At 41.6% G+C, this 288,358-nt stretch overlaps 8 protein-coding genes and 2 pseudogenes across 14 annotated transcripts; 6 read left to right on the top strand and 4 right to left on the bottom strand.

The window, feature by feature from the left end:
- The first annotated feature begins 6,014 nt into the window (after nt 1-6,014).
- On the top strand, nt 6,015-6,329 carry LOC131899978 (enhancer of rudimentary homolog). Its single transcript, XM_059251448.1, has one exon. The coding sequence runs from the start codon at nt 6,015-6,017 to the stop codon at nt 6,327-6,329; it is 315 nt and encodes a 104-aa protein (XP_059107431.1).
- A 43,363-nt stretch (nt 6,330-49,692) lies between these two features.
- Araf (A-Raf proto-oncogene, serine/threonine kinase) lies at nt 49,693-61,198 on the top strand. Of its 3 annotated transcripts, none has more exons than XM_059250230.1 (16): nt 49,694-49,912; nt 51,250-51,402; nt 51,572-51,675; nt 52,417-52,519; nt 52,610-52,764; nt 52,882-52,980; nt 54,269-54,410; nt 54,512-54,539; nt 54,634-54,773; nt 54,870-55,072; nt 58,219-58,395; nt 58,486-58,532; nt 59,021-59,139; nt 59,371-59,502; nt 60,354-60,488; nt 60,661-61,198. In XM_059250230.1, exons 2-16 carry the CDS (start codon nt 51,307-51,309, stop codon nt 60,793-60,795), a joined length of 1,815 nt encoding a protein of 604 aa, XP_059106213.1. In that variant the 5' UTR covers nt 49,694-49,912; nt 51,250-51,306; the 3' UTR covers nt 60,796-61,198. The 3 variants fall into 3 exon arrangements, with proteins under 3 accessions (XP_059106215.1, XP_059106213.1, XP_059106214.1); XM_059250231.1 differs by lacking the exon at nt 49,694-49,912 and adding an exon at nt 50,214-51,094; XM_059250232.1 differs by lacking the exon at nt 59,371-59,502 and having other exon boundaries at nt 49,693-49,912.
- Nucleotides 61,199-61,204: 6 nt separating this feature from the next.
- Nucleotides 61,205-110,110, bottom strand: Syn1 (synapsin I). Of its 2 annotated transcripts, none has more exons than XM_059250227.1 (13): nt 109,734-110,110; nt 98,707-98,764; nt 98,521-98,612; nt 97,432-97,588; nt 96,796-96,885; nt 66,915-66,977; nt 65,980-66,122; nt 65,821-65,895; nt 65,624-65,726; nt 64,354-64,500; nt 63,950-64,037; nt 63,259-63,850; nt 61,205-62,301 (listed from the first exon to the last, which is right to left on the bottom strand). In XM_059250227.1, exons 1-13 carry the CDS (start codon nt 110,108-110,110, stop codon nt 62,166-62,168), a joined length of 2,121 nt encoding a protein of 706 aa, XP_059106210.1. In that variant the 3' UTR covers nt 61,205-62,165. The 2 variants fall into 2 exon arrangements, with proteins under 2 accessions (XP_059106210.1, XP_059106211.1); XM_059250228.1 differs by having other exon boundaries at nt 62,236-62,263.
- Timp1 (TIMP metallopeptidase inhibitor 1) lies at nt 71,167-76,142 on the top strand. Of its 2 annotated transcripts, none has more exons than XM_059250234.1 (6): nt 71,167-71,332; nt 72,244-72,375; nt 74,398-74,477; nt 74,675-74,801; nt 75,013-75,137; nt 75,861-76,142. In XM_059250234.1, exons 2-6 carry the CDS (start codon nt 72,255-72,257, stop codon nt 76,020-76,022), a joined length of 615 nt encoding a protein of 204 aa, XP_059106217.1. In that variant the 5' UTR covers nt 71,167-71,332; nt 72,244-72,254; the 3' UTR covers nt 76,023-76,142. The 2 variants fall into 2 exon arrangements, with proteins under 2 accessions (XP_059106217.1, XP_059106216.1); XM_059250233.1 differs by having other exon boundaries at nt 71,170-71,332; nt 72,247-72,375; nt 75,861-76,141.
- Nucleotides 99,810-101,079, top strand: LOC131898839 (large ribosomal subunit protein eL38-like; annotated as a pseudogene).
- Nucleotides 110,111-116,501: 6,391 nt separating the features above from the next.
- On the bottom strand, nt 116,502-126,709 carry Cfp (complement factor properdin). 2 transcript variants are annotated; one of them, XM_059251009.1, is made up of 9 exons: nt 122,068-126,709; nt 121,830-121,980; nt 120,246-120,421; nt 119,667-119,837; nt 119,347-119,538; nt 118,955-119,128; nt 118,538-118,729; nt 118,284-118,395; nt 116,502-116,775 (listed from the first exon to the last, which is right to left on the bottom strand). In XM_059251009.1, exons 1-9 carry the CDS (start codon nt 122,129-122,131, stop codon nt 116,610-116,612), a joined length of 1,398 nt encoding a protein of 465 aa, XP_059106992.1. In that variant the 5' UTR covers nt 122,132-126,709; the 3' UTR covers nt 116,502-116,609. The 2 variants fall into 2 exon arrangements, with proteins under 2 accessions (XP_059106992.1, XP_059106991.1); XM_059251008.1 differs by having other exon boundaries at nt 121,830-126,709.
- Nucleotides 126,710-129,286: 2,577 nt separating this feature from the next.
- On the bottom strand, nt 129,287-146,511 carry Elk1 (ETS transcription factor ELK1). The gene is made up of 6 exons (XM_059250973.1): nt 146,374-146,511; nt 137,666-137,909; nt 132,575-133,021; nt 131,592-132,023; nt 130,776-130,877; nt 129,287-130,689 (listed from the first exon to the last, which is right to left on the bottom strand). The coding sequence occupies exons 2-6, from the start codon at nt 137,873-137,875 to the stop codon at nt 130,591-130,593; spliced, it is 1,290 nt and encodes a 429-aa protein (XP_059106956.1). The 5' UTR covers nt 137,876-137,909; nt 146,374-146,511; the 3' UTR covers nt 129,287-130,590.
- Nucleotides 146,512-147,610: 1,099 nt separating this feature from the next.
- Nucleotides 147,611-158,604, bottom strand: Uxt (ubiquitously expressed prefoldin like chaperone). Of its 2 annotated transcripts, none has more exons than XM_059249978.1 (7): nt 158,542-158,604; nt 158,258-158,364; nt 156,420-156,501; nt 156,212-156,279; nt 155,643-155,750; nt 148,115-148,178; nt 147,611-147,925 (listed from the first exon to the last, which is right to left on the bottom strand). In XM_059249978.1, the coding sequence occupies exons 2-7, from the start codon at nt 158,353-158,355 to the stop codon at nt 147,872-147,874; spliced, it is 474 nt and encodes a 157-aa protein (XP_059105961.1). In that variant the 5' UTR covers nt 158,356-158,364; nt 158,542-158,604; the 3' UTR covers nt 147,611-147,871. The 2 variants fall into 2 exon arrangements, with proteins under 2 accessions (XP_059105961.1, XP_059105960.1); XM_059249977.1 differs by having other exon boundaries at nt 158,300-158,364; nt 158,542-158,562.
- On the top strand, nt 158,548-258,239 carry Znf81 (zinc finger protein 81). Its single transcript, XM_059249976.1, is given in 7 exon segments — nt 158,548-158,848; nt 199,400-199,505; nt 200,033-200,251; nt 216,907-217,033; nt 221,426-221,521; nt 247,859-248,167; nt 248,170-258,239. Coding segments are annotated over 5 exon segments (1,938 nt in total). The 5' UTR covers nt 158,548-158,848; nt 199,400-199,505; nt 200,033-200,197; the 3' UTR covers nt 249,522-258,239.
- Nucleotides 158,766-192,377, top strand: LOC131899635 (F-actin-capping protein subunit alpha-1-like; annotated as a pseudogene).
- Nucleotides 258,240-288,358: the final 30,119 nt, after the last annotated feature.

Here is a 288,358-nt window from a genome sequence, read left to right as displayed (position 1 = left end):
TGAGTGGGCATGCTGCAAGGGTGAAGGGTAGATATGGAGGGACTGGGAAATGAGTGGAATTGGGGTGCATGATGTGAAATTCCCAAAGAATCAATAAAGAAATGATATAAATATAATAAAATAAAAAGTACAAATGTCAACACATGATCAAAAGCTCACCATGTAAAACAGCATACTGATGCTGATTTGAATCCTAAAGCCTGGGGTTACAGTCTATACGGAATGGGTTCTAGGAGCCCCTATGGATTCCCAAATCCTGAGATGCTCAAATCCCTTATAAGAAATGTTGTAATACTTACTGTGGCCTACGTATATCCTCTCATATACTTTAAATAATTTTTGGATTGTATGTGATACCTGACACAATGCAAGTACTGTCCAGTAATAGGAAATGATAAGGGGGCAAAGCTTGTACATATTCAGTGCAGATATTACAATTTTTTTTTTGCTGGGCCAGGTGGAGCATTGCAAAACTCAGATGGCAGAGGCAGGTAGATTGTTGTGAGTTCAAGGCCAGTCTGGTCTACATAGCAAGCTCCATAACAGCAGGAGGTACACAGTGAGACCATATCTCATAAAAAACAAAAACAAAAAATTTTCACTCCATAGTTGGTTGAATCATGGATAGGGAACCCATGGATGTGAAGGACCATATTAAAAATGATAAAGAAACAGTGAGGAGGGTAAAACAATGACCAGATGCTAGATTTCTTCACTTTAATATATGGGTCTCAAATTGCCATCTCTAATTTGACAATTAGGGAAATGTCATATGTTCTTGGTTCTAAAGTACATATTTCCCATTCTAATGGATTCCGAATGAGATTTTAACGAACAACATGGGTATTCTGGATATTAGGGCAATGGGGCTGGGTGTCAAGGTGGCCTAGGACACACAGCAAAAATAACAGCCACAGATAGTTTCAGGAAGTAGAGGAAATGACAAATGCCATTTCTGGGTTCCCTTGATGCCTCCTTCTAGACATGTGTAGTGGTGGAAGGCATAAGTCTTACTTGTGCCCTGTAGCTTGGCACAAGAACAGGAAGTAATGTAGACTGGTCCACCCACACCCTCCCATGCCTGAGTCACTTCCAGATCCTGACTCATCCCCCTACTGAGTCAAGCCATAGTGACAAGTTGGAAGAGAAAAGACATGCCAGGTACAAAGAACAATAGAGGTCAGTACTTTTCTGAGAAGAGGGACAGGAATGAATCAGGGTGGCTCCACTTCCCATCTCCACTCCTCCAGCATCTTGATGACAGATCCTCTCTGGTCCCAGGCCAACCAGGCAGGCAGGAGTGGAGAGAAGGACAAATTCATTCAGCAGCTTCAACAGACTTAGGCCTCAGCCCAGCTGAAACCAGAGCTGTGCATCAAGTTCCTTGCACAGAGAGAGACCACTCTTTCTGTAACTCATTCAGGCAAAAGGACCAAGACAGAGTGCTCCTCCACATTTGGATGAAAGATGCCAAAGTTTCCTCCACATGGTGATGTCTGCTGAGGTTTTTCCTTCTGCACCTTTGTGGGGAGTATCTGGAAGCAGATTCCTCCCTTGGTTCTACCCTCACCCATATAGAATCAAGGGAAAAATTATTTTTAGGGAGTAGCTTGGGAGATGCCTAAAAGTTATTGGTGCTTATTTGTAGGCAGAGTTTTCTTTCTCGCCAGCTAGTTCCCAAATAACCACATGGAAACTTAATATTAATTATAAATGATCAGCCAACAGCTCAGGCTTATTACTAACTAGCTCTTACAACTTAAATTAACCATTTATATTCATCTACATTCTGTCACATGGAATTACCTCTCTTTCATCTTGCACCTCCTGTTTCCTCCCTGTGTCTTGCTGGTGATTCCTCTGACTCCACTCTTCTTCCCAGCATTCTCTCTGACCAGAAAATCCTGCCTAGTCATTGGCCAATCAGCTTTTTATTAACAATGAGAGCAATACATATTTAGAGTGTACAAAGATTGTTCCACAGCAGTTATTTGGTTGGGGAGGGAGTGTTACACATGCACATGTGTGTGATATGGTCTCACAGTGTAGCCCAGATTGGCCCTACTAACTCATCTTCCTGAGTAGCTGGGACTACAGGAAGTGCCCCCATTCTTGCCTCGGTGCACTGATGTATTGAAGACCAAATTGTACCTGGCACATATCACCTGTATCTCTTTAAGAAAGTTCCATTTATTGCACTGAAGTCTCACTGCACAGGTGCTCCGAAGCTCCCCATTAGGAACCATGGACTTCCCCGAACACCATCAGCCAGGGGAGGACTACTGGGGAGTGGAAAGCTGCCTCATCTGTCTGATACATTCCAGTGCTTCGTGTGTGCGGAAAATTGTAGTTATTAGGAAGTTGTAAATTGGAGCCTAAATGTCTGTGCTTCTAGTGCCAGGTATGAAAAGACTTGGTCGGTTTATTAGATAATTGAGAAATTCTTAACTATTTTCAGCAGAGAAATGTTAATAGGAGAGCAAGAGGCCTAGGACTTTCAGGTTTGGTGTGGGGGCTGAGAGATGGACGTTCCTGGTAAAAAGAAGGAATGCTTGGGTAGAAGCAAAAAGGAAACAGATGTGTCTCCCTGACAGCTGAGGTTTAATGAGGAAACCTCATGCCTTCCTCAAGCCCTGCCCCTACCACAACCCAACATGTAGCTTGCATAGTTTTATTTGTAAACAGAGGGAGGTTCATATTTCATTTGAGTGTGAGTTTATCCACACTCTACCAATTTCAAAGATAGGGAAAAGTACTTTAACACCTATAAAAATGATTAATATCTGGGGAAAGTTTTTTATTGTCTTCCCTTTTTATTATTGTTTGATTTTATTATTGTTTGATTCTCTATAGCCCAGGTCAGCCTAGAACTCATTACATAGCCCAGGCTGGTCAGGAATTTGTGATCCTCCTGCCTCAGTCTCCCTAGTTACAGGATTATAGAAATGAGCTACCATGTTGATTGCCATCACTTTTCTTTGTGTAGATGACATTTTTACAAGGAGATTTGTGTGTACCCTGCATTCCTCACCCCATTTGGGGGGTGAGGTTCCAAACAGGGTTTCTCTGTGATGTCCTGCCTATTCTGGAACTCACTCGGTAGACCAGGCTGGCCTTGAACTCAATAGATCCACCTGCCTCTGCCTCCCGAGTGCTAGGATTAAAGGTGTGCACCACCATCACCCAGCATTTTTCCCCTGCATTTTTTCTTTTAATAGTATTTTAAAATAATCATCCTGTGATGTTATAAATTGTTGGTAATATTTTTAATGGTTTCATAACATTTTAGAGAGACTATCTGTGGGTTTCCTTAATTTCTTAGTCCAAAATTTTCCACACGATGCTTGAAATTCAAGTTTCTTCTTTTACAAATACAAGTATGTTTAAATATCTTTTAATTATCTATCACCAATTAATATCTGTCATCTATCTATCTATATTTATCAAGAGAAGACGAGGATAGAAAAGAAAACGGAGAAGATGTTAAGAGATGCGAAAAGGAACAGAAGGTTATTCCTCGTAGCAAACACAGATCCTGGTCGTGGTGCTTAGGCAGGCGGAACTGTTGCCACAACTGCAGGATAAGCTGGGGAGGAAGCCCCTCCCTGGGACTGCGGACTGCTTGGCGACGCCCTCGCCTCTGCGGAGTTTGGCCTTGGCCTCGAGCGGTCTCTGGCGCCCCCTGCCGTTCACTTCGCGACCTTCCGTTTCAGGTTCCCCTCTCTTGGCCCCCTCCTCCATTTTGCATCTCCCGGGCTTTCCCCTGGCCATTCCCTCCCCTGCCCCTTCGAGCCCTCCCGCGTGTTAATTTCAGAGTCCTCTCCCGCGGTCACTCTTGCGGAACTAGCTGGTTTCACTAGGCCCAGAAGGAATGGACAGACCAAGAGAAGCCCGGAATGGCTGGCCAGCAGGGCCCCTCTTGGTACTGCGGCAGTGGGAGTTAATCTGGAGCTGTCGCCCGGAAACCTCCGAACTGAAACCCCTGGACTAAAGCAGCTCTGCATTCTGGTTCTAAGAGGAGGTACCAAGAAGAGCAGAACATTTTGGGGTTTGATGATTGTGACATTTGCAGGGTCATGGACTCCATTTCCCTATATGCAGGCAGAGGAACTGGGGCATGAGGGAAGTCCGGAACTCTCAGGTCTTTGGGCACTGCGACTTGCCACTCCTTGGTTCAGGTCCCCATAAGTGCCTAAATGGCATCTCAAGATAGCAAGACAACTATTCGGGAGCCAGCAGAGGGGGTTGTTGGTACTAGGAAGCAGTCTCCTCCCCAAGTCCTTTTCACCAGTTAATATCCCTCCCTGTTCATTTTGCACCCCCTTACCCCATTTTCTCAAAAATAACCCGGTCTAGTCCCAGGGTCTACTCCACACGTACACACACGCTCAGACACTGCCACCAGTGCTGCACAAATCCGGTAGGAAATCACCCCAAGTGGGAACCAATTAGCATTCCATCTCATCTAGAATCATTCTTTCCCATGCTTCCGTTTGCTTGGACCAGACTATCTCTGCTGCCACCATAGGAATAGTTTTCAGGCAGGAGACATGACCCTCAGTAGACAAATGTGAAGACTGATGCCAGAAAGCACCAAGCTGCTGCTCTAGAGACCCAGAGACCTAGGAAGTAGGGCCAGTTCACCCGTGGAGCTGCCTGGAGAGAAGGGAACCTGCTAATATTGGTGCTGTAGATTTCAGCCAAAACACTGTTTCACTGGAACGTTTTAGATCTCCGAACTTAAATGCCTGGCTGGAGCACACAAAAGCTTTGGATCTACACGTATTTTCCCATTTATTCTTCTACCAACTGAGCTTACTAGGTCATTTTCACTTATCTGTCTGTACATTCACATGTGTAGAGAGAGCTCTTTGACCACTGAGATGCAAAGGGGTATATGAAGAGCTCAGCGGAGGAAGGCAGGACTACATCACATTTAGGTGCAGTTAGGAACCACAGAAGACCTGTTTTAAGTCTGGGGGTAGGAAAGGGGGTGCTACCTTTCTTGTACTTCATAAAGGGCCATGGCCAACGCTTTATAGCCAAAGAGTAGTTAACACAAGGAAAGCACAAAAAAGGTTTCATCACAGTTTTACTTAATACAGTGTTACTGGGGAAATTGCGGTTCCCATTTGGATTCTTAGTCTCCTTAATAAAAGAATTTTAAAACAGACTGAGAAGGAAGCTCAAGGACCATTTTATTAGAGTTTAAAAGAAATGCAACAAGGCAGGGGATCTGTAATTTTGCCAGCTGCCAAGCGAAAGGAGAGTCAGGGTTTGAGAAAGCTGACATGTAAAAAGCACGGTAGATAAAGGAATTTCAGAGAGCAAGTGAGAAAACCCAGTGTCAGGAAAAGATGCTTAGGCTTTTGGCCATTATCCAAAAAAGAGATAGATAGGAGGGAAAGTTATTCTTTTTAAGCTAAGCAGGCTTAGCGGTGCACAGCAGAAGCTCTGTGAGCAACTACATTGGAGGGGGGCTTCTGGGAAGTATATGTACTTCACTTCATTAAGGGAATAACTGTTCTTTCCATCTCCTTAGCATGCCCTTTTGTGAATCAGCTTTCTCGAGGCATGGTCTTCTAGCCAGGTGATTGACAAACTTAGTTGGATTAACTCTAATGGAGGAGACAATAGCATGCAATATTCTAATCTTTGGAGCAAATCAAAATGTCCTGTCTCTGGGTCCCAGGGTCAGAGTTAAAACTCAGATTCCATTCCTTTGGCCAGGAGAAAATAACTTCCCCTGAATGAGCCTCATTCAGCAAAACCCTGACACTTCCATCTTTTCATATGGTATTTTAAATCCTAAAGGGAAATTATGAAGCTTCCCTTTCTAGTGTTACCAGGGAAACAGGAAGTGTGACCAAAGCAGATCATGAGGGAGGGATCCATCCTCAGAAGCATTCAAAATCGAATTCTTATAACATCCTCCCACATCAAGAATTGAGGCCCCAAAGCTCATGTGCAGTGGTAGCGGTGTTAGCAGTGGCTACAACAAAGCATTTGGCGCAATGTCTTACACCATTTTGCTGGTACAGCCTACCAAGAGGTCAGAAGGCAGGACTTATGCTGACTGTGAGTCTGTGAATGAGTGCATGGAAGGTGTTTGTAAAATGTATGAAGAACATCTGAAGAGAATGAATCCCAACAGCCCCTCCATCACATACGGTATCAGTCAGTTGTTTGACTTTATCGATGATCTGGGAGATCCCAGCTGTCTTGTTTACCGAGCTGATACACAGACATACCAGCTTTATAACAAAGACTGGATCAAAGCGAAGATCTATGTGCTCCTTCGTCGACAGGCCCAACAGGCTGGGAAGTAGTTGAGTTGGAAGCATTAGGGGCTGGGAGTGGGAACAGGTGCATACAGCATGCTGTAGTGAACATTTTGTATGATAGTAATCCTGTTTCTGTTTTGTTACACTAGAGCCAAGATGGAATGTATGACATGATCGTGAATGATCTTTTCATTCTGAAACCATTGCCCCTTTGCTCCTTTCCTTTCCTTTTTTTTTTTTAACTTAAACATTTTTATGATAATTCAGAGAGAAAGTGTTCTTTGCCAGTTAAGGTTGGTTCCAGTCCTGGAAACTGTTTGTATCTGCTTTACAGCAGTGAGTGCGCTAACCCTTTGTGGGGGGTAGGGATGGTGACGAGCTTAATTATGTCCTCTGGGAAAGTCTTAGTAAAAAATAAAAAAAGTTCTACAAAAAAAAGAATTGAGGCCCCTTGACATCAAGAATGACACAGTAAGCATCCAGACTAGGAAGTTCATGACTGTCTAGTTCAGAGGAAACAAATGATCACTGATGTCTGTCACCCTGGGGAGGCAACAGTACCAAAGACAGAAATTTAGGAAAAGATAGCCAAAATGTTCAAAACCACATCAGATGTCATCTTTGTATTTGGATTCAGAAATACTTTTGGTGGTGGCAAGATGACTGGCTTTTGCATGATCTGTTTTCCTTTGTTTATGCAAAAAAAAGGAGCTTAAACACAGACTTGCATGACATGCCCTTTATGAGAGAAAAAAGACCTCAGGAAAAGAGTGAAAGGAACGTGAGAACAGAATGAGGAAGGCCTGCAAATGGGGACTACAAAGGCAAAAAGGCAAAAAGCCAAAGGAATATTCTGTGGTGACTTCATCAGCTGTGATGGTGCAAATTTCTAAGCAGACAAATAAATGAAAAATTTCCAAGTGAAATTTTTTTTTTTTTAAGTTCAGGCCCTAACTTTGCAGGAGATGGGCTGCAACTAGGACATAGGAAGGTTTGGGCCTTGGAGGTGGAATCGAAAACAGCCATACAGATAGAGTAAGAGTGCAGCCAAACCACGGGAATGTAGATCGACTATAAACAAGAGGAGATAACATAAAGAGAGCAGTTGCATATACAAGGTCCCAAGATTAATAGTGTCACTCCTAACATTATAACATATGCAATCCATCTCTGAAAACCCAGAGAGATCAAATTCCAAAGCTGTTCACCAAAAAGGATGGGTGTCTGGACTGGAGATTGGGTCACATCATCAAGTATAGCTTCTAGGCAGCTATGCAGAAGAAGACACATGAGGAGAAACCAGGCCAGAAGCCAGAGCCCCCAAACACATTTGGAATGTCTGGCCTCTGCCCAGGACAGAAGCAAGGCCATAGCTTCTGGCCAAGGACAAAGACAAGAATGTTTGCCAGGGCCCTGGCCTAAAACTGCCTGACCAGTTTTTATTTCCTGTCCTCATCAATGGCAACCTTCACATTCAGAACTCATAGTCCTCAGCATGAACTGTCTGATTTTAAAGGTTAGATCTGTATTTTATTCATCTGTATTTCAGGCAAACCAGTACTGATTCATCATGGCACAGTCAAGTATAAATCATCTTAAAAATCTTCTTTTAAAACAAATCTTAAAGAACAAAGCAGGGTTGGCAAGAAGCTCAATAGGTAATGGGGTTTGCTGCCAAGCCTAGCAACCTGAGTTCAGTCCCCAGGACTCATAGGATGGAAGAAGTGAACTGGCTCTCCAAAATTATCTTCTGATCCCCCACATGCCTACCCCAACACATGTAATAGATAATTGAATGTAATTTTTAAAAACTTTGTATTGATTCTTTGTGGATTTCACATCATGCACCCTGATCCCATTCATCTCCCTGTCCCCTCGCTTCAGCCCTATGCCTTTGCAACCTGCCCCCCAAAAACAAAATTTAAAAGTAAAACCAAAAAACCAAAAAGCAAAACAAACAAATAAATAAAATTTCAGCATGGAAGCTGTAGTGTGGTCCAGTGAGTCACACAGTTTACCCTTTAATCCATATATCTTTACTGGCCAGTGTTCATTGGTCTGGTTCGAGGCCTCTGGCTTCTGCTACACCATCAATGCTGGGCCCTCACTGGGACTCCTCTTGGATATCCTGTTGTTGCCTTGTGTCATGAAGATCCTGTAGTTTTGGATCTACAGTTCTGGTTCCTTCACATGCTCTAGAAGTTCACAGATGAGGTGGGTGTTGGGGTGGGCTACCTTGTCCTGGTTCTGGACGTGGGTGGTCAGCCTGTCAGCTTTCCCTCATCATCACCACTCAGGGGAGCTCTCCAGGACTGTCCTGGCTAGCTCACCCAATACAGCAGGCAGCAAGGAGCAAGAGCAAGGACACTTCTCCTGCTCTCACACCCTTGGTCCAGCTCACCTGCACTCACACCACCAGGACCAGCTCTACCATTTTGCCCAGGCGAGGTGCAGGGCCCACTCTCTGGATTGCTGCATTTGGTGAGGGGCAGGACCAGCTCTTCCATTCTCATGTCCCTGAGGTAAGCTCTCCCACCTGTTGCAGGTGGCAAGGAGTTGGAGGGAAGGCATATTTCCCTTACCCTTGCCATCCCGTGGCATAGGAGGTAGGGGGCTGGGGCAGCTCTCCTGCTCTCATGCCTACATGCCTGGCTCACCTGTGCCCCCACCAACAAGGTCAGCTGCCCTGTGCTGCCCTGGCGAGATGCCATGCCCACTCTTCCCTGTGCTGCAGCTGATGAGGTGCAGGACCAGTTCTCCCACTCTTGTGGCCCTGGGGCCAGCTCTCTCACCTGCCACAGGTGGCAAGGGATGAGGAGAGGGAGGGCATTTTTTTCCTCACCCATACCACATGGCAGACAACGGGGGCAGGGTCAGTCCTCCTGCTCTCATGTCTTCCAGGCCTGCTCACCTGTACCCCTGTCAACAGGGGCAGTCTATTGTGCTGCCCAGGAGAGGTGCAGCAGGGCCTGCTATCCCGAGTGCTGCTGCTATAGGGGGCAGTGCCAATTCTCCCACTCTCCTGACCTCAGGGCCAGCTCTCCTACCTGCCACAGGCAGCAAATGGTGGGGGAGGGGGGAGATCGTCTCTCCCTCACCCATTCCCCCATATGGCAGATGAAGGGTAGGGCCAGATCTCCCATGCACATTTGCTGCACTAGATCACCTGTGTCTCTACTAACGGGGTCAGCTCTACTATACTGTCCAGGTTAGGTACAGGGCCCACTCTTCCTAGTGCTGCAGCTGGTGAGGGGCAGGATCAGCTCTCCCACTCTCATGACCCCTGGACCAGGTTTCCCAGCCTGCAGTAGGTGGTGAGGGGAGAGGAGCAAGGGGGTGGGGGGTATCTCTACCTCACCCACCCACCACATGACAGACTGTGGGGCTAGCTCTCCCATTCTCACGTATTCAGAGCCAGCTCACCCCCAACTCCTGCCATCAGGGACAGCTCTACTGTGCTGCTCAGGCAAGGTGAAGGGCCTGCTCTCCAGAGTGGTGCAGTTGATGAGGGGCAGGGCCAGTTCTCCCTAGTGCTGCAGACAGTGAGGGCTAGGACTCTGTGCAGCCCTATCCTCACTGCTTTCAGTGGTAACAGTAGCCACGGACATCAATACAGACTGTGGCTGCAGCAGGGCCACAGACCCAGACATGACCTCAGCAGCATTCCAGGCCTGGATGACACCATGTCCCTGGGTGTCAGCACAGGCTACTCAGATCAGCATGGCCCTGGCAAAGGCTCAACCCTCGGACACTAACCTGGCCCTAGGTGGCAGCCCAGCCTTAGTGTCCACATACGGCATTACTGGGCCATGGACATCAATATAGATCCTAGCTGTGCTTGGACCATGGACCTAGACAAGGTCCTTGGTAGCAGCCCATGCTCAGATGTTGCCAGGTCCTGGTTGTAGTGCAGGTCACTTAGCTCGCCATGGACTCAATGGCAGTGTGGCCCTTGAACTCCACATGGCCCTGGGTGTGGGCCCAGATCCCTGGCATCTGCACTGCCTTCAATGGTGACAGGAGCCTTGGCCATCAGCGCAGGTCCTGTCTGCAGCAGGACCACAGACCCAGACGTGGCCCCAGCTGTAGCTCAGGTCTGTACAATGCCCTGGCCCCAGGTGGCAGCACATGTTACTCAGGTCTTTATGGGTCTGGCAGCAGCACAGCCCTCAGGTACCAAGAAGGCCATAGGTGGAGGCCCAGAAACTGGGCATCAGTGTGGCCTTTGGTGGCAACCCAGGCCACAGACATGATCAGCACAAACTCAGGCTGTCGTAGGACCACAGACCCAGACATGTTCCTTGGCAACAGCCTGAGCCAGGATGTCATCATGGCCCTTGTTGGCATTGTAGATTGCCCAGCTCAGCATGACCCAAGAGGTGGCATGGCTCCCAAATGCCAATGTTCCCTTAGGTGGCAGCCCAGAAATCCACTTAGCCTTTGATGGAAACAGGAGCCACAGACATTGACACAGACCCAGACATGACCTACAGGCACAGTTTGGGACCAGATGACACCATGGCCCTGGGTGGCAGCATGGGCCACCCAGGTTTGTATGGCCCTGGTGGCAGCTTGGCCCTCTAAGACCAATATGGTCTCAGGTGTTGGCCTGGACCACTGGTCTCTGCATGGCCCTCAGTGGTAACAGAAGCCATGATGTCAACTCAGAGCCCAACCACAGAAGAGCTACGGACCCAGACGTGGCCCCTGGCAGCAGTCTGGGCTGGACATCACCATGGTCTGGGGTGGCAGCACAGTAATCCTGGATCGGCATGGCCCCCATGGGGGCACATACATCCCTTAGACATCAACTTGGTCATAGGTAGTGGCCCAGACTCTGGGTGTCCACAGGGCCCTGGGTGGTAACAGGAGCCACTGACATCAACACAGACCTTGGTTGATAAACAGAGCATCTACCTCAACTCGTTCCTCACCTCCCTCAACTCTTCAAATCTGCCTCTCTCTCCAGCACATGAATCATTCTCTGTCTCTGTCTCTGTCTCTGTCTCTGTCTCTGTCTCTCTCCCATTTTGCCACCCTGCACTCACTCACCATAATGGTGCCTGACTGCCTGGCAGGATGGGCTCATGGGTGAAATTCTTCCAGCCACCCCAGGTCTAGAGATATGGGGCAGAGCTGTACTTGTCCTCCAGAGTCCACCAGGCCCAGCTTGAATGTAATTTTTTTTTGATTTTTTGAGGCAGGGCTTCTCTGTGTAATCATCCTAGATGTCCTGAAACTCGCTTTGTAGATCAGGATGGCCTTGAACTCACAAAGATCTGCCTGCCTCTGCCTCTCAAGTGCTGGGATTAAAGGTGTGTGCCACCACCACCCAGCTTGAATGCAATTTTTAAAAGTATTTAAAATAACAAAATAGTGGTTGTAGAGAAGCCCAGAGCCCTCAGTGATAGAGGAAATCAATCAAATATGCCAGAACTTAACCCTTCACAAGACAATTTGTCTTTTAGTAGTAAAGCTTGCCATTGGCCAAGAACAGAAATGATTAACTCTTTATTACACATTTTGAGATTATTATTTCCTGCACTTGAGGTTAGCACCTATACCTAAAGACACCCAAACTTGTAAGAAATCTACCATTTTGTAGGTGTCAGAGACATTCTGTGTGTAGCAGGAGAGGTTACTGAAAGCTACTTGGCCATACTCTAATTATATGCCAACCACCAAATTGACAAAGCAGGCAAAATGAGATGCAGGATGGTAAGGAGGAGACATAAGGCTTTCAAACCAAACCAAAGTCCTAAAAGAAATGAAGAGAGGAAGGAAGGAAAGAAAGAAGGAAGGAAGGAAGGAAGGAAGGAAGGGAGGGAGGAAGGGAGGGAAGAAGGGAGGGAGGAAGGGAGGAAAGAAAGAAAGAATTGGGCTACAGCCTTCACTGAAATTGAACAACATACTCATCACACCATCAGGCTGTGTATGTGCTAAGGAATCGAGAAATGAATTCACACTACTAGAATATGGATGAGTTTACCACACGTTTCCACCATGGCCTCCAAGCCAGTGATGACATTTGTCCTGGGACACAGATGAGGCTGGAGATTATGCTCTGCAGTGATGGTGGAATGGGATGTTCTGGGCCTGGTTGTCCCAGGCCTGGGTGTACAGGGTCTGAGTACTCCAGGAACGGCTATTTCAGATCTGGCTGATGCAAGTTAAGCTCTTTCAGGACTGGGTGCTCCACATGGGAAGGCTTCCAGATGTGTTCGCCAACTCCTCTGGAGATAGTAATGCAGGCCTGGGGATTCTGGAGCTGTTGAGCCCTCAAGTCACCTGGCCACTCACTTTCTTGCCATATTTTCCATTTCCTTCTATAGTCTTGGGACCAGGTCTTAACCTGTGTGTAGCAGAGGCTCAGAATCTTGGCAAGCTCTTGCATCTGCTGGAGCCTGAAATTCTTGTGTCTCCGAACTCCACCACTGAGTGCATAAGACTGTGTCTGAGAGAGCACATTCTGTGTCTTCCACTTCTTAGCCTGGACCTTAGAAACCTGACATCTTCACTGTGCTCCCTAGAACCAGGGTATTTGATTTGGAACTGGTGAGAAAATCCAGGCTCTCTGGAACAAACACTTCCATGGAGAAAGGAGAAAGGAGAAGAGGATGTTCCTGTCTTGGCCTCTTGGCAGATGGCATTTGTAAGGATGAGTAATTTTTTTTTCAGGACCATCACTTACAGACATTGGTGAGCCATCCCTAATATTAGCTAATTCTAAATCAAGGGGACAAGCTGGAGTCACACACAAGTTTTTCTGAAGGAAGAGGAGTAGAAAAGGGCAAAGACTAAAAATTAAAAAAAAATTAAGGCTGATGCCTTAAATTTTAAATGTGGAGGTGGAAGATCTTAGAGAAAAATAAATGTTTCCACAGGTAGAAATATGAAGAAGCCTGAGGGGTTTTTTCCTCCTTGGTTACTCAATGATCATCACCATCATGAATGACACAGTTAACAACTATCTGGACCAATAAGTTCATGACCAGTCATCTACTTCAGAGGAAAAAAATGCTCACTGATGTCCTTCACCCTGGGAAGGCAACAGTACAAAAGACAGAAATTTGGGAAAACAAGGCAAAATGTGCAAGATCACACCAGATTGTTGTGGGATATTTGTACACTGTGTGAAGATGTGTTACTGTGATTGGTTTAATAATAAAGAGCTGAATGGCCAATAGCTGGGCAGGAGAGAGAGAAGTGATTTCCAGGGAGAGAGAGGAAGAGGAGGAGGAATCTAGGCATGTGGATTACACCAGGGAGATGCCCAGGGGACTTAGAAGAAGTCAGACATATGAAACCAAGCAGAGGTAACTGAGCCATGTGGCAGAATGTAGATTAATAGAGACAGGTTAATTTAAGTTTTAAGATCTAGTGGGACAAGCCTAAGCTAACAGCCAAGTTTTCACAATTAATAATGTATCTCTGTGTCATTATTTGTGAGTGGGCAGTCTTGACAAGAAAATATTGCTACACCAAATGTCATCTTTGTAGTTGGGAGTCAGGACCCATTTTGTTAGTGGCAAGACAACTGGCTTCAGGATCATTTATGATTCTTTGGGTTATTCACAGACAATTGAGCCCAAATATGAACTTGTGAGAGACATGGACTTCATGAGAATAAAAAGACCTCAAGAAAGTAGAGAAAGGAAGCACAAGAATGGAGGTCAGGGGACTAACAAAGGCCAACCATAGTGCTGGCAAAACGTGAGCTGGGGACTGGATAACAGTAAAAGAAGTAACGATTCTGCAATGACCTCATCTGATGCAATGATGCCAATTCCTAAGGAAAGGACTAATAAACTGTAAAAAAACTTTCATTAAAAAGAACCCAGGATGAAGTACAATTACCTCCTTAGGAGGAAGCAACTGGCTCATTTAAGCCAACTAGACTTATTATCTCCTCTTGTCACCTGCCATGTTTGTGTGCTCCAGTTTCTCTGCACCCTGTATTCAGTATCATCACTGTTCTTCATTTTGAACCTTCTAGCAGGAGTATTAGCTTATTGTGACTGTAGTTTGTATTTCCTTAATATCAAATGACATCAACCATCTGTTTCATGTGCTTCTTTGCCATTTGCAGGTCCTGTTTGGCAAATGTTTTTTGTATCTTCTATGCTTCCTTTTCTCCACTATTTTCTGCAATTGTCTCTTTACTGTTAATTTTGTTTGTTTGTTTTACTTTTATCAAACATGGTGTTGCTATGTAGCCCAGGCTCGACTGGAACTTACAGTTCCCCTGTCTTAATTACAAATGTTCACCACAACACTCAGCTACTGCCATGTTCTGAGAACTCTTACTAATTTTAGACAACTTTTGCTAATGTGTGGTTACAAATCTCCTACCCATAGCCCTTCCTTTCATTCTGTTAGCAGAGTCTTTTATAAAGTAAGGTTTTCTAATTATCAAATTTATAAGCTGTGTTTTGGGCATCTAGTCTAAATTTTCTATCTAGCTGTATTCACAAGTCTTCCATAATTGTGACAAAATAACTTTTGACTCCTGTTTCCAGAGTTTCCATCCACGGTCACTGGTTCTTGTTGCTTTGGTCCTATGACAATGTAGTACATCATGGCAGGAGGGTTTGGTGGAGGAAAACTATTCACCAAATGGTTGCTGGGAAACAGAGAGAGGAAGGAGATAGTGAGGAAGGGACTGTAATATCTCCTTCAAGGACATACTCCTCAATGGCTTAGCTTCTTCCCAGTAGACATCACCTTTTAAGTGTTGCACCATTTCTCAATAGCAACACAGGCTGGCATCAAAGATTTTAACACACTGGCTTTTGGAAGATACTTATCTTACCATAGCAATGTTCCTAATTTCCAAGGTCGCTTCCTAGGTTCTTCTCTTTTCTCAAAGTTTACTGTTTTCTGCTTTACAATAAAGTCCATGGTACCTTTGAGTCAGTTTTCATATAAAGTGCTCATAGGGTCCGGGTTTGCTATTTTGTTTTGTTTTCTTTGCTAATGGAATGTCCTATGGTGTCACCATAATTCTGGGAAAAGTCTATCCTTCCATTGAACGGCTTTTGCATTTTTGACAAAAGTCTATTAGTCACGTTTGTATGGGGCAATTTTTGAGTTCTCTAGTCTTTTCCATTCATCTGTGTCTCTCTTTTCTCTGGTACCACACTGTTTTGATTATTGTAGTATTAAGCCTTGTGTACAGAAATTCTTTCTTTTTATTTATTATGTATTTATTTATTGTGCATTGTTGTTTTGCCTGTGTAAGGGTGTTGGGTTCTCTGGAACTGTAGTTACAGACAGTCGTGAGCTGCCATGTAGGTGCTGGGAATTGAACCCAGGTCCTCTGGAAGAACAGTCAGTGCTCTTAACCGCTAGGCCATCTCTCCAGCCCCCAGAAATTCTTTCTGTCTTTAGAGATTGTTTTAGCAATTCTAGAAATTGTAACTTTCTGTATAATTTATAATTTGGGGTAGGGGAGGGTTTGCTTTTCTGGACTATATACTCACTACGTAGTCCAAGCTGACCTTGAGCTCACAGTAAGCCTCCTGATTCAGCTTTATAGCTTCTGGGATTACAGACATTCAACATCATGTCAAGCTCTGTATATATTTTAGAATGAAATTATATATACAAAAATTGTCACTGACATTTTGTTAAGAATACCAGTAGGTAGGATAAGGGGACTGGAGATATTGGCTCAGCAGTTAATAGCACTTGCTACACTTGCAGAGGACCTGGGTCCATTTCCCAGCACCCACATGATAGCTTACAACTGTCAGAACAGGATCAAAAGAATGACCCATAGTGAACAGTGCCTTGGGGAACTGTGAGAGAGGCTTCAGGAAAAAAGGCAGAGGGCCTTTTACCTCAGGTGCATTTTGCTTCCTGGCTGTTCTTGGATGTGATTTCTTGCTTTCTGTAACAAACATTTGCATTCAATTTATAGGACAAGTTCATTTTTGTTGGATGTGAGAACATAGCTATAGAACTCAATCTGGTGAAGGATATGCAGAGTGCTGTCCTCTGTGTACCTGAATCTGGACATGGCCTTCTGCCTTGCTTTCCTGCTTTCCCAGATATAATCTATAGTAGGTGCCAGGCAATTGTGGTTAAATTGGTCTGTCCTGAGAAAGTTCTGGGAAAGGACTCTGTTAATATTTAGTATGTGCTTAGTGGCTTTTTCTTTTGGGCCACCAACCAGCTCCCAAATTGTGACACAGAGACTTAATATTAGTTTTGAATGCTCAGCCTAGCTTAGCTCTTTTCTGACTAGGTCTTTTGACTTAAATTAACCTGTTTCTCTTTATCTACCTTTTGCCTCAGGGCTTATTACCTTTCTTCTATATATCTTACTTTCACTGCTTCTCTATGTCTAGTTGGCTGGCGTCTGCCTAGCTTCTTGCCCTGGGCATATCCCTTGTTCTCTCCTCCTTCTTCTCTCATTATTCCCCTTTTCTTTCCTTTTTGAGCCTAGATTTCTCCTCCTATTTATTCTCTCCCCCTAACAGCCCTGCCGATCCTTTCTCTGCCTAACTATTTGCTGTTCAGCTCTTTATTAGACCACTCAGGTGCCTTAGGCAGGTAAGGTGAAACAGATGCAACATATCATTACACAATTAAACACACATCCTTACATCATTAAACAAATGCAGCATAAACAAAAATAACACACTTTCACAGTTAAAGTAATATTCTGCAGCATAAACAAATGTAGCACATCTTTGCCTAGTTAAAATAGTATTCCACAATAATGGTGTGATTATGTTATAGTCTCAAAAAATTAAAATAATGTTTTATTTTCCAAAAAGAAAGAATACCAAGGCCAGGCATTGTGGTGCACACCTTTAATCTCAGTACTCAGGGGGCAAAGGCAAGTGGATCTCTGTGAATTCAAGGCCAGCATAATCTACAAACTGAGTTTCAGGCCAGTGATAGCTACACAGTGAGACATTGTCTCAAAAAAAAAAAAGAAAGGAAGGAAGGAAGGAAGGAAGGAAGGAAGGAAGGAAGGAAGGAAGGAAAAAAGAAAGAAAGAAAGAAAAGAAAGAAAGGAAGGAAGAGAAAACCAAAGGAATCAGCACTAGTGAAGGAAAGGCAGGAAGATCGTGAAGGCCAGCCTGGGTTACATTATGTGACCCTGTCCCTCAACTCCATTATGTCATTGTATTCAATAGCTTAGTAATACTCTGTGGTGTAAATGTACCACATTTTGTTTATTCTTCTCTTGAGGGACATTTAGGTTGTTTCAAGTTTCTGATTATTATTAATAGAGCAGCAATGAACATGTTTGAGCTGGTGTCCTTGTGGTAGGATGGAGCATCCTTTGGGTATATGCTCAATAGTGTTATAGTAAGATCTTGAGGTAGATGGATTCCCAACGTTCTGAGGAAACACTATATTGATTTCCATAGGGGCTGTACAAGTTTGCACTGACCCCAGCAATGGATGAATGTTCCCCTTGCTCCACATCCTTCAGAAAATGAGCAGTCACTTGTTTTATTGATATTAGCCATTCTGACAGGTGTAAGATGCAGTGTCAAAGTAGTTTTGACTTGCATTTCCCTGATGGCTAAGGATGTTGAACATTTCTTTAAGTGTTTTACACAGAGATCCACCTGCCTGCCTCTGCCTCCTGACTGCTGCTGGATTTAAAGGTGTGCACCACCTTTCTATTATTTTTTTAAAGATTTTTCTTCCTTCCTTCCTTCCTTCCTTCCTTCCTTCCTTCCTTCCTTCCTTCCTTCCTTCCTTCTCTCTCTCTCTCTCTCTCTCTCTCTCTCTCTCTCTCTCTCTCTCTCTCTTCCTTCCTTCCTTCCTTTCTGTGTGAGTGTTTATATGAACCGTGTTTGGGACTGATAGTTGCAGAGCTCAGTGGTGTCACATTCCCTGGACCTGGAATTAGAGGTAGTTGTGAGATGCCTGATGTGGGTGCTGAGAACTGAAGCCAGGACCTCTGGAAGAACAGTAAGTTCTCTTAGCCATGATCCATCTCTGTATCCCTTCTATTATTTCTTTCCTTCTTTCTTTTTTACTTTTTTTGAGGCAGAGTCTATACGGCTGGTCTGTAATTTGCTGTGTAGACCAGGTTGGCTCAAACTCATAGACAGTCTTCCTCCTCTACCTCTTTTTTGCTGGTATTAAAGGCATGTGCCACCACTCCTGGCTTACTATTTTTTTAAGTCATGGTTTTTTTTTTATGTTGCTTGGACTAGTCTCAAACTTCTAGTCCAAGTAACTGCAGCTACACACTCATCCCTATGTACTCTACTATATTGCTTCTTTTAATTAAAAAAGTATTTTATGTGTATGGTTATTTTGTCTACATGTATGTCCATGCACTAGATGTGTGAAGTGCCTGCAAAGGCCAGAAGAGGGCATCAGATCCTCTGGAAGTAGAGCTATAGGTGGTAGTGACCCACCATGTGGGTGCTGGGAATCGAACCTGGGTCCTCCAGAAGAGCAGCCATTCCTCTTAACTGCTGAGCTTTCTCTCTAGGCTCTGTATTGCTATTTTAAATGGCATGGTTGTTACCAACCCTTCTTTTGAGACAAAGTCTCATGGAGCACAAGTTGGCCTCAAACTTGTTATGTATAGCTAAGGATAACCTTGAATTCCTCATTCTCTTGCTTCCACTTCCCAAGTGATGGAGTTACAGATATGAGCTATCATTCCCAGCTTGTGTTACCAATATAAGATAAAGGCAATGTCATCTTTTTCTGTTTTACCAATTTGGAACTTTGGATGCCCAAGTAGCATGCATTAAGATGTCATGTTGTTGTGCTTTTTCTCTATTCAAATAATGTCCTGAGACAGGCCTATTCTGGGTAATGATTAGATTAATTACTTGTTCTATAGTCTTTTGGGGATTACCTCCCCACTTACAGAACAGAATCATTCTAAGAGTTTTGAACATTTTCTTCCATTAAAAGTTGTTACTAAGGGGCGGTGGTGGCGCACGCCTTTAATCCCAGCACTCGGGAGGCAGAGCCAGGTGGATCTTTGTGAGTTCGAGGCCAGCCTGGGCTACTGAGTGAGTTCCAGGAAAGGCGCAAAGCTACATAGAGAGACCCTGTCTCGAAAAACTAAAAAAAAAAAAAGTTGTTACTAAGGATTGAAGACACATAGCTTAGTGATAGAGGGATTTGTCTAGAATTTCTGAGAGCCAAGGTTTCATTCCTCAGTATTCATACATGAAAATACCTTTCTACTGTTTCATCCCTGTGTTCTTTCCCTGAGAAATGCAAATAACTTCCAAATGTTTCTAGGCTGCTAGAGTAGTTGAAGCTAGAGCAGTTGCTTGAGGAAAAATAAAACAGGAAAATGTGGTATGTATCTTATTAGTACTCAGACCAAAATAAAATTCCACCAGGATAAAAGCTTTAAATGCAAAACAAAATCGAAAATCTGAAGAAAAATGCAACTTAGATGTATGAAATTAAATTAAAAACAAGGGCAGAGCTGTGTATTGCTATGAGATAACCCCTCTGTATGCTGTGAATGTGTTTTATTACCACTGGTTAATAAAGAAGTTGCTTTGGCCTATTGCAAGGCATGATAGCGCCAGGCGGGAAATCCAAGCAGAAATACAGGGAGAAGGGTGGAATCAGGGGCAGATGCCAGCCAACTGCCAGAGGAACAAGATGTATTAGAACACAGATAAATCCACAAGACACGTGGCAAAACATAGATTAATAGAAATGTGTTAATTTAAGTTGTAAGAACTAGTTAGTAATAAGCGTAAGCAATAGGTCAAACAGTTTGTAGTGAATGTTAAGCCTCTGAGTGATTATTTTAAAAGTGGCTGTGGGATCAGGTGGAACAAAAAAGCCTTTGGTTACAATGTATGGTGGTATAAATCTGTTCAATTTATGTATGAAGTGTTTTTCAATGTAGTTCACCAAGCATTTATACATCTGTATCTTTTCAATGTTTTTCTAAGCACTTTTATATCTCTGTACTTTTAAAGTATATTTTTAAAAAACGAGAATATGAATCTTAGAGGAATAAAAGCAGGGGGATCCTGAGTTTGAGGTTAGCCTAGGCTACATAGTGAGACACCCCCCATCTCAAAAAAAATAAAAGAAAGGAAAGAAATTTTCATAATTGACAAATTAGCAGTCATGAAAGAAACAATTGAGTCCCTTAAAATTTAATTATTTGCTGTCTTAGGGTTTCTATTGCTGCAAAAAAGTACCATGACCAAAAAGTAAGTTGGGGAGGAAAGTGTTTACTTGGCTTACACTTCTACATTGCTGTTCATCACTGAAGGAAGTCAGGACAGGAACTCAAACAGGGCAGGATTCTAGAGGCAGGAGCTGATGCAGAGGCCATGAAGGAGTGCTGCTTACTGGCTTGCTTCCCATGGTTTGCTCAGCTTGCTTTCTTATAGAACCCAGGACCACTAGTCCAAAGATGGCACCACCCACCATGGGCTGAGCCCTCCCCCACTTATCACTAAATGAGAAAATGCTCATGGAGGCATTTCCTCAAGTGAGGCTCCTTCCTCTCTGATGACTCTAGCTTGTGTCAAGTTGACACACAAAACCAGCCAGTACATTTGCTGTGCTTCTGAAGTTTTTGTTGTTTTTCTATTAAGATGGTTCTTTTTGTTTTTCAGTGCTTCAGGCCAACCTCAGAGTCATACATATGAAGCAATTGTTTTGACAATGGGCTGTAGGTTCAGGCTTTAAGGTAATTTTTTAAATGAAAATGAGATCAGTGAGTACTTACTGTTCTCCACGTTATTTTTGTTCACTTGGAAATAACACGACAGCATCTTTCCAAGTTAGTGCATTCCTTTTAATAAATGTGTTTAATGAGTGTGTGGAAGTCAATGCAGTGATGTCCTTAATTACTACTCTTTTTGACTAATAATATATGTGAGGAGTGAAGAATCAGCCTTACACTGACACTGATAATGTCTAAATATCTGTATCAAAGGGTTTCAGACTCATAATCCAATTATTTTTATAGCATCCTCTGCTCAAAATATGGCTGAAGACAAGGGGTTCTGAGAAGATAACTGTCAGAACATGTTGTACACTACCAAGGTAGATTTGAAGTCTGATATTTAAAAAACAAAAGAAAGCAAAATTACAAGTGTTTGGAGTAGGAGACAGCTCAGTGGGTAAAGGTATCTGATGCCAAGCCTGATCATCTGGTGGAAGGGAACAGCTGACTCCTTAGGCTTGCCCTCTGACCTCCACATATGTCCCATGGTATGCACATGCACATATACATATGCACAATAAATAAATGAATACATTTATTAAAAATCAAAATACAAATGTTCATTAATATTCTGAAGATAATAAAGTTAAGTGTGTTAAAAAATCACTGTTTTGGGTTGGGGATTTAGCTCAGTGGTAGAGTGCTTGCCTAGCAAGCGCAAAGCCCTGGGTTCAGTCCTCAGCTCCAAATTAAAAAAAAAAATCACCGTTTTACTTTTTGGAATGATTTTTTTTTTTTTTTTTTTTTTTTTTTTTTTTTTTTTTTTTTTTTGGTTTTTCGAGACAAGGTTTCTCTGTGTAGCTTTGCGCCTCTCCTGGAACTCACTTGGTAGCCCAGGCTGGCCTCGAACTCACAGAGATCCGCCTGGCTCTGCCTCCTGAGTGCTGGGATTAAAGGCGTGCGCCACCACCGCCCGGCTGGAATGATGGTTTTTTTAAATCACCATTTTAGTCATTCATTTTAAAAGACAAATTTTCATTAATACACCCCATGTGTTACTAACACAAAAGAGAGGGAGTGACCTTTCTAATATGATTACTCAAATAAATCTAAGCTGTTTTCAATTGGCCTACAAATTCAGATGAATACTTGGTTCTTTTTCTTTGGCTCTTAGGATATTGCCCTTCACTATGGCTTATTTCTTTCCAGAAAATTCCCTAGATGGGATTTTGTGCATAGCCCAGCAGAGGGCCCCATTTCCATTTTCTGAGTGACATCTAGCATAGACAAAAGCCACTGCAGACAACAATCAGCAAATCAGCAGGGAGGACTGCTGTCCTCCCACATTCCACCCACAGGGCTGGGGCTAATGGTTTCCAGTTCCAGCTGCTGAGCTTGGGACAGATGGTGTCTGCACTTCCTTTTAGTCATGGAGGCGGAGATGATGTGGTTTCTAAGAATAACTAGCAGCTCGGGAAGAGAAGTCCTATTATGTCAAAAGCATGCAAGTAATTTTTTGTTGTAACTTTTATTCCTCTAAGATTCCTATTCTCATTTTAAAATATACTTAAAAGAGAGATATATTGAAATGCTTAGAAAAACATTAAAAAGATACGATGTATAAATGCTTGGTGAACGTACATTGAGAAACACTTCATAAGTAAATTGAACAGATTACAACTGAGTTTATTACAGTTTGTTTTTATTTTTTGTTTTGTTTTGTTTTGTTTTGTTTTGAGATAAGGTCTCATTATGTATATCCCAGGCTGGCTTAGAACTCATGACCCTCCTGCCTCAGCTTCCCAAGTGCTGGGATAACAAGCATGTACCACCAACCCAGCTTAAGCCTTTCCTCTCCTTAAGTTGATAGGCTCAGAAATGTGTGTGCATGTTTTACAGTAATACAAAGCTGACTAACACATAGATGGAGCAGAAGAGACCCAGCCAGGTCTGTCCAGATCCTTCTTGGTCTCTCTCTATATATGTAGTATTCCTTCCTTCCTTCTAGGTGTAGGATATCACTGGAATGAGGGCCAGCTCCCACATAGAAAGACACAAGAAGGTTAGAGTATTATTTCCAGGTTTTATGCCTTGCATTGAAGGAAAAGAATTGCTAGTTTTTACGACTTGCCCTAGGAAAGCAGAGCAAGAGAAGGGGCAGGGAAGAAGGCCAGAAAGGTCTTACTTCAACTGAAAGTATAGAATACATCAACTCACCATATTTTGTGGCAGTGTGTTCGGAGCCTGAATCACTAAGGAATTTCTTCTTCAACAACACCCAGCAGCACAAACATTAAATAATGAAGAGGTGACTCTAGTAGTGGCAAGAATTTGTAATCTCTAAACTGATAGGTGGAGTCAGGAAGATTGTGAGTTCAAAGCTAGTCAGGGCTGCACAGAGAGAGGGATTTTGTGTTAGCTTGGGTCAAAAAATGGGGTGATTTATTTTACTATATTAAGAGATATTCTTTGTTGAATTATACTGTAATTAGAATTAAGAGACAAACCACAAAATTAAAGAATATAAAAATGAAATAAAAATCCTCTTATTCACAATGTAAAATTGCAAACCAGTATAAAAACAAGAGACTCAACAGGAAAGGGGTAGCATAGGCAACCCATAACTGAAGACATTTCAAAAATGACATATTGTTGTCATTTGGATGAAGTTTGTGTGTATCTCTCTAGGCTTCAAGTATTAAATTTTAATTTTCATCATGAGAGTAGAAATTTAATCTAACTGCATTATATTGTGGAAAATGGATTCTTATTCTCATACAATATATCCTGTTTGATAATATAAGACAAAAACCATCACATCAAGGCTGGACCAGGCAACCCAACAAAAGGAAAAGTGTCCAAAGTACAGGCACAAGAATAAGAGATCCACTCATTCACACATTCGGGAGTCCCATAAAAACACTCCACTGAAAGCTATAATATATATGTGAAAGACCTGGTGCAGACCTGTGTAGGCCCTGTGCTTGCTGCTTCAGTCTCTTTGAGTTCATATGAGCCTTGCTCAGTTGATTTCAAGGGCCTTGTTCTGATATCCTCCACCCCTCTGGTTCTTACATTTCTGCCCCCTCTTCAGAGGAGTTCCCTGAGCTCGGAGGGGAGGGATTTGATGGAGACATCCCCTTTACAGCTGTGTGTTCCAGGGACTCTCTCTGCATAATGTCTGGCTGTGGGTCTCTGAATCTGTTCCTATCTGCTCCACGAGGAAGCTTCTCTGATGATGACTGAATAATGCACTGATCTGTGAGTACAGCATAATATCATTAGAAATCATTTTATTGATACAATTTTTTGAGCAATATTAGTTGATTTTACTATAGGTCTCTGGGCTATCTAGTCTCTAGTTCTTGGTCACCCAAGCTGTGTTGTATATGGGTTCCATCTTGTAGAGTGGGCCTTAAGTCTAATGAGATATTGGTTGGCTACTCCCACAAGTTCTGTGTCATCATTGCCCTAGCATATCATGCAGGCAGGACAGATCGTAGGTCAGAGGTTTTAGTGGCTGGATTGGTGTTTACATTTCTCTTTTGGTAACCTGCAGAGTACCTTCCTGCACCAAAGAGACTAAAATGTAGGGGTGAAGGCTTCATGTAGGCACCTGCTCAACTTCTATATGTTCAATGAGTTTGCAGAGAACAACTGTCTTGGCAACAGCCTGGGTTGTTTGGGGATTTCCCTTGACCAACAACTCAATTGAATGCAACATAGACCCAGTACTGGAAGCCTCCTTTGGTGACGAGATGGCCAGCTAGGACTCTGTCTCCCCATTATTAGACTTCATTAGAATTACATTCATATATGTTAGGAAGTTTCCGCTGCACTGTTTCTATAACATCCCCCAAATGTTCCTCAATTCCAGCTGTCTCTCCCCAAAATCTCATACTCAAACTCATCTTCCCTCCCCCTCCCAACCTGATCTTCCCATTCCCATCTCCCTTCTGTCCCCAGTTCACCCATAAAATCTGTTCTATTTCTCCCTCCCAGGGAGATCAGATCCATCTGTTACCCCTTGTCTCTTCCCCTATACCTAACGTCTCTGGATCTATAGATTGTAGGTTGGTTATTATTTATTTAATGGCTAATATCCAGACATAAGTGATTACATACCATTTTATTTTTCTGGGTCTGGGTTACCTCATTCAGGATGATTTTTTTCTAGTTCCATTTGCCTGCAAATTTTAAGATGTCATTTTTTTTAACAGCTGAGTAATACTCCATTGTGTAAATGTACTACGTTTTCTTTATCCATTCTTCTTTTGAGGGACATCTAGGTTGTTTCCAGTTTCTGGCTATTATGAATAGAGCAGCAATGAATATGGTTGAGCTAGTGTTTCTGTGTTAGGATGAAGCATCGTTTGGATATATGCCCAAGAGTGCTACAGCTAGATCTTGAGGTAGATTGATTTCACAACTTTTTGAAGAACCACCATATTGATTTCCATGGTGGCTGTACAAGTTTGCACTCCCACCAGCAAGTGATGAGTGTTCCCCTTACTCCACATCCTCAAGAACATGAGCTGTCACTTGTTTTATTGATTTTAACAATTCTGACATATGTAAAATGGAATGTCAAAGTAGTTTTGATTTGTATTTCCCTGATGGCTAAGGATGTTGAACATTTCTTTGAGTGTTTTTCAGCCATTTGAGTTTCCTCTATTGATAATTCTCTATTTAGATCTGTACCCCATTTCTTAGTTGGATTATTAGGTTTTTGATATCTAGTATCTCGAGTTCTTTATATATTTTGGATATTAGTCCTCTATTGGATGGTAAGTTGGTAAAATTCTTTTCCCATTCTGTAGTCTGCTGCTTTGTCTGAATGATGCTGTCCTTTAACTTACAGAAGCTTTTCAGTTTCATGAGGTCCCATTTATTAATGGTTAATATTAGAACCTGTGCTATCGATGTTCTGTTCAGGAAGACTTCTTTTATGCCAGTGAGTTCAAAGCTATTTCCCACTTTCTCTTCTATCCGGTTCAGTGTATCATGTTTTGTGTTGAGGTTTTCAATCCATTTGGACTTGAATTTTGTGCAGGGTGATAAGTATGGATTTATTTGCATTATTCTACATGAAGATATCCAATTTGACCAGCACCATTTTTGAAGATGCTGTTTTTTTTCCCAGTGTGTATTTCTGGCTTTTTTATTTAAAAAAATCAGGTGTCCATAGGTGTGTGGTTTTATGTCTGAGTCTTCAATTCCAATGATCAACATGTCTATTTTTATGCCAAAAACCATGCACTTTTTATTACTATAGCTCTGTAATACAAATTGAAATTGGGAATGGTGATACCTCCAGCAGTTATTTTATTATTCAGAATTGTTTTAGATATGCTGGGTTTTTTGTTTTTCCATATGAAGTTGATAATTGTCCTTTCAAGATCTGTGAAAAATTCTGTTGGAATTTTGATGGGGATTGCATTGAATCTGTAGATTTCCTTTAGTATGATGGTCATTTTTACTATATTAATCTTACTGATCCATGGGCACGGGAGATCTTTCCATCTTCTGATATCTTCAGTTTCTTTATTCAAAGACTTTATTCAAACTTTTTATCATACAAGTCTTTTACTTGCTTAATTAGTTACTGTAGCCAGAGGGTTTCTCTGGTCCTGCCCAGGCCCTGTGGTCAGGACAAATCTCTCCCACCCGTGTACTGCAGTTGCTTGGTCCCAAATAAACACACAGAGGCTTATATTATTTTCAAACTATATGGCCTAATGGCTCAGGTTCTTGCTAGCTAGCTCTTATATCTTAAATTAACCCATTTCTATTAATCTATAAGTTGCCACGTGGCTTACTGGTATTTTCACATCTTGCTTCTCCTACAGGCGGCTTGCAGCATCTCCTTCCTCTCCTTTCTCCTCCCACTGTCTCTCTTGGATTTTCCCTCCTGGCTCCATCCTGCCCTGCCATAGGCCAATGTAGCTTTATTTATCAACCAATAAGAGCAACACATATTCACAGCATACAGAAAGACATACCTCAGCACTTCCCCTTTTCTGTATAATCAAAAAGGAAGGTTTTAACTTTAACCTAATAAAATTACATATAACAAAACAGTTATCAAGCAAGAATCACAGTTACAATATCTATGTATATTTGGCAAATTCAAAGAAAACATTCTATTTATCCTATATTTGTGAGTCTAAGGTTTCATATCTAACATCTTTTATCATAACCAAGGAAAATTATAACTACCTAGTCTTCAACTACATCAAAGACCTCAGAAGTATATAATACTACCTAAGTAAACAGGAAATGCATTTTAAGCAACTTTCAAAATTCTGGAAATGACAGAGACAGCTGGCTGCCTGGACAGTCACACAAAGTTCCTCTGCAATGTTTGGGCATCCATCTCTAGCCTATAGGCCCAGAGTTTATCAGTTGCTTCTTCCTGTGTCCTGTAGAATGTCTGGCAGTCTCCTCTGTGAAGCAGGAACCTGAAGGACCATTTTGCCTTGTTTTTGCAAATTCAATGGTCATTTTCCTATGGGTCTTGTACGTCCAGTTTTTACAACATATTATCAGCAGTCTAGTCCATATGGCTATTTTTGTCAAGAAGAAGATAAACTCCACATGGAGTGTCTTCAATGCCCATCTTCCTCTTTGAAGTAAATTGGTGCTGCCAGGAGCAGATGTGTCTCATTGTCCATAAAGTCTAAGTTTTTAAAACATTTTAAATGCCGTATTCTGTAGGTCTTTGAAGTGTTTGAAGATTACCTACCTAACTGAAATATATTTATGTATATCTAGAAAACTTAGCTAACACTACTATAAGTTTGACTATCATAAAAGACTAATTATTAATCTGTATTTCTTAATTATACATTATAATTTAAATGAGTTACATAAACATAATACCTTAAACGAGAGTAGAAATATATATACAGTATAACAAAATTAACTTTAAATTTGTAATACACTAAAATCTATAGCAATGTAAGACATTTTAAACAAGTTGTTACTCTTTATCCTATCATATCTATAATATCACCTTTTCTTTTTTAGAATGAGATTGCATTTATAATCAACCCCTTTTAAATAAAAATAAACATTTATAAACAATATTTTGGGAATTTGGGCATAGCTTCTCATACTACTTCCTGCTAGATGGGGGTGCTGGCAATCTTATGGGGATCCTGAGAAGATTAAGGTTTATGTCAAGTCCTGACTGGAATAGTCTATGAGGCTGCATTGTCTGAGCCAGTTGCCTTGAAGCCATCTGGATGTTGGATCATCTGGGCCATAATGTCATCAGAGACCTTTCAGGGGGTCTTGGCTGATCAAACCATATCAGCCTGGAAGCAATCCACAGGTTCTCATCTTCTGTGGAAACAAAAGCAGAAACTCTTTTCCAAAGCAACATATCCTTAGACACAAATTTTGAAGTCAAGATACCATATATATATATATATATATATATATATATATATATATATATATATATATATATAGTGTGTGTGTGTGTGTGTGTGTGTGTGTGTGTATGTTTAACTGAGCAGCCTTTACAATCAAATGTCTTTCTGCAGTTAAAAATCCCAAAGACAATATAATCAAGACTCTCTGTCTGTGTGATTTCCATCTTTATTTGGCTTATTATATTACTTTTACTGTATCTTTAAAGACTTTATTTTTTAAAACTATCTATTTCTTTATATAACTGCATATACTCCTTTTCCTCTTTCTTCTAAGCCTATGTACATTTTTACATATAATATAAACCATTTAGAGGTTTACTCCATCTGAATCAGTTTATTGTGTATCTATAATCCTTCTCTGACAAGGAGAGATTTTGAAATTGCTAAACTGTGTGGCTAGGATCAACCCAGTAGCCTTGGCTGCTAACTCTGCCCACCTCAGCTTCCCAACATGGTGGAAGTATGCCTACCACTAACTCCAGGAAGTATTGTGTCTATGTCTCCAAGAAGCAGCATGTTGTCTGGAAACTTTTTTTTTCCAGTACTAGCAAAAGTTAAATCCACCATGCAGCACTGTGTGACTTGAAGACACCACTGTGTACTGCTACAGGAATCCGCCATGCTGTAGTTCAAGCCTACAGGCTGCAAACCCACCACAGTGTAGCTCATGGCTTGCCTGAGAGACACATTTAGGAAACTGTTTTTAGCTCTGTTTCAGAATCTTTTTTTAAAAAATATTTATTTATTTATTTATTATGTATACAATGTTCTGTCTGCATGTATCCCTGCAGGCCAGAAGAGGGAGCCAGATCTCATTACAGATGGTTGTGAGCCACCATGTGGGTGCTGGGAATTGAACTCAGGACCTCTGGAAGAGCAGCCAGTGCTCTTAACCTCTGAGCTATCTCTCCAGCCCCCAGAATCTTTTTTAAAAAAAGCTTTTTGAGGTTTTTGGTGGTAATTTGAGCCAACACATTGGGTGCCAAATGTAGCTGGAAGGTTTCTCTAGTCCTGCCTGGGCCCTGTGGTTGGGATGAATCTCTCCCACCTGCATCCTGCAGTCGCTTGGTCCCAAATAAACATACAGAGGCTTATATTATTTTCAAACTATATGGCCTAATGGCTCAGGTTCTTGCTAGCTAGCTCTTATATCTTAAATTAACCCATTTCTATTAATCTATAAGTTGCCACATGGCCGTGGCTTACTGGTATTTTCACATCTTGCTTCTGCTGCTGGCTGCTCACAGCATCTCCTTCCTCTTTCTCCTCCTACTATCTCTCTTGGATTTCCCTCCTGGCTCCATCCTGCCCTGCCATAGGCCAATGTAGTTTTATTTATCAACCAATCAGAACAACACATATTCACAACATACAGAAAGATATCTCACAGCAAGTTACCACAAGATATTTCATATTATTTGAGGCTATTGTGAAAGGTGTTGTTTCCCTGATTTCTTTCTCAGTCTATTTGTCATCTGCATATATAGGAGGGCTACTGTTTTTTTGTAAGTTAATTTTGTACTCAAGTACTTTGCTGAAAAATTTTATCAGTTATAGGAGCTCCCCGATGGCATTTTTAGGGTCATTTATGTATACTATCATATCATCTGCAAGTAAAGATAATTTGACTACTTCCTTTCCAATCTGTACCTCACCTTGATTGCCATCAGTTGTCTTATTGCTCTAGCTAAGACTTCAAGTGCTATCTTGAATAGTTATGGAGAGTGGACACCCTTGTGTTGTTCCTGATGTTAGTGGAATTGCTTTTTGAGTTTCTCTTCTCATTTAAGTTGATGTTGGCTATAGGCTTGCTGTAAACTGCCTTTATTATGTTGAGATATGTCCCCTGTATCCCTAATCTCTCCACAATTTTTATTACAAAGGGAAGGATGGATTTTGTCAAAGGCTTTTTCTTCATCTAGTGAGATGAACATGTGGTTTTTGTTTTTCAGTTTGTTTATATGGATTGTTTATCGATATGTTGATATGTAAATCGATAAACAATCCACCATATAAACAATCCCTGCATCTCTGGAATGAAGCCTACTTGATTGTGGTGGATGATCTTTTTTTATGTCTTCTTGGATTCTGTTTGCAAGTATTTTATTGAGAATTTTTGCATTTATTTTTATAAGAGAAATTGGTCTGTAATTCTCTTTCTTTGTTGGGTCTTTATGTAGTTTGGGTGACTGTGGCTCATAAAATGAATTGGACAATGTTCCTTTATGTTTCTATTATGTGGAATAATTTAAGGAGTATTGGCATTAACTCTTTTTTGAAAGTCTGGTAGAATTTTGGGCTAAAACCATCTGGTCCTGGGCGGTTGCTGGTTGAGAGACTTTGAATGATTGCTTCTATTTCACTAGGGGTAACAGGTCTGTTTAAATTGCTTATCTAGATTTAACTTTGGTAAGTGATACCTATTAAGAAAATTATCCATTTCTTTTAGATTTTCCAATTGGGCAGAGTACAAGTTCTTTTTTTTTTAAGATTCATTTATTTTTATGTGCATTGGTGTTTTGCCTGCATGTATATCTGTGTGAGGGTGTCAAGTCCCCTGGAACTGGAGTTACAGACAGTTGTGAGCTTCCACGTGGGTGCTGGGAATTGAACCTGGGTCCTCTGGAAGAGCAGCCAGTGCTCTCAACCCCTGAGCTATCTCTCTAGCCCCAGGAGTATAGGACCTTGTGGTCCTCTGAATTTCCTTGGTGTCTGTGGTTATGCCCCTCTTTTTGTTTCTGATTTTTGTCAATTTGTATATTCCCTCCCTCTATTTTATTAGTTTACATAAGGCTTTGCCAATATTACTGATTTTCTCAAAGAACCAACTCTTTACTTCATTGATTTTTTGTATTGTTCTCTTTGTTTCTATTTTATTGATTTCAGCCCTGAGTATGATTATTTCTTGCTGGGTCTCCTTCACTTGGGTATGATTACTTTTTCATTGCTCTTGTTCTAGAGTTTCAGGTGTACTGTTAAGTCGCTAATATGAGATTTCTTCAGCTATTTCATGGAGGCACTTGGTACTATGAACTTTCCTCTTAGCACTGCTTTCATAGTGTCCCAAAGTTTGTGTACGTTGTACATTCATTTTCATTGAATTCTAGGAAGTCTTTAATTTCTTCATTTCTGCCTTGACCCACTTTTCATTCAGGAGAGTTGTTCAATTTATATGAGTTTGTAAGCTTTCTGTTGTTGCTGATATCCAGTTTTAATGCAAGGTGTTATTTAAATTTTCTTGTATCTGTTGAGCTTGCTTTGTGTCCGAGTATGTGGTCAGTTTTAGAGAAAGTTCCATGAGGTGCAGAGAAGAAGGTATATTCTTTTCTGTTTGTGTGAAATGTTCTGCAAATATCTGTTAGGTCCATTTGGTTTATAATTTCTTTTTTTAAATGTGCATTAGTGTTTTGCCATGGGAAATTTCAGGTCCCCTGAAACTTGAGTTATAGACAGTTGTGAGCTGCCATGTGGGTGCTGGGAATTGAACTCAGGACCTCTGAAAGAGCAGTCAGTGCTCTTAACCACTGAGGCATTTCTCCAGCCTGGTTTATAATTTCTTTTAGCTCCTTGTTTAGGTTTTGTATAGACAACATGTGTATTGGTGAGAGTGGGACATTTGAAGTCTCTCATTATCAGTTTGTGAGAGGGTCAATATATGATTTAATCTGTAGTAGTGTTTCTTTTACAAATGTAAGTGCCCTTGTATTTGAGCATAGATGTTAAGAATTTAAATGGCATCTTGGTGGATTTTTCCTTTAATGAGTGTGTAGTGTCCTTCTCTATCTCTTTTGATTAGTTTTGGTTTGAAGTTTATTTTGTTAGATATCAAAATTGCTACATCAGCTTACTTCTTATGTCCATTTGCTTGGTATATCTTTTTCCAACCCTTTACCCTGAGGTAATGTTGAGGTAATGTCTATCCTTGATGTTGATGTATTTTTCTTGGATGCAGCAGAGGATGAACCTTGTTTTCACATCCATTCTGTTAGTCTGTGTCTTTTTATTGGGAAATTGGGGCCATTGATATTGAGAGATATCAAATGAGCAATGACTATTGATCTCTGTTATTTTGTTGTTGGTGGTGCTGGTGGTGGTAGTGGTGGTAGTGGTGGTGGTGGTGGTGGTGGTGGTGGTGGTGTGTGTGTGTGTGTGTGTAAGAGAGAGAGAGAGAGAGAGAGAGAGAGAGAGAGAGAGAGAGAGAGGGAAAGAAGACAGAGAAGAGAGGAGAGATTCTCTTCTTTTGATTTTGGTCTGAGATTATTTTATTCCCCATGTTTTCATGTGTGTAGCTAACCTCCTTAGGTTGGAGTTTTCCTTTTAGCACCTTCTGTACAGCTTGATTTGTAGATGGATATTGTTTAAATTTCGCTTTTTCATGGAATGTCTTATTTTTTCCATGTACTGTGATTGAAAGTTTTGCTGGCTATAGTAGACTGGGCTGGCATCTGTGGTCTCTTAGAGTCTGCAGCACATCTGTCCAGGCCCTTCTGGCTTTTAGAGTCTGCACTGAGAAGTCAGATGCAATTCTAATAAGTTTGCCTTTATATGTTACCTAGTCTTTTTTTCTTTGAAGCTTTTAATTCTTTCTTTGTTCTTGTTCTGTATGTTTAGTGCTTTGTTTATTATATGCTGAGGGAATTTTTCTCCTCTGGTCTAATCTATTTGGTGTTCTGTATGCTTCCTATACCTTTATAGGCATCTCCTTCTTTAGGTTAGGAAACTTTTCTTCTATGATTTTTTTAAAAATATTTTCTGGGCATTTGAACTGAGATTCTTTCTATTTTTCTATTCCTATTCATAGTCCAAGATTTCCTGGATGTTTTGTGTCAGGATGTTTTTAGATTTAACATTTTCTTTGACTGATGTATCCATTTCTTCTTTGTATCTTCAACACCTGTGATTCTCTCTTCCATCTTGTGTATTCTGTTGGTAAAGCTTGCCTCTGTACTTCCTGTTCAAATTCCTAAATTTTTCATTCCCAGAATTCTCTGTTTGGGTTTTCTTTGTTGATTCTATTTCTTTCTTTCTTTTTCTTTTTCTTTTTTCTTTCTTTTTTTTTTTTTTTTTTTTTTTTTTTTTTTTTTTTTTTGGTTTTTCGAGACAGGGTTTCTCTGTGTAGCTTTGTGCCTTTCCTGGGATTCACTTGGTAGCCCAGGCTGGCCTCGAACTCACAGAGATCCGCCTGGCTCTGCCTCCCGAGTGCTGGGATTTAAGGAATGCGCCACCACCGCCCGGCTGTTGATTCTATTTCTACTTTCAGGTCTTGAACAGTTTTATTCATTTCCTTTCACTGCTTGTATTTTCCTGGACTTCTTTAAAGGATTTATTCATTTCCTTGTTAAGAACCTCTATCATCTTTATATATCTGGTTTTAAGGTCTTTTTCTTGTACTTCAGCTATGTTGGAATATTCAGGACCTGCTGTGGTAGGATAGCTGGGATTTGGTGCAGACATATTACCCTGGTTGTTATTGATTTTGTTTTTATGCTAATATCTAGGCATCTGGTATTAGGATGATTATAGGTCTTGGTGCTGATTCCTTGATTTTGTCTTTGTTAGATGGGTGTTTTGTTCTTTGGTTTTTGTTTTCTCTCTGGATTTTCAGAGAGTGTGATGGCCATGTGTTGTCTGGTAGGAAATCCTCTTTGGACTTGAGAGTTGTGGCCACTGGAGGTTCCAGATAAAATGTGCTTCTGGATATTGCGAGCTGACATTTAGGAATGGGGATAGGCTAGGGGTTTGAAGGGGTTCACAAAAGGGAGGAGAACAGAGTGTTCCACCTTGATCTACTTATTTTGTCTCATTGGAATGAAGGGAGACAGTGAAGAGAGATTAGCCCAGAAGACCTGCTATAACAATGAAGATGAGGTTGGAGGGTTGGATCTAGAGGAACAGAAGAAGAGAAGATCTGCAGACAGCCTACCTGCTTCCACGGAAGGAGTGGTCTTTGAGCTAGTGAGTGAGTGCCTGCTGGAGTTGGGGCCTGGGATAAAGCAACAGTTGAGGAGGGGAGAGTTAGGAGGGGAAGGTCTGTGGGATCTACAGGTGATGAGACAGGGGGCAGGGAAGGCTGCCACAGTTGGTTCTGCTTCAGAGCTTTTGATGGGACTGTGGGATTGGATCTGTGGGAACAGAGGTAGAAGATCTGCAAGCAGCCTACCTGCTTTTCTAACAGGTGTGGCCTATGGGTTAGCAGGGGAGCCTGCTGGGTCTGGGGTCTGGGACAAAGCAATGAGTGGGGGGGCATCCACAGGAGATGGGAACAGGGGGCAGGGAAGGCTTCCACAGGTGTTCTGCTGCAAGCTGGGGATGAGACTGAGGGATTGGATCTGGGGGAGCAGAGGGAGAAGAGAACATGTGCAGGCAGGCTACCTGGTCCCCTGGCAGGCATGGCCTGTGGGTTAGTTAGCAGGGGATGCCAGCTGGAGTTGTGGGCTGGGACAAAGCAACAAGTGGTAGAAGGGAGGCCAGAAGGGTAACATCCACGGAATCCACAGGAGATGGGAACAGGGGAACAGGGAAGGTTGCAGCTGATGGTCTATTGCAGAGCTAGAGATGAGATTGGGGAATGGACTTGGAGGGGAAGAAGGAGTGGTGAAGGTCTTCAGTTGGCTTACCTGTTTCCCTGGCCTGCTCAGCTGATGTGTTTCCAGGGAATGCCTGCAGGTGTTGGAGGCTGGGATACCGGGATGAGCTGGGGGAAGGAAGGTCAGGGGAGAAGATCCTTGTGATTCATCGGGGATAAGGTCAGAGAGGAAATGGAGATCACAGAAGGTTCTCTGCTACAGCGTTGGGGATGAGACTGGGAGATTGGATCTAGAGGAACAGATGAAGAGGGAAAGATCTGAGCAGTAAAGGCTTTAGAAGTTGATTAGGATTAGATGTTAGCATGGAGCCACTCTAAGTGACTCCTGGAGGGCTTATAAAACATAGGAAGATAGGCCAATGAGATTGCTCAGCATGTCTAACAACTTGAGTTTGATCCCTGAAACCCACATTGGGAGGAGAGTACCAACTCCTGAAAGGTGTCCTTTGATCTCCACATGTGTGCCTATACTCAAGTGCATACACCACACACACACATACACACACACTTAATTTTTCTTAAAAAAAATAGGGATGGGTTTGAAAGATGGTTCAATGGTTAAGAGCTCTTAATCTCCGAAGGAACTGGGTTTGATTACCAGCATCCACATGGCAGCTCACAAACATCTGTAATTCCAGTTCCAGGGAATCTGAGGCAGTCTTTTCTGATCTTCACGGGGACCAGGCCCCCACATGGTACACTTACATACATGCAGGCAAAAACAGTCATACACATAAAACAAACAAACAAACAAACAAACCTTTAAAAAAAAGAATAGGGGCCGGGTGGCTCAGGCCTTTAATCCCAGCACTCGGGAAGCAGAGCCAGGTGCATCTCTGTGAGTTCGAGGCCAGCATGGTCTACAGAGCGAGATCCAGGACAGGCACCAAAATTACACAGAGAAACCCTGTCTCAAAAAACCAAAAAAAAAAAGGGGGGGGGAATGAATCAGAATCAGAAGATATGCTTGCACATGTATACACATACACTTGTGTATACACACACACACATGCACTCCTTTACTACTCACTTACTTACCATTAAGTATGCTATCATTATACTGGACCCTTGACCTGGGACCAGAACCTCTGTCTATCTGTCTATCTATCTATCTATCTATCTATCTATCTATCTATCTATCTACCTACCTACCTATCTATCTATCTATCTATCCATCCATCCATCCATCCATCCATCCATCCATCCACCCACCCACCCATCCATCCATCCATCCATCTATCTATCTATCTACCCACCCACCCACCTACCTACCTACCTATTTATATAAACTATCTTCCTTCCTTCTTTCTTTCCTGCTTTATTTCTTTTCTATCTTCTTTCATTTCTCTTTTTCATCCTCCCCCTCTCTCTCTCATCCTTTCTTTCTGTTTTAGATTTTGAGATACAGTGGCCAAGGGTGGCCTTAGTCTAGCTATGTAATCCAAGGGGGCCTCAAACTTGTGATCTTCCTTTCTCTGCTTTCCAAGTGCTGGGATGGCCACATCTCTCTTTGTTTTTTAAAATAAAGATACACAGTCTGTGATGTTCTGCATTTAGCAGTAGAAAGATTAATATATGTATAAATGAATATATAAAAGTATCTTTCCAAATATGATAAGGAAATTTCAAACTAAAACCACAACAAAATATTACCTACCACACACTGAACAGACTGTCCAACATTTAAGTCTGATGTAACTGGAAACAGGCACATCATCACTTGAAATAGCTTGGCATTGCACAATAACTTTAAAAACAGGCAGTATCCATGAGACAAGATGCAAATATGTGTGCACCTAAGCTCAAGGGCAATCCATAAGGACTAATGAAAGACTTCTCCAAATATTTCAGTTGGTACCCATATTTGAACTCTAGTAATGTGATCAATGGGAGCCACTTTCTAACACTCATGAGCGAATAACAAATACCAACTTTGTAAATGAGAAAATACTGAAAATAATCATACAAATTAGTAAAGCCTCTAAGTGTTTGCTGATCAAAGAAAATGATAGATGAATAATCTAATAGCCTTTCAGAGTGAGGCTGTCTAAATGTGGTGGTTCAAAAGAAGATGGCCCCCATACGCCCACAGAGAGTGGTACTATTAGGAGGTGTGGCCTTCTTGGAGTAGGTGTGGTTTTGCTGGAGGAAATGTGTCACTAGGGGTGGGCTTTGAGGTTTCAGATGCTCAAGCCAGGCCTAGTGTCACTCTCTTCCTGCAGATCCAGATATAGAACTCTCAGCTACTTCTCCAACACCATGTCTGCCTGTGTGCCACATTGCTTCTAGCCATGATGATAATGGAGTAAACTGAACTTTAAGCTAGCCCCAGTTAATTGTCTTCCTTTATAAGAGTGGTCATGGTGTCTATTCATAGCAATAACACCCTAAGACACTAATCAAATGCTATGTCCCTGCTCATAGGATGGGATCCTAATTAGGATGAGTCATTGTCCTCATGTGTCAATTCAACTAAGATCAACAACACTCCAATCTGCTGCCAAGGGTCCCAAATTTAAGCTAGGAGTTGTTGCCCCAGGTATTGTGAGTGATGTGAACAGACAGTCCTCAGATGTCCATCCCTTTAGAGGTGGCTCAGTTGCAGCGAGCCTTCCTGCTTAAGGGTATAACTTTCCTAGGGCATCCAACATTCACTAGTGGATCGGTGAGAGTCTCATCTTTCTCCAAGCTCAGGAAATGCATGATAGGTCTAGCTAGCTCCAGAGCTTTCCTCTGGGTTCAGGCAAAACTGACTTAGGGCCCACATAACAAGTCAACTGGATTTTCTGCTCTACCCTGCCCTCACCTCTTCATATGCATTGCTAGCAAGCCAACAACCTAATAAAGTCTGCAGGCTAAATGACACTGAAGAGCCTGCTGCTTCCAGAAATCAACCTGCAACGCCAGCTTTTAATCTTGCTGCCTAGGCTATTAGGCTTTAATGCAATAAAAAGCCAGGCATTGCTATGCTTCTAATTCTAGTACTCAGGAGCCTAAGTCAGGAAGATTGTGAGTTCAAGACCATCCTTCTGTATTTGCCTTCACATGGTCTTTTCTCTGTGTGCACTCTATGTTGCCCATTCTTTTCCTTCTTTCCCTCCTTCTCTCCTTCCCTCCCTTCCTTCTTTGAGATGGGGTCTCATTATGTAATTCTGGATGGCCTGAAATTTTCTATGTAGATCAGGTTGGCCTGGAATACACAGAGATCTACCTGCCTCTGCTATCCTTTCTTCTTCTTAAAAGGACATTAGCAAGCCAGGTGTGGTGGTACATTCCTTTTTTTTTTTTTTTTTTTTTTTTTTTGGTTTTTCGAGACAGGGTTTCTCTGTGTAGCTTTGCGCCTTTCCTGGAACTCACTTGGTAGCCCAGGCTGGCCTCGAACTCACAGAGATCCGCTTGGCTCTGCCTCCTGAGTGCTGGGATTAAAGGCGTGCGCCACCACCGCCCGGCCTCGCCACCACCGCCTGGCCTCGCCACCACCGCCCGGCCTCGCCACCACCGCCCGGCCTCGCCACCACCGCCCGGCCTTAGGTGTGGTGGTACATTCCTTTAATCCCAGCACTCAGGAGGTAGAGGCAGGCAGATCTCTGTGAGTTTGAGGCCAGCCTGATCTACAGAATAAATTCCAGGACCGCTAGTACTAGAGAAATCTTGTCTAAAAAAAAAAAAAAGAAAAGAACTAGATAAATAAAAAAAATTAAAATTAGAAAGGATACTACCCATATTGGATGAAAGACCCACTCTTATTTATTTATATTTTTTTTAGGATGAGATGTTGAACTTTATTTACTTTTTATTGCAGTCACATTTTCTTTCTTTTTTTTAAAATTTATTTTACATACCAACCACAGTTCCCCCTCCCTTCCCTCCTCCTGTTCCCCCCACCTCCCCAAACCCACCCCCATCCACTCATCAGAAAGGGTAAGACCTCCCATGGGGAATCAACAAGGCCTGGCACATTCAGTTGAGGCAGGAACAAGCCTCCCCACCCCCGCACCCCTTGCATCAATGGTCAGCAAGGTATCCCACCATATGGAATGGGCTTCAAAAAGCCAGCTCATGCACCAGGGATAGATCCTGGTCCCACTGCCAGGGGTCCCACAAACAGACTAGGCTACAAAATTGTCACCCACATGCAGAGGTCCTAGTTTGGTCCCATGCAGGCTCCTCAGCTGTCGGTCTAGTGTCCGTGTGCTCCCACAAGTTTGGGTCATCTGTCTCTGTGGATTTCCTCATCATGATCTTGATCCCCCTTGCTCCTATAATCCCTCTTCCCTCTCTTTGACAGGACTCACCATAGCTTAGCCTGGTGCTTGGATGTGGGTCTCTGCATCTGCTTCCATCAGTTAATGGATGAAGGTTCTATGATGATAGTTAAGGTAGTCACCAATCTAATTACAGGGGAAGGCCAGTTCAGGCACCCTCTCCACTATTTCTAGGGGTCTTAGCTGGTGTCATCCTTGTGGATTCCTGGGAGTTTCCCTTGCATCAGGTTTTGCCCTAGTCCTGTAATGGCTCCCTCTATTGAGATAGCTCTTTCATTGCTCTCCCACTCCATCTCTCCCCCAACTCGACCATCCCATTCCCTCATGTTCTCATGTCCCATCCCCTCCCCTTTACCACCACCCCAACTCCCTGTTTACCAAGAAGATCTCATCTCTTGCCCCTTCCCAAGATGATCCATGCATCCCTCTTAGGGACCCACTCTTATGATTTCACTTAACTTTTGAAGGTCCTATCTCTAGGACTGGGGATAAATCTCAGTTGATAGAAGGCTTCCCTAGCATGTATGAAACCCTGGTTCAATCCTCAGCATTTTATAAACTGAGTGTGATTTCCTGAACCTGTAATCTCAGCACACTCAGGAGCTGGAGGCAAGAGGATCAAAAGTTTAAGGTTATTCTTAGCTACATAGCAATTTTTAGGCTAGTCTGGGCTATATGAGACACTCTTTAAAAAGAAATTAGGAGTTGAAGACATGTCTCTGGGTTTAAAAGCACTTTCTTTACTGCTCTTGCAGAGGACTGGAGTTTGGTTTCCAGCACCCATATTAGGTGACATGCAACTACCTGTAAATACAATTCTAATGAATATTATGCCCTTTTCTGGTCTCTGTGGGCACAGAATACACATGTAGTACACATGCAGACAAACAGGCACATACACGCACATAAAATTTTAAAAAGTCTTTAAATTTTTCCTGCAGTGGTGGCACATGTTTTTAGTCCAAGCACTCAGGAGGCAGAGGTAGGTGAATCCCTGAGTTCGAGGCCAGCCAGTTCTACAGACAGTTCCAGGACAGTCAAGGCTACACAGAGAAACCCTGTCTCAAAACAAAATAAAACAAAATGAAAAAACAAATTAATTAATTAATTAATTAATTAGTTTTAAATATTTCATTCCATCCAAAATCATGCATTGGGGATTAGAGCTTCAGTGTATGATTTTAAAGAAGCACAAGTCCATCCATTACCAACATTGCTAACAAATACTGGCTAAGTTAAATAACTGAAAATCACCAGGATTGCTAATGACTGGGCTGTCTGAAATGCAATTAACCTTCATTTCGGATTCTTGACAGATATTTATTTATTTGTTTGTTTTAAGACAGGGTGTAGATGTAACCATCTTGTTAAATAAGAAACACAGAGCCAATGCAGAGATGAAAGCCCAAGAGGTCAGAGCAGTAGCTAAGCGCTAAAAACCTTACCCTTCACTGCTGCTGCTGTCCTCCTCAGCAAGTGTGCTACTTCCTGTGTATCTGTCTTTATATAGACTTTCTGTTCTGCCTTCTCACTGGTTGTAAACCCAACCACATGACCTCCTCGTCACTGTCTGTCTGTACAGACCTCCAGGTCTTCTATGGTTGGTATTGAGATTAAAGGCGTGTGTCTCCATGCTGGCTGTATCCTTGAACACACAGAGATCTGCCTAGCTCTGCCTCCCAAGTGCTGGGATTAAAGGCGTGCACCACCACCGTCCAGCTTCTGCTATGGCTTGCTATTAGCTCTGACCCCCAGGCAACTTTATTTATTAACATACAAATAAAATCACATTTCAGTACAAATAAAATATCACCATAACAGGGTCTCTCTGTGTATTTGGGATTCTTGACAGATATTTGTTTGTTTGTTTGTTTGTTTGTTGATTTTGAGACATGGTCTCTCTGTGTAACCACCCTGGCTGTGGACCTCGCTCTATAGACTAGGCTGGCCTCGAACTCACAGAGATCCACCTGCCTCTGCCTCCCAAGCTCTGAGATTAAAGACATGCACCATCACACTCAGCTCTTAGCAGATATTTAATCCCTTGTAATACCATCAGTGTCCTTGAACAGCAAATTCTGAAAGGGACATAGATTTTTGCTTTCTTTAGGGATAGTATATCTTCTCTTTGATACCTTAATAAGATCAGTGAGAAGGCTGGGGGCATAGCTCAGCCACAGAGTGCTTGCCTAGCATGTGTACAATCCCTGGCACCAAAAACTAAAAGAAAAGAAAAGAACCTAGGCTAATGCCCATCTTTGCAATGAATGATGGGAGGCAGGGTCACCTGCAGGTGAGATAACTGTCCCAAGTTCTCTAGTAGGAACCATATTAGTGGTGATGATAATGACAACAGGAATAGCTAACAATTACTGCATCAGGCCCAGTGTAAAACTTGCTATAGATTTGTTTCTATGGTGGAAAAAAGAGTCTTCCACTTCCTGTTCTTTACAAAAAGTTGTGACTGACATCCCTGCAAAAGACAGATTAATAAGGGAAAAGCAGAACTCTCTCTTCCTGGGTACAGAGATTCCTCTAGAATAAAGGTCCTGTGAACTACTATCTGAAAGGAAGGTCAGAGATCTGGACATGGTAGAACACACCTGTAGTCTCAACATTTGTGAGGTGGAGGCCATAGGATCATGAGTTCAAAGTCATCTTCCACTATATATGGAACTGAAGGCCAGCCTGGGCTGAATGAGACTCTGTCTTAGAAAGGAAAACACAAAACAAAATGAAGGAAAGAGAAAGAAAAGGAATATCATAAATTTTCTTTATGTCCAAATCTTACACAGATATCTGGGAGAAAATACAATGACATCTTTCCCACTCATCTGATTCTGAGTTTGGAAATGTAATGTATTTTTGCTCTACTTTTATTTAATGCTATTAAAATATGAAGGAATGTGCTAGGTGGTGATGGCTCACACCTTTAATACCAGCACTGGGGAGACAGAGGCAGGCAGATCTCTGAGTTTGAGGCCAGCCTGATCTACAGAGTGAGTTCCAGGACAGCTGGGGCTGCACAGAGAAACTCTGTCTCAAAACACCAAAAAAGGAGTGTATATAATATACAACTTAAAAATTAAAGCAAAAGAACCCTGTTTGTTGGCTTAATGGTATGTTTTTCAACAATTTAGAAGATGAGGATAGAAAATTGAAATTACTACTTTAAAAGGCTTTAATAAGGAAAAATTAAAGTTTAAAAATGCTGATTAAATTCAGTCACTTGTAAATGATTGGCAATTTTGTATTTGTTTGTTTGGGGAGTAACAAGACATATGAACTTGCCAGTGAGAAGGAAGCAGGCAAAAAGAAAAAAAACTTCCTCCCATGTCCTTTTTTTTTTTTTTTTTTTTTTTTTTTTTTTTTTTGGTTTTTCGAGACAGGGTTTCTCTGTGTAGCTTTGCGCCTTTCCTGGAACTCACTTGGTAGCCCAGGCTGGCCTCGAACTCACAGAGATCCGCCTGGCTCTGCCTCCCGAGTGCTGGGATTAAAGGCGTGCGCCACCACCGCCCGGCCCCATGTCCTTTTTTAATGAAAAGCCACCGGAAGTTGTGAATCAGATTTAGGGTTCGTTTTCTCATCTCAAATAATCCAATCAAGAATATACTTTGGGGTTGGTGAGGTGGCTCAGAGGTTAAGAGCACTGACTGTACTTCCAGAGGTCCCAAGTTCAATTCCCAGCTACCACATGTTGGCTCATAACCATCTATAATGAGATCTGGTGCACTCTTCTGGCCTGCAGGCATATATGCAGGAGGAACACTGTGGGCATAATAAATAAATAAACCTACAAAAAAAAGAGAATATCCTTCACAGGCATGCCCAGCTGCTTGAGTTTTAGTTGGTGCCAGGTGGAGTCAAGTTGACAGCCAAGATTAGCCCTCACAACCAGTTAGTTAAAATTTGATGATTAATTGATTGATTGAGATCAGATTGAGACTGTTGTCCAGGCTGGCCTTTAGCTCATCCTCCTGATTCAGTTTTATGAGTTCTTCCATCATGCCTGGGTTTCAGATTTTAATTTTTCCTTTAATATAGTTGGTCTCCAATTTAGATGGTTCAATTAAGGATTTTTCCCCACCTTTAGGACAGTAGGGGATATAAACTATGAATAAGTCAGGCAGTGGTGGTGCACACCTTCAGTCTCAGCACTCGGGAGGCAGAGGAAAGTGGATCTCTGACTTCGAGGCCAGCCTGGTCTACAGAGCCAGTTCTAGCACAGCCAGGGCCACACAGAGAAACCGTGTACCAAACAAACAAACAAACAAAAACAAAACAAAACAAAAAACTACAAACAAGGGCTGGAGAAATGGTTCAGTGGCTAAGCAAATGTACTACTCTTGCAGGGTCAGGTGGCTCATAATAACTTCCTATAATCTGAGCTCCAGAAGGACCTAACTAATGCCTTTGGCCTCTAAGGGCACCTGCACTCATGTGCACACTTGTGCACATTCTCTCTCGTGAACACACACACACACACACACACACACACACACACACAATAAAAAAATAGTAATTAAAAATAATAAAAATAAGTTGTAAAAGACTATAAATACCCAATAGAAACTTGTAACCTTCCTGAGGGCAGCAATAAACAGTTGAATCATGTTTGTGCAGGTTGCCACTGTGTGTCAGACCCCCTCATTGTGAGGGCAAACAATGGAGACCTTGCAATGATATACAGTACTGTAGAAATTACATGAGATATTCTATATTTTATTAAAAATGTATGAAATTAATTTTTCAACTTATATTTTCAATTTACAATGGGTTTATCTGGACATAATCCCCTCTAAGTGAGGGCTGCAACTGTATGCAATGCTTCTAAGGTGTTTCTGTTTTTTATTTTTGACAGGGTCTCTCTGTGTAACCCTGGCTGTCCTGGAGTTTACTATGTAGACTAGGCTGGCCTCAAACTCACAGAGATCCTTCTGCCTCTGCCTCCTGAGTGCTGGGATCAAAGGCGTGTGCCACTACCCTTCTTCTAAGAGTTTTAATGTGATGATGACAACAATGAAGATGATGAAGAAACTCAAATTATTTTAAAGTCTCCCATATCTTACCTGATACTGTGGAGTTCTTGGTTGAAGTCTTGCTAGTTGGGATGAATTTGGAGTGAGTCTAGGAGAGAAAGGATTGACCTTGAGGTAGGTTCCACTCTTCAACCCCACCTCTTCCTTCCCCAACTCCCAGGCCCTAAAGCTGGAATTGCTTGAAGGGATGTTATATTTTTACTCCTGAGGTTAAAGGGTGGAAAAATTGTTTTTTGTTTTTGATATTTTGAGACAGGTTCTAATGTAGCTCAACCTAGCCTCAAAGTCAATATGTAGCCAAGGTTGGCCTTGTACTTCTGATTCGCTTGCTTTAACCTCTCAGGTACTGGAATCACAAGTGTGTATCACCATGCTCCCTGATTGTTGTTTTAAAAGTAGGTCTCCCATCATGATCTCGGTTTGCTTTAAACACTCAACCCTCCTGCCTCATCCTCCCTTGTCCTTTTGTAAATGTTGGGGGAACAGGGCCAGAAGTTTACCTTCAAATACTGCCTAGAAACCAAAGTTTTGAGTTAAGTATGGTGCCACACACCTATAATCCCCGAATTTAGGGGAATGATGCAGGAGGATTATGACTTCAAGGTCAGACTAAGCTAACATAGGGAGTTCCAGGCCAATCTAAACTACAAAGTGAAACCCTGTCTCCAAAAAAAGAAGGAGGGAGGGAGAGAGGGAGGGAGGGAAGGAAGGAGGGAGGGAGGGAGGGAGGAAGGAAGGAAGGAAGGAAGGAAGGAAGGAAGGAAGAAAGGAAAAAAGGTAGGTTCTGGGGCTGGAGAGATGCTCACAGGTTAAAAGTAAGTACGGTTCTTATATAGAACCAAAGTTCCATTCCCAGCACTCCAGTGAATCCAAGCCCTTCAGCCCTCTGTGGGCATTCACATGCACGTACACATGATCAGAAATAAAAATAAAATCTTTAAAAATGTTTTAAAACAAGTTAAACCATATCTAAATAAATTCAAATTTAAAAACATATCCCCTCCTCCCTCTCCCAAAGCATTTAGAGCCTATCACTGAGTTCCAGCAGCAGTTGCTCATGACATCACAGTGCAGTGGGCCTGCACTGGGAGATAAATTCAATTTCAGAAAAGAAAACTCTAAAGAAACAATTCATTCCATAATAATTCTAAGAAATTAACATGTTTAGGATTATGTCTGGAGCCATTTTTTTTGCCATGCATATTTGGCAGTACTGGGGATTGAGCCTCAAGCCTTGCAATATGACAAATAATACACTACTACCTTAGCTCTATATCCATTTTAATTGGTATATATTTTACATACATCAAAATGTATATCTAAGCCTGGCGGTGGTGGCATACGCCTTTAATCCCAGCACTCGGGAGGCAGAGCCAGGCGGATCTCTGTGAGTTTGAGGCCAGCCTGGGCTACCAAGTGAGTCCCAGGAAAGGCGCAAAGCTACACAGAGAAACCCTGTCTCAAAAAACCAAAAAAAAAAAAATGTATATCTATTTTCAGTATAGGGTTTAATAAGTTTTGAAAAAATCCATACAGAACATCCCAATTGTCTCCAAAAATTCCTTTATGCCTGTCTTAGTCTAAAAAGAGGTTAATTTGAGCTTATGGTTCTGAAGGCTAGGAAGTCTAAGAGAATTGTACCTGAATCTGCTTGGCTTCTGATAAGGGCTTCATAGTGGAAGTTAGAAGAAAAGAGAGTGTATAGAAAAGAGAACAGTGGAGGCTGGAGAGACAGCTCACCAGTTCAGAGTTCTTGCTGCCCTTACAGTTTGGCTCCCAGCACCTATATCAGGTGGATCACCTGGAATTCCAGTTCCAGGGGATCCAATGCCATCTTCTAACCTCTGCAGGCACCTGCACACATGTGACAGAGAGAGAGAGAGAGAGAGAGAGAGAGAGAGAGAGAGAGAGAGAGAGAGAGAGAGAGAGAGAGAGGAGGGGTAAAAGAAATAAAATCTTTTTAGGGGCTGGAAAGATGGCTCAGTGGTTAAGGGCACTGACTGCTCTCCCAAAGGATCTGGGTTCAAATCCCAGCACCCACATGGCAGCTAACAACTGTCTGTAACTCAAAGATCTGACCTGCAGGTAAAAGCTCTCTTCTGGCCTCCCTAGGCGCTTGTACTTGCGTGCACATACATACAGCAACACACACATACAATTAAAAGAAAATACTACTACTTTTAAAAAAAGAAATAAAATCTTTTTAAAAAGAAGGGAGGACAAAGAGGGTCAGTCACTTTATAGAATTAATTCTGGGGCCTGGGGAAATGACTCAGTAAAATACTTGCTATATAGTCATGAGGACCTGAGGGTAAAAGCTAGGTGTAGTAGTGCATGTCTGTGATCCCAGTGCTGAGAAGATAGAAATAGGCAGAACCCTGAAGCTCACTGGTCAGGCAGTCTAGCGAAAAAGGTGAGCTCCAGGTTCAATGAGAGACCCTGTCTAAAAAATAAAGTGAAGATGGGTTGAGAAAGACACCCCAGGCCAATCTCTGGCTTCTACACATACATGCACATGAACTTGCATGCACATGTGCACATATCCACACAAACATGTATATAAACATCCAATATTATCCTTTATATGTGTAAACTTTTCATGAGTGCTCAGCTGTACATATGTGTGCATGTATATGAAAACAAGATGTTAACATCTGGTATCCTTCTTCAGGTGCCATCCACTGTTTATTATTATTTTGTGTATGCCTGATGGGGAGTGGTGCATAAGTGCTGTGGTATATATGTAGAAGTCAGAAGACACCTTTGTGGAGTCAGTTTTTCCTTCCACCTTTTTGTAGGTTCCAGATATCAAACTCAGGTGTTTTTTTTTGTTGTTGTTGTTTTTTGGGTTTTTTGTTTTTGTTTTTGTTTTTCGAGACAGGGTTTCTCTGTGTAGCTTTGTGCCTTTCCTGGAGCTTGCTCTGTAGACCAGGCTGGCCTTGAACTCACAAAGATCCACCTGCCTCTGCCTCTCAAGTGCTGGGATTAAAGGCATGCACCACCACCACCACCACCACCACCACCACCCAGCACAATCACCGTTTTTGTTTGTTTGTTTGTTTGGTTGGTTTGGTTTGGTTTGGTTTTGGTTTTTCGAGACAGGGTTTCTCTGAGTAACAGTCTTGGCTGCCCCAGAACTCATTTTGTAGACCAAGTTGGTCTCAAATTCACAGAGATCTGCCTGCCTCTACCTCCTGAGTGCTGGAATTAAAAAGGCTTGCACCAACACACCCATGCCAACACAAGCACCTTTAACCACTGAACCATCTTTGCTAGACTTTACCTTGTTTGTTGAGACAGAGCCTTTTCATTGGCCTGGAGCTCACTGGTTCTGCTAGACCTGCTGGCAGTTAGTCCCAGGGATTTTGCTGTCTCTTCTTCTCACTAGGATTACAAACACAGATCACCATGATCAATTTATTTTTATTTGGGAAGTACCTTAGTAGTTCATTCATGCTTGTGAAGCACTCACTTTGCCAACTTGAGCCATCTCCCTAGCATCCAATAACTCATTTTCAAGAGCAAGAACTAATCTACTGCTGCAAGAACTAATCCAGTCTTGCAAGAAAGACATCAATCCCCCTGAAAGGTCTCACCTATCAGTATCCCTGCATTGGCAACCAAATTCCACCCTGAATTTTGACAAGGACAGACCACACCCACACCATAGTAACAGCCTCTCTATTCTTCCCCAAGATGACTTGATTTCTTTCACTGTAGACTAGTTTTGCCTGGCTTAGAATTCCATGGAATACTATAGTATTTCTCTTTTGTGTCTAGCTTCTTTCTCTTAACCTTAGGTCCAAGAGATTCATCTATGCTGTTCTATAGTTCTTTGTGATTGCTGAGTGTCATTGTATTATGTGATCATTGTCATAGTTCTTGGTCAGTTTTTTTTGTTGGATACCTAGGCTGTTTCTAGTTTTTTTTGTTTTATTTTTTATTTTTGCTAATATGAATAAAGCTAATCTGAACATTTACACACAAATTTTAGTGTGGATATGTAGCATGCTGTGGTTGGGTCACCACAGCCAATTTGGGGCTACTCTTAACTCTGGTTCAGTGACGTCATATTGGTAGTTTGAAATAGTCACTGTAGGAATCTTTATACCACAACTGGCAAATGCTACAAATTACAGCTGTTTTCTTCCTGCAAAGCTGGTTGTTAACATTTACCAGCGTATCATTCGGGTATATGTTTTCATTTCTCTAGAGTAAATACTTAGAAATGATGTTGCTGGGCTACATAACTGATTTTTAATTTTCAAATTATTTCTTGTCATGTTTTTGCAGGGAAGTAAAAGAAAGAAGTATTATCCTTTTATAGAAGCAAGAGACTCAACCCATTACATACAAGTTCTCAAAATAACCACTTACTTGTTTTGAAGTAAGAAAACGTGACAGCACCATTTGGGACACAGGGTTCCTTCTAAATTCATCTAGTAGTCACGGTGGCCATCTGTTACTTTATCCAAAGGAAAACTCATATCTTATGACAAGCAAGAAATAACTTTGAGCTGGACACACAGAGGAAGTTCCCACCAGTCAGGGAGATGGGATGTTGTTACATTTGAAAGAGGTAGTTTCAAGGCCCTTAAGGAAAATTTTCTGTGGTTGTAAAACTGGCAAGAGACCAACCTAGTCTGTTTTTTTTTAAAAGGGTGCTGGGGATTTTACTCAGGGCTTTAACTCAAGGCTTTGTGGTTCATTCTACTGTTGAGCTACATCACTAGAATCATACTAGGCTTTTAAAAATGATTTACATATATCTCAAATGGACAGAGAAAATGTAAGTTTTCTAAAGGAAATGTTCCAAGAAAAAGAATGTGTGTGTGTGTGTGTGTGTGTGTGTGTGTGTGTGTCCGTCCTTTTTCTGATTGTGATGCCAGGGAAAGGTCAATTTAAAAACTATATTTATCCTAAAATATGTCCACAAATGGCTGCCACAGTGTTGCATTCCAGACCCACACTCCCTTCTTCATCTAGCCACCTGCGGCCTGTCTTTCAAATTCCTCCTCAACCCCTTTCCTAGAGGAAGTCTCCCTCCCTACAGCCAGACCTCCAGCACAGTTCTACTACTTATCAAAATTTATGACTACAGTCTCCTAGGGCTGGTAAATACTGAACATCATTTAGTTTGAGTCCACTTTTTTTTAAGGATAGTCAAACTAAAGACATACGAAAATCCTTAAAAATGTGCTTACAGCACTGGCTCCAAAATGCATTTAAGGGTTTCTCTCGCTCGTATTACTAAACCCATAAGATCAGCCCAAATGACCAGAAAATACAAAACTAAAATCGAGTCGTTCTCCCGACACTCACACCAAAAAAGGACAAGCTTCTTTATTCTGCAGCACTCTTAGGGTTAAAGTCTTTAACACGCAGTTGTCGTCCTGACTGCGCCTGCGCGCCAATCAGGCCAGGAGAATTTGCCCTAGAGACTACCATTTGGGGCCACCCCTCCTAATCCGGAACACGACCCACATTCCGCTGGTCCTGTCTTGACGGGCGTGATCTTACTCCAATAAGAATGAAGGGCTGAGTCCTGGGGAGCCAATAGAAAAAAGCCGAGGGACGGTGGCGGCGGCCTGTGAGAGGAAACAAGAAGACAGGCCCAAGATGGAGGCGGTGGTGGTGGTAGCGGTGTGACAGGTGAGGGCAGGCCCGGTAGGGTTTGGGTTTCGGAGCTGCCGCCGGACCCGGGCAGAAAGTCCGGACCGAAAGCTAAGCTCCAAGATGCTTCCGTCTGAATCTCAACACCCCCCGCCCGGAACCAAAGGAGTGGTTTGACCCGGGGCAAGACCATCATCTACGGAGGGAGTGGATTGAGTCCGCGGACAGGCTGCTGTGGTTTCACCCGCTGCCAATGGCAGTGCGCCTGCGCAGAACCTGAAGCACTTCGGGAGGGCAAGACAGGGCCAAATGGGGTCTGGGGTCTGGAGCTTAGGTGCGAGATTCCAAGATGAACTCAAACCCCTCCAACTGTCTGATGACATTTCCTTACCAAGTCCAGGAGATGCAGCTCTCTCCCATGATTCCTTATTGTCCTTAATATTCTACCCCTCTTAGGGAAATGTCTACAGGATAGCCCCATTATCCCTAGTTCACCTCAACCTCCTTCCATGATTTCTCAGAGCGTTTACAACAAGTAATCTTTTTGTGACCCTTCAGTAGTTATCAGGGAGAGTTTTTGGAGACCTTTTTCCCCAACCTTACCTCCATTTTCCTCATCTGGATACCATTGTGTTCTTTTCCCTTTCCTTTTAACAGTGTTTTCTGGTGAGCCATCATTGCCATTTGCATTTGGCTTAATGTGTAATTCGGTCTATTATCCATCTGTCTTTAATAGTCCCTAGTGACTTCTATTATATCTCTCTTCAGCATAGTGTTTGGTGACCCTTTGTGAATTTATCACAGTCTGGTGATCTCTATTAGTTATCTGACAGTGCCTTTAATTCTACCATCAGCCTTACAGCTCAGTACTCTGAGATACTCACAGTGCCTTTTAGGATCATGGTACAGTCTCCATTTCCTCCAAACTAAAGACAAGATTTGATGATCATCCATTTTTCCATTCCCTGTCTGTAACTCTTTTCACTATACTATCTGATCACTCCGTTCTTCATTGAAAGTCAGGGCAGCCTGTTCATTCCCATTACGTGTCTGAACCTTCGTTCTCCAGTGCAGTACATACTGACTTCCCCATTAGTCACCAGAAGAATTTTGTGTACTGTACCCTCTAGGACAGTTGTGCACTGCCTCCTCACTGCAGTGAGTCTGAGATCTTGGCACTCAGCTGTGAGATAAGCAATAGCAGATTCTGAGCAGAGAAGGGTAAGCATTAGGTGTTAGCATTATTGGGCTGTTTCATGAAAATTGGGCTGCAGGGAGCAATGGGAGCTTGGAGATGGAATTTTATTTGTCCTTTGTCACTCTGCTTTCAAGCTATCATTACTAGACCTCTGAATTTTTACTTTGCCCTCTCCTAGGAGTCCTATGGCACCTGCCTAGTCCTACCTCAGCCGATCTTGACAAAAGCAGGTTCCATGGAACCACCACGAGGCCCTCCTGCTAGTGGGGCTGAGCCATCTCGGGCAGTTGGCACTGTCAAAGTGTACCTGCCTAACAAGCAACGCACAGTGGTGAGTCACCGAGACAAAACTGGCATGGGTTCCAGATGGTCCCAATTGTAAGTCTGGGATCAGAAGGGTGACAAGGGGTAGGGAATAGCCACTGCAGAGGAATAGAATAATTGGCTAGGGCACTTACTGGGTACTGAAGACCCTAACCTGTATACACATACACACGTAGGTGACTGTCCGGGATGGCATGAGTGTCTATGACTCTTTGGACAAGGCCCTCAAGGTACGGGGTCTCAATCAGGATTGCTGCGTGGTCTACAGACTCATCAAAGGGTAAGTATGGAAACCCTATGCCATCCATTGGGTCCCTACACACCTCCCTTCTTCAGTGTCATCTTAATCCTTCTCTGTATTGGAGTCTTCCACCAGTTGAGGTAACATCTTTTGTTTCACTTCATTCATTCGTTGACCTGGAAGGTCTGCAACTCATTATCTACTCAGCCCCCAAGTCCTCACTCTGTCTCCTTACAGAGTTCATCTGTTTTGTTTTTTCACAATTTCTTGAACTCATCAGCCCTTTCTTTTCTCATTTTCCCCATGTACTGTGGAGTTGGTCTTCATGGGCCTTCTTTTTATTCCTGTGTTCTTTGGTTCCTTAACTTTCTGGATGTAGTTCATTCCTTGAGCCTTTTTTCTCATCTATAAAGTGGGAGTGAGAATAGTGACATTTCTTCTTTTGAAATTTTACCTTGTTTATGTGTGTGAGTGTTTTGACTGCATGTGTGTATGTACACTGTGTGTGTTTTTGATGTCTATGAAGACTAGGAGGTTCTAGATCCCCCAGAACTGGAGATTGTGAGCTGCCATGTGAGTGGGGAACTGAACCCAGGTCCTCTGCAAGAGCAGCAAGTACTTTTAACTTCTGAGCCATCTCTCCAGCCCAGTAGTGAATAGCTTAGTAAGAATTAAACATGCCAGAGAGTAGTTTATGGATGGGGCTGAGAGGAACTTTTGGAACTTTCCTGTCTCCACCTAGTCTACCATCGTATTCATTCTCTCCCGTACTCCTTGCAGAAGAAAGACAGTCACTGCCTGGGACACAGCCATTGCACCCTTGGATGGTGAAGAGCTCATTGTGGAGGTACTAGAAGATGTGCCACTGACCATGCACAATTTTGTAAGTGCAACAGGGGTGATGGGGGAGGCTACGGTGTTGACAGGGAGGGCCCTCAGTCAGGCCTGAACTTTCCCTGCTTTGTGGCTGCAGGTACGGAAGACATTCTTCAGCTTGGCCTTCTGTGACTTCTGCCTTAAGTTTCTGTTCCATGGTTTCCGCTGCCAAACCTGTGGCTACAAGTTCCACCAGCATTGTTCCTCCAAGGTCCCCACAGTCTGCGTTGACATGAGTACCAACCGCCGACAGTGAGCCTAGCCTGGGGTGGCTTGAGGGATGGGGAGGACAGAAGCCCAGGTACAAGGGCTTACAGACAGCTGACCCATACTCACAGCCTTCTTGTTTTACACCTTTATGTCCTTAAGGTTCTACCACAGCATCCAGGATTTGTCTGGAGGCTCCAGGCAGCAGGAGGTTCCCTCAAATCTCTCTGTGAATGAGCTGCTAACCCCCCAGGGTCCCAGGTAGGGATGTCTTACGTGTAGTGAGAAGATGATCAGAGGACCCTGATAGATCATACTTTTATACATTTGTTTACTTCATAAATGCTTATTGAGCACCTACAAGTCATGGAACTGTGGGATTGTTGGTAAGGCACCCAGTCATACTGGGTTTCAGTTTTTTCATCTGGGAAGAGGGGATGATACTTCACCACAGTGGGTTCTGAAGAGGATTGAGAGTTGAGATATGTGCGATGCTTAGAGCAGGGTCTGGTACAGAGTAAATAATAACAATTCTTATTAATTACAAATATATATATATATATGAACAAACTAGTTTATTTCTTCCAGTATAACCACACTCAAGTCTGTTGTCTTTGAAATACATATTATTGTATCAGAAAGTACTTTTTTTAATTTCTCTTATGTTTGATATAATGATACCATACAGTTTTATATAATATATAAAAAGTAAGGTTAATATATTATTATTATTTGTAGTCATAAGTGTATGTGTGTTGATTACCTGTGAATTTAATCTCAGGATGGTGAAAGGAACAGAAAAATGTTTTTGTGTAAGGTATGGTAATTCATGGGATGTAGAGACAAGAGGATCAAGGCCATCCTCCGCTAATTAACAAGTTCAAGGCCAGCCTGAGCTACATGAGACTGTCTCAAAACAGCAAAAAAAATTTTTGTAACATGATAATATGTAGAATCTTTATATTATATGTATAATATGCATTACATAATATGATAATATGTATATTTAAAACATTGCCATTTTAATATAGGTAATGTATATTATTATAAAATAAATAACGTATTTGAAAGATACATGTCATTATGATGATATGTAATAAAAAAAATCGTATCTTACCCTTTCTCCAACTATCTTTGTTCATTGTCCCTCCTTTAGACCTTTTCTCCAATGTCACCCTTTCTGAGAACCCACTCCTGACTCCCCCAGGGACACTTTCTACCTCTTTATTTTGTTTTTCCTTTTTGTGTCTATCACTAACAGGCATATTATATTATATATTTGATTTTTCTCTTTTACCTCTGCTAGAATAACCCTACAAGGGCAAGGGCTTCTTATTTATGGTATCCACAGTTTGATCTTCTCAGTTTAGAGTGGAATCTGGCACACAGGAGGCACTCAGTAAATGTTTCTTGAACAGATGATTGCTGGTATGACCAATAGACATGTATGTACTATGTATGAGCTAAATGCGCATTCAGGGTGGTGGGGTTGGGCTTTCTTTGCTTTCTGCTTCCTTTTGCATCGATTTCACAGCTTTTTCTCTATCAGCCCCTGCACCCAGCCCCGTGACCTGGAGCACTTCTCCTTCCCTGCCCCTGCCAACCCCCCACTGCAGCGCATCCGCTCCACATCTACTCCTAACGTCCACATGGTCAGCACCACAGCTCCCATGGACTCCAGCCTCATGCAGGTGGGTGCCAAGGAGGCAATGGTGGGGAGCAACGGAGCATTGCTCTGAGCCATTACTGTTGCCACATCCTCACTTTGACTACTGCTCCCACTTCCTTCCAGTTCACTGCTCAGAGCTTCAGCACCGATGGTGAGAGAACTCCCTACCCCCTTGCCTGCACCCTGAGCTCTTTCTGCCCCACCGCCCCGCTTGCCTTCACTCATAATATTCTATACAACCACAGCTGCTGGTAGAAGTGGTGATGGAGCCCCCAGGGGTAGCCCTAGCCCAGCTAGTGTGTCCTCAGGGAGGAAGTCCCCACATTCCAAGTCACCTTCAGAGCAGCGAGAGCGGAAGTCCTTGGCAGATGAAAAGAAAAAAGTGGTATGCCATAGGAAATCCTTGGGGGCCACCACAGGCTAAGTGCCATGACTGAGGGTTATGGGTAGGCCCCTCTGATGCTACCCATCTGGCCCACAGAAGAACCTGGGGTACCGGGACTCAGGCTATTACTGGGAGGTGCCACCTAGTGAGGTACAGCTGTTGAAGAGGATCGGGACAGGCTCTTTTGGCACTGTGTTTCGGGGGCGTTGGCATGGCGACGTAGCTGTGAAAGTGCTCAAGGTAGCCCAACCTACTGCTGAACAGGCCCAGGCCTTCAAGAATGAGATGCAAGTGCTCAGGTGAGGTTGGTATGTGTGTACGTGGGATGGGATGGTGGCAGGCAGTGTTTAGTGTTTCTTTGGGGAAAAGCCATGTTGGGGTACTTTTTGGGTGTCTGCTACATTTGTGTCATGTTGGAAGCATAATTAGACTTGGTTTCTCTCTAAGAGATGTCCCTTTCCCCTCTGGTGATGATGATGTTTCTTTGGATTAACATTGTTATTTGCTGGCTATGAACTTGGTCTGGCCATAGGCCATTCCCATGGTCATTAATACACGAAGAAGATTTTATGTAATCCTAGCTCCAGGAGTGCTCATGTCCTTCCTTTCTTTTTGCTGAATCATTCCTATAGTTACTTTATTGTGTTGTGGGCTTGTAAATTATAATAATGCTTTGATAGAAAGGACAATATTGCTAATTATAATCATATTCATAATCCAACTGTTTAGTTATTATAAATGCTGTAATTAAGATATAACCAACACTGTATTAATTTATTCACACTGAGAAACCCAGGGTGGCACCCTTAGCCACTATAGTTATTATGTAGCATAGTACTATGTGCCTCAATTTTATATAAGCAAGACTGTATAGTTTGTGTGTGTGTGTGTGTGTGTGTGTGTGTGTGACCCAGAGCTTCACCAATACTAAAAATATGTTCTACCGCTTAGCTGTACTTCTTGACATCATAAATATGTGATTTCTGACAATCCTGAGGATGCCTATATGGGCTTTCCCCCTCTATCAAATGGACATAAATGGATGCCACAATAAGAAAACTTTTATTCTCATCTCATCTCTGTAAATTTTGATGATTTGAATATGCAATAATTTGCACTCTATGTTTTATCCGCTGGCTTATCATTATTAAGAACCTTTGGGCTGGTGAGGTGACTCAGGATCAAGCTTGACAACCAGAGTTCAGTCCCTGGGACCTATAAGGTGGAAGGAGAGAACTGACTCTTAGAAGTTGTCCTCTACATGCACACTGTGACAAACATGCTCTATGTACACAGATACAGACACAAAAAAAGAAATATCTGTATTGGGCTAGGGAGATGGCTCAGACAGTAAAGTGCTTTCCATGTAAGCACTTGAGTTTGGATTCCAAGTACCCACTTAAAAAATAAAAAGCTGGGTACAGTGGTGTACACCTATAATCCTAGTACTGGGAAGGCAGATACTAGAGGGGATCACTAGGGCTTGCCAGCCAGCTAGTCTAGCCAATTTCTGAGGTCTAGGTTTAGTGAGAGATCCTGTCTCAAAAAATGAGGTGGAGAGCAATCAAGGGAGATACCCCAAATCAACCTCTGTCCTCTACACCCATGCACATGCACAGGTGAATACACAATCATGTATGTATGCCACATACAAAACAATGTGGAGAGCGATTGAGGAATATACCTGACATTGACCTCTGGCCTCTATGTGTGTGAGCAGATGCACATGTACATGAACACTTTACACACACACACACACACACACACACACACACACACACACACACAAATCCCCATGTTGAGCTGGGCATGATAGCACATGCCTGTAATCTCAACACTTGGGAGGCTGAAGCAGGAGTATCAACAATTTGAGACCTGAACTGGGGTGGTAACTCAGTACAGTACTTACCATGTAAGCATGAAGACCTGAGTTTGATCTCTAGCACACACGTAAAAAGTTGGGTATGGCAGCACAGGCTTATAGTCTCAGCAATAGAGAAGCAGAGATAGGGGGATCCCAGGGTCTCATCAGCCAGCCAGTCTAGACTAATTGGCAAGCCAGTCCAGTGAAAAATCTCTGCCTCATAAAACAAGGTGATAAAATAAGTAAACCAAGTGAACAGATCCTGAAAATGACACCCTAGGTTGACCTCTGGCCTCAACATGCATGTGCATACATGTGCACTAACATATCCATATGTACCTGCATATACACAAATACACAGAATGTTCAAACAGTCTGGGGGTATGTGGCAAGGCCTTGTCTCAAAAAAAGTTTTTGTTTTTGTTTTGTTTTTACATATGTTTAGTTGTATATTTTTGTGTGGTAGTACATGACTATGCTCCTAGCACTTACTAGGTTGAGGCATGAGAATCAGGAATTTGAAGCCAACCTGAGATACATGAAACCATGTTTCAAAAACCAAAAACAATCCTTGTGTGCAGAACTCAGTGGTAGAGCCTGTGCTTAGCATATGAAGGGCTCTGGGTTCTATCTCAGGTATCAAAACAAGAAGGGATGTCCTGGTGCTCTGTTGTTTTCTGTGATCTAAGTATCATCCCTGTTGTCTGCATTTGTGTATTCTAACTATGGTTAATACTTATATAAAAGAATATGGTTTTCTCATAAACTGTGGCAAAAGGATTTGTGCATGACAGCTTATGTGAGGTAGACCCAGGTACCCAGAAACAGACTGGAGTTTTTAGAGTGTTTACTGTTTGTTCAGCTCAGTTTTAAGGGTCATTTTCTCACCCTTTGTGACATCCTTATAAAGCAGCTACTGTAATGATAACAGTTGTATAGTTTGGGAACACAAGGACTAAAGAGGTTAGAGGTCCTCTCCAAGGTTGTACGATGAATGTTGGAACTGAACTTGGGTTATAACATGGTTCCAGACTACAGATTCTTTACCTCGAAGCCTCTCACAGTGATTAATAGACTATCATCCTCCCGTGTCACACATGCCTCCATGTCTTGACCCTGTGTTTATCAGTATCGATAAAGAAGGTTGGCTTCCCATTTTGTCATCTGTAAAATAGCCACTGCTGGGTGTAGTGGCTCATGCCTATGATCCCAGTGCTTGTAAGGTTGGGGTAGGAGGATCGCTGAGAGTTTGAGGCATGCCCAGGCTACTTAGTGAGCTCCAGGCTAGCTTGGTATTCAGCATGAGACCTTGTTTTAAAACCAGAAGAAAATAATAAAATAAAATAGAGTTTTGTTGAGGAAGGTCAGGACATCCACCTTCTCCCAGCCCCCCATAGAGAATCAGCCCACCAAGTCTCACAGATTGGAATCTGACAACATTCTGGCCTTGAGAACCCTTAAAGACAGGGTGAAATGAATGACAGAGAAGATAGCTGACATTGCTTTTCTTGTTGCTGAGTAAATACATGACACTTGTTCTATTTCCTGACCCCTCCCCCAACCTATCCTCCCTGCCTACAGGAAGACACGACATGTCAACATTTTGCTGTTCATGGGTTTTATGACCCGGCCAGGGTTTGCTATCATCACACAATGGTGTGAGGGTTCCAGCCTATACCACCACCTACATGTGGCTGACACGCGCTTTGACATGGTCCAGCTCATTGATGTGGCCCGGCAGACTGCCCAGGGCATGGAGTGAGCCTCACATCTTAAGAGAGGGGGGGAGGAGGGAGGGAGAGATGAAATAGTCACCAACCAATTCACTACCCACTTCCATCTCCACAGCTACCTCCATGCCAAGAACATCATCCACCGAGATCTCAAGTCCAACAGTATCTACCTGTCCTGGCTGGGATTGGGGAGGGTATTAATCAGGTCAATAGCTTAGAGGGATGGTTATTAGAGTAAGTTTCTGGAGATTAAAAGGGAAGGTCTTGTATCCCAAGGTTTCTTGCCAGGTAGCAGAGCTTATGGCTGGTGAAGGGCCTTTAAATGAAGGACCTTTGTTTAGGAGATGCTTGGTTCATATACTGTTGGGTACTCTGGTCAGGATATGAGATGTAGCAGTTGTAGAGGACATTTATAGGGAGCTCATGTCAGTGTCCCAGGCATGACAACTTTAGGTGTTGTCCAAGGGAATTCTTGGTCTTGAGTCACAATGGGACCAAGTGGGGTCCCATTAATTGTGGATAGTTAGTATGAAATGGGATGGCTTCTTGTTAGAGACATGACTCACCAGTCCAGAGATTCTGAGAACCTCCTAGTCAGGGTGAGAGGCATAGCTATTGGGATTCCCTGTAATGGCCCTTGACCTTGCTGGATATCTTCCTACATGAGGGACTCACAGTCAAGATTGGTGACTTCGGCCTGGCCACGGTGAAGACACGGTGGAGTGGGGCCCAGCCCTTAGAGCAGCCCTCAGGGTCTGTGTTATGGATGGTAAGTTGGGCCAGGCTAGCTGGGAAGCAATGAGAGATGTGGGCTTCTCCTAGATTGGGACATGTGGGGCAAAGTGGGGATGCTTGTGCCAGGTGTGGGTATCTGGACTGCCCATGTTTCACCTCATGTGGGTAGCTCTGAGTTGTCCTCAGTGTGACTAGTAGGATCTAGTACTGTGGGCCAGCTATTTTTTGACTCTCATGGTTCCCCTCCCCATCTGGCCTACTGAAGGCAGCTGAGGTGATCCGTATGCAGGACCCGAACCCCTACAGTTTCCAGTCGGATGTGTATGCCTATGGGGTTGTGCTGTATGAGCTTATGACCGGCTCATTGCCCTATAGCCACATCGGCAGCCGTGACCAGGTGAGCCCAACTTAGCCACAGTTCTTAGGGCTTCACCCTCCAGGTCCCCTTCTTTGTACAGACTGGTAATGTTCATAACTTCCCCCCAAGCCTATGATTATCTGTCTGTCTATTAGTCTGTCTCCTAGATGTCTCATATTAACTCCCATTACATCCACAGACTCCTGAGCCATAACCCTTAAAGTCCAGATTCCTTTGACTCCCCATATTCAGAATGCCCCTAGACTCCCAAACATCCAGAAGCCCTCTGAACCCTTCAGTATTTACAGTCTCCTGCTATGGATGCCCAAAATACCCCAAGTGCCCAATACTCAATCCTTTAGTGCTTCTCAAATACCCATAGTCACCCAGGGTTTGGGGTCCTAGCATCCATAACACTCTAGGTCTTGGATTCTCACAGTTCTCCAAATTCAAGGTCTAGAACTTTCCATGTTCTTAGATACCAGGATTCTCTAGGCTCCAGATACCAAGTATTTGAGCCTTGAGTACTTCACAGTCTATATAGACTTAGTCATTTATACCTCAGATCCTTACAGAAATGGAAGTTTCCCCAAGAAGTAGTGCTCTGCATTTCCCTGAGTTTCACTATTTTACAGGCTCTTAAGCCCCTATAAACTCTGGACTCCTGTTGTTCTGGGCCATACACACTTACACTCTTTGACACCCTGAATTTAAATCACTCTGTTCCAGCTGCAGAAAAACCCTCCCAAGTCCTCAGGGACCCAGAATCCTCTGGGCCCTCCAAAAATTAACCTCCCATATCTCTTGAGATTCATAGTTCCCTGGGCCTCCCAGTCCAAACCCCAAATCAACCCATTCCCCCCCAAATCAACCCATTCCCCCCACATCAGATCATCTTTATGGTGGGCCGTGGCTATCTGTCTCCGGACCTCAGCAAAATCTTCAGTAATTGCCCCAAGGCCATGAGGCGCCTGCTGTCTGACTGCCTCAAGTTCCAGCGGGAGGAGCGGCCCCTATTTCCCCAGGTGGGCTGGGTAGGAGGGCTGGATGCCTTGGGGAGATGCACTGTGAGATAGAGGAGGATACAGAGATAGAGGCAGATGTGAATGTGAACCATGTTGAAGGCTGGGGGTTGTAGGGGGGTTGGGGGTGTCTCTGGTACTCTGGACACCCCTCCTCATCTTCACCTGCTCCCAGATCCTGGCCACGATCGAGCTACTGCAGCGGTCACTCCCCAAGATTGAGCGGAGTGCCTCCGAACCCTCCTTGCACCGCACCCAGGCTGATGAGTTGCCTGCCTGCCTTCTCAGCGCAGCCCGCCTTGTGCCTTAGGCGCCACTCCCAGCCACCAGGGAGTCAATTTCAGCCTGCTATGCCAAGGCACCCCTTCTTATCAGCCAGTCATTGTTCTGCCTCTGCCTTGATACTGCCTCAGGATTCCCTATCCCACACCCTGGGAAATTTGGGGAACCCCAAAGACTGGGATCCCTGGCTTCCTCTGTAATTTGTTTTCCTCTTGGCTTTGGGGACATTTCTAATTTGGAGAACTGTTTCATCTCCAACGGCTGGGATTCATGGCAAGGATTCTGCTCAGAACCTCTTTCTAAAGTTTTTGCCTGATGTGTCTTCACTGGATTTTGGGGTTCCCAGCACCCCATATGGATTTGGAAGTTTCCCTTTGTCTCCCCCACTATTCAAGGATTCTCTTTACCAAGAAGCACAGAATTCTGCTGGGCCTTTGTTTGTTTATTTTGCTTCCCGACTCTTCTCTTGGGGTTCAGAGCCGCTGAGGGGTGGGGCAAGTCCAGGCAAGGAGTGGAGGTTGGAGGAAAGTGCGGACCACACAAACAGCGCCACTGTACGCATTACCACAGGCGGCACGAACGAGGACCACATACGCCAAGCATGGCACAAGAGGAGGCCAAGTCAGTCACAGACACAGACATTGGCAAAGGTGGGGGAGTGGGAGACCACTGACTGGCCTTCCTTGTGCAAAGGGTTCTGAGAGGATGGGTGGAGTTTGCATATTTAAAGACAGCATCAGAGGCAGGAAATTGGGGAGGGGGGTTTCTGGAGGAGGGAACTGAGGGGTCCTAGAAGTGGAAGGAACTTTCAGTGTGTTGTATGGAGTTGAGGGGAACTGGTGAAGGGAAGTCCTTGAGGGGCTGACTGGGTGATGGATGGTAGGTGGCATTTGAACATGTGGATCTCCAGAGAGTTGATCTATGGAAGGAGGTTAAGGGTATGGGCTTCTTGAGGAATTGGAAACTTTTGATTATGAGCATGGCATGCCGGAGAGATTCAGGACCAAGAGTAGACTAGGGTTTTCCAGGAATTTAGGGGCTTCAGGAGAGGATTCGATGGATTAGGCCAGAAATGGTGTTCTGGTATTGAGGGACTTCAAGGGAGGAAATCACCTTTAGGGGTACCAGAAATATAGGTCTTAAGGAATTTGGAGATTTTAAAACAGATCTGGAAGTGACCAGGAACAGGATTCTAAATGGACTTGGGGATTCCCAAATGTGAGAACTTCATTTAGGACCAGGTTTCTCAAGGGACACCGGCATCTTGAGGAATGAGAAGTGGGATGTTGGAGAACCAGAAGAGGGGTTCTTGAGGGATTTGGAGATTCCAAAAGTGAGAAATGGACTCAGGACCCAGAGAGGGTTGTCTAGGGATTTAGGGGTTCTCAGAGTGGGGTGTCAGTCGGAGAAGAGGCTGGCGAAAGACTTCCTCAGGCTGCGGATGGTCTCAGCTTTCACCTCATCCTGGCTAAGGCTGGGCCTGGGCGGGGCTGGCTCTGGAAGGTTGAAGGCATTGGTCAGAGACTGGGATTTGCTAGAGAGAGACAAGGTGGAGGCATGGGAGGAAGGGGGAAAGAGGAAGGAGAGGAAGGGAGAGAAACACAATGTTACCCCAGGCCCAGCCCCAGCCCTGCCCCTCTGATCCTGGGGCTGTGCCTGTGACCTTCCCACCCCCAAGCATGGACCTGGATCCTGATGGATTCTCAAGGATGGGAGAACTTTAGGAGCAGGTGCAGCTGGGGCCAGGGAGCTGGGATGGACTTGGGAACAAGGTAAAGTGGTGTGGGTTTAATGGGAAGAGTCCAATTCTAGGCTAGTTTGATATGAAGGACGAGCGGGAAGTTGCTAGTCAAAAGGTAAGGAGTCTAGGAGGGGCCTGGGCCAAGGACAGGCGGGTAGGGGGCAAGCCAATCTGAGGTAGAGCAAATGCATGGGGCAGGGAAAACTTTTGAGCCAAGGGCTAGGGGGGTAGAATGGACCAAAAGAAGCAGAAAAGGTGGTAAGGCTGATGTGGGAGAATTTGAAGTCAGAAGGATTTGGGAATGGACCAGAAAGGAGCTTCTATTAGGAAAAAATGTTTGAGGAAATGCTGGAAAGAGTGAAATGATGGAAGGCTACAAGGCCTGAGGGAATTCAGGGATGGTTGGGAGGAGGGTGATACTGGGAGATCAGCTGGGCCAGGAGGTACTGGAAGTGGGTCAGTCAGGCTACTGGGATGGGCCAAAGGCCTGGAATGGGGACTTTCCCAGAGCCTGTGGGGAGGAACCTGAACTGGAAGTGATGTTGGGATTCTTCCCTCAACTGCTGGGATTGAGACAAATATGTGTGCGCGCGCGTGCGCGCGCGCGAGGATGGGGGTGGGGTGGGGGGTGGCCCAGTCTGGCAAGAGTTCTCAGGCAAATGAGACCTGGTTTTCCTTGGGATCTGGGGATGACTTACTGGGGCCAGTGCCCTCTGTGAGCAGCCAAGGCTGCTATAGAGGTCCCCTTACTTGAGCTGGGGGTGCGGGGGTCCCCCGGCAGCGGCGGTGATGGGTGGTGGCACATCCTGGCTGGGTTTCTGGGCCAGTTGTGGTTTGGTGGGACGTCCAGCAGGACCTGGGCCGCTGGGCCGGGGCTGCTGCGTGGTGGGTGGCCCGGTGCGAGGTCCGGGACCTGCCTGGCTGGCCTGACGAGTGGGACCAGTGGGGCCTGGGGGTTTCTGCGGAGGGCCCTGGCGCTGCTGCCCTCCGGGTGGGGCTCCTGAGCCCTTTGTTGGCACTGGACCAGAGATAGATGCCTGACGGGTAGCCTGTGGGGCCCCCGCCTGACGCTGTGGAGATGGGGAGGCTGGTGGGCGGGTGGCTGGAGGTGCTCCAGGGCCTCCTGCCACTGGCCGGGACTGGCGGCCTTGACCCTGGGTCATCGGTGTGGCCTGAGACGCGGATTGCTGAGGTGCAGCTGTGGGACTTGGTAGGCGCTGGGGCAGAGGGCTGCCAGCTGGGGGTCCAAGGCCAGAAAGATGCTGCTGGCCCTGTGGGGGTGGGCGCTGCTGCAGTGGAGGTCCCTGACGCTGGGGTCCTGGGCCTGGCTGTGGAGGGCCTCCTAGGAACAGAAAAAGAGAACAGCAAAGTGAGAGTGAGTGAGCTAGAGAGGTGAGAATGCTTGGGATGGTAGGAACCCAGGAGGCTTTCCCTCACTTACCCTGGGGTGGGGGTCGTTGCTGAGCAGGAGGTCCTGCAGGCTGCTGGGAGGTCTGGCGGCCCAAGGGCAGGGCTCCTGGGGATGGAGTCTGTGGCCGAGGAGTGGAACAGGAGAGATTAAAAATAGTTACCAGCCAGTGGGAGCAATAGCCAATCAAAATGACATGGATTCCCTGTGTGCTGGGTGTTGCTCCATTTGTGGCCAGCTGAGGGGATGCGGTGGGGCTGTGAGGCCCCTCACCCCATACGTGGTCAGGAGACTCTTAAGGACAGCAAGGTAGTAGCAATTTATCGAGGCCACATGTGCATAAAAGTGACACTACTCCTCTACTGATACCTCCTTAATGGTACCAGCTTGATCAAGGGCTGGCCTCCTTCCCACTAGCTCAGTGCCAAGGGCCTGACCTGGCTGTGGGAGCCCCTGCCGGGGGAGGCATCCCGCTGCCGCTGCCGAGGCAGAGCCTGAGCCATCTTGTTGACCACGAGTTCCACTATGAGCTGCTTGTCTTCATCCTGGTGATCACCAATGAGTGGCATGGAGGAGCCCACCACCTGTGGGAGGAAAAGGGATCCGGTGCAGGGAGAGTCAGGAAGTGCATGTGAGGCCACAGTGTCACCACACTCTCACTTGGCAAAAAGCATGGTGACTGCAAAGAGAGCTCTGTCTGGTTTCTAAGGGGCACTGATTGTTCACTGTAAGGAAAGCCTGTCTGTTCCAGGGCTCTGGACAGCTTTGGGGGTGGGATGTTAGAGTTGGCTCTGCAAATCAGGGTCCATGGGGCAAATCTGGCCTGGTACATGTTTTTGTATCGCTCATGAGCTAAGGTAGGTTCCATATCTTTTTCTTCTTTTTTTAAAGAAGGCAGAATCACAACTACACAGGCAAACCTAAAACCCACAAGTCTAGCTCCAAAATCACAGACAGGATCCTGCCTCACCTTCCCAAGTTGCTAGGATTACAGGCATGTACCACAAGCCAGATCCTTTTATATTTTTTCTTTTTGAGACTCTTACTGTGTAGTCCAGGCTACCCTCAAACTCTTCATTTCCTGCCTCAGCCTTCCAAGTGCTGGGATTATAGTTTCTCACTGTACCCAGCCTCATGTTTTTCAATGGATCGGGACATTTTTTTCACATGTGCAAAAGATAGGAAATTTAAATTCAATGTATTTAAAAGTTTTGGACATAAATACATAAGTTGTATCCATAAGCACAACTGCACTAATTTTCCGTCTTGCTTGTGGCTGCTTTTGCAGAACTGAGTCAGAGTAATGAACTGCATAGCCCACAAGGCATAAAATATGTACTGCTGATCCTTTACAGAAGGTGTTTGCTGGTTCCAGCTTTATAGTTTACTGGACACTTTTTCTTTAACAAAGTGCTTCCCTGTGGTTCCTAGGATACTTTAAAAGTTAACTAAGTACTTTGCCATTTGTCAGGATATCTCTATTCACAGAGCACTTTCTATCTTAACAAGTGTTACCATTCACCAAGGATGTCCAAGTTTTTAACATTGCCATTTGCTAGGGATGTCCCACCCAGCTTACACAGTATGTTACAGTTTACATCACCATTCACTGAGGACTTTGAGTTGCAAAATGTTTTATGGTTTAGATTGTTGTTTCCATGCACCCACTCTTCCCTCTGTGCCCCACAAATCCCTGGGTGTTCCCACCTCAATAATGTGGTCCCTTCCATCCTTGCCATGCAGCGCTTCCACTGCGCAGATGTCAAGTCCCCCAAAAATCTCTGAGCATGTGTCTACCCACAACTTGTACCTGCCAAGACAAGGAGCAGGGCAGCTTGTCATTGCCAGGTTCAGATGATTCTATTACACCCTCCCTCCTCCCACTCCTCAATTACATCTCTCACCTGTCAGACATGGCAATCTGCTCAAGCATGGCTGAGCCTGTGTTGGTCTTCCAGTTCCCTGACACTGATGTCCTCCTAGTGGTGAAAGGGGAAGAAGCTTAGTGGGGCCTGAGATGCATGGGGCAGGGCCCCTCTGAAGGCCCCTGTCCCTTCACTCACATGTAGGCTTTGTAGTTCTGCCCAATCTTCTGGACACGCACATCATATTTGGCATCAATGAAGGGCTCAGCAGTGGCATAAGTCTTAGTCAGTGCCACAACACTTGCAATGTCCTGGAAGTCATGTTGGTTGTCTACCTTGACCTGTGGGCATAGGTATGAGGTTAAGGCAGTATGAGGAGTGGATGTATCTGAAAGGATGTGTAGACAAATATAAAGTGGATATGCCAAGGTACTCAAGCATGCATAATTATGGGTATCCTGTTTCATACATGTGCACACAAACATAAAATTGCTTGTGTACAACTCTGAATATGCTTTAAAAAACCCACTTCTTTTTGCAGTGCTGGGGACCAAACACAGGGCCTTACACATGCTAAGCAAGCACTCTACCACTGTGCTACATCCTCAATCCAAATTATCCACTTTAAACAGGGGAGTTGAATGAAGTGTGGAATTATATCTCACTAAAGCTGTAAAAAGAACTGTACATACATAGACACAAAAACTCAGTTGTACACATAATATACAAACACAGAAGCTGAGAGACACTCACACTTACAAATTACAAATCTGCTTGCTACACACACACAGACAAAATCAGCTGGATGGAAAGCATACTGGACCCCAAGAGCCTGGAACATAAAAGATGATGTGTGTTCATCACAGAGCCATGCTTATATATATACAGCCATACTCTTGGTATACTAGCACAGTAATGGGACATACAAAATTGGCTGATTGCATGAGAGAAATATGGGATGAAAAAAATCAGATGAATATAAAAATACAAAATCCAATTAGATGAAGACATCCCAGAAAGCATCACCAAACAGAATTATTGTTGTGCATTGGGTACACAGATGCATATTTAACTACACACAATGCCAGAGCATGCACTATACTAGCATGCATGTGTGCCCTGCTGGGACTCACCTTGCCCATCCCAGAGTGTGCATGGCCCATCTTCACAACCACAGGGTATGTTGTGCTGCTGAGCTGGTGAAGATGAAGGCAGAAGAGGCATGGTCAGAGCAGTAGTACTGACTTCCAAGAGCTGGTGACCCATAGAGTGTGAGCCACACTGGTTGCCATTTTTCTCCCAGAAAAAGGTTGGTCAAAGACACGCTGAACTGCAGTAAATAGTTTCACAGCAACTCTGAGCCCAGAATTGAATGCAGAGCCCTGCCTGCCAGTCACTTATTCCACTTTCTAAGCCCTAGGCTTTCCATATCTGCTTTCCCAGGCAGAGGCCTTAGATGAGGGTGAGGGAATTTCCCAGAAAAGAGAAAGTTTGTTTTTATAATGAATAGATATTGAAGTGATTATTTGTATGAAAGTGTGGTAGGTAGCATACAGCAATGTCTTCAGCCAAGCCTTGCATGTTAGCTTCATCTTTATGTACACACACACACACACACACACACACACACACACACACACACACACACACCTTCAGAACTCAGATTACCCAGCCAAAGCCAGAGGTGTCCACATCTATTGAGAAAGACAACCACAGGCTTAAATCACATCTAGTTCTGGGACTTTGCAGAGATCCAGTCAGTCAGCTCATGTGGTTATTCTGCCTGCCAGGTGCTCTTAGTATGGGGCAGCCACCAGCCTCAGCAGCATGTACTCCACACTCTTAAGACCCACAATCAGCACCTTGAAGCATACACATGAGCTCCCTCCCCTTGCTCATACCTACATAACAGAAGGACACATTAACAGAAAGAGCCACTCATTCAGTATAGAAGTATGCATAACTCTAGAGGCACACAATCAATGGACATTTGCAGTGCTCCCCTGCATGTCCACAATAAACAGAAGGATCAATACAACATACAGAAGGTGTATGCACTTCTAGGCATTCCAATAACCAAATTCCTGTAACTCAGACCTCATCACATTCCTGGATCCATGAAAAGTATATCTAGAGGCACAACTTATTTTTCCATATCTACAACACAAACATTCAGAAAATCAGACACACAGAAACCATTCCTGGGTGTGGACACAAATTTAGGCAAGTATATGTTAGGCAAAGATATGTTAAGTCTCCCTGTACCCTGGGCTAGGTAGAAGGGACCAGGTTGGAGGGCCCTAGCCCCATCACATCCCATGTGTAAATACAGAGCCCCTGCCTCCTACTGAGAGGGTAGGGATCACATTCTTAGAGGGGCTACTTGGGCAGTGGCAGTTCCCAAAAGGCACAGGAAGCCCCATAGTCTAAGAGTGACTGATTGACCTTTAGGTCTCTCCCTCCCTCTACAACCTCCTCCTTCCTCATTTCCCAAATGAGTGTCATCATCAGTGGCATGGTTTTGTAAAGGGGGATGGTGGTAAGGGTGTCATCCAGGCAGCAGGCCAAGGAAACAATGCCAAGATATGTGTTGTATGTGACGAGGGAGAGACCTTCCACTCAGGCATTTACTCATTACACAGAGAAGCATGAGGCAGGCACAGTTATATCTGCAACCTTCAACTCTCAGAAGCAACACACTCAGATATATGCCTGGCTCTCAGGAAGGGACATGGAGCACACTAAGGGACACATGCCACTTATAGAGGCATAGACACACCAGAGAGCTGTGCACACACAAGCATACCTACTTCCACCTGCTAAGCTTTCTGGATCCTTTTTATAAACCAGCTTTGCTTCCTCTGTTCCTGAGCTTGAACACAATGCTGTGTGTGCATGTAAGTGTGTGTCCATCATATGTGCATACAGGGGGCTTGGGATTTCCTGGAGAGCTGTAGCCTGCTATCTTGGCCTTTCTTCTTCCTAAGGCCATGTGAGATCCCAGGTAGATACTGTCTCTCTGGGCCTCAGTTTCCTGATATGTATGAAGGGTATAATCAAGACCAAGCACTTAATACTTTCTGGGGATCATCAGGTATTTGCACATGCCAATGGATCCCTATGGTAACCTCACACCTATCCAGTTTCCCAGATAGTTACAGATCAAACACCCCTCTGTGATGTCCACCCAACTCCATTTCAAACCTGCACAACAATCTGAATCCTCGCATGTAAACAGTTGGCAAAACTGTGCTGACTGAGGTTTCATAGTTAAAAAGCTGGCGTCAGAAGCAGGGTCATAGAGGAGGAGAAAATGGACTTCCCCTGTCTTTACTTCTCCTCAGTCCTGTCACCTAGTTACTCAGCCCCCTGTCTCATCTACTCTCACTCCTCACTTTCACAATCAGATGGTTGAAAATTGTGGTTTCTGGGGGCTGGAGAGATGGCTCAGAGGTTAAGATTACTGCTTGCTCTTCCAAAGGTCCTGAGTTCAATTCCCAGCAACCACATGGTGGCTTACAACCATCTGTAATGAGATCTGGTGTCCTCTTCTGGCATGCGGGCATATGTGCAGACAGAACACTGTATACATAATAAATAAATCTTTAAAAAAAAAACAAAAAGAAAAAGAAAATTGTGGTTTCCTTCACTTTCCCCCTTTCTTTGTGTTCCTACCTCCCCACCACAGTAATTTCTTCATTATCATTCCTGAACAGACCGTTTGACCCCTTTCTGTCTCTGTTTTCTCATTAAATAGTGAAAATATGAATTATAACTCACAGACATGTTGGGAAGAATAAGTCAATAATTTCAGAGGAAAAAAAAATCTTAGTGTACACATACAGTAAACCTGAATCTTCAAAGTGTTGGTTACTATTATTGTTGTTGTTATTGATTTAACAACTCTTCATTAATTAACATTAAGGAACAAGGAGGACAATAGCAAATGAACAAAAATCCTGGGCTGGCAATATGGTCCAGCAGATAAAGGTGTTTGCTGCCTCCACGCATGACAATCTGAGTTTGAGCCCCAGAACCACAGGGAAGTAGAGGACTTCTTCTGGCTCCTGCAAGTTGTCCTCTGAACAATACAAGCATGCCATGGCAAGAGTACAGCTACACATACACACACACACACACACACTGAATAAATGTAAAAAAAAAACTTTTAAAAGTACTCTGTTGAGTGCTTGCAGCAGGTTTTTGTATGATGTGGTTGTTGAGCTAGTCTAAGTAAGTAAAATTTAATTAGCTAAAGTAAATTTACACGAAGATCTTAGCAATAGTATACAGTAAGTGCTCAATAAGTAGCTGCTGTCATCACTATCGTCATTTTTGTGTGTGTGTGACAAGGTCTCACTATGTATGTTCTAGGCTGTCCCTGGAATTCACTATGTAGACCAGGCTACCCTCAAACTCTCAGGATCTGCCTGCTTGCTGGGATTACAGCCATTGTCATTATTATTGATGTGTCCTTCTTATATTAATTGAGGGTGTTAACTATTCCACAGAACCCTTCCACAAGACCCCAGGGAATATCCTTGCATCATCAGGAAGCTGGTGGGCAGCAGTTGCCTCATCCCAACCCCACCAGGGATGTGGGTTGGTTGGTGGGGAAGGAGCTGGGCAGGATGGGGTGGGGATGGGTTTTCTACTGACTCACTAGCTTCTTTCACCATCATCCACACCCTCACTCACCCTCCCATGCTCACCACACCATTCCCTGCTTGCCAAGATTGTGCCCCGCCTGAGTTAAGATCTCAGGGTCAAGAAGCCCAGATTTAAATCCCAGTTTTGTCCTGTGACCCAGCAAAGTTCTTCACTTCAGCTATTTGCCTGTTTGATTTTGTTTCTGTTTAAGACAGGGTCTCTTGTAGCACAGACTATCTTCAAACATCCTAAGTTCTAGGCTCACTGGTGTGTGCAACCACAACAAGCTTTTTTGGGAAAGGTTACCACCTAAGCTCTGTCTGCACGCTGCCTCAGTTCCTCTCCCAGTTCTGACACACTTAACTGCCATCTTGAATAAGTCACAGACACTCTCAGTGTATCAATTTCCCCACTATGTATTTGTGCCTCTTCTCTCATTTCATGTTCCTCAACTGTTTTTCTAGTTTGTCTCCCCTCTGTCATCCCTTACCTTGTAAAAAGCTCTTCTTGTTACATAGATACAGTAAGGCGTGGGAATGAAGTCATTAACTTCAGCCATAGGAAGTTTGGGGGATGTGGGGAAGTGGAGAGGCACAGGGCTCTAGGGGCTTGGGCTGCCTTTCCTCTGCCCTTCAAGGCCGCCAGGGAGGAATTCGAGTGACGTGGAGCTGGGGGAAGGGGTGCAGTGGGCTGGCTGGCAGTGGAAGGAGTATCTTTAGGCCAGTCCTCCGGCCCGCCCCTAGGCTTCGATTCCTGAGGTGGGTGGATGAGTAATGCGTCCAGGAAGCCTGGAGGCTGTGATTTCCGCGCCAACTCCGCCCCTTGCATGGACATTTATTCTTCACCGCTCAGTCCCTGCCGCCATCGCCGCAGAGATCGGGCTTCTAGGGAGACACTAGAGGTGAGTGGGAGCCGGGTGTCCCGGCAGGACTGGGGCTTGCCTGGAGCCTTTATTGGTGCAGCCACCAGGCCCATCCAGTTCCCTGCCAACTTGACTTGCAGGTATCAGGATCCCTATTTGGCCAAGGGGGGATATAAGGGGAGGATGTCTGGAATGAGTGTCCCAAGCTGCACTCTCCAGACTCCCTCATGCCCCTGGTATTCATCCCCAAGTGCTCCAAACTCACAAGCCTTTAATACCTTAAAGACTTCCCAACTTGCCAACTCCCCTGAATTTGTTCGCTGTCCCCCAAATCCCTACAGCTCCCTTAACTCCCCCTGCCCTCAAACTCTGCCATGTCTAGCTCCTGGAACTTCAAAAGTTCTTCTGCCTTCAAATTCCTCAGCACTCCCATTACCTTAAGCTTCCAAATTCCCCCAGACCCTTAACCCTCAAATTTCCTCCAGCTTTCTAAAACCCCAAACCTCCTGTAAAATCCTCAATATCCCTAAATTCCCCTGCCCATTATATCTTAATAGTCCTCAACTCCCAACCTCCCCTTATACTTCTCCAGTTTCCTAAATTCCAAATTCCTCACTCCACAAATGTCAGACTTCTCCAACTCTGTTAAATTCTCAAACTTCTCAGCTCTTGATTCATCAACTGCCACAACTCTTCTAATTATCTATCTAATTATCTTCTAATATCTAATATCTATCTAATTATCTTCTAATTCACTGTCTCCTAAATCTCTGGAACTCAATAAAACTCGAAACTTTCCCAACTGTTTAAGCCCTTAAACTTCTCTGGGTTTCTCAACCCCCTTAAGATTTCCAGGCTTCTCTACCCTAAAGAGTTCCCTAATCTCCCTAGGGCCAATGGGTAAACAGATCAGTTGGGCTGGGGATCATCTAACACTTTGTCTCTCCCAGCAGATACCACTATGGCCCCCTTTGCATCTCTGGTCTCTGGCATCCTTTTGTTGCTATCATTGATAGCCTCCAGTAAGGCCTGTAGTTGTGCCCCACACCACCCACAGACAGCCTTCTGCAACTCGGACCTGGGTGAGTCTGGTCCCCTTTCTGTCCCTCTTAGTCCAATAGGGTTCATGATGGATGGCAGTTATCTCTAGAATAGTTGTATTTACCCTATCGTAGATCTGCTTTGGCCATATTGACATCCTTAGGCCTAAGCCCACCTTTGTGTTGGCTCCTTCCTCCCAGGTAGGTGCTTCTCTGTAGTTATCCACATGGGTGGCTACCTCAAAAGTCATCTTACCCGGGCAGTGGTGGCGTACACCTCTGACCTAGCACTTGGGAGGCAGAGGCAGGTGAATCTCTGTGAGTTCAAGGCCAGCCTTGTATACAGAGCTAGTTCCAGGACAGCCAAGGCTACACAAAGAAACTCTGTCTCAAAACACCAAAAACAAAAGTCATCTTACTGAGATGCCTGTCTACTTTGTTTAAATTTTAATCCCTGGCACATAGTACTTCTGATCCCTTGTTAAATAATACTGTTAATGGCACTTCTTAGGGCACAGAAAGGCAGACTTTATTCAGGACCATGCAATCAGATTTTGCAGTCAGAGAGAGAGAGACTGGGCTTTTTAACTCTCAGCATAGCATGGGCATATGGAACTCTATGGCCAAGGAACAGTTTAGGGGTTGGTGAATGGGAAATCACTGAGAAATATAGGCAAGAAGTAAGAGGATTTGGGCTAAGCCCATTTTAAAAAAATATTTATTTTTATTTATGTATATGTGTGTATGTGCACGCACACCATGTGTGGTGTGTGGGTGCCTGTGAAGTCCATAAGGCATCAGATCCCCTGGAGCTGAACTTACAAGTGGTTGTAAGCCACCCTATGTGGATGCTGGGAACCAAACTCGGGTCCTTTAGAAGAGCAGCAAGTGCTCTTAACCATTAAGATATCTCTCCAGTCCACAAGCTCACTTTTTTTTAGACCACGTCTCACTATATAACCCAGTCTGGCCTTGAACCCTTGATCCTCCTCACTCATCCTTCCAAGTGCTGAGATTACAGGCCTGTTTCACCACACCCAGTTCAGCACTCTTGCTGAAAACTGGCTAGTGTAATCACATGGTGGCCAGTGGAAGATGAGGAGGAGCCCCATCACATATTGAGGAGAATCAGATGAGGGTGGGTGTTTTCACTAAACTGATTTAGTAGACTTTGCTACACTGGATTTTTCTTTTTCTTTTCTTTTCTTTTCTTTTCTTTTCTTTTCTTTCTTTCTTTCTTTCTTTTCCTTCTTTCTTTCTTTCTTTTTTTTTTTTTTTGAGAACAGGGCTTCTCTGTGTAACATCCTTGGCTGGCCTCGAACTCACAAAGATCTGCCTGCCTCTGCCTCCTGAGTGCTGGGATTAAAGGTGTATCACCACTGCCTGGTATCTACAACTGGATTTTTAAAAGAAACTCCACTTATAAGCTTGGAAGAAGGTTAATGAGCCTGAGTAAATTGTGGTCAAGCAAAGACTATTTGTCAAACCCCTCCCTACTCTAATTCTCCATTATACTTAATAGTCTCTAACAATCCATATACTTTTTTCTTGGTACTGGGGATTGAACCTAGGACCTCTCATATGCTAGGCAAGCACTACATAACTGAGGTACAAACCCAACCCTTTTTGTGAATTCTTATTTTAAAACAGGGTCTCAATAAATTGTCTAGACTGGTCTTGAACTCACACTGTAGTGATCCTCCTTCATCAGCTTGACAGAGCTGGGGTTACAGGTCTGTGCCACCATGCCTGGCTACTTAATTTTAGTCATCTCCTCCTGGCTTGAATATGAGCTCCACAAGGAAAAAGATTCCTGTGTGTCCCTAACACCCTGAACAGTGGCTGGCATACATCAGGCACTAATATTTGTTGAGTAAGCCAACAAATGGATATGAAAGGGGCTTAAAACAGTGCCTGGAAGAATAAACAATGTATAGATGAATCAACAGATGTGGAAGCCACTAAGTGTGCTATTTCTATTAGAATTATGCTGTATATATGCTTTGTTGTTATGGGTTTGTGCTGCCCACCTGACTCCTTATTTTCCCCTTCCTTTCTTCCTAGTCATAAGGGCTAAATTCATGGGGTCCCCAGAAATCAACACGACCACCTTATACCAGCGTTATGAGATCAAGATGACTAAGGTATTTCCCCTCCCCCGCTCCCTCCCTCCATAGCCATACCTAACTTCTTCCTCCCCGTCAAAAAAACAAGCATCTAGCCTTTTGTTGGTGTGGTCATTTTCTGTAATCTTGTGATTTAGATATATGACATCAGGTTGAGAGAGTGGAGTGGGAGGATTATATCAGTAAAAGACACACTTTTTGTCACTCATGGGCAGATGCTCAAAGGATTCGATGCTGTGGGGAATGTTGCAGATTTCCGGTTCGCCTACACCCCAGCCCTGGAGAGCCTCTGTGGATATGTCCACAAATCCCAGAACCGCAGCGAGGAGTTTCTCATCGCGGGTGAGGCCCCGCCCCTTCACCTTGGGCCACACCTCTTCATCCCCAGATGCTTCCTGGCAACTGGGAGGAGCTAGGTTCTAAAGGGAAAGGGCCTGGTTGAAATGGGGTGGGTTTGGGGGGGGGGGTGGTTTGTAACCTAATGCTAATCAGGTGACCCCTCCGGCACCACCCAGCCAATCAAAAGCCTGTTGGTTTCTCCGTACCGGTATAGGACGCCTAAGGAATGGGAATTTGCACATCAGTGCCTGCAGCTTCTTGGTTCCCTGGCACAGCCTGAAACCTGCTCAGCAAAAGGCCTTCTCGAAGACCTATAGTGCTGGCTGTGGGGTTTGCACAGTAAGTTCCTGGATCCAGTTCTCCTCCCGGAGATAATTCTTGGAATGGTTTCTTTTTCCCTCTGGCTATTCTTTGTGATTATAGCCGCTTCCCAAACCCAAGCACTGTCTTTGATTCCTCTTGCCATTGTCTCAAAACTGGAACCGCTCTTTTGATAATTCTGGTTGTTCTGTTATCTTAGGACTGCATGTTCCCTGAACCTTCTCTGTCTCTCTAACTTTTCCTTTGTGACTATTCTGGAATACCACTGTCTGTTTCTGACCTCCTGGGATTGGGTTTGGCTTCCCAGGCATGTTCTGCAAGAATTCAAAGTGCTATTCTCCAAATCCAAAGGGACATGTCGACCTGGCTATTTCAAAACTGTTCCCTGATGGCACCAAATATTCTCTGTCCCCAGTCACTGAGAGCCCTGCTGCCTATTCTTATGCTTAATCTCCCTGTGTGCAAACTGTTCCCCACTACTGTCAATTCTCTGCCCTGTGGGACAGTTCCTCAGAAGGCCTGCCTGAGTGACTTCTAGTGATAGTTCCCTACCCACTATTCCAGAACACTGGCCTTCTGTTCCCCAAATGGGAGAAGCTGTTCTTGGGTCTAAACACAGGTGGGGCAATGCCAAGCCTTCCCAGCAGCTCTGTGTTACCAGAGGGAGAGTGGAACACTACATAGGGGAGGGAACAGGGGAAGAAGAAGCCTTCAGAGATGGACCTTTCTCCCTTCTTCCAGGTGTTTCCCTGTTCAACCATCCCTTGCAAACTGGAGAGTGACACTCAGTGCTTGTGGACAGATCAGATCCTCAGGGGCTCTGAGAAGGACTACCAGAGCCGTAACTTTGCCTGCCTGCCACGGAATCCAGGGTTATGTACCTGGCAATCCCTGGGGGCCTAGATGACTCAAAGTCTATCCCCAGTGGAAGCTGAAGCCTGCACACTGTTCACCTTTCCTCCATCTTTCTTTCTCTTAAATGGTGAAATAAAGAACTATCACACAGCAGCACTGTTTCTGTGTAGTGTCTGGGAACAAACTCAAGACACTGATAACCTGGTAGAAAAGAAAACCAATGAAAAAGAAAAGATTTGAAATGTTGAGTTTGGAGGCTGGAAATGTAGCTTAGTGGTAGAGCAGCTGCTTAGCATGTACAAAGTTCCAGGTTCAATTCAATCTCTAGCAAAAAAGGAAAGGCCAGCCTGGTCTACAGATAGAATTTCAGGACAACTAGAACTACAATGAGAAACCCTGTCTCAAAAAAAAAAAAAAAAAAGAAAGAAAGAAAAAGAAAAAAAGGTGTTGTATTTTTTTGTTTTTTGTTTGTTTGTTTGTTTGTTTGTTTGTTTTGAGACAGTATAGCTTTGGAGCCTTTCCTGGAATTCACTCTGTAGCCCAGGCTGGCCTCGAACTCACAAAGATCCACCTGCGATTAAAGGTATGCGCCACCACCGCCTGAGGTGTTGGGTTTTTATACTTTCCTAAAAAAAATGATATACTGGTAATAATCTTAACATTGGCATTAGCACTGGGAACCTGCAAAATCAGTAATGATCATTTACTTTGCATTATCAGCTCCAATGTATTGAATATTTTCTCTACTCAATACTTCGAGACATCTTAGTACAGTGATTATTATTATTTTTGTTTCCTTTTTATCTTTCTGTATGTGTCAGTGTGTACCAGTAAAGGCTTGTATATTCCTTGACAGCCTTGAGTGTCTGACCTTAGCCTTACTTTATCTGAGACACTGCATACAGCAGGCTAACTTTCCTGGGATTCTCCTTTCTCTGCCTCCCAGTTTACATACAGATGCAAGTTACCACAGCCCAGCTTTATGTGGGTTTTGGGGATTCAATCTCAGGTCCTCATACTTGCATGACAAGTGCTTTATCCACTAAGACATCTCTCTAGCTCCTATTTACCCCTCTTTTTGAGACAGGCTGGCCTCATACTTGCAGTAATCCTCTTACCACATCATGCCTACTATAGAAATTTCTAACTCCTACTTGCCCAAGCTTCTCTAGTTAATAAATTATGCACAGTTGAAAATTCCCCTATTCACAAATGTCACCCTATCGACAAATTCATTGAAAACCACCGTATCAAATGGTAAACGTCTCTCCTTGCCTCAGGCATTATCCTGATGTAGTCTAATGAAGATGTCCCATCCAAGCTGTTATAATTCTTAAATCTGAGTTAAGTGAAAGGAAGGGGACCTAGAGACATTGCCACCTAGCCAGGGACTCTGGGAAATGGGATATACCTGGCCTTATACCCAGAAGTGCAATGAAGAAAAGGAATGATGCTGAAATCTCTAGCTCTGATCTACTCTCTTCTTGTTTCTTTTACTCCGACCAACTCTGCAGGAAACACTGTACACAGGTGTGGAATTAGGGTTTAATGTATTTATTTTCTTTTTTCCTGTGTGGTACTAGGCAAGCAGCAAACACTCTAAAATTAGGCTCTATCCCCTAGGCCCACGTAGGGTTTAAAACTAGGAACACCCAGGTCTCTGGACTGACTCTCGAATTTCTTGATCATCTTTCTCTGTAAAATTTGAATGGGAAACATGACAAACATCTCTCTAGGACTTCCAGTTCCCACAGATGGGTCCAGGTCTGTCCAATCCCTTCCAGCTCCAAGGCCCATACTACAAAGATTCTGACTCTGGAACCAGAATTTCAGATTGAGACACTCAAGAGAACACTGAAGTACTGGGTTGACATGAATTTGCTTGAGCAAAAAACAAAAACAAAAACAAAAACCAAGCATACAAACAAACAACTCCAATGTACCTTCTTTGGTGAACAAAAAGACCCTCAAATTCCCTCCCATCAGACTATAAACAAGAACAGCTATGCATATGCATATGATGCCCTGCCTACAATCCTAGCACTTGGAAGGCTTAGTCAGGAAGATCGTAAGTTTAAAACCAGCCTGGGCTACATAGGGTGATCTTTTCACACACACACACACACACACACACACACACACACACACACACACACAGCAAAACACTAAACAAAGAAAAAGAATTAATACATGGGTCCTGGCTTACAGTTTTTACATCGCTGGGAGGTTCCACCAGGTCTAAGTGTGTGTGTGTGTGTGTGTGTGTGTGTGTGTGTGTGTGTGTGTGTGTATGTATGTATATATCAGGATGGTCAGAATTAAAAAAATTATTTTTATTTTGTGTGTATTGGTGTTTTGCCTGCATATATGTCTGTGTGAGGGTGTCAGATCTTGGAGTTACAGACAGTTGTTAGCTGCCATGTGGGTGCTGGGAATTGAATCTGGGTCCTCTGGAAGACTAGTCAGTGCTCTTAACCGCTGAGCCATCTCTCCAGCCCCCAGAATTTTTTAAAAGGCAATATCTCCTATATTGCTCAGACTAGCCTGGAACTCGTTATGTAGCCTAAGCTGGCTTTGAACTCATGATCTTCATGCCTCAGCCTCCTTAACTCTGGGGATACAAGCAGGTATCACTATACCCATCCTAGAATAGGCAGATTTTGAGCACATGGTACTTATTCACTTGAGTAGGGAATGCCTGCTGTAGCAACAATGTCTGCACAAAGACTGTGCTGTGGGTATAACTGCAAGGGAGATGTTGAGGCCCTGTTTTGGCCTTGGTAACTTTGTTGACATTGCTTCAGATGCCAGAAAGATTTTGGCAGCTTCTGTCCAGTCATCAAACTCTAGTACCAGTTCCCTGAACATCAGTGAGATTCCCTGACTTCAGGATCTGTTCTCTAGAGTTCTCAACATTTTGGCCCTTGGAAGAAAGCAGAAGGTGGCAGGGGAAGGATGAAACTTAGTATCAAGAGCCATTCTTCCATCAACCCGTCCACCATGCAGATAGGACCTGTACCCAGTGTGTAGGAGAAAATGCAGGAAGCCTACCTGGCACACTGCACTTCTAAGTAAGAAGCATAGCACATCAGAACAGAATATTCCCAGAAGTCAGAACAATGAATTCTGAAGAAGCATGAGAAGCCAGTAGCTGGCCTGTGGACATGTCTGCACTCTTCATGTCTCCTTTTATGTGCTTCTTCTACACAGAGACCTGGTGGTATGAGTGCTCACTATTCAATCCAAGGTAATGTGCTAACCAATCACAGTCAATAGGCTTCCGCTAAACATGTGGCTGCTCATCTACAATAAAGCAGATGCTGTTCCCTGAAACTGTCTCCCAAGTGGTTCATCTCTGCACCCTTTACTGACCCCTGGGTATTGCAGTCTTGTTGGGGGATGCCTTGGTAACAATTGCAACAGCACCAGTACAGCATGGGCAGGGCTGGCAAGTACCTCAGGGTATATAGAGTTCAGAACATCATACAAGGCCATTTTTCCCAAGACCTGGCACAAGCTCTTGGCGGTATTTGTAGTTCCAGGAGTCCCCATTCCCCACCACTTTTTTCTAGAAAAAACATTGGACACCCTCAAAAGTCAGCACATGCATTTGTGACCCTCTTTGAGAAAGATTCTATCATAGCTGAGATTAAGTGCATGGAATGGTTACAGCCCTGTGAATTACATAGCATGAGATCCAGCCCAGTTCATGACCTGGGGATTGGTTTGTCCCTCTCCTGAGCCTCAGTCCTTCTTAAAAAATGGACGTATCAGGCCTTACCCAGACCCTTTAGAGTAGTAAGGCTTGGAAGATGATTATGAAGTATATTTGCCCTGTGGGGAGAGATTGAGTGAAGTCTGCTGTGGAATAATCCTTTTGTACACTGTAAATATGTATTGCTCTCATTGTTAATAAAAAGCTGATTGGCCGATATCTGGGCAGGAAGAGACTGGACAAGACAGCCTGAGACAGACAGAATGCTGGGTAGAGGAAGGGCAGAGTCAGAAGAGTTGCCATCCAGACACAGAGGGAGCAGGATAAGGATAAAGGTATCGCCATGTGGCAGAGCGTAAATAAGGAATATGGGTTAATTTAAAATGTAAGACTTAGCTGAGCATTTATAAGTAATCTTAAGTCTCCATGTTGGTTATTTGGGGTTAGGACAGGAAAACTCCACTTAAAGAAGTCCTGAGTGAATGTGTGCTGTTGACATGGTCATTACTTGTCAAGGACTCCAGTGTCAGCCTCATAGGAGAGGCAAAGCCTTCCCTGAGTAATGCTCAGAAGGATGGTAAAGCCTTTCTCAGGAGTCCAAATGCAAATGCTGACAGTATGTGCAGAAAATGTCCACTGTAGTTCCCTCCACCCATGTTTAGGACCTGAAGACTGCTCCTATCAAGATTAGCTAAACTTGCCCCTTGATCCAACTGTATACCTTAAACCCTATCTCCTTGTTCAACTGTATGCAATACCCCACCTCCCTATTCAACTATATATAACAAACATGCTGAGCCAGGGAATGGGGAAAGAGGGCTGTGGTTTCTCCATCAGACAGCCTGGACCATCCAACCACAGTTTTTCTGTGTATGTGTGTCTCTGTTTCTGTGTATCTGTCTTTTCTTTATTTCCTCATAGTCCCAGTCAGGTCAAGTCCCTGAGGCCTGCAAGAGTGTAGCCATTGCCCTTTGGAGGCACTTTTTTCCTCTTTCAGTTTTTAATTTTATGTGTTTGAGTAGTTTTGCCTGCATGTATGTCTGTGCCCAAGGAGTCTAAAAGAGGGCATCAGTTCACCTGGGACTGGAGTTTTGGCTGTTTGTGAACCACCTTGTGGATGCTGGGAATTGAATTCAGGTCCTCTGTCAGAATAGCCATTGCTAACAGGCACATAGGCCTGAGTTAGAGCCCCAGCCTGAGCCCTGCAGAAAAAGATATCATGGAACTTTTATAGTAATAACTAAATGTGCAATATTAATAACTGTGGCCTAATTTCTATGCAGGCATGAACCCTGAAGTCGAGTCATCTACATTCCAATTTTGCTCCTTCCATGTGTTCTTGGGAAAATCAAATTGCTAGCCTGTGCTTCAGTTCCTGCATCTACAAAATAGGCATAAAAACATGCCTAATTCATAAGGATAATGGATGTATGAAATGAAATAACATGCTCAGTGCTTAAAACAGTGCTAGGAATATAGTGCTTACAAGTAGTAGTCACAGTAAATAGGATTTAATGTACAACTTTAGTAGTGATAATTATCAGTAGTGATTATTATAATACATTTTGTTTGATATAAGAAATAATAAACAAAATTAGAAATGATGTATTAGTAGCAATAATTTAGTGCATTCTGGAGACAAAACTAAATTTAATTCATAATTCTGACAATCTCCCTCCAGATTGTAACAGATTTTTTTTTGTAACAGATATTTAATAGGCTCATTTGTAATATTCTTATTATTGTGATGCTTATATGGTAGTTTCTAGTGTGCAAATCTCTCCTCTGATAAGTATCAATATTCTCAAAGACTTCTGGGAAAAATCAACCTCCCAAATGAGGTACTGTTACTCACTGTGCAATCCTCATCATGGACAAATACCTACTTGTATAAAACTCTACTCTTGCCAAGGCTACAGAAGCTAAATTTCCAAGCCCTTGTAAATTTTTCCTTTGATTAGTCCTTTCTCCTCATGGAAACAATCCTCTCTGCCACAAATACCTCACTAAGAAATAATCTTTTATTCCTATTTCATGGACATCTCCTCATTGGTCAAAATATGGACAAATATCTCTATTTACAAATACCCAGCAGCAATCTACTGTCTGCTGATGAACCCCAGTCACAAATATCTTTCTTCATAATTACCCACCTGTTGGCACCTCCCTTGTTGACAAATATCTCTATTCATGACTATCTGTCTAAGAGACAATCTTTGTTGGCAAATTTTCCCTTTCACCAATTGTGACCTACTATCATATCTCCCCATTTCAGTTAGGAATGATGAACCTCCCCATTGATATCTTTCCCTAGTCCTCTCAATAAGCTTCCAATCTGGTCATTCACAAATACCACCACTGATACTTATCTCATTAGTAATCCTGATAAAAATCCTTCCATTCATAAAAACCCATCTATACATACATACTTCCTATTGATTGCCCCCCCACATTTATGATCTTAGGTATGTTTAGATGGAAAACACCCCTGCTAGAGTATCTCCCAACGTATACACCATATGGTGAACTATCTCTCCCCCACTACCCAGTGACAGATGAGGAAGTGAATTTGTGTGTGTATGCTTTACTGGGGATTTAACCTAGAGCCTGAGACATGCTTGGCAAATGCTCTACATTGAGTTACATCACAAGCCCAGGGAAGCTGATTTATGTAATGTGGTGATATATTGTGTATCAAATAAAGCTTGCCTGAAGATTAGAGGACAGAAAAAACCACTAGATTAAACACAGAGGCCAAGCAGTGGTGGCACACACCTTTAATCCTAGCACTCGGGAGGTAGAGATCCCTCTGGATCTCTGTGAGTTCAAAGCCACACTGGACTTCATGAGATTGATTCAGTCTAGGAGAGAAACAGTGCTAGATAGTGGTGGCATACGCCTTTAATCCCAGTACTTGGAAGTCACATGCCTTTAATCCCAGCACTAAGAAGGAAGTGATATGGCTGAGCAGAGAAAGGTATGTAAGGCATGAGGAGACAGGAACTAAAGCAGTTTGGCTGAAACTCTTTTAGCTGAAGCCTTTTCAGCTAGAGGCCTTTTGGCTAGAGAGCTTTTTCAGCTGAGGACTCAGAGGCTTTCAAACAGAGGATTCATGGAGTTGGCTAGGTGAGACGTGGCAGTGGCTTGTTCCATTGTCTCTCTGTTCTCTCAGCATTTACTACAATGTCAGGCTCTGGGTTTTTTTTATTAAAAGACCTTTAGAAATTTGAGCAACAATGTAAGTCACAGTTTTTCCACTTTTTATAATAGTGAAGCTCCACAAAAGAAAAGGATTACAGCACAAATTCTCTCTGGATAGGAGAATGAAAAGAGAGTGTCTATGTAGCCAAAACTGACCTCCTATTCTTTTTCTTTTTCTTTTATTTTTTCATTTATACATTTTCATTTAAACATTCTACTAGTTTCCCCTCCCTCCTCTCCTCTCATTCCTCCCACCCTGCCCTCTCCCCGCCCCCATCCACAGCATTTACCCCTTTCCCCATCCACTTCTCCATCTCCATTCAGAAAGGGTCATGGCCTCCAATTCTTAATCCTTCTTTTGTCTCCAGGGTGCTGGGCTTATAGGTATGTACAGTCACATCCAATTCAAGTCTGAGACAGTTGTTTGTTTTGTTTTGTCTTATTGAGGTAAGGTTTCTGGCAGCCCAGGCTTGCTGGAACTCCTGATCCTCTTGCCTCCACCTCCCAAGTGCTGTCATTAAAGGCACACACCTTTAATCCTAGCACTCGGGAGGTAGAGATCCCTCTGGATCTCTGTGAGTTCAAAGATGATTGGGGGCTCAGGGGGTTAGGGAGATTGCTCAGTGGTTGAGAGCATTTGCTGTACAGTCCTGAAGACTGGAATTCAGATCGCAGCACCCAAGTAACAAGCCAGGCATGATCCTGCACACACTTGGAAGCCCAGCACCAATGGAGCAGAGACTAGAGGATTGTTGGGACTTGCTGACTGTCAACCTAGCTGAAAATAAGGATTTCCAGGTTTTCTTCCAGGAATAAGGTGGAGAATAGAGGAGGGTAGCCAATGCCCTTCTCTGGCCTCCATGTGTACCCTCTAAAGTGTTCATATATCACACATACAAACAAACACACAGGAACACATACTTGCAATAAAAATAAGAACTTTTTAAGAAAAAAAAAGACTTGTATTCAGTTGAGGTGACACATGCCTGTGAGGCAGGGGGCTGGAAAAAATGGTTCAGTGGTTAAGGGCATATACTGTTCTTCCAGAGAACCTGAGTTTGATTACCAGCCTCTAATTAAGTTCCAGGAAGATCTGATTCCTCTGGCCTCTGCAGGCACCTGCACTAATGTACATATATCCACTCACAGACATGAACACACACACAATTAAAAACAACAAAAATGAAATTAAAAAAAGAGACTGAAGCAGGAACATTTGGAGTGTTTCAAGTGAGCCTGGACTATGTAGTAAGACACTGTCTCAACAAATAATAGGGATGTAGCCCAATGGTAGATAGCTTGCCTAGCATGAACAAGCCCCTGAATTTGATACCCAGCACCACAAATAAAAATAAAGAAAAGGAGAAAGGAAGGAAGGAAGGAAGGAAGGAAGGAAGGAAGGAAAAATGGAAAGAAAAAGGAAAAAAAGCAGTAGAGAAAAAAGGAAGATTGGCTGACAGTCATTAAGGTGTGGTTAAAGTTCCATCCAGATCTTCTCTACAAACCAGCTCCTGGTTCCAGTGGAAGCAGCAATGCCTAGGCTTGCACCTCCCAGATGTGGACAATTTATCTTCCATTGAGCTTGTATATCCTGCTGAGTTCTTTGTGGAGCTCTCCAGCAACTTCTGATGGAGGTGGAACCCCTTATCAAGTGTCTACTGGCCCACTACCTCAATATAGGAGCCCCTCTCTGACATCAGATGCTCTCAAACCTGCTTCCCAAACACTCAGCCCCAGGACCCTGCCATGAATCCTGCCTTCCTTAGGAATTAATTCTCATTGCTGGTCAGTTGATCTGTCCTCACTCTGGAGACTCTCTCTGTACCAGATCAGATCAAAAAGTCTCTATTTCAACTCCCATCACCAACACAGGTTACTGTGCTTCTAATTTTAGCAAATTGTCTCTAACCCATAGTGGCTAGAATTTTGGAGACTTGGGTATCATGTTCATTCTAGCCAAGGCATACCAGGCCATACTTCACTGACCCTTGGGGCATGACTTTTCCCTACAGGTCCCTGTGGCTGAGAAGCAGCATTCCATAAGGTTGAGTTGAGTCCATGGGAAGGGTTCAGGAGTAGCATAAAAGGGTTCTTGAATACTGACAAGAAAGGATAACATTGGTCCCTGAGTGGGCATGCTTGCAGCCATTCATTTCCCCTGGGTGCTCCAGCTTGTCCATTGTTCTTTCTGCTCCCTGCCCTCCTTTGCTCTTCCTTGTTTCCTCCTCCTTGTCTCTGCTCCCTACCCCTGTTCCCTAGTCTCAGTCATCTCCTTGTTCACAGTCCCAACTCTCATTCCCCTGCTGTGACCCTCTATCTCCCACACTCTGCTACTCTTACTCCGTATGTTCTTTTCCTGGTCTCTGCTCCCTATCCCTGTTCCCTACCCCTGGCCATCTGCTCCTTGTTCATAGTTCTTACTCTCAGCCTCACTTCCTGTCATGGTACTATTCACCACACCTTGCTGCTGCTCCCTATCTGGGATTCCCTTTTCTCATTGCTGTGTGTTTTTGCTGTTCCTTGGCTCCTTGGTTTGGCCTGAGTCCCTACTCCCTTAAACCACCACCTTTGCAATCTGCTTTTCCAAAAGGCAGCCTTGCAATGTCTATGGAGTATTATGTGCTTCTCTGAATACTAGAAAGAAAATGAAGACAAGATTTTGGCTGCCTTCCTTGGAGTGTCTCTGAATCTTGTGTAATGGTTTCTTGCACTAGACCTTGAGATAAAACAGGATCAAAATACACTGTCAAGACTGACAGCAGGTCATGTGGGTAAGGGTACTAAAAGGCCTAAAAACTAGTATTTCTTAATGTGTTTTTATATTTATTAGTTAATAGTTCAAGATTTCTTTTTTTTTTAAAGATTTATTTATTATGTATACGAAAGAGGGTGCCAAATCTCATACAGATGGTTGTGAGCCACCATGTGGGTGCTGGGAATTGAACTCAGGACCTCTGGAAGAGCAGTCGGTGCTCTTAACCTCTGAGCTATCTCTCCAGCCCCTAGTTCAAGATTTCTGCATTGATATTCATGGGTAAAATTGTGTATGTTTTAATTTTTGTGCTATCAGTGTTATAAATGCTTTAGGAAAATGTGCAAGTTTCTTTTTACTTTTTATTATTTGGAATAATTTATAAATTACATGTAAAAAAGATAAAATAAAATCAGCACGAATAGCAAAAAAATTAATCATTTTTATAAGATTTTTGAGAGACTCTCTATGTGGCTCAGGCTGATCTTGAACTTGTTATATAACCAATACGTGTTTGCATTCCTGATCCTCCTGCCTCCACAAGTGTTAGCATTACAGGTGTTTACCATCACATCTGACTAAAATTACCTTTTTTTGCACTCTATTAAGTAACCAAAAATTTATAATAATCCAAAAAAGCTGCCATTTCACAAAGTATAGTAAATTAAATGAAAATTGTAAGATAACAATTGTTTTGGACTGAGATCCTGCAGTAGGTTCCAACAGGTAAGAGGGAAAAATCAAAATGGAATCACTCATCCTAAAGTTTCTCATGACAAAACCAAAATGAAGGTACTATCTAATCTTCCAATAAATCAGGAGAAAGTTCCAAGCAGGCCAGTTTCAGTTGGCATGCTAAGAAATTTGCCTGTTTTTATCTTTACAAAAAAGTTAACATGGAGCTGGAGATGTAGCTCAGGTTGTAGATAAATGAAAAAAAAAAAAAGGAATACAAAGGAATAAAAAGGACATGACTGCTCCTGGGTGTGGTGGAGGAGAAAGTTTATTATAGATATGTGGGAGAGCATAGGTAGAGACAGAGACATCTGGGAGAGTCCAGAGTGGACATGACCAGGCTGAGCTGGGCCATGTGGGGAGAGGGAGAGGAGAAGAGAGACAGGAGAGAGGAACCAGGTGCAGCTACTAGAAGGCCAAATGTACAAAATGAGAGGGTAACCAAAATGTTTGGATTGTATAGGGAGAAGCCTCTGGGGTAAGGGTAGCCGAGCCCCTGGGCTGGAGAGTTTAGGGGAGAGGGTGAGGAATGCCAGCCACATTTTGTAACAGGTAAGGGACTGAGGAATGCTGGGAGAACCTGGCTGCCATGTCTGCTTTGATATGTTAAATAGGCACCTCAGCCATTTGCCCCAGGTTTAAAACTTAACAGTAGAATGTTTGCATAAGATCTGGCCTTGTATCTGATCCCTAGTACTATATAAAATTGGGCATGGTAACACATGCCCGTAATCTCATCACTCAAAAGGTGGGCAACAGGAAGATGAGAGAGTCAGTTTGAGGCCAGCCTGTGCTACATAGCATGACCCTACCTCAAAAACTAGTTAACATGAAGTAACCTTATCTTAACCAGTTATTTTTCTATGGTTCTATCTCCCTACTCCCAGCTTGCAAAGAGTAAATTTGAAATGACTAATCTGCTTTTTGTCTTTTGTTTCTGCTTTCTTTGGTCTTTAATATCTATAAAATTAACCTCCTTTGTTCAGCTCATTAGAATATTTATTATACTATATGGAATAAGGTATTGTTATGAATTTGCACGAGTGAGGAACCACCAGCTGGCCAGGCCAGGGTATCCCATGAGTGAGGGAAAACATGCTGGGCAGACTCAGCAGGGGGTGGGGGGTGGGGGGGTGGACAGTGTTGTATGGAAAGTCATTCACACCCAGGTGCTACATCCGCGCAGAGAGTTTATTATAATAGAGAGATGAAGAGAAAGATAGTGTGAAGGTCTAGACTTGACTTTACAGGCTCCATCTTAGGGAAAGGGCCACCATCTCAGACCACCTGCTGTACTCAGTTCCAGGAAGGACCTCAGGAATGTGCCATGACAACTTGAACAGATACAGGGCAGTATGCTCCTGCAGACATTCTGTCTGCAGTTTACGGCCCTTGAAGATATCTAGATAATCCTGCTGAGCAGCCCAGATAATCCTGCTCAGCAGGTTGTGGTTCCCCGCCAAAAGTCTAACCCAATGGTTTCAAATGTGGTTTCCCACCCAAAGTCTAGACCAATAGTTTCAAAAAAATCACCTTGTCCCATATCCCTTCTACCCAATCCCAAGCATGTAATTCCCGGCTTGTGGTTTTTCCCTATAAAAACTCTACACCTGGGCTGTGACTGCCGCCACATTTCCTCCATCTGCCGTGTGATGGTCCAGGTTGACCCTGAATAAAAGGACCCTTATGTGCTTGCATTGGAAACCAGCTCCTTGGTGGTCTCTGGGGGTTTTGAGAAATGGGTATAACAATAGGAAAGAGAGAGAGAAGGAAGAAAGAGAAGGAAGAGAAAGCGGAGGTGTGCACACCTCCCGGGAATGGAGAGAGCAGAACAGAGAGGGGGAGGAAGGGGGAGGAGTTTTCCTTAAAATGAGGGTTTTTTTTGTTGTTGTTGTTGGTTTTTTTTTTGTTTTTTTTTTTTCAGAGCTGAGGACCGAACTCAGAGCCTTGTGCTTGCTAGGCAAGTGCTTTACCACTGAGCTAAATCCCCAACCCCAAAATGAGGGTTTTATGTCAGGATGCAGCGTGGCAACAAGGAGAGGGATTTCAAGGGGAGGGTCAGAATATTAACAGAAATTCAATTGGTTTTAGAATTGAAAATAAAGCCAATTATACTCATTAAATTGGGGAGGCCTGCTGTTTTCTGATGGGAAACAGAGGAGGGGTGGATCTGGGGGGAGGAAAGTGGGGGAGGAACTGGGAGGAGTGAAGGAAGGGGAGACTGCAGTTGGGATGTATTGTATAAGAGAATACAAAAAGAATCATTAAATTGTTGTAATTTTGCCTTTTCACATTCGAGCAACCACTAGATGAGATAGAACAGGGCTAGAATTCTCCAAAACCCCATTCCAAGAGAACTGGCTGACCTTGAAGCTCTACACAAGCAGCAGAAGTGAAGGTGTAAATAGCCTGCCAGAGCATTAAAGGCATGCCTCAACATGCACACCAAGCTCATCAACAAGGTGTTGATGTTTAAACACTATCTAGCCAGCTGTGGTGCCATGTACCTGTAATCCCAGCACTTGTGAGGCTGAGGCAGGAGAACTGTATGAGTTCCAGGTCAATTTGAGGTTATACAGTGAGTGAGACTCTGTCTTAGAAAAAAAAGAAAATAAAATCTGCTCAACTAAGAGCTGATCACTAATGGAGTAGAGGCTTCTGTGGCTGCACATGATAAATAATAGAACTTTTAAAGAATTAGTTCAGGAAAGTCACTAAAAACACAACAGAAATAAACTCAGGGTGGAGGGAACAAAATATGATTCCTGAGTTGCTACCTATGATTAAGATGGACAGTTTCAACAAAAATTTATGAGCTATGTGAAGAAATAAGAAAATATGGCATAAGCACAGGGACAATGACAGTCATTTAACATTTCTACTTAAGCTGAGATGCTGGACTTACTAGACAAAGTCAATAGAGCAGTGATTTTAAATATATACATGTATGTATTGAAAGGGAAAAATCAGTAGCCATCTTGAGAGATGCTCCCCCCCCCTCCTCTAAAGGTATTTGCTGACCAGCAGTTTTAGAACTGACCAGAAGTTGAACTCATGGGAAGATAAGGCTGAAACAATAAATCTATATATCCTGGACTTGGTAAAACAGGATATGGGGAGTAATGGACTCAACTGACCAGAAATTGAACTTGTGGGAGAATAGGACTAGAACAATAAATCTGAATGTATATATATCCTGGGTTCAACAAAAGCAGGACATAGGGAGTAAAAAAATTTATGTCTCTGTAGATACCCTGAATCCTGTTAGCCATCAGTAACCTCATGCTTATAGTTCAGCCAGTAACTTCAAAGAACTACCTCACCCCTAGCCCCCTCATCCAATCCCAAGCAGCATGTAAACCTTTCCTATATAAACCCCTTAAAGTGAGTGCTGGGGGCCATTCTCCTCCAGCCACTGTGTCGGATGTTGGATGCAGGGACCAAGTCCGGGACTTGCCTGTTTTGTTATTAAAATACCTCTGTGTGCTTGCATCGGATATTGGCTCTGTGGTGGTCTTGCTTGGGGGTCTTGCGACCTGGGCACAACAGTATGTATTTTTTTCCATTAAACAAACAAACAAACAAAAAAAAACCAGTTCTTGGTTGGGCAGTGGTGGCACATACCTTTAAGCCCAGCACTCAGGAGGCAGAGGCAGGTGGATCTCTGTGAGTTCAAGGCCAGCCTGGCCTACAGAGCAAGTTCCAGGACAGCCAGGGCTACACAGAGAAACCCTGTCTCGAAAAACCAACAAAACAAAACAAAACAAAACAAAACAAAACAAAAACTTAGAATGAAATGACACTCTAGTAACTTGAATCTTCATAAAGAAATAAAGAACAACTGTTATGGTAACCACACTGGTGTTTTACATATGCATATATGCATATAAATGTATGTATGTATGTATGTATGCATGTATGTATGTATTTTTTGAGATAGTCTCTTGTAACCCTTTGAACTCTATGTAGCTGAGGCTGGCCTTGAACTCCTGACCCTACTACCTCTATCTCCAAATGTTGGGATTCCAGGCATGTTCCACCCAGCCTGCTCTACAGGTAAATACAAATAATGGCATTAATGCTTTGGCTTGATATACTTTTTTCTTCCCTGAATTAAAAGGCAACTATATAAGATATAATTACATTACAGTCTTTGGCACACAATTGGTAAAGATTGTTATTTTTATGCTAATAATAGCACAAAGGAACATGAGAATAAAGCTATAAAAATATACAGAGGAAAAAATGTGCTACTGAAACTAAATTCCAATTAGAGTTAAATAAATTATAATCCTTGGGGAAAACACAAAATTTTTATTTATTTATTTATTTATTTATTTATTTATTTATTTATTTATTTATTTATTTATTTATTTATCTAAGGATTGAACCCAGGGTCTTGTGCATGCTACACATAAAAGCAATATTTTTTTAAAACAGGAAAGAACCAGGATAATTAAAGTGCTTTTCAAGACAATATTGAACATAAAAATTATTAACAGATAACTATATGTTTGAAAAAGCAAATGCTGAAAAAAATTCAAAATTGCAAACATAAGAATAAAAGAAGAGCTGGGCCGCTGGGTGGTGGTGGCGCACGCCTTTAATCCCAGCACTTGGGAGGCAGAGGCAGGCGGATCTTTGTGAGTTTGAGGCCAGTCTGGTCTACAGAGCGAGATCCAGGAAAGGCGCAAAGCTACACAGAGAAACCTTGTCTCGAAAAACCAAAAAAAAAAAAAAAAAAAAAGAGAAGAGCTGGGCTGTGGTGGCACACACCTTTAATCCCAGCACTCAGGAGGCAGAAGCAAGCTGATCTCTGTGAGTTCGAGGCCAGCCTGGTCTGCAAAGTGAGTTCCAGGACAGCCAAGACTACACAGAGAAACCCTGTCTCAAAAATGAAACCAAAAAGAAAAAAAGAAGGCGACAGGAGAATATCTCAGTGGTAAACATTGACATAGCATGCATAAGACCATGGGTCCAAATCCTAGTACCACCACAAGCACCCTTATTTATATTGGTGTGGTGGAATATGCCTTTAATCTTAGGAGGTCAAGGCAGAAGGATTATATTTAAGACCTGTCTGATTTACATTGTGAGGTCAAGGCCATCCTGGACTGTAAAGTGAGACACTGTCTTAAAGAAAAAAATAGATAAAAGAAGGAAAAAATTGCAAACATAAATTCTAACTTACTAGTAATTACATTAAATGAAAATAAATTAAATACTTCATTTAAAGGCAGAATGGGGATGGAGAGATGGCTCAGCAGATAAGAGCACTTGCTGCTCTCTTGCAGAGGACTTAGTTCAATTTCCAGCACCCACATGGGAGCCATCACACATGCAGGCAAATACTCATATGTATAAAATTAAAAAATAAAAATCTTTCTAAAAAAGGCATCATGGATGAAAAACATGGAAAAAATTATATGCTATCTACAAGAGACACCTTTTTTCATCTATTTATTTATTTTTAATTTTTTGTGTATGGACAGCATTCTTGTTTTTGCTGCATTTATTTATTTATTTATTTATTTATTTATTTATTTATTTATGAATGATAGAGTCTCTCTATGTAGTCCTGACTATACTGGAGCTATGTTATCCAGGCTAGCTTCAAATTCGCAAAGCTCCTCCTGCCCCTGCTTCCTGAGTGCTGGGACTAAACATATGCACCACCTTGTCCAGCTGGATAGCACTCTTATAAAATAAAACAAAAAAATCTTTTATTACATTTATTTATTGTGTGCGTGTATCCACATATGCACCCATGTTACAATCCACCATGTGGAGATCATGGTACAACTTGTGGGAGTTGATTCTCTCCTTCTGCTGTGTGGGTCCTGGCTGACATTTTTTATGTATAAATACAAAAATAGGAAGAACGTGGGTTGATGGGAAAAATTGCCATGTAAATAATAACAAAAAGAGAACTGAAATGGCTATACAAATATCAGATAAAACAGACTTTGAAAGAAATTTTCATTAGAGGTAAGTGTATTTTATAATAAGATCAATTCATCAAGAAGATGTAACAAATAACACATACGCTAATAACAGCCTTATTTGTTTCTTTGATGACTAACATTATGATTAGGGTGGATGAAATCTCAATGTATTTTTAATTTGCATTTTTCTGGTGGCTAGTAATGTTGATTATTTTTTCATGTTTATTGCTGTTTTTTACTTTATCTTTTGAGAACTGTCTACTTATTTCATTAACCTATCTACTGATTGAGTTATTTGAGTTTTTGCTATTTAGATTACTGAGTTCCTTATATATTATACATATCAATCCTTTGTCAGCTAGTAAGGATTTTCTCCTATTCTGAAGGCTGTCTTGATTAACTGTTTCCTCATGAAGTTCTATTTGTCAATTGTTGGCCTTAACTTCTTGAATGACTAGAGTCTTATTTAGAAAGTGCTCGTCTATGCCAATGACATGAAGCATTTTCTTTCTACTTTTTCTATCAGTTTTAGAGTTTTGGATCTTATGTTAAGGTCTCAGAAAACTGAAATAGACCTGTCTATAAGCAGACCTAGCTACATCATGCCTATATATTTACCCAAAAGCATTTTTCATCAATTTTCATCACAGCATTTTTTCACAATAGCTAAATTATGGAACCAATACAGGTATCCCTCAACAGAGGCATATAAAGAAAATGTGGTTATACATAAAATGAAACTTTTTCAGCCACAAAGGAAGATGAAGTTATGTCATCTGCAGGAAAATGGATGTAACTGGAGATAATCATACTAAGTGAATTAAGTCAGTTTCTGAAAGACAACTACCATATGCTTTCTCTGTTGGTCCTAGATTTTTTATAGATGCATAAAATTGCATCTATACAAATGACATGAAAATAGAATCAAAATTGTCTGAGGGAACTAATGGAAGGGGGAGAAAAGTGAAAGGGGAGGGTAGCCAGCTATGGGGTGGGTGTTGCTCAAAGTACAATATATACTTACATGAAAATGGCCTTATATAACCCAGTATAATAAAATCAAATACAGAAAAAAATGTCTTGTACTAGATGCCTTTCTGATGAATTCCACCAAATATATATTTATAGAAGAAACACCAATTTCTCCCCAAAACAGAAGAGAATAGAATACTGTCAGACTCTTTCTATGAGAACAATAGTATCCAGATACCCAAACTACATTAGAAAAGAAAATAATAGGTTAGTATTCCTTGCAAACACAGACATAATAATCTTTAACAATATACTATCTGAATTACACAATGGATTTACATTATGACTAAGTGAGCTTTAGCCCAGTAATGCAATTTTTAATGCCCAGACACACCATAAACATATTTATGAAGCTATCAACTTACATGAAAATCAATTAATGTAATATAGTATATTCATGGAATAAAGGGCAAAAGCCACATGATCATGTCAATAAATCATCAAAAGCATTTGATGAAGTCCAATACCCTTTCATGATAAGAACAATTACCTAGCAATAGAAAAAAACATAATGAGCAGGTAAGATATGCCAGGTGCTGGTGTTTAACCATTTTACATTTACTAAGCAATTTAATTCTCACACCAACTCTATGATGTAAGAAATATTATCACCTGCATTTTACTGATGGATAAACTGGAGTGCATGGAACTTAAATAAAATCTCTTGTGTTAGTAGATAAGTTGTAGCGCTAGGATTTCCATACAGAAATTTCAGCTATGGAGTCCATGCTCATAATGGTCTTTTACTGAACCGGTTCTCAAAGAATGTGGAATAAATAATAATGGTGATAAACAAATTGTATTTCCTTAAAACTAATGGTTTGGCCGGGCATGGTGGAGCACGCCTTTAGACCCAGCACTCAGGAGGCAAAGGCAGGTGGATCTCTGTGAGTGTGAGGTCATCCTGGTCTATAAAGAGAGTTCTAGGACAGCCAGGGCTGTTACACAGAGAAACCCTGTCTTGAAAAACCAAAAAACAACAACAAAAACCACCACCACCACCACAACAACAACAACAAAACAAACACCTAATTCATACACTGTTAATTTATATGAGCAACCATACTACTTGCAATATTAGTAATAAATTCAATAATGCTAGATTATCACTAATATTTAATTATAATTTAAGCCATAAAATTGTTAATGTTTATTTATGTAAATAAATACAACTTGTAGCATTGGGAAATATTAGCAATTAATTCTAAACACTGATGGATTACTAACAACAATTCAATTCCTATTTGTAACTAAAATTTGACCCATAACACAGTACTTACAATTTATAACAACCATAATGTAAATATCAATAACTATAATAGCCACTGAAATATTAACAATTTAATTTCTTCTCAGTATAAATACTAATCACATATATTGATAACCTTAGTTTGTTATAATTGCAGCAAATTATAGTATTAGTTGTTATATCAAATATTAGCAATGATAATTTCTATTTGAATATATTTCAAAATAGAAATAATTTGCAAGCATATTTGCAGACACTAATAATGCAAGCATAACTTATGATACAGTTACATATACTCATTGATGATGATTATTTGATTTCTATGTAGCCAGGCTGGCCTCAAACTCATAATCCTCCTGCCTCTGCCTCCTAAGTGCTGGGACTACAGACCCATACCATCGCATCTGGCTGATTATTTGATTTCTAATAAAAATTCTAATTTAATTTATATTACAATGTATATCAATTACAATAACTTTTACTATTAATGATCGTTTGTATTAATAGTGATTATATTTTATGATAAAAAATAATTATTCAATTTCTATTTGCAAATAATTTATAATACTGTTATTGAAATTTTTATTGGCAATTCTAGTTTGAAATATGGGTAAAATTTCTATCAGGAGGAATATTTTATAATGTTAATAACAATTACTTGATTTCTACATAGAATGCAATCTGATTCATTATGTTAATTCTCCTAATTCACACTAGAAATACATATTTAGTACTAGTAAGAATTAACAACATAAAAATAGGATTTAATAAATATTGGGATCAATAATTATTATTTGTAACTTTAGGAAATTTGTGGTCTTGGTTGAGCATCCTTCATTAAAAATCTAAAATCTGAAATGTTCCTAATTCTGAAGTCTTTTGAGTGCCACCATATGTTCTACAAGTGTCATGTTCTACATGTGACCTCATGTGACAAGTAGCAGTCAAAACACAAGCTTACTAAAAATACTGTATAAGAGTAACTGAGTTATGTGAATAAGGTGTATGTGAAACATTTTAATTTCATGTTTAGACTTGGGTCTCTAAAACCCAAAGTTAAAGTTAACCTGTAAGCCCGACCTGCCTAAAGAATAGGTAACTTCCCGGGATGATAGGAGCTGTAGTTCATGGAATATAACAGCCAAACCACATGGGAAAATACAGTGGCAATATAGATTTGTCCTTAAAAAGCCCCTACAACATGTGTCTACTCAGCTGGGAATTCCAGAGGATGGTCCTGACCAAAGTCCATCCTTGGTAGTATTTAATTCAATCTTGCTTCAAATTTGGCTCAAAATTGTGGAATTGGTTTTTCTCTTGTGAATCTCTGGATTAACAGGTCCCAGGCTGGAAAGATAGCTCAAGGATTAAGAACTCTTACAGAGCCTGGCGCACGCCTTTAATCCCAGCACTCGAGAGGCAGAGCCAGGTGGATCTCTATGAGTTCGAGGCCAGCCTGGTCTACAGAGTGAGATTCAGGACAGACACCAAAACTACACAGATAAATCCTGTCTTGAAAAACTGAAAAAGAAAAAAAAAATAGAACTCTTACAGAGGACTGAGGTTCAGTTTCTACCACCCATATGGCAGCTCATAACTGTTTGTAACTCCAATTTCAGGGGATTTGACATCCTTCTCTGGCCTCCGTAGGCACTGCATGAATGTGGTGCACAGACACACATACAGGCAAAGCACACACATATATAAAATAAAAATAAACTTTGGACTTGAGTCCAATACTCAAAATACCTTATACAAACACAAATATTTCAAAATCCAAAAAATATGAAATCTGAAGCATTTATGATTTCTAAGCATTTTGGACAAAGGCTACTCAACTTGTATATAGACTTAATCACAAAGCAACTTTATTCTTCTACACCAGTGGTTCTCAACCTTCCTAATGCTGTGACCCTTTAATGCAGTTCCTCATGTTGTGGTGACCCCCTGAACCACAAAATTATTTTGTTGCTATTTCATAACTTTAATTTTGCTACTGTTATGAATTGTAACGTAAATATCTGATATGAAGGATATCTGATAGGTAACTCCCAAAGGGGTCATGACCCACAGGTTGAGAACCACTGCTCTAAAGTTTCCACCTGTAACACTCAGATATCATACTACCAATACAGCCATTGGTAATATTGCAGTAGTTCTGACTTTTTCCCACTCTATTCTCCCAGGCTTACCATCTCTTTGTGATTGGGGTAGAAAGTCTGATCAATCAGAGGAAATTCCTCTGTTCCAAGCTTCTTGTGTAGTCGAACCATCTGGGCAAACTATGAGAACCAGGAGACATGGATCAGTAGGTTTCTTACCTCCGGGGAGTCCTAAGCTGGGACCCCAAGTGCTAGTTTGGATCTGGAATGTCCTCAAGGCTCATGTGTTAAAAATTTGTTCCCCAGAGTGGTACTGTTGTGGGGGTGTGGAAACTTTAAGAGGTGTGACCTAAGATGTTTTAGGTTGTTGTTGTTGGGTACTCTTAAAGGGAATTATAACTCCCTGGTTTCTTCCTTTCTCTCTCTTTGTGTTTTATTTACAGGCCACAAGAGAGATAGTTTTGTTCCACTGTGCACTTCCACCATGATGCCCTGTCTTTCTGCAAGCCCAAAGCAACAGGGCCACCATATCATGGCTTGAAATGTTGAAAACTGAGCTAAAATAAACCATTTCTTTTTGTGAGTTGATTATCTCAGGTATTTGTTACAGTGATGTAAAGCTATTAAGCTTTTAAATATGTTCACTTCCCCAAAGAGAGTGGCTCCAGATTCCCACATGTACATATGAGCAATTTCATCTCTAGTAGCACTCTTTTTGTAACTTACCACCCAGGGTTTGTCACAGAAGTTGTAGACAGAATGCAAAGAGTTAACACTGGGGATTCCAGCATACTGCAGCCCAATGACCAAACTGCGGTAGTCTCCATTACGTGCCATGCTGAAGGCATGCTGGCGGATCAGCACAAAGTCTGGCTTCAGAGACCTGGGTTAGGGACAGGGATAGGAATGTTGAGTGTGTATGTATTGGGCTCCCCCACCAGCCAGGAAGTTCCCTACTACTCTATTGAATTTTTAAGTATTCATAGCTTCTGGAAATTGCAAAGTGTTTTCTTCCCTCTGCACATATGCACAAGCTGATCCTTTTGCCTGGAGTATTGTTCCCACCCTTTCCCCATCTGGTGATTGATTCCTTTTCAGACTTTCCTATCTGCTGAAGGTCAGGTTGCATGCAACTCTACCCATTGAGCTCTGGCATCTCCCTGGTCATAGTCTCTCAGACTCTCAGTTGTCTTCTGAGTATGCTCCTCAGAATAGACTGCAGCCTCAGGGGATATGTGAGCTCTTCCCTCTGTCCGCAATATTCTACCCAGCAAACCTACAGGGATCTCTCCTTCACCTTCTTCAGGACGTTCTCAACCGTTTCTTATGCTGTCTGGCCACCCTATTCAAACTGCAAACCCCATTATGTTCCAAAAAGCGCTACATCTGCTTTACTGTTCTGGGCTTTGCTTTGTAATTTTGCATTTTTTTATTATTTGTTTATAGAACAAATTAAGGGCAAAAGGGTTTTATATTTTTTTGAGGGGGGGGTTGTTTTGTTCACCATTAGGTCACTCAGCATGTAGAAGAGCTCTTGGCATACAGTAGGTGCTAAATAAATATCTGTTGGTGTCAAGTGCCGAGGACAGCACCTAGCACGAAGCAGATGTTTAACAAATGTTTGTTGAATGAATAATTGAAAAGTTTCCTTGTGGCCTGCTAGGATCCTTGGCTATTTAGACTCCCCAACCACCACACGGTGCACCCAAGATTTTGCTCACTGAAGATGCATAGGGAGTTAGTGACTCTTCCTCAGTTATAAGGGAGTCCTTTATACTTTTTACCAAAACACCAGTGTGCCTTTTTCATATTCACCTTACAACTTTGACCCCATTCCGAAGAACTTCCATGTCCACAGAGAACCCACCATTGGCATGAGCCACAAGATTGAGATCAGAGAATTCAGCCTGGAAAAGACAAAAAATAAAAAATCAATGATTTGCCCACATCATGTAAGTGAATCCCAGACAATGGAATTTCAAGCCCATCTGCTCAACTTACTTGCTCTACTTTAATGTCAATTTCTCCATGGATCTTCTTCCCTTTGAAGTATTTTGCCCTGGAGAGAAATACAGAAGGGCACATCTATTAATGTTCGGATCTCAGACATGAAGACCACATCTAGGCTGGTCCCTTCAACTCTTTTCCCCTTCAGTGCTGGTACAGAAAACACATAATACTTTAAAATTATAATAGATTGCAAAAATTGACAATACTTTGTGAACAATAAAGTCTCTGTGGAAGTATATAAAAGATGTTTTATATATAAAAGATGAGATGTTTTCTTAAACTATAGAGGGCAGGCATGTCCCGAAATATGATGTCTCATGACATTACTATTCTAAATGTTCCAGTAAAAAGCTTTGGAAAATGAATGGTGCTAGGTCACTTTGAATGCATGGAGGTCTGTAAATGGCCAAAAACCTAAGAGAATATAAATTCATGATGTGCCTGTGGCGTGTTATGTTTCAGTGCCTGTGTGGTTCTTGGTACTTATGCCATCAGGGGCCCAAAGTATCTCTCTGTTCTCTCCTTTACCATGAAGCAGCACCTTGATCATGGGTGTCATCTGCTGTGGGGAACCCAACAGCTATGGGTGGACAGTTGCATCTGAACAGTAGCAGCCAACTGAGGAATGCAGGCTTCGGCTGGTTGTAAAGAAGCTGTAGCCAGCAATGATGGGGAAGGGAGGAATGCAGCTGAGGATGAGAGGAAGCCTCAAGAAGATGAGTAGGAGCAGCAGCAGTAGGCACATCACAAATTGCTGTGTCATTGTCTCTAGCCCCACCCCAGCTAAGCTCAGCTTCCAGCAGCCTCCTCTTTCAGGCTCAGGATTTCTACCAGACAGGCTTCTTTTTTCTTTTTTCTTTTTTCTTTTTGGTTTTGGTTTTTTGAGGTAGGGTTTCTCTGTGTAGCCCTGACTGTCCTGGAACTCACACTGTAAACCAGGCTGGCCTCAAACTCCCAGAGATCCAATTGCCTCTACTGGTATTAAAGGCATGCTCCACCACTGCCAGATAGGCTTCTTCACAGAAGCTCCAGTCAGGATTTTCGTGGAAGGGGGATGAAAGGAAGAGATACTCCTAGGGACACTGGTCACTAGCATGTACACAGTCAGCAACTCTGACACATTTACACTGCACAAGTGGGTTCTGTTGGCTTCACTGGTGTGAAGGACTCAAGAACAGCTTTTTCTTTTTCCTTTTTCTCTGTATATTGTCTCTTTCTTTTGAGCTCTCTGTCCCCCTCCATCTGTGTCTCTGTCTCTCTCTGTGTCTGTCTCAGTTTGTTTGTTTGTTTGTTTTTTGACAATAAGTGTAGGGGCTACTGTAGTTTCTGCTCAAGTTCCTGTTTGGAGCCAAAAAGTCTTGGTTCCTTTGACAGATCATGGCTTTGTCTCCAATGAGAATTGTCTTCTGCTACAGGCAATTGCCTTGGCCAAGGTGACACCCAATATCCTCCCTCCCTCCCTCCTTCCCTCCCTCCCTCCCTCCCTTCCTTCTTTCTTTTTTTTTTTTTTTTTGAGACAAGATCTCTCTCTCACTGTGTAGCCCTGGATGGCCTGAAACTTGCTTTGTAGACTAAGCTGACCTTGAACTCATAGAGATCTGCCTCCCAAGTGCTTGGATTAAAGGTGCGAGCCACTAGGCCCAGCAACACTTAATTTCTTGAGCTTAGACCCTGACCTATTTCTGGTCTCAAAGTGGGTATGAAAGTGTGCTGGATATTTTACGTCAACTTGACACTAACTAAAGTCATCAGAGAGGAGGGAGCTTCAAATGAGAAAATATCTCCATAAGATTGGGCTGTAGGCAAACCTGTAGGGCATTTTCTCAATTAGTGATTGTTATAGGATGGCCCAGCCCAATGTTGATGGTGCTACTCCTGGGCTAGTTGTCCTGGGTTCTATAAGAAAGCAGGCTAGTTTTCGTGTACTCTTTGGTTCTGCCATGTTTTTTTGAGCATGGTCAACAATGCCGAGTGCCTGTCCCCATACCTTGGAAAATTGAGGAAATCAAAAACTTTCTGCTCACAGCCCAGCAGAAGCATGAAAAATCCATCAAGATCAAGAAGAACAAGGAGACCTAGCAGTGGTGCACGCCTTTAATCCCAGCACTTGGGAGGTAGAGGCAGGAGGATCTCTGAGTTTGAGGCCAACCTCGTCTACAAAGTGAGTTCCAGGACATCCAGGGCTGTTACACAGAGATACCCTGTCTCAAAAAACAAATAAACAAGCAAAAAAGAAGGATGATGATGATGACAATATGAAGTTCAAGGTTTGCTGTAGCAGATACCTTTACACCCTGGTCATCACAGACAAGGAGAAGGCAGAGAAGCTTGAACCCTGGTGTAGCAGTGAAGGAGCTGAAATGAACTAGACCTCTGCATTTGACTACTAAAAAAATCTCTGAAAAGTTAAAAAAATAGGAAGAAGGAAGAAGGCCAAACAATCTACAGGGAGCTAGCCAGCTACCCAGCACTCCTTCATGGCCTGCCCTCTTTGAATTCCTGCCCTGACTTCTTTCAATGATGAACTACGATATGGAAGTGTAAGCCAAGTAAACCCTTCCTTTCCAACGTGCTTTTAGTCATGGTATTTCATCATAGCAATGATAACCCTAACTATGACAGAAGGCTAGACTCTTTGCCTCATTCTAGGCTGACTCTGAAGGGATGTCTCTACACCCCCTAGGAACAGCTGAGGCCTCTGACCTGATGATGGCCTAGCTTTTTCTCTGCTCAACCATATATACTCTTTACAGTGTTGGTGCAAAAGACATACCCAGTAGGCCTTCTGCATGAAAATCTCTGCCTCTTGAGTCTGTTCCAGGAAGTCAACCTATAACACTGGGCTATAGGTAGGAGTCAAAGTACAGAAGAAGACTCTTAACATGATTCTGTAGCTGGGTCATTCAGCACCGTGTTGGAAGTGAGCACCCTGAGTGCCAGGAGATGTAGTACAGATAGCCCATAATACACTGAAGCCATATAAATTCCTCTGTAGCAGGCCCAGTTTGTATTGCAAGGAGGATGCCATATTATGTGGCAGGCCCAATGACATTGGAGGTGTCACAATGGCAAAAGATGAAATACGGTACTTTTTTTCTTGAGTGATGAAGAGTGACACAATGGGCCCCTGGTGTTTGGGAGCAGCAATGACTTTTCCTGATGGTGGATTGCAATAGGATGCCGGACAGTGGTGGCGCATGCCTTTAATCCCAGCACTTGGGAGGCAGAGGCAGGCGGATCTCTGTGAGTTCGAAGCCAGCCTGGTCTACAAATTGAGTTCCAGGACAGGCTCTAAAGCCACACAGAGAAACCCTATCTTGAAAAAAAACCAAACAACAACAACAACAACAAAAAATTAGGAATCTTGTGGAGGAAAGTGAAGCAGCTGGTGAAATATCCTTGACACTTGCCAGATGTGAGGGAAATGGCAACCAGATTGGAGTAACTGTTTGTTTAATGGCACTGGTTAACTGCAGATAGATCTGATATATTGACAGTGAATAACTACCAATTCAAGGCAAACTATGAAAGGCAAAGGATGCCCCTGGCTCTTTTTAAAGAAACCTTAACCTGCAGCCAGAGAGCAAACAGAAGGGAAGACCAGGCTCAGGATTTAAGTATAGTGGACAGGACAGGAGTAGGTGTGGGAAAAGGATACATGGATAGATGCAGTTAAACATCCTGAACTTATAAGACCTGCCTGAACCCACTATACCAGCAGAAGCAGTCTACTCACTCTTACTACATAGAAACCTTCCCTCTGATGGGAACAATGCAAAAGGCCTTGAATGAAGCATGTACCTTTGTCAATGCCTACTCTGCTCAGGATCCACTCCAAATTACTACCCTGGAAAACTGACCAATAACTAGATCCTGCTCAATGAGTCCCCTGGACCCAGAGACACCCTAATGTTCATTTCCATGACTGACCCCAGTGGGATAACAGTTATTGCAAAGGAGAAGTCCAAAGAGAAGCTTCTGATATGGCACCTTCATGCCCCTACCAAAGCAGTAAATCAGGGCTGGGTGTATAGCTCAGTGGCAGAACACTTGCCTAATATGCATGGGGTTCTGGATTTCAACCCCAGCACTGGAAAAGAAACCAGAACAAAGCAATAGTAAATCAAAAGCAATTTGTATACATTCTGGAGGAGATGTTAGAAAATGGGGCCAGTCAGAAAGATCTGGAAAGGCTGCAAGGGCACTTGTCTCATCATATCTCCAATGCATTAACCAGTTGTGTCTCTGAGGAGACTGGACAGATCCAGAGAATTCTTGTTGACTGCTGCAAATGTCACTAATTAGTACCTCTGTTTGCAGCTACCATACTGGACATGTTATCATTATTATAGAATAATAATGTATCAGGTATGACAGGCAGCCACCAATTTGGCAAATGTACTTCTTCAATTCTGATTAGAAAAGAGGACCAGAAACAGTTCACGTGGTTTTGACAATATTTGTCGATGGTTTTTCCATAGGGCTATTTTCTTTCTCTCAACCTACACTATAATATAGTCCAAAGGAATCTGGACCATCTGGACATCCCACAGAATATCACACTGGACCATTATATCAGTTACATCATACTGATTATGCAAGATGAATAAGAAATGGTTAGCATATTGCTTTGATAAGACACATGTGATCTAAGGTGGGGATGGTAGCACAGCACTCAGAGGCCTAAAGCAGGAGGATCATGAATTTGAGGCTAGCCTAGGCTACCTAGTGAGTTCCAGGTTGTTCTAGATTACATAGTAAGATCATGTCTCTCATGAGCTTGAGAGGGTAGGAGAGAAACCATCCAAGGACCCAGGGACCTATCATATTAGTAATATTTTTAGGGACCCAGTGACCAAAAACATGCCAAGACAACACTTCCACTGAATAGAGCAAAGCTTTGCATTTCATGCCCTCTACTGTTAAAACAGAAAGCAGGCTTCTTTCAAGTTCTGGAAACATCATATTTTACATCTGGATCCATGTTTCAGGTGACATGTGAAGTTGTCAGGTCTGAGTAGCATAAGAGGGCTCTGTGGCAGATTCAGAATATGATACAAACAATCCTGCAACTTAACCCATTTGACCTGGCAAGTCCTCTGATACCAGGGGTGTCAGTAGTGGAGATGGATGCAGTGTGGAGCCTATGAGAAGCCTAAGTATGAGACTCTTGGGGTTCTGGAGCTAGGCCATGCCATCTGCAGTAGGGGCTTAGATACCTTTGTGGTTGTTGTATTTGAGATAGGGTTTTACTATGTAGCCCCATCTGTTTTGAGACTTGCTATGTAGCCCAGGCTAGCATCAAACTACAGATCCTTATACCTTAGCTCCCTGATGTCAGATTGCAGGAAAGTGCCACACACCATGCCTGGCTAAATTATATGCTGGCTGAAAAACAGATTCCATTGCAGAATTTCTCTCTGATAAAGATAGAATGCTTGGGGGCTGGAGAGATGGCTCAGAGGTTAAGAGCACTGGCTGCTCTTCCAGAGGTCCTGAGTTCCATTCCCAGCAACCACATGGTGGCTCACAACCATCTATAATGAGATCTGGTGTTCTCTTCTGGCATGCAGGCATATGTGCAAGCAGAATACTGTATACATAATAAATAAATAAATCTTAAAAAAAAGATAGAATGCTTGAACATAGGACACCAAGTGATTATGCACCCAAAATAGCTCATTATGAGTGGAGTGAGGCCACACCCACCAAATAATAAAGTCAGATATTTATGGACAATGTTGAGTAGCTTGTCTGGTTGTTCAGGGGCTAGGAAGGAAAATGACTGGAAGATCTTGACAAGGAGATCTGAGGTACAGCACTGTGCATGAACATATGGAGTGGGCAAAAAGGGAGGAGTGAAGATCTTTGTACTGTGTGCTAACACCCACTAGGCTTCATCCACCATGGTAGTGGTACTAGGCAACCAAGTAGATAGGATGAGTCAGCCAGATGATGTCAGCCAGCCTTTAATGAACCATCCCAGTGCTAGCAGATGGGCACACAAATGAAATGGCAATAGCAGCAGAGATAAAAGCTATGTGTGGAGTTTCCAGTTTCCAGCAAGAGAGATCAACATTGAATCTTTGATATGACACCATACTTCAAGACTAACCAGCCACTTGGGACAAGCTGACTGCATTGGGCTTCTTCTATGTTGGAAAGAATGGTGATCCATTTTGACTAGTAATTTTCACATGTGGTTTGCCTTTTCATTTTCTGACTAAGATTAGCAAGCATCGCTGTCCAAAGGTTTAAACAATACTTGATTCTCAGAAGCATGGGATCCCATATAACACTGTAGCAAACCAAAGTACACATGTCATAACAAAGTAAAGGAAGGCAAAGAGGTGCAAAAGTGGCCTATGACTATGGAATCAACCAGTGAGGTTCCATAACACACCACCCAGAGGCTGCTGGCCTGAGAGAATGAAGCCATAGGTATGACCTCATTTTGGAGATGACACCATGCAAGAATGGGCATTACCTTCCTAAAGGCAGTGCAAACCCTCAGTCCATGACCATTCTATATGCTGTTCTTCTAATAGGTAGAGCACATGAATCTGGTAAGTCAGAGGTCACAATGGGAATAGCCCAGCTTACCATCAATCCCAGTGATCCACTTTTAGAATCTGTGCTTCCTGTTCCTTCAGGTTTCTGCAAGGTTAGAGGTCCTGGTTCTCCAAGAGGGGGATACTACTATCAGGGGATATAGCAAGAATCCCATTAATCTCTAAGCTATGATCACCACCTGGGCACTTCAGGTTTCTTTTGATAAGTAAAGAGAAGCCACTAGCAGAAGAATGTAACATTGATTGCTAGGAAGGAGGAAGTAGGGCTGTTGGTACACACTGGGGGCAGTAAGGAGCAGATCTGGCACCCAGGCCATCCACTTTGGCAACTGTTGGAACTCCTTGTTCAGCTTTCATGGTAAGTAGACAAGGAAGCAGTCAGAGTCTGAGTCAGGTGTGGGAACACAGGCTCAGGGATCCTTCAAAGATGAAGGAATGGATCACCCACCAAGTAAGCCACTGAGACCAACAGAGGTGCTAGCTGAAGGTGAAGGGTCTCCAGGGAAGTCTATCTAAGAAAAGAAGCCACAATAAGAAACACAGTTTACATAACCCACTATATACATATTTACATAATAACTCATGCTATATATATATATATATATATATATATACATATTATATAAGACCCATATGTTTTATGGCAAACAGGATTCAGATATGCCTTATATAATATAGAGCACATAAAATATATATCATACATGTCTCTGAATGTTTAGTAGAATATGCATAAGTATACATATATAATTGGAATTAAAGTTTCAACTGGTCATAGTCCTATAGTAATCCATCGCTTGGGAGATATAGACAGGAGGATCATGAATTTGAAGTCAGCCTGGGTTACATAGAAAGGCTCTCTCTCTCAAAAAAAGTTTTGGTAAATAATTACTATATGCAATGCAGTTTTGTATTTCCTGTTCTATTTTATTTCATTTTGTGAAGAAAATCCTATACTTGTAGATGCATTATACAGTATAAAGTCATTATGTAGCACATGCAATATGTAGTCTATGTCATATACAATATATAGTATACATAATATATTGTATATATTATTGGAATAACAGACTTATTAGATAATTGCTTACTATGTAAAACATATTCTGTTCTCTATTTTCATTTATCTTGCTTTGTGTAGAAGGTGGAATGCTGGTCATGGGCAATAGGTGACCCACAGATTGAAAAACACTGGACCAAATTATCTCTAAAAAGGAGAGATGGGGCAGAGTATAGTGGCACATGCCTATAAATCCTAGCTCTTATGAGGTGGATGCAGCAGAATCACAAGTTCAAGGCTACATAGGGAGACCATGCCTCAAAACATTAAAAAATTTAAATCCTCTCAACTTAGAGGATGCAACTTCAAAGCATGGAGGCTCAGAAAGAAAGAAAGAAGGGTGGTGAAGACTGGAGAGATGGCACCAGGTTATACATAGGTATGCATTTATCACAAAATTGTAAAACTCCTTTTATTCCAATCTGAAATCCTCAAAGCTTTCATGGTTCTGCAAGTCTGAAATTTCTCTGTTCCCACATTGAGCCTGGTATACTTAGGCTCTCTCCTTCTATCAATGTCACTACATACCTAGCAGACACTAAATTAATATTTGCCAAATTGACTAGCGGAGAAAGATTGAAGGAGCTGTTGGAATAAATGGGGGCTTCTGCGATGCTGAAGGAGAGGAAGACTAGTCTTTTGCTGAGTTCAGTAAGTACTCAATAAAAGTTTGCTGGAGATTAGAAGAAAAATAGAAAGCATTAGATTACAATTACAGAAAAGGGGAATGGACACCAGCATTCAGTTGAGAAACTGGGGGGAAAAGCAATTAAATAATCTGTCTGTAGGGTTGAAGCAGAGAAGAAACATCTACCAATATGTAGTACAGGCCGCATTAATGTTTGCTGAGTTCAATAAAGCAAATGGAGCCAAAATGACAGTGCCCCGGGGGACAGCTTATAGTGAAGGAATCATGAACTGTGCTCAATACACATTTTAAGGGTTGCTGGAGGAAAAGTGGGACAGCTTGCTGTACTGATGAGAATGTGGTTACCTGAACAGAATACAGCAAGAGATTAATAAGTGCTTTCTGGATTGATGGGTGAGGGGAAGGACTGCTGAGGAGATGCCTACATAGTGTGTGTGTGTGTGTGTGTGTGTGTGTGTGTGTGTGTGTGTGTGTGTGTGTAGGGGCAGGATCTAGTCAGAATAATGGGGGAAATTGGATTTTAAGGTGGGGAAATGTGTTCTTCAAAGTACACAACATGTGCACATTAAATGCTGATGGGGATAAGTAGGAAAAGTTATAGGAAATTCAGCTAGTGGTTGGGATTAGAAGAAAGGGGAGCTGAGGGAGGGTTCTTCTAGTATGGAGAAGTGCTTACCAACTACATCCACATTCTGTTACATAGAAAATATACAATAACTATCTGTAGAATGGATTAAAGGGCTTAAATAGAAAGGATGGCATGTTAAGGGCTTATGAGGGAGGGATGATTAAACTCGTCAACAGATGGTACTCAATACATTTTGACTCAAACAGATCTCTGGAGAGTGAGCTGTTAAGGCAGTGGCAGCAACTTCCAGAGACCTGGAAAGAGGAGACTGGGGATGACTCATGTAGTTGGTTCTCAGAAAGTGTTGACTGGCTTAAAAAGACTAACAGTCTTTTGGTGTATGGGCTTAAAGGTTGGGAAGAGAGAATCCTAGGGGGTACTAAAGTGAATGGGAAAGGGACAATTCTTATATACCAGGTTCTGGGTTAATTGGAGGAAAGCTTGGAGGACAGGCTTTGTGGTTGGGGGCAGGTTCTCCTAGGGATAAGGAAGGGAAATGTACTCTCTATACACAAATGGTACTGCATAGGTGCTGACTGCATCCACTACTGGTAAAGGTAGCTGAGGAGCAGGCACAAACACACAGGAGATCTCAATAAATGTTTCTGGGAGCCACTGAAGGAAAGGGTCTTTGGAGGAAGGTCATCAGACTGGAGCTCAGAGAGGACAAGAAATCAGTGTTCACTGACTATTCACAAATGACCTTTGGTGAGGAAGGCTAGGGATGAATGCAGAATTGTTTGATAAATATGCACTGGATCCTTGGAGGAAAAGCCTATGGAAAAAGGAAAGGGGTGCAGAAATTTGATCTAGGCAAGCACAGTTCTCCTTTCATGCAAGGAAGATTTTTGTGGAGAAGGTGAAGAGCAGGTGCTCCATAAATGCTCTAAGGAGGGATGGAAAGAAAAAGCCTTTGGCAAAAGTGACCCAAATGGTGCCCACAGCAACTATTAGATATTTGAGTACTAGATTAACTCTTATCATAGACCTTTGTGGAAAGACCTTTGGCTGGGTCATGCAAAAGGTGCTCAGTACATGCTGATGGAAGCCCCTGAAGGAAAAGGCATTGGATAAAGGTTTGGGAGTGGGATATACAGCTGACATTCAACAGATGCTTGCTGGATATACTAAAGGAAAGAACCTTTAGACAAGGATCACATTTTGGGGAACTGATCAATACTGAATGGATCCACCAAAGGTCTTTGAAAAAGTGTCTGGAGAACAGAAGATACAGGAAGCACTTGATAAAAGTCTTCTAGGTTCATTATAGGAAAAGGTCATTGAGGAGAGACTGCCAGTGAATCACACACAGAAAGCTTGAAAATGCTCACAGAATTCACACTTGGAAAATGATTCGTTTGAGGTGGGTTTAGGGATGGTACACGACAAACATTTAACGCCTCTTAGATCCTTCGGAGAACGCACCCTTCAGAGCTTAGACCTTTCAGAGAACGACCCTTCAGAGCACGCACCTGGACTTGGAATACATAGAAGGCATTCAGTCAAGGTTCATAGGATCCTTTAGAGGCAAAGCATGTGATGAGAAACTGGGGTGAAATACACAACAGGCGCTACTCAATTACTGTTTACAGACAGGTATGAAAGGTCTTTGAAGAGGTCTTCTGGGTTGGGACACAGCATCAACTGGATACATGTTCACAAGATCCACTAGAGAGGCCTTAGGGCAAAGGGTGAGGATAACAGGGCGTGAATCATACTCTCAAAACATGCTCATGGAAGTCATTAAAGGCAAAGACCCCAAGGGAAGAGTTCCTCAGTGAGGTATACTGCAAGTACTGAATAAATGTTTACAAGACTCAGTAGGGAAGAGGCCTTCCCTTCAAGAGTTGGGCAGGGCACATTTGGCCTTTGAAAGCTTTCTGCATATATTGAAGCCAAAAGCTTTTGGGAATGAGGATTGGGGAAGAGGTATAGGCAACAGATAATTGCTCCTTGTACCCATTTTAGTTTGGAGGAGGTAAAAGCAGAGCTTAAAGGAAGGGTTGAGCTTAATCATTAAAAGGAAGTAATTGGGTGACGCTCTATAATTGCTCATTCACTGTAGAAACATCTGGGGACCCAGGCCCTCGAGGAGGTGCAACAGCAGCTTACCAGTCGGTGTGCGGCTCGTCGATGACCAGCAGCACCCTGGCGGCGGCGCCCCCGCGGCCTGCGCCCCCAGAGCCGCCGCCCACCTGCTCGCTGAAGGTGGCGGCTGCAGCGGCTGTGGTCTGCTTGACCGCGTTGGACAGTGATGAGAAGAAGCCACCGCCCCCCGAGGACCCGGGACTAGGGGCTGCCGGAGAGGCCACTGGCGCGGCTGTGGAGGCCCTCTCGGCAGTGGCGGTCACGGAGCCGGGCGTGGCCCCAGGGCTGGCAGCCGAGGGCGGCGGCGGCGGCGGCTGCGGACGCTGCAGGTCTGTCATGTACCCATTTGGCAGATTGGCCATGAAGTTGCTGTCCGACAGGCGTCGCCGCAGGTAGTTCATGGTGGCGGTTTGGGGCAGGGGGTCCAAGGGGCAGTGGGTCCGTGGGTCGCGGGGGCGGAGCGCGTGGGGCCCAGGAGCACGGCGGCGCTCTCGGGCACGACGTGACTCCTCTGCTGCCCGCCGCAGACTGAGGCAGCACCGAGGCTCCGCCGCAGCAGCGCGTATGGTCGCGCCCGCAACCCCCTATTTCGCGCCTCTCGTGGTGCGGTCCGACTGGACCCACGGTGGCGCGGACGCGACCAAGGCAGCGGGGAAGGGGAGTTTGGGGAGGGCTGGCGAGTGACGTCAGCCCGCCCTCGGTGTTGGGGGAGGTGGTGGAGCGCGCCGGCGGCGGGGGCGAAGGCTCTGTCCGCGGTGCTGAATCCTACAGTGCGCACGCGCCACGCCGCATCCTCTTCCCCTCCCCCCTCGCATAGGGGATGCGCAATTTGGGGAGTGGGGGTGGGGTTCTTGTCCGGAGGGTTGGACCCTTAGTAAGGAAGCTCCCTCCCCACGACCCCATCCCATTTAGCTGCCTCTTTCTGATCCTTAGGCTCACTTGCTCTCATACAGTTACTCTCCCCCAGATACTTGGTTTCCAGTGTTGATTTTCACTGAAGGCATTTTGTGGGTGCGAGTGGGGGTAGAGGCACACTCAGAGGGGACAATAAAAGTAGAAATTCTCTTTACTTCAGCATTCCTGGCGAGACCTGTCTCCTGCATCCACAGTGTCTCGCAAAGAAAAGAGCATGGGGGTGGTGTAAACATCACCAGACAGGCAGAGGTAGACACTTGGGTAGTGTACATATCCTTGCCCTTGGTGGTGAGAACCTGAAGAAACACAGGGAAAATAACACACATAAAAAAAGTAAGGAAAGACACAGGGTATATGTACATCATAGATCACACAGTCATCCAGGTATATATACAGACACACAAGCCCAAGGTAACACACATGAGCATATTGAGTACACATTATACACACAGGCAACAGATTGACACACAAACACCCAGAGAGTTTCAACAAGTATACACATCTAGAGAAACCACATGCTCCCAGATGAGCATGGAAACCCTGGGTATGCAATGCAGAAACATTCCCTGCAGCGCTAGCTAGCCCTGATGTGTATCCAGCCTCCTCCTCAGATGCAGATGCACGTTTAGTCTACACATCCTCATTCTGCTCTGGACCTAGCCCAAACCCAGTGTCATCAGTGTCAATGGCTGTCTTCCTCTACATATAAGAACTTTGCAGAGAGAAAGCCAAAGAATATTTTCATATGAAAGAGTAAGGTAATTGTGGTGGTCTGAATAAGAATAATAAGCCCCCCATAGGCTCATATATAGGCTCATCCCAAGTTTGAGGCCAGCCTAGGAGGCTTGCTAAGGAAAAACTTCAACCCGGGCCCAGCCACAAACGGTAGTGGGCCCATGGAGGCAGTGACTGCTGCTCCCAGTTGCTGGCTGCTTTTCATCATGTTGGTGACTGCGGTGATGTTGCTACCTGGGACAAAGGGTTTACTACTGCTTGTTCAGAGAAGAATTGCCCAGACCATCGTTGCCCAGACCATCGTGTTACAAGAAAACATTGGTAAAGGTCAGTTTGGAAAAGTTTGGCAAGACAAATCGTGGGGAGAAACTGCTGTGAAGATTTTCTCTTCCAGGGAAGAACGTTCATGGTTCCCAGAGACAGACATTTATCAGACTGTGATTGCTCCAAACCACGGAGGAGGCACACACACAAAAAATATCTGCAGGGAACCATGACCACGCCTAACAGTGACTTTGAAATCTTCAAAAGGAAGATGGGACTCCACAAAGATGATTCCACATGGACTATGGTAAAGCCATTAAGCTGATTAACACCATGGAAAGATTGACTTTGGACTACAAACTACTTAGGACAATTTTGAGATGGCTAGCTGAGATGATCCAGCCTGACAGACTACTTGAACAAGGACTTGAAACAAGCCCTGCACTTTCTCATTATGCAGAGACTGGACAAATGATACAGGACTTGACAATTAACCCAAAAATTTTCTTTTCAGGATTCCTTAAAGATGTCTTTGCCCCTGGAAAGCGGGAAGTAATTTTAAGAAAAAGACGCCCACATTCCCAAGAAGTGGGGTAGGTAGTTTTTGGTTGTTTAATGAGTTATGGATATTGTCATTGTTTATGATGGTTGGTTACAAGTTGTTAATTGTTAATGGTCAGGAAAAAAGCTGAACAAGGAGATTATATTCAGAGGTTTTGTTTTAAAAAAAAGAAGAAAAAGAAAAAAGAGAATATAGATATGAATCTACTGTGAGAAAAAAGATAAAGAAATACTAAGATAAATGGGTAGATAATTAAATCTACACTAAAACGAAAAAGGGGAAGATATAAAAATGACAAAAGGTAGATTACTGAATCTATTATGAAAAGAAAAATACTTTTAAAAAGGAACTACTTGTATTAAATAGGATAAGTAATGAAAAATTTTTTGTCTGAGTTTATCAAATGTTACTGGACTGGACATTGTTAATATATTAATGAAGTTTTTTGTCTGAATCTGTCAAATGTTAATGGACTAGACATCATTAATGTAATCTTGACTGTATATTGTATATACTTATTGGATATAATTTTTCTTGTATTAGTTATAAGCTTTTTAAATTTTAGACAAAAAAGGGGAAATGTGGTAGTATTGTGTTCCCCAAAATATTGTGCACCTAATAAACTTATCTGGGGTCAGAGACAGAACAGCCACTAGATACAAAGGCTAGAAAATGGTGGCACTCATACCTTTAATCCTAGCATTCCAGAGGTAGAAATCCCTCTGGATCTCTGTGAGTTCAAGGCCACATTGGAAACAGCCAGGCATGGTGACACATGCCTTTAATTCCAGGAAGTGAGCCTTTAATCCCAGGGAGTGATGGCAAAAACAAAAAGATATATAAGGCGTGAAGACCAGGAACTAGAAGCTTTTGGCTGGTTAAGCATTCAGGCTTTCAAGAAGCACTTCAGCTGAGATTCATTATGAATGAGGACTCAGAGGCATCCAGTCTGAGGAAACAAGATCAGCTGAGAAGTTGGCCAGGTGAGGTTAGCTGTGGCTTGTTTTGTCTCTCTGATCTTCCAGTGTTCACCCCAATACTTGGCTCCGGGTTTGTTTTTATTAATAAGAACTTTTAAGATTCATACTACATCATGAATGTTTAGTCATCAGGGAGTGGTGCTATTTGAAAGGATTAAAAGGATTAGGAGGTGTGGCTTTGTTGGAGGAAGTGTGTCACTGGGGGTGGGCTTTGAGGGTTCAAAAGCCCATGCCAATCCAGTCCCTCCCTCCCTCCCTCCCTCTCTCTCTCTCTCTCTCTCTCTCTCTCTCTCTCTCTCTCCCTCCCTCCCTCCCTCCCTCCCTCCCTCCCTCCTGTAGATCAGCATGTAGCTTTCAGCTACTTTTCTGGCATCAAGCCTGTGTGCCTGCCACCATGCTCCCCACCATGATGATAATGGACTCACCTCTGAAACTGTAAACAAATGTTTTTTTTCTTATGAGAATTTCCTTGGTCATGGTACCTCTTCATAGCAATAGAACATTAACTAAGACAGTAATCCATACAGTGGTAGGACATAGAAACCATTGTGTCAACTTGTAAGATCCTGGCTACAGCAAAATTATAAATCCATAGTTGTTTATATGTACACTGGCTTATCCCACTCTCAAACAATCCTATGGAAAGATAATATAATTTCCACTTTGCAAATGAGGGGAATCCACAAACTTCAAATCATCCCCAAAGAGTCACATTCACTGTGATCAATATATGTGGCAGGAAGATATAACAGTCAGTGCCAGTGTTTTCATAACCAAGTAGAGTGGGACTGTAGTAAGGGATAGGGCCAGAATGATTGGATATGTCATTGACCCTAGTGAATAATGATAGTGGACCAGATAACCTGGCAGGAGATATGCAAGTAGATTTGTGGTTTCTTACCTGAAAGACTTCTTAAACCAGGTCTTTGCTATGTAGCACAGGCTGGCCTCAGCCTCTCCAGTAAGGAGATTCCTGGTGTGCACTACCATGCCTGGCCATTTGCTCATTCCTTATTCATTAAATCAATGGTTTGTTAAACATGGCAGTAATAGTGTGGTATCTGGAGTCATATAGCTGCGTTCAATACCAGCCTCCACCATATGGTTGGAAAAGTGACTTAATCTTCATGAGAGTTGGTTTCTTTATCTGTAAAAGGGGTAACCAGAGGAGAGGCATAATCTCTGTGCCTTTGAAAGTGCTGTAGTCCCATCAGGAATGCCTTTCCATTTAGTACTCAAAACTGCCTGTGACCAACTCTTCTTCAGAAACCATGTTTCCACCTAACCTTTCCCCAACCCTTTCCAGCTAGGTTCCTACAGTTCCCAAGTTCAACATTCCCAAGCCATCATTTTACTCCCTCTTCCATCCTAGTCAGCTTTAGTCTGTACTCCAGACCTTTGCTTGGCTAATCCTTTCTCATCCTCTTGCAGGATGCTCTGTGGTAATTCAAATGAGGAACTCCCTGCATATTAGCTATTTCTAATGTTTTAAAATATGTAATTCTATTGCTAATTAAAAAAAGAGCATGGTTTGTGGTGGCCTCTTTGGTGACTCAGGAGCAGTTGTAGGTCTTCAGGACTGTTTTGGTTCCTCTGGGCCTGAAATCAGGGCTCCACACAGCCACCTCAACTGTGGTTCTTCCTGGGAAACAGACTCTTAGTACTTGTAGCTTCCTAGTGCCATCCTTTTCCCTAGGTGGCTGTTTTCAGAAATTAACTTTTGTAGATTGTCTTTCAGAGGAATTTGCCTCCCACTCTTCCTGCTGTGTCTTAACTCTTCAAGGCAGAGGCAAATCTCCATACCATCTTCTCCAACAGGAATAGGCATACAGAAGAGTCTAAGAATAATTTGTGTGTTGGTGAGCAGCAACTTAAGCATGCCAGTATTGTGTCCATAACACATACCTACCCATGCCACCCTAGTGTAAGTACACACACACACACACACACACACACACACACACACCCCTCTCATGGTTTTGGTGCAGTTATAACCTCTTAAACCACACACCCAATACAGTCCTAATTCTCGAAAAGCTCTAGAAGTCTACATTACAGAGCTATGTACCTCACAGGGCATACATACACAGCCAAGGTTCCACTTTCTTGCAAGCATATATCTCTTACACTCTGTAGTAGCAACTATAAAACCTCACTTTGACTCAGCCTTCCCATGACCAAGTTCTCATGGACTTGTCTTCACTTCTACCCACCAACTGGATCATGTTACACATTCTGACAAAACTCTGGGTCTCACACAAAAAGGTCCCCTTCACCTACCGCACAAAGCTGCAAACTCTGCTCCTAATACTTAACACATTATTGCATGTGTGGTCCTTCAAAAACATCCAGTTTATAATTTTCTGTGCTAGTGTCTCTGTTGTAAAGTGGGGGATAATATTGACCCTCTTGGGTTCACTGTGGATTAAATGAATCCACACTATGGAAAGCCTTAAGACACTACTTGGCTCCCAGTAATTTGCTTTCTAGGTGTTAGCTATTACCCCTATTATGATTCCTTCATAATTCTATCATGAAGGGGCTTAGCATTCAGTGAATGGTAAACGAATGAGCAAATTCTAAGAACACTGGTGTCTGGGTTTGTTTCTTTTACTGTGGAGACACGGGCAGCTGATTCCTTTTTTGTGTCCCCAATGCCCAGCACTATTGTTAGTATACAGTAGGCGTTAAGCATTGAATACATGTTTGAACAAAAGGAATGCCTATTCTGAGTCTGCTCACTGACTCTCAGATGTCCTTACCTTCTACCAGTCCTCCTCCAGCCCAGATGCTCAGACTTCTCTAGCATACAGTATACACTAAAGTGTTAAATGAACAAATACAAAAAGATGCATCTGGATTTGTCTTGGGGGTTCCTCCAGGCTGATGTTAACTCTAGCTTCTCTTTGCCCCTGCCCCAGCTCAAAGTGCATCATAGCCACCTCCTTAATGCCCCTTCCCCCAGCTATTTGTTATTGATAATTGTGGTGTTGGAGCTAGGCTGTTTTCAGTGGGTGGGTGCAGGTGTTTTCTCAGCTGGGTGCCAACTCTGGTCACATCCCACCCAGTTCACCACTTTGGCAGATCTGTCAGCTGAGGGGCTCTGATGAGTGGGTGGGAACCTAGGGAACTTCATAAAGTAAGAGACAGCAACTAAATAGCACATGGGCCAATCAAAAAGTTCCTGCCAAGGTGAGCAGCCAATGACAAAACCCACCCTGTCAACAGTCTCCTAGCCCATCCCCTTATAGTCATGGCAAAGACAGGCTGGGTCTGGACACTTGCTTTCCAAGCTGCAAACACAATTGAACAAAATATTTCACAACAGGCCACTACTACTTTGCTCTAGAAAATTCATTGCCTCAATCAAGGAAAGGGGGCAGGTTTCCCCCCTTCTTTAAGGAATCTTAGAAGAGTTTAGAAAGGCTGGTTTATTGAGGGATTTTAGGGTTTTTCTTCCTCTGGGTCTTTGCAGGCAGGCACATGTAGACATGGCCGTTTCTCTTCCACCATCAGCTTCTGCCCCTGTAGCTCCTCACACAGTGGCCGTGGGGTTCCCCAGAAGGTAACATTCTTCTCACCCTGACCTTCGACCATGGAAACTGTAGGCCTGGGGTGTTGGGGAAGCAATGGAGGAGAGAAGCTCAGGGAAGGCAAGAATGCATTGAAAAAACTTTTTTTTTTTAGTCTGATCTCACACTCAATGATCCCCCTGCCTCAGCCTCCCAGATGTGCGAATTATAAGCAAGTCTCATAACAAAACCTTTTTTGGTGGTATTAGAGATTGAACTTAGGGCCTTGTACTTGCTAGGCAAATGTGCCCCCATACCCCATAGCATAGCATTCTTTTTTTAGTTCCTACTGACCTATCCCCTCTCTATTTATTTAAAGAGTCTCACTATGTTACCCAGGCTAGCCTTGAACTCATGCTAGGAAGGTCTTCAACATGTGGTCCTTTTGGCTCCAGCCTTTCAAGTGGTTAGGATTACAGGTTTGCACCACCACACCTGGATTAACAACTCACTGTGTACCTAACACTATGTCTAACTGTGATATTGGGCTATTTCTGATAAAGAAATAGAAAAGATAACTTCCTGTGCCTGTTTCCCTCATCTAAAAAATGGCAGTAATAGGAATACTCTTACTTTCACACCCTTCTCTCTCCTCATACTCAACTTAAATCCTTATCCCAAACCATTGTTTCTTCTCCTCCTCCCTCCCTTTTCTTTTCTCTACCTTTCCCCACTTTATCCAAATGGAACCTTATATATTCAGGAAGATTTTTGCCAGGATTCTTTCTTCTAGTAGGCAAGCCCTCTATTAATTTTCACCCAGATTCTCTCAATTGGTTCTTCTCTACATAGCCTCTAACTCTTCTTGAGGAACCAATGTGACACCCACAGCTGGGAGTATCACAGTGACAGGCTTCTCACTAGCTGCGAAAAAGGCCACTGAATCTTGACCTCTGTGGTGTAAGGAAGGGATGGGTAGTTTTTCTCTTTCTATTTCCGGGGCCACTGTGGTGTCCAATAAACACCTAGGGTGGCTAATCAGCTCTGTCCAGGACTCTGCTCACTATTTGGTTGTCAGGAATGCTTCTCCCAATCCTCATCTGCCCAAAAAGGTCTGATTAGCTTTCTAGGCCCAGGGAGTAGTGATAGTCTCATTGCCACTTACCTGTCATTTTTATATGGATTCTATCATAGCTCATCTTACCTAGGTCCCTTCTGTCCATAGATATGGGTTCTTTTATCTGCAACTGTTGCTAAAGAGGCCTTGGAGTACCTCAGGGCAGTGAAATGTGGAGCAGATGAATGGAGGTATGGGTGACTTAGTAAGTCAAAGTACATTAACTAGGAGTTCAGTGGGGAAGGCCACATGAAAGACCATGTGCGTGGAAGCACTGCTGAGTGATTGCATTAGTAACCAAGGAACACAGCGGCCATGAAGTCTTCTCTAATTGCCTCTCCTATTCTTTCTCTCCTCTTCTCTAAGCTGGGAGATGGCACTGGCAAGGTGGGCACCTTTGATGCAGTGGTGAAGCTCAGTGTAACCAATTCTCTTCTCATTCTTCAGCATCATGACCCCCTCCTAGGAATACAATGTCCCCCAACTCACGGGAAATTGGGAAGCAAAGGTGTGCAGAGGCGCTGGCGGACACGGGTGGGGTTGGGTCCACATGGTGGTGTGCAGAGACCCCAGGTACTCCACTGTGACCATGAACCTTTCACTGCAGTGTGGAGAGTGGGGACAGAATGTCATAATCAAAACTGGAGGTCTTAATGGGAGAAAGAGACTTCAGGGACATAGGATCCCTAGCATTGCTACTGCATGGCTGCCCACCCTTACAGTACTGTCTGTGGGTTACTCACAGACACAGTTATGGATGTCATAGCAGTGTCGAATATCCTGGTATTTCCCAGAACATCGCTGTCCATTAAACTTGCGGCCTCCACAGTTCCTTGTGCGTGACTGCTGGCCCGGGATTTCCTCACAGCTGATGGACTTCATGTTCACACGGCTGCAGTGACTCCACTTCCCCCAGGCCTCCCACTCCCCATTTACTGTAGAGACAAGGGGTAAATGGGTTTGGAGCCAGCAGAGAGCCTCAGGGGAAGGAATGAAGGCTATGGGAGGGAGTGAGAGTGAACAGATGTGGGAGGTGAATCAAGGCATGAGGGCAGGAAGAGGAGGATCAGAGGTAGGAACAAGGCTTTGGCAGCAGGAAGTGGGCAGCAGTGATGGGCAGGGGGCTTAGAAATGGGAATGGTGCCTCCTGAGTTGCTAACCAGGGCAAGGCATGGCTGTGTTACAGACGTGGGTCCGAGTGGCATCACCAGCACAGAAGAGGCCCCCATGACGGGGTACAGGGCGATCACATGTCCGTCGTTCTAGGGTCTGGCCCAGGCCACAGGTTACTGAGCAGGGGCTCACAGGGCCCCATGGCCCCCAGCCACCAGCCACTGTTAGAATGGGAAAGAAAGCGAAATGACAGGCCACCTTAATCATGCATACACCCCAACTTCCCTCTCTGACACCTCTAAACACAAGGCAAATTGTCTTCAAATGATGGGCTTGTGGTCACATGGTATAAGAATGCTATTCCTTCAAATGCCACAATACCTTTGCCAGAAATCCAATGCTCCACTAGTTCTGTGCCACTGACCTCATCACTACATACCTGGACAGGGTGGCAGGCCAGTGCAGCCCCGATGCTCATAGGCTGGTCCTGAGCAGGACTTCCCAGGGGGCTGGTGGGAAGGCGCTGGTGCAGAACATGTGCGGCTTCGTGTCTCCTTAGGTTCTTGAGTTCCGCCAAGGCAGGTTCCTGAGCAGGGGCTCCAGGGGCCCCAGGCTGCCCAGGCCCCATGTGCTGTGGTAGGAATGGAGGGATGAACTATGGTCGAGTGTTCAAGTCTTTTCTCCCTGGCAGTTTTCTGCTCTAACCCAATAGATCCAATCTGGGTACCCCTTCAATGTCCTGTGGCTGCCCTTACTCACTGGGGCAGACCTTCTGAGTGTCACAGGCCTGTGATTGCTGGGCCTCTCCTGGGCAGTGGCCCCCACACTTAGGAGCAGGGTGGTCACATACTCGTTGACGGGTCTGGGTTCCTTTGGAGCAGGTGACAGAGCAAGGCCCCCACGGTGCCCACTCAGACCAACCACCCATTTCTGTGGGAGAAAAAGAGATGGGAGGTGGGGGTGGCACTTAGGATTCCTTCCTTTTATGTGTGTCCCACATAAGCTAACTCTGTCCTCCTATCTCTTGTTCCTATTCCTGGCCTACCAGCATTACTCATCTAGACTATGGCAGTTGCCTTCATACTCGTCCCTCTGCTTCAAATATGGCCTGTCTTCTTCCCAAATCAAGTCAAAGTTAATTTCTCCCCTTCCCACAATACAAATTACTCAGACTAAAGTCAATGTCATCACTTGCAAGCATTTTCCTCCAGCAATCCCAGCCTCCTCAGTTTCCCTTAAAGCCACACACGGATCTGTCCTCAGGGCCTCTGAACTGATTCTTCTGGTCCTGAGACCGGGTAATAAGGAGTGCATGCCCACATTGCTGATATTCCTTACCTGGACAGCATGGCTGATCTTCACAGGCCTGTAGCTGCCACTCAAGGGTTCTAGGAGCCACCTTCTCAGAGCACTGCCCCCCCCTGCCCACACAGCGCCTGTGTCGCAGTTGGGACCCCTCAGAGCATGTAACCGAGCAGGGGGCCCATGAGGACCATGGTGACCATCGTGGGGACCTACAGAGAGGAGCCCATGTTGCATCCTAGTATGAACTGACAAGATGGCATGTGGGACGCTAAAGAGTACAGGTTGGCACAGGAGGGGTTCTGGGTAAATATACAGGATGAATCAGTGAGCACCTACTTACCACTTAAGGATGGTGGGGGATTGAATAGGAAGAGGTGAGTATACATACAGTAAGTGTATGATAAATTTCATTTCCCTTTATGGCAAGGGCCCTGGAAATCCCCCAGGGACTAAGCCATACACAATAAGCAAATGTAAGGACTTTTTAAAAGCCCAGAACTTCTGCCAAGAACCCAATAGGTCACCACCCTGTACAGTTGCAGGCAGACAGGAAGTGCTTAGAAAAACAGGAGCTCAGATATCCCTTCAGAAACATCCTAGAGCTATGCTTAGCCTCCTGCACAGGACTGGGTATGCGTGCTAGTGCTAAAGAGACATGAACGGTTAGCATGACTGGGGGCCCAGAGCTGCTTTTCCAAGATCTCCAAACCCATCATTTTTACAGTGTTACCCAGAGTACATAATAAGCAGTCATAAAATATATCTACAATACATTAAGATTCAACATATGTAAACTGGACGTCATGATTAGGAGACTTGAGGTTCTTTCAGAGATCAAACTGCCACAGAGGAATTGCACAATGAATGTGTCATTACAAATAAAGATTTGGGTATAGCCCTTAGAATTTCCCCAAGGTCCTCCATTCCTATGATGGATCTACATACAATAAGCACTCAAGTATGATCTGTTATAAGTTAGGAGAATGAAGCTACCACCAAAAATATCTAAGTTGCACCCCACTTGCAATATTTACAGGAAGTCCTGACAGTGGTACTTTTCAACGAGGGCTGATTTTGTCTCCATCAGGGGACATTTAGCAGTTTCTAGAGTCAGTTATGGTTGTCTTTTTAAAACAATTCTCTCATACAATACATTCTGACTACAGTTTCCTCTCTTTCCACTCCACACCCCAGCCCATGAGACCCACTCCTTCTGTTTCCCTTCAGAAAGGAGCAGGCCTCCCAGGGATATCAACCAAACACAGCATAACAAGATACAACAAGACTAGGTACAAACCTATCAGGGCTTGGAGAGGCAACCCAGTAGGAGGAAAAGGGTCCCAAAAGCAGGTGAAAGAGTCAGATACACCCCGACTCCCAATGTTAACCAGTGGAGGGAGTTGTTAAAACCACTTAGGGGAAGGTCAGATATGTTATAAAATACCCAACAATGCTCAGAACTCATACTCCCAACAAAGAGCTCCAAACGGCAATAGTGCCAAGGTTTTGAAACTCTGAGCTATGGTCATGAGGAAGACTTGGGTGGGGGCACTCTTAAAAGCTCCAGGGAGAGAGTATAGTTCTGGATTATAGAGCTCAGCCCAGGTTCCCCCGAACCTGCATGCCTGACAGAGACCACCAGCGTGCTCTTGGAAGGCATAGGCAGCATTGAGACAGCAGTCTTCCACACTGATATCTCCCCCAAGCAGGCCTTTGCATTTTCCAGAGGACTCCTCATACTGGGTAAAGCAGAGCACAGGGTCTGAACCTGTAAGATCAGGGGAGAAGAATGGACAATCAGGGTGTGGTTGGCCTAGGCATCCCTGGGAAGACATCTGGGCCCTCACCCACTTACCTGTGGCTGGCAGGGTAAGCAGTAGCAGCAGGAACGACTGAGGGGCTTGCATTCCAGCAAGCATTTTGTACTCTCTTACAGAGAGGAGGCCTGGCTTAATCTGGGCTGATCTGCTCAGGAAAGAGGAACCCAGAGCAGAAGGAACTGGGAGGGTGTGACCTCTTTAGCTCTGACCTCTCCCTTGAGCCCTCTGCCTCCTCCTCTTCTCTTTCCTTTTCATTTCCCGTGTCACCCTTGTTCCTGCTTCTGACACCCAATCTTTGCCACCTAATACCCCACTCCACTCAGACACCTCTTAGTTTTCAATTAATTCGTATGAGACAAATTCTCACTCAAGGGCATTGGAGCCTGAAAATCTGGAGAACCACCTGGGTGTATGACCTTGGATAAGTCACTTTAAATTTTCAGCCTGAGTTTTCCTTATTTTTTTTAAGAAAAAGTTTTATAATGTAGCCAAGCCTGAAATTTGCTTTGTAGACTGGGCTTGCCTTGAACAGGCATATCACACCATGGCTGGCTCATTTTCTTACCTGTAAAATGCATAATCTTGACTATAGTGACAGGATCAACTTCAATGGGGGTACTGAAGAAGGGTGAAATGAGGGTAGCCCTCCTCAGGTAGTCTGTCTAGGAGAAGGCATCAGGGCAAGTGCTTCATCTTCCTTCTTGAAAACCCACCTCTTTCCTAAAAGTGAGGTTCCTGTGGTCAGCATGTATGTGTGGGAGGTCAACACAAGGGAAGTGAGAAAGGGAAGTGGCATTGTGTGGGAAGTGATTCAGAAGTGGGTGGGGATGGAGGGTGTTTCAGGCATACCCACTGCCCAAAGGGGCCATCTGAAGAAACCCTTAGGGTCCACAGGGGTAGAGAAGAGAGAATCAGTTGGGCCATGTTCTATGAGTACCTAGGGCAGATAATATTTGCTTCTAGGCCTGTTTCCCTTTTCTGTAAAATGTGCACACAAACAGGGCCCTGGGATGTACAGGCTTGTAATCTTAGCTACTTTGGAGGTTCAAACAAGCAGAATGAAAGTTCAAGGCTTGCCTAGGCTACAGTGTGAGTTCAAGGCTACCTTGGCTAATTTAGTAAGATTCTGTCTCAAAAATAAAATTTAAAGAAGAGCAGGGAGGAGGTGAGATTGCTCAGTGTGTGAAGGTGCTTGCTGCAAAACCTGATGACCTGAGTTTAATTCCTAGAGCTCACATGATAGGAGATAACTGACTCCCTTAAGTTGTCCTCTGACCTCCACATGTGCATGGTGGCATGTGTAGTAAATGTTTAAAGGCTGGGGTGGCCAGAGGTGTAACTCAGTTGGTAAAGTGCTAGCCTAGCATCGATGAAGCCCTCAGTTTGTTACTTAGCATCATATAAATTGAGCATAACAATGGATACCTGTAGTCTTAGCAATTGGGAGGTAGAGGCAAGATGATCAGAAGAAGTTCAAGGCTATCCTTGGCTACAGAGAAAGTTTTAAAAATAGACAAGCAAGCTGGACAGTGGTGGAGCATACCTTTAATCCCAGCACTCAGGAGGCAGAGGCAGGCAGATCTCTGTGAGTTCGAGGCCAGTCTAGTCTACAAAGCAAGTTCCAGGACAGCCAGGACAGTTACACAGAGAAACCCTGTCTCGAAAAATCAAAGCCAAAACAAACAAGCAAGCAAAGGGATGGCTGAGAGTTTAGCTCAGAGGTATGCCATTTGCCCAGCATGTGAGTCGTTTTGGGTTTGATCCCCAGTACTGAAAAAATAAAGCACCTGACACAGATTTGTCACAGACTGAGAATGAAAATACTTAGAACAGTGCCTGGCTGTGTTTATTAAATTGTTAACATTTATTAAGTGTTAGAGTGGTTCTCAGCATTAAATAGCATAGAGAACAGGACAGATAAAAATCACTGCCTCTGAAGAACTCATACTCTACAAGGGGAGAGTAGCAATAAACATCTTTTCCTGTGACCCTTGTTGGATGGCATCACTCTCTAGCCTTAGGACAGAATCACCAACAGGGCTTCTCAATCCAACTGCAGATTGCTGGGTACCACCTATTTCTCTCTCAGCAGGTGTGGCATGGGGCTCCACTAACGCATTTCTAAAAATCTCCCAAGAGACACTGATGGCTGGTTTGAAGAACTTGGAGAAACGCTATTTTGGTCCTTGATCCCTCTTTAGTTTTCTTGGTGGGTCATATCTAGAGAAAAAAATTTTACAAGTGCCTTGTTTCACTGTTAATGACTGATACATCTTCAGCCCATTTTCCCCAAGGAAAATCTGAGCTCCATAGACCTTTTTATTTTCTAATTTTTTAAAACAAGCCTTAATGAGTGAAATTCTAGAACTTGCTTTTAAAAACAGCACTCTTGTGCCCTGGGGCTTAGTAGTAGACTGCCTACTTAGCATGAGACAGACCTTGGGTTTGATCTTTAGCATCACAAAAATAAAGAAGTAAATAAAAACGATCCTTATAATCCACAAAAAGGAGCTTGAGAAAGGTGACACTCTAGTTCTCCTGCAGTCACAGATAAGTACCACTCTACAAATTGAATCAAGACAAAGTAAGTTCATCAGGGGTTGAAATAGAAGTCCCTCAAGGATCTGCTCTTGATTTGGGGGTTGTACTGGCTGATTTTGTGTGCCAATTTGACACAAGCTAGAGTCATCAGAGAGGAACTCAGTTGAGGAAATGCCTTCATGAGATCCAGTTGTAAGGCATTTTCTTAATTAGTGATCAATGGGGGAGGGTCCAGCCCATGGTGGGTGGTGCCATCCCTGGGCTGGTGGTCCTTAGTTCTATAAGAAAGCAGGTCGAACAAGCCATGGGAAGCAAGTCAGTAAACAGCACCCCTCCATGGCCTCTGCATCAGCTCCTGCCTCGAGGTTCCTGCCCTGTTTGAGTTCCTGTCCTGACTTCCTTCGATGATGAACAGCAATATGGAAGTGTAAGCCAAATAAACCTTTCCTCCTCAGCTTGCTTTTTGGTCATAGCATTTCATCACAGCAATAGAAACCCTAACTAAGACAGGGGTGACAAAATTTCTGTTAATATTTATATCCATCATATAAGTACCCTATATCTTTGTCTGTAACTGTGTGCCCTTGAACAAAGGGATCTTGTTAAGATTCCAAGACTTCAGCTGTCAGTGCTGTTATCTTGTAAAAACAAACCTGCAATTCTGCCTGGCTCCATTATTCAATCACCCTTTACCCTGGTAATAATGTTATAATCGATATTTCCTTTGTTCCTACATGGCATACTCATAGGATTCCCTGTGGATGAAGGTTGTCAGCACTTTTTTTCTCCCACACACTAAGGTATTCAAACGATTTAACAGATTCCTTATTTAAACAAAGAATGAGAATCTGGTTTTATTTATTACTGCCTGATATAATTTACTTATCTGTCTTGTCAGTTTCCCTGAGTTATCAGTCCCATAAAGGAAGTTTTTTTTGGGGGGGAGGGGAGGCAGATGAGACAGTGTCTAGCCTTGAACTCATGGTAACCATTGGGATTAAAGGCTTCAGTCACACACATCTCGATGCTACTGTTGTTTTGAAATAAGGTACTTCTATGTAGCCCAAGTGGACTTTGAACTCATGGCAACCCTGCTGCCTCAGAATCCTGAGTGTTGAGAAGGGCAGAAACTTTTGTCTAATTTCTTAGCTGCTAGGTCTTCAGGACACCAGACAGACATGAGCTAACAGTAGATGAACAACAAAGATCTACTCAGACAATCAATAAATAAAATAAAAGATGAATTTCTAGTAAGTGCTAACAGGACATTAAAGAAAACTAGACATCACCTTCCAGCATCTATTTCAAATGCTAGGACCAGAGAAGACTATCTAGAGATGATGCCTGAGGAAGGAGTGCTGGGCAAAGCCCAGGTGAATCTCAGCATTTCAACTTTTGAAGCACTGGAGGCTAAGCCAGGAGACTGAGCAGGAGGGGCCTGTGGAAGAAGAGGACAAACAGAGGAGGCCCTGGCACATCCATTCTGTGATCTCTCAGATATGGCCTCATTTGGTCTCAATCACTTTCTCTTATTTTGTCTTATTTTTTTTTCACCTATATACAGACTTCTGGATTTCTAGTCTCTAGTATAGCTTCTTAGGAACAGGCTCACATTCTTGTTCTTAAAATACATTTATTTATTTGGTTTTTGTGTGAGTAGGTTAGAAGACAACTTGTAAGAGTTGGTTCTTTCCTCCTACCATTGAGTCCCAGAGACTCAGGTTGTCAGGTCTGATGGTAAGTGCATTTACCCACAGAGCCATCTTGCTGCTCTCTTTTTATTTTACTAGGTCAGAGAACAACTTTTGAGAGTCAGTTCTCTCCTTCCAACAGGTATGTTCTGGGGATGGAAAACAGGTTACTATGCTTGTGCCTAGTTCACTTAACTGCTGAGCCATCTCATCTGACCTACATGTGATTTTGTGTTCATTTTTTAAGATAATAGGGTTATGTAGCCCACACCACCCTTGAATTAAATAGCCAATGATGATCTTGAACACCTGATACTCCTGCCTCCACTTCCTGTGTGCTAGGATTACAGGCATGCACATTTGTCTTACATGCATATTTATATGATTGATTACATAACCTCTCAGACACTGTCATTCACTCAGGGTGTCATTGTCTCTGCCATTGATCCCCAGCCTCATTAGTCTCCAGTAGGACACACACACACACACACACACACACACACACACACACACACACACCACACACACAGAGCATCATGTGTTACAGTCTGTCTCATTTGGTTAATATCACCAGTACTTTCTCTTACTAGGTCAGTTTTACCACATGTATAAGCACAGTCTACCATCACAGGAACTATTTCTTTCCTTTGACCTAACATTTTCTTTCTTTTTTCTTTTTTTTTGTTTTTTTTTTTTCAAGACAGGGTTTCTTTGTATAGTTTTGGTGCCTGTCCTGGATCTCGCTCTGTAGACCAGGCTGGCCTTGAACTCACAGAGATCCGCCTGGCTCTGCCATTTAACCCCATGAGTGCTGGGGTTAAAGGTGTGCAACACCACCGCCCGGCTTTAACATTTTCTTACATGCACAATTACTTTTGTACAGTCACCACTAAATAAGTTTCATGACGTTTCTTGCACATATAAAATCACCATTTCTCCTCTCCCTTCTCTCTTAAAACCACTTAGGTCACATCTCCAAGAATTCCCTATTTATAGCCTATTATAGAGTTACAGCCTCCTCTGAAGAACTGTTACATGAACACACAAAGGCATAGTACCTCAGACACCTCATCTTCCTCATGCAGTAATGAATTTCTTCTCAATCACCATGCCGACTCTTTTATTCACAGAGCTGTGTTTTGTTTTGAGACAGGGTTTCACTCTGTAGCCTAGGCTGGCTTCAAACTCACTATGTAGCCTTGAACTCATGGTGATCCTCCTACCTCAGTCTCTGAGTGCCAGAACTGGAGGTGTGAACCACCATGTCCAGCAAAGAGTTTCACATACAGCTTCTTAGACACTTGGTCCACTCACCATTCAGTCTCACCATCATTTCCCCTCAGTCCCTTCTGATATACAAGGTCACTAATTCACAATTGCTACAAGGCTTTCATTAACTCTCTGTGATCAGTTTCCCATGCCCTGGTCAAATACACCATCATTTTCCTCATACAGTCAGCTATCATGGATACATTTGTATATTTAATAGCCTCCAAGTTTCTCACATACCCTGATTGTGGTCACACAGTAGTTCACTGTCTCAGTCTCATTTTGTTTTCCATACATAAGGTTTGATTCAGTTTTATGAAATGTTTCAGACTTACATACTTTTCAGACACCATTTGGTTGTCAAGTTTCTCTCTCATAACTGCTGACTATGAGTCCTTGCTACTGCTGGCCCCATGTGAACAGTCCTTTCCTCCTCCTCACAGACAGGTTTGTGTTTCAGCTCCTCAGCCTCACCAGAACCTGTGGGGAAGCTGCAAATGTTAATTGCAAACCAGTCCACCACTCACTAGACTCAGGGTCACAGCCCCCCCCCCCACTCTCTCTCTCTCTCTCTCTCACACACACACACACACACACACACACACACACACACACACAAGCTTTTCAGACTTAGCAGCCACAGCCAATCCAGTTCTCAATCTTTCTCATGGTTTCTATAAAACACTGCATACAAATAGTCTCACACCTTGTACCTTGTGTCTTATCAGTCACTTCTTGGGCCTCATGGTCATTTTCTTTCACACAATCAGCTTCTTACACACATACTTCCATGACTTAATTTCACACACAAACTATTTCTCAAATGCTGAGGATTGCCTGATACTAAACAGTGAGATTTCTCATCTACAAATGGTGGTCCTTGACAATCTCCACTGGTTTTCGGCCCACACTTTCACCTACGGTTTTGGTCACTCAGTCTGCCCATGCTATCAGCCTGTCAAACAGTGTCTAATTTGCAGTCTCCACTCTCTACCTATAAACAGTATGTTATATAGATCATTGCAGGTTTTTGTTTTGAGACAGGATCTTGCTATGTAGCCTAGACTGTTCTCAAATTCACAAGCCTTTTGCCCCAGCTTCTGCTGGGACATAGGTATGTGATACCACACCTGGCTCTTATATAATATCCAATTATTCATTCAGTCTTAGTTGAGTTTCTGAAATACAGCCACAATTTCTCACATAGACACACTGTCAAATGCAGTTGGGACTGGAGGAATGGCCTAGTCAATAAAACACTTGCTTTGCAAGCATGAGAACATGCATTTGGTCCCCAGAATGCAGGTAAAAATTCCAGGCATAGAGAAGCACATGCTTGTAGTTCCAGAATTCAGAGGTGGAGACAGGTGGATTCTTGTGGCTTGATGGCCTGCCAGTGTATACTAACTGGTAAAGTCTAGGCCAATATGATACCCTGTCTCAAAGGAGGGGGACAGTGTTCCAGAAGACAACAAACAAGGTTGTTGTCCAGCCGCCACATACAATACCATGCACACATATGCACAAAAATGTTTGTGGTCACACTTTTGATCTGTTACACACAAACCTACAACCTTTCAGTCTCTCTCACCACACTGGTTATCAATCAGCAGTCTGTATCAAGTCTTTCTGACATACGCCATCATTCTGCTTATTTCCCAGTTAATTTCCACCTCCCCCTTACTGTTCTTCACAAACATTCATGACTGTCATAGCTCATTCTGCTGACACCAGGAGAAAAAATACCAACAGCTTTCAGTAACACCTTTAAAAATATATATATTTACAGGAACAATTCCCCAATCTCTGGGACTCTTAGAAAAAAAAGGTCCATTTTGGGGAAGTAAAACAAACAGTGGAGACGAGTGTAGCACCGTCCCCCAAATCACCAACCCCCAGGTCTTCAGGCCTGGTCTGGGTCAGTGCTGACAGGAGGTGAGCCTGGGAGTTTTTTGAATCCAACCTCTCCAGCCTAGAATTGATACAAGACAGGCTTCATGTCCCCCATTCCTCCCTCCCAACTCCAGGGACACTTAAAAGGGTCCTTTGTACCCGCCCGCAGGAAATTGGGGGGCTGGGAGGGAGGGAGCTGAAAATACACGTTTGGTATCAAAAATAAACACTTGGGGTTGGCAGGAAGACTGCCTTCAAATCCCTTACTTCCCACCCACCCGCCTACCCACCCATCAGATACAGGAAGAGATGCTTCCCTCTCCCTTATTGAAAAGCCCCATTTAAAAATAGATTATACTATCAAAATGGAAGAGGATGGGAGACAGAGAGCCCTGGAGAACTGGCTGGAGGGGCCCCCCAGACGGGGACCACCACCCCAAAAAACCCTCCATTGGGAGGTAATAGGCAGGCCCCCAGGGATTTGGAGACAAAGGAATGGCTTCTCAGGGGGAAGAACAATAAAAGGAATATTCCTCCCTGGCCAAAAGGTTACTTGAGAAAAGAACAAGCTGACTGAGAGGGTTGGGGAGGTAGCAATTCCTATTTTAACAATGTGATTCTTCCCTAGCTACAACTCCCAAACCATTAAATCACACAAGTGCTCCCTGGACTCAGATATATGGCCAGGAATAATAAAACAAAACAAACTAGCTCTTCAACCCATGTTCCAACATAAAAACAGGGAACCCTTGACTCCCCAAGGGCAGGCTGAGAAATAAATAAAGAAAGGTCCTTATCAAGCCATACCCTGATTGTCTTGTTTTAGGAAAAAAATGGGGAGGAAATGGGGTAGATGTCTTACCCACTCTCCTAAAAGGGTTAGGCCAGAATCTTCCCAGCGGCCTTCAAAAAATAAATAAATAAACCGCCCCTACCATTGAAGTAGGAGACGTGTAAAGGCGGCCACTGGGAGGCTGGCAAAAAAAGAAAGAAGTTGTCTGTTTTGGGTGGAAGTTAGTGAAAGATCCTCTTTCCCAGGAATATCCACCCCATCACAACCAAAGCATGAGTCTTTCAGTTGAATTATGTTTCTCCTTGAGATGGCTAGCTGGAGAGTTCAGGAGCATGAATGGAGAGACTCCAGAAAGGGGGTGTTGGTGTAAGTCATGGCTTCTGGGGCCCTGGGGAGAGCACCACGGGGGTTGAGAGGCCATCCACACTGATGGAAGGGATGTGCACCTGTGCGCTGCCACTGGACGGAAACTGGGGGAAGAAACAAGGAGAGGTCATGGATGAGAACCATGTTAGTGACTCTCACCCTTTCCAACATAGGGAGGAGATAATCCTACCTGGAAGGAGAGCTTGGCTGGACTACGGGGTGCAATTGGACTCAGAGTGCTCCAGAAATGAATGCTGGGGGGCAGCGAGCTGGGTGTCAGCAGCACCGGGGTCTATGGAGATGGAGTGGCAGGAACTCAATGACAAGTAAGGGAAGATGGAAGGAACCTACTTTCAGCCCCTCTACACATAACCCCTCAGACTTCCATGATCACTCCTCAAAAGTTCACAGACCTAGAGTAAAAGTACTAAGACTTATATATGACATCTCTCAACCTTTACAAAGACCACTCCCGCTAACCTCTAGGAGCCCACCTCCTGTTATTGACACTTCAATGGGCAAGACTATCCACCAGATTCTATCTGTGCACTGCTCTCAAACCTCGTAAGTGACCATTAGAAGAGCTCAACTTACCACTTTTACATTCCATTCATATAACTCACTAGGGAAACCCAATACGCAAACTCTAGGCCAAATAACCAGGCAGTTCCTCAGCTGTACCCTCTAGAAGCAAATCCAATGGAAAGCCCTAGGGAGTCAGGCTGCCACAAAGTCCTCAGACCTGCCCTTCTTCTTTTTTGAGACAGAGTTTCTCTGTGAAGCTCTGGCTGTCCTGGAACCCGCTCTGTGGACCAGGTTGACCTTGAACTCACATTGAGATCCACCTGCCTCTGCCTCCCTGTGCTGAGATTAAAGGCATGAGCCAACACAGTCTGGCTGACCTGCCCTGTTTAATTAGCTCCTCAGAGCAGCTAATTACATTTGTCACCTGTGCCAATGTCACCCAGCCAGGCTGCCAGCCCTTGTTCCTTTGCAAGGCACTCACCAAGGTATGTGTGGGTAGCAGGGATGGCGTCAGTGCTGGCCCTGGTGCCTGCAGACCAGAGCCTGTTCCTGATCCTGGAGTTCGTTCGGGTCCTGGGCCACCCAGCAGGCTTGGGCTAAGTGGAAGTTCCAGGTCCCGGGGCTTCCGGCCTTTCTGGGGTTGGGCAATCTCATTGGCAGAGGCAGAGAGGCCACACACCTGTGCTGTATTCTCCATTAGGACGGCTGGGAGCCGAGCCAGCAGGCCTTCGGAAGTCGATACTTCTGGTTCAGCTTTGACAGTTTCTGAACCAAAGCCCGCAGCTCCTACAGCTTCCAATTCTTCCCTAGGCTCCTCCACTTTCACTTCTGGGGGCAGTGGACGGCCAAAACCTGGCTCCAGACTCAACTCTTCTGATTTCTGGTTTGGGGCCTCAGGTGGGGTCAGGATAACCTGGGAGAGGAGTGGGCACAAAGGGAATGCATAGGCGTGTAGAATGTTTTCCTGTGGGTCATCCAAGGATATCTCTAGGAAGACATTTGATATTGGGGGCAAGGCTGTATCTACATACAGCATGTCCTCTAACTGGCCATGGGACTTAATGGAAGTGGAGATCCTCTGGGGCAGTGGCCTGGGGTGAGACAACTTGACAAGGATGAGACTCTAGACTAGAAGTACCACTGTCATTCATTCTCATACCCACATTAATCAGAAACTCTGGAAATGGGTCCAGACAATCTGTGTCTTAAGGCCATCCTGGTGATTCTGATGAATGCTAAAGCATGGCAACCAGTTGCATTAGATGTGACCATGTAAGGGACTAATTGTGCAAGAAATGCAGAACTGTCCTCCCCTTTTCTCTGGGGGAACTTGTGTCCCTACTTCTACCATTACATCCTTTAGTAGGACACCTATATTTATTCTACCAGTTTTGTGCTTCATTTCAGAATTATGCATCCTTCCTCTCCAAGGCCTTTACTAAATTTCCAAATTCTAGTACTCACCTGCAGGGGCAGACCAGCTTCTTCGGCTTCTAAACAGGCTTCTAAGGGGTTTGGACTGGTGCTCCTGCTCCCTGAGGGGGGTGCTGGTACTCCTGCAGGGGTAGTGTTGGGGAGCACTGAGGCAGGCCGAGGATGAAGGGGTGGCTGTGGCTGTGGCTGCAGGGACTGGATTGTGAAGGTAGAATAGAGGCCCGAGCGCATGTATTCATTCCGGCTGCTGCGTGCTAAACCACCTTGGCCTGCCATTCCTGCACCCTTGGGTGTTAGTGGCTTTCCAGTGGCAGTGTCCCCTGGGGCTGCATGGATAGCAGCAGGGGCCATTGCTACAGTCGAGGCTACAGACACCTCAGGCTGAGGTGGGCAGTCTTCAGTGGAGCACCCTGCAACCTCTGGGTAGGACACAAACTTGTAGACAAACTTCTGGCCGCTCACCTTTCGGATGATGTTCTGAGAAGTGAAGAACAGGGTGGATGGAGGGTCTTGAGGGCTGTTTCTCTTCTCCTGATGTCTTTCTTCCTACTTGCTCCCATTTCACTCATCTCTTTTAGGCTTGTGGATCCTTCCTCTCTGTCTATGCTTTCCTTTTTCCCCTCTCTGTGTCTCTCCCCAGTTTCAACTCCTTCTCTGGGCCCCCTCAACAATTCTTTAGTGTCTCTTCCCATCCATCTCCCTTCAAGTCTTCTGTCACTCATCTTCATTCACCTAACTCCCCTTTCCCCACTGGCTACATTTCACAAGGGACCAATTTAGGGGAGCAGGTGAGAACTATGGACCTGGGTTTAACAGAGTCAGGAATGTTAACAGGACTGTTTTGGAAATTAACTACTTCAATAGGAAAATGAAATAACTGATATACATGTTGGAAGAGTCTAAATTATTATAGATGAATAGGGAGATAAAATGACTGATATAGAGGGTTTTCATAACAATTTATTGATTGACTATATGTGGGAGGGGAATTAGTATGACTGACTCATGTGGTGGCATGAGTATGCCATAGTACATGTAAAGGTTGAGGACAACTTGCAGAAGATGGTCTCTCCTTCCAGTATGGAGGTCCTAGGAAACGAACTCAGGTTCTCACGCTTGGCAACAAGAGCTAAGCCACCTCACTGGCCAGATATAGTGGATTTTTTAAAGCTAGTGATGCTATGGAGTAGGGAAAGTCTGCTGGCTATTTGTTTTTGTTAACTCTAGCTTAGAGTCATCTGGGAAGAGGGAACCTCAACTGAGAAAAAATGCCTCTATCAGATTGTCTTTAGGCATGTCTATAGGCATTTTCTTGCTGTGGGTGGTGCCATCTCTGCGCAGGTGGTCCTGGGATGTATAAAAGAGGTAGCTGAACAAGCTATGAAAGGCAAACCAGTAAGTAGTGTTCCTCCATGGACTTGGCTTCAGTTCCTGCCTCCAGTTTTCTATCTTGACTTCCTCCATGAAGGAGTGTAACCTGTAAGATGAAGTAAACCCTTTCCCCCCCAAGTAGTTCTTTGTCATGGTGTTTATCACAGCAATAGAAGGCACACCAAGATGCCTGTTGTGGTGGTGCATGCCTTTAGTCTCAGCACTTGGGAGGTAGAGGCAGGAGGATCTCTGTGAATTTGAGGCCAGCCTCGTCTACAGAGTGAGTTCCAGGACAGCCGGGGCCACATAGAGAAACCCTGTTTCAAAAAACCAAACAACACCCCCCTACACAAACAAACAAACAAACAAAGCACACAAGACAGAAATACCAGAGAGGGCTATTGCTGTGATAGACCTGACCATGTTATTTGGAAAGGAGTGCAGTAGCACCTGGAACTTTGGGCTGGAAGAGCTTACTGTTCAGAGCTTCAAATGAGCTGTGAGGGAACTTGGAAGATAATGCTGAGAGCAGTGCAGATGATGGGTTGTGAACTTTCAGAGGGAAGTTTGAGAGTCCCTTAAAGTCTCTAGAGGGTCCACTTACATGATATTCTGTTAAGAATCGGTGGTTTCTGGTAAGCTGGAAGTGAAGAATTAGTTGTGATTAACAAGAGACCGGCACAACTGCAGTGAAACCTTTGCTTTACTGGGACAATTGATGCTGATTAACAGAGGCTGGAAAAATCAGCTGTGAATAAGAAGAGATCAGGAACACTGAGGTGAAATACTTCAAGAAGTGTTTCCTTAGGGTCAGTGCACAGAAGCTGTGGTCCATAGGGGGCCAAGGATACATATTATGCTGGTAGCTGAACTTGGCAATGTGTAAGTCTTCCACATGGTATCTGGTTTAGTGGCATGAAAGCTGCATTACTGAAGGGGTTATGGAGAGCAGCTGAGGCTTGGTACTGTGAGAGGCCAGGAGAGGTCATTGGTGAAGGTGCAGTTTCAGTTGCAATAGATGTTCCAGGATTGAAAAGATCGTGGAGAGAAGCTGGGGCTTGGCACCATATGATAGTGTTGGAGTCCCCACAGAGAGGCTAAGAGGCCCGTGGTGAAGGTGCATCCACAGTTGCAGTGGAGACTCCAGCCTACTAGAGAAGCAAAGACTGTGGAACTACCAGTAAGGATGGTGACAAGTGTGATGTGGAACTAGCCTCTGCCTAGGAGACAAGCTGTATATGCTACAGATGGTGCAGCTGGAGAAGTAGAGCTTCCCAAAAGAGCCTAAAAGATTATGAGTGAGTCCCAGATGCCAGATGTTCAGCGACAGGATTTAATTTAGACTGCTGGAATTTGGTCTTGTTTTGATTTGATTGTAACCAGTTCTTCTCTTTTGGAGTAAAAGTAAGAAAGTATTTAACTTGCTTTTTATTTTATAGGATCTCACAGTTGAGAAACATTGGATATTTTAAAATGATACTGAACCTTTAAAGTGTTTAAAAGACTCTGGGACTTTTAAAGTTATATTATGCTTTATATTGTGATATTGATATTAACATGACATCTTGAGGATAAATAAGAAGTTAAAGATTATACTTTAATAGTGATGCATTAGTGTGTCAAGTTGACAAAAAGGGTCAAATGTCCTGGTCAGTTTTTTTGTCAACTTGATACAAACTAGAGTTATCTAGGAAGGACCCTCAATTGAGAAAGTACCTCCATCAGATTGCCCATAGGCAAGTCTGTGGGGGCATTTTCCTGATTAATGATTTGATGTAGTAGGGCCCAGCATACTCAGGGTGTTACTACCCCTGGGTAGGTGGTCATAGGTTGTATAAAAAAAGCATGCTGAGTGATCCATCGAGGAGCAAGCCAGTAAGCAGCCTTCCTCTATGGCCTCTGCTTTAGTTCCTGCCTCCAGGTTCTTGCCTTGAGTTCTTCCCCTGGCTTCCTTCAATAATGGACTGTGACATGGAACTGTAAGGGAAACAAACCCTTTCCTCTCCAAGTTGCTTTTGGTCATTGTGTTTATCCTAACAAGAAAATAAACTAGGATAGAAATATCACTAAAGAGGACAGGAAATGTCTCATTTTTAGTACCATTCTGGATATTTAAGCTAAAGCACTAAGAAAATGAGGTAACTGGCAGTAATTACAGAAGAGCATGAAAAGCTGGCATAAGCATGAGGAGTAGGGTAGCAAGGTTTGCTTGGCTGGGTCAGAAAGCATGCTTTGTGGTATCTTAGGACACTGTACAGGATAGTTTTGTGTGTCAACTTGACACAAACTAGAGTCATCAAAAAGGAAGGAGTCTCAGTTGAGGGAATGCTTCCATGAGATGCAGTTGTAAGGCATTTTCTCATTTAGTGAGCAATGGGGTAGAGTCCAGCCGTGGGCTGCTGATCCTGGGTTCTATAAGGTAGGTTTATCAAGTCAGGGGAAGCAAGCCAGTAAACAACTCGCCTCCATGGCCTCTGCATCAGCTCCTGCCTCCAGGCCCTATTTGAGTTCCTGTCCTGACTTCCTTCAGGGATAAACAGCAATGCTGAACTGTAAGCCTAATAATAATAAACCCTTTCCTCCCCAACTTGCTCTTTGGTCATGAGGTTTTGTCACAGCAATAGAAACCCTAACTAAGACAGACACATATGGTTTGCAGGGTTCCAGGGATGTCCTGGTGGTCTGAGAAGACCAGAATGAGGAAGAGTAATTAATATTGCTTTAGAGGTTTGAACTGAAAGAGTACTGTATGAAATTGGAATATATGCCATAAACTATCAAAGACACAAATCACAGGTGAGAATTATCTTGTTGGGGGAGAAAATGAGGAATCTGAGGACACTAGGTATTTTGGTGGAAGTCTTAATGCTGGTCAAGTATTTCACAGGGTATCCTTGTGTTTTTCAGAAAAGGAATGAAAAGGGAAAATTATTAACATTGTTTTGAAGATTTACACTGAGGAAATATGAAATAATTAGTATAAATATTGGGGGAGGGAAATATAATGCAGATCTGGGAGTCTGAGTGTAAGATGAGAAAATCTAAAAATTGAGTTGCAATAGTGATATAGACAATGAGGTGCTTGCTGCTCTAGGAATCTAAGAGTAGAGGGCATGGAACTGGCACTACATATGTTGTTCTGGAGCATTTAGTTAAAGGCAAAGGCTTGTAATCCTAGCACTCAGAAGACTAAGACAAGAGGAATGCAAGTTTGAGGCCATCCTCAGCAACACCAAGAGACCTGCTTCAAAAATAAAAACAAAACAAAGGAACAGGAGAAAACAAAACAATTGATAAAGATATTAGGGGTTCTAGAAAATGAAGTATGGAACCTTAGTATTATGTCAGGATGATTTTGAGTCTAGAAATAAGAATATGGATTGTTTTGTAGTAGAGAAGATTATATATAAAGTAACCAGGGGAACACATTAGTCCGAGGGTTCCAGAAAACACATTATCTCAAAGCTGGCAGGGAACTAAAGGCTGGGTCAAATATTGGTAAATTTTAATATGGTTTTCAAAGTTATAGCTATAGTAATTGAGACAACAAAATGAAATTTCTAGGCCAGAAGTGTAATTTCAGGAATTGGGGGGTAGGAGACAGGACGGTGAATTTGAGGACAGCTTAGGTTACATAGTAAGTTTCAGACAAATCCAGACTACATTGTGAGACCCTGCCTCAAAAGGAAAAAACAGGAGTTTTCTGGTAGTAATTTCAAGGGTTTCCAGTCCTTGTCTCTGAGGCCATACCTTGTCATAGTAGTACCGCAAGGCCCGGCTGAGCTTGTCATAATTCATGTTGGTCTTGTTCTTGCGCAGCCCCCATAGACGGGCCACCTCCTCTGCATCCACCAACTTGAACTCACCACCATCCCGTGAGGTCCAAGAGATGATGTGGCCATTACCTTGTTCTCTCAAAAGCTGCAGCAGAAACTGCCACAGCGTCACAGATGGGTCCATCACTAGTGAAGCGCTCACGCCATTCCAGGGGTACCTGGAGGACAGCAAAAGTGATTTTTTTGTTACCTTGCCTACACCTCTGTTCCCAAATCCCACTACTATCCCCTAAACAGTCCCCTAAACTCCCTCATGTAGCTTTGGATGTCCCTTGTACTTGACACATGGGACAAAAGTGGAATTAAAAGATATTTATGTATGTCTGTGTGTATGTGAACATGTGTATGCCAAGGGGGACAAGAAGAGGGCAATAGATCCCCTGTAACTAGAGTTACAGGTACTTATGAGCTGTCCAACACGGGTTTTGGGAACTGAACTCAGGTTCTCTGTGAGAGCAGCAAGCACTCTTTACCATTGAGCCATCAGTCCAACCCTGACAAATGTGTATCATTAAGGGCTAAAGGGAAGACAGAATACAACCTGAGCCCCAAAGAGTTCCATATCCTAGTTGGAGTCTATGTTATGCTACATAGCAAAAAGGAATTCTGAGATGAAATTAAGTTTACAGACCTTAAAATACAGCAATCACTCGGATTTTATTTGGGTTCAACTGAACTGTATGAGCTTATTTATTTATTATGTATACAGCATGTTTGCCTGCAGACCAGAAGAGGGCACCAGATCTCATTACAGATGGTTGTGAGCCACCATGTGGTTGCTGGGAATTGAACTCAGGACCTCTGGAAGGGCAGCCAGTGCTCTCAACCTCTGAGCCATCTCTCCAGCCCCTGTATGAGCTCTTTTAAAAGCAGACAAATAAGGCTGAAACAGAGATTACAGGCAGAATGGCAGGAGAGGCAGTAGATTCCAAACATCAGAGGGATTTTCCCTGTTATTCCTGACTCTGGAGAAGGCTCCAAGACAAGGAAGTTGGGCAGCTTCACAAACCTGGAATGACCCTCAGCCTACAGCCAGTAAGGAAACCTCAGTATTACAACTCAAAGGGCAACCTGAAAGAACAGGAAACAATTCTCCTCTAAAAAAGGACTAAAGTCCTCCCAAGACATTAATGTTAGCCTGGTGAGAACATGGTTGGATTTCTGAGCTACAGAACTATCAGATGATAAATGTGTAATTTTTTTTAAAGACAGGGTCTTACTATGTAGCCTAGGCTGGTCTTGAATTCTCTTGTCTCAGCTTCATGAGTACTGGGATTACAGGTGTGCACCTATACAAATGTGTAGTTTTAAGGAGATCAAGCTAATTTATACAGCAGTACTAGAAAACTAGTGAAATGTCTTTGACTGGACTCTTATAATCAGTATCTTCTACCCCATTAACTTTTCCAGGATGTGCCTTTTGCTAGCCCCTTGTAAACACTGTTTACTGCATATGGAGCTCACTCAAAGGTCCTTTGTTTTATGAAGCCTTCCAAATCTGAATACCTACACTTTTCTGTCCCTCAATCCCCCATTTTTCTAACCTGTGATTGTCCCTGTATGGTTTAGGCTTTTAAGAAATGTTTTCTTGATGAGCACAAATTAATTATACATTATAATGTGTTTCATTGTAACATTTCCATTATAACAATTTTGATGACATTCACCTCAATCACCCTATCCTGCTCCCCTCCCTTTCCACTGATCACCTTCCTCTTCCCAACTACGTCTCTTTTTATTTTATGACTTTTTTTTTTGTGATCCTATGAGTTTCAGTAGAGTTGCTCACAGGGACATGGGTGAGGGTTTGTTTCAGGAGCACAGACACCTTATCAGTGGCTATACTACTGAAGAAAATGTCTCTTGCTCTTCCAGTAAATATTAAAGGCCTAAAGATCCTCAGGAAATGGTGGGGCCATATGAGTCCTTCTAGTTTTTTTCCCCCTTTTTGTTTGGCATTGTTGCTGTTGTTTTGTGACAGGATCTTATGTAGTTCAAGCTGTCTTTAAATTCTTGATGCTATTGCCTCCATCTCCTGAGTGCTGAGATTATACATATCCCACATATCCTAGCATACAAGGCAGCTGCTTCTTTCTTCAGTGCTGGAGATCAACTTTGGGGCCTTATGCATGTTAAGCACATGTTTTTAATCACACAGCTTCACCACAAACCTATGCCTTTCTTTAAACAAACATGTAAACTATTATGTTAGGCACTGCTCTAAGCAGAAAGGCTGGCCTACTGGACAATCAACCTCAGTCTAATGCTAGACTTCTATGGTTTGAATCCTGGGTCTGCAAGTTATTAGCTGTGTGATCCTGGCCATATTCATTAACTTCTTTGTACCTCAAATTTTCTCATTTGTGAAATAGGGATAGTGATACATCCATCTATAAAATAGTGAGTATGTAGCATTATTATTGTGTGAATTAAATATAACATGCTTTGGGTAAAAGCTTTAAGTGTTTTCTAATTTGTTCATAAATCCTTTTTCTGCTATCTCTGAATCCAAAAAGCTCTAAGAACAAAAAGCTTTTTTGTAATTCTTTTGGCAACAAAACATGATTTGAAAGAAAGCAAGCTCATTCTGGTTTTTATTGATCCTTGCTTAGTGTGAATGTTCATACATTCTGCTGCAGAGATCTGAAAGCAGCTGGTGACAGAGCTGGCTGAGCGCATTATGTAACATATCATATGTGCACCCTGCTACCTTTCTGAACTGAAAAATTCACAATTCTTAAATACATCTGGTCTCTGGGGGTTTGGATAAAGGCATGGGCTGTTATTTTTATAGGCATTGACTCACTTATCTCTCATCCCAATTCTGGAAAGTAGGGACTTTTTTCCTTTTGGAAAGGAGGTATTATTATAATATCACTAATTTATACACAAGGCAGATAATTTATACACTGAGGCAAAAGATGTCCAAGTGACTTCACTATGCTACACTGCTGTGACAGTTCCAGGGATCTAAGTGGTTCTGTTGTTCATTTTTAGAGACAGAGTCTTATATAGCCTAGGCTAGCCTAAAACTTGCCACACAGAGGATGATCTTGAACTCCTGATTTTCTTGTCTCTACCTCCCTAGTACTGAAATTACAGGCATGGGTCACCATGACCAGCTTCAGGGGCCGAGGCTAGCCTAAAACTTGCCACACAGAGGATGATCTTGAACTCCTGATTGTCTTGTCTCTACCTCCCTAGTACTGAAATTACAGGCATGGGTCACCATGACCAGCTTCAGGGGTCTGAGAATTTAACCACCTGCAGGAGTCTGTATCAGGTCCTTTGAGTATATATTACAGCATCCAGTTTAGTGTTTTTATGGGATTCCTTAGTGTTTAAATGAATGGGTCCCTGTTTCTTGGGTCTTCTCTTGGGCTACTTTCTTTCTGATTGTTTTGTCCAGTTGCAATGTGCTAGTTTTTGTTTTATTTTATTATAATTTATTATTATCTCTTAGAAGCCTGCTTCTTTTCTTTTCTTCCCTTCCTTTCTTTCCTTCCTTCCTTCCTTCCTTCCTTCCTTCCTTCCTTCTTTCTTTCTTTCTTTCTTTCTTTCTTTCTTTTTTAGAGACAGGGTTTCTCTGTGTAACATCCATGGCTGTCCTGGAATTTGCTTCGTAGACCAGGCGGGCCTCCAACTCATAGACACCCGCCTGCCTCTGCCTCTGGAGTGCTGGAATTAAAGGTGTGCACTACCATACCTGCTCTGCCTGTTTGTTTTCTTATGACAGACAGAAAGGGAGTGGATCTGGATGGGAGAGGAGGTAGGAATGAACTGGGGTAAGAGGGAGGGGAAACCATAAGCAAAATATTATGTGAGGAAAAAAAATCTATTTTAAATAAAAGGAAGTACAAAACAAAACAAAATATCACCTCAACTAATTACTTCCTTTAGGCATGCCTTTCAGAGGAAGGATGTTCCCTGTCATCCCATCACTGCCCTTTCCAATAAGCAAAATGGAACTAACTTTCAACCTTCTAGTCCCTGTAAAGATGGGACTCCATCAACCAGCTGTCCACCTGGCTGGGATTGTTAGATTAAGAATAAACCTTCTAAGGTTTTGAAGAATTTATGATTTATATTTATAGCCTTATTCTTTAATCTGCATGAAATTACAGTATGATCCTCGTATATCTGAGCTAGTTCAAGGTTCATTTAGGACAGTGTTACACAGCTGTCCAAATTACAGTGCCAAGAAACAGTGGATCAGAGTCCCCTCCTCAGAGCTCTAACAGACTAAATATACCCAAGACTGACTTCTTTCAGAGGCCCTAAGACCAGTGTGACTCCTAGTGGCGAAGACAGGCAATTTCACCACCTCTTCTGAGCTGTGCCAAAATCTAGCAGCTAAGTGAAATCTGCCCAATTAGTGTCCAGCCTATCAGACAGGGGGCTGAATTTGATTACTTACTGCTTCTCTCACAAGAATCCTAGTCACCTGCCCTTTCCAGAAGGCTTTCCTTTCACTCCTCACCTCATTCACTGGGTGCCTCAAAACAGCTTGGGACACAACAGACAGGAGCCCCTGAATGCTAGTGTAATTCACACATTTGTGGGGCAGTAAGAAATGTTTCAAAAAAGAAAAAAAACCACAACACACAACACAACATAACACAACCACTCTCCAAAAGGTGGACTGTATTATTGCCTACATTTTACAGACAAGTCAGTGAAGTATGGAGAAAGTAGTTAAGTAACTTGCCTAAGATCTCACCATTGGACGAGATGCTGTTTGATGGATGAATTCTGACTCAGCATTCCTAGCTACTCAAGACCAGTTCTCTATGAAGAAAACATAGATGGGCAAGATCCCAGAGTGACAAGAATGTGAATAGGACGGCTTCCCTGACGAAGTGACATTTGATGGAGGGGAGGTAGTAAGTCATACTGATGTCCATGGGAAGGATAATTTGGTAAAGGGAACAGCATATACAAAAGCTCTGAAGTGGTTATCCGAGGTATCATGGTTCCTAGGATAATGCCCACTTTCTGAGGCACACAATGTTCTCTGCCAGGAGTGTCATTTCCTCCTAGGACTAATTCTATCATATCATTAAGTTCTAGCCCCTAGCAGGTAGAATTAGTTTTTTCTCTGCACAATCCAATGCATGGAGTAACCTGTTTGTCTTTGCAAATTTGTTCTGTCCTGGTCTTCACAGTCTCACACTCTGCCCTGTTATGTCTGTGTGGCTTTGAGCAAGTTGCTCAACCTCTTTATGCCTGGTTAAATATCTGTAAAATAGGGTATTTTACTCTCAAACCAAAAAAGAATTAAAAAAGTATGCCTTCCCTCAAAAGCTTTTTATAAGGATTCAACATGCCAATATATGTAAAAGACTTAGAAAAGTGTCTCTAGCACATGGTAAACACTCAATAAATGTTAGCCCTTAGGCTGTGTGTCATCCTTCTTCCTCCCCCTCAACCTCTGTAGGACTCTACCATCCGGCTCTCATCATGTCTATGACCTTGTCTTCTACCCCTTCCCCTCAACTCTTTTCCAGCCACACTGGCTTTTGAACATGGTAGGCACAATCTGACTTCATGGTCTTTGTACTGAGTGTTCTTTCTGGTACACTCTTCCCTAACGCATTATGAGTTCTTCCTCTGTTTCCTTCAGGCCTTAATTCATGAGTCACATTTCCAAGTGTAACCTGCCTTGTCCCTAAGATTTCAAATACCTTGATACTCTAGTCCTATTTGCCCGACTTCATGTTTGTTCCTTAGCATTTGTATAATACACTAATTTTACCTATTTATATAGTCTGTCTCCCTTACTTTTAGTAATACCTGCTTCCTATGTGCAGGGATTTTTGCCTGTTTTGCTTCTCCATATATCACTAGCATCTAGAATGAATGCCTGGTACTCACTAGGTGCTTAGAAAATATCTGTTAACATTTAAACAGTCCCAACTAATATCTTAATTTGCTTTTCTTCTTCTTCTTCTTCTTCTTCTTCTTCTTCTTCTTCTTCTTCTTCTTCTTCTTCTTGTTCTTCTTCTTCTTCCTCCTCTTCCTCCTCCTCCTCTTCTCCTCCTCCTCCTCCTCCTCCTCCCCCTCCCCCTCCTTCTTTTTTTGTCTGCCCCACCCCATACTGATGTCTGGGATAAATTTTCATTTTCAGTTTTGTGACAGGATCTCATTCCGTAATCCAGGTTGGTCTGAAACTCACTATGTAGCCCAGGCTAGCTTTTACTTCCTGAAAACTCTCTCTTGGTCTTCCATGCTGGAAATATATAGTTGTAAGCCACCATGCACAGCCTAGATAACATCTCCCCCTCATTTATTTGTGCAATCAATTTTTCCAAGTATCTACGGTACAGAAGGCACATTTTTTAGATGAAGACAGAACACTGAATAAGCAGATAAAACATATAAGTCCCCATAGGACCTCCATTCTGAAGAGAGACAGACAATATATGAACTATATAGCATTTTTAACAGTGACAGAGTAGACAGGAACAAAGCAAGCAAGCAAGAGACCTGAACCCTGTTGGGTGTGCAAAAATCAGATGGTCAAGGGGAGGGGTGGGTGTTGACTACTTTGTTTTCACACAAGAAGTATCCTTTGAAACATTTTTATACATGTGTCTTTATATAGTACAATCCAAGCACCAGTGTGACAAATACATGTTTTACTGAAAGAATACCACCCAGATGCAAAGAAATGAAAGCATTCTCTGAAACATCTTTTCTATTTGTGCCTTTTCATATCACCAACATCACATTTCTGTTAATGAATCCTTCTACACTCACCTTATTCACAAATCAAACGGCATTCTTAGAAACAACTTTAGTGTGTTCCCTGCACAGTGTGGTGAAAAAATTATTTTGGGTATGGCAACTGAACAAGGCCTAGGAAGTTACCATGCAGAAATGTGGACATAACGTTAAGGGAGAAAGAAGAGCTAATGCAAAGGCCCTGAGGCTGGCCTGTACCTGCTGTTTTCGAGAAGCAGTGAAGAGGAGGCCAGCATGGCTGTACCATGGGTCTAAAATGGGGAGGTGAAGGAGGTAAGGTCAGAGAGGTGACTTGTTTAACTCACATTTTTTCTTTGCACTGGAAAAGATTATAGTTCCCGACTCCCCCTTTTCAGACCAGTACAGGGAGAAAGTAGTTAAGCTATTCATGTAAAGTCACAGCACTGCTGGGACTGGGAATTAATGGGTCTTGAAACCAGTGTGGAATGGGGATAGCTCTATTGGAAGAAGGAACACCAGAAACAAAAGCCAGGTACTTGGAACTAATTTGGAATATGCCCTCATGTGGGATGCAATGAGGTGAGAGAGGGGCACTTCAAAAATGTCCCTTGCAAGTAGTTATTGGACCATTTCTGAGTAAGGGTTTTAATCTCCATATGCCCTGGTTTTCTTAGTCGCCTGTCTCACAGGGCTGTGATGAGGACTAAGCAAGCTGGAGACTATAGAACACTCTGCCTGGTACATAGCAAGTGTAAAGTGTAAAGGTTAGCTCTGACTGTCATTAACATCAGTACCACTACTGTACTTGAAAACTATAGCAAGGCAAAATGTCTAAGTGGTTAAGAGTGTCTATAAGTGTCTATGTAAAGTATACAGTAAAAGTCCCTGGGTTTCACAAGTACACAGGATCGCCTAAGAGACGGGGGCAGGGAAGATTGATCCAACACACGGAGAGGAGGAGGGAAAGAAAGTACAAGGCCTATTTTCCTTGGGGAAGGATTGCAAGCACTGGACTCAGAAGGATATGAGAGAATGCAAACACTGAGGTGGCAGGAGGCTACTGAATAGACCCATTACAAAAGGAGGGAGATAAGGTTTAAGCTGACTCCTATACAATAGCAGCGAAGAAGAGCCATCACATAAGGATTAAAATGAGGGACAGAACAAGGCCATAGACTGGGCTGCCGAAAATGAAAAAAACAAAACAAAACAAAACAAACAAACAACAAAACCACACCAAACTGACCCATTGTTAAAAGGAAGCAGGTCAAAGGCTGGAATCTACAAATAAGGGAGAAAAGTGATAACTAGAGGGATGTGAATGCAAGCATGCAGACTAACCCACATTAAGATGGGGGCAGTGGAAGGAGGTGGGTAAAGTCATGGGTTTATGAACTGGGGACTCAAGGGGATGGAAACATAAACTCAGGTGGACTCACTGTTAAACAAACATGGGGTCTGGGGGTGGGGTACAGCGCCACGGATTGATTCACTACGAAACATGAGGGAGGGGTTCAATAAACAAGGCCACAGAGGATCCCCTTAAAGTTGAGGCTAGAAGAAATGCAAACACTTTAGAAGCATATACTACCAAAGGAAGACTGGATAATGCAACAGACTGGTTCTCAGTAAAGTGGGGGTTGGGGAGGGCAAGACCACGGACGAGTCCATTAAGTTGGGGTGAGGAAAAACATAAGCTCGCAGACCGATCCATTATATAGAGACAGCAGGAGGTTAGGCCAAGCTCAGATCCACTATAAGGGGCAAAAGGAGCTGGTAAATACACACATAGGGGAAATCAGTTGGTAGCAGTAGAGCCGAATACCGGCAGGCTGGGCCAAGCCACATCCCCTGAGCGGGGGCGAGGATACATGGGGTCATAGACTGGGCCCTTCACCTTGTGGGCTTGGGGCTCACCTGTGTGTGGCGCGGTGGTAGCAGCGGCAGCTCCGGGGGGCGGGGGCTCCATATGAGGCCCCACCGCCCCCCAGGCCTGAGTTCCAAGGCGGCGGCGGCGGTGGCGGCAGTGGCGGCGGCAGCAGCACCCAGAAGCCGCCCCTGCGTTTCCCCACCGCTCACGTGGGCCCTCAGGGGAGGAGCTGAGCGTCCCGCTGCTCGCTGATTGGCTAAAAAGCCAAGAGTGTAGGCACAGCTTTGCCTGGTGGTTGAATTCTAACTGAGCTGTGACATGATTGGCTTGAAGGATATTGATGGACTGCAGATGGCCAACTAGAGAGGCGTTGGGCGGCACTGGTGCTTCACCCTGATTGGATCAAGGAGGACTGGTAGCCAAGTGGGCAAGTGCCAAGGTTGGGGTGCGCGCGCGCGCGCGCGCGCGCGCGGGGGGGGGGGGGTGTTGAGGGGGAGGGCGCCTGGTTCACATCGATTGGCCTAAGTGAGATTGATGGCAGACAGACAGCCCCAGAGGATGGAGGGGCCGTGGATGAGCTCTGTTTTCAGCTGATTGGTGGAGAGACTGAGACAGCTGCCAAAACACCAAAGTAGGTGGTGCTGCACACCATGCGGTTCAGCGGAAACAGGACTTATTTAGAATGGGGAATAGCAGCAGGGTAGGGCTTGACTCTATGTAGGAGGGTAGGGTAACGCTATGGTAATTAGCTAGGCAAGACAAATTTAGAATCCAGCAGAGGTAGGAGGACTGAATGGCTGCCAGATATACAGTGTAGTCGAGGTTGGAAATTAACTGTTTACAAGGGCAGGGTCAAGCTGCAGCCAGAGTGTGGAACTTGGTTCTTAGTTATCTAAGACTGGACTCTAGGTTATAGGGCCTGTAGCAGGAAGGGCAGGATCTGTGCCTTTTGGTAGAAACTAGATCTATTTAGAACCATTTAGGGAACAAATAAAGGTTGTGAAAGAGAGATAATAAACCTTAATATCTGAAGTAAAAGGCTAATGGCCACAGAAACAAATCACTTTGAATTAGCACTTTTAAAATTTGTTTCAAAGGTCTCATGTAGCCCAGGATGACCTTGAACTTCTGATCTTCCTGCCTACTCCTGATCCCACTCAGGTAGACCTCCTATGAATTTAGGGCTTCATGTGTGATAGGCAAGCACTCTACCAACTGAACTTCATCCCCTGCCCATGAATCAGTTCATTCTTTATGGTAATACAAAGGGCACTGATACAAATATCTAAGAAAAGGAATTAAAGTGTGAGGAGGTGGGTCAAAGTTCACAAGGTGACAAAAAAGGGCAAAGCATAAAGTCAGGTGGAAAATACAAATTGGAGGCAAAACCTCTAGAGTGTTCCAGAGGTTCTACAGAGTGGATGGGTCTTCCAGTAACTTTGGTCTCCAGGGTAGTTTTAGTCAATCAGTGAGAGTTAGGGGGAAAAAGAAGGGCTATGTGATTCCAAGACATTCGGCTCTTTAATATTAGATGGGAAGAAGCAGTCAATGGGGAGATGGCTCTGGGAAATTCTGCAGGCCTTGTAGTTCTCTAAGTCCCTGTAAAAGAGGACAAAATAGACTGAACAGAGGCTGGGTCCAAGTCCTGTCCCAGGTTTGCTTTGTTTTTCACTCCCTTGTCTTCAGTTTAGAAGGAAAGATGACCCCTCCCTTCTTTGGTTTTCTCCTTCCCTTCAGGTTGTCACCCTAAAAATACCTGAAGGATAGAGTGGAGTGAGCTGTTCTCACCTCTAGCATCATGTGGATATGGGCCTTGATATTCATGGAGTCCTTGGTGAGGCTGTCGCTGAGCCTAGAAAAAAGGAACAAGAAAGGGCAAAGTGGGCCCTACTTAGGCTTATGAGGATGACTCTTCCTTATCATTTCAAGAAATGCTTGCATCCTGGATGACTTCCATCTGGTCTGCTCCTATGCAGAGATGTCTGGTTACTACTCAGAATTTCCCCATTTAAAAATTGAGGGGAATAGGGCCAGTGAGATGGCTCAGCAGGTAAAAGTGATTACTGCTACGCTTAATAACTTGAGTTCAATCCCCAGGACCCACATAGTGGAGGAGAGAATGACTTCCAAAAGGTGACCTCTTACCTTCACCTGTACTCACAAAAAATGTAATAATTTTTTTTTAAGATTAAGGAGAAGAGTGAAGGGGAGAATATGTGGTCTCTGAATATGATCAAAATACACCTGAAACAAACTGTCTTTATGAAACCCATCACAATGACTATATGATAATAAAAAGTAAAGATTACTGAATGCTTCCTGTATGGTAGGCAGCTTTAAATATTGGTGAAATAGCAGCAGAAACAGCAGTAAATGAAACAAAATTCTTGGTCTCCTGGAGCTCCTTAAAAATACTTAGTTTTTAATTATCTGTCTATTGTGTGTGGGGAAAATGTACCCCTGAGTGTAAGTGCCCACAGAGGTCAGAAGAAGACATCAGATCCCCTGGAGCTGTAGTTACAGGTGGTTGTGAGTTACCTGATATGGGTGCTAGGCACTGAACTTAGTACTCTGGAGATCAGTATGTGCTCTTAACCACCAAGCCATCTCTCTAGCTCTTCAAATACTAAGAGACAAATTAAACACAAGCAACTATGATGTATTAGATCTAAGTATAAGAAAGTAAATAATGATGAAGAAGAGGTGGGAAGTGGAGGCTTCAATTTTAAAAAGTGCTCAGGTTTGGCTTCACTGAGAACTTTCCTTTTGAGACTATATAGCCCAGACTGGCTTCCAATTCAAGATCCTCCTGCTGATCTGCTGAGATTACAGATGTGTACTACCACACTCTACCACTGACCTAAAATGAAGAAATCCATATAGTGTGGGTGATATGGAAGATAAGTGTTCCAACCAAAGGAGTAGCCAATGCAAAGGTGCTAGCAGTGTGCTTGGTATGGTTCAGGCACAGCCAAGAAGCCACTGTGGCTGGGAAATATGTGAAGGAGGATCCTAAGAGGTGAAGTTGAGAGGTAAGGAAGGAGGTAGAGGGTGTAAAGTCTACAGGAGCATGGTAAAGACCTTAGCTTTTGTATTAAATAAGGTGGGAACAAGGGGACGGTTGAGAGTGGAGGACAGATGGAAAATGATTGGAGAAATAGACTCAATAGGGTTTAAAAGAATCCACCTGGCTGTAGGGCAGAGCACTGACAGGACAAGAAACCCAAATGTGAAGTCAGTAAGTCCAGTGAGGAGGATAATGCAATAGTTGAGGTGAAGAATGGAGGCTCAGCCTACAGGGAGCAGTATAGTTGAAGTAATGAGAAACAACTTAGTTTGGGATGTATTCTGAAGGCAGGGCCAAAGGGTTGCAGTCAGGTGTGAGAGAAAGGACTCTAGGAAAAGGCCAAGGTATAAAAATACCTGAGCAAATGGAGATACCTAAAACTACCCTAGGCTTGGACTGTTGAGTTACATAAATCAGTCAACTCCTTCTGTCTATGTCTGCTTGAATTAGGTCTCATCTAAAAGAATTCTCATGTATATAATGGGTCAAAAGTGAATGCAGTGGGCCACGGAAGAATTTTCTGAAGAATAAAGAAGCGGCACTGAAGATGGAGTGAGAGTTAAGCAGTAGGAAGGTCTTTTTCACAGAAGGACAAGAGGCACAAAAGAGCTTTGTGAAAAGCGGTCAGTGTTAGTAATTAAGTGAATAGTTAAGGGAGATGGTATAAGATAGTGTGGAAGCAGCAGAAGGGGCTAGATAGTATAGGACCTTGATAGCATGATAGGAAATCCAGCTTATTTGTGCTGATCTGGGTAAATGAAACTAAATACTTTACAAAAAATAAGGCAATGGGATAGAAAGTTAAGCTGGAAAAAAAAAAAAAAACAACAACAGTATGAACTCATCTATATACTACTATCTCCCAAATTTATATTGCTAACTATCTTCAAAATCCTACTTCAGTGTCTAAGTCCTGACACCGTTGTCTGAACCCCAGCTCTTCCCTCCTGGTCTGCTCTTCTATCTCAGATAGAAATCATGCCATCTTCCTGGCTGCTTAGCAAAAACCCAGATTCTCATCTTTTTGCAGGACTAGCATTGAATTCTGGGCCTCACACATCCCAGTTATGTACTCTACTACTGACAGACATGTACCCCAGCTTCAAGGCTCCTCTTTGTTTTCCATATCTAGTCAGCCATTCGACACCACAACTGCTCCATCCCAAGCAACACTTTCCATCTCCATTATGTACTGTCTGTACCACTGTCAACATCTATTATACTACATCATGGCCTTATTTACTTATTGTCTCTTTTGATCAAAATGACAGCTGTGAGGGCAGACTGTGGTCTGTTTTGTTGCTTGCTGTATAACAAGGACCAGAAGAGTATATGGCACAGAGTGGGGACCCAATGGATGTTGAATGAATTAAGACTGCACCATTCAAAGGAACTCAAAATCCTTAAAAAATACTTAAGTCTATAATTAGGACATGGTATGAAGCTTGGCATTACTGGAGAGCAAGAATACCTTTTCTCAGCTATGTTCATAGCCGCTCTGTTCACTCACAATAGCTAGGAAATGGAAACAACCTAAATGTCTTCCACTAGATGAATGAATAATGAAGATGCCGTACATACACACAATAGAATTCTGTTCAGCTACAAAGAAAAATGAAATCAAGAAATTTACAGGTAAATAGATGGAACTAGAGCATTATACTGAGTGAGGTAACCCAGACCCAGAAAGACAAGCACCCCAAGTTTTCTCTTATTTGTAGATGCAGCTCCGAATCTTTAGATGTGAATATATATAAGCTGAAGTAACCACAGAAACTAGGAAAGTAAAAAGAGACCAGGGGGGAGGAGAAGGAACTGTAGAGAATGGGATAATAGGTCACAGGTGCTATGATGGAGAAATGGGAAAAGTTGAGGCAGCTTTATCTGGGGAGGGGAGAGGGAGAGAAGTACTGAGGAAGAGGGACAGAGGAGGAATAAAAAACATGAGGATGACTGAAAAGGCCATAGGGAAACACTATTTTATGTTTATATGTATGTATGTATTTTAAAGTATATATATATATACATTACATATGTATATATGTATAAACTATCTATCAAAAACCCCACTGACAGACTTAGCCCAGGTGGCCTCCAATTTGAAATCTTCCTGCCTGGACTGCTATAGAGTTGTTGGTCAGGGGAATTAAAGAGACTTCTAAAACAATACTGGTAATTGCTGTTGCTCTTGGTTGCCTCCCAGAACTTGAAGGTTAAGACTCAACTCCTGAAAATACGATATACTTCAGACACAGGAATTAAGAGGAATCAAACTGAAACTAATCTGGAAGTCTCCATGACTGGCTCTCAAAGGTGCTATGTAAGCTGCTAAGGGAGAGGATCATTCCTAGTTCTACCCAGCTGTAAAACCTATGAACCACAACAATGATTTGACTGGCAAGATATTCCCAATGGTGTAAGAGTAGCATTTTTTTTTTTAATTTTTGAGTTAACCATCAGCTGTTTCACTGGAATTAAAGCCTGCTCAACAGGAAGGAATTTAGGCCTGGTGCTGTAAACCTAGCTAACTATCCATGACTGGAGTAGTCATAGGCCCAATAACCTAAACTAATATAATGTCTATTTTCTAAAAACATATCCTTTTACCCCCAGATAAGTGAATAGCTGTCACCCCTCATTAAAAAAGCTTCTTTTTGCAACAGATGGAGACTATCACAGAGATCCACCATTGGCCAAAATGCAGAGAATAAGAGTCTGTGAGGTGCCCAAACCCAACTGATACATCTGTGTTGTAACCCCTACACCTAAGGCTTGTGGAAAATCATAGAGAAGGGGTGGAGACATTTTAAGAGTCAGAAGCCCAGAATGTCTGCTGTTCGATATTCCCTAGACATGTTTGGAAAACTATACCCATGAACTCCCAACAATATGAATAAGGCCAGCATAATGTCAACACCAGTTGACATGTCAAAGTGGAAAGGGGAAATTACACACTGGCATACCTCTAGATGAAGAACTAAAAGTGGTTAAAGCCTGCTGAAAGAGGGAGAATTAGTCTCCTTTAGGAATAAACTCCCAAATAGGTTGCTCAGTCCCAAGTAGTCAGCCCTGGACACATGTACATACAAACAAAGCTAAATGGACTCAGTAGATTATATATACATGTGTGATACACACACACACACACACACACACACACACACACACACACACACACCAATAATAATAACCAAAGATACATTAAAAACAATTAAGTACTGGCAGGCAGTTTTGGATACATAAAGCAACCAGAAAATATGTTAGTTTTAAGTGTATTCCAAGTAATCAAGTCCCCCCCCTCCCCCCAGAGCTGAGGACCGAACCCACTAGCGCTCTACCACTGAGCTAAATCCCCAACTCCAAGTAATCAAGTTTTAAAAAGAAAGTTCAACTATATAGACTCAAATCCTAATCTAGAATGATGAAACTTTGAGATAGCTCTATTAGTTATAACAGAGTAATATGTCAAGCACATATTTCATCATACTGCTAGAAAGCACATCAAAAGATTAGAAAGACCAGGCAAGGAGTCTTTCTGATAGGCACTGATAACTCTGAATACCTCATTTTGAGGAAAATCATCAATTCTCAAGAAGAAAAAAAATTAAAGGCCCGAAACCCTGGTGACATAGGAGGAAAAATTGCTATAAAAACTGGACTTGTTCTAAATGGCCACCAGTTCAGAATTACACTGCCCTTGATCAAACTATTTGGCAATTTGTTTGATCACCAAAATTTAGAAATCTCAGCAGGTCTCAGGTCTACTAAAACTAAAAACTCCAGAAAGCTTAATAGAATAACTACTGAAATCATAAAGGAGGCAACTCCAGACAAAATGAATGCAGGAATAAACATGACCAAGGAGAAATTTTACAATGGAGGTGTTCATGCTTGTGAGTGCATATTTATCTAAGTGGACTGTTCACTGACCCCCTCATACTCAATCTAAGCTATGCCACATGTGACAGTTTCTTTAGTATGTCAGGCACACTGTCACCTTTGCCAAGAATATTTTCCCCCAGATAGCCCATGGCTCGTTCACCCAATATGATTCAAATGTCACTCCTCTGGGAGTGGGAGTTGAGGGTAGGCCTTCTAGAAGGCCTTCACTTTCTTTTTTTTAAATTTTTTTTTAAAATTTTTTTGGCCTTCACTTTCTATCTACTTATTTTATGTATATGGATGTTTTGCCTGCATGCATGTCTGTACACCACTTGTGTGCTTGGTGCTCAGAGGCCAGAAGAGGGCATCAGATCCACTGGCACTAGAGTTACAGAAGGTTATGAACCATTATGTGGGTTCTCGAAATAGAACCTGGGTCCTCTGCAAGAGCAGCAAGTGTTCTTTACCACTGAACCATCTCTCCTATATTTCAAACTCCTCACCCAAACTCATTCTTCCCTATACAAAACCAGAGCTCATCTGGAACCCATACTTTCCCCACCACTACCCACATAGATAAGCTTTGATCAGCCCTTCAATTTGCTTCTAGCATAATTTATTCAACAGAAATTTTGTGCTTTACACTATTTTAGTCACCTATAGTATAAACTGTCCCCTTTATAATGCCAGGTTATAAACCTGGGCCGGGGACATAGTTCAGTAACAGAGCTCTTGCTTAGCATATAAGAGACCTTGGCCTCAAGTCCCAGCCCTGTAAAATATGTAAATGATGCTTATTACCTATTTACAAAAGACAATAAACACAAGAAAGAAAGAAACTCACAGTAAATATTAAGATGCTGGAAAAATAGAAAAACTAGAAGATGACTGGTGAGAAGGCTCAGTGGGTAAAGGTGCTTGCCAAACAAGCCTGGGAATCTGAGTTCCATTCAGGGACTCCACAAAGCTGTTCTCTGACCTCCATATAACACATATATAGCACATATAACTAAAGACATGTTCATATGAGCACACACGTGCACACATACACTAATACTATTTTTTTTTTTTTTTTTTTTTGGTTTTTCGAGACAGGGTTTCTCTGTGTAGCTTTGGAGCCTGTCCTGGAACTCACTTTGTAGACCAGGCTGGCCTCGAACTCACAGAGATCCGCCTGGCTTTGCCTCCCGAGTGCTGGGATTAAAGGCGTGCGCCACCACCGCCCGGCTTACTAATACTAATTTTTTAAAGTGTGGGGGGCAATTCAAGAATGCTAGGGGTTGCAATTTTGAAGTTAGGTCACAGAAGAACTTGGTGCAGGAGTATTATTTATGAAGGAAAACTGAGTAAGGAGAAAAGAAACTACATGGGGGAGTGGTTGCAGACAAACGTCAGCAGCTACTGAATGCTCCCAAAGGTGGGAAATGCTTAAAGCATGTGTTAAGGCTGGGGACGTGGCTCAGTGGACAAGAACATTTGCTGCACAAGCATAAAGACCTGAGTTTGGATCCCAGTACCAATGTAAAAAGTCACACACCTCTAACCACAGTACTGGAGCTTGCTGAAGCCAAAGAACCAGCAAGCTCTAGGTTTGGTGGAGATCCTGTCACAAGAGAATAAGGCAGACAATATCAAGAGTGTATTATCTCTGCATGTGTGGATACAGGAATGTGAAGTTTAGAGTGGCGAGAGCCCAGTGAATAAGCAGAAATATTAGCAGATTAGAAATATAGTTAAATGAGAAGTAGCTTCTTTGTTACTGAATCATGGGTTGAAACCTCATGGATGTGGTCACAGATGTATGTACGTACAATAGCATAGTCCTAGAATGTAAGACTCTTCTGTTTTGTTTACTGCTGTATTCCCAACACCAACCACACAACCTGGTATACACAAGATGCTCAATAAATTTGTGTGAAGGAATGATACAAAAACCATTTATTGAGTGTTTAGTATGTGCTACACCCTGGTTGAACTTTGCATCTTCACTTTTCTTAGCCCTAGCCCTAAAGAGGAAGGTAGTATGGTTTTCCAAGTACCATTCCAGGTAGTCATGGGGAAAAAGGATAGAGTGTTAAAATTTGTGATGTCTATTTATTCATTTTTAAAAAAATAGACAGGGCTTTGTTTTATCACTCTGACTGGCCTCAAACTCAGGATCCTCCTGTTTCATCCTCCAGAGTCCTAGGATTATAGGTGGATACCACCATATCTGGCTTTTATGTATTTTGTTTGTCTGTCTGTGTATGGTGTGTGATTGGGATAGAACCCAGAGCTTTACACATTCTAGGCAAATGCTATACCACTGCCCTGCATCCAGAGCCAATACAGGTGATTTTAGACACTATGCTCATGGAATGAACTCACTCTGTGAGGAGAGAACTCTTTCGGTCAATGAACTTGAGAGCTTCAGCCAGTGTCAACTCCAGGAAAAAACCATATCCCAGGGCCACATAGATGCGTGAAGTATCTGGGCTGAGGAAAGAAGTCAGAGGAAGTGGAGGAAATCTTTATTACCATTTGGCATATTGTACAGTTTAAGGTGTTTCCTATTCCCTCCAATTCCCCAAAGTGAAGGCTCCGTAAGGGCAGGTATTTCATGTTCATTCACTGTCACACCCACAGCATGTAGCTTATATCCTAATGCAATATAAAAGCTACTAAAGTAGATATAGAAATATAGAAAATATTATGGCCGGGCAGTGGTGGCACACGCCTTTAATCCCAGCACTCAGGAGGCAGAGGCAGGCGGATCTCCGTGAGTTCGAGGCCAGCCTGGTCTCCAAAGTGAGTTCCAGGAAAGGCGCAAAGCTACACAGAGACACCCTGTCTCGAAAAACCAAAAAAAAAAAAAAAATTAGGAAACACTTGTTGAATGAAAGAAGGGAGAAACTCGGGGCGGGGGGGGGGGGGAGGAGGGAGAGGAATACACTCACACCACTGTGTCAACGAAGAAGTTACAGCCCAAATCCACCTGCATATATAAGTCCGAGTGATTAGTTTCCTGTAGGTCCAGGAGAAAAGAAGTAGGTGTCAGTGGCCAATTTTTAAGGCAGGTAAAAGGTTTTGTTCTGGGGTTTCTCTTCCCACCTTCCTTCTTTGTACACACACACACAAACTGATACTCAATTTAAAAGCCTTTACCTGGAGTCGCTCAATGACATTTCTCAGTTGAAGGTATACAGACAGCTGCTCATATACCTTGTCTCGATGATCCAGCACCTTTCTGATATGTAGAAATACAATAGTGAACATTAGGCAGCCCTATTTCTCTTGAGATACCTCACATCATGGCCTAACAGGCATTTTAAACCAGGTGTGGCAGTTCACGAAAACAATCCCAGTAACTGAAAGACTGAGGCAGGAGGATTATGAGTTCAAGGCCAGTCTGGTCTACATAGTGAGACCCTTCATTAAACACACACACACACACACACACACACACACACACACACACACACACAAAAGGTGGAGTATAGACAGAGAAAGACACACCAAGTATTTCAATAAATACAAGTCAGACTGTATTTCATCCCAAGCTCTATCTCTTACTAGCAATGTGTCTTTGGCAAGTAGGAAACCTGTTTGGGATTTAGTTTCCCCACATATAAAATAGAGATGACAGTATTACCTCATAGGACTCATTAGAATCAAGTGCTTACTACCAAGTGTTTTAAATTCCAGCCAAATGATAAGCACTATCTATTACTATTACAAATATTGCATTTTACTCAGTACTTTACGCCAATTAAAATGTCCCATCTTCATCCTAACTATATCCCCCATCTCCTTTAGGATGCTCACACAACTCTAGTTCTGAATACCTAACTTTCAGTTCAGATAAATAATGACAGCAATAGTAATCATCTAGTTATTGAGTCTTTAGTGTGTTTCAGGCACTGGAGCTAAATTCCTTTTTCAAAACAGCTTATCCAGGTTATTTGTTTTATTTTCTGAGACAAGAGCTGAGTTTCCCAGGCTAGCATTGAATATGTAAGCACACCAGACAATCCTTTCTTCTCAGCCTTAATATAATAATAGCTGGGTTTATGTGAATTTTAAAAAAAGTATTCTTACTTAATATATTTATTTTGTGTATATGTCTGGGTGCCATGGTCCACACGTGTAATTCAGACGACAGCCTTTGGGAGGTTTTTCCCTTCCACTATGTGGATCCCAGAGAGCTAGCTCAGGACACGGGTTTGGGGGCAAGGCAAGCCATCTTGCTGGCTCTTTTTTTTTCTTTCTTTTTTTTTGAGACATACTCTCAGAGCCTAGGCTGTACTCAACTTTGAAATGTAGCTAAGGATGATCTTGAGCTCTGGATCCTCCTGCTTCACCCATCCTCGTACAGGGATTACAGGCCTGTGTCACCATACTGGGATTTAATTTTTTTTTTTAATAGAATCGTGTTCTATTGCGAAGGCTGGCTTGAACATCCTCTTCACTAGATAGGACTACTGGCATGCACCAGAGAGCCTGAGCCTGGTTTCATTCTAATTATTTTCTTTTGAGACAATCAGTCTATAGCCCAGGCTAGTCTCCAGCTTTCGAAGACCCTCCTGCTTCTGCCTCCCTCGTGCTGGAATTACAGTCCTGTGTTATCACGCTTGGCTTTGGGTTACATTCTTTACCTGGGCTGACACATTTAAAACTCAAACCCACCACATTAAGAAGGCCCCATAAACTTTCCCATTTCACAGATGAGGAAATTTCATAAAGCATAGAGAGGAAAGGTGAGGCACAACTTGTTCATAAGTAATGGTTAAATGGCCCAGTCAGAAACACCGTGGGTTCTTAATGACTATTTTAATCCGACAAACAACGTCAGAGGCTCTGCTACAAGGGCCAAGTTCCAACCAAATCATAGCCCGGACATCAAACTCTCTTCCCAGCCAATCCGAAAGTTTGGCCGGGATTCTGTCCCACCCACCACATGGAATTTCTCAAACGTCACGCCTAGAATCTGCGTGGTCACTCACTGCAAGTCTCGCTGCAGTACGTCACTGATAAAGGCCTCGTACCGCAGCACTTTCTCTCCTACAGTATCCAAAGCCCGCCGTTTGGGGGGTGTCGCCATGATGGGCTCCTGGGGAGTGAGGAGGGGGGGAAACCACGTTGAGCGCTCCTATTTAACTTCACAAAGTTCTCTCCAACCTCTCAACGTTGGGGATGACTTCTTTCGGCTCGTGCTACGGTGTTCCTCCTTCTGCCCAACCCGACTCTAAGACTCATTCACTCACCGGTACCCAATCGCGGTGCTTACCTTAGGGCCGCCGGCAATAACAGTATGAACCACGGCTTCCGGGTGGCGCGTGTGGATGACGTATTTCCAGCATGGGAGCCAACCAAATTGGTGGGAAGGGGCGGTCCAGCATGAGAGAGAGAGAAGACCCACTTACAGGGAAGTGCTGCAGGCAGGCCTTAATGAACCCCTGGAGATAGCTGAATCTTACCTAGAGAGCGGGCCACCTGTCTGCTAGAAGGCCAATGGTCGTGAGCCGGCAGGTTGCTGGTTCAGGTGAAGTTAATGATATTTGGCGGGTTCTGAGGGAAGCTGGACTCACTGTAAGGTAGGAACAGGGAGTTAATCGTTTGCAATTTATTTATTTGCGCTCTCTCTCTCTCTCTCTCTCTCTCTCTCTCGTGTGTGTGTGTGTGTGTGTGTGTGTGTGTGTGTGTGTGTGTGTGTGTGCGCGCGCCAGCGGTTCTAGAGTTACATGCAGTTGTGAGCTAGTTGTGGGTGCTAGTAACGGAATTTACGTCCTCTGCAAGAGCCTTTTGTGCTCTTAATTGCTGAACCATTTCTGTAGCCCCATCTCCACTCCTAAGAAATTTTCTTATTTTATCTGTTTTGTCTGCATGTTGGTGCACTATGTGCATGCAGGGCCTGTGGAGGCTAAAAGAGGATGTTGGATTCCCGGAGGTGGAGCTACTCACCATTTGTGAGCTCTGGGCCTCTACAAGAATAGCCAGTGCTCTTAACCACTGATCTATTTATGTAGAGCCCCGGTTTTTTTCTTTTAAAATCATTTCTATTCTTTGAGAATTTCATACATGTATGCAGTGTATTTTCATCATATCCATTCCCTACTCCCTCCCTTCAACTCCTCCCAGACCCCTCCTACCACGTTCTCCTCCCACCTTCATGCCCTCTTTAACAAAAGCAAACCGAACCCCAAACAAAAAAACGGAGTTCACTTAAGCATTTAATAATTTAAAAAGCACAAGAGTGCCTGTAGATGAGCAAGGATTATGGTTCTAATCAATAAAGAGGGCGGTATATCCTGTGGCATCCTGTCAGTTTGAATATTGATTATATACAAATATATATATATATATATATATATATATATATATATATATTTATATATATAAACATGGTTTGGGTTTCACCTCCTGTAAAAGAAATGAGCAAGAACATATAAAAATGTTTAAACAGAGACGAATTTTAAGAAATTAATCTTGAATGACTCTTGCTTGGTGGCTTGCATTCCATGACCCAGACTCAGGTAGAGACTGGCAAGATGCTGTGCTTAATCACCCCACCTCATAGTTATATGGTCCATCATTGGAGTCCTCTACTGAAGATGGGTTAACTTGTAGTTAAGACTAAATAGTTCCTTCTATTTTTATTTAAATGTGTAGATTTTCTATTAATTTATTTTCAGATAAAATTTTTCTTTGTTGCTGGGCGGTGGTGGCGCACACCTTTAATCCCAGCACTCGGGAGGCAGAGCCAGGAGGATCTTTGTGAGTTCGAGGCCAGCCTGGTCTACAGAGCTAGATCCAAGACAGGCACCAAAACTACACAGAGAAATCCTGTCTTGAAACAAAACAAAACAAAACAAATTTCTTTGTTTTCCTTTTTTTTTTTTTTTGTCCCAGCAACCACATGTTGGATCTCTTTGTTTTCCTTTTAAACAGTAGCATTTAGCTTAGCAAGTGAAGGGCTGAGCCTGGAGGATAACCTAGACACTAGAATCCCCTAAATGCTGTTCCCCTTTGAAGGTCCTAGAGCACTTACCCCTATCAAGAAAGCTTTTCCAGATTATTCTTGCATTCAGTATGTAAAACAAAGTTTTATTGGGTTTTTCTTCAAATGCTCAAAACCTAAGCAAATCAAGTATCTCTTTGTCCATAAAACACGATGGTTGTAAAGGAAATATTGAAATTAAAAAAAAAAACCGCATGGCTAGGCGGTGGTGGTACATGCCTTTAATCCCAGCACTCAGGAGGCAGAGGCAGGTGTATCTCTTGAGTTCGAAGCTAGCCTGGTCTACAGAGTGAGTTCCAGGACAGCCAGGGCTACACAGAAAAACCTTGTCTTGAAAAAAAAATCCCATGTTACAGGTGTTTAAAATTAAATTAGATATTAGGGATTAGATTAATCTTAAAATAGATATTAGGGAGTTAGAAAATATTTAGTTAATCTTTATTTGGTAAGGAAAACAGTTCGGATGGACTAGAGTTGGGCCTATGTAAGTCTATTAACTATATTTCATGCAAATTTTTCTTTTTTAACTTGAAAGATGCTTTGGACTAGCAAAATGGCTGAGTGGGTAAAAGGTGCTTGCTAACAAGTCTGAAAGCCTGAGTTCAGTCCATAGGATGGATTGTAGATTACTGCTGTTGACTGACATAGAGAAAGAACACTTCTTTTTATAGTGGGAGGTGGTTACTATAGAAGATTCATAACTGGTTGAACTGCAAGGAATATTTTTGTTGCTGTATTCTACATTTTTTGCTGTGGTATAGCTAAGCTGCCCAAGGTGGAAGGAAGTAATCATACACCTATATCATTCTACATCTTGGGGAACACTGCAGAAGAAGGCATGGAAAGAATGTGAGTTGGAGAAAGGTAGAGCTGTGTTGGGCATAGCCATTACTGTCTTGAATCAGAGTAGATGTGATCACTTGATTGAGACTTTTATGAGACCTGGCCTATTAACATTCCCACATGGAAGGAGAAGGGAGGCTTCTGAGTCTCAGTGAGCTTTCAAGATCCTCATGAAGCCTTCATGAGATTGTCACAGAATCTGGCTTATTAATATTCTTTGTTGAGAGAGTAGAGAGGTTCATGAGGTCATGGGATCAAGATCCTCACAAAGACCCTTCTCTCTCAAGATTATATATAAGTGGTAAGCAAATGGGCTGGAGTGGAAATCTTTGGAAGCATAGCTGCCTGTACATTTCTTGGGCAACTGAAGTAGCATAGCTTCTCATGAACCATCCATGCTGCGAGTGGGACTATCCGGTGGTACAGCTTTTTGTGAGTTCCTCATGCTGCAGATGGGAATAGTCAATGGGATAGCTGCCCATGAGTTCTTCTGAATTTCTCAGTTGTGTAGCTGCCTTTGAGTCATTCATGTTCCAATAATTCATCCCAATATTTATTCATCAAACTTGACTTGGACAGGATCCTGTTGGCTTGCTGATACCTTCTCATTAGCAGTGAACAGACATTTCTTTACATCTCCTGGTAAAAATTATGAGATATTTTGTTCTTTTTTTGGTAGCTGGTGTGAGTGATATTGATTTCATGATGTATGTCTCAGTAAACTCATTATTGGTGTATAGAAAATCAATTTTTGAATGTTGATTTTGTTTTCTGCTACTTTGCTGATTTTTTAAAATCAGTTCTAGTAGTCATTTGGTGGAGTCAGTAGAGTCTTCATCTGTTTCTGCTTATAAATCCTTTTTTTTCAACCTCAATAATAGATGTTTCCTCTTTGTGGGTCTTTTGTGTGGAGATTTTTATCTAATCAAGAACCCATCTGTGTTTGCTATTTTTTGTTGTTATAGTTACACCTATTGAAACTTTCCTATATGTATCTTGTCTTTGTCTTCTCACTTGGCTTTGGATTCTCCCTTTGTTCCTATTCTCAAACAAAGTCTCTCTTCTTGTCCTCCCAGTCATGTGTCAGTTTCTTTTGCTTGTTAGTGAGGTACTCAAGCTTGGTGTGAGAGACATCTTTGCTATTCTGATTAAGCTCCATCTTTGATAGGCACTGTGGATTTGTGTTTAGGATAGATAAAAAGTAGAGCTTGATTGTCCCCACTTTTCCTTTCACCTACCTGAAGTAAAACCCTACCAGTGTTTACAGGGTGTAGGCTTTGGTTCATTTTCCCCTGGAGACTAAACCTTTTCTGTGAGAAGTGAATCTGGATGGATTTCACAGTAGTTTCCTTAGCCAGCACCCTGAAAAAGGAAGAGTTGCTTTTGACCCTTCTACTGTAAGAGTTTGCAAACCCATTGAAATGTCCTATGCCTGCAGTTCCCAAGAACTTCACACTGTCACACTAACCTACATTTGACACTTAGAAGTTCACTAAAAGTTCTAGCTTAACTCTCTAGTAGCTTATATGTCATTCAGTTGATATCTACCCCCAAGTAATCAGATACTTAGGTCCTGCTTTCTCCCTGAACTCACCTGTTTTTCTTCATATTTTATAATAGTGTTTGCTGGGTGACCTCAGTTTTCTTTTCTTTCTTTTCTTCTTTTTAGCTTCTTTTTTTGAGACAGGGTTTCTCTGTGTAACAGCCCTGGTTTTCCTAGGAATCTCTTTGTAGACCAGACTGGCCTCAAACTCACAGAGGATTACAGGTAATCTCAGTTTTCTAATGGGCACAAGAAAAGTTGCTAATTTCCAACTTGTCTTTTCTTGTTGAAAGGACAGGAAAAATACCTTTTCCATGCCTGTTTGACCCCAGTTTGAAGCTGGAAGTCTTCTAAAATATTCAGAAATTATTGCCTCACAACACTTCATTTCACATCACATACCTCAGGTCATTTCAGTGGTCTTTGAGCACCAAACCTTTCAAAATTTAGAGATCCTCCTTGGTAGTATCACTTACTTCTGTGCTAAAAAGTAGTATTTGGGTCCCATCCCCTACAATCCCCTTCCATGGCTATGGTTTTGCACAAGCATGGGAGTATCATAGATGCCATAGCAAAACTTGCATAGCTGAGTTGTGTGTTGTAATGTTTTCAGACAGGGAATATCATAGAACTTTTGGGGAGCTTACTTGTAGGGACCATCATCTTGGAAAGGTACCCTTCACATATAAATAAGGATATCACCTTGCTTATTTCACTAAAGGGGTTAGGGGGTAAAGATGTGCCAATCTGGACTAGAGTCTTTGGATCTGAGCTGTAGGATCTTCATTACTTATAGAAGCTGAAGTGGCCCCCTATGTATGACATGAGAGCAAGAAAGAACTTATCTCCTAAGAGTCGTAAGTATAGGAAAGGGATGGAAATTCAGGATGGGCCCATCCTCTTCTGAATGATAGCACTGGAAGAAATGGGTTAAGTCAGGTAGGTACAATGATTCTCTAGAAAATACCATTGAGGAGGAAGAGAGAGATATCAAGGTACTTCCCTTCTGGTAAGGAATCCTAGAGGTTGTGAGGGAGTTCAGGGTGGGAAAGTCACCTTGTGGGCAGTACCACTGGGGAAGAGACAGGAGACATTGTAGTGGTAAAGTTTTGCCCGTGAGTGCTACCACAGGGAGAAGTCAAGGAGAGGGGAACAAACTACCTGTAGGACTCTTAGGGCTATATCTGCTATTCATCAAACATTTACCCATTCCATGCATAGTTCTAAGTATTTTACATATATCAACTCATTTTTTCCCTCTGAGATGTCTGACTTTGTGGCACAGCTATAAGTGTTTTCCCCCAATCCAGACTAGAAAGGAATATACCCAGGGCTTTTACTACTTGTATATTGGTTCGTTTTCACATTTCAATCTTGGTCCATTTAGAGTTTGTATATATGATATAAGGTATGGATCCAATTTAACATTTATTTACAGCTTTTTTTTTTGAGGCAGGGTCTTGGCATATACCTAGGATGAATTGAATTGTCTGTGTAGTCCATGCTGGCCTAGAACTTAAAATCTTCTTGTCCCAGCCTTTCAGCTTCTGGCATTGCAGATGTAAGGCACCAAGTCCAGCTTAATCTGTTTGTGAATGTCTGTGTTTAATGGATAGAATAATGTCTACCAAAAATATATAGCCACAGAATCTGTGATTATGACCTTAGTTTGAAAAAAAAACTTGTGTATTTAATTAAGAATCTTGAGGTGGGGCCATCCTAGATTAAACAAATGGGCCCTAATCCAATGAAAAATATCCTTGTATGACAAAGAAGTGAAAGACATAGGAGGTGGTATGAAAACTGGCAGACATTAGAGTCAATGTTATGGTTTATGTATGAAATGTCCTCTGTAAAGGCTCATGTGCTGTATACTTGATCTGTAGCAGGTGATGCTATTGAGAAGTAATTAGATCATGATAATTTCTTTAATGGATTAATTCATTGATGAGTTTATAGTGGCTCATAGGAAATGCAGTCTAGTTGGATGAAGTAAATCACAGAGGGCATGCTTTTAAAGGGTAGATGTTGTCCCTATACCCTTCTTTTCTCTTTCTGCCGCCTGTTTTGGTTTTTCCAAACAGGGTTTCTGTGTGTAGTCCTGGATGTCCCAGAACTCGCTTTGTAGACCATGCTGGCCTTGAACTCACAGAGATCTGCCTTCCTTTGCCTCCTGAGTCTCTCTCTACCTTTTGACTGCCATGAGATAAGTGGCTTTTCTCCATGATATCCTTCTGCCATGACTTTCTGCCTTGCTAACAGGTCTAAAAGGAAAAGAACAAGCTGATCATGGAATGCAATGTCTGAAACTGTGTGAGCCTAAAAAAAAACTTCCCTCATTTTTTTTCAGGTCTAGTCACAGTAATGAAAATGATACTAAAACATGGTGATATGTTTATAAATTAAAGGATCAAGGTAGTAGCTTAGTGGTAGAATGCTTACTTAGCATGCATGAGGCCCTGGGCTTGATTTTTGGAACTACAAAAATACAAACCAAGGCATATCAACAATTTCTGATGCCCCTAAAAGCTAGAAGAGAGCCATCAAATAGATTTAGAATAGAAACAGAATAGAATAGATTTTCTTCAAAAAGATTCTGCACTAATCTCATGATTTTGGACTTCTAGCCTCCAGAACTGTGACAGAATAAATTCTGTTGATTTAAACCAGCCACTTTGTGATAACTTGTTACTTCTGTCTTAGGAAATGAATATACTATTTATTTAAAAATTCACCTTTCCCCCTCATGATTTGAGATAATATTTTAGTTATATACATAGTTCTTTATAGGCATTTTACACTGTTCCACTGGCTTGTATATTCAAGTGTCATGATTACATGGTCTTATTTATTTGGTTGGTTTGGTCAGGTGTTGCTGGAGAATTTCTCTCCAGCTCCCACCACCAAGTCCCGCCAGTCTCAGAGCCCACTTATAAAATAAACACACAGACTCTTACATTATTTAAACTGCTTGGCCATTAGCTCAGGCCTGTTATTGTCTAGCTCTTACTCTTATATTTAGCCCATTTCTATTAATCTTTACTTTGCCACATGGCTCATGGCTTACTGGTACCTTACATCTTCCTTGTCCTGATGGCGGTTGGCAGTGTCTCTCTCTCAGCCTTCCACCTCCCAGAATTCTTTTCCTTGTCCTGCCTATACTTCCTGCCTAGCCAATGGCCAATCAGTGATTTATTTACTGACCAATCAGCAACACACTTGACATACAGACCATCCCACAGCACTTCCCCTTTTCTTTTCTTAAAAAGGAAGGTTTTAACTTTAACATAGTAAAATTACATATAACAAAACAATTATCAAGCAAGAATTACAGGTACAATATTAAAGAAGAGATCCTATCTATCTTATATTTGTGAGTTTAAGGTTTTATATCTAACTTATCTTTTATTATAACTAAGGAAAATTGTAAGTATCTAGTCTTTAACCACATCAAAGACCTCAGAAGGATATAACACTGCCTGAGAAATGGGAGAAGGATGCAAGCAACTTTTGGGAGTCTTGTAGGGTAGACAGAGACAGCTGAGCCTAGACAGTCATCCAAAGTTCTCTTGTAAAATTGGGGCATCTGTCTTCAGCCCACAGGCCTAGAGTCTTTTATTCATTTTTCTCTGTGTCCTGTAGAATGTCTGGCAGTTTTCTCTGCAAAGCAGGAACCTGAAGGACCATTTTGTCAAGCAAAGTTCAGTGGTCATCTTTGTATGGGTCCTGCATGTCCAGTTGATCAGGCAGTCCAGGCAAGAACAGTTTCTTGCCCAAATGGCTATTTTTGTCAAGGTGAAGATAAACTCCGTATGCAGTGTCTTCGATGCCCATCCTCCTCTCTGAAGTAAATCGGTGCTGTCAGGAGCAGACATGTCTCACTGTCCAGAAAGTCTAAATTTTTAAAACATTTTAAATGTCATATTCTGTAGGTCTTTGAAGTGTTTGAAGACTACCTATCTATCTGAAATATAACTATGTATACCTAAAAGACTTAATTAACATGGCTACAAATATGATTATCATAGATGACTAATTATTAATCTATTTTTTAATTATCCATTATAATTTTAAATGAGTTATATAAACATAATACCTCAAACAAGAATAGAAATATATATACAGTATAACAAAATTAAGTTTAAACTTGTATCAATAAACTAAAATCTATAGCAATGTAAAACATTTTAAACAAGTTGTTACTCTTTAAAAGTAGGTTCATTAATCTACCCTTTCATCCTATCATATCTAAACTATCCCCTTTTTTGTTTTAGAAAGAGATTGTATTTATAATCAACCTGATTTAAATAAAAATATTGTTTTTTCTCTGTCCCACACCAGAGGGCTCTTCTGATTTGGGACATAAGAATCTCTTAACCATTTTTTTTTTTTTTGAGCAATATGTCTGGGTTTAGAGGGGGAGTGAGCCAATTCCATCTCTAAAGCCAGCTTGGTATATTTGGGAATTTGGGCGTAGCTTCTCTTACTACTTCCTGCTGGAGGGGGGCGCTGTATCTTCTGGAGACAGAAAGAAAATTTTAGGATCATGGAGTAGTCCGTGAGGCTGTATCGTCTGAGCCAGTTGACTTGAAACCATTCTGGATGTTGAGTCATCTGGGCCATGGTGTCATTGGAGACCTTTCAGGGGGTCTTGGCTGGTCAAACCTGATGTATCTTAATCTGGAACAAATCCATAGTCTCTGGCTTTCTGTGGAAACAAAAGCAGAGACTCTTTTTCAAAGCAACATATCCTTATATCCAAATTTTGAAGTCAAGGTACCTTTAAAATATACATTTTGGCATAACTCAACAGCTTTTATAATCAAATGTTTTTCTGCAGTTACGAATATCAAAGAGAACATAATCCAGATTTTCTGTGTGGTAGCCATCTTTACGTGGCTTATTTTTTTATATTAGCTTGAGCCTATTGCTTTAAACTGCAGCCTTCTAAGCCTGAAATGGTGCAGTGCCTGCTGGCTCCGCCCACTTCAGCTTCCCAACATGGCGGTGGTCCGCTTTCCGCCAGCTCTGGGAGCCGTAACTCTCAGAAATAGTGGGTCTACACTTTTACCAAAGTAGCGTGTAGCCCAGAAACCTCTTTTTTGTTTTGTACTAGCAAAGGCTAAATCCACCACACAGCTTAACGTGCCACTTGTAGAGGCCTCATTCCCACCATACTATAGGTCGAGCATGCACGCCAGGAACCTGCCATAGTAGCTCAAACACGCAGGCTGCCGCTAGCTTGAAAGAGACAACTAGGAGCTGTTTTTAGCTCCGTTTTAGAATCTTTTTACTTAGGTTTTAGGTGGAAACTCTTGCCCCACGTTGGGCGCCATTTGTTGCTGGAGAATTTCTCTCCAGCTCCCACCACCAAGTCCCGCCAGTCTCAGAGCCCACTTATAAAATAAACACACAGACTCTTACATTATTTAAACTGCTTGGCCATTAGCTCAGGCCTGTTATTGTCTAGCTCTTACTCTTATATTTAGCCCATTTCTATTAATCTTTACTTTGCCACATGGCTCATGGCTTACTGGTACCTTACATCTTCCTTGTCCTGATGGCGGTTGGCAGTGTCTCTCTCTCAGCCTTCCACCTCCCAGAATTCTTTTCCTTGTCCCGCCTATACTTCCTGCCTAGCCAATGGCCAATCAGTGATTTATTTACTGACCAATCAGCAACACACTTGACATACAGACCATCCCACAGCAGTCAGGTATGGTTTTTGAGATATGGTATTGCTATTTAGTTTAGGCTGGTTTTGAACTTATTCTGTAGTTTAGGTTTTGAGATAGCAACCCTCCTTTCTTCTGGTGGGATTTCAAGCATGTATCACCATACCGAGTTCCCACACTTTTAATTATAGAAACTTTATAGAATGTTCATATATCTCATGAAGTTAATCTCTGTCATTGGTCTCCATTTTTTAGGGGTTTATAGTTATCCTTTCATGTTTAACTTTTCTTATGCATTTTAGGTAAATTTCTTTCCAAATTGATTCACTTAATTATTATGCTATACTATTTGAAATATTTATTAGAAAAACACCAGAAAGAGGTGAATAATCATCCATTGGACTGAGATATTGGTCCCAGTTTTTTACCTTTTCCAGTAGCCACCCTTTTGCCCTTGATGTTTTGCTTGCTTGGGTGATTTGCTTTGTTTAGTGTTACATGAGAAGAGAAAATATGGCATTTCTGAGGCTACGCCTTTGTGGTTGTTTGAATAGGTATGGCCCCCTAGACTCATGTATTTGAATGCTTGGTCCATAGGGAGTGGCACTAGTAGGTGGCGTGGCCTTGTTGGAGTAGGTGTGGCCTTGTTGAAGGAAATGTGTCATTGTGGGGGTGGGCTTTGAGGTTAAGCTATGCCCAGGGTCGGACACGGTTTCCTTCTGCTGCCTGTGGATTAAGATGTAGAATTCTCAGCTCCTTCTCTAGCACCATATCTGCCTGCATACCATCATGCTTCTTCCCATGATGATAATGGACTAGACCTCTGAAACTGTAAGCCACCCCAATTAAATATTTTCCTTTGTCAGAGTTGCTGTGGTCATGGTGTCTCTTTATAGCAGTAAAAATGCTAAGACATCCTTCGATTTGTTGTCTGGCTTGCTCATCCTCTTTGTATCATTAGAAGAAGACATGTGTCACAGATGTGTACTACCATGACTGGTTTGAAGTATTTTCTCGTGAATTAAAGTGTATGTCTGAGGGGGACCCTGCAGGTGTCAATATAGGTAGTGGTCCACAAAGAGATGAGAATGAAAACTCGATTCAGATTGAACTCATCTATCTGGATCAGACTTTGGGAAGTCTCATGCCAGGGGATTCATTGTCAACATATTTAAAACATACAACTTGGGAAAGGGTGTCCAGGCAACAATCATTGCAGTCTAGGTGCACAGGAAAGCTTCAGGTGTGACTACATAGAAACTCCTTTGCAAAGTACATGTTACCTTAAGGGTGGATTCTATAGCTAAAAGGCCTAGAATCTAATGTGGTCTCCCACCAAGATAGCATAGAGGTTAGCAGGCCACAAAATACATGTGACATCATCCCCACTAAGGGTAGGTTATATTAACTAGGAGCTAGGGAGAAAAGTCTGGGATAAACATTTTGGGGGATTTGGGTGAGGCCTGTCACCACAGACAGCGAAAAGGTCACCAGATCATTAACAATATCCACTTCCAGTGTTCTGGGCGGGAAAACACGTGTTTTATCTCCATTGAGAAGAGAACCCCATGTATTTAACATTCCTGGTTTGTCTAGTGATTTGTGGGAGCAAGGACCTTTGTTCCCCCAACATCTCATCCCTTCTAATTTTTTTAAAATAGTAGCTGTAATAGAGGCCATGGCAGAATGCATTGCCTCCATGGCTAGTCTAATTAGTATAGGCAAGCATCAGAGAATTATAAGAAGAGCTAACAGAGGACTAAGGAAAGGGGAAAGCCATGCTCAATTCACCCATCTCTTAATTAATTTCTGCTAATATTTTTGCTATGAGCAAAATGGATGTAATACGGCCTATTCCACATAAACCTTTATAAACCTTAGCATGGCAAAACAATATCATATGTCTCTTATTACAGGTGTGTCTTTTATTTCCCCTGACAAAAGGCATTTGGATTATGCATTGACAAGAATTAACATGCAATACAGTCATTAAATATTGTTATATTTAATAATAGCATCATTTTGGGTTAGTCCTTGTTATTTCCCCAAAGTCTCAGCTTGATGAGTTAGAGTCTTGATGTCTCCCCAAGTTATCAGCTTACTTACCTTCTTGGGACATCTCCTTTTGATGGATTTGTTGTCTGCCTTCAGATGTTTTATTCATCTGGTGGTCTTTGGATGTCTTGGTCAGATGCATCAGATCAGGAGCCATCTGGGCTTTCCTTCCTTCATTGTTCTGAAAAGACACAAACATAACCTCGCCTGATGTTAACATTGGCTCTTTTCTCATTGATTAGTTTTTAGATCAGTTCATTTAACGTATACTTTAGGTTGTGTCTCCTTCAGAGCAAAATACTTTTGGGCAGCAGAAAAAGCATGATCCTTTAGTATGTGAGGATTTAGGTGGGTATATGTAATATCCCTTTTTTATTTATTAGAATTTGCCAGTTAAGTATTTGATGGTATTATTCCACAATAGCTTGAACCTGTGGATAAGAAGGGATTTCAGTAACATGACCAATATTAAATTTTTTTCAAATAATTTGCTAGCATAAGCAGGACCATTATTATTGTTTAGTTGTAATGGTTTCTAGAAAGGTCATGCATAAAGGGCTATTTGGCAAAGTTAAGTTCCATATAGGATACAGTGGTATTTGTCTGGAGCTTCCAGGGCTCCATGCCATGCCTGGGGCTGTGCTCTTTAGCTGATTAGTTAAGGAGAGGCATTGTGCATATCATGTCTGTAGTGTACTTTGAGCACAGATCTTTACCTGACAGCAGAAAATGTCCAAGACACAGACCATATTTTCAGATGTCAAACTGATGTCCATTTACTACTAATTATGCATTAGGAATTTGGAATACTGTATAAAATTTATCAGACCAAGGGAAAGCATAAAACTAAAAAAGAAATAAAATTCATTTAGTAACAATGGTCATTAACTTTTCAAGATTTAAACTTAAGACTTTCTTAATTTAAGATTTGGAAATCTTTAAAATTTAGGACAATTTTAATTATGAGCTTAAGAAGACTTGTTTTTTATTAGGTAACAGGATACTCAGAAGTACCTGAGAAATAATCATTGAAAATCCTGAAGTAGAAAACAACTGGGTTTTCCCATGTAAGCATGAAAATTTATACCTAGCAGATATTGTATATGAAATAAAATTGTGAACAATATCAAAGCATAACAGTTTCATGGAGGAACAACTTGCTGGAAGGCTCTAGTTTTTACTATATTTTGTAGGCAGTTTGAGGTAACAAATTCTCAAGCTGTACCAAGAAGAGTTTTAGGTAAAAAACTTCAAAATAATCTAGTTCTTACTGATTGCATTTTACTTATTTATTTATTTTATTTATTGCATATATATGTCTATATATGTATATATGTGTGTATGTTGTTATGCCCAGATCACAGGGACCCCCATAAGTACTTTAAGTTAGCTTTTGTTAACCTGAGTATAACCTTTAGTAAAAGATAGTTGCCAGCCACTCCTGTGAGGTCACCAGCCAAGATGGAGGAAAGCCAAGTGGTTGCTGTTTAAAACATGTTTTTCTAAATAATATGTACTTGCACACATATGCTCAGTTGAATCCAAGTTACACACACATACATACAGCTAAAACTAGCTTACATTTACACAGGGTTAAATCCAAGTCACATATGCATTAACATACACCCCCCATATATATAATTTTTTTTAACATAAACAGTTTGCCATGAAGAATCATCAGCTATTTTCAAAATGAAAACCAACCAGTCTTAATTTTTCAATTCAGTATTTGCAGGTATAAGAAACCACAACATAGTTCACATCCCCTCTGATTGTCTACAACCTTTAGTATAAGAAACCACAACATAGTTCACATCCCCTCTGACCTTTGAAAACCTTAATTCCTCAGACATTTACTTTAGACAAATTTCCCTCTTCCTTTTTTTTTTTATTATTTTAGTCTCCTGCTGTCTCTTATTTTTTAAACACAGAAACTCTTACCAAAGTCTTTCTTGTGATTTCCCTCAGTAGTCTAGAATATATTGTAAAGCTACAATATTTTAAACAAGAACAGAAATACATGCATATACCACAACAAGAATATCTAAATTTTCATCAACGCTGTACTGACATGTAGCATCTATTAGATCTGAATGATTAAGGCAGCCCTGGCTACAGCATTATAACATAGCTGCCTAGCTTAGCAACCATAGGCAGTGATATTCCACTCTGCCATTCCACTCTGCCCTTGGAGCTAAACCTTGGTCAGGGCAGATCTTGGGAGCCCCACCCATCAGCATGGGAGATGGAGTATAGCATGGGGATAACTCCAGATTCTCAAGTGCATGAGAAGGTAGACTGGAAGGTACTCCATGCCCCTGCCGGGCCCTTCTGGGAGAGGGCCCCTGTAGGCCACTCCTCGGCTTTGACCCCAGAGGGGCAGTTCTCCACCAGCCCACAATGTGCCTGGGTCAGTTGTTCTCTGAGCTACAGGAGCCCTTGCCGGCTCCTGCCACCCCTCAAAGTCTCCACCCCTGCAGCCCATGTCCTGCTCTAGTGCCCAGCCATGCCTAGTCTCCCTGGCAGCTTATGGGCCTCCCTGGCCACCACCTGTACAGTGCCGCAAAGTCTTTACCTCACAGCTCCCAGTGCGGGGGCCACCTCGAACCTTCCTTGTCCGATGCTGATGGCCTGCCCTAGCTCCCAGGCCGCTCTGCAGTGCCCTGGGTTCCTGCAGTAGCCCCTGGGCCGCCCGGCTGTGCCCGCCCCCGATTTGCTGCACCACAACAGTGCGCTCCCCCACCTCAGCAGAGCAAGGAAGCAATGGAAGAGGGGTTCTCTTAGTCTGTCCTAGTTCAACCAAAGAGGCCCTCTGTCCCTTAGGCTGGCCATCCAGCCCCAAAGGCTGTCCACAGGAGTCACAATGCATATACAAGCCTGGGCATAAAACACGCATGCCTGTGGCCACATTTCTCACATATTCACACATTCATATAGGTAGGACATTCCAACATAAAGGCAAACAATTTTCCCAGGGACGTGGTGTCAACTGACCACAAACAGATGTGGGGCTCTCTGCCCCAGTACAGATCTGAGGCCCCCTGTTCTCAATCAGATGTGGGGTTCTCTGACCTCACTCTCAGGGTCTGGAACGTCTCCCAGCTCTTTGTGATCATGGTGCTCTGTCATGTCCACCCTTAACTGATTCTGATCACAATCACTGACTTAGGCTAGCCACAGAAATGAAACTGAACACAGACAGATGCTTAGGCTGGCAAGCTCTACGGATGGTTGTCTGGGTGGGCTTGGGGGATCCTGGATGAGCCCCCAAATGTTATGCCCAGATCACAGGGACCCCCAAAAGACCACCACGGAGACTGAATCCCATATGTAAAAGCAAAGAGCCTTTCTTTTCTTTTTTTTTTCAGATTTATTTATTATGTGTACAGTGTTCTGTGTGCATATATGTTTGCATGCCAGAAGAGGACACCAGATCTCATTACAGATGGCTGTGAGCCACCATGTGGGCGCTGGGAATTGAACTCAGAACCTCTGGAAGAGCAGCCAGTGCTCTTAACTGCTGAGCCATCTCTCCAGCCAAGAGCCTTTATTTTCAAGCTCAGAGCTTGGACTCTGTCCGAGGCAGCGGTGAGAGCAGAGAGCCCAGAACCCAGGTAGGGTGGGGTTTTTATCATAGCAGAGGTTGGGGTGAGGGAATTTCCAGGGTTCAGGACCCTGATTGGCTGACATTTGTCTAGGGGTTTAAGAAATGTTTGGAATGTTAGATGTTTCCTCTTAGATGCAGGCCCTCCCTGGGTGGGGTTAGGTTATGGCTTTTCCTGGGTCCAGGTGTTGCCTGCCAGAAGCTGTGTCTGGGCCTCTAAGCTTGTCATGGCAGCTGTGTGGTCAAGCTGTTTTGCCCCCCCTCCACATATGTATATATACATATACATATATGTATGTATACATCTATATCTATCTATCTATCTATCTATCTATCTATCTATCTATCTATCTATCTATCCATTCTGTTCTGTTACTCTAGAGAACCCTGACTAATACAATATACGACACCAGTGATATTCAATGAAAAGAATTGTTAAATACAGGATAATTCATTGTGTAAATGGAGGTGACATTTCATTATTGAGGGGAGTAGTTAGGAATGGAGAAATGACATGAAAATGTACAGAAGGAATTTGTATGTTCAATAAATAGGAAAAGATGCTCAACTTCACTAATGGTAGAAGTCAAATAGAACAACTAGACATAATTCTTCAGTCATTAGAAAGATAAAAGGTGAAAAAGAAAATTAACCAGTGTTGGGGAGGAGTTGAGAAAATGAGATAATAATACATTCCTGTTGGAATATTTTATATATATGTATGGGTTTTAATATATATAAAATATATAAGATATATATATATAAGAGATAGATAACATTTTGATAGTCACTAAGCAATGCCTATTTTAAAAAGATAACATCTAATAAAAGGTTCAAACACAGCAGACACTCAGACAAGTGAAGTAAAATATACAAATCACTGCAACGCCATGTTCAAGAGAACATGTATGGGAGTTCAAAAAGGGTAAGGCAAATTTGCACACTTTTAATTTTCAAATGAGTGAGTTTATTAAGCATGTGACAAGCACAAGTAAAAGAATAACTAGCACATAGCAGATAGATAGCAAAAGGTCATCAAATAGGGCACTTAAACAATATCCAGCAAAATTTACTGGGGAAGCCCTGTTGAAATGGTCATGCTGGAATTTTCAATTGAGAAATTTCCAGGCAGAGCAGAGTATTCTCTCCATGGATGAGTTTCCTGCTTCTTGCTCCCGCTGCAAGCATTTTAATTGTATGGAATAAACAGTAACCCAGTAACCTCTGTTGGAAACGAAAACTTTCTATTTTCAAGGGTGCAATGTTTTTAATTTTCTGTTTGCCTTTCTCTTTTCTCTGTGTCACAGAGGCAGGGGGTCAGCTTGACACAGGCAAAGGTCTCAGAGGACACTGGAGATAAATATGCTTGTGTCTGAAATAAGGAGGCCATTGTGTGTCCATTAGTTCACAGCAAGCACAAACAGCACATGGCAATTTACCAATATAATTTATATCACAGCATGCCATCATGCTACACAACTTTTTTTTTGTTTTGTTTTTTGTTTTTCGAGACAGGGTTTCTCTGTGTAGCTTTGTGCCTTTCCTGGATCTTGCTCTGTAGACCAGGCTGGCCTCGAACTCACAAAGATCCGGCTGGCTGTGCCTCCCAAGTGCTGGGATTAAAGGCATGTGCCACCACTGCCCGGCCACACAACTTTTAACAAACATTGCCTAACATACCTCAGCTCAGATTCAGGACTTTTATATTACTTTTTAAAAACATGCATATGAAGTTTTCTTTTCTTAGAAAACATAATGGTTTAATTATGGAAAATAAGACATAGTATTTTCCTGTCATCATTCCTCTGATGTAAGTATCAAGTGAATATATCTTTGGATTGTATTTTGTTAGAATGCTTCAGTTTAAAAGTTGCTATTTGAGTTGCTGACTTGAGTTTCATGAAAAAATCATTAAATGAAATTTATCTTGGAATTGGGACAGCATTTCCAATGACTTTTGAAGTGGCCCTAGCATACTTCTGCCATTTGTATTACATATTTATGCAAAGCAGTATTCCTAGAATTGATAGAATTGATGATTATAAAATCAAAATATTGATCTGTGGGAGCCCGTTCTCGGGTTCCTCGTGGCTTTACCCAGCAGGTCCACATAGAGGATGATTAGACCACGGGCCTAGGTACAGGTGTCTGAGATGGTCTGCACTTGGCTGTGCTGGGGGAGGAGGTCTTTTGCTCCACCCCTTGGCGTCTCTATAAAAACCCTGGGGCAGAGGCAGTCGGGGCCCGTTGGAATAGGTTCCAGGCCCTCTCGAGGCGATCCTTTATTTTCTATCTGTTTATCTCCACGATACTCTCCGCAATAAATTCTTCTATCTAATATTTCCTGCTGCTCGCACTCAAGAAAACTCTGGGGAACTGTGGGGGTGGTGGGTAAACGCCCCACAGAATGGCACCATGAACAGGGACTAAAGAAAAAAGAAAAAAAAAAGGGACTAAAGAAAAAAGGGGGGGACTAAAGGGAGACTAAAGACAAATGAACAGGGACTAAAAACAAAGTAATAGGGACTAAAGATAAAGGAAAATAATAGTTTTATTACAGAGTTTTTGGCGAAAGTGCTGAGTTCAGCCCTGCCAGTGGATGAGGCATGCCGGTGTTATGGAAAATATATATTTTTTTATATATATTGAGAGGCAGGGGTTTTATCCTCGAGAGAAAAGGAAAGCGGACTGGAAGGATGTCCGATGCTGCAGCGAAATTCTCTTGTCAAAATTTTCTATCTTCTATCCCTTTCTCAATTTCTATCTGTGAAAAATAAGTATAGGGCATAGGGTAGTAATATAGTGTAGGAAAAACTTAGAAGTGTAAGATTGTGTAGGAAAAAATAAGTAAGGCAACTAGACAGAAACTCTACAATTTTCTAACTTTGGGGGCTCTGAATGCAAACTGGGAAAACTTTCTTTGGGCTTTACAGGTAGTAAAAAAGCTCTTCTTTGAGCTTATGGGGAAGAAAGTTTCCTATGGAAGCTTTTGTCCTGGGGACAGCTGAAATGCTAAGTCCAAGTGGCAGGAGAAAGTGTTTTCTCCCCGAGGCAAATATGGGGGTGTAAAAAGCCAAAAAGTTTAAAGTTGGGAAGTTTTGGGAAAAGTTGGTCTTTCTCCTTGGGGGGGGGCAAATCTTTCTCTTAAACTATAAAGCTTTTCTTGGAAAATTTGGGGGAAAAAAATCTCTAAAGCCTTCATCTTTCTCAAAAGCTCTTAAACTTAAAAACTAAAGCCTTTAACTTTCTCAAAAGGGCAAAAATTAGAATCACCTGGAGATATTAGTATGGGGACCACCTGTGATTAGCTCTAAGGGAAAACAACAAACCTCTTAAGACAGCAAAACCTCTACGTTCTCTTTCAAGCTTTAAAAATCCTCCCTGCAATGCAGGAGTCAGGGACAAGTTCCTAAAAACCTCTTCTAAGCTCTGTTTCTTCAAGCAAGTAAAAGACAGTGGGTCAGAGTACCCTGAGGGAAACGCTTGGGAGAGTGTGGGTAAAGAGCTACAGAGAGCCCAAAAGGGCGGGAAACTTTACTGGGAAAAGCAAAAAAGCCAAGCTTTTCAGTTACAGCCAAGCTGAGGCATCAAGGGTTTTGTTTCTGAGTGAGCTTTTCAGAATGAAAAGGTGCTCCTAATCGTCCTTATGCAAAGATCCCCTGAAGCAATGCAAACTGTTAGCATTGTATCCTCACTTCTGACCAAAAACCCAGAGGCGACTGGCCAGCGTCTCTGAGTTGGGGTGCATTTCGGGGATACTAGGGTTCCTGCAGTTGTAAACTTCCTGGAGCAAAGAGCTGAGGCAGGAAGGTGCAGGACCCAGGGGAAGATTGCTAATGAACAACCAAAGCTAAAGCCGGTGGGAACGGCACAGTTGTCCACTTTCCTACAAGTCCCAGGTTGATAGGTCCACAGCTGCAAAAAGAAATGAGAAAAAGCTATCCTATCAGAGAAAGGACTTTTCTGGGAAAACAGTAAAGCTGAACTGTGTCTGAAGCAGTTGTGCTGCTGAGTCAGAACGCTGTCTGGGGAAAGAGCCCAGCCAGGGCAGAACAGAACTATCCAGGAGTAAAGCTTTCTTTTCTGTCAGAGAAAGCACCTCTTTGAGAAAAGCTTTGTTTCAACTGACTCCTTGAGATGAGGGAGTGTAGCCCTAAGGGGTGATTGCCTCTGGCATAAGCTCTGTCCTTGAGCACCCAGACAAGCAAATGCAACTCACTGGGGGACTGGGCCAGGTGAAGGCCTGATGAGGCAAAACACCTGTCCTAGTGGGAGTTTAGAAATGGCAAAAACATCCCTTGTTAGATTTTCAGTCTGTACGCAAACCACACAGACCCCGAAAACAAATGGACAAAAAGCCCCTACCTTCAGGAGCAGGGAAAGCCGCCACTGTAGTGTGGGAAACTTTCTGGGGTAGCGGGATAAACTGAGACCAAACTGGGAACTGTCTGGGAAAAAGACTCCGAAGAAACAGAAGGGACATATTCCTCTCCAGAAAATATACCTGAAGCTCTGCATCTGGGGGGGGGGGGGGGAGGAACAAGCAAAATGAGAATAAAATCAGTGGGAGAAAATCTCTCTGAAGGAGCTATGGAAAAGCTGTTGTACGTGATCTTGTTTTTCACTGACTAGCTAAGACAAACACAAGCCCCAAGGAAAGTTGCTATCAGAAATGCAAGCCTCAATGCGTGCTAACGAGGCAGGTGCGGTTCTGATTTGGGGGCCAGTGTCAAATGAAGGAGAGACACCTGTTAAAGCCAGCTGAGGAGAGACCAGAAACCTCCAAACATGCCATAGCTGAAAATGTAAAATGCTTGTTCAAATCTCCCATTGCAAAAGCAAAAAACTTTGTTCAAACCTCCCGGGCAAGAATTTGTAAGCAAGTCTGGTAAAAGAGAACCAGCTGACTCTCAGACCCGAAAAGAACTATGGGAAATGACTGATGGAAAATGATATAAAGGACTGATATAAGGGAAATGCATTCTGGGAAAGGTAGTTTTTCTGCTAAAGATGGCGACATTGCCCTGAAACACTTTTGTCAGCTCGAAAATACGTTCATGGTAAACTTAAAATACAGCTTTTAAAAGAATAAGGAGGAAAATCGTCTAAGAGTTTAAGTATCAGTTCCATTGGAAAAATTGAAAGGATACAGAACTAGGTGCTTCGCGGTTTGGGGCTCCGTTGGTAGAATGCCTTATTTACCCTAATAGCTGTGCAAATTTTTTTACGGTAGTTGGATGACAAAAAGCTACCTATAAGAGCAAACAAGCCACTTTAAAATCCTTAAGAAAGCAAGAGAAAGCAGTTTATACACTGAACGTTGTCTTAGATATGAAGAAACTTATGTGAAATTAAAAATTATTTACCTCTTGAACAAACAGCCTGCAATGAGTGACTCCTTTGCAAATCTAATTAAGGGGATAAGAAACAGGCATTCAAAAAAGAAATGACTGCTTTATAGATGGGAAACAAACTTCAGAAAAATCTGTCTTAAAAAAATAGTTGCTTCACCTGAAAATTCCTTGTAAGAAATCAATGCTAAATATTACAGCTGCTAATAATATCAGGAGTTAAAGCTAATGTGCTGAGTCAGAAAGAACGTTTATGTTGATTCCTTTGAATAGTAACAGTTTTGGGGAAAACACTGGAACTAACAACAATCCAGTCAAAATGTTTCAACAAATCCAAGACGCTATTCCACAAAAGAAAGCTGCCATGCTTTGTGGGCCATATTAGAGCTCACTCCAATCTTCCTGGTCCTTTAGCTGAGGGTAATGCAAAATGGAAAGATCCCTGCTCGAGATTATGGAAGGGTCCCGATCCTGTGTTAATATGGGGTCGAGGACATGTTTGTGTTTTTTCACAAGAGGAGAGGGAAGCTTGGTAGTTACCGGAGCATTTCCTAAGGAGCGTGGAACTAAGGAAGGTCAGCTCCAATGACGTTCCTACAATGGAACCAGAATGAAAGTGGCTCGATTAGTGTTTCTGAGGTTTTGTCACTGGTTAATGCAAACAGTGAGGAAACAGTTCGGAGCTGTGCCGCTTTTGGCTTTACTAGCTCCTTTAGAAAAATACTTTATATCACCTAATAGCTGTGCAGTATTTGGTGAAGAGCTTACAGCAGCTAAATACGGTAATTTCACCGTCAGCGTGAAGGGAAGTTTTTTGGTAGAGCAAACCAAAAGTACTGCTGTAATAGAAACGTTTGTCTGAATTGAAGTACTTAGGGGAACTATTATGAATTTGGGTGAAGGGACAGCCTCTAGTTAAAAACCGTCTACCACTGACAGTGCATCTCTGCCGGTCTGGAACGGCTGAGAGAACTGGCAACTTTGGAGTGTGGCGTCATCCTGGGAAGGTTACAGTCCCCTAGCAAGTAACACAATTCTATAATGACAACATTCACTAAATCTCAGTATTGTATAGCAAAGCTGACTATAAACTCTAAACTTTAGAAATGATGTATTTCCTGTCTAGTTAAGAGAATCTAATAGTGATGATAATTAAGAGTATGAAGTAGAAAAAGATGAAAATAAGATATGTGAGTTTGTAGAAATTATTCTGTCTTGTTAGATCTGTGTTAAAGAAATCTTTGGGTGTTTGCTAAGTTAAATATATGCTAATGGTAGCCCTATATAAGTTTGTAAAATAGATCTATAGAGTTCATTTTAAGAACATAAGCTTGCAAGAAATATCTAAGGTAGTCTTAAGACATGTAGTAATAAGCTTGTAAGAAGTGAAGATACTAGTTGTAAATGTAAGTTTAAATAAGAAATATGATAAGCATATAAGAAGTAATAAGAAATATATTTGCTAAAGTAGTTCTATAGTTTCCTTAAAGAGTATAAATAAGTAGATGTTAATGTTATATGTGAATTTGTAAAAAAGTGTAAATGTTAAACATGAATCTATTCCTAATGTATATGGTGAAAGAACCCGAGACACAGAAGGTTAGTGTCCTAGTAGACTGCAAAGTAGGCAGTCTGAATGGTTTCAAAAGCTCCAGAAGCCGCTAAGAAGCTAAGAATGGCGGACGCGAGAACCAGCACAAGGCATCTGCAGCTGAGATCCGTGGAAAATCGACGCAACACAGAAAAACCTGAGCTAACATCAAAAACGGTGCGGTTTAGAATACTACTTACTGTACCTAAAAAAGAGTAAGTTCAGAGACGCTTGTTTGAACTAAAATTGTTAACTGCAAAAAGTTTTGGTTGAAAAACGTCTCTTCATATTTGGAAGTGAAAGCCTGCCTGATACTAGAATTTATTTCTTGTTTGAACTTTTTGAACTTAAAATGAGATAAAACTACAAAAAGATTTTGGTTATGGATTTCTTCATATTTGGAAGGCTCGTACCAGAATTTATCATGTGAATTTTGGGACTTAAGAAATGAAATGAAAAAAAAAAAAAAAAAAGAAATGAAATGAACAGTAGAGATTTCATTGCATGGGACAATTTTGAGTTTATTCATAGTAATGACCTAGAACTGTTTTCTGGAATTGGGTTAAAAATGGAACTGTTTAAATGAAGAAATTTATTATTTCTACCTAGAATCAAGATGCAGTTTTGTGTATGCATATATGCTTTATTAACTTGTGATTCATGAATTGTTTTGTGGAACTGTTTATGTAAAAATGGAATTACTTACAGAACTGGTTATGTGTTACAAATGGAACTGTTTAAATTGAAAAGTTTGAGTTTTCTAACTAGGCTTGAGATTTTGCTTAAATTATAAAGAAAAGGGGGATAGTTAATATTCCTTAGTCTAATTTCAAAAGTTGTTTGAGGGATTAATGTCATGTTTTTGTTAGTAAGAAATGCAAATGGGGTATATTAAGAGACTACTTTTAAAGTGTAACGAGTTTTATTAAGAAACTGCTTTTGGATGTTTTGCTAAAAGTTTTCAAAGTGTTCATGGTTAGATTGAAAATATTGCTTTTCAATATGGGTTTGTAGGAATTGTGTAAGTTTGGGTTCCTCTAACTAGGTTTGAGATTTTGTTTAAAAAATTATAAAGAAAAGGAGGAGTTATGAGATTGAATTATGTTTGCAGAAACCTATTGATATTAATGCACCCTGGTTTTGTGGAGTTAAGGAAATATTTAAGTTTGATGTGAATACATCGAAGTTTTTCCTATGTTCTGTTAGCAAGAAAATTCAAATGATTGAGTTAAAGTTGTAAGACGGAGAAAATTGTTAACTATATTTAGCACCATATATGCTAATTCAAATGGTTCTGTTAAGAGTTTGCTTTGAGTTATAAGACTGAGAGAATTGTGGCTATGTATAGCAATGTTTATGTTAACCTGTTAATGGTAATGATGAAGCTAAGGGATTCTTTAAGTTTGTAGTCACCTTAAGAGTTTTTGGCTTAGAAAGGGCTTGAGGCAGCTAAGATTGCTGTAGTCACCTTGGACCTAATTCAAAAGAGAAATGCCATCTTTATCATCCTCTACTCCCATATTGGTAGGTATAACAGCTATGGAGATTGCTGTAAGCCATTAATAGTTATTTTTTTATATATTAAGAAAGGGGGACCTGTGGGAGCCCATTCTCGGGTTCCTCGTGGCTTTACCCAGCAGGTCCACATAGAGGATGATTAGACCACGGGCCTGAGTGCAGGTGTCTGAGATGCTCTGCACTTGGCTGTGCTGGGGGAGGAGGTCTTTTGCTCCACCCCTTGGCGTCTCTATAAAAACCCTGGGGCAGAGGCAGTCGGGGCCCGTTGGAATAGGTTCCAGGCCCTCTCGAGGCTATCCTTTATTTTCTATCTGTTTATCTCCACGATACTCTCCGCAATAAATCCTTCTATCTAATATTTTCTGCTGCTCGCACTCAAGAAAACTCTGGGGAACTGTGGGGGTGGTGGGTAAACGACACACATTGATCAAATCTAAAAAATCTAAACTAAAGATGCTGTGTCCTGCGGTATCAGATATCCAGCCAAGATTTAATTTTTCATGTACAAATAAATAAGCATATTCATTTTACTACTATATAATTTTTCATCTTTAATAATGGTAAAAATTATTTGTATGCTGTCTTAGTTTGCTTTCTACTGTTGTGATAAATACAATGATCAAAAGCAAATTGGGGAGGAAAGGGTTTATTGCAGCTTATACTTCCATATCATAGTCTGTTATTGAGGGAAATCAGGGTAGGAAATCAAGGCAGGAACCTGGAGGTAGGCACTGATGCAGAGACCATGAAGGACTGCTGTTTACTGACTTGCTCCCCCTGGCTTGCTCAGTCTGTTTTCTTATACAGCCCAGGACCATGTGCCCAGAGGTAGCCCTGCCCTCCAAGTGTTGTGACTTCCCACATCAATCACTAAGAAAATACCCATAGGACAATCTGATGGGGACATGTTCTCAATTGAGGTCCCTGTCCCCAGATGACTGTAGCTTGTGTCAAGTTGACAGAAAACTAACCAGCATATAAAAGAGTCACTAAAAATAAATATTTTTTAATGATTTATTATCAGTAAATATTTTATTTCTATGCCCTTTTCATATAACTGTATACCCAGGGTTGTATAAAAATTTCTCAGTCCAAGATAGCCAACTTTGAGGATTTAGTGTTAAGTGAGGAAAAGTAGTTTACTGACCTCTGCTCTGTGCTCCTGGAATTCTTTTGAAGATACTCAGCAATACATATTTAATTATATGTTTAGGGGTGACAAGTTCCTTGAAGAAAATAAAGCAGGTATATACAGCTGCTAAATTCATCACCAAAGCACTCCAGGAGAGTTTAATGACATACTCAGTGATATCTGGTTACTATTTAATAATGACAGTTCCTCCAAGGAAGGAGCAGTATCCATGTTTTCCCAGTATAACATGGATCAATTTTCATCTGTGAAGTTAGAAGGATATGAAGATGAGGTCTTTTAAAATATTTTTTTTCCTTGGGGCTGGAGAGATGGCTCAGGTGTTAAGAGCACTGGCTGCTCTTCCAGAGGTTCTGAGTTCAATTCCCAGCAACCACATGGGAACTATCTGTAATGATAGTTACAACTATCTGTAATGAGATCTGGTGCCCTTGTCTGGCCTGCAGGGGATACATGTAGGCAGAACACTGTATACATAATAAATAAATCTTAAAAAATTTTTTTTCCTTTTAAAATTGTATATCTATGGATGTTTTACCTGTGTGTATGTTTGTGCACCAGAGCACATTGGATCCCCTGGAACTGGAGTTACAGATGGCTGTGAGCAGCTGTGTAGGGTGCTAGGAATTGAACCTAAGTCTTCTGCCAAAGCAGCCAGTGCTCTTACTTGCTGAGCCATTTCTTCAGCCTCAAGACTAGGTCTTAATTACAGAGCACAGTGATTCAGGTAATAGTAGAGTTTTAGATTCAAGAAATAGTTTCTTTTAAGTTTCATAACTTATGGAAAGAAGCGGGTGACCTCCCAGGGAATGTAGACAGGTTTTGTAGAGGGTAAGAGGTCCTTGTGCAAACAGATAAGCACTAGGGAAACTGGGAAAAGTTAAACACACAGGCTTGTCTCATCAAAGGAAAGAGATGTTTACCTGTCTTCCACTATATCCAACATTGGGAAAGGATATAGTTTATGACCTGGTAATCTTTTGCTATCTGTAGGTCCAGGCTTCACCCAAATCCTCCAGAATATTATGTTTGTTTATTCCAGACTTGCCCCCCTAAATCTTGAGAATTGCTTCTCAGTCCATTGCTGTGGGATGGTCTTTATGTCAAATGTGTTGCTCTGATTGGTCAATAAATAAAACACTGATTAGCCAGTAGCCAGGCAGGAAGTATAGGCGGGACTAACAGGGAGGAGAATTGAGAGAACAGGAAGGCGGAGGGAGACACTGCCAGGCGCCGCCATGACAAGCAGCATGTGAAGATGCCGGTAAGCTACGAGCCACGTGGCAAGGTATTGATTTATAGAAATGGATTAATTTAAGATGTAAGAACTAGATAGCTAGAAGCCTAAGCCATTAGGCCAAACAGTTTAAATAATATAAGCGTCTCTGTGTTTATTTTTTTATTTTTATTTTTTTTTAATTTTTATTTTGCAATATAATTCAGTTCTACATATCAGCCACAGATTCCCTTGTTCTCCCCCCTCCCGCCCCCCTCACCTTCCCCCCAGCCCGCCCCCCATTCCCATCTCCTCCAGGGCAAAGCCTTCCCCACAGACTGATATCAACCTGGTAGACTCAGTCCAGGTAGGTCCAGTCCCCTCCTCCCAGGCCGAGCCAAGGGACCCTGCATAGGCCCCAGGTTTCAAACAGCCCACTCATGCAATGAGCACAGGACCCGGTGCCACTGCCTGGATGCCTCCCAAACAGATCAGGCCAATCAACTGTCTCACCCACTCAGAGGGCCTGATCCAGCTGGTGACCCCTCAGCCATTGGTTCATATTTCATGTGTTTCCATTCATTTGGCTATTTGTCTCTGTGCTTTATCCAACCTTGGTCTCAACAATTCTTGCTCATATAAACCCTCCTCATTCTCGCTAATTGGACTCCCAGAGATCCACCCGGGGCCTAGTCATGGATCTCTGCATCCAGATCCCTCAGTAGTTGGATGAGGTTTCTAGCATGACAATTAGGGTGTTTGGCCATCCCATCACCAGAGTAGGTCAGTTCGGACTGTCTCTCGACCATTGCCAGCAGTCTGTTGTGGGGATATCTTTGTGGATTTCTGTGAGCCTCTCTAGCACTTTGCTTCTTCCTATTCTCATGTGGTCTTCATTTACCATGGTCTCCTATTCCTTGTTCTCCCTCTCTGTTATTGATCCAGCTGGGATCTCACGCTCCCCCAAGCTCTCTTTCCCTCGCCCCTCGCCCTTCACTACCCCCACTCATGTCCAGGCTGTTCATGTAGATCTCATTCCATTTCTCTGTCATTGGGCGATCCCCGTGTCTTTCTTTGGGTCCTGTTTTCCAGGTAGCCTCCTTGGTGATGTGAATAGCAGTCCAGTCATCCTTGTTCCACATTTATTATCCTCCTATGAGTGAGTACATACCATGTTTGTCTTTCTGAGTCTGGGTTACCTCACTCAGGATGATTTTTTCTAGATCCATCCATTTGCCTGCAAACCTCATGATGTCATTGTTTTTCTCTGCTGAGTAGTATTCCATTGTGTATATGTACCACATTTTGTTTATCCATTCTTCAGTTGAAGGGCATCTAGGTTGTTTCCATGTTCTGGCTATTACAAACAATGCTGATATGAACATAGCTGAACAAGTGCTCTTGTGGTATGGTTGAGCATTCCTTGGGTATATGCCCAAGAGTGGTATAGCTGGATCTTGGGGGAGATGGATTCCCAATTTTCTAAGAAATCGCCATATTGATTTCCAAAGTGGTTGTACAAGCTTGCATTCCCACCAGCAGTGGAGGAGAGTTCCCCTAGCTCCACATCCTCTCCAGCATAAGGTGTCTTCAGTGTTTTTGATCTTAGCCATTCTGACAGGCGTAAGGTGGTATCTCAGAGTTGTTTTGATTTGCATTTCCCTGATGATTAGGGATGTTGAGCAATTCCTTAAATGTCTTTCAGCCATTTGAGTTTCCTCTGTTGAGAATTCTCTGTTTAGTTCTATAGCCCATTTCTTAATTGGACTGTTGGGCATTTTGATGTCTAATTTCTTGAGTTCCTTATATATTCTGGATATCAGTCCTCTGTCAGATGTGGGGTTGGTGAAGACCTTTTCCCATTCTGTAGGCTGTCGATTTGCCTTGTTGACCATATCCTTTGCCCTACAAAAGCTTCTCAGTTTCAAGAGGTCCCATTGATTGATTGTTTCTCTCAGTGTCTGTGCTACTGGTGTTCTATTTAGGAAGTGGTCTCCTATGCCAATGCGTTCAAGACTACTTCCTACTTTCTCTTCTAGCAGGTTCAGAGTAGCTGGATTTATGTTGAGGTCCTTGATCCACTTGGACTTAAGTTTTGTGCACGGTGATAGATATGGATCTATTTGCAGCCTTCTACATGTTGACATCCAGTTTTGCCAGCACCATTTGTTGAGGATGCTTTCTTTTTTCCATTGTGCACTTTTGGCTTCTTTGTCAAAAATTATTTGTTCATAGGTGTGCGGGTTAATGTCAGGGTCTTCAATTTGATTCCATTGGTCCACATGTCAGTTTTTATGCCAGTACCAAGCTGTTTGTATTACTGTAGCTCTATAGTACAGCTTGAAGTCAGGGATCGTGATGCCTCCAGAGGTTGTGTTATTGGACAGGATTCTTTTGGCTATCCTGGGTTTTTTGTTTTTCCATATGAAGTTGAGTATTATTCTTTCCAGGTCTGTGAAGAATTGTGTTGGTATTTTGATGGGGATTGCATTGAATCTGTAGATTGCTTTTGGTAAGATTGCCATTTTTACTATGTTAGTTCTGCCTATCCATGAGCATGGGAGATCTTTCCATTTTCTGACATCTTCTTCAATTTCTTTTTTCAGGGACTTAAAGTTCTTGTCATATAGGTCCTTCACTTGCTTGATTAGTGTTACCCCAAGGTATTTTATGTCATTTGTGGCTATAGTAAAGGGTGATGTATCTCTGATTTCCTTCTCTGCTTCTTTGTCCATTGTCTTTGAGTTTCTCTCCATTTAATTTGATGTTGGCTGTTGGCTTGCTGTAAATTGCTTTTATTATGTTTAGGTATGTTCCCTGTATTCCTGATCGCTCCAAGACCTTTATCATGAAGGGGTGTTGGATTTTGTCAAATACCTTTTCAGCATCTAGTGAGATGATCATGTGAGTTTTTTCTTTGAGTTTGTTTATATGGTGTATCACATTGACAGACTTTTGTATGTTGAACCATCCTTGCATCCCTGGAATGAATCCTACTTGATCATGGTGGATAATTGTTTTGATGTGTTCTTGGAGTCTGTTTGCCAGTATTTTATTGAGTATTTTTGCATCAATGTTCATGAGGGAGATCGGTCTGTAGTTCTCTTTCTTTGTTGTATCCTTGTTTGGTTTAGGAATCAGGGTAATTGTAGCCTCATAGAAGGAGTTTGGTAATGTTCCTTCTGTTTCTATTGTGTGGAACAATTTAGAGAGTATTGGTATTAACTCTTCTTTGAAGATCTGGTAGAATTCTGCACTGAAACCATCTGGTCCTGGGCTTTTTTTGGTTGGGAGACTTTTAATGACTGTTTCTATTTTGTTAGGGGTTATTGGACTATTTAAATAGTTTATCTGGTCTTGATTTAATTTAGGTATGTGCTACCTATCCAGAAAATTATCCATTTCTTTTAGGTTTTCCAGTTTTGTGGAATAGAGGTTTTTGAAGTATGACCTGATGATTCTCTGGATTTCCTCAATGTCTGTTGTTATGTCCCCCTTTTCATTTCTGATTTTGTTGATTTGGATGCGCTCTCTCTGTCTTTTGGTTAGTTTGGATAAGGGCTTGTCTATCTTGTTGATTTTCTCAAAGAACCAACTGTTTGTTTCATTAATTTTTTGTATTGTTCTCTTTGTTTCTATTTTATTGATTTCAGCTCTCACTTTGATAATTTCCTGGCATCTATTTTTCCTGGGAGACTTTGCTTCTTCTTCTTCTAGAACTTTCAGGTGTGCTGTTAAGTCACTAGTGTGAGATTTCTCCAGCTTATTTATGTGGGCATTTAGTGCTATGAATTTCCCTCTTAGTACTGCTTTGATAGTGTCCGATAGGTTTGGATATGTGGTGTTTTCATTTTCGTTGATCTCTAGGAAGTCTTTAATTTCTTTCTTTATTTCTTCCTTAACCCAGTTGGGTATTATTCAGTTTCCATGAGATTGTAGGTTTTCTGTAGTTTTTGTTGTTGTTGAAATCCAACTTTAGACCATGGTGGTCTGATAGAACACAGGAGGTTATTCCAATTGTTTTGTATCTGTTTAGATTTGTTTTGTGGCCAAGTATGTGGTCGATTTTAGAGAAGGTTCCATGGGGTGCTGAGAAGAAAGGTATATTCTTTTTTGTTAGGATGGAATGTTCTGTAGATGTCGATTAAGTCCATTGGAGTCATGACATCAATTAAATCCTTTATTTCTCTGTTAAGTTTCAATTTGGGAGATCTGTCCAGTGGTGAAAGTGGGGTGTTGAGGTCTCCCACTATTAATGTGTGGGGTTTTATATGTGATTTAAGCTTTAGTAATGTTTCTTTTACATATGTAGGTGCCCTTGTGTTTGGGGCATAAATGTTCAGAATTGAGACTTCATCTTGGTGGATCTTTCCTGTGATGAGTATGTAATGCCCTTCTTGATCTCTTTTGATTGATTTTAGTTTGAAGTCTATTTTGCTGGATATCAGGATGGCTACACCCGCTTGTTTCTTAAGACCATTTGATTGGAAAGTCTTTTCCCAGCCTTTTATTTTTAGGTAGTGTCTATCTTTGAATTTGAGATGTGTTTCTTGTATGCAGCAGAAAGATTGGTCCTGCTTTCGTATCCATTCTGTAAGCCTATGTCTTTTTATAGGTGAATTAAGTCCATTGATATTGAGGGATATTAATATCCAGTGATTGTTCATTCCTGTTATTTTTTGGTGGTGATGTGTGTGTACTTTTCTTCGTTGGGGTTTACTGCTGTGGCTTTATCTATTGCCTGTGTTTTCGAGGGTGTATCTGACTTCCTTAGGTTGGAATTTTCCTTCTAGTGCTTTCTGTAGGGCTGGGTTTGTGGATAAATATTGTTTAAATCTGGCTTTGTCATGGAATGTCTTGTTTACTCCATCTATGATGATTGAAAGTTTTGCTGGGTATATTAGTCTAGGCTGGCATCCATGGTCTCTTAGTGTCTGCATTACATCTGTCCAGGTCCTTCTGGCTTTCAAAGTGTCCATTGAGAAATCGGGTGTTATTCTGATGGGTTTGCCTTTATATGTCACTTGGCCTTTTTCCTTTGCTGCTCTTAATATTCTTTCTTTATTCTGTACGTTTAATTGTTTAATTATTATGTGGCGAGGGGACTATTTTTGGGGGTCTAGTCTGTTTGGTGTTCTATAGGCTTCTTGTATCTTCATAGGCATTTCCTTCTTTAAGTTGGGAAAGTTTTCTTCTATGATCTTGTTGAATATATTTTCTGTGCCCTTGAGTTGGTATTCTTCTCCTTCTTGTACCCTTATTATTTGTAGGTTTGGTCTTTTCGTGGTGTCCCAAATTTCTTGGACATTTTGGTTCATGACTTTGTTGGCTTTAGTGTTTTCTTTGACTGATGAATCTATTTCTTCTACTGTATCTTCAACGCTAGAGATCCTCTCTTCCATCTCTTGCATTCTGTTGATTTTACTTGCATCTGAAGTTCCCAATCGTTTTCTCAGATTTTCTATTTCCAGCATTCCCTCTGTTTGTGTCTTCTTCATTTTTTCTATTTCCCTTTTCAGGTCTTGGACTGTTTCCTTCATTTGTTTCATTGATTTTTCTTGATTTTCTTTCAGTACTTCATTGTTCTCTTCCAGGACTTTATTGATTTCTTCTAATTTGTTTGCCCTTTCCTCTAGTTGTTTACAGCGTTCTTCACATTTTTTTGTCTTTTCCTCTACACAAGCCTCTAGCTTCTTCATGATGTCATTCATAAGGCTATTTTCTTCTGCTTCTTCCAATTTCTGATGTTCAGGTCTAGGTGTTGGAGGAGGGCTAGGGCCTGGTGATGCTGTATTGCTATTCATTTTGTTGTATGTGTTTCTGCCTTGACGTCTGCCCATCTCCTTGTGGTTCGTTCTTGGTCTTATCAGCACACTTGGTTCAGACAGAGCTGACAGATTCAGGAAGTCTCTTTCTCATGTCCAGATGGGAGCTCTCTTGTCCAAATTGGAAGTCCGGGGCAGGATGGGAGCTCTTGTCCAGAAGGGAAGTCTGGGGCAGGATGGGAGCTCTCCTCTCTCTCTCTCTCTCTCTCTCTCTCTCTCTCTCTCTCTCCTCCAGAAGGGAAGTCCAGGGCAAGACGGGAGCTGGGGGCCGGCCTCTAAGTCTCAGGAAGAGGCTTGGGGCTCAGGCGGATGGGCGTGGGGGCAGGGCGTGGAGACTGCAGGGTCTGCCAGGGGTCTTGGAGAAGAGGATCCTTCCCGGTGGGGCTAGAAGGGAACCTGCCCGGTGGCCAGAACCTGGGGCCAAGTTGGCCTGTCCTCCCTGGAGTGGCTGGTGCCCAGGGATGGGGTCCGGGGCAAGCTAGGGCACTCACCTGTGCTTCAGAAGGGAAGTCCGGGGCAAGATGGGAGCTGGGGGCCGGCCTCTAAGTCTCAGGAAAAGGCTTGGGGCTCAGGCGGATGGGCGTGGGGGCAGGGCGTGGAGACTGCAGGTCTTGGAGAAGGGGATCCTTCCCGGTGGGGCTAGAAGGGAACCTGCCCGGTGGCCAGAACCTGGGGCCAAGTTGGGCAGGTCTTCCCCGGAGTGGCTGTTGCCCAGGGATGGGGTCGGGGGCCCTGTGTGTTTATTTTATAAGGGGGTTGTTGGACTGCCGGGGCTTGGCAGGACCTGGACAGAAAACTCTCCAGCTACAGTCCATAAAACTCATCCTTAAGAGCGATGTCACTTGTACTTTACAACAACCTAAGTGATTTATATTATCTTAAGGGCTAGCCCAGTCCTGACTCCCACAGGCATTATGTTTACCTCAGTCAAGCATTGTTTCTAAGTCAACTGTACCCATCTTTTTGGAAGAAACCATATGTACTTTGTAGACAGTTTCAATGTAAACATGTCTTAAGCTTTGTAGTACACACAGGGCTGAGTTAATTGTCATCAGGAAACTTTTTCCCCCCAAATTGTACTGTGCTTAAATATGGCTAAAATAAACTGTCTGGGGTCAGACTTCAGAAGTTTGAACCAGCACTGGCTAACTAAAGTTGAGCTGAACTGAGTTTTATTCTTGCCTCTCCTCAGATTGTTTCACTGCTGGCTGTGATGCTTGCAGGGACCTCCCACAAGGTTTGAAGTCTTGGAGACAATCTTGTGTTGGTACTTTAACAGACCACATGGAAGATGATTATATTCCAATGGCTTCTGTACTGTTTATACGAAAACTGTAGATGCACAACAGACTATTATTGCATATATTTAAAACCACCAGTTTCAGCCTAAAATCTTCTAGATTGGCCATTATCAGAGAAGTTTACCATCTCACCACCTACAGCCCAGGTGGTTGAAGTGGTCAAGATTCAGGTTATTATGAAGATGATGATGTTCAGTTGGTTAATCATAAAAATATGCAAGAATCAATAACTGTTTCCAATGAAGTCCAAACTGCCAAGGAGTTTCTTAAATCATGGAGTGCAGAAAATGAATCAGACAGCTGTTAGTGAAAACTATCAAATAATGTTTGATCTTTTCAAGGCTTTGCACTGGCAGTTTCTAGTTACCTGTACCAAAATCAACTGGAACATGATACTCAGCTCAAGATTGGCAAAGAAATACAAAATGCTTAAAGGCTGACTATGGGCATCTTAAATGCAAAGGAAAAAGGTTTCAACATGGTGTGGTCATATGATAAATAAATGATTTATAAACCTAAGTAAAAGGGATATTTTACTAGTTAACAAAGTTAACAGATTTTTTTGGCTTATAACATTGAACCTATAACATTATCTTGTAATTTTCTGTTATTTCTATATCTATTTGTAAATCTTAAAAAACTTCTGCTACATTTAATGTTGGAGAGATCCACCCTGAAGTCATTTTACTGTTTAGAAAATGTTCCTAGCAGTAAAGTCTTATTCTAATTTTTAAAAGATTTATTTTTATTCTACATGTGTGTGTTTTGACTGCATTCATGTATGTGCACTACATGTGTGCCTGGTGTCCAATGAGGCCAGAACAGGATGCCAGATCACCTGGAACTTGAATTACAGGTAGTTGTGAGCCTCCATGTAGGTGCTGGAAACTGAACCCAAGTCCTGTACAAGAGCAGTCAGTGCTCTTAGGTGCTGAGCCATCTCTCCAGCCCTAACCTGTTTTAATTAATTCAGTACTTTTTTTTCACCATTACCTATGTTTCAAAGCACTTCTACTCCTTCAGTAGTTTTTGCTGACTCACCAATTGCTAACTAGGTTGTGACATTCTAGCTAAGTGAAGTCACATTTCTCTTCCCTTTCACTGTTTTGATCATTTATAGCATCTTATAGCTAGTTTCCAAAAATTTGGTTTGGGGCTTTTTGGGTTTGTTTTGGGAGACAAAGTTTCCTGGAAATTCCATGATAGCCAGCTTCCTGGGGAGTTTGTTTTTAAATCCAAAGTCTTGAACCACATTTCCTCCCTGCACATAAATATTTCCATTTTTGTTCTCTCTTTCTTCTTCCTGTCTAGTACCATTGTAGTTATAGACATCTTCATTTCAGAAGAGTTTCCCCCAAATATATGTCTGTTTAATATCCAAGAAGTGCTGACAAATTATGGATATTGTATAATATAAAATAATAAAATATAAATAAAAAATATTGAAAATGCAGAGGTTAAAGAAATAATAGGAATCTGTGTTTTAATACTTTTTAGCCAGATTGCTTTCCATGCAGATGAGTCAAACAAAATCACAAAACTGAAAATGAACCAAAGTAAAAGGATAACTTCCAAACAACATCTTTCTCTTATAATCCGTTGTTTAAGAGATACTAGAGTTTTCTTCTACATAGTATGTAAAACACTTTCCAAATTACTCTTCCTTTATCAGCCCTGCCAGGCAAGAACTCATATGTAACTGCTATAGCAACCCTTTTAAGTATATTGGCAGGTATGTGTACGTTCTGAGGATAACACAGACATTATATTACAACTAGTCATGGTAGATTTGTTTCATGTACATTATTTACTTGTCAACCCTGTAATACATATGTAATTGAAAGCAGAGAAAAGAGGAAGGAACAAAAGATGTGTTTGAAAATAAAGTGACAGGCAAGTGATTCTATAAAAATTCATTGCAGGGAACCAAACTACAGGCCCAGAGAGCAGAATAAGCACCAAAGGAACCTATACCCAGGCATAGGAAAGTGAAATAAACAAGATTAATGACAGAAAAAATGGAGAGAGTCTAGAGGGAGGAAAATAAACCCTCAGAATTCTTTTTGAAAATAATTCAAACAAAAGTATGGGATAAAATATTTAAAGAGACAAAAAAAGAGAAATGTGGTGGTTTCAATAGGTATGGCCCCTATAGACTCATGTGCTTGAATGCTTAGCCCATAGGGAATGGCACTATTAGGAGGTGTAGCCTTCTTGGGGTAGGCGTGGTGGTGTTGGAGGAAGCGTGTCACTGTGGGGGTGGGCTTTGAGGTCTCATATGCTCAAGCTATGCTCAGTGTTGGACCCAGTCTCCTTCTGTTGCCTGAGGATCAAGATGTAGAACTCTCAGCTCCTTCTCCAGCACCATGTCTGCCTGCATGCCGCCATGACTAAACCTCTGAAACTGTAAGCCAGCCCCAATTAAATGTTTCCTTTGTAAGAGTTACTATGGTCATGGTGTCTCTTCACAGCAATAGAAATCCTAACTAAGACAAGAAGTATAAATAGACTGAGATAAAAAATGCACTGATGGGTTCTGGGGATGGAGCTCAGTGGCAAAGCACTTGTCTAGCATGCACATGGCCCTGGGTTCCATCTGTTAGCACCACAAAAGTCAAACAAAAAAACCACCAAAGGAATTTATTGCAACAAATGGTAAGAAGTTCCTCAGATATAAGGAACCTAATATATTTTTGAAACTGAGATCTACATAAAAAATGGAAGAATGTAAAAATAAAATGTTTTAGTATTTCTTGCATTATGTATTCAAATTAATTTTATGTCAGTGTTTCATACAGAGGTGCCTCTAGATGCTTTGGGGAGGGAAATGAAAATTTCAAGAAAATTAACAAACCAAACAAAATAGATAAAAGGAAAAGTGAAAGGGAATTAAGTGGCTTTGGTTGGACATGTAGCTCAGTGGTAAAGTGCTTGCACACATGTGCAATGCCTGGAGTTCCATACTCATTTCCACAGTGAGGAAAAAGAGAAATTGATTACCATGTGCATTTTCCCCTCCTCTGCATGGTGTATCAAATAGAGGAGAAATAAAGTCACTGAGAATTAGAAATGGCTGCAGTGTCAGCTAAACAATGAGCAAACAGTAAATGCATAAGTTGCTAATCAGTAGGAAGGCCAAGAAGAAGATGGGCATATGAGGAAAAGCTTGAGAGGTAAGAAACACCTCTGAAGAAGGACATTTGACCAGCAGCCTGAGTGACAATACAAATTGTACCTTAGAACCACAGTATCTTTGGCAGGTGTAGCAATGTCAAGGCTGCAGAACTCCTGTGTTCTGCTCATCTCACCACTAAGTGGTATGTCTGGACTGGGGCCGAAGATTTCTAGCCACATTTGAAAGACATTGTTTTCTTCCATAAAGACTTCCTCATGTTTTCATTTAGATAGTTAGCCAACATTTTAATTTTCCAAATTAATTCAACATTTAGTTTTAATAATACAGTTCATACTTAAAAGGCAAAGGCTTGCCTTTACAACAAATAGTCCCACAGTGAGTTTTCCTGTTTGCTCTCAATGGACATAATCACTGTCTTGAATCTCAAGATCACCATTTCTTTTAAAATATAACTTTATTGCAAGTAGATGCATTTCTAAATAGTATGTTCTTTAAGTGGCTTTCACTTTTTTCCATTTTAAATTATGTATGTGTATGTGTGCATGCACATACATGTGCACATGCAGATGCTGGGGTGCACATGTAACAGTCAGAGGACTATTTGTGGGAATTGGTTCTCTTTTTTCCCAAGTTCATGGGACCTGGTGATTGAACTCAGGTTATCAGATTTGGTGACAGGTACCTTTACCCACTGAGCTATCTTGCTAGCCCCCAGTGGCTTTTAATTTTATGAAAGTCATGGTAATATCTTTTTCTGAAAGTCCCTCTTGTCTCCAGAACTTGAACTTTTGCCAGATCTTGCAACCAAGTTGCAAAGAGACCACTTAAAACTATGTACTCAATCTGTTTTGGTGTGGGATGGTCTTTCTGTACACTGAATATGTGTTGCTATGATTGGTTAATAAGGAAGCTGCTATGGCCTATCGCAAGGCAGAATAGAGCCAGGCAGGGAATCCAAGCAAAGAGACAAAGAGAATAAGGCAGAGTCAGAGGAGGCATTGAGCACTGTTTGGGGGAGCAAGATGTAATGGAACACAGGTAATGCCACAAAGCCACTTGGCAAAGCATAGATTAATAGAAATGGGTTAATTTAAGATGAAAGAGCTAGCTAGCAAGAATCCTGAGCAATAGACCAAACAGTTTGTAAATAATATTAAGCCTCTGGGTGATTATTTTAAAAGTAGCTGTGGGACTGTGGGTGGGAGAGATTCATCTGGACCATGGGGCTGGGTGGGACACAGAAACTTCCGGCTATGCTATTTCCCTACTGTGTATATTCAATCTGCTTAAGTTTATCTTGCCTTTAAGAAAACGTTGTAACCAGTCTCACTTTGCCTTGAACTTCCTTTCCGTCTTGGTTAGTTTTTGTCAACCTGACAGTAGCTAGGGTCTTCTCCAAAGAGGAAACGTCAACTGAGGAAATGCCCCCATCAGATTGGTATGTAGTGAAACCTATGGAACATTTTCTTGATTGATGTGGGTGTGCCAAACACACTGTGGGCAGTGCCATTCCTGGGCAGGTGGTCCTGAGGTTTATAAGAAAGCAAACTGAGCAAACCTGGAGAAGCAAGCTAGTAAGCAGCACTCCTCTATGGCCTCTAGTTCAGATACCTGCCTCCAGGTTCCTGCCTTGAGTCCCTGCCCTGACTTCTCTCCAAGATGGACTATTAAGATCTAAACTAAAATAAACCCTTTCCTCCCCAAGTTGCCTTTGCTTATGGTGTTTATCATAGCGACAGAAACCTAACTAGGGCACTATGTAATCAGAGTTTTACAACATAAGCTAAATGTATGGCTTTAATCTTAAACTATGTATTCTTCCATATCCCTGATCCAGAATTTTTTTTTTTTTTTTGTGTGTGTGTGTGTAATCACTTGGTGAAAGTAGCCAGAAGATTGAAAGCAACTTTAAACTAATATCTATCATAAATGTTGGAAGCAACATATAGAAAGTTTGATAATACCTGTTTGTGGTTCTGAGTGCTATTCTTGGTCAATTGGCATCAGGAAAGTAACTTCCTGACTTGTAAAACTCAAAGATCTTTGTAAATTCCCTTCACATACCATATTTTCTGGGCCATTCAATAAATATAGAGCAAAGCCTTTTGTTAGGTATAGACAATAGGGACAGATACACATCACACACATACATGCACACACACTCATACACGACAGGCAGACAACAGACAGAACACAGAACTCAAAGTACAGACAGATGGAAGACACATAGATCTAAACTACCTTAACTTCAAGACTCTCTATTATTTAATGTAGTATTAATGCAAAATGTGTTATGCTTTATATAATCACTGAGAAGTATTGTTTAATATTATTCTAGTTTGTTCATTTTGATTCATGTTAAACTTACATTGTTTTTAGATTTTTGTTTTTCAAAAAAGAATAGTATTGTACTTCAGTGCATAATTTCTGTACAACTGAGTATTAAAACAAGTACATAAAAACATAGTATTTCATCTGCAATACATGATGACCTGCTTACAGACTTATTCATAGATGAGCTTCTGAATAAGCAATAAGGAGACTTCCTATAGGCTGGAGAGGTCTCCCAGTGGTTAGGAACACTGGGCCCAGGTTTGATTCCTAGCATACACAAGGTGGTTCAATGAGACTACATGGAAAATGAAAAGAAACAAAAATTAAAAAAATGAATAATGTTACAATCTGACAATATTAACATAACTAGAGAGTACTTTACTTGTACTATTACATTTTCAATAACTAAAAATAAATGGAGCCCCCATGGTACTGGACTAGGCCCTCTGGATAGGCGAAATAGTTGTTGAGCTTGGCAGTGGGATTGGTTTCAAGTTTGGCATTATAATCAGAGAAAATATATGAAATGATCTTGTTTTATAATGTTTTATGATCCCTGGTATTTCCTATCTTGCAAAGTGTTCAGTGGGCTCTTGAAAAAAACATGCATTTCAATGCTGCATTCCTACACCCCTGGTACTAAGGAGGGTGAGGTAGGGTTATGAATTCAAGGCTAGTTTCCACTAATAGAGTTTGAGGCAAGCATGGGCTAATTAATGAAATTCTCCTGTCTCAGAAAAACAAACATTAGTGCCTTGCTAGAAATAGCTGAGCATATAAAAAAAATCCATTTTCTGTCAGCAGAGTAAGCATTTTGCAAATTCTATCTTAAATACATATTTTAAACTTGTCAAAATCTCTCACATTTTCTGTTCCATTAGGCCACCTTTGCTTAATCTTTTACAAAAGAAAGGGCATTTCTTGAAGCCTTTTTGTTGTGGTTGTTATGTTTCTGTTGAGGATTCTGTATAAATTTCTCCAGCATCTTTAGGTGATATTTGGAAGTGAAAAAGAAAATTCAGAGAACTCACCAATGCATTGTTTCTCATGTTGCATATAAATTATCCACTATTTTTTTCTACTTTTTAGAAATACCTATTTGTTATTGCCGTGTTATGTCATCATCGCTCCCTACTGCATCTTGGTCTCTTTCAAATTCACCCATTTCTGTTGTCTATTTTCTTTTTTTTTTTGAGATTTATTTTTATTTTATGTGTATGGGTATTTTGCCTGCATATATCTCTGTACACCACATGCATAGGCAGTGCCTGAAAAGGATAGAAGATGACTTAGATTCCCTGGAACTGGAGTTAGAAACAGTTGTTAGCCACCATGTGGGTGCTGAGAACCAAACCTGGGTTTCCTGGAAGAGCAGTCAGTGCTTTTAACTGCTGAGCCATCTCTCTCTCCATCTCCTTGTCTTTTCTTCTTCTTCTTCTTCTTCTTCTTCTTCTTCTTCTTCTTCTTCTTCTTCTTCTTCTTCTTCTTCTTCTCCTCCTCCTCCTCCTCCTCCTCCTCCTCCTCCTCCTCCTTCTCTCTCTCTCTCTCTCTCTCTCTCTCTCTCTCTCTCTCTCTCTCTCTCTCTCTCTGGGTTTTGATTTTTCAAACTCTCTGGGTTTTGTCTGTATATGTAGCCCTGGCTGTCCTGGAACTCACAATGTAGATCAGGCTAGCCTCGAACTCACAGAGATCTGCATGCCTCTGCCTCCTGAGTGCTGAGCTTAGAGGCTTGTGCCACTACACCCAGCTGTGAATGTGAACTTTGAAGTAAGGTAGACTGGGTGTAACTTGTAATCACTAACCTTCTGTTTCTGCACATAGAAAGTACAGAAACAAGAATTATTAATATGTAGATGAAAGGTTTTGTGCAAATTATAAGACATCTACCTGCCTTTGCATATTAATGGGTCCTTATACAGGGTAATTAGTCTTTATCTGGAAAGCTTGGGATCAGAAATGTTTTGTGTTTTGTGTTTCTTTTTCAGATTTTGGACCATTTCCATTTAACATGAAGAGATATAATGAGGCTGAGATCCAAATCCATAATTGAACTTTTTATGTTTCATCTCCACCTTACAGCTTAACTTGAAGGTAATTTATGTAATATTTTTTGCAACCTTGTTTTGACTGTGATCCTTCACAGTTAAATGTGGAATTTTACATCTCCATATCATGTCAATGTTTAAAACGTTTTGGGTTTTATTAAATTTGAGACTTTGAGATTCAGAATGCTCAACCTGTATAAGAGTACCTGCTGATATGTGCTCTATTTTCATTGTGCCAGTCTTATGCTAAGTGCCTCATAAACATCATTTCATTTTAATTTTCACAGCTACTTGAGATAGTTTTTATTCATTTAAAAGTAAAACTCAAGAAACATTTTTATAATATCATGCCTAAATATTGTAAAGCTAAAATTTAAATTTTTATTAATCTTATTAGAAATCTCGCATATTTCCTCATATTCTACTTTCAATCAATATTTCTGGGACTTTGTCTACTGTGGGTGTCCAGTAGATACTGTAAAGTATCCAGTGGATTGAACTGTACTTTGGCACTATCATATATTTAGTAGCAGATGTTGTGTGATTCTGATAATTTGTACACTGTCTTTTCAGGTATCTTTGAGTATCTGTGGAGTCCCAATGAGAAATCCCATAGCAAAGACTGTGGGATCTTCCTTCTGACCCTAGAAGAGCCTGTTAAGTCTACAGACTTCAACAGAATTGGAGAACCTGAACAGAGCAGAGTTACCAACAAGAGAGCCTAGGGATAGCATTGACATGGTGGCCACCCAAGACCCTCCTCAGCCAGCGAGACATGGCAAGGCCTATGAGGTGAGGGGAAAAGAAAAGAGATCGAGGGGGTAGGATTTTGTTTATCCTGAACTTCTGAGGCTTAAAGAAAAACATAATTTTATGTGCATGTCCCCCAACCCTGATACAATTTTCACAGCCATTTGAAGCTACATTCTAGTAGGGTGTACATGAAGCTATAACGAAACCTTTTTTTTTTTTGGTTTTTCGAGACAGGGTTTCTCTGTAGCTTTGCGCCTTTTCCTGGAACTCACTTGGTAGCCCAGGCTGGCCTCGAACTCACAGAGATCCACCTGGCTCTGCCTCCCGAGTGCTGGGATTAAAGGCGTGCGCCACCACCGCCCGGCTATAACGAAACCTTTTAAAGAACACTTTATTATTTTAAGTGTGTGGATGTTGGGCCTGGATGTATGCCTGTGTACAACATGAACACAGTGCCCATAGAGAACATAAAAGGTCATTAGATCTCCTGAGACTGGAGTTACTGTTCGTTAGCTGTCATATGGATGCTGGAAATCAAACCCAGTTCCTCTGGGAAGCAGCTAGATGCTCTTAACTACTGAGGCATCTCTCCAGCTCCTACCCTATTATTTTAATTTTTTTTTTAAATTTTAAGATAGGGTCTTGCTAAGTTACCTCGACTGGCCTTAGACTTGTAACCCTTTTAGCTTTCTGGGATTATAGGTACGTACTACCCTATCTGGCACCTTTCTATCTCTTATTTTCCTTCAAATTAATTAAAAAAACACTTTTTCTTCTAAATCTGTTGTACATCATTAATACTATTATAATTTTTGTTCAAATAACTTAAAATTTTTAGAACATCCCCACAAACACCCCACTATTACTATTTTATAGTTGCAGTGACAGTATCTTATTACTTAGAGAGTATTAGTAACAGTTTAATTTTTTTTAGAAAGGGTCTTACTATGCAGCCTTTGCTGCCCTGGAACTTGCTATATAGATCAGGCTGGCCTGTAACTCACAAAGATTCACCTTCCTCTTCCCCATGAGTACTGAGATTAATGGTGTATGCTACCATGCCTAACTAATAGTTTAATTTTAAATTTAATGTTTTAGTAATATAGACAAAAAGTTTGAAAAGTACAAATCTATACAGTCAAAGTTCTCTTATCCATTTTTCTCCTATATGCTCAGCTTTCTCTAACACATATAAAATTGCTTCATTTTCTCTGGGCTGTATTTATTTATTTATCTGCCTATTTGTCTATCTGTCTGATTGTCTGTCTGTCTATCTATCTATCTATCTACCTATCCATCCATCCATCCACCCACCTATCTATTTTTTACAACCCTGTAGATGTAATTCAGTGTAGATGTAGCCAACGGTTTTATCAGACAGAAGACACAGAGCCGATTCAGAGAAGGAAGCCAAGAGCCTCACCCTTTCTGATTCAGGGATCCTCCTCAGCCAAGAGAGCTCTCCGAAAGAGGAGCCCTCCTTCCTGTGTGTCTGTCTCTATAGTCTCTCTGTTCTGGCTTCTGATTGGTTGTAAACCCAATCATGTGACTGCCTCGTCAGTGCCTGTATGTACCGCCCTCCAGGTCCTTAAAGGCGTACACCACCACTGCCACGCACTTGCTATGGCTCTAATAGCTCTGACCCCAGGCAACTTTATTTATTAACATACCACCACATTTCCCCTTTTCTAATTTAATAAAAAGAAAAAAAAAGAAAAAGGTTATAACTAACAAAAGAAAAACTACATACAAAAGTACAATAACTATATACAATGTCTAAATAATTTCTAGTCCATTTGTATTTGACAAATTCAGAGAAAATAATTTCATTATTTATCTTATTTTGTTGAGTCCAAAATGTATCTAATTCACTTTCTATCCTAATTAATCTTCAACTATAACTAACTAATCTTCAACTATAACTAAATTTCAACTATAACTAACTAATCTTCAACTATAACTAACTAACTTTCATTTCTTTATATCCTAATAGTTGGTGATAATAACATTCAAGGATCAGAAAATTGCATTGTTAAATGAACGGTATAAGTACAATTAGAAATATACATATAGCATTTTCTAACAATATCAATTCCAATATATATAACTTGTATACAGTATAAAACAATCCAATCCAATGTAAAATACTTAAAACTAGTAATTGTCTTTTTCTTCTTCTTTCTTTTTTTTTTTTAAATAAGAACCTTAAATCTAATCTCCTTTGCTTAGCCTTTTTCCTAACCCTTGACAACAACTTGTAACCAACCCCTTAAACAACGAAAATTATCCCAGACCCAAAACCCATTAAAAAGATCAAAAAACCACCTGCCCCACACCACCTCTTTGGGAATGTGGGCGTCGTATTCTTAAAATTGCTTCCTACTGGGTATGGGCGAAGTTATCTTTATCCTGAAAGAAAAATTTTAGGTTAATTGTCAAATTCTAGGAAAGGTAACCATATCCTTCATTATCCAGTCTGTGTATAATGCCAAAGTTCAGGGTTCATCTCAAGTCCTTATTCAAGTAGTCTTTGAGACTGGATCATCTCAGCTAGTCATCTCAAAATTACTCTGAGCACCTTGTAGTTCAAAGCTGATCAGTTGTCTCATTTGTCCAGTGTTCTTCAGATTCCTTAACCTCCATTCTCCTAAAAGACAAAAACGAAAACCTTTCCCCAAGACTAATTTTTGGGGATGTTCCTTTTTGGCAAGTTACTATCTGATTAAATGAAAAGACATGTGTTACTGGTATAAGTTAGTTTAAATCGGATGTTCATGTTGGTTGATGAACTATCACCTCCTCTAATTAAGAGGTTTCTCTTGTTCAAATCGAACCTTTATCAATTTTGATGGTACCCACAACTTATCTTCTCCTGTAGAAACAAAAGCAAAACCTCGTCCCCAACGTAACACATACCCTGGTTTCCATTCTGAGGTCAGCACATCCTTAAAGTGTATAGGCTGATTTAATTCTGTAGTTTTTTCTATTATCCAATGTCTCTCTGCAGCTGTTGTTCCTTTCTCATTGGCATTAAGAAAATTCAAAGTTAATAGAGCATTATGCAGTCTGTTTCTGGGGGTTTTTGTTACCACTTTCTGTTTATTTAGCATATCCTTTAGAGTTCTGTTTGATCTTTCTATAACTGCTTGACCTGTAGGATTATGTGGTATGCCTGTAGTATGCTTTATATTGTAATAAGCAAAAAACTTCGATAATTTTGGTCTTTGTTCATTAATAGAATTTTGCCAAAAATTTTTCTTTATGTTTTCTCCTGAATTTTCTATTCTCTCTGTTTCATCATCCTGACCAGCATGACTTATTCCAATAGGCATTTGGTTATTTAATTGCTCTGAGTAGGGGTTTCCTCTATGACTGCAGGAAAGGTTTGAACTGGATTTGCTATTGGGGCCTGCATGAGGCCCCTCTGGGAGTTTCCCGAAGACTGAGGCAAAGGATTACTCTGTCTGTCCCTTGTTGATCTACATTCGTTGGTCCAGTGTTTTCCCTTACCACACCTTCTGCATACTCCAGAAGGAAGGGGCATTCTGTTGCCATTGTTCCTTGAGGAAACATTGTTTCTAGGAATGACCTGTTTACAGTCCCTTTTCAAATGTCCTTGCCTTCCACATCCAAAACATCTAACATTCCTCAAACCTCTTGAAATTGCTTCTCCTACCCACGTATCATCATGCTCATGAGTTTCAACATTAACCGTGTCTCTAATCCAATCTTCCAAAGGTGCAGATCTTGCCTTTAACGGCCTGATTATTGTTTTGCATGCTGCATTGGCATTCTCAAAGACCAAAGTTTCAATTATTATCTTACCAGCTTCTGAATCCGGGACCATTCTCTTTACTGCTAAAGCCAGTCTTTGTAAAAAGTCTGTGAAAGATTCTTTTGGGCCTTGTACAACCTTTGTAAATGACTCAGTTTTTTTTTCCTGGTTCCTCAACTCTGTCCCATGCATTCAAGGCTGCTGTTCGACATAAAATTAGGGTTTGGACATCATATAAACATTGTGCTGGTGCTGAAGCATATTGACCTTCTCCCATAAGCTGATCCTGGCAGACTTGTATTCCTTTATCCCTCCACTGTTTTTCTATGTTTTTAGCTTCATCCTTGAACCAAGTTAGCCACTGAAGCCTTTGACTGGGTTCCAGAACAGCTTGTGCCAGCTCCCGCCAATCCTGTGGTACAATCCTATTATATGTTGACCAAGAGTTTTAACATTTGCTTTACATATGGGGAATGCATGCCATAAGATACTATTGCCTCCTTAAACCTTCGTAAATCTAACATTTCGATTGGAGCCCAAATGTTTTGTGTAGTCATTTGATCAGGCAACTGCTGTACGGTTACTGGACAAACTAAGGGTGACTGTGTGAAAACAGGCTTTCTTTCTGTAACCCTATGATCCAATCTTGAAGCAACTTCACTGTTAGTTTCTTCTGTCTGAGTTTTTACAAGTGTATCAAGTTTCTAAAGCTGTCACCCTGGCACTTAAATTGACTATCTTCTTAAATAGTAAAATAAGAATAAATATAGTAATAAAATGCATAATTCTATCAACATTAATCTTCTCATATAACTGTTCCATTGTTAGACTGTCTAAAATTGCAAACAAAGCCCAATTTTCTTCTAATGAACACAGAAAACCCATTCTCTTTTTTTTTTTTAAATGTGGAAAAAATTTTCTCTTTAAATAGTTTCCTTTAAAATATTGGATAACCAAGTCCTCGTAGAACAGTACAAATCCAAGGGAATTTCAAAACAGCCACCTAGTGTCCGAGGTGTGAATCCAGCTTAGCAGTTAAACGGTTTTTAACGGATTCTTGTCACGTTGGGCGCCAAATGTAGATGTAATTCAGTGTAGATGTAGCCAATGGTTTTATCAGACAGAAGACACAGAGCCGATTCAGAGAAGAAAGCCAAGAGGTCAGAGCCAAGAGCCTCACCCTTCCTGATTCAGGGATCCTCCTCAGCCAAGAGAGCTCTCCGAAAGAGAGACCTTCCTTCTGTGTGTCTGTCTCTATAGTCTCTCTGTTCTGGCTTCTGATTGGTTGTAAACCCAATCAGTGACTGCCTTGTCAGTGCCTGTATGTACCGCCCTCCAGGTCCTTAAAGGCGTACACCACCACTGCCACGCACTTGCTATGGCTCTAATAGCTCTGACCCCAGGCAACTTTATTTATTAACATACCACCACACAACCCAACCACTGTTTCCCCTCCTTCCTCTCCTCCTTGTCCCCCCCTACACTTTCCTTCTGTGCCTCTCCCTCCTCATCCAGTCCTCCTGTTTCTTTTCAGAGAAGGACGGGACTCCCATGGATATCAACAAAACATGGCATATCAAGGTGAAGACTGGACAAGGCACCCCAGTATGAGGATAAGGGTCCTAAAAGCCAGCAAATGAATTAGAGACAGCCCCTGCTCCCACTGTTAGGAGTCCCACAAGAAGACCAAGCTACACAACTGTAACACACATGCAGAGGGCCTAGGTCAGTCCCATGCAGGCTCTGTCAGTTCAGTCTCTGTCAGCCCCTATGAGCCCAAGTTAGTTGATTCTCTGGGTTTTCTTGTGTCCTTGACCTCTTCTGGTGCTGTGGGATGTCCTGTATGCTGTAAATATATGTTGCTATGATTGATTGATAAATAGAATGCTGATTGGCCAGTAGCCAGGCAGGAAGGATAGTGTAGGTGGGACAAGAAGGAGGAGAATGCTGGGAGGTAGAAGGCTGAGGCAGGGAGACGCTGACAGCCACCATGAGGAGAATCATGATGTAAGATACCGGTAAGCCATGAGCCACATGGCAAGGTATAGATTTATAGAAATGAGTTAATTTAAGATATAAGAACAGATAGCAAGCACCCTGCCACGGCCATACAGTTTATAAGTAATATAAGTCTCTGTGTGTTTACTTGGGGGACATGAGTGGGAGAGATTTGTCCTGACTATGGGCCAGGCAGGACCAGGAAACTTCAGCTACAAATGGCCCCCAATGGGTTGGCAAGAGTTTCCACCTAAAACCTGAGAAAAGAGATTCTAAAACGGAGCTAAAAACAGCTTCCTAGTTGTCTCTCTCAAGTTAGTGGCAGCCTGCGGGTTTGAGCTACTCTATGGCAGGTTCAAGGCTTGTGGGCATGACCTACGCAATGTTATACAGAGGTGTCTCCAAGTTGTGCACTATGCTGTGTGTTGGATATAGTTTTTGCTAGTTTCAAAAAAAAAAGAGGTTTCTGGGCTACACGCTGCTAGTTGGAATCATAGACCCACTGCTTCCCAGAGTCTGTGGGAGCATGGTTTCCAGAGCTGCCAGTAAACCACCACCATGTTGAAAAGCTGAGGTGGGTGGAGCCAGCAGCCATAGCTGACGTTTCAGTCTTAGAATGCTGCAGTTTAAAGCAATAGATTCACAATAAGACAGATTGAGATGGGATAAACCTCTAAACAGTTTACAATGTATGTAAAAATGTATGTAGGCTTGAAAGAGAAAAAAATGCAGTTATATAAAGAAATAGATAGTTTTTAAAAATAAAGTCTTTAAAAAGACAGTAAAAGTAGTATAAAAAATAAGCCACGTAAAGATGGATATTACACAGAGAATCTGGATTGTATTGTCTTTGGAATTTTTAACAGCAGAAACTCATTTGATTGTAAAAGCTATTGAGCTAAGCCAATATGTATATTTTAAAGATACTTTGACTTCAAAATTTGCATCTAAGGATAGGTTGCTTTGGAAAGGAGGCTCTGCTTTTGTTTCCACAGAAAGCAAGAGGCTATGGATTTGTTCCAGATTAAGATACATCAGGTTTGACCAGCCAAGACCCCCTGAAAAGTCTCCGATGACACCATGGCCCAGATGATCCAACATCCAAAATGGTTTGAAGGCAACTGGCTCAGACAATACACCCTCATGGACTACTCCATAATCCTAAAATTTTCTTTGTGTCCCCATAAGATACAGTGCCCTCATCCAGCAGGAAGTAGTATGAGAAGATACATCCAAATTCCCAAATATACCAAGTTGGCTTTGGAGATGGAATTGGCTCACTCCTTCTCTAAACCCAAGCATATTGCTAAAACAAAAGGTTGAGAGATTTTTCTGTCCCATATCAGAAGAGCCCTCTGGTGTGGAACAGAGCAAAACCAGTATTTTTATTTAAAAGCAGGTTGATTATAAATGTAATCGCTTTCTAAAGAAGAAAAGGGGATAGTTTAGATATGATAGGATGAAGGGGTAAATTATTGAACCTACTTTTAAAGAACAATTTGTTTAAAATGTTTTACATTGCTATAGATTTTAGTTTATTGACACAAATTTAGAGTCGATTTTGTTCTACTATATATATGTTTCTACTCTTATTTAAGGTGCTATGCTTATGTAACTCATTTAGATTGTAATGGATAATTAAGAAATACAGATTAATAATTAGTCTTCTATGATAGTCAAAGTTATAGTCATATTAAGTTTTCAAGGTATACATAGATATAATTCATTTAGGTAGGTAATCTTCAAACACTTCAAAGACCTACAGAATATGGCATTTAAAATATTTTAAAAATTTAGACTTTCTGGACAGTGAGACATGTCTGCTTCTAGCAGCACCAATTTACTTCAGAGAGGAGGATGGGCATTGAAGACACTCTATATGGAGTTTATCTTCACCTTGCCAAAAATAGCCATTTAGGCAAGAAACTGTTCTTGCCTGGACTGCTTGATCGACTGGACATGCAGGACCCATAGGAAAGTGAACACTGAACTTTGCTTGGCAAAATGGTCCTTCAGGTTCCTGCTTCTCGGAGGAAACTGCCAGACATTCTACAGGACACAAAGAGAAGTGACTGAGAGACTCTAGCCCAATGGGCTGAAGACAGATGCCCCAACTTTACAGAAGAACTTTGGATGACTATCTAGGCTGCCAGCTGTCTCTGTCTACTCTTGCAATACTCTTGAAAGTTGCTTGCATCCTTCTTCCGTTTCTCAGGTAATATTATATTCTTCTGAGGTCTTTGATGTAGTTGAAGACTAGATGGTTATAATTTCCTTAGTTATGATAAAAGATAAGTTAGATATGAAATCTTAGACTCACAAATATAGGATAGATAGGATATCTTCTTTAATTCTGCCAAATACAAATAGACTAGATATTATAAATAGACTAGATATTGTAACTGTAATTCTTGCTTGATAATTGTTTTGTTATATGTAATTTTACTATGTGAAAGTTAAAATCTTCCCTTTTGAAAAAACAGAAAAGGGGAAGTAAGTGCTGTGGGATGTCCTATATGCTGTAAATATATGTTACTATGATTGATTGATAAATAGAATGCTGATTGGCCAGTAGCCAGGCAGGAAGGATAGTGTAGGTGGGACAAGAAGGAGGAGAATGCTGGGAGGTGGAAGGCTGAGGCAGGGAGACGCTGACAGCCACCATGAGGAGAATCATGATGTAAGATACCGGTAAGCCATGAGCCACATGGCAAGGTATAGATTTATAGAAATGAGTTAATTTAAGATATAAGAACAGATAGCAAGCACCCTGCCACGGCCATACAGTTTATAAGTAATATAAGTCTCTGTGTGTTTACTTGGGGGACATGAGTGGGAGAGATTTGTCCTTTCTGCTGGCAGGCCAGGACACAGTAAAACTTCAGCTACATTCTGGCTCCTACAATCTTTTTTTCCTTCTTTTCTGCAGGATTCCCAGAACACCTAATGTTTGGCTGTGGGTCTGCATCTGTTTCCATCAGTTGCTGGATGAAGCCTCTCTGATGACAATTGGGCTAGCCACCAATCTATGAGTAGAGCAGAATATCATTGGGAATCATTTCATTGATTTCTTTTCTTTGCCAGGCATGTTTGATTCTATCCTAGGTCTCTGGGCTATCTACCCCCTGGGTCCTGGCCCTCCAGGCAGTGTCAGGGGTGGGCTCCCACTCATGGCATGGGTCTTAAGCTGGACCAATCATTAGTTGTCCACTCCCACAATTTCTGTGTCACCTATACCCTAGCACATCTTGTACACAAGACAGATTGTAGGTTGAAGGTTATGTAGCTGGTTTGGTGTCCCAATCTCTCTACTAGAAGTCTTGCTTGGTTACAATAGATGACCAGTTCAGGCTCCATATCCCTCATTGCTAGCCATATCGCCTATTCCTAGGAGTCTTAGCTAGGGATCACCTTCATAGATTCCTGGAAATTTCCATTGCACTAGGTTTCTAGCTTGTCCCCGAGATGTCCCTCAATTCCAGTTGTCTTTCTCAGTACTCTCTCCGTTCATCTTTCCCTGACCTGATCCCTCCTGTTCCTGTCCTATCCCACCCTCTCCTCCACCTGCAATATCTCCCTTTCCCAGGGAGATTCGTATGTCCCCCCTTGAGCACTCCTTGTTACTTAGCCTCTCTGGGTCTGTGGATTGAAGCATGGTTATCCTTTACTTTACAGCTAATATTCACTTATGAGTGAGTACAGGTTTGTCGTTCTGGGTCTGGGTTACCTCACTCAGGGTGATTTTTATCTAGTTCCATCTGTTTGTCTACAGATTTCCTGATGTCATTGTTTTTAACAGTTGAGTAATACTCTAGTGTGTACATGTACCACATTTTCTTTATCCATTCTTTGGTTGAGGGACATCTAGGTGGTTTCCAGTTTCTAGATATTAGGAATAAAGCTGCTATGAGCATAGTTGAGCAAGTGTCTTTGTGATAGAATGAAGTATCCTTTGGGTATATGCCCAAGAGTAGTATAGCTGGGTCTTGAGGTACATCGATTCCCAATTTTCTGAGAAACTGCCATATTGATTTCCATAGTGGATGTACAAGTTGGCACTCCCTCCAGCCATGGAGGAGTGTTCACCTTGCTCTACATCCTCTACAGCATGAGTTGTCACTTGTGTTTTTGATTTTAGCTATTCTGACAGGTGTAAGATGGAATCTCAGAGTCGTTTTGATTTGCATTTCCCTGATAGCTAAGGATGTTGAATATTTCTTTATGTGTTTCTTAACCATTTGAGATTCCTCTATTGAGAATTCTTTGTTTAGATCTTTGTTTACATCATTTTTAATTGGATTATTTGGTTTGTTGATGTCTAGTTTCTTGAGTTCTTTATATATTTGGAAGTTAGCCCTCTGTCAGATGTGGGGTTGGTGAAGATCTTTTCCCATTCTATAAGCTGCTGTTTTGGTCTGTTGATGGTGTCCTATGTCCTTTACTTTACAGTAGCTTTCCAGTCTCATGAGGTCCCATTTATTAATTGTTGATCTTAGTGCCTGTGCTATTGGTATTTTGTTCAAGAAGTTGTCTTTTTTGCCAATGTGTTCAAGGCTATTCCCCACTTTCTCTTCTATCATGTTCAGTGTATCTGGTTTTATGTTGAGGTCTTTGGTACATTTGTGTTTGAATTTTATGCAGGGTGATAGATATGGATCTATTTGCATTCTTCTACATTCTGACATCAACTTAGTCCAGCACCATTTGTTGAAGATGCTTTCTTTTTTCCATTGTATAATTTTGGCTTCTTTGTCAAAAATCAGGTGTCCACAGGTGTGTGAATTTATGTCTCGGTCTTCAATTTAATTCCATTGATCCACCTATCTTTTTATGCCAATACCATGCAGTTTTTATTACTATAGCTCTGTAGTAGAGCTTGAAATCAGGGATGGTGATACCTCTGGAAGTTCTTTTATTGTACAGGATGGTTTGAGCTATCCTGGGATTTTGTATTTCCATATGAAATTGACATTAGTGAATGTTGAAAGCTCTGAGATGGGGCTAGACATGTGATGTAGGCAGTTTTTCAGGAGCAAATGGGGTCACACTTTATATGAGATCCCCAAAATAACACATTTTGTTTTGGTTTTTTTTTTTGAGAGTCTCACTATGCAGCTTTGATTGTCCTGGATCTCACTTCGTAGACCAGGCTGGCCTGCAAGTTATAGAGGTCCACCTGCCTCTACCTCCCTAGAGCTGGCATTATACAAACACACTCCATACCCAGCTTCATCACAAAATTGAAGGACTCACAATTGTGCATTGTAATGGCAACTTCTGTATCAGAAACGGTGTCCAGTAATTTGTGTCATGTCTATTTTTACAATGGATGCATTGCCATGTCCAGTGTGATGGATCTGAGCAGGAGTGGTAGGAGGCTGGGCACCTAAGTTTGAATTGGCAGTTTGTTTCCAGTCAGTTTCAATCAAGTAGATCCTTAGTATAGAGACCTATGTGTATGACCCAGAGCATTCAGCTATAGCTGTAATTTGTTTGCATAGTCCATAATACCAATGATGGTGGTCTAATCATATGGTTTTTCAAGTGGGATACTGTACAGTTAGACAATTAGCTCTAACCCAAGGGTCAGAAAAATCAGAAGTCTAAGCTCTGATATCATTTTAGGGTTAAGCCTCCCTTCTCTGATCCCTGGCTCTGAGCTGTGTGTTGACCCTGGGAAAATACCTTCTAAGCAGTTGCTTTTGAGGCACAGAGGATCTTTTCAGTTTAGGCTTTTTTTCTTCAAATGAATTTGGATCTTGTTTGAACGTTCTAGCATGGGAGTACAGCTACTCACCTATCCTTGACCAAAGACTGCTCCTCCTCTATTCAGGGAAGGTTGTTCTATTCAACCGAGTGTGTAGCTTCAGGAGGGACATACATGGAGTGATGAGGGTGGAAGGGGATATCTGCATAGCCAGCCAGATCAGCGAAATCAACCCTGGCGATCAATGGGGTTACAGATGTCAGCCAGATTGCCCTCACATCTGAATTTGGATCTTTACAAGATGGAACTTTCAAGGATTGGGATTTTACCCTCAAGACACCATTCCTATTTGTCCTAGTGCGAATAGCAGGTTTCTCTTCAGTGGTGCTGATCTCTTAAGAATGACAACTGCTTTCTCATCACCAGTTGAATGCTCTCCTGTCCTGAAAATTTCTCTATCAAACAAATTAATCCATTACCTGTAAATCCAACTTTACTCAAGTTCTCAGTACATGGGCAAAATAAAACTAGATTCTTGGCCAAAATATCACATACATGGCCCTTAGCCCAGTTCTTGATAGTCTTTGTTCCTCTTTGAAATCTCATGAGTTGGGCCTACCTCTGCAGCATGAATCTAACTCAGTGTTTTCATCATTGGGCTCCCATCAGAATAGCTCATTAAGTTTTTTTTCTGAATACTAGGGGTTTTCTAGCCTAAACATCTCTCTCTCTCTCTCTTTAAGGTGGGAGTCTCATTATGTAGCCCTGGCTGTCCTGGAACTCACAGGGATCCACCTCCAGAGTGTTAGGATTAAAGACATGCACAAAACTTCCAAACTCTTGCACATTCTTTCTGCAAACAAGTTGCAAAAGTCTATGAATTGCAGGTCAAGTTTATTTCAGCAGTGGTCCCAGTTCTTAGTATCTATTTTCTGTTATTGCCATTCTTCTGTTAAGCCCATTCAGTAAAGTTTTTGTTTCAGATTGTTCTTCTTAGTTCTAGACTTTTCATTTGGTTGTTTTTTGGTTTTTCGAGACAGGGTTTCTCTGTGTAGCTTTGCGCCTTTCCTGGAACTCACTTGGTAGCCCAGGCTGGCCTCGAACTCACAGAGATCCGCCTGGCTCTGCCTCCCGAGTGCTGGGATTAAAGGCGTGCGCCACCACCGCCCGGCTCATTTGGTTGTTTTATGGTGTATACATCTTAGGCAAGCTATCCTGTTTTCATTATGAACAATTTTTTTATAAAAATATATGAAATAACTATGGATAGCATTTTAAAATACTTTTCTGCCAATGCTGGCATTTAGGTCACCTCAGATCAGTCTTTGATAGCATTTTCTGTTGAATTTTTATTTCTACACATCTTTTGTTTTGTTCTGTGTTATTTTCGATTTTATATTAGTTGTTATACAAGTAGTTGGATTCCATTTAATTCCTCTGATTATTGCTCTTTTTTGTTATGTATAATGAAGTGTGCACTTGGCTAGAATTAAACTAGAAACTGTCTCCTTTGTGGTATTTGATAGGTCAAATTTCAGTTCATATAAATAATCAACTAGAGATTTGAACAGTGTTAACTTACAGAATTTAGAATTCATATTTCCCTGGATGCCTCTCTGCATTCCCCTTTAATTTTTCAGTGGTAATGAAGAGTGGAAAAATCCTTTTAACCGGGCCTGGTGACAAAGGCCTGTAACCCCAGCTACTGTGTTGTCTGGGGCAGAAAAGGTCAGAAGTTCAGGGCCTGCCTGGGCAACAGAATGAGTTCAAGGACAGCTATGGAGACTTAAAAGAGATCCTGACTCAAAGTAAAAAGAGGGCTAGGAATATAGCTCAGTGTTAGAATGTTTTTCATTACATTCACAAGGCCCAGGTCTAATCCCTACTATGAGCAAACAAGGAAATTCCACTCTTTTTTAAGTCAATAAAACTTTCCCTCCCTCCCTCCCTCCTTCCCTCCCTCCCTCCCACCCTCCCTCCCTCCCTCCCTTCTTTCTTTCCTTCCTTTTTTATAATTTAGTTAGTCTACATACCACTGACTGGGCTTGTTTACAAACAAACTTACCATCCCTTCTTTTAAGTATTAATTCTCTTCTAGTAGATAGCTGATTTGAATCATTCCTCAGTATACTGGATGATTTTTTTTGGACAGGGTCTCACTATGTAGCCCAGGCTAGCTTCAAACATGAGATTCTCTTGACTCAGCCTTACAAATGTTGGAATTACAGTCATGCATGTCCATGCCTTGCTTAGTTGTCTTCTTTGTTTTGTTTTGCTTTGTTTTGTTTTTTGAGACAGGGTTTCTCTGTGTAGCTTTGCGCCTTTTCCTGGAACTCACTTGGTAGCCCAGGCTGGCCTCGAACTCACAGAGATCCGCCTGGCTCTGCCTCCCAAGTGCTGGGATTAAAGGTGTGCGCCACCACCGCCCGGCTAAATCTATATTTTTAATTTAAGGCTGTATATATTCTCTTTTCCCTTTCAAGCCTATGCACATCTTTTATTTTTATTTATTTATTTATTATTTTAAAAAATGATTTATTTATTTTATGTGCATTGATATTTTGCCTGCATGTATGTCTGTTGATGTCAGATCCCCTGGAGGTAGTTATATTATAGGCAGTTGTAAACTACCATGTGGGTGCTGGGAATTGAACCCAGGTCCTCTGGAAAAATAGCCAGTGCTCTTAATCCCTGAGCCATCTCTCCAGCCCCTATGCACATCTTTTAAACACACTGTGACCTGTTTAGAGGCCTTTCTGTCTGAATCTGTTTTTATTGTGTATCTTTATCTTTTTTTTTAATTTTTATTTTGCAATACAATTCAGTTCTACATATCAGCCATGGATTCCCTTATTCTCCCCCTCCCGCCCCCCTCACCTTCCCCCCAGCCCAACCCCATTCCCACCTCCTCCAGGGCAAAGCCTCCCCCGCGGACTGAGATCAACCTGGTAGACTCAGTCCAGGTAGGTCTAGTCCCCTCCTCCCAGCCAAGCGACCCAGCATAGGCCCCAGGTTTCAAACAGCCAACTCATGCAATGAGCACAGGACCCAGTCCCACTGCCTGGATGCCTCCCAAACAGATCAGGCCAATCAACTGTCTTACCCACTCAGAGGGCCTGATCCAGCTGGTGACCCCTCAGCCATTGGTTCATATTTCATGTGTTTCCGTTCGTTTGGCTATTTGTTCCTGTGCTTTATCCAACCTTGGTCTCAACAATTCTTGCTCATATAAACCCTCCTCATTCTCGCTAATTGGACTCCCAGAGATCCACCCGGGGCCTAGTCATGGATCTCTGCATCCAGATCCCTCAGTAGTTGGATGGGGTTTCTAGCATGACAATTAGGGTGTTTGGCCATCCCATCACCAGAGTAGGTCAGTTCGGGCTGTCTCTTGACCATTGCCAGCAGTCTGTTGTGGGGGTATCTTTGTGGATTTCTGTGGGCCTCTCTAGCACTTTGCTTCTTCCTATTCTCATGTGGTCTTCATTTACCATGGCCTCCTATTCCTTGTTCTCCCTCTCTGTTGTTGATCCAGCTGGGATCTCCCGCTCCCCCAAGCTCTCTTTCCCTCGACCCTTGCCCTTACTACCCCCACTCATGTCCAGGCTGTTCATGTAGATCTCATTCCATTTCTCTGTCATTGGGCGATCCCCGTGTCTTTCTTGGGGTCCTGTTTTCCAGGTAGCCTCCCTGGTGATGTGAGTAGCAGTCCAGTCATCCTTGTTCCACATCTAATATCCTGCTATGAGTGAGTGCATGCCATGTTTGTCTTTCTGAGTCTGGGTTACCTCACTCAGGATGATTTTTTCTAGATCCATCCATTTGTCTACAAACCTCATGATGTCATTGTTTTTCTCTGCTGAGTAGTATTCCATTGTGTATATGTACCACATTTTGTTTATCCATTCTACTCGCAGAGAAAAACAAAATGTGGTATCTTTATCTTTTTTATTGTGTATCCTTATTCTATGAGCAAAGGCTAAATCCGCCATGCAGTGTGCTGCAAGGCTTGGAGACACCTCTATGTACTGTGGTGGGAATCCGCTACGCTGTAGCTCAAACATGCATGCTGCAGCCAAAGGAAGAGACATGAGCTATGAAGCTGCTCTTGGCTCTGTTTTTGTGTATCTTGAACCCTTTCTTTTAAGCTTTTTCAGGCTTTATGCGAATGTATGTGCATCAAGTTGGAGTGCTATATGTAAACAGGAGCTTTTCTCTATCACACCCCATCCTGTAGCTGCTTCCCAAATTATCACACAGAGGCTTATATTAATTATAAATGTTTGGCCAGTGGCTCAGGCTTATTATGAACTAGCTCTTACATTTAAATTAACACATTCCTATGAATCTATTTATTGCCACGTGGTCCATGGTTTACCTATCCTTCAGCATCCTGCTTCTTGCAGGCAAACACTCATACACATAAAATAAAAATGAATAAATCTTTAAAAATAAGCAAAAAATTTTAAAATCAATGTCAAATCTTGTACAGAATTATTTTTAAATACTAATTTAAAGACTAAATCTCATACATCAAAAATAGCAGAAATTTATGATTAGATGATTGTGTTCAACATGTTATTATACATGTGTATTTAATGGGCACACTATATTGTATGCTACAATGTGTAACAGGAATCTTAAAAGTTCTTGTTAATAAAAACAAATCTGGGCCAGGTATTGGGGTGAAATGCTGGATGGTCAGAGAGACAGAACAAGCCACAGCTAACCTCACCTGGCCAACTTCTCAGCTGATCTTGTTTCCTCAGACTGGAAGCCTCTGTGTCCTCATATCCGAATGGTTCTCAGCTGAACTGTGCTGCTCAAAACCTAAAACCTTCACCAGCCAAATGCTTCTAGTTTCTGGTCCTCACGCCTTGTATACCTTTCTGCTTTCTACCACCACTCTCTGGGATTAAAGGCTCGCTTTCTGGGATTAAAGGCGTGTGTCACCATGCCTGGCCATTTCCAATGTGGCCTTGAACTCACAGAGATCCAGACGGATTTCTACTTCTGGAGTGCTAGGATTAAAGGTGTGAGTGCCACCATTTTCTAGCCTTTGTATCTAGTGGCTGTTCTGTCTCTGACCCCAGATAAGTTTATTAGGGTGCACAATATTTTGGGGAACACAATACCACCACAACAATGTCCTCTGTCTTTTAACTATTCTACTGTGTTGATAATGTTGTCTTGAACAGGATTATGTTGTTATAGGTCCCAGTGTCATTTGAAGATGTGGCAGTAGATTTCAGTAGAGAGGAATGGCAGCAATTGGACTCTTCTCAAAGATGCCTATACCAGGATGTAATGCTGGAGAACTACAGCCACCTGCTCTCAGTGGGTAAGCCCAGCTGTCCTATTGTATTTTGAGAAGCTTGCTGTGGGTTAAATTGTCTCCAGAGAAAATAATTGCAGAAGAGAGGGAAGAAAGATTGTAAGAGCCTGAGGTGATAGCTTACTACATGAAAGCAGAATTTTCTGGATTCAGCAGGGAAATTGCACATATGAACTCATGGTGATTGTGACATCATGCACAAGAAATTGAAAGTTCAAGTCCTACAAAATCTCAGCATGGAGAAGGGGGAGTGGTCATGAAGTCATACCCTTAGCTGAGGTTCTTTTGGTAATTGATAGCTGCTTGGAGAAGGAGAGTCAGTTTTCTTAAAGTGTGTGGACCCTGGTAGGTAGATCAAGTTCCAGTGGAAAGCTACATACCTTAGAGTATATGGATGGCCCAAACTGGACTTCATATTTTTTAAGAAGAGAACACAAAGTTGGGTGTACAAGGATGGCAAGGGGAGAAGTCTGGTAGAAGTTGGGGTAGGGGAGTGAATATGACCATAAATATATTATGCTAAATTCTAAAAGAATTAATCTTTAAAAAGAAAAGAAAGACTTAAAAGTAATGAAAAAGAAAATATATTAAAGTCCTAACCCTCAGTATCTCAGAATACAACCATATTTGGAATTAAATTCTTTATGGAAGTAATTAAGCTAGAATATGGTAATTAAGGTGGGTCTTAATCTGACATAACTTGTCTTTAAATTATTTATTTGTTATTACTTTGTGTATGTGCATGATCAGTGTGGGGCACACATGCAACAATGTGTTTGTGGAGGTCACATAACAACTTCATTGGACTGATTCTTTCCTTCCACCTTTATGTGGGTTCTGGGAATTGAACTCAGGTCACCAGGCTCAGGACAGTTGAAGTATCTTGTACATCCTGAATCTCTGTTTTCTTCATTAAAAAAATGGAAATTTGGATGCACTGATACTATTTACACAGTGGGAGGAGAATGTGAAGACATGAGAAGATGACTTGGAATTGGAAGGAAACATTAAAAATTTTTTATAATTTATTTATTTTTATTTTATGTGCATTGTTTCTATGTCTTTGTGAAAGTGTCAGATCTTGAAGTTGCAGACAGTTGTTAGTTGCTATGTAAGTACTGGGAATTGAACTCGGGTCCTCTGCAAGAGCAGTAAGTGCTCTCAATCACTGAGCCATCTCTCCAGCCCTGGAAGGATAAATTTTTAAGCCAAGAAATATCTGAGGCCATCAGAAGCTTAGGGAGAAACATTCTTCATTGCCTTATCTAGCCCCTTTAATGAGCATGGGCCTGCATATGACACCTTAATTTTGGACTTCTAATCTCCAGAACTGTACGATAATAAATATTCTGAACCTTCTAGTTTGTGATGCTTTGTTACAGAAACCCCAGGAAATTAATACAATTTTTCTTATTTGGAAATAGAGTACTACTTTTAAAAATCCCTAGCATGAAAGGGTGGCTGGTGTGAGGGTGCAGAAGGTATTTGTGCTTCCCATATAAGTCTGATAACCTGAACTTAATCTCTGGATCCCGTGGTTGATAGAGGACTGATTCCTGGATGTTGTCCTCTGATCTCTATACATATGCTGTGGCATACATAGACTCTGTCTGTCTGTCTGTCTCTCTCTCTCCCTCTCTGTCTCTGTCTCTCTCTCACACACACACTAGAATATAAAAGGGATTTTGGATAGTTATAATGGGTTGAGGGTGGAAAGGTTTTAAGATACTTGACATAAAAAGCATAGTTTTAGAGGTGTGGTGGCACATGCCTTTAATTGCAGCACTGGGGAGACCAAAGCAGGTGGATGGATCTCTGGAAGTTTGTGGTGAGCCTGATCTACATGGCAAGTTCCAGGACAGCCAGGGATAGATAGTGAGACACTGTCTCAAAAAGAAGCATAGGTTTATTTGAAGAATGTTATAGGTGAAGTGTCAGAATATGGAGCATGTTAATACAAATGGGAGGAAAGCAAATCCTTGTTGTAAAGTCACAAAGATCATGGTGAGCTTATATTCTTTCAGCTTAAAAGTAGTACTTATAAGTAATGAACTTTAATATTTATTTGGGGAATTTCTAAACATTGTAGAAAGCACAGCATGATTTATCCTTTCTGCTTATCATATAATGTGAGAGGAAAGAAGTATATCTTAAAAGGAATTCTTAGAGGAAAAAAGTATAATTTGAGGATTCTGAAAATGTTCATTATCTTAGTTACTTTTCAATCACTGTGATAAGACCAACGTAACTTATAGAGGAAAAAGTTTATTGGGGCTTACAATTTCAGAGGGTGAATCCATGACTATCATGGTGGGGATCAATAGGCAGGCAGGCATGGTACTGGAGCCATAGCTGAGATCTCACATTTCGAGGCAACAGCCACAAGGCAGAGAAAGACACTTGGAAAAGAGCCAATCTTTTGAAACCTTAGAGCCCATTCCCAGTGATATACTTCCTAATCCTTCCCAAACAGTCTCACCAACTGGAGACTAAGTACTCGAACATATGAGCCTCTGGAGGCCATTCTCATTCAAACCACCAGATGCAGCCTATCTATATTGCAAAAATTGAGAAAATATACTCTGGTAAGAACATATTACTCAAGAGATTTGGTGTTTGACTTTTGGATATAGTCAACTATTTCAGTAGAGACATTGACAGCTTGAGCTGAAGGGGACAGAGATGGGAGAAAATGAATTAAGGTCTTCTGAGGTTCCATGGGCAAGAAGGAGTGTTATGCTATTTGAATGTGAGTATGTGTTATCCTTAAAGAAAAGAGAAGGACATTATGAATGGTTCAGAAGTCAGCAGGAGTAAAGCTGCTACCATAAACCCTGAGGGCACAGGTTATGGAAACCACCTTCTTTGTTTCAGAGGGAAGGGCCACTCTTTGTTTGCAGGGCCAAGAGGTTAGGGCTACCACTGAAAGCAAAGTGTGTGAGAATGCCATTTCTAAATTGAGGTTGTTCCTCTTAACAGTTTTGCATGCTCTTGAATTATCTCTTTACCATTCCCTTCTGGTACTTGGATATCAATTTTGCAATAATATTTAGCCTTAGATAGAGTTTACCGTTAGCTTTGGACTGTATTTTTAAAAATAATGTCAGATGTCCTGGAACGGGAGCTACAGACAGTTGTGAGCTGCCATGTGGGTGCTGGGAATTGAACCTGGGTCCTCTAGAAGAACAGCCAGTGCTCTTAACCTCTGAGCTATCTCTCCAGCCCCCTGAGCTACATTTTCAAGCAATACAACTTCACTAAGACCCAAGTTCAGTACTCTAGGAGTTGCTGTGGTCTTCACAAGCTAGGCCTGAGTCAAAGGGACTTGCGTGCCCTAGAGGTGGCACTAGGAGTGGTTCTTTTGTATGCCATATTTCCAGTGCCCCACTTAAGGACAAGGATTCAGCACCGGGCTATTCTGTGTTTAGTTGCCATATTGAGGAAATTCTTACTAAATGTCTTTTTTTCCACTCTCAATATTCATATTCATGATATTTAATCTTCATTGTCCACTTGACTGGATGGATTTAGACTCAACCAAAAGATTGGTGAAATACATCTATCTCTGGGTGTGTCTGTGAGGGTCTTTTCAAAGAGTTAAATTAAGTAAGATAGGAAGACCCACCCTAAGTATGGGTTGGTACCATTTGTTGGGCTGGAAGTTCTAGTTAAATAAAGGGGCAGAGGAGCCAGTAGAACTCTGACATTTCCTTCTCCCTGCTTCCTGAGCTGACTTGCTCTCCAGTCCTTCTCTGCTGTAATATAGTGAACCGTTTGAAATTAAGCACCCAATTAAATCCTTCCTTCACTTAAGTTGTTCTGTTGAGTATTTTGTCACAACAACAAGAAAATCTAACCAACAGCAAATTGAGGCCCAATTGAAAGCTCAGAATTATCTCTCAAAAGGACAATAGTTAACCACAGTGGATGTCAGGCTTCACTCCAAAACTCTCAGTATTTTCAGTGGGACTGATCTGTGGAGGCCTAGTAAGATTCCAAACAGCACCCCTGTCTGCATTGAATTTGCTGGATCCTCTAGGGCAGAGCAGCCCTTCTAATATACTAAGGCTGCTCAGACTGAGTCAGTATTATTATCCAGAGAGTGGATTGGTTATCACAGCAATGGGTTTGTTGTAAGTTTGGCCCCTATCTTACCTTTTGATTTTCTCTTTCGTGCATTCTCACTTCTGCTTCTGTCCTGATGTGATGCAGTGTGAATGCCCTTATCAGATGCCAAGGCCATGAGCTTGGACTTAACAGCCTCCTGAATTGTTACCTAAATACTTCTATTGTTTATAAATCATCAGACCCATGTTCCCAGTAAAAGGCATTTACTCTCTCAAAGAACAAATAAAAAGCATTGTCTAGATCCAGTTCTTTATCATATTCTTTGAACAGGTTTTAAAGTTCCCAAATTAGAGGTCATCTTCAAGTTGGAGCAAGGAGAAGAACCATGGATATTGGAGGAGGAAGCCCCACACAAGAGCTGTTCAGGTAAGTGAGTGTGACTTAGGCAGAGGACTGTGGAAGTTTTTTTTTTCCCTAAGAGAGGCTACTGTGTTGAAAATGCTATCATCACCCTCCTTTAAGGTTCTAAACTTCAGAAATTTGTTTTAGATAGTTTTGGAGTCTTAGGTACAAAATTTCCTTCTCCCATTATTTCAGATGCTGTTATAAACTGTTTTCTTTGCTTGGCTTTCCTCTGGAAGAAATGCCCTTCTGCCTCCATTTCCACACTTTGAACTTTGGTTTTTTTATGGATCTTGTTTCCTTGGATATTTTCTTCTATCACATTTTAATGCTTCATTAATTAAACCACACCTCAGAATCTTAGATAAGAATCTAAGGACATTGCTTTGTTTGAAAATCAGTAGGATTGGCTTTCTTCTATTCTTAGAATCTGTTTACTTTCATGTTTTCATTTTGTCTTCTCACTTTAAGGTGATAAACTGTCATCTACAACTGTCCCTGCTTCCTATTCTGTTTTGAAGTATCACCTTCAGATTGTTCATTCTTTTTCACATGACACATCCCTCTGTTTGATCTTCTAGCTATATGGTCATTTCTCTCTTCTAAAATTAATTTTATCAAAGTATAATTTATGCAGAATGAAATATATCCATTTTAAGCATACAGTATGATGCTTTTTACAAAGGTATGCAATAGTATTTTGATCACTAATCATAGGTAATGCTCCATTTCAGAAAATCTTTCCATGTGCCCCTTAGAATCAGTATCTACCACCCCTTCAGCCCTGGGTAATCACTGTCATACTTTTCATCACTATAGATTAGATTTGTCTTTATTAAGGGTTCATTTAAGGGAATCCTGCCATATGTACTCTTTGGGGGCTGGCTTCATTCATTCATTATAATTAGTTTGCAATTTTTCCCTGTTGTACATATTACTGGTTTAGTCATATTGATGTTGAATAACATTCCATGTTATGAAGATATATGTTGAATATCCCTAATTAAAGGATCTGAAATCCTAAAATGGCCGTAAAATTTGAAAACTTTTGAGCATCAAATTAATACTCAAAAAATTTCACCCTTTAGACTGTTCAATTTTTGAATTAGGGGTACTAAGCTAGCAAACTCTATGCAAACATTGCAAAATCTGAATTTTTTCTGGATCAAATATTATACTAAGGGATATTTACAACTTATTAATCTTACATGTCTTGATGGATGGGTAGTTAATATTTGATAATCATGAATGGAGGTACAATGAAAAAACATGCATCTTTGTGTGAATATATGTTTATATTTCCCTTGGGTACATACCCAAGTTTGGAATTACTGCATCTTTTTTTTTTTTTTTGTTTTTTTTTTTTTTTTTTTTTCGAGACAGGGTTTCTCTGTGTAGCTTTGCGCCTTTCCTGGGACTCACTTGGTAGCCCAGGCTGGCCTCGAACTCACAGAGATCCGCCTGGCTCTGCCTCCCGAGTGCTGGGATTAAAGGCGTGCGCCACCACCGCCCGGCTGGAATTACTGCATCTTATATTAAGTGTGTGCTTATCTATATAAAAATTGTCAGAATGTCTTCAAAATGTACCAGTTTGCATTCCTAAGAGAAATACTTAATTCCTGTTGCTCTGCATCATTGTTAATGTGTGCTGTCATCAGTCCCTTTACTTTTTTAAAAATTCATTTCTGTTATTTTAATTAGCATTCACAGTACTAGTTTTCATTACATCATTTTCAAATAAAATTTGCTTTTGTTGATTCTCCTCTGTCACCCACCTTTAAAAAAATCTTATACTTTTGAGATTATAATTGTATCACTTCACCTTTATTATACTGTATATACTGTATGTGTGATGATAAATCACTATGATTTTAAATTGAATTACTTTGATGAGAGTAAGGATGCTAAGCATCTTTTCATGTGTACATTCACTATTTACAGGCTTTTTGTGAAAAAATCTGTTCCTAGCTTTCTTACTTTTTTCAGGGAGGTGGGTATTCATCCTCTTCATGAAGTATTTTCTTTTTCTAGACAAGGTATCACTTTGTAGTACACACTGGCCTAACAATTTCAGTCCTCCTTTCTCAGCCTCCTGAATGTTGGGATTATAGGTATACATATCTCCGTGCCAAACAGGTTTTTTTCATATTCTTTTAATTGCAAATTGATTCTTTTCTCACACAATATATCTTGATTATACTTTCCCTTCCCTGCACTCCTCCCAGTTCCTCCCTACATTCCCTATCCTTCAGATCTATTCCCTTTCTGTCTCTCATTAGAAAAGAACAGGCTTCTAAGAGGTAACAACCAAACATGACAAAATAATATATAAGAAAATGAAAAAATCCTATCATACTGAAGTTGGACACAGCAACCAAACATGAGAAATAGAGTCCCAAGCGCAGGCACAAGAGTCAGAGACCTATTTGTTTTCACAGTCAAGAGTCCCATAAAAACACCAAACTAGTAGCTATAATATATATGCAGAGGGCCTTGTGTAGACCCATGTTGGGCCTGTGCTTGCTGCTTCAGTCTTTGTGAGCTCATGTGCATCTTGCTTAGTTGATTCAGCAGAGGGCCTTGTTCTCCTGGTGTCCTCCATCCCCTCTGACTTACAATCTTTCCACCTCCTCCTTCGCAGGATTCCCAGAGCACTGAGGGGAGGGATTTGATAGAGACCTCCCATGTAGACTCTCTTCATATAATGTCTGGCTGTGGGTCTCTGCATCTGTTCCCTTCTGGTGCTGGAGGATACCTCTCTGCCGATGACTGGATAAGGCACTGATCTATGAGTATAGCAGAATATCATTAGGAATCATTTTATTGATTTTTTTGGATCAGTTGTGTCTGATTTTACCCTAGGTCTTTGGGTTATCTAGTGTCTGGTTCTTGGTTACCCAAGCAGTGTTGGGTATGAGTTCCTTCTCCTGGAGTGGGCCTTAAGTCAAATCAGACCTTGGTTGGCTACTCCCACAACTTCTGTGCCACCATTGATCTAGCATATTTTTTTTTCTTTTTTTTTCAAGACAAGATTTCTCTGTACAACAGCCCTAGCTGTCCTGGAACTAGCTCTGTAGACCAGGCTGGCCTTGAACTCACAGAGATCTGCCTGCCTCTGCCTCCCGAGTGCTGGAATTAAAGGCATGCACCACTACTGCCTGGTGACCTAGCATATTTTTCAGGAAAACTTTCAGCTACACCCCTCCTCTTTACCTAACCTCTCTGGGTCTATGGATTGTAGCTTGGTTATCATTAACTTACTGGCTAATATTCCCTTATAAGTGAGTACATACCATATTTATCTTTCTGAGTTTGTGTTACCTCACTCAGGATGATTTTTTTTTCTAGTTCCATCTGTTTGCCTGCAAATTTCCTGATGTCATTGTTTTTAACATCTGAGTAATGCTCCAGTATGTAAATGTACCACATTTTCTCCATCCATTCTTTGGTTGAGGGATATCTAGGTGGTTTCCTAGATATTAGGAATAAAGCTGCTATGAGCATAGTTGAGCAAGTGTCTTTGTGATAGGAGGAAGTGTCCTTTGGGTATATGCCCAAAAGTAGTACAGCTGGGTCTTGAGGTACATCGATTCTCAATTTTCTGAGGAACCACCATATTGATTTCCATAGTGGCTGTACAATTTGCCACTTCCACCAGCAATGGAGAAGTGTTCCCCTTGTTCCACATCCTCTCCAGCATAAGCGTCACTTACATTATTAATCTTAGCCATTCTGACAGGTATAAGAAGGAATCTCAAAGTAGTTTTGATTTGCATTTCCCTGATGGCTAAGGATATTGAACATTTCTTTAAGTGTTTCTCAGCAAATTGAGATTCCTCTATTGAGAATTGTCTGTTTAAATCTGTACACCATTTTTAAAATTAGATTATTTGTTTTTGTGATGGCTGGTTTCTAGAGTTCTTTATATATTTTGGATATTAGTCTCTATCAAATGTGGTAAAGATCTTTTCCCATTTTTAGGCTTCCGCTTTGTCCAATTGATGGTGTCCTTTGCTTTAGAGAAGCTTTTCAGTCTCATGAGGTCCTATTTATTAATTGTTGATTTTAGTGCCTGTACTATTGTTCTCTTCAGAAAGTTTTCTGTACCAATGTGTTCAAGGCTATTTCCCACTTTCTCTTCTATCAGGTTCAGTGTATCTGGTTTTATTTTGAGGTACCTATGGAGAAAATTATCCATTTCTTTTACATTTCTCAAATTGGTGGAGTACAGGTTTTAAAAGTATGTCTTTATGATTTTCTGTATTTCCTTGTTGTTTCTTGTTATCTCCCCCTTTCCATTTCTGATTTTGTTAATTTGTATATTCTGTCTTCATCTATTAGTTAGAGTAAGGGTTTGTCTATCTTGCTGATTTTCTTAAAGAACCAACTCTTTGTTTCACTGATTCTTTGTATTGTTCTCCTTGCTTCTGTTTTATTGATTTTAGGCCTGAATTGATTATTTCTTGCTGTCTGCTCCCCTTGGGTGTGCCTACTTCTTTTTGTTCTAGAACTTTCAGGTGTGTTGTTAAGTTGCTAGTATGACATCTCTCCAATTTTTTATGTAGGCACTTAGTGCTATGAACTTTCTTCTTGGCATCACTTTCACTGTGTCCCATAAGTTTGGGTATGTTGTGTATTCATTTTCATTGAATTATAGAAAGTCTTTAATTCCTTTCTTATTTCTATCTTGACCCATTTTCATTCAGTAGAGAGGTGTTCAGTTTCCATGAGTTTGTAAGCATTCTGTTGTTTCTGTTGTTGATGATATTTGTGGCTGCCTGATAGGATGACAGGGGGTTATTTTCAGGTTATCATTTTTCTTGTATCTGTTGAGACTTGATTTTTGTCCAAGTATGTGGTCACTGTTAGAGAATGTTCTGTGAGGTGCTGAGAAGAAGGTGTATTTTTTTTGTGTTTGAGCAAAATGTTCTGTAAATATCTGTTATATCCGTTTGGTTTATAACTTCAGTTAGCTCCAATATTTCTGTTTATTTTTTGTCTGGATGATCTGTGCATTGGTGAGAGTAGGGTATTGAAGTCTCCCACTATTACTTTGGGAGATACACTGAACCTGATAGAAGAGAAAGTGGGAAATAGCCTTGAACACATTGGTACAGAAAACTTTCTGAAGAGAACAACAATAGTGCAGGCACTAAAATCAACAATTAATTAATAGGACCTCGTGAGACTGAAAAGCTTCTCCAAAGCAAAGGACACTAGAGGGTGGATGTGTGATGTAAGGTGTAATAATGTTTCTTTTACAAGTGTGGATGCCCTTGTGTTTGAAGCATAGATGTTAAAAATTGAAATGTCACCTGGGAGGCCAAGGCAGGCAGATCTCTGAGTTCAAGGCCAGCCTGTTCTATAGGCTGTGTCTCTTTATTGGGGGTATTGAGGCCATTGATATTGAGAGATATCAATGACCAATGATTGTTAATTCCTGTTATTTTGTTAATGTTGTTTTTTTTTTGTGTGTGGTGTGAGTGAGTGAGAGTATGTGTGTGCTTCCTTTTTTTGTGTTTTTTTTCATGTGGTATTATTTATTTCCTGTGTTTTCATGGATGTAGTTAACTTTCTTTGGTTGGAGTTCTCCTAGCCCTTTTTTATAGGGCTGGATTTGTAGATAGGCATTGTTTAAATTTGATTTTATCGTGGAATATCTTACTTTTTCCATCTATTGAGTTTGAAAGTTTTGCTTGATATAATAGTTTAGGCTGGTATCTATGTTTTCTTAGAGTCTGAAGCCCATTTGTCCAGCCCTTTTGGCTTGTAGTGTCCCTATTGAGAAGTGAGGTGTGATTTTTTGTTGTTGTTTTGTTTTGTTTTTCAAGACAGGGTTTGTCTGTGTAGTTTTGGTGCCTGTCCTGGATCTTGCTCTGTAGACCAGGCTGGCCTTGAACTCACAGAGATCCACCTGGCTCTGCCTCCCAAGTGCTGGGATTAAAGGCGTGTGCCACCACTGCCCAGCATGAGGTATAATTCTAATAGTTCTGCCTTTGTACATTACTTGGTCTTTTCCCCTTACAGCTTTTAATGCTCTTTGTTTTGTATGTTTTCATTTCTGGTCTAATCTATTTGGTGTTCTATATGTATCTTGCACCTTTATAGTCATCTCCTTCTTTTGGTTAGGATATTTTCTTCTATGATTTTGTTGAAAATATTTTCTGGGTCTTTGAACTGAGATTCTTCTTCTTCCTCTATTCCTATTATTCTTAGGTTTGGTCTTTTCATAGTGTCCCTGATTTCCTGGATATTTTGTGTCAGAAATTTTTTAGATTTAACATTTTCTTTGATTAATGTATCCATGTTTTCTTTCATATCTTCAATGCCTGAGATTCTCTTCCATCCTTTATATCTCTGCAGTTCCTGTTTGAATTCTTAAATTTTTCATTTCCAGAATTCCCTCAGTTTGTGTTTTCTTTAGTGCTTCTGTTTCCCTTTTCAAGTCTTGAACAATTTTATTCATTTCCATTAAGTTTTTGTTTGTATTTTCTTGGCTTTCTTTAAGAGATTTTTTAAAAATAAATTTTGTTTTTATTAAGAGATTTTCTATTAATTTTACATACCAACCATAGATTCCCCTGTCCTCCCTCCTCCCGCCCCCCAGCCTTTCCCCCAAACCACCCACCATTCCCACCTCCTCCAAGGCAAGGTCTCCCCTGGGGAGTCAGCAGAGCCTGGTACATTCAGTTGAGGCAGGTCCAAGTCCCTCCTCCCTGCACAAAGGTTGGGCGAAGTGTCTCACCATAGGCACTAGGCTCCAAAAAGCCGGCTCATGCACTAGGGATGGGTCCCAATCCCGCTGCCAAGCTAAACAGCTATCTCGCCTATCCAGAGGACCTAGTCCAGTACCATGGGGGCTCATCAGCTATTGGTCCACAGTTCATGTGTTTCCACTAGTTTGGCTAGTTGTCTCTATACTTTTTCCAGTCATGGTATCAATATCCCTTGCTCACAGAATCCCTCCTCTCCCCTGTTGACTGGACTTCTGGAGCTCCGCCTGGGACCTGGCTGTGTATCTCGCATCTGTCTCCATCAGTCACTGGATGAGGGCTCCATGATGACAGTCAGGGTATTCAGCTCAGATCACCAGAGTATGCCAGCTCAGATACCCTCTCGACTATTGCCAGTAGTATATGGTGGAGTCATCCCTGTGGATTCCTGGGAACCGCCCCCAGCACTCTGTTTCTACCTATTCCCATGGTGTCTTCTTTTATCATGGTATCTCTTTCCTTGTTCTCCCACTCTGTTCCCGTTCTAGCTCGAACCTCCCGCTCCTCTAAGCTCTCATCCCCCGTCCTTTGCCCTCCATTACCCCTCAACCCCAGTTTGCTCATGCAGATCTCATCCATTTCTCCGTAACTGGGCAATCCATGCATCTTTCTTAGGGTCCTCCTTACTAGCTAGCTTCCCTGGAGCTCTGGGTTGCAGTCTGGTTAGCCTTTGCTTTATATCTAGTATCCACTTATGAGTGAGTACATACCATGTTTGTCCTTCTGAATCTGGGTTACCTCACTCAGGATGATATTTTCCATCCATTTGCCTGCAAACCTTATGATGTTATTTTTTTCTCTGCTGAGTAGTACTCCACATGTACCACATCTTCTTTATCCATTCTTCAATTGAGGGGCATCTAGGTTGTTTTCAGGTTCTGGCTATTACAAATAATGCTGCTATGAACATAGTTGAGCATGTGTCCTTGTGGTATGATTGAATATTCTTTGGGTATATGCCCAAGAGTGGTATAGCTGGGTCTTGAGGAAGATTGATTTCAAATTTTCTGAGAAACCACCATACTAATTTCCAAAGTGGCTGTACAAGTTTGCATTCCCACCAACAGTGTAGGAGTGTTCCCCTTGCTCCACATTCTCTCCAACATCATCTGTCTTCAGTGTTTTTGATCTTAGCCATTCTGACAGGTGTAAGATGGTATCTCAGAGTCCTTTTGATTTCCATTTCCCTGATGAATACGGATATTGAGCAATTTCTTAAATGTCTTTCAGCCATTTGAGATTCTTCCATTGAGAATTCTCTGTTTAGCTCTATAGCCCATTTTTTAATTGGACTGTTAGGCATTTTGATGTCTAGTTTCTTGAGTTCTTTATATATTCTGGAGATCAGCCCTCTGTCAGATGTGGCGTTGGTGAAGATCTTTTCCCACTCTGTAGGCTGTCGTTTTGTCTTATTGACCATGTCCTTTACCCTACAAAAGCTTCTCAGTTTCAAGAGGTCCCATTTATTAATTGTTGCTCTCAGTGTCTGTGTTATATTAGGAAGTGATCTCTGGTGCCAATGTGTTCAAGACTACTTCCTACTTGCTCTTCTATCAGGTTCAGAGTAACTGGATTTATGTTGAGGTCTTTGATCCACTTGGACTTCAGTTTTTTTTGCATGGTGACAGATATGGATCTATTTGCATGTTGACATGCAGTTATGCCAGCACCATTTGTTGAAGATGCTTTCTTTTTTCCATGGTATAGTTTTGGCTTCTTTGTCAAAAATGATGTTCATATGTGTGCAGATTAATGTTAGGGTCTTCAATTCTATTCCATTGGTCCACATGTCAGTTTTTATGCCAGTACAATAATAAAAGCTGTTTTTATTACTGTAGCTCTATAGTAGAGCTTGAAGTCAGGGATTGTGGATGCTTCCAGAGGTTGTTTTAGTGTACAAGATTCTTTTAGCTATCCTGGGTTTTTTGTTTTTCCATATGAAGTTGAGTATTGTTCTTTCCAGGTCTGGGAAGAATTGTGTTGGGATTTTGATGGGGATTGCATTGAATCTGTAAATTGCTTTTGGTAAGATTGCCATTTTTACTATGTTAATCCTGCCTATCCAAGAGCATGGGAGATCTTTCCATTTTCTGACATCTTCAATTTCTTTTTTCATGGACTTAAAGTTTTTGTCATATAGGTCCTTCACTTGCTTAGTTAGAGTTACCTCAAGGTATTTTATATGATTTGTGGCTATTGTAAATTCTTTCCTAGAACAGAAAATCTTCACAGCAATTTCTCCCCACCATTTGTCTTGCCAAACTTTTCCAAACTGACCTTTGCCGATGCTTTCTTGTAACACGATGGTCCTGGCAATTCTTCTGTGAACAAACAGCAGTAAACCCTTTGTCCCAGGTAGCAGCATCACCACAGTCACCAACACGATGAGAAGGAGCTGGGAACATGGAGCAGTAGCCACTGCTTCCATGGTCCCACCACTGTTTGTGGCTCAGTCCGGGCCGAAGCTTCTCCCAAGCCTCCTAGGCCGGCCTCAAACTCGGGATCCTCCTGCCTCTGCCTCCTTCAGTAAATCCTACCGGTGTGTGCCACCACAACTGGCCAAGTGTAGCTCAGGCCTGAGCTGGGTTCCACAAGGCCCACAGGCAAGTAGCTTTTTCAAGAATTCGTACCACGAACGTTGGGCGCCAGATGTAGCATGAATCTTAAAAGGTCTTATTAATAAAATCAAACCTGAGGCCAGTTATTGGGGTGAATGCTGGAGAGTCAGAGAGATAGAACAAGCCACAGCTATCTCACCTTGCCAATTCCTCAGTTGGTCCTGTTTCCTCAGACTGAAAGCTTCTGTGTCCTCATCCAGAATGAATCTCAGCTGAACAGCTGCTAGAAGCCCGAATGCTTAACCAGCCAAATGCTGCTAGTTTCTGGTCCTCATGCCTTATAAACCTTTCTCTGATTTCTTTCTCAGCCCTTTTATCATTTGTATATAGAAGGGCTACTGATTTTTTTTTTAGTTAATCTTGTATCCTGCCACATTACTGAAGGAGTTTATCAGCTGTAGGAATTCCCTGGTAGAATTTTTGGGGCCACTTACGTACACTATCATATCATCTGCAAATAGTGAAAGCCTGACTTCTTCCTTTCTAAGTTCTATCCCTTAGATCTCCTTTTGTTGTTTTATTTATTTCTCTAGCTAGGACTTCAAGTACTATATTGAATAAGTATGGAGAGAGTGTACAGCCTTGTCTTGTTCCTGATTTTAGTGGAATCGCATTGAGTTTCTCTCCATTTAATTTGATGTTGGCTGTTGGCTTGCTGTAAATTGCCTTTATTATGTTTAGGTATGTTCCTTGTTTCCTGATCTCTCTAGGACCTTTATCATGAAGAGGTGTTAGATTTTGTCAAAGGCTTTTTCAGCATCTAATGAGATGATCATGTGTTTTTTTTCTTTCAGTTTATTTATATGATGTATTACATTGACAGATTTTCATATGTTGAACCCTCCTTGCATCCCTGGGATGAAGTCTACTTGATCATGGTGGATACATTTTTTGATGTGTTCTTGGATTCGGTTTGCCAATATTTTATTGAGTATTTTTGCATCAATGTTCATGAGGGAGATTGGTCTGTAATTCTCTTTCTTTGTTACATCTTTGTGTGGTTTGGGTATCAGGGTAACTGTAGCCTCGTAAAAAGAGTTTGGTAATGTTCCTCTGTTTCCATTGTATGGAACAATTTGAAGAGTATTGGAATTATTAGCTCTTCTTTGAAATTCTGTTAGAATTTTTTGCTGAAACCATCTGGTTCTGGGCTTTTTTTTTTTTTTTTTTTGGTTGGTGGCTTTTAATGACTATGTCTATTTCCTTAGGGGTTATTGGCCTATTTAAATAGTTTATCTGGTCTTGATTTAACTTTGGTATGTGGTGCCTATTCAGAAAATTATCCATCTCTTTTAGATTTTCCAATTTTGTGGTTTTTGCAGTATGACCTGATGATTCTCTGGATTTCCTCATTGTCTGTTGTTATGTCTCCCTTTTCATTTCTGAATTTGTTGATTTGGATGCACTCTCTTTGCCTTTTGTTTAATTTGGATAAGGGCTTGTCTATCTTGTTGATTTTTTTCAAAGAACCAACTCTTTGTTTTATTGATTCTTTGTATTCTCTTTTTTTCTATTTCATTGATTTCAGCCCTCAATTTGATTATTTCTTGGTGTCGATTCCTCCTTGGTGACTTTGCTTCTTCTTGCTCTAGAGCTTTCAGGTGTGCTGTTAAGGCACTAGTGTGAGATTTGTCCAACTTCTTTATGTGGGCATTTAAGTGCTGTGAATTTTCCTCTTAGCACTGCTTTCATAGTTTGGGTATGTTGTACTTTCATTTTCATTGAATTCTAGGAAATCTTGAATTTCTTTTTTTATTTCTTCCTTGACCCATTGATGATTCATTTGGGCATTATTCAGTTTCCATAGGATTGAAGGATTTCTGTAAATTTTGTTGTTGTTGAAATCTAACTTTAAGCCATGGTGATCTGATAAAATACAGGAGGTTATTCCAATTTTTTTGTTTCTGTTGAGATTTGCTTTGTGACTGAGCATGTGGTCAATTTTAGAGCAGGTTCTATGAAGTGCTGAGAAGAAGGTATATTCTTTTATGTTAGGGTGGAATGTTCTGTAGCTATCTATTAAGTCCATTTGAGTCATAACTTCTGTTAGGTCCCTTATTTCTCTGTTAAGTTTCAGTCTGGCAGAGCTATGCAGTGGTGAGAGTGTGGTGTTGAAATCTTCCACTACTAGTGTGTGGGGTTTGATGTGTGATTTAAGCTTTAGTAATGTTTCTTTTACAGATGTGGGTATCCTTGTATTTGGGCATAAATGTTCAGAATTGATACTTCATCTTGGTGGATTTTCCCTGTGATAAGTATGTAATGTCCTTCCCGATCTCTTTTAGTTTTAAGTCTATTTTATTAGATATTAGAATAGCTACACCAGCTTGCTTCTTATGTACATTTGATTGGGAAGTCTTTTCCCAGACTTTTGCTCTGAGCTAGTGTCTCTTTAAGGTATTTATTCATTTTTTCCAGTTGTGTTTTCCTGGATTTTTATTTTCAGTTCATTTTTTATTATTTAATTTTTATTGATTCTTTGTGGATTTTACATGATGTATTTCAATTCCATTCATCTCCTTGTTCCATCACATCATTGTAATCCCCCTCAAACCAAATTTCAAATATAAACCAAAAACCAAACAAAATGAAACAAGCATCAACAACAACAACAAACCCAAAAGTAAGAACAAAAAAGGGAAAAGAATCTTGTTGTGGAAGCTGTAGTGTGACCCACTGAGACACAGTTTACCCTTTCGTTCATTCACCTTTACTTGGAGGTATTCATTGCCAGGAGTCATTGGTCTGGCTCGAGGCCACTGGCTTATGCTACAGTACCAATTATAGGTTACCACTGGGGCTCCTTTTGGATAGCCTCTTGTTTTCCTGTGTCATGGAGATCTTGCTGTTTTGAATCTGTAGGTTTGTTCTCTTCACATGCCCCAGCAGTTCACAGATGAGGTGGATGTTGGGGTGGACCAACTCAGAGCCCTAGTTCTGGGCCTGGGTGGTAAATGGGTTGGTCAGATGGCCAGCTTTCCCTCATCATCACTACCTGAAGGAGTTCCTCAGCACTGCTTCAGCTAGCTCCCCCAATGCAGCCTGCAGCAAGGGGTGGGGCTAGTTCTTGTGCTCTCCACTCCTCAGATCTGGGTCACCCACACTTATACTACCAGTGCCAGCTCTACTGTTTTCCCCAGGCGAGGTGCAGGGCCCTCTCTCCTGATTGCTGTAGGGGGCATACCGTGTGTGTGTGTGTGTGCGAGCTCTCCTGTTCTAATGCTCTCAGGACTGGCTCACCTGCACCCCTGACAACAGGGTCAACTCTAGGGTGTTGCCCAGATAGGGTGCAGGATCCGCTCTCCTGTGTGCTACAGCTGATTAGGGGCAGGGCTAGTTTTCTCATTCTCATGACCCCAGTGCCAGCTCTCTCACCTGCCACAGGTAGCAAGGGGTAGAGCGGGGAGGGCACCTTCCCCTCACCTATGCCAGCACATGACAGATGAGGGGATGTGGGGTCAGCTCTGTTGCTCTCACACTCTCAAGCCTGACTCACCTGCATCCGTGACAACAGGGTCAGCTCTATTGTGCTGCAGCATGTTGAGGGTCAGTGCTAGCACTCCCACTTTTGTAACCCTGGGGCCAGCTCTCTCACCTGCCTCAGGTGGTAATGGGTGAGGCGTGGAGGGCATCTTCTCTCACCCATGCCACCACATGGTAGATGAAGTGGGGCAGGATCAGCTCTCCTGCTCTCATGCCGTCAGGGTTGTCTCACCTGCATCCCTGACCACAGGGTCAGCTCTAGTGTGCTGCCCAGGTGACGAACATGCCTGTGGTGAGGGATAGGACCATCTTTCCCAAGTGCAGGGGCCAGCTCACTCCAGAGTGGCATGGCCAGCTCTCTTGCTGCAATATCCAGTGAGGTAGGGCCAGTTATTCCAGGGCCAATAAAGGGCAGGGCTGGCTCAGCACAGCATGGTTCCAATGACCCCAGTGCTAACTCTGACCATTGATATCAGCATAGAACCCAGCTACAGCAGGACCAGGGACCCAGACATGGCCCTCGGCAGCAGCTTGAGGCCAGATGTCACCATAGCCCTGGTGGCAGCACAAGCCACCCTGATCAATATGGTCCCGGCAGCAGCATGGCCCTCGGGCACCAACATGGTCTCAGGTAGCTGACCAGACCCCCAGGGCATCTGCAGAGCACTCAGTAGTAACAGGAGTCATGAATTTCCTGGACTTTTTCAAAACATTTCTTCATTTCCTCCAATTACTTGCTTGTATTTTCTTGGATTTCTTTCAGGAATTTATTCATTTCTTCTTTAAGAACCTCTATCACCTTCTAGTTGATTTTAAGGTTTTTTTCTTAAGTTTCAGCTATGTTGGAATATTCAGGTCTTGCTGTGGTGGGATAGCTGAATTCTTGTGGAGACATATTGCCCTGGCTGCTATTGATTGTGTTCTTATGTTGGCATCTAGGCATCTGGCTTTGGGATGATTATAGGTCTAGATGCTGATTCCTGGATTTGTCTTTGTTGGGTGGGTATTTTATTCCTTGGTTTCTGTTTCCTCTGGATTTTCAGAGGGTGTGTGGCTGTATGTTGCCTTTTATTGGCCTACCTGCTGGTGTTGGAGGCTGTGATACAGTGATGAGTCAGGTGTGGGTGGGGTGAGGGAGATTAGGAGGGTCTAGTCTGTGGGATCCACAGGAGATATGGTCAGGGGTGAGGAAAACTGTAGCTGGTTATCTATTGCAATACTAAGGATGAGACTGAGGGATTAGGTCCAGGAGAATAACAAGAAAGAGGAGAATGTCTGAGGGCAGCCAACTTGGTCTTCTGGCAGGCATGACTTCAGGCAAGGTATGCCTGAGTTCAGGGTTGGGATACAATTATGAGTGGGGAGAGAGTTTAGACAGGGATGGTCTGTGGGACCCAGAGGAGATGTGGGCAGGGGGGGAAGGGAGACTACAGATGGTATTCTGTTGCAGTGCTAGGAACAATTTTGAGGGATTAGGTCTTGAGGAACAAAGAGAGAATAGCCATATTTTCATTTAAGTCTATAATTCTTTTTTAAGACAAAAGTGATATAATGACTTTGGTTCATTATATATGTATGTGCTCATGTGTGCACACATATATGTGCATAATGTGTGTGGAGGCTAGAGGTCAACTCCAGGTGATCTACAGGTGCCACCCACTTTGTGTTTTGAGACAGGTTCTCTTACTGACCTGTAACTCACATAGTAGTCTAGGCAGGCTTATTGACAAACAACAAGAATCCACCTGTCTGCCTCTCCAGCACTGGGAACCATTGTCCTTTGGAATCATCTATATGTGAACTTATTTGTGGGCTATTTCCTGTTTAATTAATCTATTTGTTTGTTTTTGAAGGTAGTTTTTTACTATTGTTTGAGCATGATGAAGCCAACAGATCAGAAGACAACTGATGTTGAAAAGTTAATTTCTTACAGTTCCTAAAGAGAAGGTATAGGTAGCTTGTTCCACTATGCAGTGCCATGTGTAGGGAGGACTAGGGTCATTCAGGAGGTAGAAAGAAGGAGAGGAATATAATGCCAGAACCTTTATTGTAGTTTTTGTGGGGAGGAATGAGTCAAGGTTGGTTGGTTTCTTAATATGCTTTCTGTTGCTGTGATAAACACCACAAACCAAAGCAACTTGGGGAGGAAAACATTTATTTTATCTTACACCTTATAGTCCATTGTCATATGGTTTCTGTTGCTGTGAAGAGACACCATGACCATGGCAACTCTTATTAGGAAAACATTTAATTGGGGTGGCTTACATTTTCAGAGGTTTAGTACATTATTATCATGATGCAGCATGGTAGTGTTCGGGCAGATATGGTGCTGGAGAAGTAGCTGAGAGTGTTTCTACATCTTGGATTATAGGCAATAGAAAGTGGTCTGTGACACTGGGTTGTATCTTGAGCATGTATGAGACCTCCAAGCCTGCCTCCACAGTGACACACTCCCTTCAACAAGATCACACCTACTCCAACAGGGTCAAATCTCCTAATAGTGTCACACCTTTTGGGGGCCATTTTCCTTCAGACCATCACATCCATCATCATTGGAAAGCAGGGCAGGAACTCAGGTATGAACCTGGAGGAAGGAAAGCTATGGTGGGAAACAGTTACAGTCCTCTCATATCTTAGTTAAGAACATATGAGGTACTAGAGTTACATTCTTCAGGATAGGACAGCTATTAGAGTAATCTCTATAATTTACCGTTTACCTATGGTCTGTGTTGGGCCCCATAAGGCCTGGGCATGAGGCCCAGTGTAACTTCTTGAGCCTAGCTCAAGTTTGGTGACCTGTCCTGGGACATGACTTCCACATGAGTGACTCAGTACTACCTGACCTAGCTAGAATCGGCCTCTGCCTAGTAACTGCTGAGATGGCATCATCTCATTGACCCGCTATCCTCATTCCATTCCCCTCATCACCCCAACTATATAAGTTCACTCCTGATACAATAAAGTGAGTTCCTGCTTCGACAAGACTCCCGGCCCAGTGTGTTTCTCTCCGATGGACAGGGGATGTCTGGGTCTTCGACACTCATCATCCTGCTCAGCCCCAGGGAGAGATCGGCTGGACCAGTTCTGCCTCTGCCCTACCTGTCGGTCAGACCTGCAGTCTGGACATTTCTTTACATTTAGTATGTGTTTCTTGTTTGATGTTTTTCTTGTTGATTGTATTTCCACTTTTGTTTATGTTAGTACCTTTCCCTTATCCTGGACAATACTTGATAATCATTCCTATTGTATTTAGTTTTGTATTAAGTTTAGAACTTTCTTATTTAGATAAGAAGGGAAGATGTAGTGGGTATTCATTCCACCCATGACCTTGGGGTAACAGCCCCTAGGAGGTGATCTCTTAGCTAGCTTAAGACTTGAGGAGCATGAACTCAGGCCCCTTCTCTCTCTGTCATTCTTGAATGGTGGAGACTAATTCAGGTGGTGGGAAGCAGTGTGGGACCAGCTCTCAGCCTTCTAGGACTCTGCGACAGATTTGCTGTATCCTGTGTTAGTGAGTTTGTGGAACCAAAATAAGACCAAAATGCTTTCACTCTAAAACTAAGGCCTAAGACTTCTCCTTTTAGCTACAGGCCATAAGTTACTGGAATAGGCCAGGAGTTACTGAAACTAGTCAGTCCAGACTCCAGAAACCAGGAAGTGTAAAATTACAGAGTCACAAGATAGTCACGAGGTAATGACTGCTGGACTATGGAATGTCATCTCCCTGGTTCCCTAGGTAACTGTTTGACCAAAGAATGTTCCAACCCTGGTTTCCAGGGTAACTGACCATAAAAATGTCCCCACCTGAGGGCAGCCAATGAGAAATGGTGATGGGCAACCACCTCCTTAGAAGGAAAATTGAATCGTGATTTCTGGAATTCCTAGACACAAGCCAATCAGAATTGTACTCGCACTAGCACCCCTAAATGATGTAACCTTGTGATTTTTGGCTTTAAAAACTGAGCTTGCAGAGAGGTGGGCACTTCCTCCAGCCTCCACTGTGTTGGATTTGTTGGACAAAGTCCCTGCCTAGGCTTATGTTGCTCTTTTGGATATCCTGAATTAAACCTTGCTTTTGCATTTTGGTATGCTCGTCCTTGGTGGTCTCTCTGGGAGTCGCGATCTGGGCACAACATTTGGGGGCCCGTCCGGGATCCCCAGAGACCCCCCACCCCCCGGGACCCCTAAGAGCTCCCGAGGTCCATCTGCACCGATCGGTAAGAGCACTCAAGTTTTTCTTTTTCTGTCTTCGTTTTTACTTCCGTTTTCTTATCTGAAGCCGCAGTTGAGTCTGACAGGACCACACCTTGGTGGATGCACCTGTAAGGTGACCTTGGAGGAGTTGAGAGACATCTCGACCCCTCGTCTGGACGTGGGGGGGGCCTCAGAGGACCCCTCTCTGTCAGAGTACACCGGTGTGGAGTCCATTCATTTTGTAAGATCCTCTGAAGGGGACCAGGAACCCTTCTTAGAGTTCCGCAGCCCCATCTGTATTGTTTTTGGATCCGTGTATGTTAACTTGGGGTTCCAGAGACCTTCTTTTGCACCTGGGAATCTGTTAAGGCCTTGTCAGGTGTGGTAAATTCTTATCTTTGTTGAAATCTTTAAAAAGATTCAGCATGGTTGAATGATGAATTTCATCAAGTTCTTTCTGGACCTGTTCACATGGTTTTGGAGTTTGTTCTTTCATTATGTTAATGTAGCAGATTTATTTCTTGATTTAAGTTTTTTATTGGTCTAGTGATGGGTACTTTGACCATATCCATTCCTTATATACTTCCATCCTCTCCATTAGTCCCCCTCCATTCCCCAGATAGGTTCACTTAATAACCTATTATATCATATGATTCTATCATATGTGTATAAGTATAAATTAGGATCCATATGTAAGAGAAAATGTGTAATATTTATCTTTCTGAGTCTGGCTTATTTCAGTTAATATGATGGTCTCTACTTCCATTCATGTTCCTGCAAAGGACGTTAATATCATTCTTCATGACTAAGTAAAATTTCATGAAGATACACATGAAGTTTAGTAGTATGTACACACTAAAATTTCTCAATACTCTCAACAGATGTCTAATAAGACCTGAAAACACTAAGAATTAAATTATTATATGATCCAGCTATACCACTCCTGGGAATAAATCCAAAGGTATCTAAGTCAGCATAGCCCAAAGATACTGGCACATCAATTTTTATTGCAGCTCTATTCACAATAGTCAAGTTATTTATTAATTTTTAAAAATTGTTGAATTAACCTTGTATTTCTGAGATAGATAAGACTTGATTTTAGTGTACTATCATTATATAGTGTTAGGTTCTACTTTTTAATACTTTATTTAAAATGTATACTTTTTATTTATTGATATTGATTCATAGATTTTGTTTTTGACAATATCTTTCTTGTATTTTTATATTAAGGTTTAGGTGACAACATAAAGTTGTAAGTTATTTCTTTCTCTATTTTTGGAAATAGTCTATGTAATATTATTTATACTTTCATTGGTTATGGGATTCACTAGAAAACCCATCTGTGTTTAAAGTTTTCTTCTTTTTCTTTCTTCCTTTTTTTGGAAATATTATTTTTTATGTAGTGTAGACTGGCCTGGACTTTGCTATGTAGTTCAGGCTGGCCTTGAACTGTCAATCATCTTGAGGCTCAATGTCCTAGGTATTGGGATCTGAAGTTTTCTTGATGGAAAAAATTTAATAATAACTCTAATTTCTTTAATAGAAAGGTCTGTTCCAGCTTTTGGTTCATCTTTTTACCAGACACAGTAAGTTTTCTTTTAAAGAAATTATTTTTTTCCTCTGTTTAGTAAAATTTGATCCCATTGTGGTTTAAGATTATACTGTATGTGATTTTAGCATATGATATATCTAAGAGAATGTTCTGTGTGTCCCTGAATATAATATATATTTGTGGCCTGTGAGATGACTCAATGAGTAAAGGCACTTAGATACTGTGCTGGCTAGTTTATGTCAGCTTGACACAAGCTATAGTCATCTGAGAGGAGGGATCCTCAATTAAGAAATACCTTCATAAAATCTGGCTGTAGGCAAGCCTATTAGGGTATTTTTAAAATTAGAGATTGATGGGGGAGGGGCCAGCTCATTGTGAGTGGTGCCATCCCTGGGCTGGTAGTTCTGTGTTCTATAAGAGAGCTGACTGAGCAAGCCATGGGGAACAGGCCAGTAAACAGCACCCCTGCATGGCCTCTGTATCAGTTCCTGCCTCCAGGAGATACTAGACAGATACTTGTAGATGAATTTCTAAAGTCTTATTAAATAAGAAACACAGAGCCAAATACAGAGGTAATAGCCTTAGTAGTAGCTTCCACAGAGAGAGTTTCTTCCTGTCTGAACTGAGCTTTTATTGCCTTCCTGTTCTGCCTTCTCATTGGCTTTAAGCCCAGCCACATGACTTCCTTGTCACTGCCTGTCTATACAGGCCTCCAGGTCTCTATGGTTGGTACTGGGATTAAAGGCTGGTGTCATCACGCTTGGCTGTTTCCTTGACGACACAGAGACTCTGCCTGCCATGTGATCAGATTAAGGGTGTGGGCTACCACCACCTGATTTCTGTTTATGGCTCGCTGACTTCTGATCTCTAGGCAAACTTGATTTATTAACATACAAATAAAATATCACATTTCAGCACAAATAAAGTATCACCACAGATACCTAAATTTGACCCCTGGGACCCACATTGTAGAAAGAGATAACCAACGCTTGAAAATTATCCTCTTACCTCCATATGAACACCATAGAGTACACACAGACACATACACATACACACTAAATAGATAAACAAAATTAAAAAATGTAGCTTTGCTGCCGGGTGGTGGTGGTGGCGCATGCCTTTAATCCCAGCACTCGGGAGGCAGAGGCAGGCAGATCTCTTTGAGTTCAAAGCCAGCCTGGGCTACAGAGTGAGTTCCAGGAAAAGCACAAAGCTACATAGAGAAACCTTGTCTCGAAAAAAAAAATGTAGCTTTGCTGCTGTTGATGGATTAATGTTCTATAATCTGTAGCTGGAGAATTTCTCTCCAGCTCCTGCCACCAAGTCCCGCCAGTCCCAGAGCCCACTTATAAAATAAACACACAAACTCTTACATTATTTAAACTGCTTGGCCATTAGCTTAGGCCTGTCACTGTCTAGCTCTTACTCTTATATTTAGCCCATTTCTATTAATCTTTACTTTGCCACATGGCTCATGGCTTACTGGTACCTTACATCTTCCTTCTCCTCGCGGCGGCTCCAGGCCGTCTCCTCCCTTCCTTTTCCCTCAATTCTCTTCTCTGTTAGTCCCGCCTATACTTCCTGTCTGGCTATTGGCCAATCAGAGTTTATTTACATATAGCGATATCCACAGCACTTCCCCTTTTCTTTTTTTTTTAAAGGAAGGTTTTAACTTTAACATAGTAAAATTACATATAACAAAACAATTATCAAGCAAGAATTACAGTTACAATATTAAAGAAGAGATCCTATCTATCTTATATTTGTGAGTTTAAGGTTTTATATCTAACATCTTTTATTATAACTAAGGAAAATTGTAAGTATCTAGTCTTTAACCACATCAAAGACCTCAGAAGGATATAATACTGCCTGAGAAATAGGAGAAGGACGCAAGCAACTTTTGGGAGTCTTGTAGGGTAGACAGAGACAGCTGAGCCTGGACAGTCATCCAAAGTTCTCTTGTAAAGTTGGGGCATCTGTCTTCAGCCCACAGGCCTAGAGTCTCTTATTCACTTTTTTTCTGTGTCCTGTAGAATGTCTGGCAGTTTCCTCTGCAAAGCAGGAACCTGAAGGACCATTTTGTCAAGCAAAGTTCAGTGGTCACCTTTTTATGGGTCCTGCATGTCCAGTTGATCAAGCAGTCCAGGCAAGAACAGTTTCTTGCCCAAATGGCTATTTTTGTCAAGGTGAAGATAAACTCCATATGGAGTGTCTTCGATGCCCATCCTCCTCTCTGAAGTAAATCGGTGCTGTCAGGAGCAGACATGTCTCACTGTCCAAAAAATCTAAACTTTTAAAACATTTTAAATGCCATATTCTGTAGGTCTTTGAAGTGTTTGAAGACTACCTATCTATCTGAAATATATCTATGTATACCTAGAAGACTTAACTAACATGGCTACAAATATTATCATAGATGACTAACTATTAATCTATTTTTTAATTATCCATTACAATTTTAAATGAGTTACATAAACATAATACCTCAAACAAGAATAGAAATATATATACGGTATAACAAAATTAAGTTTAAATTTGTATCAATAAACTAAAATCTATAGCAATGTAAAACATTTTAAACAAGTTGTTACTCTTTAAAAGTAGGTTCATTAATCTACCCTTTCATCCTATCATATCTAAACTATCCCCTTTTTTTTTTCTTTAGAAAGAGATTGTATTTATAATCAACCTGTTTTAAATAAAAATATTGGTTTTTCTCTGTCCCACACCAGAGGGCTCTTCTGATTTGGGACATAAGAATCTCTTAACCATTTTTTTTTAAGCAATATGTCTGGGTTTAGAGGGGGAGTGAGCCAATTCCATCTCTAAAGCCAGCTTGGTATATTTGGGAATTTGGGCGTAGTTTCTCTTACTACTTCCTGCTGGAGGGGGGCGCTGTATCTTATGGGGATACAAAGAAAATTTTAGAATTATGGAATAGTCCATGAGGGTATGTCGTCTGAGCCAGTTGCCTTGAAACCATTCTGGATGTTGGATCATCAGGGCCATGGTGTCATCGGAGATCTTTCAGGGGGTCTTGGCTGGTCAAACCTGATGTATCTTAATCTTGAACAAATCCATAGCCTCTGGCTTTCTGTGGAAACAAAATCAGAGCCTCCTTTCCAAAGCAACATATCCTTACATCCAAATTTTGAAGTCAAGGTACCTTTAAAATATACATTTTGGCATAACTCAACAGCTTTTACAATCAAATGTTTTTCTTTAGTTACAAATATCAAAGAGAACATAATCCAGATTCTCTGTGTGGTAGCCATCTTTACGTGGCTTATTTTTTTATATTAGCTTGAGCCTATTGCTTTAAACTGTAGCCTTCTAAGCCTGAAATGGCGCTGGCGCTATGGCTGCTGGCTCCGCCCACTTCAGCTTCCCAACATGGCGGTAGTACGTTTTCCGCCAGCTCTGGGAGCCATCAACTCTCAGAAATAGTGGGTCTATGCTTCTATCAAAGTAGCGTGTAGCTCATAAACCTCTTTTTTTTTTTTGTACTAGCAAAGGCTAAATCCACCACACAGCTTAATGTGCCACTTGCAGAGGCCTCATTCCCGCCATACTGTAGGTCGAGCATGCACACCAGAAACCCGCCATAGTAGCTCAAACACGCAGGCTGCCGCTAGCTTAAAAGAGACAACTAGGAGCTGTTTTTAGCTCCATTTTAGAATCTTTTTTCTCAGGTTTTAGGTGGAAACTCTTGCCAACACGTTGGACGCCATTTGTAGCTGGAGAATTTCTCTCCAGCTCCCGCCACCAAGTCCCGCCAGTCCCAGAGCCCACTTATAAAATAAACACACAAACTCTTACATTATTTAAACTGCTTGGCCATTAGCTCAGGCCTGTCACTGTCTAGCTCTTACTCTTATATTTAGCCCATTTCTATTAATCTTTACTTTGCCACATGGCTCATGGCTTACTGGTACCTTACATCTTCCTTCTCCTCGCGGCGGCTCCAGGCCGTCTCCTCCCTTCCTGTTCCCTCAATTCTCTTCTCTGTTAGTCCCGCCTATACTTCCTGTCTGGCTATTGGCCAATCAGAGTTTATTTACATATAGCGATATCCACAGCAATAATCTATAATAGGAATTGGCTATATTTGTTAAAAATCTCATTACATTTCATGGCAACTATTTCCAGTTTAAATTGTTATCTGTACAGTTTCCTTAATTTATGTTTTCCTTAAATACTTCTCCTTGTCTCCAATGCTTACCATACATAAATTATCTCTGTGCACCTGGGCTTTTCATCATAATGTATCTGTTTATTTTCATTTTGTGTTCAAATGCCCATCTGTTTCATGGATGGCTGTCACCTACTGCAAATATTTTACTCTTTCTCCTTTCTATTCTCCTCATCCTTCAAGTGCTTTCATCCATTATAGATTTGAAAGTCTCTGAAAACAAGAGTTTATATTTCATTCTCATCATAAAACTGTAATTCATACAGAAAATATTTATCAATATTAACTGAATTTGTGAGGGATAATAATATGCTCTGTTTCAGAAAATTCTACCGAAACTAAGTCAAGAGAACTTTGTTATTGAAAAGTAAGGACAGTCGCATGATAGAAGATGCTAAGTAGGCTCCATAGAGAAACAGGACATGAACAAATTCTTTAATTTGATAATAAACTGGATTTTGTAGGCATTTTATGAGTGATGAGTAGAATACAGCTTATGTGAATAGCTTATTTTTCTTGACTGGTAAATTTTGTGTATGTACCATTCATAAAATTCACGGGTTTGAGTGAAATATAGGGGTTTTCACTGTGAGGACAAACTTTTCCCAAGGAACATTGGTACCAGTTGTTTAAATATTGCCTGGTATCAGAAAGGGTTAAATAAACAGAAAAGTAGACCACTTCTAAACCATGTCTGTGAATTCAGAACTCATGTCTCCAGAATAAATTAAAGCCAAATGCATGGGGAAAAATGAAAATTAAAAATAGAAGAATGAGGGCACGGGCTAGAGAGATAGATCAGCAGTTAAGAGCACTGGATACTCTTCCAGAGGTCCTGGGTTCAATTTCCAGCACTCATATGGCATCTTATAACATCTATAACTCCAGTTCCTGGGGATTCAATGCCCTCTTTTTCCTCTGCAGGCACCAGGCCTACATGTGGTGCACAGACATATATGCAGGTAAAACACTAACGATATAATCTAACATAACATAACATAACATAACATAACATAACATAACATAACATAACATAACATAACATAACATAACTGTAGCATGAATCTTAGAGAGTCTTATTAATAAAATCAAACCCGGGGCCAGTTATTGGGGTGAAATGCTGGATGGTCAGAGAGACAGAACAAGCCACAGCTAACCTCACCTGGCCAACTTCTCAGCTGGTCTTGTTTCCTCAGACTGGAAGCCTCTGTGTCCTCATATCCGAATGGCTCTCAGCTGAACTGCTGCTAGAAGCCTGAAAGCTTAACCAGCCAAATGCTTCTAGTTTCTGGTCCTCACACCTTATATACCTTTCTGCTTTCTACCACCACTCCCAGGGATTAAAGGCGTGTGTCACCATGCCTGGCCGTTTCCAATGTGGCCTTGAACTCACAGAGATCCAGAGGGATTTCTACCTCTGGAATGCTAGGATTAAAGGCATGAGTGCCACCATTTTCTAGCCTTTGTATCTAGTGGCTGTTCTGTCTGACCCATATAAGTTTATTAGGGTACACAATATTTTGGGGAACACAATACCACCATATATAACATAACATAACATAACATAACATAACATAACATAACATAACATAACATAACATAACATAACATAACATAACATAACATAAAACATAACATAACATAACATAACATAACATAACATAACATAACATAACATAACATAACATAACATACCGAAGAATAGGGTATAGCGTTTTTGATGGAATGTGTATGTGAAAGAGGGATGTCTCAGAGCATTCTCACTGTCTAAAATTTCTTACTGAATAGACCAATGTTTCATTTTAAATTATTTATTAAGAATATATAAAAAAGAATCTAACACATTTTATGTACTCTACAGTAGTGGAAACATGTGATAAGTTTTCTGGAAGAGAATAGTACTTGAATATGTTAAAGCTAATTTGTAGTAATAAAGATATTTTAAGATACAGTGATTGACTGGATATAGTGATATACATGTGGTACATATAATCCCAGCACCTAACATGTAGAAGCAGGTGAATTAGAGTTAAAAGCTAACCTCAGCTATGTACTATTATTTTGAGGCCAAGATAGGCTACATGAGACAATGTCTTAAAAATAAACAAACAAAATCATAAGCCAGGTGTGATGGTGCATGCCTATATTCCTACCACATAAGAGACAGAGGTAGGTGGATCACATGTTTGAGACCAAGCTAGTCTACATAGTGAATTCCATGATAGCCAAGGCTACATAAGGAGACCCTGTCTCAAAATAAAACAAATCCCCAAATAGTAAACAAAACAAAACAACTAACAAACAAAAAAGTACATTGATTTATATATGAATTTATTTCATTCCTCTATTACAGAAAACTTTCTTACTCATATTTATTCAGGAATCCTTAGACTTTTTCCACTTTATTATTCAACCTCTTTGATTTTTTCTGACACGTGCAGATTTGAACCTGTGTTGCTGCCAAGTCCAGATTTTAGTAAATAGAAAGGCTGGAGTAAATAGTGTGCCTGGAGAAAATGTCTTCTGTTCCATTGCTCTAGTTTGAAAGTGGCACTCATAATTTTGTTTCCTATTCAGCTGATGAGAACATTGTTTCATGGGAATGCCATTCTTCAAAGGAGGCTCAGAAAGGTTATAAGACTAGACATCCTTACCAGTCTGTACTACAGATGGCTTATCTTTTTTGATAAATATATGTATATATGTAACGACTTATCTTTAGTGTGTGTGTGCCTGTGTGTGTATGTGTGGTACATGTAATGAAAGAAACATTTGCATCAGGATAGAGAAATGAAATATAGACATCCATTTATTGTTTGTAAGAATGGACTGGACTACAATATTTACTCCTATAGACATAATGGATAAGTTATTTTTATGACATTAATTTGTTATTGTTGCTAATAAGCAAGATGAGAGGCACACACTTAAATTAAATCCCAGCAGGTTCCATTCAAGTTTGAGGCCAGCCTTTTCTATCTAATGAGTTCATGCCAGCAAGGGATAAAAAATTAGGCAAGATAAAGGAATGAGACTAGTGAGGATTTAGACTTGAAAGCTAATGAAGACTTACACTTTGATTTACCTTTTCTGTGCCTAGTCTCTCCACAGATTTCCTTCTTAAAATCTTTGTCTTATCCATCATCTGTATAACATATTTGATAATCAAGTTTTCTGTCAAAATAGAGCTTGTTTGCTTATGCTGAACTCCAAACTCCCAACACTTGATAACCATGTATGACGAGCCATATGATTATTATGGGCTTCAGTTTCCTTATCTATAAAAGATAGTAGATACCTAATAGAGCTTGGAAAGAATTGAATGAGTTTGTGTGTATATATTTCTTAGACTATTAACTGGAGTAGTGTAAGTATTGCTAGAAGTTGGCACATAATAAGTGCTCTATATGTATTTTCTATCATCATTGTTATCAGAGTTACTGATTTTCATGAGTTTAGAGTTCCTGATTTTCATGAGTTTAATTTAGATTATATGTACATTTTAATATTTCATAATTTATTCCTTATGTCAATTTTTTTTCTCTTTAGATGCAAAGTTTAGGATTAAGAATTCACGGATAAGAATTTCTGAAAAAGCTACATTTTATGGTGGAACAGTGGATGATGATTCAAGAGATGATTTGTTGTATTCCATTTTAGAAGAACTGTGGCAAGATTCTAAACAGATGATAAGATACCAGAGAAAACAGAACAACCCTTTGAGTCATGCTGCTTTCAATAAGAAAATATTGAATACCAAGAGGGATTATGAATGTACAGACATTGGAAAATATACACACCCAAGACCAAATGCTGTTCCTTTACAGAAAAGACCCCATAAGAAAGACTCATTTGGAAAGCAGCAACAAAGAATTTTGACAAAATAATGGGCCATAGGCAATTTTTTGCCCACAGTAGTTCTTATACTAACCTCAAAAATCCACATATGGGAACAGAATTCTGGGAAAGTAATAAGTATGGAAAAGTCCTGAGAATCCAGCATACACTTAGTCAAAGTATGAAATATCCTGTTGGGGAAAAGGCAAAAACAGGTGCTGCATTTGGAAGGATATTCACCCCAAAATCACACCTCTTCATTCCTTCCAGAATTCACAATGTGGACAAACCTCATGAACTTAGCAAATGTGTGAATGTTTTTACACAGAGGCCACTACTTAGTATATATTTGAGAGTTCATAGAGATGAAAAACTATACATATGTACTAAATGTGGGAAGGCATTCATCCAGAATTCTGAATTAATGTTGCATGAGAAAACTCACATTAGAGAAAAACTCTACAAATGCAATGAATGTGGGAAATCATTTTTCCATCTGTCATCTCTACTTAGGCATCAGACAACCCATACTGAAGAAAAACTCTATAAATGCAGTGAATGTGGTAAAGACTTGCCCTTGAGCTCAACCCTTACTATACACCAGAAAATTCATACTGAGGAGAGACATCACAAATGTAATGAGTGTGGGAAGGCCTTTACCCAAAAGTCAACACTCCGAATGCATCAGAGAATTCACACAGGTGAGAGGTCCTATATATGTACTGAATGTGGGCAGGCCTTCATCCAGAAGGCACACTTGATTGCACATCAAAGAATTCATACTGGAGAAAAGCCTTATGAATGCAGTGACTGTAGAAAATCCTTCCCTTCTAAGTCTCAACTTAAAATGCATAAGCGAATTCATACAGGAGAAAAACCTTACATATGCACTGAATGTGGGAAGGCTTTCACCAACAGGTCAAATCTCAATACTCACCAGAAGTCTCATACTGGAGAGAAGTCTTACATATGTTCTGAATGTGGAAAGGCCTTCACTGACAGGTCAAATTTCAATAAGCACCAGACCATTCATACTGGGGAAAAACCCCATGTTTGTGCCAATTGTGGGAGGGCCTTCATCCAGAAGTCAGAGTTGATTACACACCAAAGAATCCACACTATGGAGAAGCCTTATAAATGTCCTGACTGTGAGAAATCCTTCTTTAAGAAACCACATCTCAAAGTACACCAGCGAATCCACACAGGAGAGAAACCATATATATGTTCAGAGTGTGGGAAGGCCTTCACTGACAGGTCTAATTTCAATAAACACCAGACAGTTCACACTGGGGATAAACCTTATAAATGCAGTGACTGTGGAAAGGGCTTCACTCAGAAATCAGTTCTTAGTATGCATCGTAGTATTCATATGTAAAAGTAACCCTGCTTCATCAAAACAAGACAATTTCATGACAGAAGTAAAATCTAAGTGTATGTTATAAGATTCATCAAAGAGAGACACTGTGTGAATGCCTCACCAGAAGCATTATCCAGCTTATCACCTGAGATAAGTTATTTTGAAAAGACCCTTTAAGAATACATTGGAAAAGGGGAAATTTCTATATTTGCATGGCCTCACAAAAAACATAACGGAATTTATATTGGGAAAATAATGTTAGAAATGTCTTCTTATAGGAAGTATTACAAAGTAAATTGTTATAAAATATTTTTAAAGATTTCAAAATTATGCAAATTTTAGTAATGTTATGGTAATCAATTAAAAGTAATGCCAAAATGAGTTATAAAGCAACAAAATAATGTATTTGTGTAAAACTCTTGAGTTGTGTAGAGTGTTTGTGGTGAAATACACTGTGTAATAATGAAGGATAATTGAAGTTCCTTTTTAAAATTAGAATGATTGTGTCTATCAAATATATTTACCACTGAATATTCCTTTCAAGTGTATCCACAAGTCAAAAGTCATTTTGATTTTGTGTGTATACACATCTGCAGATATAATTTTCTATGGACACATAAAATTATCCCACCATTCACTCTGGAGACCATGAAATAGTATTCTTATTTTTCTTTCATTTTGGTAGAAAGACAGTAGCCACAGATTCCTCTCATCTTTTTGTTTGTTTTTCAAGACAGGGTTTCTCTATATAACAGTCCTAGCTGTGCTGGAACTTGCTTTGTAGACCAGGCTGGCCTTGAACTCATGGAGATCCACCTGCCTCTGCCTCCTGAGTGCTGGGATTAAAGATGTGCACCACCACTGCCCTGGTGCCTCTCATCTTTTTATGAATGCCCCTTTGTAGTGTTACTTTGTTGTATTTTTGTAAAGAAGTAACTTCTCTTTGCTCCTTGACTTTGATTTTGACTATGACTGGCTTTGGCTAGAGGACCTTAAGAAAGAGAATTTAGAAGTGAAAGCCTGCCTCAAGGTTTACCCTTTCTACCTGCTCTTTGGAATTCTGAGACCTCTACATGAAAAATCTCAGATCACCCTACTGGGAGATTTAAGAAACCACATAGAGCAGACCAACCCAGCTCAACTGGGATCTGATAGGCCAAATATCTTGCCAGTTGTTAGACATAGGAGTGAAGCTTACTAGATTTCTAGTCCCATCTAAGGCAGTCCAGCCCAGAATAGCCATATGAGTTATTCTAGCCAAACTGGCATTGTGAAATAATCACTATTTTAAATAGCTGCATTTTGGGCTGGTTCGTTGCATAGCAAATGCTAAGTAATATGTAAAAGGATATTAATAATGGCCTTGGGTATCAGGTAGAGAATAGAAAAATAATGAGGAGAGCTTAGTAAAAGGTAGTCCACATTACTTAGTAAGGGAAAAGTAGAAAGATAACCACAGTTCTCTTTGGGAAGATAAAGAATATGTCAAATGAACTTGTGGATCTTACTTAAGGAGATTTGTGATACAACAATAGAAGTATCACTTTGCTGCTTTTAGCTGCATATGATAAAGTACAGAAAAGGAAAGATAAATTCAACAAATAACTATTCCAACTGGCAAGCAGAATCAAAAGTAATACCAAAAAGGCAAGACTTGAGGGGTTGAGAAATAACTGTTTTACATAGGTAATCACCCAGTTATCAAAATATCCTCAAGGTATATAAACTGTCCTGGGGTAAAGGTCAGCTATGGGTGTGTCTGTACAAGTCTTTATTACAATATGTAGAATACTGCATTGGTGCTGAACTAGTGAGTACTTCTATGTAATATTTCACAGTACTTTGACAAACTGCTCTAAAAATAGAGAGGCTTATCATAAAGAGTCATTGATGTGACATTTTGGGCATGAACTAGCTCAAACAAGATCCATAGAAAACTAAAGAGAGTTTTGCTCTTAAAATTACCTCAAGATTGGTCTTAAAGTGACTGAAATAATTCAAAATGAAAAGTGGTTTGGACAACTCTACCTAACATCTACAAGTATGTTATTAGCTGAGAAATTTACTTATCTAGTTGTAAATATGGATCAGTTCTTATTGGAAATGCCAGAGGTCTCAGAAGGAAGACCCAAGTATAATATTTTAAAGTGAACGGGAGAGCCATTCTCAGGAAAATTGTGCCCTAATCAAGAAGCAGTATCTGTTCCTAGAATAAAGGGAACTGGACTATGTTTGTTGGATTTCAGAATTGTTTTGGTATGAAACTGTGATATAGGCTTCTTGTTCCTCCTCTTTTAGACTTGGACTATATTATAGTCACCCTATTCCCATGCTACCCTATATACATAGTATTTGTGTTTTGGGAGGAAGATATAAAATGTCATTTATCTCACAGGTATCTGAATGTAAAAAGTTGAGAAACTATTCAGGATACCTAGCCAAATCTGGGCTTGACATAGAAGACTTGAAATCCTAGATATGAGCTTGATATCATCATTGTGGCTGAGATATTTGAAGGGCCAGGAAAGACAGTGGATATATTTTTCATGGGATTGTACTATGAATAATGTGTGACCAGAAGATACACTATTTTAGAAAAAAAATGCTGCATAGTTCTCTTAGGAGTCCAGAGCCCCTATGTACAAAAGGTCTAGAATGTGCTGTTGGAAGATGAGAGACCATATGGAACTCTGATGAAGCAGACAAGCCATGCCTGCTAAGGCAACCTAGACTAACTAGATTTTCAATTGCCAACATGTGAATGGAGTTATCCTAGCTACTCAACCCTAGTAAAAACAACTGGACAGCAGTCTCTGGTATGATCCTGAGTGATGCTTACCTCTTGGTATTCATGCTCTTATACTATGCCCCATCCCCCCAGATTTGGGCTGGATTTAGTGAACCAAATGAGGCAGAGGTAATAAGATGTCACTTCCAAGATAAGGTTCTGTGGCTTCTGTTTGGGGTGTGCTCTTAGTTTTTCAGATGGCTTACCATACAGGAAGCCAACTGTCATTTCATTTGATAGCCCCGTGGAAATACCAAGTGAGAGAATTTTGTGGAATGTATCTTCCCTAAATATGATCTTCAGAGGATACCAGAGCCAAATAGCTTGAATATAACCTTTTAAGTTGAGACCTTCAACCTGAGGCCCTCTTCTGAGCTATACCCAAATTTCTGATCCACAAAAATTAGGAGAAAACAAATGTTTGTTTTAAGCTGCTACATTTTAGTGTGAGTTTTTTTTTCTGACAACAATAGGAGAGTAAGATACTAGTCATCCATCCCAAACTAATGTACTGGAGGATTAAAATGTTTAGTTTGTTGTTTTAAGGCACCAAGTTTGGGGTAGCTTATTCCCAGAAAGAAAAAGCTACCTGTTACTCCACTACTGAATTTCCTCTTCTGTTATTCTTCTCTCACAAATTGAGGAGTAATCAACAACAATGAGCACTTTGATATTCAGTATTGTGTGTAGACATTTGTGTGTTACTATGCATGTAGCTAGTTATTTGCTGTTTTGGTTTTTGAAAGTAGTAGATTCATAGCTGAAGATGTAGCTCAGTTGATATACTACTTGCCTAGCATTCAGGAAGCCCTGGTTTCTGTCCTCCTTAGCCCCATATAAAAACCAGGTATGGTGATACAAGTCTGTAATTCCAACACTGGAGAGGAAGCAGGATGATCAGGAGTTCATAGTCATCCTTAGGGAGTTTGAGGTCAGCTTAAGCTATATGAGACCCTGCCTCCACCCTCACTCCACCCTCCATCACAGAAAAGTAGTGTTGTTTACAATCATCTGCTTTGACTGGGAAACAGAAGTACGCTTACCTCCCGGGACTTCTTTAATAAAGTGCCATAATTTTGGTTGCCTAAAACAACAGAAGTATTTTATCTCACTAGAATTTATTATCTTTGTAGAATAAGTCAAAATCAAGTCATCATAAAGTTCACACTCTTCCTAAAGGCATTATAAAACTAACTTCTCCATGCCTGTCACTGCCCCCATCCCTTTGAGACAGGTTCTCACCATGTAGCCCTGGCTGGCCTAGAACTCACTATGCTGGACTCAAAGAGATCTGCTTGCCTTTCCTCCCTAGTGCTGGGATTAAAGGTATGTGCCACCACTTCAGCCCTTGTCTCACTTTTAGCATCTGGTAGCCTCAGGTGTTAAAATTGTAGGCATATCACTCCATGGCCATATTCTGTGTTTCTTTGTGTTTAAATTTCCTCCTTTGTAAGGTTACCTGTTATATGGTGTTAGTGCCCACTCTACTAACTTCATTTAAACTATATTACATTTGTAAAGACTTTCCAAATAAGGTCAATATTTGATGTACTGAGGTTAGGATTTCCAATCCCACTATCTCTTTCCCCTCCTCCTCCTCTTCCTCCTTTTCCTCTTCTTCCTCCTTCTCCAAAAAAACCTTAATGAATACTAGATATATCCTGCTTACTGAGCCTGCCTGTGTGTGTGCGACCATGCACCTGGGCCACAGAAGCTGGATTTGAGATTTTTTTGTTTTCTTTTTTTAATTAAGAATTTTTTTATTCATTTTACATACAAACCACAGATCACCTTCTCATCCCCCCTCCCGCTCCCCCCAGCCTTTCCTCCAAGCCCACCCCCAACCCCTCTCCGAAAAGGTAAGGCCTCCCATGGGGAGTCAGCAAAGCCTAGTACATTCAGTTGAGGCAGGTCCAAGCCCCTCCCCCTGCATCAAGGCTGTGCAAGGTGTCCCACCATAGGTTATGGGCTCCAAAATGCCAGTTTATGCACCAGGGTAGATCCTATTCCCATTGCCAGGGGCCCCTTAAACAGACCAAGCTACACAACTGTCTTGCTTATGCAAAGGGCCTAGTCCAGTCCCATGCAGCCCCCACAGCTGTTGGTTTAAAGTTCATGAGTTCCCACTAGCTTGGTTTGGTTGTGTCTGTAAGTTTCCCCATCATGATCTTGATGCTCCTTGCTCATAGAATTCCTCTTCCCTCTCTTTGACTGGACTTCTGGAGCTCAGCCTGGTGCTTGGCTGTGGATCTCTGCATCTGTTTCCATCAGTTACTGGATGAAGGCGCTATGATGACAGGGTATTCACCAATCTGATTATCAGGGTAAACCAGTTCAAGCACACTCTCCACTGTTGCTAGTAGTCTAAGGTGGGGTCATCCTTGTGGATTCCTGGGAACTTCTCTAGCACCAGGTTTCTCCCTATCCCTGTGATGTTTCTCTCTATCAAGATATCTCTTTCATTGCTCTCTCACTCCATCCCTGTTCCAGCTCAACCATCCCATTCCCTTAGGTTCTCACCCCCGATCCCCTACCCTCCATTGCCTCCCTGGATTGGAGATTTTATTGGTTGTATTTAAGTCTCATATGATCATATAAAGAACATATGTGGAGTAACAGGCAAAGCAAGCTAGCTTGTATACAAACATTTGAAGTTGGTTGGATAAAATTTGTATATAGAGATGATTAAAAAAAACAGGTGAGAATTGAGCTAACAAGAGTTATTTTCAAGGAACATTTCAAGGGATGATGTTTAAACTGGAGGTCAGTTTATATGGGCATAATGTGAGGACATTGTTAACTTAGATGAATGCTATTTTGAAAATGAATTTAAGGAAAGCAATTGAGGAAACCTGAAGGAATGACTATATTCTAGTAACATTACTTTATCAAACAAAACAACCTCTCTAAATAGAAAATGTGAGGTCATGGGACTGGATTGCTCTGTGGAAGTCTGAATTAAACTGGGAAATGAGAGTTGGCCAGAAGTAGAAATGACAAGAGGTCCAAGGGAAGGAGTAACCTTGCCTCTAAAAGTCCTTGAGATGAAGGACAGATGAACAGGTACCTAGCAGATTCAATTTTTTCCTCATCTTCTTCCTCTCTATAACATCTTTCTTTCCATCCCCCAGGTCTACTGACCAACTGTGGCTCACCACTATGCTTAGATGCTGGTGGTCCTCAAAGGGAACAGCTTCTCATAGACTTCAGTACTAAACCCATCACAGCTCTACTTAAGCAACTGGCTTCTTAAATTTTCTTAAAGCACTACCCACCCATTGCAATAACTACCCTTCCAACTCAAACTTTCTTGCCTTTCCTTCCCCAGCTACTTCTACAAATTGAGTTTGTCCCAGTTAATATTTTAAAATCCTTTATCCAATAATTCTTAGTAATTAATGATTTTCTGAAAACATGATGAATTTCTAAATTTGAGTGGTGTCATAAAAAATTTTAGATAAATTTGTTCTTTCTTTTCCTTGTACATAATGTACCTTCTGTCATATTCTTCTTTCAGTCTCAAAGTTAAGATATATGTTAGTATATGCCTTGGTCATGATCTTGTGTATTTTCCCTATTGTTGTTGTTTTTCCAGTGAGCTATTTCGAGCATTCACATTGGGAAAGTTTTATTTTGCTTAACATTTAAAAAATCTTTCTTCTCTTTAGTGGTACAAATATGTATCTGTTTGATATCATTGTTATCTTCTATATTTATTTTCTATCCTGCATTTACATCATTACTTCGGGTTTTTTTGTGTGTGTGTCTCTGTGTGTGATTGAATCTAGCCGTCTGTTAGTGAAAAATTCTACATGAATGTCATATTTCTTCATGCTTATACATTAACAGCAGAATTATAATATTTACATCCCAGGTATTTGGTTACATTCTAGGGTAAAAAAGCTAATGCCTTTCTTTATGTGAAGAGGAAGATATGCAATAAAACAATATAACAGTATTTCCTTGTAGTGGGTAGCTGTTCCAGCTTTGACCTGGAAGTACTATCCCCATTGAGGCTTCCGGTAACTGCCATGCCTGCGAGGTGGGGCCAAGACAGGAGACCTTAAGACCTGAGATCCGGATGTGCTGGCTCTCTTGGTTCCTGGATCCTGGATGCTGGATGTAGACCGAGCAGAGTTCTCCAGAGAACACCGCTGGACTGCATTTCACCTCTCCTGGACCCTGTAACCTATCCCTTTACTTGTAAGTTACCCCACAAAATAAACCTCCTTTTTAACTATGTGGAATTGCCTTAATACTTCCACTAGTATTTCCTCCACATTTTAATTATATAGAATTTCCATCATGTAGAACAATAGAAAGGATAGCATAATACACATCCATATAATGTTGATCTAGATTTAACAACGTACATGTTATTTCTTCCTAAAATACTGATACTTAGATATAGACACTATAGAATTATACTCTTAAGTAATTAAGTATCCATCTCCTGATAATAAAGGAAATTCTCCCATAAGAGTGGAACATCATTATCAACTTAATATGATGTACCAGTTTACTTTCATATTTTTTCCATTTTCTCTCAAAAATGTTTTATAGATTCATTGCAGTATGATGAACACAGAGTAAATGTAACATTTAAAGTGTTGAATATAAATAATAAACTTGACATAAGGATGTACTTCTCAAACCATCACTGAAATAAAAGACTATATTTTTATTTAATGTCTCTTTGTCATCTAGCCTTCCTCCACACCAATTTTCATCCATAAGCAACTATGATTTTTCTTGTCATAATAGATTAGTTTGCATCTTCTACAATTTTATGTGAATTGAATTATATCATAGGCACTCTTGTTTGACTTCTTTCATCATAATTGTTTGTATTGTTATGTATGTGTATGTATATTCAGCCCTTTTATTACTCAATAGTATTTTATTATATTTGTGGGTTCTTTTGTTTGTTTTGCTTTTTGTGACAGGGTTTCTCTGAGTAAAAGCCCTGGCTGTCCTGGAACTTGCTTTATAGACTAGGCTGGTCTTGAACTCACAGAAATCCATCTGTCTCTGCCTTCCAAGTGCTGGGATTAAAGGCACGCATCAACAATGCCCATTTTATTATATTGATATGCCAAAATTTGTCCATTCATGTATTGACAGAAATGTATATTTCTAGTCTTTGACTACAAATAAAATTGTTAGGAACATTTATATACATGTCTTTGGATGAACAATTTTCATTTTTCTTTGATAAGTGCTTAGGAATGAATGGATTGGTTACATTGTAAGTACATACCTAACCACTTCAGAAGTTGCCAAACTATTTTCCAAAGTGGTTGTACCATTTTACATTTCTAGCCAGCAGCATATATGTATCACAGTCATGTTGTATCCTTTCCCAAAATGTGTAAATATTATTCTTCATTTTAGTGGGGTGTACTGTTATCTCATTTGTGGTTTTGATGTGTACTTCTCTAATAAGCAATACTATTGAGCACATTTGTATGTAAAATATACACATTATCTTAGTTGATATATCTTTTAAAATATTTTGCTCATGTTTATTGAGATCGGTAGTGTCATTATGTGGCATAGACTGATTTGAACTCGGGGACTTAATTGACCCCCCTACTTCAGGCTCCTAAATAGCTGAGACTATAGTTGCACTCCACCACACTCAAGTATGTACTTATTTTAAAAGTGGGATGACCTATTATTGAATTGTATTATATAATATAAAATATTTTTGTCCTAGAGGGAAGGAAGGAAAGGAGAGGAGAGAGAGACAGTTAATAAAAAAAAAAATAGCCGAAAAAGTGAGAAAGTCTGACATAATATCTGCTCAAAGAACAACAGACCTATAAAATGCTGTGGAATTCACAAAACTGTCTGTGACCAGTTCGTGAGATCAATGTCCATTATTCATAATAGGAGTATGATCTGCTTTTAATTTAATCTGAATAAATTTGGCTCTTGAATCAGAGGTCGACTGTACATTCATTTTTCAAACCTTCATTCCCCTAGTAATTATCTTTGGTACAGTGCACTGTCCTGGCAGATGACCCAGCACTACACTGCTATAGAAGGAACATAAAAAACAGACATTTGGGGCTGGAAAGATGGCTTAGTGGTTAAAAGCACTTCCTGTTATTTCATAGGATTGATTTAACCTTCTAACACCTGTGTCTGCTCACAACTGTCTGTAACTCCAGTCCCAAGGGGATGGCCTCTGGCATTCACCAGCAACTGCACTCATACACATATTTAAATAGACAAACATATACATAATTTAATATAAAATGATAAATATCATACATTTGTCTAACTACAGATTAGTTTTTCCAAACCTTTAGTGGAACACGGATGATGGCAAGTTCTAAATTTAACACAATAATAGTAATGGGCTCTAGTTGCTTTTTTGGTGTTTGGGCAGAAAGTATATCTGTGTGTGGGAAGCATAAGATAAAAGAGTAAAAAACCTCTGTATGACAGAAAGAATGAAAATCAGTTCACGATAAAGGAGAAAAGCCTTGCCATTAATTGGGCTGGGACAAAATTTGAATATATAAAAGACAAGAAACCTTGCTTCTCCCAGTCTTGCAGCAGTGATAAAATGCCATAAGGCATAACTGCATCCCTTCCCTTTTCTGTGACTACTGCTTTCTTATCAGTGATGTCACCGGATGTATCCCACCTAATTTTAGGGATTTTCCCATTACTGAGCTGTGCCTGGCATTCTATATGTAGGGTTGCATCTGTGTGCTCACTGGCAATCCTTAAGGCTTAAACTCCTGCCTTATATTCTACTTGTGAGTCTGAGCTCTGCGCCCCTGCTGACAGCCACCGAGTTCTGCTCCTTGACATGGGATACACAACACAGGCTCAGCACAGCCAGTGCTGCCTCCATTCTCCTATATCGTCCACACTGCCACACTAGACTACAGCTCTCCACAACCTCAACTAATTGACAATTTGGGGGCCTCTCTCATACAAACACTGGATTATTTTTTCACACAAAAGTGAAGAGCAAGTGGTGTCAGAGGATTGAGGTGAACAGGAAACTTGCTCTGGCACAGCCATATCTGAATGGAATGGCAGAAGTCATAAAGCCAGCAGAGCTGCTTGACAAAGATCCATTAAAGCTGAGCCACATGATGGCTGCCATGCCACCTTTGGTTTTATTTTTTTTAAAAAAAATTTTATTTTATTTAACAATACAATTCAGTTCTACATATCAGCCACAGATTCCCCTGTTCTCCCCCTCCTGTCCCCCTCACATTCCCCCCAGCCTACCCCCTATTCCCACCTCCTCCAGGGCAAAGCCTCCCCTGAGGACTGAGATCAACCTGGTAGACTCAGTCCAGGCAGGTCCAGTCCCCTCCTCCCAGGCCGAGCCAAGTGACCCTGTATAAGCCCCAGGTTTCAAACAGCCAACTCATGCAATGAGCACAGGACCTGGTCCCACTGCCTGGATGCCTCCCAAACAGATCAAGCCAATCGACTATTTCACCCATTCAGAGGGCCTGATCCAGTTGGGGGCCCCTCAGCCATTGGTTCATAGTTCATGTGTTTCCATTTGTTTGGCTATTTGTCCCTGTGCTTTATCCAACCTTGATCTCAACAATTCTTGCTCATATAAACCCTCCTCTATCTCGCTAATTGGACTCCTGGAGCTCTACCCGGGGCCTAGCCGTGGATCTCTGCATCCAGTTCCCTAAGTCATTGGATGGGGTTTCTAGCACGACAATTAGGGTGTTTGGCCATCCCATCACCAGAGTAGGTCAGTTCGGGCTTTCTCTCTACCATTACCAGCAGTCTATTGTGGGGGTATCTTTGTGGATTTCTGTGGGCCTCTCTAGCACTTTGCTTCTTCCTATTCTCATGTGGTCTTCATTTACCATGGTCTCCTATTCCTTGTTCTCCCTCTCTGTTTTCATCTTTACCTGTTGCATACTTGAGAGACATTTAATATTTATACAATTTGAGAATATTGGATTGATGGAAAATTTCTTATGAATCATTTATGCCTTCTCCCAGGAATGCTGCTTCCAAGCTTCCCCAGGACAGTCCTGAATATACTTCCCCCTGCTTTTAGGGAGATATCCTTATCTACTTGAAGGTCTTCCTTATGCCTTGGAGGTTGTGATACATAAAGAAGCCAGAGGTCTCCTCATGAGGCTATGAAACATTCTTGAAACATCTATCTCTGTACTTACTCAGGAACAAGATAATCAAAACAAAGTAAACGTTGTTTGAAAAGGTCAACAAGATTTGGAGGGCTAGAGGAGTTGGCCACAGTTCAGATTACAAGCCTCTTCCCACTGTACACTCAAACAATTAAGTGACATACCTCTGCCCTACACAAAGACATATTGATAAGCAAAGTATGGAGTGGAAAGATGATAAAAGAATAAGATGTCAGGACCTCCCTCTCTTAGAAAAGTTAGCTCACTCATGTAGAGCCACTATGTAGCTGAAGTTTTCTCTGGTCCTGCCCAGTCCCATGAACTCCGCAGCCACTTATAAAATAATCACTCAGAAGCTTATATTAATTAAAACTGCCGAGCCATCAGCTCAGGCCTACCACTGACTAGCTCTTACATTTAAACTCAACTCATTTCTGTTAATCTATATGTTGCCACGTGTTCCATGACTTTACCTGTGTGCCATTACATGCTGCTTCCTGGATGGTGGGCTGACATCTCCTGACTCAGCCTTCCTCTTCCCAGAATTCTCCTTGTCTGCTTATCTGGGCTATACTTCTGCCTGGCTACTGACCAATCAGCATTTTATTTAAACCAGTGTACAAAAGCACTGTTTCACAGCACCACTATAATGTCATATGACCAAGGAACAACAGAACGCCAGGATTAGACATATAGACAAATTCTATAAAAATGAATGTGAACATTGTATTTTGCCATAATTTGAATAATAACTACAGCAGCTTTGGCCTGAGGATTTTTCCTGGGTACTCTGACCACTAAGATTTAATAATACACTGCTTGGGACATGGCAAAATGCCCAAGGTGGCTTGAAGATTTCATTTTGGTCTAGCGTCCTTGAAGCACCCAAAGCTACCAGCCTGAGAATAGGCTGTCATATGCCTCTAGATTCTTAAAATTTGGGTTATGAGGTGAATGAGTAAGTATGATAATGTTTATTAATGATGTCAAAACTTGAGGGAAAATGATTGGAAATGATAACTCTGTTCTGTCATAGTTAATTAGTGATGACAAAAAGATGAGCAAAAGGAAGGGAAACACATGCCCCTCCCCAAAAAAATGATATGATCTATGTTTTGGAACATCATGGATGTATCCCTGCTAACTAAATTCTATATAAATAAAAAACACACTCTGGTTGCTAGTCAGTCAGGCTGCAAGATTCTCCCAACCACCATGGCCTGGCTCACTTCTTTCCCTGTCGACTCCTTACACTCTCTGCAGGACCCATCCACCACCGGGGAATGGCTCTCGGCAGAAGAGCCCCCTGAGACACAGACACAACAAGCACAGAGTGGACCAACAGCAACTTGCTCAGACACAGGCACCTCTTATACCCATTAGAGGAGGAGATGGGCAGATGTCAAGGTAGAAGTACATACAACAACATAAAGAGCAATACCAGAACCTAGCCCTCCTCCAACAGCATACCATCACAAGGTAGAAGAAGCAGAAGAAAGAGACTTAAAGAATAGCATCATGAAGATGCTAGAGGCCTTTCAAGAAAAAATGAAAAATGAAAATGAGAAAAAGACAAACTATTGGAAGAAATCTGTAAAGAAATAGAGGAAAAGACAAATGAAAAATTGGAAGGAATCAATAAATCCCTTAAAGAAAATCATGAAAAAAGCAATTAAACAGGTGAGGGAAACAGTTCAAGACCTGAAAAGGGAAATAGAAACAATGAAGAAGACACAAACAGGGGGAATGCTGGAAATAGAAAATCTGAGTAAACAAACAGGAAACACAGATGTAAGCATAATCAACAGAATACAAGAGATGGAAGAGAGAATCTCTGGTGTAGAGGATAAAGGAAATGGATTTGTCAGTCAAAGAAAATACCAAAGCCAAAAAAGTCATAACACAAAATGTCCAAGAAATCTGGGACACCATGAAAAGACCAAACCTAAGAATAATAGGGATAGAGGAAGGAGAAGAATACCAACTCAAAGGCACAGAAAATATATTCAATAAGGTCATAGAAGAAAACTTTCCCAACTTAAAGAAGGAAATACCTATGAAGATACAAGAAGCTTATATAGAACACCAAGCAGACTAGACCCTCCAAAAATGTCTTCTTGCCACATAATAATTAAACAACTACACATACATAAAAAAGAAAGAATATTAAGAGCAGCAAAGGAAAAAGGCCAAGTGACTTATAAAGGCAAACCCATCAGAATAGCACCTAATTTTTCAATGGAGACTTTGAAAACCAGAAGGACCTGGAAAGATGTAATGCAGACACTAAGAGACCATGGATGCCAGCTTAGACTAATATACCCAGCAAAACTTTTAATCATCATAGACGGAGTGAACAAGATGATTCCAAGACAAAACCAGATTTATACAATACCTATCCACAAATCCAGCCTTACAGAAAGCACTAGAAGGAAAATTCCAACCTAAGGGAGTCAGATACACCCTTGAAAACACAGGCAATAGATAACTCCACAGCAGTAGACCCCAAAGAAGAGAAGTACACAATACACTACCACCAAAAGATAACAGGAATTAACAATCACTGGTCATTAATATCCCTTAATATCAATGGACTTAATTCACCTATAAAAAGACACAGGCTAACAGAATGGATAAGAAAGCAGGACCCATCTTTCTGCTGCATACAAGAAACACACCTCAAATTCAAAGACAGATAACCTAAGAATAAAAGGTTGTGAAAAGTCTTTCCAATCAAATGGAATTAAGAAGCAAGCTGGTGTAGCCATCCTAATATCCAGCAAAATAGACTTTAAACTAAAATCAATCAAAAGAGATCAAGAAGGACATTACATACTCATCACAGGAAAAATCCATCAAAATGAAATTTCAATTCTGAACATTTATGCCCCAAACACAAGGGCATCCACATATGTAAAAGAAACATTATTAAAGCTTAAATCACATATAAAACACCCCACTCTCACCACTGGAGAGATCTGCCAAATCAAAACTTAACAGAGAAATAAGGGACTTAATTGATGTTATGACTCAAATGGACTTAATCGATATCTACAGAACATTCCATCCTAACAAAAAAGAATATACCTTCTTCTCAGCACCTCATGGAACCTTTTCTAAAATCGACCACATACTTGGCCACAAAGCAAATCTCAACAGATAAAAAAAATATTGGAATAACCTCCTGTGTTCTATCAGACCACCATAGTTTAAAGTTAGATTTCAACAACAAAAACTTCAGAAAGCCTATCATATCATCTCATGGAAATTGAATAATGTTCAATTGAATCACCAATGGGTTAAGGAAGAAATAAAGAAATTAAAGACTTCCTAGAGATCAATGAAAATGAATATACCATATACCCAAACTTATGGGACACTATGAAAGCAGTGCTAAGAGGGAAATTCATAGCACTAAATGCCCATATAAAGAAGTTGGAGAAAATCTCTCTCTCTTTGCCTGCTTGTTTTCACCCTCCTTAGGAAGTCCATTCCTTCACTGGCATTAGAGCCTACTTTTTTGGGATTTGTATGTATACTGAAGACCAGCTGAGACATCCATCCCCATGGACTGAACAACTACTGGATTCTTGGACCTTCCACTCATGGGCAGCCATTGCTGGACTAGCTGGACCACAGCCTGTAATTCTATATCCCCTCAGCTATAGAAAGATTCATTTTATAAATTCTGTTATTTAGAGAACCCCGACAAATACATACTTGGTACCAGAAGTAGTTCTAGAGCAACAGAAATATAAGAATGAATCTTTTACATGTCTCGAATAGGCTTTCCAATTTGCCAATATCAACAGTTACTGAAGCCTCTCCTGGGAGCCAAGAGTGTACTGAAAGCCCATGGTATTAACTATTTTACAAACTAAAGGAGACAAATGCATTTGATTATCCTGATTCATCAATTGTGAGAGGTAACAGATTTGGTAACTCTATATGTAAAATTTTTGACAATTTGTGGAAAAAGAAAAGAAAATGATAATGCTGGTCAGTTGTTCCTAGCATCTCTGGATAAATTGACAAAGGAAAAGAGTGAACTCTGTGATAAAAGCAACTTCCAGCATCTCAGAATACAGCGAAGGACAACAATGAATTCTGCGATAAAACTGACTGGCTCCATATGCACACTAATGGTTCCTAAGTGTGCCCTGGAAGAGAATCTTCTCTCCAGCACCCACAGGGATCAAATTGTAAAAAATCAAACTGTAGGCCTCATTATCAGCTTGGCTGAACTACAGTGCAAATTCAACTCCCAGTTTCCCAGGGTGTTGGTGGTTAAACTAAGGGCATTATTTGGTAAAGAATGGGATTCTGTAACTTGGGATGGGGATGTGTGGGAGGACCCGATTGAAGCTGAGAACTTTGAACCCTCAGATTCTCAAGGGTTTACCTCACTTGAGGAAGTAGTCTCTCTATCCTCAGCAGAAGATTTACTCATACCCCAACCCCTAAAATACTGCCTTTTCTGCTTTGACTGAGGAAATTAATCCTTCATTGTCTGCTAAACCAGCAGTGATTTTTCTCTGTAAGAAATGCCAGGCAAGACAATACTGATGTCCCTCAGGGCCCATCAAGAGTTACCTTTAGACCTGTAACCAGATTTAAGGCAAAGTAGGCTCCTAGAAGGGAGGTAGAAAGTTTAGTCCATGAGGAGGTGCACTACACTACTGAAGAGCTTAATGGGTTTGCTAATTCATTCAAGCAGACATCTGGGAATAAGTGTGGGAATGGATTTTATGGGTGCTGGATGATGGTGGAAGGAACATAAAACTGGACCAGGATGAGTTTATTGATATGGGCCCATTGAGAGGATATTTCAGTTTTAATATGGAAGCTCATACAGTTAAAATGGTGCCAAAAACTTGTTTGAATGGTTGGCTGAAACATCGTCAAAGATAGTCTACTGAAAAGGAGGTGGAGATGCATGATATCCCTTGGTTTAGTGTTGATGAAGGGATTTTAAGGCTCTGGGAAATAGTGATACTAGAATTTGTACACTGTGTAAAACCTAATCCTTCACAATGGTAAGGCCTAGTAAACATACCCTTCACCAATCCTATAAGACACAAGACAGTGAGAGGGGCAACAGCACACTTGAAGAGCTTTGTTGTCCTTTTTTTTTTCCTGTGCCAGATCTTAGAGTTGGAGATATTCCTGCTCAGTTGGATGAATTAAGTGCAATGGGTTTAATTGGGCCTTGAAGTAGCAGGGGCTAGGTGGCAGCACTGAATCTCCATAGACAAGGTGTTCATAGTTATTGTAATGGGAAGCATAGACAAAGCAATGTTCATAATGGCCTGATCTGTAATGGTCAGCACAAGCAGAGTGAATTTTATGGTGGCATAACTTGTATGAACCTTTGGTGCTGTCTAATAAATCATGGTGTTTCCAGGCATGAAATAGATAAGAAGCCTACTGCAGTTTTTCTTTGATTTGTATAAATTGAAAAATTCTCTAACAAGAGAAAGAAATACTCCATTGGATTGTAGAAAAACGGAATTTCAGCCCCTGAAAAATTTCCAGACTTGAGCCAGTTTTCAGACTCAGGACTCCTATTAATGAAGGGATGGTCAGGTTCCCCTGAGGAAGAACCGTGGTAAAAGATCTGAACATTTTACTGTTAGCTTTTCTCTAATCCTTCCTCAGAAGGACCTACAGCCTTATACAAGGGTGACTGTATACTGGGGAAAAGGAAACAATTAGTCTTCCTGGGATCTTCTGGGTACTGGTTCTGAACTGACACTGATTCTTAGAGACTCTAAGGAACATTGTGGCCTTTCCATTAAGGTAGGGGCTTATGGAGGTCAGGAGATTAATTGAGTTTTGCTGACAACTGACTTGCAGTTGGTCCAGTGGGTCCCCAAACTCATTGTGTCTTTATTTTCCCAGTCCCAGAATGTATCACTGGGATAGATATACTAACAAGTTGGCAGACTCTTGCATTGGTTCTCTGAGCCTATTTGGTTAGAAAGGCTAAATGAAAGCCTTTAGAGTTGCCTCTGCCAAAGAAAATAGTGAATCAAAAACAGTATCACATACCTGAGGAATTGCAGCAATTAGTGCTACTATCAAGGACTTAAAAGATGCAGAGGTGGTGGTCCCTACCACATTTCTCTAACTTTCCTAACTGGCCAGTGCAGAAGACAGATGTATTGTGGAGAATGACACTTGATTATCAAAAATTCAATCAGGTAGTGACTCTGATTGCAGCTGCTGTACCAGTTGTATCCTTATTTAAGTAACACATGTCTAGGTACAGGGTATGCAGCTACTGATCTGGAAAATGCCCTTTTCTTAGTGCCTGTCCAAAAGGACCATCAGAAGCAATTTGCTTTCAGTTGGCAAGGTCAGCAATATACCTTTACATTTTTACCTCAAGGATGTCTTAACTCTCCAGCTGTGTGTCATATCACACAGAACTTAAGGATGTTGATCATTTGTCTCTTCCACAAAACATCACACTGGTGCACTCTATTGATAACATTCTGCTTATTGGATCAAGTGAGCAGGAGATAGCAACCACTTTGGACTCATCTGTGCATCAGAGGATGGGAAATAAATCCAACAAAAATTCAAAGGCCTTTTACTTCATTGAGATTCTTTGGAGTCCAGCGGTGTGGGTCATATAGAGATATTCCTTCTAAGATGAAGGATACATTTTTCACCTGGCCCCTCCCACTGCCAAGAAAGAAGCAGAACATTTAGTGGTCCTATTTGGATTCTGGAGACAGCACATTCCCCACTTGGCCCATATACAAAGTGACTCAGAAAACTGCTAGCTTTGTGTGGGGCCTAGAAGAGGAGAAGGCTCTGCCACAGGTCCAGGATGCTCTACCACTTGGACCATATAATCCAACAGACACTATAGTGCTTGAGGTATCAGTGGTAGGATGCTGTTTGGAGCCTTTGGCAAGCACTTACAGGTGAGTCACAGAAGAGGCCTTTGGGATTTTTGGAGCAAGACTACCATCATATGCAGACAACTGTTTTCCCTTTGAAAGATAGCTCCTGGCTTTCTATTGGGCCTTCATGGAAACCAAGAGCTTGACAATGGACCACCAAGTTACCGTGTGAACTGAGCTGCCCATCATGAGCTGGGTGTTTTCTTACCCACCAAGTCATAATATAGGATGTGCACAGTATCTATTACCAGATGGACGTGGTATATGTGTATGTGGTCAGGCCTGAACAAGCCCTGAAAACACAAGCAAGTTACATGAAGGAGTTTCCCAGATGCCTATGGTTTCTACTCCTGTTACAGTGCTGCCTGCTGCCAAGCATGCACCTATAGCCTCACAGGGTATGCTCTATGATTGGTTGACTGAGGATGAGAAGACTAGGGCTTGGTTTACTGATGGTTCTGCATATTATACAGGCACCATACAGAAATGGAGCACTGTGACATTATAACTCCTTTCTTGAACAACCCTGAAAGATACTGGTGAAGGGAAATTTTCACAGTGGGCAGAATTTCAGGCAATAAACATGGTCATACATTTTGTTTGGAAAGAGAAATGGCCAGATGTGTTATTGCTCACCAATTCAAGGGCTGTAGCCAATGGATTGTCTTGATGGTCAGGGACTTGCAAAAGAGCATGCTTGGAAAAATTGATGACAAAGATATCTGGGAAAGAAGTATGTGGATAGATCTCTCTAAATAGGCAAATAATGTGAAAATGCTTGTGTTCTGTGTAAATGCTTATCAAAAGATGACTTCAACTGAGGAGGAATTAAATAATCAAGTAGATAGGATGGCCCATTCTGTGCACAGTCAGCCTATTTCTCCAGGTGTTCATGTCTGCCAAATGGGCCCATGAACAAAGTGGCCATAGTAGAAGACATGAGGGTTATGAATGGGCTTGACAACATGGACTTCCACTCACCAAGGCTGACATGCTAAAGCTTCTGCTGAGTGTAAGAGCTGCCAACAGCAGAGACCAACACTGAGCCCCAGATATAGTACCGTTCCCTAGGGTGACCAGCTAGTGATCTGATGGTAGGTTGGCTACACTGGACAACTTCTTCCTTGGAAAGGACAACACTTTGTCCTTAGTGGAATAGATACTTATTCTGGTTATGGATTTGTCTTTCCTGCACATAATGCTTCTGTCAAAACTACCATCTGTGGACTTACAGAATGCCTTATGCATTCTGTCATGCAATACACAGTATTGCTTCTGACCAAGAAACTTATTTCACTTCCATAAGAAGTATGACAGTGGGTCCATAATTGTGGAATCCACTGGTCTTCCCACATTCCTCACCATCCTGAAGCAGCTAGTCTGACAGAAAGATGGAGTGGACTTTTGAAGACACAGTTCCAGTTCCAATTAGGTGACAACAGCTTGGAGGGTTGGGGCAGGGTTCTCCAGAAGGCAGTATACGCTTTAAAGCAGCATCCAATATATGGTACAGTTTCTCCCATAGCCAGGATTCACAGGTCCAGGATTCAAGGTGATGGAAAAGAGATATCACTCCTCCTGACCTACTAGGAAATTTTTTGCTTCCTGTTCCTACAACCTTACATTCTGCTGGCCTAGATATTTTGTTTACAGAGGGGGGAGCTCCTTCCAGGAGCCACAATAAATATTCCACTAAACTGGAAGCCAGCTTCCTCCTGGCCACTTTGGCCTTCTGATGCTCTTAAACCAACAGGCTAAGAAAGGAACAACTGTGGTGGTATTGTGTTCCCCAAAATACTGTGTACCCTAATAAACTTATCTGGGGTCAGAGAACAGAAAAGCCACTAGATGCTTAGGATAGGCAGTGGTAGCACATGCCTTTAATCCTAGCATTCCAGAGGCAGAAATCCATGTGTTCAAGGATACAGCCAAGCATGGTGACTCACCCATTTAATCCCAGAAAGCGAGCCTTTAATCCCAGGGAGTGATGGTAGAAAGCAGAAAGGTATATAAGGTGTCAGGACCAGAAACTAGAAGCATTTGGCTGGTTAAGCTTTTAGGTTTTGAGCAGCACAGTTCAGCTGAGAGCCATTGGGATGAGGACACAGAAGCTTCCAGTCTGAGGAAACAAGACCAGCTGAGAAGTTGACCAGGTGAGGTTAGCTGTGGCTTGTTCTGCTTCTCTGACCTTCCAGCATTCACCCCAATAACTGGCCACAGGTTTGATTTTATTAATAAGACTCTTTAAGATTCTTGCTACAAATAACAGGTTTAGGAGCTGTGATTGATCCAGATTACCCTGGAAAATCAGATTGCTTCTCTACAATGGAGGTAAGAAAGGTTATGTCTGGAGTGCAGGAAATCCTTTTAGGGTGTCTGTTGGTGCTACCATGTCTTCTGATTAAAGTCAGTGGGAAACTACAATAGCCTAATCCAGGCAGGATGACAAAGGGCACAGACCTGTCAGGAGTGGGTCACTCCTCCATGAAAAGAGCCAGTACCTGCTGAGGTGCTTGCAGAGGGTGGTAGTTACAAATACCAGCTAAGGCCATGTAACTAGTTGCAGAAATGAGGATTATAGTTGACAGTGTTTCTGTTGTGTTTTGTTAAGAATGTGTTTGTGTTTTCTTTCCTTAATTTCTTTAACATGTATTGTAACATCAATTAAAAGAATATCAATGATTATCATATTTAAGTTTGAGATACTTAAAGAATGTCTCTCAAAGGACATTGCCACCTATTCTAAATTTATAATGAATTTGCATTTGTATGAGGGACAGTTATGTTAGGCATAATTATGACCTGGTTAAATATATATTGCAATTGCAATTGAGATAGTTATATAACGTTTGGGCATATTTATGAACTATTTATTGTTTTTATTTGGAAATTAAGCATGACATAAGGAAATATGATTTTGTGTCGGTGTGTCCTTGCATGGAGGCCTAGAAAGGCCATTGTGACAAGTTGTGAAGGTGAAGCCTAGATTGTGTTGGAGATGCCAGAGTTGTAGGATACCTCCCAAGGAGGGGTGATAACACGGTGTGGAGTCAGTCCATGAGAGAGAGAGAGAGAGAGAGAGAGAGAGAGAGAGAGAGAGAGAGAGAGAGAGAGAGAGAGAGATGTAGCACAAATCTTAATTGGTCTTAATAAAAACCCAGAGTCAGATATCAGGGTGAAAGCTGAAAGATCAGAGAAGCAGAGCAGCCAGCCACAAGAGAGATCATTGACCTCTACTGAATCCTTACACCAAAGTGGGCAAGATCCTGTCTCCATGAATCCTCAGATTGAAATGCTGGGATCCTGTCTCCACCCACCTTATATTCCTGTCTCCACCTCCCTAGTGCTGGGATTAAAGTTGTGAGCCACTACCACTGCCTGGCTCTGTTTATCTTTTAGACTGGATCAGTCTGGTGTAGCCCAGGGTGGCCTTGAACTCACAGAGATCCATCTGCCTCTGCCTCCCAAATTCTGGGATTAAAGGTGTGTGCCACCACTGCCTGGCCTCTATGGCTAACTAGTGGCTTAGCTCTGCACTCTGGTCTTCAGGCAAGCTTTATTTGTTAGATCACAAAGTATCATTACATTTCCCCCTTTTTTGTCTAAAATAAAAAAGGTTATAACTAATATCAGAAAAACTATGTACATAAGCACAATAATTACACACAATATAAATAGGGAATAAATACATCAACAATGTCTAGTTCATTTGCATTTGACAAATTCAGAGAAAATACTCTATTATGTAGCCTATCTTGGTGAGTCCAAAGTCTTGTACCTAATTAAATTTCTATCCTAACTTTTATTACCATCTAAAACTATTTTTGATGTCTCTCAACCTTATACAATTTACACCTGTTTGGGGAGTTTCTTTTCTGAGTCTAGTAAACAAGGAGAACTATAAGTATATAACTATATAGTCTTCAACTCCCTCAGAGACCTGAGAAGGAAATAATATTACCCAACTAAGCAGGAAGTGCAAGCAAGCAACTTCCAAAAAAATATGAGAAATGACAGAAACATCTGGCTGCCTGGATAGTTACCAGAGGTTACTTTTCAACATTGGGTCACCCATCTTCAGCCTACCAGCCTAGAATATCTGATAGACTCATCTGTGAAGCTAGATTTTCTGAAGGGCTCTCCTACCTTGTCTTGGCAAAGTTTGGCAGTCGTTTCTTTTGTGTCCCGCTTGTCCAATTTGGACAGCATACTGTCAGCAGTTGAGGCAAGGGCATTTTCTTGCCTAGTGGCTAACTTTTGCCACAAAGAAAGTAAACTTCATATGGAGTTTCTTCAATGTCCATCATCTTATCTGAAGTAGATTGTTGCTGCCAGGAGCAGACACGTCTTATTGTCATAAAAAAGAACCTATGCTACTTCTCTCTCTTTTTTTTATTAAGAGATTTTCTATTCATTTTACATACCAACCACAGATTCCCTTGTCCTCCCTCCTCCTACCCCCTAACATTCCCCTCCAAACCACCCCTCATTTCCACCTCCTCTAAGGCAAGGTCTCTCATAGGGAGTCAGCAGAGCCTGGTACATTCAACTGAGGCACATCCAAGCCGCTCCTCAGCTATTGGTACACAGTTTATGTGTTTCCACTAGTTTGGCTAGTTGTAGCTGTACTTTTTCAAGTCATGGTCTCAATATTCCTTGCTCATAGAATCCCTCCTCTCTCTCATCGATTGGACTCTTGGAGCTCCACCTGGGACCTGGCCGTGGATCTCTGCATCTGCTTCCATCAGTCACCAGATGAGGGTTCTATGATGACAATTAGGGTATTCAGCCATCTGATCACCAGAGTAGGCCAGCTTAGGCACTCTCTTGACTATTGCCAGTAGTCTATGGTGGAGTTATCCCTGTGGATTCCTGGGAACCTCCCTAGCACTCTGCTTCTCCCTATTCCCATGGTGTCTTCATTTATCATGATATCTCTTTCCTTGCTATCCCACTCTGTTTCCATTCTAGCTCTAACTTCCTGCTCCTCTAAGCTCTCATCCCCTGTCCCTTGCCCTCCATTACCCCCCAATACCCCCAGTATTCTCATGTAGATCTCATTCATTTCTCTGTCACTGGGCAATCCCTGTGTCTTTCTTAGGGTCCTCTTTACTAACTAGCCTCCCTGGAGCTGTGGGTTACAGTCTGGTTATCCTTTGTTTTATATCTAGTACCAACTTATGAGTGAGTACATGCCATGTTTGTCCTTCTGAGTCTGGGTTACCTCACTCAGGATGATTTTTTTCTAGATCTATCCATTTGCCTGCAAACCTCATGATGTCATTGTTTTTCTCTGCTGAGTAGTGTATATGTACCACATTTTCTTCATCCATTCTTCAGTTGAAGGGCATCTAGGTTGTTTCCAGGTTCTGGCTATTACAAATAATGCTGCTATGAACATAGTTGAGCATCTGTCATTGTGGTAATATTGAGCATTCCTTGGGTGTATGCCGAAGAGTGGTATAGCTGGGTCTTGAGGAAGATAGATTCCCAATTTTCTGAGAAACCACCATACTGATTTCCAAAGTGGCTGAACAAATTTTCATTCCCACCAACAGTGTAGGAGTGTTCCCCTTGCTCCACATCCTCTCCAACATCATCTGTTTTCAGTGTTTTTGATCTTAGCCATAGGTATCTCAGAGTCCTTTTGATTTCCATTTCCCTGATGAATACGGATATTGAGCAATTTTTTAAAATGTCTTTCAGCCATTTGAGATTCTTCCATTGAGAATTCTCTGTTTAGCTCTATAGCCCATTTTTTAATTGGACTGTTAGGCATTTTGATGTCTAGTTTCTTGAGTTCTTTATATATTCTGGAGATCAGCCCTCTGTCAGATGTGGGGTTGGTGAAGATATTTTCCCATTCTGTAGGCTGTTGTTTTGTCTTCTTTACCATGTCCTTTGCCTTACAGAAGCTTCTCAGTTTCAAGAGGTCCCATTTATTAATTGTTGCTCTCAGTGTCTATGCTACTGGTGTTATATTTAGGAAGTGATCTCTGGTGCCAATGCGTTCAAGACTACTTCCTACTTGCTCTTCTATCAGGTTCAGAGTAACTGGATTTATGTTGAGGTCTTTGATCCACTTGGACTTCAGTTTTTTGTGCATGGTGATAGATATGGATCTATTTGCAATCTTCTCCATGTTGACATGCAGTTATGCCAGCACCATTTGTTGAAGATGCTTTCTTTTTTCCATGGTATAGTTTTGGCTTCTTTGTCAAAAATGGTGTTCATATGTGTGCAGATTAATGTTAGGGTCTTCAATTCTATTCCATTGGTCCACATGTCAGTTTTTATGCCAGTACAATAATAAAAGCTGTTTTTATTACTGTAGCTCTATAGTAGAGCTTGAAGTCAGGGATTGTGGATGCTTCCAGAGGTTGTTTTAGCTATCCTGGGTTTTTTGTTTTTCCATATGAAGTTGAGTATTGTTCTTTCCAGGTCTGGGAAGAATTGTGTTGGGATTTTGATGGGGATTGCATTGAATCTGTAAATTGCTTTTGGTAAGATTGCCATTTTTACTATGTTAATCCTACTTATCCATGACCATGGGGAATCTTTCCATTTACTAATATCTTATTCAATTTCTTTCTTCAAAGACTTAAAGTTCTTGTCATACAGGTCCTTCACTTGCTTAGTTAGAGTTACCCCAAGGTATTTTATATGATTTGTGGCTATTGTAAAGGGTGATGTTTCTCTGATTTCTTTCTCAGCCCTTTTATCATTTGTATATAGGAGGGCTACTGATTTATTTTTAGTTACTCTTGTATTCTGCCACATTACTGAAGGAGTTTATCAGCTGTAGGAATTCCCTGGTAGAATTTTTGGGGCCACTTATGTACACTATATCATCTGCAAATAGTGAAAGCCTGACTTCTTCCTTTCCAAGTTCTATCCCTTAGATCTCCTTTTGTTGTCTTATTGCTCTAGCTAGAACTTCAAGTATTATATTGAATAAATATGGGGAGACTGGACAGCCTTGTCTTGTTCTTGATTTTAGTGGAATTGCATTGAGTTTCTCTCCATTTAATTTGATGTTGGCTGTTGGGTTGCTGTAAATTGCCTTTATTATGTTTAGGTATGTTCCCTGTATTCCTGATCTCTCCAAGACCTTTATCATGAAGGAGTGTTAGATTTTGTCAAAGGCCTTTTCAGCATCTAATGAGGTGATCATGTGTTTTTTTCCTTTCAGTTTATTTATATGATGTATTACATTGACAGATTTTCATATGTTGAACCCTCCTTGCATCCCTAGGATGAATTCTACTTGATCATGGTGGATAAATTTTTTGATGTGTTCTTGGATTTGGTTTGCCAATATTTTATTGAGTATTTTTGCATCAATGTTCATGAGGGAGATTGGTCTGTAATTCTCTTTCTTTGTTGCATCTTTGTGTGGTTTGGGTATCAGGGTAACTGTAGCCTTGTAAAAAGAGTTTGGTAATGTTCTTTCTGTTTCTATTGTGTGGAACAATTTGAAGAGTATTGGAATTAGCTCTTCTTTGAAATTCTGGTAGAATTCTGTGCTGAAAACATCTGGTCCTGGGCTTTTTTTTTGGTTGGTGGCTTTTAATGACTATGTCTATTTCCTTAGGGGTTATTGGCCTACTTAAATAGTTTATCTGGTCTTGATTTAACTTTGGTATATGGTACGTATTCAGAAAATTGTCCATTTCTTTCAGATTTTCCAATTTTGTGGAGTACAGTTTTTTGAAGTATGACCTGATGATTCTCTGGATTTCCTCATTATCTGTTGTTATGTCTCCCTTTTTGTTTCTGATTTTGTTGACTTGGATTCTCTCTCTCTGCCTTTTGTTTAATTTGGATAAGGGCTTGTCTATCTTGTTGATTTTCTCAAAGAACTGACTCTTTGTATTATTGATTCTTTGTATTGTTCTTCTTGTTTCTATTTCATTGATTTCAGCTCTCAATTTGATTATTTCCTGGTGTTGATTCCTCCTGGGTGAGTTTGTTTCTTTTTGTTCTAGAGCTTTCAGGTGTGCTGTTAAGTCACTAGTGTGAGATTTCTTCATCTTCTTTATGTGGGTATTTAGTGCTATGAATTTTTCTCTTAGCACTGCTTTCATAATGTCGCATAAGTTTGGGTATGTGGTATATTCATTTTCACTGAATTCTAGGAAATCTTTAATTTCTTTATTTCTTCCTTGACCCATTGTTGATTCATTTGGGCACTATTCAGTTTCCCATGAGATTGTAGGGTTTCTGTAAATTTTGTTGTTGTTGAATCTAACTTTTAGTCATGGTGATCCGATAAAATACAGGAGGTTATTCCAATTTTTTTTTATATCTGTTGAGATTTGCTTTGTGACTGACCATGTGGTCAATTTAAGAGAAGGTTCTATGAGGTGCTGAGAAGAAGGTATATTCTTTTATGTTAGGGTGGAATGTTCTGTAGATATCTATTAAGTCCATTTGAGTCATAACTTCTGTTAGGTCCCTTATTTCTCTGTTAAGTTTCAGTCTGGCAGATCTATCTGGTGGTGAGAGTGTGGTGTTGAAATCTTCCACTACTAGTGTGTGGGGTTTGATGTGTGATTTAAACTTTAGTAATGTTTCTTTTACAGATGTGGGTATCCTTGTATTTGGGCATAAATGTTCAGAATTGAGACTTCATCTTGGTGGATTTTCCCCTCTGATATGTATGTAATGTCCTTCCCAATCTCTTTCGATTGATTTTAGTTTGAAGTCTATTTCCTTAGGTATTAGGATAGCTACACCAGCTTGCTTCTTAATTCCATTTGATTGAAAGTCTTTTCTTAGCCTTTTACTCTGAGGTAGTGTCTGTCTTTAAAGTTGAGGTGTGTTTCTTTTATGCAGCAGAAGGATGGATCCTGTGTTTGTATCCATTCTGTCAGCCTGTGTCTTTTTATAGGTGGATTGAGACCACTGATATTAATGGATATTAATGACCAGTGATTGTTAATTCCTGTTATTTTTTTTTGTTGGTAGTTTTGTGTATTTCTCTTCTTTGGTATTTTTTGGTGTTATTGTGTTTTCATGGGTGTATCTAACTTCCTTAGTTTGGATTTTTCCTTCTAGTGCTTTCTGTAGGGCTGGATTTGTGGATAGGTATTGTTTAAATCTGGTTTTATCATGGAATATTTTGTTTATTCCATCTATGGTGATTGAGAGTTTTGCTGGATATAATAGTCTGCATTGGCATCCATGGTCTCTTAGTGTGTGCATACCATCTGTCCAGGACCTTCTGGCTTTTCAGAGTCTTCATTGAGAAATCAGGTGTTATTCTGATGGGTCTGCCTTTATATGTTACTTGGGCTTTTTCCTTTGCAGATCTTAATATTTTTTCTTTATTCTGTGTGTTTAGTGGTTTGATTATTGTGTGGTGAGGGGTCTTTTTTTTGATCCAGTCTATTTGGTGTTCTGTAATCTTCTTGTACCTTCATAGGAATTTCCTTCTTTATGTTGGGAAAGTTTTCTTCTATGATTTTCTTGAATATATTTTCTGTGCCTTTGAATTGGTATTCTTCTCCTATCCCTATTATTCTTAGTTTTGGTCTTTTCATGGTGTCCCAAATTTCCTGGACATTTTGAGTTATGACTTTCTTTTGTCTTTAGTATTTTCTTTGACTGATGAATCTATTTCCTCTATTGTGTCCTCAACGCCAGAGATTCTTTCTTCCATCACTTGCATTTTGTTAGTTTGTAGTTCCTGTTTGTTTACTCAGATTTTCCCTTTCCAGCCTTCCCTCAGTTTGTGTCTTCTTTATTGCCTCTATTTAAGTTTTCAAATCTTGAACTTTTTCATTCATTTGTTTAATTGCTTTTTCTTGGCTTTCTTTAAGGGATTTATTGATTTCTTCCAAGTTTTTATTTCGAATTTTTTAATTGTAGTTTTTATTTCCTCTTTAAAGGCCTCTATCATCTTCTTAAAGTCATTTTTAAGGTCTATTTCTTCTGCTTCTTCTGCTTTGGGATGTTCACATCTTGCTGTTGTAGTACCACTAGGTTCTGATGGTGCCATATTGGTTTTTATGTTGATAGTATTTTTGCACTGTTGTCTACCCATCTCTTCCTCCACTTCGTGCAAGTGGTGTCTGTGTCTGAGGGAGCCTCTTTTGGTCTGATTGATACTCTTGGTCTAATGAGAGCTCTTGGTTTAAGCCAGGCTCTTGGTCCAATTGGTGCTGATGGATTCTGTATCTCAGGGAGCAGATCTTAGTCCAATGGGCACCAGTGGGCTCTGTTTCTGGGAGCAGCTATTCCCAATTGGTGCAGGGTGGGACCTGTTTTCTGTTCCCAATTGTTGCAGGATAGGCTTATGTCTCCAGTTTTCACTGGTGTCACAGGGGGCTGTTTTCTTGGCAAGGGATAGGGGAAGAGGCAGCTAGCTGGTCCCTGGGGCTCCAATGGCTTGCAGGAGTGACACAGAACATGCCCCTGGGGCCTAGGGGCTAGGGACCTGGTCTTCCCAGTCCAGAGATGGGGTCTTACTTGTTTCCAGTTGGTGCAGGGTGGGCTTATGACTCTGGTGGTTGCTGGCATCACAAGGGGCTGTTTTCTTGGCGAGGGGGTAGGGAAGAGGCAGCTGGCTGTTCCCTGGGACTCCAATTGCTTGGGGGGCACAGAATGTGCCCCCAGGCCCTAAGGGCTAGGGACCTTGTCTGCCCAGTCCAGAGATGGGGCCTTACTGAGGGAACTTTACCTATTCCTAATCAGTGCAGTGTGGGCTTATGTCTCCAGTTTTTCACTGGTGTCACAGGGGGCTGTTTTTCTTGGTGAGGGGGTGGGAGAAGGGGCAGCTGGCTGGTCCCTGGGGCTAAAATTGCTTAGGAGAAGGGTACAGGATGTGTCCCCGGGGACTAGGGCCTAGGACCTGGTCTGCCCAGTCTGGAGATGGGGCCTTATCTGTTCCCAATTGGTGCAGGGTGGGCTTGTGTCTCCCTCAAATTTCTAATTAACTACTTAGCTAACTGTTATAAGACCACCATAGAGCCAGAGGCCAAGGACCATCAAATATACTCAGTCGGTAAGGAACAGTAACAGAGTAGAGATATTCACACACCCAGACTCAAAAGTGCCTGGACTCTGCAAAAAACTGACCTTAATATAGTAATTTATTACTTTTAAATGCCCTCAGTAATTGATCACCTGTATCTCCTGGATGCTAAACTAATAAAGAAAACAGGTGCCTCGAGGTTTGTCTTAGATAAGGCTTACCTCAGGTGAAAATTAAAAGCATGTTCCAGGTCTCTCTCTTTCTCTCTCTTGCTAACACTAACTAATAACATTCAGATAGCAGAGTACTAAACATTTAATATCATTGCTACCAGCTCAAGATTTTAAATTCCCTGCAGCTGCTTCTTAATATGTTTAAAATTTCTTCTGTGTTACAGAGCCAGCTTGAATACACCTGTACAGGTCAGATCCACTTCAGATAAGTATCATTCAAATTTTCCTGGTCCTGGGACCCCCCCTTCCTCACCCTGAGACCCCTTAGAAGAAGAAACTTCCTCTTCTGCCTTGCTAGCACCTTGTCAGATCCAAACAGTCATATCCAAGCAGCGATGGACAATTCAACAGAGCCTGAAGCAGCAGAAGATGATGGAGAATTCCCAAAGCAGTGGAATATAATCTACTACCTCAGGACATCTGGCTACCTCAAGAGCCCCCTTCCCTACCCCTAAAAGTTAACCAATGCCCACTGAGTCAGCTGGAAGCAGTTTTGGGAGACACAGCACCCCCATTCCTGTTCACTCACCAATTTTTATAAAAGAGTCTGGAATGTTAGAATTCCTAGCCACTCCCCCAGCTACATGACTGCACATGTGCTGTCCAGTAGCCAGGCAAGATTAGTCATCCTAGGGCCTTACATCCTACATAATCCATGTGCTGTGTGATCATGTAATTTGCTCGCAGCATGATCATGTAATCTATGAGCATGTGTGGCATAGCTATGTAAGCCTATAAGTGTATGTGCAGGGGGGAGCTATAAAAGCAGGTTCCACCTACTGCTTCTCTCTCTTCCTGCATGGTCATTCCATAAGCCTATGCGCACCCTCTCTCTATTCCCTTAATAAACTCTTATAGTGGGTTTTCTTGTGCCTCATGGCTTCTCTCATATAGTAAATAGCACTGTTTAATAAATAACATTGCACTGCTTAATAAATAACAAAGACTCCTAGCAGGAGTAGACATGTAGCTTAAATTGGCCATCTCCTGTGACCAGGCAAGACTTTCAGTGGAAGGATTGGGACCCCAAACCAGCCACATAACCTTCAACCTACAGTCTGTCCTGCCTATGGGATATGCTGGAGTAAAGATTGAGCAGAGATTGTGGGAGTGGCCAACCAATGACTGGTCCAGCCTGAAACCCATGCCATAAGATGAGCCCACACCTGACACTGCCTGGAGGGCCAGACCTAGAGGCTAGATGACCCAGAGACCTAAGATAGACCCAAACATGATTGGTTAAAAAAATTCTATGCAATGTTGCCTAATATTCTGTTATACTCATAGATTGGTGCCTAGCCCAACTGTCATCAGAGAGACTTCATCCAGCAACTGATGGAAACAGATACAGAGACCCAAAGTCAAATATTTGGTGGAGCTCAGGGATCCTGAGGAAGAAGGTAGGAAGAATTATAGGAGCCAGAGGGATCTAAGACATAACAAGAAAACCCACAGAATCAACTACTCTGGGCTCATAGGGGCTCACAGAGACTGAACCAACAACCAGGGAGCCTACATGGGACTGATCTAGGCCATCTGCATATATATGACAGTTGTATAGCTTGGTCTTCTTGTGGGACTCCTAACAGTGTGAGCAGGGGCTGTCTCTGACACTTTTGTCAGATTTTGGGCCCCTATTCCTCACACTAGGTCACCTTGTCCAGCCTTAATAGGAGGGGAGGTGCTTAGTCTCACTGCAACTTGATATGCCATGTTTTGTTGATCTCCATGGGAGGCCTTCCATTTTCTGAATAAAAAAGAATGAGGAATGGATTGAAGAGAGGCAGAGGGGAGGTGGGAGGGAGAAGAACTGGTAAGAGAGGAGGGACAGGAAACTGCAGTTGGGATGTAAAATAAATAAAATAAATAAAAGATAATGTTAAAATGAATCTCAGAAATGAGAATGGAGAAATAATTAAGACATCTAGAGAATATATTTAAATTATGAAAATACAGTGTGAGTCTTCCGATGAAATGAATATTGGGGACTGAAGATGTAGCCCGGTTTAACACACAGTTTGAGGCAAGCCTGGACTATAGACCCTGTTAATAAATAAATAGTTGACCACAAACATTCAATTCAATTTTTCTAAGACATAAAATGGTAATTAAAAATAAATTTTTTTGTGGTGCTTGGGACTGAACCCAAGCCTCACAAGAGCTAAACAGAAAAGAATATACCTTCTTCTCATGGAACCTATTCTAAAATTGACCACATACTTGGTCACAAAGCAAATCTCAGCAAACACAGAAAAATTGGAATAGCCTCCTGTATTTTATTGGATCACCATGGCTTAAAGTTAGATTTCGACAACAACAAAAATTACAGAAAGCCTACAATCTCATGGAAATTGAATAATGCTCAACTGAATAAAATCTTCTCAAGGAAGAAATCAAAAAAGAAATTAAAGACTTCCTAGAACTCAATGAAAATGAATGCACAACATATCCAAACTTATGGGACACTATGAAAGCAGTGCTAAGAGGAAGATTCATAGCACTAAATGCTCACATGAAGAAGTTGGAGAAATCTCACACTAGTGACTTAACAGCACACCTGAAAGCTCTAGAATAAAAAGAAGCAAACTCACCCAGGAGGAATAGAGGGCAGGAAATAATCAAATTGAGGACTGAAATCAATGAAATAGAAACAAGAAGAACAATACAAAGAATTAGTAAAACAGTCAGTTCTTTGAGAAAATCAACAAGATAGACAAGCCCTTATCCAAATGAACCAAAAGGGTGAGAGAGAGAGAGAGAGAGAGAGAGAGAGAGAGAGCATCCAAATTAACAAGATCAAAAATGAAAAGGGAGACATACAACAGACAATGAAGAAATTCAGAGAATCATCAGGTCACACTTCAAAAACCTGTACTCCACAAAATTGGAAAATCTGAAAGAAATGGACAATTTTCTGGATAGGTACCATATACCAAAATTAAATCAAGACCAGCTAAACAATTTAAGTAGACCTATAACTCCTAAGAAAATAGAAACATTAAAAAGTCTCCCACCCCCACCCCCCAAAAAAAAGCCCAGGACCAGATGTTTTCAGCCCAGAATTCTACCAGAATTTCAAAGAGCTAATACCAATACTCTGCAAATTGTCCCACACAATAGAATCAGAAGGAACATTGTCATTCCAATTTTAGTATATGTGCTGCTGAAGTGAGCACCAGAAGGAACATTGTCAAACTCTTTTTGTGAGGCTACAGTTACCTTGATACCCAAACCACACAAAGATGCAACAAAGAAAGAGAATTACAGACCAATCTCCCTCATGAACATTGATGCAAAAGTACTCAATAAAATACTGGCAAACTGAATGTACTATCATAGCATCTGCAAATAATGAAAGTTTGATTTCTTCCTTTCCAATTTGTATCCCTTTGATCTCCTTTTGTTGTCTTATTGCTCTAGCTAGTACTTGAATCCAAAAACACATCAAAAAAAAATATCTACCATGATCAAGTAGGCTTCATCCCAGAGATATAAGGATGGATCAACATAAAAAAAATCTGTTGATGTAATACACCATATAAACAAACTGAAAGGAAAAAAAAACACATGATCATCTCATTAGATGCTGAAAAAGACTTTGACAAAATTCAACATCCCTTCATGATAAAGGTCTTGGAGAGATCAGGAACGCAACCTGAACATAATAAAGGCAATTTATAGCAAGCCGACAGACAACATCAAATTAAATGGAGAGAAACTCAAAGCAATTCCACTAAAATCAGGAACAAGACAAGGCTGTCCACTCTCACCATATATATTCAATATAGTACTTGAAGTACTAGCTAGAGCAATAAGACAACAAAAGGAGATCAAAGGGATACAAATTGGAAAGGAAGAAATCAAACTTTCATTATTTGCAGATGCGATAATAGTATATATAACTGACCCCAAAAATTCTACCAGGGAACTCCTACCACTGATAAACTCCTTCAGCAATGTGGCGGGATACAAGATTCAAAAAAAAAAAATCAGTAGTGTAGATGTAACCAACCATCTTATTAAATAAGAAATACAGAGCCAATTCAGAGAAGAAAGCCAAGAGGTCAGCGCTAAGAGCCTTACCCTTCCTGCTTCAGCAATCCTCTTCAGCCAAGAGAGCTCTCCGAAAGGGACCTACTTCCTGTGTATTTGTCTTTATATAGTCTTTCTGTTCTGCCTTCTCATTGGTTGTAAACCCAAACACATGACTGCCTCGTCACTGTCTGTCTGTAGAGACTTCCAGGTCTTCTATGGTTGGGATTGAGATTAAAGGCATGTGTCTCCAAAGCTGGCTGTATCCTTGACCGCACAGAGATCTACCTAGCTCTGTCTACCAAGTGCTGGGATTAAAGGCATGCGCCACCACCGCCACACTCTTGCTATGGCTCTAATAGCTCTGACCCCCAGGCAACTTTATTTATTAACATACAATTAAAATCACATTTCAGTACAATTAAAATACCACCATATTTCCCCTTTTCTATTTTAATAAAAAGAAAAAAGAAAAAGGTTATAACTAACAAAAGAAAAACTATATACAAAAGTACAATAACTATATACAATATATACAAGTAATAAATACCTAAACAATGTCTAGTCCATTTGTATTTGACAAATTCAGAGAAAATAATTTCATTATCTATTCTATTTTGGTAAGTCCAAAATGTATCTAATTCACTTTCTATCCTAATTAATCTTCAACTATAACTAACTAACCTTCAACTATAACTAAGTAATCTTCAACTCCCTCAGAGACCCAAGAAGGAAATAATATTAGCTAACAAAAATAAAAACAGGAAGTGCATGCAAGCAACTTCCAAAAAATTTGTGAGTTGACAGAAACAGCCAGCTGCCTGGACAGTCACCTGAGGTTTCTCCGCAGTGCTGGGGCATCATCTTCAGCCTATAGGCTTAGCATATCTGACAGACTCATTTGTGAAATAGGATGTACACAAGGTCAACAGTTCAACCTCACATTGGGTGAGAGCAGTCCATGTACCAGAAACACCTGAATTCCACTAGTGTCATGTCATGATTCAGGATTTTAAATTCTGGAAATTGTTGATGTTCTTTGAATTCAGATGTCCATTCTTCTTGGCTGTGTATATATGGTTTCCTCTCAGCATTCCGTTCTTCTCCACATCCCTCTATCAAATGCCAGTCTACTATTGAGAGACGTGAGCTTAGTTACTCTTCAAGAATACCTGTTTCAGCTGCTGTTCCATAGCACATCAGAAGCCATCGGCCCACTGCCTGTTCAGCTGCCTTCGAAGAAAAGGGCACTGTACCTTTTCCGAATTGCGAAGGCTACTTCAGGGATGGTGTCATATTGTCCTGGCCTCAGAAGATGCCTTTTGATAAAGCCATAACCACGCTTGTTTAGGCAAGAATCAGTAGTCCTTTGTTTCATGTCCTGTCTGTCCATTTTGTCAGCAGTTGATTCGAGAATACTTTGTTGTCCAGTGGCTAACTTTTGCCACAATGAAAGTTAACTCCATATGCAGTTTCTTCAATGCCCATATTTTCTCTGAAGTAGATTGGTAGTGCCAGGAGCCGACATGTCTCATAGTCATAACAAAAAAGAAAAAATTTCTAAGTTATTAAAACATTTTAAATGCCATATTCTGTAGATCTCTGAAGGGTTTGAAGATGACCTGTCTAAAGTATATCTGCTCAATTTTTAAAACATATCTAATATGACTACAAGTTCTATTGTAATGTCTAACTACTAACTTTCATTTCTTTATATCCTAATATTTGGTAATAATAACATTCAAGGATCAGAAAATTGCATTGTTAAATGAACGATATAAGTACAATTAGAAATATACATATAGCATTTTCTAACAATATTAATTTCAATATATATAATTTGTATACAATATAAAGCAATCCAATCCAATGTAAAGTATTTAAAACTAGTAATTGTCTTTTTCTTCTTTTCTTTTCTTTCTTTCTCTCTTTTTTTAAACAAGAACCTTAAATCTAATCTCCTTTGCTTAGCCTTTTTCCTAACCCTTGACAACAACTTATAACCAACCCCCCTAAACAATGAAAATTATCCCAGACCCAAAACCCATTAAAAAGACCAAAAAACCACCCACCCCACGCCACCTCTTTGGGAATGTGGGCGTCGTATTCTTAAAATTGCTTCCTGCTGGGTATGGGCAAAGTTATCTTTATCCTGAAAGAAAAATTTTAGGTTAATTGTCAAATTCTAGGAAAGGTAACTAAATCCTTCATTATCCAGTCTGTGTATAATGCCAAAGTTCAGGGTTTATCTCAAGTCCTTATTCAAGTAGTCTTTGAGACTGGATCATCTCAGCTAGTCATCTCAAAAGTGCTCTGAGCACCTTGTAGTTCAAAGCTGATCTGTAGATGATGTTTGTCAGCTTAGTGATGTTATTATTGTCCACGTGGAATTGTTGTTGTTGTGGGGCCTCATCTTCTTCCTGGAGACTTCAGTTGATGTTAGGTCTGGCCGTGATTTCCTGCAGAAAACTGATAAGAGACTCGAACACAAAGACATATATAAGCAGCTAATTGAAGCCTTTTTTCTAGAATTAATTAGTACTCTATATGACCATTCATATCTTAACAAAGTTTAAAATGTATATATCTATATATATTAATCTTATAAATATTGATATAAAATTTATACTTTAAGAAAAGTTTAAAGAATCAGAATAAAATCAAAGAGTTGAGATTAGTAATAGAATAGTCCCTTAATTAATTTGGCTTTTCTCCTGTCCCATAGCAGAAGATGGCTCTTTTCTTCTTGCATGATACAGGGAGTTTGCATTTTCCTTTTAACAACATGCTTGAGTTTAAAGAAGGAGAGAGCCATTCTCCAACTCCAAAGTCAGCTTTAAATTTTAATTGAACTGGGACTATTAGAAGACCAATAGTGTTAAATCCTTAGAGAAAAGCAGAAACAAACATTTAGGAAGACATAATTTTTTTTAGATAATATATACCCATATGCCGTTTCTCTATGTTTCCTGGGATAGATGATTTGTCCCTTTTCTTCAGTTGTCTCATTTGTCCAGTCTTCTTCAGATTTCTTAACCTTCATTCTCCTAAAAGACAAAAACAAAAACCTTTCCCCAAGACTAATTTTGGGGATGTTCCTTTTTGGCAAGTTATTATCTGATTAAATGAAAAGGCATATGTTACTGGTATAAGTTAGTTTAAATTGGATGTTCATGCTGGTTGATGAACTATCACCTCCTCTAATTAAGAGGTTTCTCTTGTTCAAATTGAACCTTTATCAATTTTGATGGTACCCACAGCTTATCTTCTCCTGTAGAAACAAAAGCAAAACCTCGTCCCCAACATAACACATACCCTGGTTTCCATTCTAAGGTCAGCACATCCTTAAAGTATATAGGCTGACTTAATTCTGTAGTTTTTTCTATTATCCAATGTCTCTCTGCAGCTGTTGTTCCTTTCTCATTGGCATTAAGAAAATTCAAAGTTAATAGAGCATTATGCAGTCTATTTCTGGGGGTTTTTGTTACCACTTTCTGTTTATTTAGCATATCCTTTAGAGTTCTGTTTGATCTTTCTATAACTGCTTGACCTGTAGGATTATGTGGTATGCCTGTAATATGCTTTATATAGTAATAAGCAAAAAACCGTTTCATTTTAACAGAGACATGTGATGGAGAATTGTCAGTTTTGATTTGTGCAGGTATACCCATGATGGCCATAACTTCTAGCAAATGATTGATTACAGAATCAGCTTTTTCAGAACTCAAAGCAGTTGTGCATTGAAATCCTGAATAAGTATCGATGGTGTGGTGTACATATTACAATTTTCCAAATTCTGCAAAGTGAAACACATCCATCTGCCAGATTTCATTCCTCTGAGTATCCTTTGGGTTACATCCTGCTGGTAATGGTGTTTGATTGTAGAAAGAACAAGTAGGACATTTCTTTACTATTTCTTTGGCTTGTTGCCAGGTTATGGAAAAATCCTTTTTTAAACCTTTACTATTGACATGATGTTTTTTATGAAATTCTGGGGCCTCCAGCACATTTTCTATCAATAATTTATCAATCTCATCATTGCCTTGTGCTAGAGGGCCTGGCAGACCAGTATGGGATCGGATGTGAGTTATATATAAAGGATGACTCCTTTTCCTGATTGTGTCTTGTAATTGAATAAATAGTGAAGTTAATTCTGAAGCATCAGGGATAAATTCTGCAGTCTCAATATGTAATACTACTCTTTCAGCATACTGAGAGTCAGTTACTATGTTGAGAGGTTCTGAAAAATCCATTAATACCAACAGAATATCATACAATTCTGACTTTTGAACTGAATTATAAGGACTTTGAACCACTTTACTTAAATTTTCTGATTTGTAACCTGCCTTTCCTTGTTTGTTGGCATCTGTATAAAATGTACGAACTCCAGATATGGGTTTTTCCGGTACAATTCGAGGCAAGATCCAATCAGCTCTCTTTATAAGATCAATTCTATCGCTTTTGGGATATTTGCTGTTAATTTCTCCCAAATAGTTACTGCAAGCTCTTTGCCAAGGTTCACTTTCTGTCCATAATTTTTCAATGTCCTACTTAGTTAAAGGTATGACAATTTCTGCTGGGTCTATTCCTGCTAATTGACGAAGTCTCAATTTTTCTTTCCAAATCAAGTCAGAGATTTTTTTCCACATAAGTTTTTAATTTTTTATTTGGTTTATTTAGTAAAAATATCCATTACAATATACTATCTTCCCTCTGCATTAATATTCCTGTAGGAGAATGCCTAGAAGGTAAAATAACCAAAATGCAATCCAGCTTTGGATCAATACGATCCACGTGCCCTTCATGTACTTTCTTTTCTACCAAGGCCAATTCTTTCTCAGCTTCAGGTGATAATTCTCTTGGACTATTTAAGTCCTTGTCACCTTCTAAGGTTTTGAACAAATTATTCAGTTCATCATTTTTTACCCCAACAATAGTTCTTAGATGAGAAATGTCTCCAAATAATCTTTGAAAGTCATTAAGAGTCTGTAGTCTATCTCTCCTAATTTGTACCTTTTGGGGTCTAATTTTTTGTAGCTCTATTTTATATACTAAATAATTAATAGAATCTCCTCTTTGTATCTTTTCAGGAGCAATTTGTAATCCCCAGCAAGGCAAAATTTTCTTTACTTCTTCAAACATTCTTTCTAAAGTATCTGCATTTGAGTCAGCTGGTAAAATATCATCCATATAATGATAAATTATAGATTTATGAAATTTTTTACGTATCACTTCCAATGGCTGTTGTACAAAATATTGGCACAGAGTTGGGCTATTCAACATTCCCTGTGGGAGGACCCTCCATTGAAATCTTATAACTGGTTGAGGATTACTATAAGTAGGTACTGTGAAAAAATCTTTCTCTGTCTTTTTCTTGTAAGGATATTGAAAAGAAACAGTCTTTTAAATCAATAACTATGAGAGGCCATCCTTTTGATAACAGAGTAGGCAAAGGAATTCCAGATTGTAGAGAGCCCATTGGCTGAATTACTTTGTTAATTGCTCTAAGGTCTGTTACCATTCTCCATTTACCAGATTTCTTTTTAATAACAAATACAGGAGAATTCCAAGGGCTGGTTGATTCTTCAATATGCTGAGCACTTAACTGTTCTACTACCAGCTCTTCTAAAGCCTGGAGTTTCTCTGTTGTTAAAGGCCATTGCTGAACCCATACAGGCTTTTCTGTTGACCATTTTAAATGTAGAGCTGTTGGTGTTTTTGGAAGATCATCAGTTGTTGTGCCCTGTTCTTGTATAACAT

Source organism: Peromyscus eremicus, chromosome X (genome assembly GCF_949786415.1).
Source record: "Peromyscus eremicus chromosome X, PerEre_H2_v1, whole genome shotgun sequence".
NCBI classification, from domain to species: domain Eukaryota; kingdom Metazoa; phylum Chordata; class Mammalia; order Rodentia; family Cricetidae; genus Peromyscus; species Peromyscus eremicus.
This window is presented reverse-complemented; position numbering and strand designations above follow the sequence as displayed.

Coding starts and splice junctions, on each gene's coding strand:
- LOC131899978 (XM_059251448.1), top strand. CDS start 6,015: ATGTCTTACACCATTTTGCTGGTACAGCCTACCAAGAGGTCAGAAGGC.
- Araf (XM_059250230.1), top strand. CDS start 51,307: ATGGAACCACCACGAGGCCCTCCTGCTAGTGGGGCTGAGCCATCTCGG. Junction 54,774..54,869: donor CAGATGAAAAGAAAAAAGTG/GTATGCCATAGG, acceptor TCTGGCCCACAG/AAGAACCTGGGGTACCGGGA. Junction 59,503..60,353: donor ACATCGGCAGCCGTGACCAG/GTGAGCCCAACT, acceptor CCCCCACATCAG/ATCATCTTTATGGTGGGCCG.
- Timp1 (XM_059250234.1), top strand. CDS start 72,255: ATGGCCCCCTTTGCATCTCTGGTCTCTGGCATCCTTTTGTTGCTATCA. Junction 74,802..75,012: donor CGAGGAGTTTCTCATCGCGG/GTGAGGCCCCGC, acceptor GTACCGGTATAG/GACGCCTAAGGAATGGGAAT. Junction 75,138..75,860: donor CTGGCTGTGGGGTTTGCACA/GTAAGTTCCTGG, acceptor CCCTTCTTCCAG/GTGTTTCCCTGTTCAACCAT.
- Syn1 (XM_059250227.1), bottom strand. CDS start 110,110: ATGAACTACCTGCGGCGACGCCTGTCGGACAGCAACTTCATGGCCAAT. Junction 98,613..98,706: donor TTGACATTAAAGTAGAGCAA/GTAAGTTGAGCA, acceptor TGTCTTTTCCAG/GCTGAATTCTCTGATCTCAA. Junction 63,851..63,949: donor GCAACGACCCCCACCCCAGG/GTAAGTGAGGGA, acceptor TTCTGTTCCTAG/GAGGCCCTCCACAGCCAGGC.
- Cfp (XM_059251008.1), bottom strand. CDS start 122,131: ATGCTTGCTGGAATGCAAGCCCCTCAGTCGTTCCTGCTGCTACTGCTT. Junction 120,422..121,829: donor GGTCTCTGTCAGGCATGCAG/GTTCGGGGGAAC, acceptor TCCTCTCTGTAG/GTCCCCACGATGGTCACCAT. Junction 119,838..120,245: donor AGATCAGCCATGCTGTCCAG/GTAAGGAATATC, acceptor TTTCTCCCACAG/AAATGGGTGGTTGGTCTGAG.
- Elk1 (XM_059250973.1), bottom strand. CDS start 137,875: ATGGACCCATCTGTGACGCTGTGGCAGTTTCTGCTGCAGCTTTTGAGA. Junction 130,878..131,591: donor TGCTACCCACACATACCTTG/GTGAGTGCCTTG, acceptor CCATCTCCATAG/ACCCCGGTGCTGCTGACACC. Junction 130,690..130,775: donor CAGCCAAGCTCTCCTTCCAG/GTAGGATTATCT, acceptor TTCTTCCCCCAG/TTTCCGTCCAGTGGCAGCGC.
- Uxt (XM_059249978.1), bottom strand. CDS start 158,355: ATGGCGACACCCCCCAAACGGCGGGCTTTGGATACTGTAGGAGAGAAA. Junction 156,280..156,419: donor ATGTCATTGAGCGACTCCAG/GTAAAGGCTTTT, acceptor CTGGACCTACAG/GAAACTAATCACTCGGACTT. Junction 155,751..156,211: donor TTCTTCGTTGACACAGTGGT/GTGAGTGTATTC, acceptor TTCTTTCCTCAG/CCCAGATACTTCACGCATCT.